At 39.0% G+C, this 288358-nt stretch overlaps 1 protein-coding gene and 1 long non-coding RNA gene across 4 annotated transcripts; both read right to left on the reverse strand.

The window, feature by feature from the left end:
- Positions 1–8147: 8147 nt before the first annotated feature.
- Positions 8148–22672, reverse strand: LOC118150663 (uncharacterized). Its single transcript, XR_004738812.3, has 3 exons — positions 22536–22672; positions 17556–17812; positions 8148–8297 (listed from the first exon to the last, which is right to left on the reverse strand). It is a non-coding gene; the product is annotated as an uncharacterized LOC118150663 (long non-coding RNA).
- A 1763-nt stretch (positions 22673–24435) lies between these two features.
- Positions 24436–195460, reverse strand: LOC144581035 (zinc finger X-linked protein ZXDB-like). 3 transcript variants are annotated; one of them, XM_078362983.1, is made up of 2 exons: positions 192967–195460; positions 24436–24951 (listed from the first exon to the last, which is right to left on the reverse strand). In XM_078362983.1, the coding sequence occupies exons 1-2, from the start codon at positions 195397–195399 to the stop codon at positions 24748–24750; spliced, it is 2637 nt and encodes an 878-aa protein (XP_078219109.1). In that variant the 5' UTR covers positions 195400–195460; the 3' UTR covers positions 24436–24747. The 3 variants fall into 3 exon arrangements, with proteins under 3 accessions (XP_078219109.1, XP_078219111.1, XP_078219112.1); XM_078362985.1 differs by lacking the exon at positions 24436–24951 and adding an exon at positions 186927–188329; XM_078362986.1 differs by lacking the exon at positions 24436–24951 and adding an exon at positions 188157–188320.
- Positions 195461–288358: the final 92898 nt, after the last annotated feature.

Below are 288358 nucleotides of genomic sequence, written 5' to 3' on the forward strand. Positions count from 1 at the left end.
CAGGCCAATATTCAAGTCCAGGAAGCACCACAAAGATATTCCTCAAGAAGAACAACCCCAAGGCACATAATCATCAGGTTCACCAGGGTTGAAATAAAGGAGAAAATACTAAGGGCAGCCAGAGAGAAAAGTCAGGTCACCCACAAAGGGAAGCCCATCAGACTCACAGATCTCTCAGCAGTAACCCTGAAAGCCAGAAGAGAGTGGGGCCAATATTCAACATCCTTAAAGAAAAGAACTTTCAACCCAGAATTTCATATCCAGCCAAACTAACCTTCATAAGTGAAGGAAAAATAAAATCCTTTGCAAACAAGCAGGTACTCAGAGATTTTGTCACCACCAGGCCTGCTTTACAAGAGCTCCTGAAAGAGGCACTACACATAGAAAGGAACAACCAGTACCAGCCACTCCAAAAACATACCAAATGCTAAAGAGCATCAACAAAATGAAAACTCTGCATCAACTAACGGGCAGAACAGCCAGCTAGCATCAAAATGGCAGTATCAAATTCACATATAACAATATTAACTCCAAATGTAAATAGGCTAAATGCACCAATCAAAAGACACAGACTGGCAAATTGGACAAAAAGCCAAAACCCATCAATGTGCTGTATTCAGGAAACCCATCTCACATGCAGGAATACACAGAGGCTCATAATAAAGGGATGGAGGAATATTTACCAAGCAAATGGAGAGCAAAAAAAGCAGAAGTTGTAATTCTCATACCTGATAAAATAGACTTTAAAGCAACAAATATCAAAAGAGACAAAGTAGGACATTACATAATGGTAATAGGATCAATACAGCAGGAAGAGCTAACGATCCTAAATATATACAGACCCAATACAGGAGCACCCAGATACATAAGGCAAGTTCTTAATGACTTACAAAGAGACTTAGACTCTCACACAATAATAGTGGGAGACTTTAACACTCCACTGTCAATATTAGACAGATCAACCAGTCAGAAAATTAACAAGAATATCCAGGACCTGAACTCAGACCTGAAACAAGCAAACCTGATAGACATTTACAGTACTCTCCACCCCAAACCCACTATACATTCTTCTCAGCATCACATCACACCTACTCTAAAATTGACCACATAATTGGAAATAAATCACTCCTGAGCAAATCCAAAAGACCGGAAATTATAACAAACAGTCTCTCAGACCACAGGGCAATTAAGATAGAACTCAGAATTCAGAAACTAACTCATAACTGCACAGCTTCATGGAAACTGAACAACGGGCTCTTGAATGTTGACTGGATAAACAATGAAATGAAGGCAGAAATAAAGAAGTTCTTCAAAACCAACAACAACAAAAAAAGACACAACATACCAGAATCTCTGGGACACATTTAAAGCAGTCTCTAGAGGAAAATATATACCAATAAGTGCCCACATAAGAAGAGTGGAGAGATCCAAAATTGACACCCTATCGTCAAAATTGAAAGAGCTAGAGGAGCAAGATTTAAAAAAAAACCTCAAAACCTAGCAGAAGACAAGAAATAACTAAGATCAGAGCAGAACTGAAGGAGATAGAGACACAAAAAAACACTTCAAAAAATCAATAAATCCAGTAGACGATTTTTTGAAAAAATCAACAAAATAGACAGACCATGAGCCAGATTAATAAAAAAGAAAAGAGAGAATAACCAAGTAGATGCAATAAAAAATGATAAAGGGGAAATCACCACAGATCCCACAGAAATTCAAAGGGTCATCAGAGAACATTACAAACAACTCTATGCACATAAACTAGTAGACCTGGAAGAAATGAATAAATTCCTGGACACTTGTGTCCTCCCAAGTCTAAACCAGGAAGAAGTCAAAACCATGAATAGACCAATAACAAGATCTGAAGTTGAGGCAGCAATTAACAGCCTACCACACACAAAAAGCCTGGGTCCAGATGGGTTCACAGCCGAATTCTACCAGACACACAGAGGGGAACTGTTACCATTCCTTCTGAAACCATTCCAAATAATCCAAAAACAGAGAATCCTTCCCAAATCATTTGATGAGACCAACATCATCCTGATACCAAAACCCAGCAGAGACTCAAGAAAAGAAAACTTCAGGCCAATATCCAAGATGAACATAGACGCAAAAATCTTCAATAAAATACTGACAAGCCGATTGCAACAGCACATCAAAAAGCTTATGTGACATGATCAAGTAGGATTCATCCCGAGGATGCAAGGCTGGTTCAACATACACAAGTCTATAAACGTAATTCACCACATAAACAGAAATGAACACAAAAACCACATGAATATCTAAATTGATGCAGAGAAGACCTTTGACAAAATTCAACAGCCCTTTATGCTAAAAACCCTCAATAATATTGGTATTGATAGAACATATCTCAAAATAATGAAAGCTATTTATAACAAACCAACAGCCAATATCATACTGAATGGGCAAAAATTGGAAGCATTCCCTTTGAAATGTGACACTGCACAAGGATGCCACCACTCCTATTCAATATAGTACTGGAAGTTCTAGCCAGAGCAATCAGGCAAGAAAAAGAAATAACGGGTATTCAAATAGGAAAGGTGGAAGCCAAACTGTCTCTATTTGCAGATGACATGATAGTATATCTAGAAGACCCCATCGTCTCAGCCCCAAAACTCCTGAAACTGATAAGCAACTTCAGCAAAGTCTCAGGATATAAAATCAATGTGCAAAAATTACAAGCATTCCTATACACCAATAACAGACTTAAAGAAAGCCAAATCAAGAACGAACTACCATTCACAATTGCTAGAAAAAGAATAAAATACCTGGGAAAACAACTAACAAAGGATGTAAAGGAACTCTTCAAGGAGATATGCAAACCACTGCTCAATGAAATAAGAGAGGACACAAACAGATGGAGAAACATTCCATGTTCATGGTTAGGAAGAATCAATATCGTGAAAACTGCCATACTGCCCCAAGTAATTTGCAGATACAATGCTATCCCCATCAAGCTACCAATGACCTTCTTCACAGAAATGGAAAAAACCACCTTAAACTTCAGATGGAACCAAAGAGAGCCCGCATAGCCAAGTCAATTCTAAGCAAAAAGAACACAGTGGGGGACATCACACTACCGGACTTCAAACTATACGACAAGGCTACAGTAATCAAAGCAGTATGGTACTGGTACCAAAACAGAGATATAGACCAATGGAACAGAACAGAGGCATCAGAGGCAACACAACATATCTACAACCATACAATCTTTGATAAACTTGACAAAAACAAGCAATGGGGAAAGGATTCCCTGTTTAATAAACGGTGTTGGGAAAACTGGTAGCTATGTGCAGAAAGCAGAAACTGGGCCCCTTCCTGACACCTTATACTAAAATTAACTCCAGATGGATTAAAGACTTAAACATAAGACCTAACACCATAAAAACCCTAGAAGAAAATCTAGGCAAACCATTCAGGACATAGGAGTAGGCAAGGACTTCATGACCAAAACACCAAAAGCATTGGCATCAAATGCCAAAATAGACAAATGGGACCTAATCAAACTCCACAGCTGCTGCACGCAAAAGAAACCATCATTAGAGTGAATTGGCAACCAACAGGATGGGAAAGATTTTTGAAGATTACCCATCTGACAAAGGGCTGATATCCAGAATTTACAAAGAACTAAAACAGATTTACAAGAACAAAACAAACAAGCCCATTCACAATGGGCAAAGGATATGAACAGAGACTTTACAAAAGAAGACATACATGAGGCCAACAAACATATGCAAAAATGCTCATCATCACTGGCCATTAGAGAAATGCAAATCAAAACTACATTGAGATACCATCTCACATCAATTAGAATGGCGATCATTAAAAAATCTGGAGACAACAGATGCTGGAGAGGATGTGGAGAAATAGGTACACTTTTACACTGCTGGTGGGAGTGTAAATTAGTTAACCATTGTGGAAGACAGTGTGGTGTTTCCTCAAGGACGTAGAAATAGAAATTCCATTTGACTCAGCAATCCCATTACTGGGTATATATCCAAAGGATTATAAATCTTTCTACTATAAGGACACATGTACACGAATGTTCATTGCAGCACTGTTTACAATAGCAAAGACATGAAATCAACCCAAATACCCATCAATGATAGCCTGGACAAGGAAAATGTGGCACATATACACCATGGAATTTTATGCAGCAATCAAAAACGATGAGTTCGTGTCCTTTGTAGGGACATGGGTGAACCTGGAGAACATCATTCTCAGCAAACTGACACAAGAACAGAAAATGAAATACCACATGTTCTCACTCATAGGCGGGTGTTGAACAATCAGAACACATGGACACAGGGAGGGGAGCAGTGCACACTGGGGTCTGTTGGGGGGAATAGGGGAGGGACAGTGGGGGTGTGGGGGTTGGGGAGAGATAGCATGGGGAGAAATGCCAGATATAGGTGAAGGGGAGGAAGGCAGCAAATTACACTGCCACACATGTACCTATGTAACTATCTTGCATGTTCTTCACATGTACCCCAAAACCTAAAATGCAATAAAAAAATATAAAAAATAAAAAAGAAGAATGTATATTCTGTGGATTTGGGGTGGAGAGCTCTGTAGATGTCTATTAGGTCCACTTGGTCCAGATCTGAGTTTAAGTCCTGGATATCCTTGTTGATTTTTTGTCTCGTTCATCTGTCTAATATCAACAGAGGAGTGTTAAAGTCTTCCTCTATCATTGTATGGGAGTCTAAGTCCTTTTCTATGATGTTAAAAACTTGCTTTTACTCTTTTGGTCTTAGTTTGAAGTCTGTTTTATCAGAGACTAGGATTGCAACCCCTGCTTGTTTTTGCTCTCCATTTTGTTGACAAGTCTTCCATTCTTCTATTTTGAATCTATGTGTGTCTTTGCATGTGAGATGGGTCTCCTGAATAGAACACACAGTAGGATCTTTACTTTTTAGTCAGATTTGCCAGTCTGTGTCTCTTGATTGGGACATTTAGGCCATTTACATTTAATGTTAATATTGTTATGTGTGTATTTGATCCTGTCTTTTTCTTACTGGCTGTTTATTTTGTCCATTAGTTGACACTGTTTCTTCATTGTGTCATCGGTCTTTACCATTTGTTATTTTTTAGCAGTGACTGGTACTAATTGTTCCTTTCCATGGTTAGTGCTTTCTTCAGAGGCTCTTGTAAGGTAGTTCTGGTGGTGACAAAACTCTCTCAATAATTGTTTTTTCATAAAGGATTTTATTTATCCTTCACTTATGAAGCTTAGTTTGGCTGAATATGAGATTCTGGGTTGAAAGTTGTTTTCTTTAAAAATGTTGAATATTGGTCCCCACTCTCTACTGACTTGCAGGGTTTCTGCCGAGATATCTGCTCTGAGTTTGATGGGCTTGCGTTTGTGGGTGACCCAAACTCTCTCTGTCTTCCCTTAGTGTGTTTATCTTCATTTCAACCCTGGTGAATCTGACAATTATGTACCTTGGGGTTGTCCTTCTTGAGGAATATCTTTGTGAAGTTCTTTGTGTTTTCTGGATTTAAATGTTGGCCTGCCTTGGCAGGTTGGGGAAATTCTGAATACTATCCTGAAGAGTATTTTCCAGCTTGGGTTAATTCTCCCCATTACACTCAGGTACACCCATCAAGCATAGATTAGGTCTTTCCACATAATCCCATTTTCCTGGAGGAAATATGGGATTCATTTTCTTTTTACTCTTTTTTTATCTAGTCTTGCCTTCTCATTTTATTTCATTGAGTTAGTCTTCAGTCTCTAATATCTTTTCCTGTGCTTGATCAATTCAGCTACTGACACTTGTGTTTGCTTTGTGAAGTTCTCATGCTGTGTTTTTCAGCTCCATCAAGTAGTTTATGTTCTTCTCTAAGCTGGTTATTCTAGTTAGCATTTCATCTGACCTTTTTCAAGGTTCTTAGTTTCTTTGCATTGGGTTAGAACATATTTTTTTAGCTCAGAGAAGTTTGTTATTACCACCTTCTGAAGCCTACTTCTGTCAATTCATCAAACTCCTTCTCCAACCAGTTTTATTCCCTTGATGGTGAGGAGTTGTGTTCTCACACAACTCCTGGAGAAGGAGAGGCATTCTGGCCTTTGATGATTTCATCTTAGTTGCACTGGTTTCTTCCTATCTTTGTGGATTTATCTAGCTTTGATCTCAGGGAGCCACTTGAGGAGGGAGTCTATCTCTTGCCTACCTGCAGAGGTGCTGCTGGGCTGCCACAAACTTAGTCAAGCTGCTGTGTATGTTTCCTTTGTTTTTTTGTTTATATTGGAAGATTAGACCCATCTCTGCAACGGTGGATACTCTTTTCCCTGCCAAGCTTGATTTTTCTGGGTCAAGCTCAAGTTGATGTGTTGGCTGTGAAATTCTCAAGAGAAAGGGCTTCAGTTTCCCCGGTTTTGTTGGGGAGTTACCCTCCTAGCTATATTGCCTGTCTCCCTGCTTTCAGCTCCCCTTCTTTCTGGCAGGGGGAGTAGCTCCTTCCCACAGGCTATCTCAGTGTTAGCCAATACATCTGCCTAGATCTGTGCGGAAAACCCACTGCACTGGTCAAGGCTGCTGCTCAGCTCTGTGTGAGAAACTCATGGCACTTTTTAAACCCTGCGAAGATCTTCTGGTCTGTGGTTTGCAGAGGCCATGGGTGAAGTGCATTATCTGAACTGGATTGGCAGAAGGAGAAAGCTCCTGATCCTCCTGTCAGATGCACTTGCTGAGTGGGGCAGTGCCCCGTCCTGTCTTGGCTTGCCCTCTTTGCATTATGCCCTCTCTCCAACCAGTCCCATTGGAATGAACATGGTACCTTGGTGGGAAATGCAGAGATTCCTCATCTTCTGTGTCTTTCTCTATGGGAACTGCACTCCAGGGCTGTTTCTATTCAGCCATATTGGCAGAATTCAAATGGTTTATTATTATATTAATCTCTCTAAATTTGTCAGTGTAGAATATTTGCAGAAGTGAAACCTTTTAACTTTCTCAGAGCACCCTAGTCTTTGTGAGTTGCACCTTCTTGCTATTGCTTCCATTTCAGTCTCAGGCAGTCCTTTCTGAGGTACAATAGTAACAGAGTGGAAAGGAAGAGTCCTCAGACTAAGAGGGCTTAACATTTTTCTGAAGCTGAGAGGTTTGAGAAGTTAATTGCTTTAACTGTAAATGCATGATTTGAGCAGTTTTGCTATCCCTTTTATATAATAGTGCAAGATAATTGGTCAGCTAACAAGTTCTTTAGTTCTGGCTGTGGCCCAGTTGGTCATACGGCATTTTACAAAGACAGCTAAATTGTCATCTAGTCTGTTTTAAAAACTTTTGTTTATAAGAACAGAAAATCAAACACTGCATTTTCTCACTCATAGGTGGGTGTTTAACAATGAGAACACATGGACACAGGAAGGGGAGCATTACACACTGGGGTCTGTGGGGGGGAACTCGGGGAGAAACAGCAGGGGTGGAGTGTTGGGGAGGGATAACATGGGGAAAAATGCCAGATATAGGTGATAGGAAGGAAGGCAGCAAACCACCTTGTCATTTCATAAATTGAAACATGTAGCAGAAAGAGGAAACCACATGTACCTATGCAACAATCTTGTGTGTTCTTCACATGTGCCCCAAAACCTAAAATGCAATAAAATATATAAACTTGTGTTTAATAATGTATCATTTTTATTTTTGAACCAATCATCTGACATTTAATAGCTGTATCAAAGTTTTATTAAAATGTGTACAATAATCTAAAGCTAATTCACTTGGGTTCTAGCAACATTACAGGAATTTATTTTAACATACAACTCTTTAGAATACTAATAGAATGATATTCAACTTAGCAGTCATTCATTTTCACGTACCTTTGTGTTTGTATTCTGGATATTTGGGAGCTGGTTATTGTGGCACTATTGGGCATTCAGGGATTAGGTGAGCTATAGAGTCTGGCTGCTGTGCTTTTTCTAGCTATTTCTTAGTGATAATTCTGAGACCAAAATGCAGAACAACCGCTAAAGGTCTGAATGATCTAGGTCATAGGTTCTGGTAATCAGCTCACATTCTTAAGCAATCCAATTGGGTACTTATGGAGATCAGAAAATTGTTGAACTATTCTCCACAACTCAGCCTTTGACCAGGGTTGACAGACAATCAATGAAGTTTTCTTACCTGCACCAGTTGTTCCTGAAAAATAGTAATCATATAAGATGTTCTTTCAGGGTTCCCCTTTTCCTTATCTTCCAGATGAGAAGTTGCTTCCAGGGATATCAGTGAATCATCAGGAGGTAGGGTGTTGGAAGTTAGGATCTCTTTTGACTTCTGTCGAGTGAGTGGCAAGCAAAGAGGAAAAGATGGTAAATTGAAACATGTGGCAGAAAGAGGAAATAAACTTGATCAGAGAAATTCAGAAAGATCAGAATGAAGTGAGAGTGGAGGTGGAGGTGTGGAAGGCACCAAATAGCAAGTAAGAAATTCTGAGAATTTTCAAAACAACAAAATAATAAAGAATAAAAATGATATCCCCACTGACCTCACGGAAATACAAACAACAATTTAAAAATACTATAACTATGCAAATAAATTAGAAAATCTAGAAGAAATGGATACATTCCTGGACATATACACCCTCCCAAGAATGAACCAGAAAGAATTTGAATCCCTGAATAGACTAATAACAAGGTCTGAAGAGGAGGCAGTAATGAGTAGCCTACCACCAACAACAACAACAGAAAAAAAAGAAGACTAAGACCAGACAAATATATAGCCAAATTCTACCAGAGGTACAAAGAGGAACTCACAATTTTCTCTAAAGTTATTACAAAGAATTGAAAAGGAAAGACTCTTTCCTAACTCATTTTATGAGGCCAGCATTATCATGATATCTAAACCTGTCAGAGATATAACAAATGAAGGACCCTTCAGGCCAATATCCATAATGGGCGTTAATGCAAAAATCCTCAATAAAATGCTGGCAAACCAATCTAGAAGCACATAAAAAAAGCCTTATCCACCACAATCAAGTTGGCTGCTTCTGCGGGATACAAGCTGCTTCAACATATACAAATTAATATATGTAACTCATTACATAAACAGAACTGAGACAAAAACCACATTATTTTCTCAGTAGATGCAGAAAAAGCATTGAATAAAAGAGTCAACATCCCTTCATGTTAAAAACTTTCAATAAATTAAAAATTGATGGAACATATTTTAAAATAGCAAGAGCTATTGCTGACAAACAGCCAGTACCATACTGAATGTTCATAAGCTGTAAGCATTGTCCTTGTAAACTGGCACAAGACAAGGATCTCCTCTTTCACCACTCCTATTTCAAACAGTAGTGGAATTTCTGGCCAGGACAATCAGGCAAGAGAAGGAAATAAATGGTACTCAAATAGAAAGAAAGTAAAATTGTCTATGTTTGCAGATGACATAATCCTATATCTAGAAAAATCCCATCGACTCAGTTCAAAATCTTCTTAAACTAATAAATGGCTTCAGCAAAGTCTCAGGATACAAAATCAATGTGCAAAAATTACAAGTATGTCTACACACCAACAATAGACAAGTAGAGAGCAAAATCATGAACTGACTCCCATTCACAATTGCCACAGAGAGAATAAAATATTTACAAATACAGCTAACAAGGGAAGTGAAAAGCCTCTTCAAGGAGAACTACAACCCACCACTCAAGGAAATCAGAAAGGACACAAACCAAACATTTCATGCTCATGGAAAGGAAAAATCAATATTATGAAAATGGACATACTGTCCCAAGTAGTTTATAGATTCAATGCTAATCCCATTAAACTGCCTTCACAGAAAGGTAGAAACTCATTTAAAATTTACATGGAACCAAAAGGGAGCCTGTATAACTAAGACAACCTTAAGCACAAACAAAAAGACTGGAGGCATCATGCTATTCAACTTCAAATTATACTACTAGGTTAAAGTAACCCAAAACAGCATGGTACTGGTACAAAACCAGAAACCCAGACAAATGGAACAGAATACAGATCTCAGAAATAATACCATGCATCTGCAATCACCTAATCTTTAACAAACCTGACAGAAACAAGCAATGAGAAAATAATTTTTTATTTAGTAAATTTAGCTGAAAAAAATTGGCTAGCCACATGCAGAAAATTGAAATTAGACTACTTATACAAAAGTTAACCTAATACCTTATAAAAAATTAACTCAAGATGAATCAAAATCTTAAATTTAAAAATCAAAACTATAAAAACCCTAGAAGGAAATCTAGGCAATGCCATTGAGGACACAGGTACAGTCACATATATTATAACAAAAATGTCAAAAGCAATTGCAACAAATGCAAAAATTTTAAAATGGGATCTAATTAAACTAAAGAGCTTCTGTACAGGAAAAGAAACTATCATCAGAGTGAGCAGCAACCTACAGAATGAGAAAAAAATTTGCAATCTACCCATCTGGCAAAGGTCTAATATCCAGAGTCTACCAGAAATCTAAACAAATTTACAAAAAACACAACCCCATCAAACAGTGGGCAAAGGTCATGAACAGACCCTTCTCAAAACAACATATTTATTCATTTGAGAAACATAATATAAAAAGGTCAACCTTGCTGATTATTAGAGAAATGTAAATCAAAACCACAGTGAGATATCCCATGCCAATCATAATGGCCATTGTTAAAAACTCAAAAAACAACAGATGCTGGTGAGGCTGCGGGAACCAGAAATACCATTTAACCCAGCAATTCTATTACTGGGTACATCCCAAAGGAATATAAATTATTCTATTATGAAAACACATGTACCTGTATGTTCATTGTAACACTATTCATAATAGTAAAGACATGGAAGCAACACAAATGTTCATCAATAGACTGGTAAAAAAAAGTGGTACATATGCAGATGCAGATGATATAATCCTGTATCTAGGAAATTCCATCAACTCAGCCAAAAAGCTTCTTAAGCTAATAAGGAACTTCAGCAAAGTCTCAGAATACAAAATCAGTGTGCAAAAATTACAAGTATTTTTTATACACCAACAAGTAGAAAGCCAAATCATGAATTAACTCCCATTCATATAGACACTATGGAATACTGTGGAATGTCGTGGAATAGCATGCAGCCATAAAAAGGAACGAGATCATTTCCTTTGCAGAATGCATGGAGCTGGAAGCCATTATTGTCAGCAAAATAATACAAGAACAGAAAAACCAAACACTGCATGTTCTTACTTATAAATGAGGGCTGAACAATAAGAACACATGGACACAGGGAAGGAAATGACACACACTGGGGCCTGGTGGAAGAGTAGGGGAAGAGAATATTATGACAAGTAACTAATGCATGCTGGGCTTAATATCTAGGTAATGGGTTGGTAGGTGCATCACCACCACGGTACAAATTTACCTATGTGACAAATGTGCACAACCTGCACAGGTATCCTGGAACTCAAAAATAAATAAATAAATGTCAAAAAATGAATTCTGAAGATTTCTTTTAGAGATAAAACATTTGAGAGTTATTAATTAGCATTTCTAAGTTGTTTGTTGGCCTCCTTCAAAATGAGGTGCTCTTTCTCTCTCTTGTTTTGCTACTCTCTAGGTACCATTGAGAGTAGCTCTCACATTCTGTTTGTTTAGCTTTTGTGTCTGCATCTTCCATTCTAGTTCTCAGGTACACTTATCTGGGCATCTCAAAAAATACCCATGTAGGCCATCATAACTTAGAATCTGCTTTGGTTATAATCATCTACTTAATTAAATATTTACATAAAAATACACCAGAAGTATTTTGCATATATACTGCCAGAGTTTCTAGAGTGGAACCTTATGTTCCCCAGATGCAGGGGTTTTAGCCAATTTAGATACCTAGTTCCCCATAATTTAGAGTACTCCTTCAGATTTGACCAAGTCAGGGAGTGTGTTGGATACCAAGTGTGCTGCTTGCAGATCTAGCCTTTTACAGCAATTACTCTCTGAACTTGTTTTGCCAATCCATATTACAAGTACATGGCACAGTATGTTAGTGGTATAAACATGAGGCAGAGAAATTCTAGGGAGAGAAGAACAGGTCCCCATCAAGGGCACAACCTTTAAGCTGAATAGCCTAAAATCAGGGCCTAATATGAGAACTTTATATCCCTATTTTTCTGCTTGAATGTTGCCTTTTCCAAAACCACCCATGGCCCACTCACTCCCCATTTTGTGCCCATAAAAACCTCAGGGTCAGCCAGCAAAGAAAAGGGAAGCAGCTGGACATCAGAGACTATGGCTGAACATCAGAGAGAAGTAGCTTGACTTCAGAGGAAGAGCTTGATGACATAACTTTGGAGAAGAATTTGGCTAGAGATGGCTAGACTTCAGGGGAAGTTACCCTGTCCCCTTTTCAGCTCCTTTTTTCATTGAGAGCCACTTCAATCAGTAATAAATCCCCCACATTTATTATCCTCCAATTAGTTTGTGTGACCTTAGTTCTCCTGAAAATCAGACTAGACCTCGGGTACCAGGAGTGTGGATGCAAAAAGGCTGTCACACTGACTCTTTGCCCTTATTGACAGAAGGCAACCAACTCACATCAAAAGGCAGAGGGTCCACTAAGCTTCTAACAATTAAGCCATCCATGGATGGCAGAGAAAAAGAGTACTGTAACAAATTCTCTGGAAATTCAGGGGTCATTGGCACCACCCCCAGTCATTGCTATCGGGCTGGTATGGAGTTTGCTCCTCCTGGCACTAAAAAGCAGTTACTCCAGCTCCTGCATTTGCTCACCTTCATACTCCCAATGCAGCAGGTCCAAGTAAATAAAGTTTACCCGAGTCAATGCCAAACTATCCAGCTTTCTCCAGTACTCATTTACTCCAGTTTCTGCCCATGAAGGTCAGAGAAATATCCTGTCTCATCAAGGAATCAAGGTGTGGGAGGAATCAGCTACTTATATGCACCCACCAGCTGAGATTAGACCCCAAGTATGGGGAAACTTACGTAGAGGCACTGCACATCTTAGGGAGCATTCCTCTTAGACACCTGTACATGATTCTCTGTTGCCTGAGAATGCCCCAAAGGGCTGATGGGAGCAAAGGGCTCTTTTTTTTGGAGTAAAAATTTACACACTCATAAGCTAGAGGGTTTAGAATTGTTCAAATCTGATAAAAGAAGGACCAAAACGTAACAACAACAAAAAAGACAGAAACAAATAAACAGCTAAGCCAAACAAACAATAATAACACAAATTATACAATTTCTGAGTGCTCTAAGTGTAAGAATAAATTTAAACCAACTGGTTGTTAATGCTAACTTTAGTCATTAAAGACAATCTGTAAGACAGAATCCCAGCTCAGCCTCTTACCTAATGATGAGGCCCAAGCTAAGGAACACTCTCTGCTGATGAAGAAGCACACAAGCTCACCTTTTTTTGATGAAAGTGAAAGCAAAACACAAAATTTTAAGCCCCCTCCCCCAGTTATCTGAATGGACTTTATCCTTGGCTAGGACATTCTTAAAATTTAACCTGAGCTACCAGTTTAGGCCATGACAAAAATTCGGGGTCAGAAATGTCTCATTATAGCTATCCAGTGTTAACATTAACACAGAACTTAAGTTTAATAAGAAGCATTTCCAATTTATCCTTTCTGAAGCCTGCTACCCAGAGACCTTATCTGCGTGATAAAACTGTGGTCTCCACAACCACTTATAATAACCCAGAATTTATTTTTGTTGATCCCAGATGTTTTGACAAATTCAAACAATTGTCAGCCATAAAATCTTTAAAACTACCTATAACCTGGAAGCACCCCTCCTCCCATTTTGAGATATCCACATTTCTAAACTGAACCAATATATTTGCTAAATGTATTTGACTTCATTTGGTGCATGTTTCTTCGATCTCCTGAGGGCTGTGTCATGGGCCATGGTCACTCATATATAGCTAAGAATTAATTGTTTTAAATGTTTTACAGAGTTTAAGTATCCCATCAACAGAAGCAAGCAAAAACTCCAAGGAAAACAGAATTTTCTTAGCAGCAAATTAAACCTCAGTCCCCCAACCAAAAATATTTGAAAGTTCAGGAATCTTTGGAGAAACGAGGTCCCAGACTACAGCAAATTATTTTTATTAGGTTGAGCTATACAGAGCCCAAAGCCATTACCAATAACCAATAGTGTTACTGATTGAGGGTGTTCAACTTCTTGGTCTTTTGAACAAAGAATTAAACAAAACACACAAACAAACAAAAAAATGAGGCAAAAAATGTAGAGATTTATTGAAAATGGAAGCACACTCCACAGAGTGAGAGTGAGCCTGAACAAGTGGCACAAAGGTCCGGTCATGAAATTTTGGGGGCCTTAAATATCCTCTAGTGATTTCCCACTGTTTACTTGGTGTACTCCTTATGTAAATGAAGAGGCTGAAGAGAAGTTATAAGGTTATTTGCTTTGTGTACACCCTATGCAGATGACCAGAATGAAGTAAGATTACAAAGCTATTTATGTGGTTCACATTCTGTGCAAATGAAGAGGATGTTTCCTTTTATAATTGAAGTAGAGTTACAAAGTTATTTACTTGGTCTTAGAAAGTTGGAGGTTTTGTGTTTGATTTAGTTAGAAAATCCCTAGGTTCCCTGCTTTGAGACCCTATTCTCCTGCCTCATCTTCCCGTAGAAAAACATGATGCCCATAAATCTTCATGGGAGGTAGAGGGACTGATGTTCCTTTTTCTGCATCTGCTCCATACTGGCTTGGAGCATAGTCTTTAATTATTGAGGATTATGGAACACTTGTCCTGCTTTGTCTTGTGAAGACAGGGTAGCTTCTTGATAACCATGGGTAATGTCTTCACTTAGAATTATCTGTAACCCTTGTCACATGATCATCTGAAGCTTGATGATCTTTAAGTGAGAGGAAATAATTTTGGTTAAAATATTTAAGGAAAACCTCGGGGGGGAATACTTATGCTGTCAGGAATGTTTGCTATAGAGATTTGCAGGAGAAAAACAAATCCTGGTCCTTTCTAGGATCTATGTATTTCTTTAATGTCTTAGCATGACTGACTTTATTTCAGTTTGGTTTTGTTCTGTTGGAGCCTAGCACATGAGCTCAGTTAAATACAATGTCCTCCCATAACTTTGTTTAAAAAATTCTCCCTTTTAGGTCAGTTCTCACTTGTATATAAAAGCTCTTGTATAAGAAAGCTTTTATACAAGAAGAAAACATACAGGGAAAATGAAAATTGAAATGGTTTAGTTAGCCCATCAGGTAGCCAAATGCACCCAAAGCTTTGATTGGCTACACAGAGATATAAATTTGACAAGCTAAACATTGACTATAAAATATTTTAACAGTACATAAGTAAGCACATCAAAATATGTTTAATTTAGATCATTTTATATTTTCCATGATGAGTTAAATTTTAAGACCCAGAAAAGACAAGGAGACTATCCTGATTTTCCATGAGTCCATGCTTAACATTGGACTTATGTCCTCTTAAACACTAGTCTTTTCTCCAATTTAGGTGCAGAACACTGATAAGTAACAGGTTAGCACAAGTAATTTTAATAATTTGACTTAGATCATGGAGTTCATTCAAATTATATACCTAAGTAATTTCAGTATCAGTTGACTTAATTTGAAAATCTGGCGAAAGTATTTTCTTGGTAGTCAATATTAATATTATTCACTTCAGTGACAGCCATGAACTGTAATGATAGTAACTGGAGGCTGAGTGAGTTTCCTTTCTTTCTTAGCCAGTCAAGTAGGGGAAGGAAAAATTTAGCTTAAAAAAACAAAAGTTTAAATGACCATAAAGGCATATAAATTCACCCTGAGGAGCTCTGCCACACATAGAAATCAGGAAGCACAAACATAAATGACAGAAAAGAGTCCTTCCCCTTTCTGACCAGGACAACTATCTCCATTCACTCTTTGGCCTTCAGGCAACACTAGAGACTGGCCCTGGCCAGAAACCTGCAGCTACCTTCGTGTTTAGATGCTGCCAACCAAGGGTCCTAAATTGAAAAGAAAAAGAGAGACAAAGATTCCCTTGTATGGAGGAGAAAGAAACAGGAGAAAAATGAAACTCAAATTTTGAGCTTAGTGCCTGTCTGGCTCACCAAAATATGTTACTGGTAAAGGGTATCCAGGTTTGTGGTGTTTTGAACAAAGAATTAGACAAAGTGCACAAACAAAGCTAAGAAAGAATAAAGAAACAAAAGCAGAAATTTATTGAAAACAAAAGAACAGTTTATAGGGTGAGAGTGACCCAAGCAAGCAGCTCAAGGGCCCAATTACAAAATTTTCTGGGATTTAAATATCATCTAGAGGTTTCCCATTGGTTACTTGGTGTACACCCTACATAAATGAAGAGGCTGCAGTGAAGTTTCAACGTTATTTACTTCGTGTACATCCTATGCAAATTAAGAGGATAAAGTGAGGTTATAAAGTTATTTACCTGGTGTACATCCTATGCAAATAACGCAGATGTTTTCTGTGATAGCTAAAGTAGAGCTACAAAGTTACTTACTTGGTCTTAGAAAGTTGGGGTTTTTACATTTGATTTACTTCTAGGAAGTCCTTAGTTTCCCTGTTCTCCAGACCCTATTCTCCTGCCTAAGAGGAGAGCTGCTGCAGGACTTGGCCACTTTCACTCAGTATTCCTCAGTGGTTACCAGATGTCAATCAAAGAAAATGACCGAGGCAAACCTCCATCATTTTAGAAGGCTTATTTTCCAAAGTTGAGGAACCTGGAACACATGTGTCTGACTTTCTCCCAAGATGATTATGAGAGCTTCAAATTTAAAGGGAAAAAGGTGGAATATTGAGAAATACACATTTTTTGTGGCAATGGAGGAAAAAATAGTTATTGATATATTTGTCTGGCTCAGTGAATCTGCCTTTCTACATATGATAACATTGACAATAGAAAAGAGAAAACAATCAGATATGTGTTTGTGTTAGGTGTGTAGATAGATGACTTTTAGTTCTGTCCTATGTCCTCCATACCTGTGAAGATAAGCTATCGATTTACATTGCCATGGCAAACTTTAACAGAAATGCTTTAGGTTAAAGATATTGGGACTCACAAGAAGTCTTCTGTGGGCAAAATGTGAAGGAGTTATGTAGCTTTTCATCTTTGCATGCATCTTATCTAGGGAGGCACGTTTGCATGATCCAGTTTCCTGCTTAATGCTTCTGTTGGCTTAGTGAGCAACAGAATGAGACCTCATCTCATTTTTATTTTATATATTTATTTATTTTTGAGACAGTTTTACTCTGCTGTTCAGGCTGGACTGCAGTGGTGTGATCTGTGCTCACTGCAACCTCTGCCTCCCAGGTCCAAGCAATTCTCCCACCTCAGCACAATTTGAAAAAAGATAGTTTGCCGAATGTTTTTTCCCTAAAAGAAGAAAATGTGTGCATTGTGGAATTCCAAAAGGAAAACAGAATATGCCTAAGATATATAAGGGAGCCAAAGGAGCAAGCAGAAAGGAATGAGTTCAGATCACAAAGACAGAAGAAGAAGGAGCAGTTGGAGGCAACAAAAAAAAGTCTGTAAAATATTTTTAAATATTTTCAAACAATGTTTTACTTACCTCTTGAATGTAATTTCTTCTCTCAAGATTTCTTTTAGAAGTTTTTAAGTGCCATTAGAAGTAACTCCTATTCAAACTATCTTTTTCTCCAGTTGTGCAAGTAAATAAATAGTCATTTCAAAAGATCATAATGTTAGAAGTAAAATGCTTGATATTGCAAAGTGGAACTAACATTCAGGCAAAAGTTTCCTCAGAAAGGCAATTTACTTCTATAGAAGAGGGCTTCCTGCATGCAAGGCAGAGGCAAGGGAGTGCACCTAGAACAAAGGAAAGCAGAAGTTTTACCTTTAACACAGATCCTGTTTCTATGTCCTCCCTCTACCAGCTGGGATTAGACCACACAATCTAAGCTAATTCTGATTGACTATTGTTGATATCATCAAAGGATGCAAAGATGGGCTTTTGACTGGAAGGACAGGTACATAGGTGATGGGAAATTCTTGGACATGTTTGGTGATAGCAGAGATAAGGAGGCCTGATAGATGAATAGGTAAGATTACCTTTTAGAATAGAACAAAGAACCAGAAACTTAAACCTTTTGAAGAGGAACTATTTGTTCTTAACAACCATCTCCCCCTCTTGAATTTATGCATTTACTTCTTCAAACATATTTAACATGACTCAGCTTTGTTGTTCTTCTAGGAGAAAGAACCTATTAGTATAAGACTGGAGGAAACTGGGGAAGGTTTTGGTAACAGCTGTTTCTATAAGTCTTTGAACTAGTCTACAAATTCAGGGTATGATGCAGCATCTAACAAGAATGAGTACCCTTATTACTGCACAAGTAAGAATTAAGCCCATGATTATTTTCTGTTTACTGAACTATGTTTTGTAAGGGAGTTATTGACTCTAGAATTTCTAGTTAGCTCATTGGATAAAGAGGTAAGTCCTTGTAAAACCTTTGTTTTGCTCTCATTGGGGGCAGTATTGTTTGGGATGAGAGGACAACATTGAGTTTTAATCATAGCACAAACCCCACCTTTTTTGGCTAATATCATGTCTAGGGGCATTCTGTTTTCTTAAGTCATCTGGCTAGTAGGCCTTAATTGGTCAGCTATTCTTTTGACAGCATCTTTGGTGTAATTAATAAACTGCTGCTGATCATAATAGATGTAATTGATCTAGTCTACATCTTTATTAATAGTTACTCATGGAAAGAATGACTTAAACCTTGCAGCTGTTTGATCTCGGGTTTTGAATTTATCAGGTACTTCTTGTGAGACTAATTGTGTCTAAAAAGACTTGGGAGTCAAAAGATTTATAAGGGGCTTCTCTTGCTTTACAGAGTGGTGATTTTTCTTTCTCTGGTTGATGAAATGCCAGGGTAAAATGGATAGCTAATCAGATAAGAGCGCAAGTGTCACTTCAATTACTTGGCAGAGTATCTAGTAAGGGTTGGCCACAATACTACTATACAGCTGCTCAAGGATGGCTAAGGGTGAACTGACGGGTAAGCTCCTGGAAAGGCCTAAGTCACTGAATCCTGTTAAGCTTCTAAGGAATGCCAAGTTTTCCCTTTGTTGTGAGAGACAAGAGGTGAAATTGACCTTGGGAGATGGAAGCTGGATGGCATTTTCGGGCTCACTTACGTGGTGTTGGACTTTGGGATAGAGCAGACAGAGAGCTTAGCATGATTTATTGCCTTAAGCTATAGAGTCCTGGAAGAGAGCTACTATGCAGCCCATGCCTAGTCAATTGGAGGACTATCTGAGTGGAAAGAAGACAGTTCAGGCCTCTGGCTGGCCATGCACACAAGCATAACAATTGCTTTTGTTTAATGTGTGGATAAAATATTTGATCTATTTCAACTAGGCATTTGTATCTTGATATCTTGTTTCAATTGCTATAGTTTGCCTTAAATCATCTACTGCTACAATATTTACTTCAGCATCATTGTTGGGAAGGGTAGAAGGTTTAGATGAAGAAAGAAGAGGGGATCAATTAAGCACATTTTGAAGAAGCCTATGGGGTCATAACTATTTGCCTCTACTCCTAAGCTGTAAAAGTGCTATAAAGAGGACGTAGGGTTGGTGGAGGTAAGGGTATTAATAGAGATAGCTATTGGGTTACAATGGTGAGATTGACAATTACAGGGGGTGGTCCTTTTGGTGAAGTGGAGGTGAGATTTTAGATTGGTACAGCCCTCTGGGGAGGTCTATCTATATCTCTAGCAGTCTAGATAATATTTGCCTATTGAGAGCATATCTCCTAACTTGGAATGTCCTGGTACCTCTGCTATGAACAAGATGCAGAGTCAGTGGCTTCAGACAAAGGTATTTTTCTAAAATAGGGATTTGTCTTTGCCATTGCTCATCTTCACAAGGTATAACAAGACCAATATCAAAGGTAATGATTTGGGGTGAGTCTGACATAGTTACATTGATAACAAGATGGTCAGCAATAGAATGAGAAAAGAAGAAAGAGTATTAGAATACTTAACAGAGAATTAAGCTTTCCTTAGCTTTTGTTTGAGGGTGTTTTCTCCTTGGATAATGGCCTATGACTCCAGAAGTGATGGTGTTTTCTTGATTCCGGTGTAATGGGTCTATCTTTTTTCTGCTGTCTGGACTGCAGTTTTAGTAATTTGAAGCACTAGATAAGGTCTTTGCTAGGTTGGTTCAAGTTCTTCTTTCTTTTAGCTTTTGATTAGGATGTGATTCTTAGGCCAATGCTTCAGGGTTAGTGCTTATGTTAGGAGACTTTTGGTTTTAGGAAAAAGAGAAAGTAGAGGACAGACTAAATACATAATTCTAGAGGGAAAGGCTATTTTTTACAGGGCAATAGGAGGGCATAACTAAATCTCTAGAACTAATTTAGTTAAGTGGTTCTTTAAGGTCTGATTTATTTTTATCATTACTCATAAAGGTGGGTGCCAAGGAGTATGATATTATTATTTAATTTCTATGGCTTGGGATCGATATTCTTGAGTTAATATTTTCTATTAGCTTAAACTTGAGCACAATATTTTAAAATTAATGCTTTAACTATATTATTGACTGTTGCATTTTAAAAGGAAATAGCTTTGACCTAGTGAGATAATTTACTATCATTAATAAGTATTTTAGATGACTTATTGTAGGCATCTCTGGGTACTTTGAAATGGTCTTAAGCCTGAACTGCTTCCTTTAAGGGGCAAACATTTTTGTAGTTTGTTTATCAGTAAGCAACTATCTGTAACTTGTTTGGCTAGGGTATAAATTCTTATACATGTATCAACTCTGAGAACTGTGTCATATGTGGTTTGGTGTCATTAATGGGTCTTCTGATGCAGACGGGACAGAATTTTTTTTTAATAAGGGGTTTAGACAATATTTCTTTTTGTTCTGGCAATATCTATTTTCCTTATGAGTTCTCTTTAGTACCTATTTCTCTTAGCTTTTCTTTCTCAGTAGAAGAGAAAATGGGTATCACGGTGGGGGGAGGTAAGCAGTCAAATGGAAAATGGCATTTGAAAAGAAACAGCAGCCTACTTGGCTTACCTGATCTGCTAAGTTATTTTCCTGACTCTTAATTCCAGGCGTTTCTGGTGTCTGAGGATATGGACAATAGGTATTTCTTTTGGCAACTGAAAGTTATTTAATAATTGGATGATTAACTCTTTGCGAACAGATTTTGAATTTTACTATTAAGAAGACCTCATTCAGTTTAAAATTTTTCTAAATGTACGAGATACTTCAGAGGCATACTTAGAATCAGTATAGATGGTTTCTTCCTGGTTTTGCAGGTATGTTATGGCTTGACTCAGTGCAAACAGCTCACAAGTTTGGGTAGACTAATCATTAGACAATTGTTTGACTCTATTTCTTTAAAAATTTTTCTATCGATTACTGAATTCCTGTTGTGTCTTCTTCCCTCAATCTCTTGGAACTATCTATAAGAGAGTGCCGCCTTGATTTGAAGGGGACTATCTTGATTGGTCCTAACCTTTGTGTGATAGGCAATTAAATCTAAACATATGTATTCTCTTTTTAGGTTTAGACTCCCTGTTAAGAAATCTGCTAGGTTAGGTTTAGTGGCTAACATTAAATAATCTCTGTTTAACAGAATAGCCTTGTACTTTATATCCTTGAGTCAATAAACGACCTTTCCACCTTTTTGGTTTAAGATGGTCCTAAATTGATGGAGCATGCCTACAACTAAATTTCTTCCAAAGATTGGTTTTTGACTTGCTCCTTTCAACCTTTGGAAGTTAAAAAACATGTCCTTGCCACCAACATAGGACTTAATCTATTTCCTCTTGGGGGGTAGGTCTTTTACTAACAACATTTTCTACTGAAAGTTCAAAAATCCATTCCTCATTGGACCTAAATTTTGGCTAATAAACTCAGTGTTTGAGCATTGGTTCTTGAGTCCAAATGGAGCAGCAATATTTTATCATTTGTTGCTTTTTTGTGTGTGTTTTGTCTGTTTATTATCTTTCCAAGATTTCAATGTGAAACTTAAAGAACTATCAGAGGGAATCTGACTATCCCTGTCCTTACCTTTTTCTGTTTTATTTGTGGTGTTTTCTATCCTGGAGGTTTTAGATGGTCTCTTGAGTGTGTGTGTATGTGTGTGTGTGTGTGTCTGTGTGTGTGTGACTCACCCTCTTTACTAGAGGACTCTTGCCTCTCTTTCCACTGGAGGACTTGCTAAGACTCAATCTTTTTGTACCAGATATTTCTGGTCTATCTTTTAGCCCCACCTGCTGGAGGTTTTTTGCACCCTTCTTTCACTTCATCTACTCTGGCTACTTCCCCAAATGAAAATTGTTTCTTTTAGCATTGGTGGGACTGTATAAATCCTAACATCAAAATCCCTACAAGATGGCTGCAATTAGCTATATGAGGTGACCATGGAACCTCAGATTGGACTCACTCACTCTGCACAAGAGTAATGCTTGATACTATTCACACACTTTCCACCTCCAAGATATCCCCACTACCAAAGAAACTTAGCTTCCCATACGCTTTTCTTACTCTGATCTGTGCACAGAGTTACCTGGTTGCTGTGGTGGTTTTGTAGGCAAGGCTTTCCTTCCTCCATTGCTGAGAGTCCAGGTTTATTTATCACAGTGGATGGGGTCTTGATCTTTAGCCCCTGAGGCAACTAAAAAGAGGAAATGAGACACATCTCCCCCTGGGAGAACACAAGAGGCCCCTTTCCCAGAGGAGAATGGAAATCCTGGATGAGACCCCAAGATTGCTAAAAGTAAAATGCTTAGTGCTGCAAAGTGGAACTAACACTCAGGCAAAAGTTTTCTCAGCAAGGCAATTTACTTCTATAGAAGGGCACCTCGTGCATGCAAGACAAAGGCAAGGGAGAGCACCTAGAAGAAAAAAGAGCAGCAGTTTTTATCTTTAATACAGACCCTGTTTCTGTGTCCTCCCATTGTGGGCTGGCGTCAAACTGCATGATCTAGGCTAATTCTGATTGGATATTGTTCACACTATCAAAGGAGGCAAGGGTGGTCTTTTGATGGGAAAGACAGGTACATAGGTGATTGGAAATTCTTGGATGTGTTTAGTCACGGCAAAGATAGGGAAAGCTGATAGATTAATTGGTAAGATTACATTTTAGAATAGAATAAAGAATCAGAAACCCAAATCTTTCAAAAAGGAACTATTTGTTCTTAACAGCAATAATTTTGGTCATTGTTGCTTATGACAATTCTGCGTTAGGTGAGTCCACTCTTCTAGATATTTACAAGGAGTTGTCCCATAAGTGTCATACATAAATCTAGCTGGTGTTTCTAATTGTGGTTTTTCTGTAAAATACTGCTCAAATTTTAAAGCTTGATTTTTTAATAATCTAGGTCCTTTTTAAAAGTGGCCAAAGCCAGGAATATGCATGGGTAAAAAAATGTGCTGCTTGTGAGTGTCACTCCTCTAGATTTTACCTGAGCATCATAAATCACTTGCATATGTGTCTTGGACTGCCTCTAAACGCCAAGGAAGAGCAGAGTGCTCATATTATGGGGAAGGGATCAGTTTCTAATTCCCTTCTGGAGGAACAGCAAAGTAGTCCCTCAGAAGTATTCTTCTGGTGGCAAGGTCCCTATGAGACTGTGTCACATCATTATGCATAATGACTCTGACACATCTGCAAAGTGACCAGTTACTTGGAGCACTCAAATGGGTCAGAGTAAGCAAATAACTTCTTTTTTGTTGGAGAAAGAGAACTCACTCTCAGGCACATTTCAATTAGAAACTAACAGGAATTAGAAATTTCCACGAAGATGGATGAATAGGAGCAGCTCTGGAGTGCAGTTCCCAATGAAAGAAAAGCAGAAGTCGAGTGATCTCTGCATTTCCAGTACCAGGTTTTTCTCAGTGGGACTGGTTGGACAGTAAGTGTAGCCCAAGAAGGGCAAACCTAGGGAGGGTGGGGTGCTGCCTCACCTAGGAAGTGCAACAGGCCAGAGGGTCCCCCATCCTACCCAATGGAGGCCACTGGGGACTTTGGCCACTCCAGTGCTCTGGTTCAGATGCTGCACTTCTCCCACAATCTTTGCAGCCCAGAGACCAGGAGATTCTCATCAGGCTGACAGGCACCGCGGGTTTCCAGCACAAATCTGAGTGGTCATTTTGGCTGGCACCAGGAGCACCTGCAAGACAGAGCCACCTAAATCCCTGAGGAAAGGGGGCTGAAGGTGGAGAGCCAGGTTATCTGGCTCAGCACATCCCACCCCCACAGAGAACAGCAAACTGAATCCCACTGGCTTAGGATTTTTGCAGCAAGCACAGCAGTTCGAGCTCAACCTAGGACAGTCAAGCTCAGTGAGGGGAAGGGCATCCACCATTATTGAGGCAGTCCAAAATTACTGAGGCAGCCTGCCATTAGTGACGCAGGCTGCCATTACCAAGACAGTCCACCATTACCAAGGCACTTCTAACCTTACCTGTGTAAATGAAAGCACAAGGAAGTTTACACAGCAGCTAGGCGGAGCCTGCAGCAATTCAGCAATGCCTCAGTAGAAAGACTGTGACTAGGCTTCCTCCTTGCTGGGCAGGGCATCTCTGAAAAAATGAAGCAACACATCAGGAACTTATAAATAAAGCCCCACCTACCCTGGACAGAGCAATTGGGAAAAAAAGCAGTTGTGTGTTCCACTGCAGCAGACTTAAACATCCCAGACCAGCAGCTCTGAAGGGAGCAAAGGAGCTCCCAGCACAACACTTGAGCTCTAATAAGGGACAGACTCCCTCCTCAATTAGCTCCCTGACCCCCCGTATATCCAAAGAGTCATGTCATACAAGAGAGCACTGTCTGACATTGGGAAGGTACCCTCCTGGGATGAAGTTTCCAAAGAAAGGTACAGGCAGCAATTCTTGTGGTTCTTCAGCCTCCATGGGTGACTCCCAGGCAAGCTGTGTCTGGAGCAGACCACCAGCAGTCCTGCAGCAGAGGTACCCAACTGTTAGAAGAAAAAGTATAAAACAAAGAAATAGTTTCAACGTCAAGAGAAAGGATGACCACTCAGACAACTATTCAAAAGTCATCAACTTACAAGACCAAAGGTAGATAAATCCATGTAGATGGGAAGAAACCAGCACAAAATAATAATAATAATAATAAAATTACCAGAAACCAGAACGCCTCTCTTCTTCCAAGGGATTTCAAGTCCTGACCAGTAAGGGAACAAAACTGGATGGATACTGAATTTGATGAATCCACAGAAGCGGGCTTCAGAGGGTGGGTAATAACAACCTTCTCTGAGCTAAAGGAGCATGCTCTAACCCAATTCAAAGAAAATAAGAACCTTGAAAAGGGGTTAGACAAAATGCTTACTAGAATAACCAGCTTAGAGAAAATTAAGAATGACTTGATGGAGCTGAAAAACACAGCATGGGAACTTCACAAAGCATACACAAGTGTCAATAGCCAAATCCGTCAAGCAAAAGAAAGGATATCAGAAATCGAAGATCAACTCAGTGAAATAAAAAAGAAGGCAAGATTAGAGAAGAAAGCATGAACAAAACCACCAACAAATATGGGATTATGTGACAAGACCAAATCTATGTTTGATCAGTGTACCTGAATGGGGAGAATGAATCTGGGCTGAAAAACACTCTTCAGGATATTATCCAGGAGAACTTTCCCAACCTAGCAAGGCAGGACAATATCGAAATCTGGGAAATACAGAGAGTACCACAAAGATATTACACAGGAAGAGCAACCCCAAAGCACATAATGATCAGATTCACCAGGGTTGAAATGAAGGAAAAATTGCTAAGGGCAGCCAGAAAGAAAGGTCGAGTTACCCAGAAAGAGAAGCCCGTCAGACTCACAGTGGATCTCTCAGCAGAAACTTTAAAGCCAGAAGAGAGTGGGGGTGCAATATTCAATATTCTTATAGAAAAGAACTTTCAACTCATAGTTTCATATGCTGCCAAACTAAGCTTCATAAGTGAAGAAGAAATAAAATCCTTTATGGACAAGCAAGTGCCGAGAGATTTCATCACCTCCATGCCAATCTTACAAGAGCTCCTGAAGGAAGCACTAAACATGGAAAGGAACAACAAGTACCAGCCAGTGCAAAAACATACAAAATGGTAAAGACCATCAACCCAATGAAGAAACTATGTCTAACGGGCAAAACAAGCAGCTAGTATCAAAATAGCAGGATCAAATTCACACATAAATATATTTACCTTAAATATAAATGGCCTAAATGCCCCAATCAAAAGACACAGACTGGCAAATTGGATAAAAAAAATCAAGACCCATCTGTGTGCTGTATTCAGGAAACCCATCTCACGTGCAGACACATATAGACTGAAAATAAAGGGATGGAGAAAGATTTACCAAGCAAATGGAGAGCAAAAAAAGCAGGGGTAGCAATCCTAATCTCTGATTAAATGGACTTTAAACCAACAAAAATCAAAAGAGACAAAAAGGGGGGGGTATTACATAATGGTAAAATGATCAATGCACTAGAAGAGCTAACTATCCTAAATACAAATCCACCCAATACAGGACACTCAGATACATAAAGCAAGTTCTTAATAACCTACAAAAAGACATAGACTCCCACACAATAATAGTGGGAGACTTCAACACTCCATTGTCAGTATTAGATCAATGAAGCAGAAAATTAACAGGGATACACAGGACTTGAATTCAGATCTGGACCAGGTGGACTTAATAGCCATCTACAGAACTCTCCACCCCAAATCCACAGAATATATATTCTTCTCAGTACCACATCACGTTTACACTAAAATTGACTACATAATTGGAAGTATGTCATTCCTCAGCAAATGCAAAAGAAAGAAAATCATAACAAACAGGTTCTCAGACCACTGTGAAATCAAATTAGAACTCAGAATTAAGAAACTCACTTAAAACTGTACAAGTACATGGAAACTAAACAACCTGCTACTGAATGACTACTGGATAAATAATGAAATGAAGGCAGAAATAAAAATGTTCTTCAAAACCAATGAGAATGAAGACAAAATGTATCAGAATCGCTGGGAAACATTTAAAGCAATGTCTAGAGGGAAATTTATAGCACTAAATCCCCACATGAGGAGTAAAGAAAGATTTAATATCAACACCCTATTGGCACAATTAAAAGAACTAGAGGAGCAAGATCAAACAAATTCAAAAGCTAGCAAAAGACAATATAATACCTAATATTAGAGCAGAACTGACAGATATAGAGACACAGAAATCCTTCAAAAAATCAATAAATCTAGGAGCTTGTTTTTTTTGAAAGATCAACTAAATAGATAAACCACTAGCCAGACTAATAAAACAGAAAAGACAGAAAAATTGAATAGATGTAATAAACAAATGATAAAGGGGATGTCACCACCAATTCCACAGAAATACAAACTACCATCAGAAATTAGTACTAATGCCTCTATGCACATAAACCAGTAAATCAAGAGGAAATTGATAAATTCCCGGACACTTACACCATCCCAAGACTAAACCAAGAAGAACTTGAATCCTTGAATAGGCCAATGAAGACATCTGAAATTGAGGCAGCAATTAATAGCCTACCAACAAAAAAAGTCCAGGTCCAGATGGGTTTACAGCTGAATTCTACCAGATGTACAAAGAGGAGCTGGTACCATTCCTTCAGAAACTATTCCAAACAATACAAGAAGAGGGAATCCTCCCTAACTCATTTTATGAGACCAACATTATCCTGATACCTACCCTGGCAGAGACACAACTAAAATGGAAAATTTCAGGCCAATATCCATGATGAACATCAATGCAAAAATCTTCAATAAAATACTGGCAAACCCAACGCAACACCACATTAAAAAGTTTATCCATCACAATCAAGTAGGCTTCATCCCAAGGATGCAAGTCTGGTTCAAGATATGTAAATCTGTAAATGCAATCCATCACATAAACAGAATCAAGGGCAAAACCACATGATTATTTCAATAGATGCAGAGAAGGCCTTCAACAAAATTCAACATCACTTTATGCTAAAAACTCTTGATAAACTAGGTATTGGTGGAATGTATTTCAAAATAATAAAAAGCTATTTATGACAAATTCACAGCAATATCATACTGAATGGGCAAAAGCTGGAGGCATTCCCCTTGAAAACTGGCACTAGACAAGGGTGCCCTCTATCACCATTCCTATTCAACATAGTATTGGAAGTTCTAGCTAGAGCAATCAGACAAGAAGATAAAATGAAGAGTATTCAATTAGGAAAAAAGGAAGTCAAATTGTCTCTATTTGCAGAGACCTAAGTGTATATTTTGAAGACCCCCATTCTCTCAGCTCAAAATCTTCTTAAGTTGATAAGCAACTTCAGCAAAGTCTCAGGATACAAATTCAATGTGCAAAAATCACAATGATACCTATACACCAATAACAGACAAACAGAGAGCCATATCATGAGCAAACTCCCATTCATAATTGCTATAAAGAGAATAAAATATCTAGGAATACAACTAACAAGGGACGCGAAGGACCTCTTCAAGGAGAACTATAAACCACTGCTCACAGAAATAAGAGAGGACAAAAACAGATGGAGAAACATTCCATGCTGATGATTAGGAAGAATCAATATGGTGAAAATGGCCATACTGCCCAAAGTAATTTATGTCTTCAATGCTATCCCCATCAAGCTAACATTGACCTTCTTCACAGACCTGGAAAAAACAACCCTAAACTTCATATGGAACCAAAAAAGAGCCTGCATAGCCATAACAATCCTAAACAAAAAGAACAAAGCTGGAGGCATCAAACTACCTGACTTCAAACTATACTACAAGGCTACAGTAATCAAAACAGCATGGTACTGGTACCAAAACAGAGATATAGACCAATGGAACAGTACAGCATCCTTGGAAGTAATGCCACACATCAACAGCCATCTGATCTTTGACAAACCTGACCTAAACAAGTGATGGGAAAAGGATTCCCTGTTTAATAAATGGGTTGGGAAGACAGGCTAGATATATGCAAAAAGCTGAAACTAGACCCCTTCTTTATACCATACACAAAAATTAACTTAAGATGGATTAATGATTTAAACATGAGACCTAACACTATAAAACCCTAGAAGAAACCTAGGCAAAACCATTCAGGACATAGCCATAGGCAAGGACTTCATGATGAAAACACCAAAAGTAATGGCAACAATAGCCAAAATAGACAAATGGGATCTAATTAAACTTAAGAGCTTCTTCACAGCAAAAGAAACAATCATTATGGTGAACCAGCAGTCAACAAAATGGGAAAAACTATTGCAAGCTACCCATCTGACAAAGGACTAATATCCAGAATCTACAAAGGACTAAAACAAATTTACAATAAAAAACAAACAACCCCATAAAAAATGGGCAAAGAATATTAAAAAAACTTCAAAAGAAGGCATTAATGCACCTAACAAACATGAAAACAGACTTATCATCACCAGTCATTAGAGAAATGCAAATCAAAACTACATTGAGATACCATCTCACACCAGTTAGAATGGCAATCATTAAAAAATATGTAGACAATAGATGCTGGAGAGGATGTGGAGAAATAGGAATGCTTTTACACTGTTGGTGGGAGTGTAAATTAATTCAACCATTGTGAAAGACAGTGTGGTGATTTCTCTAGGACCTAGAAATAGAAATACCATTTGATCCAGCAATCCCATTATTCAGTATATACCCAAAGGATTATAAATTGTTCTATCATAAAGACACATGCACATGTATGTTCATTGCAGCACTGTTTACAATAGCAAAGCTTTGGAACCAACCCAAGTGCTCATCAACGATAAACTGGATAATGAAAATGTGGCATGTATACACCATAGAATACTACACAGCCATTAAAAAGGATGAGTTTATATCCTTTGCAGTGACATGGATGAATCCAGACACCATCATTCTCAGCAAACTGACAAAATAACATAAAACCAAACAGTGCATGTTCTTACTCATAAGTGGGTGTGAAAAATGAGAACATATGGACACAGGGAGGGAACATCACACCCTGGGGTCTGTTGGGGGTGGGGGACTAGGGGACGGATATTAGGGGGTGGGGAGATTGGGGAGGAATAACATTAGGAGAAATACCAAATGTAGGTGATGGGGAGATGGAGGCAGCAAACCACCGTGGCATGTGTATACCTATGCAACAATCCTACAAGATCTGACCATGTACCCCAGAACTTAAAGTATAATAATAAAAAAGAAGAAATAAAGCAACACAATAAAAAAAGAAACTAAAAGGCATTAGTCACAAATTAGAAAACTAAGCCTAATTTATAAGCAATAGGAAACAGCACAGCTTCAATTTTAAAAGCATGTTATGTGAAACAAAACTGCCAGTGCCTAAGTACCAATTTTTTGAACTCAGCCTCCTGCTTGAGACAGAGGGAGGAAAAGGAAGTTCTTTTCAGATCTCTTTACCCAAATTTTTTGTCCAAATTACAAACACTGAAGTTTCACTCTTGAGGGAAAAAAAATTGCTGGAAAACACTTCTAATAAAGTCTAGACCTTCAATCAAAGAGTGGGAAGTCTAAGTTCAGGAGCATTCACCTGAAGCACTGTAGTCTGAAGATGGAGAGAATGCAATGAATTTATGCTGATACTAAGCATCACTTTCAGAGAGAAACACTGGGTGGTTGGGGAAGTTACTCTGAGTCCTGCTCACAAGGCCAGAAATGTAAACAAACCTAAAAGGAAAACAGAGGGAGACTGGAAACCCAGGGCCCTGGTGTTGTAACCACCAGAAGGTATCTTTTAGTCTGCAAGTTGTGAAGACTGGAAAAAGCTCAGTATGTGGGCTGGATTGCAGCGGACAGTCCAGCTTCCCTTGGCTAGGAAAGGGGAGTTCCCTAGCCCTTTGTTCTTTCCGAGGAAGGTGACACCCTACCCTGCTTTGGCTCATTCTCCTTGGGATTGATTTATCCACTTTCCAACAAGTCCCAATGAGATAAACCCACTACCTCAGTTGGAAATGCAGAGGTCACCCACATTTTTTGTCTATCTCGCTGGGAGCTGCACACCAGAGCTGTTCCTATTCTGCCATCTTGCAAGCCTTTCGGTCTACTTTTCTTTAAGGAATTAAACTTGACTTATGGAGCCAATAAAGCCTTTTGAAAAACTGGCCTCATATTTTGTTTACACAGTCTCTGTACAGGGCTTCTGACCTGTGGAAAGTAAAGAATGTCACTTTATAAGAGATGCAGAAGCCCCATGTTTACCTTGAAACCTCAAGAGAAGAGAAACTCAACCCACTCAAAGGTATTTGATGGCACAAATCTATGGCTAGGCTCAGCTTTAAAAAAAAAGACTTATCTGAGATTTCTTTTATGAAACTAAGTTCCCTCAAAGCAAATTTAAAAGACAATGTGAAAAAAAATATTTCTGCACTGCATACAAATAATTTGACCATGTGTAATAAAGTGAACTTTGTCTACCAAAATTGGAAAATAAGGATGGAAAAAAATGTTTCAAATCTATAGTACACTCATCGTTAGATTCCAGTCTTGCCTAACTTTTTTTTTAAATTTCGATTATTTTCTACAGTTTGGACAGAATTCTAATTTTTCTTGGCCACAAGTCTTCAAAATAATGTTTACTGTATTTTTCATCAATTTTTGTTATATTTGAATTTGGAGTCACTGAAAACTAAGCTGTGCTTTCTTAAAATGTGCAAACTGAAGCCAGAAGAAAATAACAGCAACCTATTTGCATACATAAGCCATTTTCATACCTTCCTATTAATGTGTTTACTTCAGAGTAATGTCACCTATATTAATTTTTCCAGGATTGTTCTTTTGTTTGTTGCTGCTTTTACTCTCTTCATCTCCCCTATTTTTTCATTACAGGACATGAGACTATACTGCTAAAAATGAACTTTTTGGACTTACCCATCTAGGAATAAATTATTCTAGCCATAAGAGATCAGGTGACACTGGAGACCAGAGTCTCGTTTCCTTGTAGAATGCTTTCTCCAAAAGATTTTTGAAAAGGAAAGGAAGAAAATGCGAAAGAAAAAAAATCTCGGGTCACCCAAATCACTAAGGAAAATTCAAGCTACTGCTTAGGAAAAACCTGCCTTCTGTTAAGTTAGCTTTCTGCTCATTGTGATAGATACATGTCTGATTGCTTTCTTTTGAAAGGCTAATTAGCCCCAAAGAATGTAATCATTTGTGTCTCACCTATCTGTGACCTGGAATCTTCCTTCCCACTTCAAGTCTTCCTGCCTTTGCTTCAAGTTGTCTCGCCTTTCTAGACTGAACCAATATACTTCTCACATATATCAATTGATGTCTCATGTCTTCCTAAAGTGTACAAAACTAAGCTGTGCCCTGATCATAGGCACATGTTTCAGGACCTCCTAAGGCTGTGTCATAGATGCATCCTCAACCTTGGCAAAATAAACTTTCTAAATTAACTGAAACCTGCCTCAGATTTTCTGAGTTCACAACTCCTATCTCTCACTACTTAAAAAAATTAATGCAAGTTGAATTAAAGCCTTAAATGTAAGACATGAAACTATAAAAATCCGAAAAGAAAATCTAAAAAAGAGTCTTCTGGACATCTGCCTCAGAAAATAATTAGTGATGAAGATCCGACATGCAAAGGCAAGACATACATGTGGCCAACAATTACATTTAAAAAAAGGCTTAACAACATTGATTGTTAGATTTGTTGCTCACTTAAAGAGACCACCAGGCAGACTTTATGTGAGCACAATGGCTGTTTATTCACCCAGGTGTGGGCTGGCTGAGTCCAAAAAGAAAGTTAGTTGAGGGTGGTGGGATAGGGGTTGGTTTTATAGGTTTGGGGAAGGCAATGGAAAGTTACAGAAGTTACAGTTCAGGGTGGTTTTACGAGCTGGGGTGGGGGTGTCTGGGTGTTCCAGGGTGTGTGTGTCATGGGATACATGATCACAAGGGTAGGGGACATTTATTTCAAAGAGGCATGGTCATAAGGGTGGGGATTATCGGTTGAAAGCAGAAGGGATTTTGTGGCAAATTACTTAGTTACAGGTGTACCGGTCTTGAGAAACTCAATATCTGACGGGTGGGCGGGGGGAATTTTTTGCAAGGCTGAGCAGAAGCAATGGTTGAAGGTTGCAGGGGGAGAGCAATCATTTGAGGCAGGAACTAGTTGTTTCACTTCTCTTTGTGGCCATCCAGTTACTTCAGGCTTTCTCACTCCTGGGAACCATCCAGAGGTGTACGTGTGGGTCACCAAGGCTATAATGGCCAGGCTTGCACTTGGATGCCTGACACTCATCATTAGAAAAATGAAAATCAAACCACAATGAGACACTAACTCATACAAGTTGGAATAGCAATTATTAAAAGTCAAAAATTTACAGATTGTGGCAAAGTTGCAGAAAAAAAGAACGCCTATAAACTGTAGGTAGGAGTGTAAATTAGCTTAATCATTAAGAAAAGCATTGTGATGATTTCTCAAAGACCTAAAAACAGAAATACCATTCAACCTAGCAATCCCATTACTGGGCATATACCCAAAGGAATATAATTTATTCTTTGATAAAGACACATGCATGTGTGTGTTCATCATAGCAGTATTCACAATAGCAAAGACATGAAATCAACCTAAATGTTCATAAATGGTAAACTAAATAAAGAAAATGTGGTACATATCTACTATGGAATTCTGTACAGCCACAACAAATAATGATATTATGTCTTTGCAGCAGCCTGGATGGAACTGAAGACCATTATCATTAGCAAGCTAATTCAGGAATAGAAAACCAAATACCACATTTTCTCTTATAAGTTAGAGCTAAATGATAAGAACACATGGATGTATAGATTGACACAACACACACTGGGGAATGTCAGATGGTGGAGGGTGGGAGGAAGCAGAGGATAAGGAAAAATAACTAATTGGTACTAGGTTTAATACCTCGGTGATCAAATAATCTATACAATAAATTTTCATAACACGAGTTTACCTACGTAACAAGCCTGCACATGTACCCCCGAACTTAAAATAAAAGTTAAGAAAACCACAAATCAGATTTAATTAAAGTAAAAATCTTCTGCACAAAAAAAGAAAAACAGAGTAAATATGCAACCTACAGAATAGGAGAAAATATTTGCAAATTATGGTTTCAACAAAGGGCAAATATCCAGAATCTACAAGAAATTCAAGCAACTCAACAAGAAAGAAACAACAGCCCCATTAAAAACTGGGCAAAGTATAAAAGCAGACATTTTTTGAAAGACAAACAAGTGTCAACAAACACATAAAATGATGCTCAATGTCACTAATTATCAGATAAATGCAAATTAGAACCACAATAATTTCTCTTACCCTAGTTACAATGCCTACATTTTTTTTAGTTTGAGTATATTTTGTTTTATTTCATTTTTTAACATTATTTTAGGTTCAGGGCTACATGTGCAAGTTTATTGTATAGGTAAACTACATGTCATGGTGTTTGGTATATACATTACTTTATCACCCAAGTAATCATCGTAGTACCCAATAGGTTTTTTTTTTTTCTGATTCTCTTTCTTCTCCCACCTTCTACTCTTAAGGAGGCCCCAGTGTATGTTGTTCTCCTCTATGTGTCCACACATTCTCATTGTTTGGCTCCTACTTGTAAGTGAAATCATGCAGTATTTGGTTTTCTATTCCTGCATCTGTTTTCTTAAGTTAATGGCCTAAAGTTCCATCCATTTTGCTGCAAAGGACATTGTTAATGAAAAGAATGAAATTCTAAACTATTTGAAGAGATTTATTCTGAGCCAAATATGAGTGTTCATGGTCTGTGACACAGCCATCAGGTGGTCCTGAGAATATGTGACCAAGGTGGTTGGGGTGCAGCTTGGTTTTATACATTTTAGGGAGATTCGAGACTTCAATCATATACATTTAAGAAATACATTGTTTCAGTCCAGAAAGTTGGGACAACTCAAAGCAGGGGTTTTTAGTGTACAGGTAGAATTACCTGTTGGCTGGACCTGGTTTCTAACCACTGGCATTTGGATACCAATGCTTGTTGCTCTGATTTTTCAAGCCACTTTCTGTTAGAAAAAAAAGTTTTTGGGGTTGCTTTTTATTAAAGAAAAATTCCACTGAGAACTTCTACCCCTTCTAGGTGCCTAAAAATTATTTCTTAATAACACTTGTATTATTCCCCACTCAAGAGAGTAAACCTAACTACTGTTAGGGGACATTGGACAATGATTCCTTCTGGCTAATTCCTGCTGAAAAGAGGTGTCAGTTGGGGGAAACAGCAATTGGGCCTTCTGAGGTTGATCTAAGGGTTCTTGGAAAAAATGGCATGTCTATGTGTGGCTCTGCCTGCAGCACTATTTGCAGTTTGATTGCTTCTAGGTAAAAATGGATAAATTTTACAAGCATATTTAAAATATAGGGTTACATTATAATCATTAAGATGACCACTGTTAGTGAGGGTCTTATAGATCATAACTAACAGAGTTTGATGCCTGTTAGTTATACCAATAGATTGAAATTATGGTTTGTCTCCACTAGATGTTGCTGTACATTATCAGAAAAGTTAGTATAAAAGTAACATTTTCCTTAAGAAAGCACACATTTCCTCCTTGAGTTGCCATTAGAGAATAACTTAGATTTAGGCCATTTTTGTAACTTGCAATATGATTGGGAGAAATGCGTTATTGGGTGGCTAAAATAACTTTAACGTTAATCTTGATGATTTCTTTCCTTTAATTATTAAATTCTTTCATGACTTTCACAGACCCTCTTACAATATACTTAAACTTTCTGACTTGCTTTAAATATCCTTCCTTTAAACAACCAGTCATTTCCTCTTTTTTTAAAAGTTAAAATTATGCTTTAAGTTCTGGGGTACATGTGCAGATCATGCAGGTTTTTTACATAGATATACACATGCCATGGTGGTGGTTTGCTTCATCCATCGCCCTTTCTTCTACATTAGGCATTTCTCCTAATGCTATCCCTCCCCAATCCCTCCACCCCATGCTATTCCTCCCCTAGCCCCTCACCCTGCAGGCCCTGGTGTGTGATGTTCCCCTCCCTATTTTCGTATGTTCTCATTGTTCAACACCCACTTATGAATGAGAATATGCAGTGTTTGTTTTTCCTGTTCTTGTGTCACTTTGCTAAGAATGATGGTTTTCAGTTGCATCCATGTCCCTGCAAATGACATGAACTCATCCTTTTTTTATGGCTGCATAGTATTCCATGGTGTACATATGTCATATTTTCTTTATCCATTCAATCCTTGATGGGATTTGAGTTGTTTCCAAGTCTTTGCTATTGTGAACAGTGCCACAATAAACATTCGTGTGCATGTGTTTCTATAATAGAATGATTTATAATCCTTTGGGTATATACCCAGTAATGGAATTGCTGGGTCAAATGGTATTTCTATTTCTAGATCCTTGAGGAATCGCCACACTGTCTTCCACAATGATTGAATTAATTTATACTACCACCAGTGTAAAAGCATTCTTTTTTCTCCACATCCTCTCCAGCATCTGTTGTCTCCTGATATTTTAATGATCATCATTCTAACTGGTGTGAGGTGATGTCTCAAGGTGGTTTTGATTTGCATTTCTCTAATGACCAGTGATGTTGAGCTTTTTTCATATGTTTGTTGGCTGCATAAATGACACTTTTCAAAAGAAGACATTTATGCAGCCAACAAACATTTCCTCTTAAGACAAGAATTTACCATACAAAATCTTTTTTTATATATAAAATTTCTATTTTATAACCTTCTTTCCATAGTTTAGAGTGCACCATATTACCAACCTTCAATAAAACTTTCTATCAAATTTAATTATGGTAAAACTTTCATGATTACTTCTTATCTGTAACTATTACTAGCATTATAAGCAAAACAACGTTAGCTAAATGTTTCATGCAAGTGTTAACTCTGTTATAAGAGTGATAATCAGGCAAAATATTACAGCAATTAAATATTACAGCAATTATAAATATTATGGCAATTAAAAATATTACAGCAATATATAATTTTACAGCAATTAAAATTTTAATTTTATAATTAAAATTTTATATAAAAATATATATAAATTTAAAATTTTTATATATATGTAATTTAAAATTTATATATATAAGATTTTGATTTTATAATTAAAATTAGATATATTTTTATATATAAATTATATATATAATTTTATGCAATTAAAAATATTACAGCAATTAAAATTTTACAGCAATTAAAATTTTACAACCAGAATTTCACATTGTGCATGCTACAGTGTATAGTGCTATTGCAAGTAGTAGCATGACTATAACAACTCCCACAAGAATGGCATAGAAAATAATTTCCATTTAAAACTTTAGTTGCTGAGGTATGGCATTTTCCTTTGGGAATCTATACACTTACAAATGTGATTCTATGAATAATTAAAATCTTTCTGAAAATATGCATTAAAAGAAGTTCTCATATTTGGCACTGAATTTAAGAGAAAAGGGTAGAAATAATAAAAAGTATCTGGTGAGGTAGGAGTGGGACTGAGTAAAATGAGTATCCCTCAGTTAGTTACTTATTTGTTATGATTTTCAGCTTAAGATTTCCTGTGTCCACATTGATATTCAGGATGTTCCTCTGGGCTGGTAGTGGTTGCTCCATCAGCTCTTCAGGTTTTGGCTCGAGTGTGATATTTTCAAAAGTTGATCCCTGGAACTTTTGCTGCAAAGGGGGTTGAAAGAAGAACAGTGTAGACCTCTTCCCAAATCATCTTATCGAAGGAGAAAGAGATGAGAGTTTTCACTAATACCCAATTTTCTGGGTTAAATAAAGGTGGTTCTATTCCCTGGGGTTGGGCTTATGATAGTTGCACTAATTCTTGTTGGAAGTGAGCTAGAGAGGTTACCTGCCTAGCCAATTTAGAGTTTTCTTGCCTGAAAACAGTCTCTGAGCACAGTGATAAGTCTTATTCTTTCCCAAGTGAAAAGCCTGGTGAAGGATTTTAAAGACTTTCCATTGGCTGGAGGCTGGCAAATGGAGTTTGCTATCCTCTGACTGTAGCCATCCTGAGGACTGGAAAGTATGCCCTTGAAAAGAGGCCTATTTTATTTCCGCAAGCAAATATTGAAGTTTAATGGAGCCTTCCTAGATTGAGAAAATTTGAGGTGCGTTAACGTCTTGAGGCTTCCTTGCAACTGACTTATCTTCCTGATCAGCTAACCTATTTCTTTTGGCTACTTTGTTTCCTTTTGATGTCCCCCACAATGCCTCCCTGCTATTTCTCATGGAAGAAAAACGGAGAATAATAACCTGCTAATTTTCTGGTGATATTTTATAGCAGATCTGTTAGTGGTAAGAAAATGTCTTTTCTTTTAAATGACAGCATGAACATGGAGAGCCAAAAGAGCATACTTGAAGTCAGTGTAAATGTTAGCTATCTTTCTTTTGCTTAATTTAAATGCTCTTGTAAGAGCAACTAATTCATCTAATTGAGTGTTTGTGTTTGAAAAGAGTGACTACTGCTTATCTGGCCTTACATACTTCTTGATTTACTGGCTGTTTGTTAGCTACAAGCTTCCCCTGGAGGACAGTGATCCTGCGTTGTTATGTGGAGCGGAAACAATTCAATTACATACTAGGGTTAATTTTGAGGCTTTTCTGACTCATGAAGCTATTCTGACAATGGTTTGGAAGCATGTGTGAACAACAGGTCCTCTTAACTGCAACTAAAGTTGAGAAACATATTGGATTAGAGTTTTTCCTGACTCCCCTTACAGTCATGATATGAAAAGAGAGGAGGCCTGGATTAGAGAGGAGGAAAGAGAGAGAGACTGCTTCTAGGGTTTAGAAGGAGGTACACTTTCCCTTCTTCAATTTCCAGAATCACCCAGGGCTCCTGTGCTGTAATGGCAGTTTGAGCCACTGAAGCTGGGTGTTTGAGCCCCAGGACTTATCAATCCTGTTGGACCAGCTGTGAGACTGGTTCTGAACCTAGTGACCTCCATCTCCAGGGGCAGTTCCATCTCCAGTGGTCTTCACCACAGGCTGGACAGGGTCTTGATGGCTTTGTCTTCCTGTCTGGACATTCCTTATTAAAATCTCATGACTTGTCACATAGATAAGAGCTAATGGATGCACCATGGGGATCCTGAACTTTGCAAGCCTGCAAAGCTGCTACTAGAGCTTCTGTTCTTCTTTTGTGGTTTCTCTCTCTTTTTTTCGGGAGGTCCTCTTTTTGGTCCCTATTATGAAAGACAAAAGTGGCCACTTTCAGGGAGTTCTCTAAGGTGCTGTCCAGTCCTATAGCTTGCTTCTGTTGTTTCCTTCTCATATCGGGAGCTACCTGTGTAATAAACTTCTCCTTCAAGATGACCTGCCCCTTAACAGAATCAGGGGATAAGGATGTGTGTTTTATTAATGCCTCTCTCAGCCTTTCCATAAAGGCTACAGGATTGTCATCTGAGTTTTTGGTTTATCATAGACAGTTTAGAATTATTGAGAGGTATGGCCTTAGTTCTTTATAGGCCCTCTACAATGCATATTAAATAGTGCTTTCTTTTTCATTCTTCTGCAGAGCTATTGGGGTCCCAGTTATGACTGTTAAGGGGAACTACTTCTCTTCCAATTGAAAATGGTGTTTCTGCTATTTTTTCACTTTTCTGATTTTGTTTCTTCCCTTTTGGTGTGTTATGGGAGATATGCTGCTCATCTCTGAAATTACTTGCTGGTTGCAGAGCTGCTTTTCAGCTGAAATTAGGGCTTGGTTTAGCAACAGTATAATGTTCTTCCATGTGTGGTAAAATACCCAAGTTAAATTTTGGAAAGCTTTTATATACCTATCAGGGTCGTCAAAAAATTGGCCTCTTTCTTTATTTGCCTAAGATCCTGTAATAAGAAGGGAACTTGAACCTAGTGACAACATTTTCACCAGGAGTTTCCTGCAGAGGTAAGAGAGAAGCAGGGCAAGTGGGTAATACTGAAGATGGTGGAGCTGGAGGAGTTGATAATGTGATTGCAGGGGATTCTGAATAAGTGAGACTGGAAGGGTTGGGACATTCAATAGCTGTCTCAGATTGTTCCTCTGAGATCTGCTTTAGCTCTGGGGAACTATTTCCTGTTGGCTTGCCCAATATTATTGCTAAAAAAGCCAAATTGATCTTACAATGTTTGCAAAGGTTTAGTAAAAATGTGCAAAAGAAAATGAGTCGCTTTTCTCTTCAAAGTCCTGAGGTTATAAAAGTACCAGTGATTCAGAGTATACTCCAAAGGGGTGCAAACTGAAGATAATCTGTTACCCATCTTAAAAAGAAGTGAGCATAAAAGCATCCTGTTAGTATCCTTCCTTTCCATATGACCCAGGGTGGAGAACGACACAGTGAAACATCCTTCCAACTGTTTTCCCTCTCTGGTTCCTAGGCCCAGGTACCCTGTTAAATGTGCTGCCCATGATTGTAGGCATGGCCCTTGAAACTATGAAACTGAATAAACTAAGTGATAGGATTAACTATGCTTTCCCCATGCAACGTTAGCTTCTCTGTCTCATGTGATTCCTTTTTGATTTTCAAAACCTATGTCATCTGCCTGGCTCCCCGGAAAGTGGATCTCTGGAGAGACTCTGTCGTCTTTGGCAAGGCTCCTTTAATGGAGGGGCTATGCTAGACTGCCTGCTATTATGGCACATGCTAAAGCATTTACTCTTAAAAATAGCACTGGTTACCTTCTGCACTTAAAATCCCCTTATTAATTAAGTATCCTTCTAATAGGAAACAGATGGTGTCTTAAAGGGACATGGGGACATAATGGCAATTTTTCTGCTGATGGGACAGTATCAGGACCAAAATTTGGCTGCAACAGACATTTTACTCCTAATAGTTGAAAGCAGAATTTCCCCATTCACAGAAGGGGCTTAGAGTCTGATTTCTAGTAGTGCAAAAAGAAGCTGCAGTGTTGCTGTAAAAAAAAAAGCCTAATTAAGAGGATTTCTATTTTCAGTAGGTAGAGCTGTTGGCTTAGAAATTCCATGTTCTACCAGAGAAATGGTAGAGACGCTTTTTGAGTTACTGCTTGCCGCATTTGTCAATCTTTCCTAACTGATCTGTTTCCCTGAACTGTAAACATTCCCACACATTTGACACGCAGAGAGAGTAAGAGATCATGGATTAAAAAAAGAAAAAAAGTTTTGTGACAGGGTAGCCAGGGTTTCTCTACCAACATGCAGAGTGGGCTCTCTGAGGTTGGGTCCGGTTCAGAATCCTTTGAATAGCACCAGAGCGTGCCCTAGCCAGAAATTCTTAGTTGCTTCAGTACTTTTCCCAGACTCATGGCAAAGATTCCCCATGAAAGAGGACTGGTTTGGAGAGAACCAACATTCCCAGCACCCGGTAGGCACTAGGATACTGACTGAATCCTCCTTAGCATGCCTTACATTTGAGTCTTTAAGATCAGTGCCTAGCCCTTGTGGCTCATTAATCAGACACCTTTTTTAAAATAGTTATTTGAGAGTATAAAAACTAGATGAGAAGTCTTGGAAATGAAAGTAGAATGTCTGCTCCTATATTCACCACTCTGATGAATGTTGTACTTCAGATTTCAAGCCAGTGCACCAAAATGATATAGCTCCAATGACTGGTAAAACACCAGAGTCCTTTGTCTCATGCCAATTAGATAAATGGCATGGACACCCATGGAGTGATTTTGAGGAGTGGAAAGTTTAATAAGGTAAGAAGCAAGAAGAAAGGCTCCCTCTGTACAGAGGAAGGGTGGCCCCAAATGGAGAAAAACCCCATGTGCAGTGGAAAAGCCTTTGGATATATTGGGAGGCTGAAGGAGGCTACTTCCTGATGTTCCACAGCTGTCTCACTAAAGTGTTATTGATCACAAATGCCAGGGAGAGGCAACTTCACAAACGGATAAAAACACTTGAGACTGGTAATCAACTTTCATTAAAAATCTCAATAATTGGGTGAGTAAGCCCAGGCATGTGTATTAAGAGAAAAAAAAATGGCAGAGTATGACCTTCTGGGGCATTCCACCAGAAAGGGGAAGAAAGCCTCAGATGGACATGTGTACAACCTCCTAAACACACTGTGCATGCTCACTTCCCAACCTTAAGGAGGGCACTGTGCATGTAGGCAGCCCACCTAAAGGGAAGAATCATGGAAAAGGGGTGCAAGATGCCAGAAGTGGACCAGCATGTAAAGGTTTATAATCAAGGTTAAAAGCCACATTTGTCCTTCAAGTCACCCACTTGGGTCTCTTCCAAGTGTACTTTCCTTTCTTTCCTGTTCTAAAGCTTTTTAATAAAATTCCACTCCTGCTCTAAACTTGGATTGGTCTCTTTTTCTGCTTTATGCCCTTCAGTCAAATTATCTCTTCCGAGGAAGCAAGAATTGAGATTGCTGCAGACCTGTACAGATTTGCCACGAGTAACTTGGCTATCTTCTACACATGGTATCATTGGAAATAAAATCTGTCCCCTTCCTCAAAGTTTCCCCCTCCCCTTTTTTTCCAGAGGTACCCATGAAAGCTAGGAGTCCTTTGAAAAGCAAAACAAAAATATCTAGGTGTATCAGATTGGCTCTGTACAAGACACTCTTTTTTTATGACAGCTTTATTGAGATATAACAAATATACAAAGAACTGCAGTTTTAGTTTGTACAATTTGATGAGTTTGGACACATGCAAACACTTATAGTGACATCAACACCAAGGTAATAGACATATGCATCACCTCCCTTGTTTTCTTGTGTCTTTCTCTCTTTTTTTTTTTTTGCTGTGGTAAGAACATTTGACATGAGATATACACTCAACAACTTTGGAAGTGCACAATATATATTGTGCTGGACTAGTTTTGAGTCCTACAAAATTAATGCATAGACAAAGGACTATGTGAGCAGATTCCACCACAACTTCCCAGAGATGTCAGTCCAGATATCCTGGGAACTGACTTAGACCTAGTCACATATGAGTACACAGAGGATCGGCGATGTCATCCTTGGGGGTTACAAATGCTTATTAACAATGGATGACACATGTAAAGTTTCATTTGTAATTTAGAAAGTCGTTTAAGTAAGATTAGAGTTCAGATGATTAGGTTAAAGATTATGCATATGACTGCAAAAAGGCATCATGTTAAATCTTGGGATGAAAGAGAGAAAGGAATTGAAAATAATTCCAATAATTCCTTAGAGAGAAAGGAATTGGAAATAATTTTAGTGGAAAGAAGGTAATGAGCCTGCTAATCTTATTAGACACATTTTGTAGCATAAAGATTGTTGAAAGCAAGCCAAAAGCCTTCTGTTAAAGTCTAATTAAGATCTTCTTTGGAGTTAGGTGAAAATAATGGTAATTATTTCAATTCCCCTTTGCTATAATGGTCTGTAAAAAGCCACTTGTGAGAAGAAATACTAACATTTTTCACTTGGCAGTTGAATTTATAACAAAATGCCTAAAGTGCTCTAAACCACCAAGAGGTATATGTTGTCGGGGAGAAACTAGAAGTGTTTGCATCTCAGAAAAGACCTAAGAACCAGACTGACAGTCTAGGTTGTAATCTTACCTTAACCCTTGGTCAGCTGAAAATTAAGGTGACTAAACCACAATACCTCTCAAGAGACCAAATTCATGTCAATAACACAACTCAAAGGGTATAAATCTGTGCAAATGCGAAGGTATTCTAAGTGATATTTAACCTTTAGAATTCAATGACTTCTTTTATTACATTGTTGAAATTGACAAAGTTGGAAATTTATAGAATAAGTGTATAAAAATAAACAAAATTATAATAAAAGATTGTCTTAAAGTTGTAAGAAATTCAGATAATTTTTGTGTTTTGCCATAGGATAGAATAGGTCAATTTTATTTTTATGTTGTCCATTTCTTTCTTTTTTTATTATACTTTAAGTTCTGGAGTACATGTGAAGATCCTGCAGTATTGTTACATAGGTACACACGTGCCATGGTGGTTTGCTGCATCAATTCCCCCATCACCTACATTAGGTATTTTTCCTAATGGTATTCCTCCCCAATTCCCCCACCCCCTGCTATCACAGCCCTATTGCACCCATCCTCCAACAGGCCCCAGTGTGTGATGTTCCCCTCCCTGTGTCCATGTGTTCTCAATGTTCAACACCCACTTATGAGTGACAACATGCAGTGTTTGGTTTTCTGTTCTCGTGTCGGTTTGCTGAGAATGGTGCTTTCCAGATTGATCAATGTCTCTGCAAAGGACATGAACTCATCATTTTATGGCTGCATAGTGTTTGATGGTATATATGTGCTAAATTTTCTTTATGCAGTCTATTCCTGATGGGCATTTCAGTTGGTTCCAAGTTTCTGCTATTGTAAACAATAAGGCAATAAACATTTGTGTGCATGTGTCCTTATAATAGAACAATTTATAATCCTTTGGATATATACCCAGTAATGGGATTGCTGGGTCAAATGGAATTTCTATTTCTAGGACCTTGAGGAATTGCCACACTGTCTGAACAATGGCTGAACTAATTTACACTCCCATGAACAATGTAAAAGCATTCCTATTTCTCCACATCCTCTCCAGCATCTGCTGTCTCCAGATGTTTTCATGGTCACCATTCTAACTGGTGTGAGATGGTATCTCAATGTGGTTTTGATTTGCATTTCTCTAATGGCAAATGATGATGAGCTTTATTTCATATGTTTCTTGGCTGCATAAATGTCTTCTATTGAAAAGTGTCTGTTCATATCCTTCACCCACTGTTTGATGAAGCTTTTTTTCTTGTAAATTTGTTTTAATTCTTTGTAGATTCTTGATATTAGCCCTTTGTCAGATAGGTAGCTGGCAAACATTTTTTTCCATTCTGTTGGTTGCTGGTTCACTCTAATGATGGTTTCTTTTGCTTTACAGAAGCTCTGGAATTTAATTAGGTACCATTTGTCTATTTTGGCTTTTGTTGCCATTGCTTTTGATGTTTTGATCATGATGTTCTTGCCTATGCCTATGTCCTGAATGGTTTTACTCAGGTTTTCTTCTAGGGTTTTTATGGTGTTAGGTCTTATGTTTAAATCTTTAATCCATCTGGAGTTAATTTTTGTATAAGGTGTAAGGAAGGGGTCCAGTTTAAGCTTTCTGCATATGGTTAGCCAGTTTTCCCAACACCATTTATTAAATAAGAAATCCTTTCCCCATTGCTTGCTTTGTCAGGTTTGTCAAAGATCAAATTGTTGTAGATGTGTGGCGTTAAATTCTGAGGACTTTGTTCTGTTCCATTGGTCTATATCTCTGTTTTGGCACCAGTACCATGCTGTACTGTAGTTTTGTAGTACAGTTTGAATTCAGGTACCATGATACCTCCAGTTTTCTTCTTTTTGTCAGGATTGTCTTGGCTATATGGTCTCTTTTTTTGGTTCCATATGAAGTTTGAGGTAGATTTTTTCCAGTTCTGTGAAGAAGATCAACGGTAGCTTGAGGGGATAGCATTGAATCTAAATTGCACTAGGCAGTGTTGCCATTTTCACAATATTAATTATTTCTAACCATGAGCACGGAATGTTTTTCCATCTGCCTCTGTCCTCTCTTATTTCCTTGAGTAGTGGTTTGTAGTCCTCCTTGAAGAGGTCCTTCACTTCCTTTGTTAGTTGTATTTGCAGGTATTTTATTCTCTTTGTTGCAATTGTGAATGGGAGTTCACTCACGATTTGGCTCTCTGTTATTGGTATATAGAAATGATTGTAATTTTTGCACATTGATTTTGTATCCTGAGACTTTGATGAAGTTGCTTATCATCTTGAGATTTTGGGCTGAGACAGTAGAGTCTTCTAAATATACAATCATGTCATCTGCAAATAGAGACAATTAGACTTCCTCAGTTTCAGACCTTGTTATTGGTCTATTCAGGTATTCAACACCCTCCTGGTTTAGTTTTGGGAGGGTGTATTTGTCCAGGAATTTATCCATTTCTTCTAGATTTACTGGTGTCTGTGGATAGAGGTGGTTGTAGTAACCTCTGATGGTAGTTTGTATTTCTGTGGAATTGGTGGTGATATCACCTTTATCATTTTTTACTGCGTCTATTTGATTATTCTCTCCTTTCTTTTTTATTAGTCTGGGTAGTGGTCTATCTATTTTGTTGATTTTTTTTTAAAAAAAAAAACAGCCCCTGTATTCATTGATTCCTTGGTAAGGTTTTTGTGTCTCTATCTCCTGAAGTTCTCCACTGATTTTAGTTGTTTCTTGTCTTCTGCTAGCATTTGAATTTGTATTATCTTGCTACTCTAGTTCTTTCAATTGTGATGATACGGTGTCGATTTTAGATCTTTCTTCACCACTCATGTGGTCATTTAGTGCTGTAAATTTCCTTCTAGACACTGCTTTAAATGTGTCCAAGAAATTCTGATATGTTGTTTCCACATTCTCATTGGTTTTAAAAAACATCTTTATTTCTGCCTTCATTTCATTATTTATCCAGTAGTCATTCAGGAGTGGCTTGTTCAGTTTCCATGCAGTTGTGAAGTTTTGAGTGAGTTTCTTAATCCTGAGTTCTAATTTGATTGCACTGTGGTCTGATAGACTTACTTTTTTCCATTTGCTGAAGAGTGATTTACTTCCAATTATGTGGTCAATTTTAGAGTAAGTGCAATGTGGTGCTAAGAAGAATGTATACTCTGTGGATTTGGGGTGGAGAGTTCTGTAGATGTCTATTAGGTCCACTTGGTCCAGATCTGAGTTCAAGTCCTGGATATCCTTATTGATTTTCTGTCTTGTTCATCTGTCTAATATCAATAGAGGAGTGTTAAAGTCTCCCCCTATTATTGTGTGGGAGTCTAAGACTCTTTGTAGGTCACTAAGAACTTGTTTATGTACCTGGATGCTCCTGTATTGGGTGAATATATATTTAGGATAGTTAGCTCTTCTTGTTGCATTGATCACTTTACCATTATGTAATGCCATTCTTTGTCTCTTTTGATCTTTGTTGTTTTAAAGTCCGTTTTATCAGAGACTAGGATTGCAATCCCTGCTTTTTTTTTTCTCTCTGCATTTGCTTGGTAAAGCTACCTACATCCCTTTATTTTGAGTGTATGTGCGTCTTTGCATGTGAGATGAGTCACCGGAATTCAGTGCACCAATCTGTCTTGAGTCTATCCAATTTGCCAGTCTGTGTCTTTTGTTTTGGGCATTTAGCCCATTTACATTTAAGGTTTATATTGTTACATGTGAAGTTGATCCTGCTATTTTGATACTAGCTGGTTGTTTGCCCATTAGTTGATGCAATTTCTTCATTGTGTTGATGGTCTCTACCATTAGGTACATTTTTTCAGTGGCTGGTAGTGGTTGCTCTTCTCCATGTTTAGTGCTTCCTTCAGGAGCTCTTGTAAGGGTGGCCTGGTGGTTACAAAATCTCAGTAATTGCTTGTCCATAAAGGCCTTAATTCTCCTCCACTTATTAAGCTTAATTTGGTTGGATATGGAATTCTGTGTTGAAAGTTCTTTTGTTTAAGGATGTTGAATATTGGCCCCCATTCTCTTCTGGCTTGTAGGATTTCTACCAAGAGATTCTCAGCGAGTATAATGGGCTTCTTTTTGTGAGTAACTTGATCTTTCTCTCTGGCTGTGCTTAGCATTTTTTCCTATATTTCAACTCCGATAAATCTATGATTATGTGCCTTGGGATTGCTCATCTTGATAAATACTATTGTGGTGTTCTCTATATTTTCTGGATTTGAATGTTGGCCTGTCTTGCTAGTTTGGGAAAGTTCTCCTGGATAATACCCTGAAGAGTGTTTTCCAGCTTGGATTCATTCTCATCATCATATTCAGGTACACCAATCAAACGTAGATTAGATCTTTTTATGTAATCCCATATTTCTTGGAGACTATGTTCATTTCTTTTCACTTTTTTTTCTTATCTTGCCTTCTCATTTTATTTCATTGAGTTGATCTTCAATCTCTGATATCCTTTCTTCTGCTTGATCGATTTGGCTATTGACAATTGTGTATGCTTTGCAAAGTTCTCGTGCTGTGTTTTTCAGCTCCATCAAGTCGTTTATGTTCTTCTCTAAGCTGTTTATTCTAGTTAACACTTTGTCTAACCTTTTATTAAGGCTCTTAGTTTCTTTGCATTGGGTTAGAACATGCTCCTTTAGCTCAGAGAAGTTTGTTATTACCCATCTTCTGAAGCCTGCTTTAATCAGTTCATCAAACTCAGTCTCCATTCTGCTTTGTTCCCTTGCTGGTGAGGCATTGTGATCCCTTGGAGAAGAGGCATTCTGGTTTTTGGTAATTATAGCCTTTATGCACTCGTTTCTTTACATATTCATGGATTTATCTACCTTTGGTCTTTGAAATTGGTGACCTTTGGATGCATTCTCTGAGTGGACAACCTTACTATTGACGTTGAAGTGATTTCTTTCTGTTTTTAGTTTTCCTTCTAATAGGCCCCTCTGCTGCAGTACTGCTGGAGGTCCACACCAGACCATATTTGCCTGGGAATTACTGGCAAGGGCTACACAACAGCTAGGATCTCTGCCTGTTTCTTTTGCTGGTAGCTTTGTCCCAGAAGGGTACCCACCAGATGTCAGCCAGAGCTCTCCTGTATAAGGTGTCTCTTTGAATATATGGGGGTCAGGGAGCCACTTGAGGAGGCATTCTATTCCTTATCAGAACTCAAGTGCTGTGCTGTGAGGGCCATTGCTTCCTTCAGAGTTGCTGGGCAAGGACGTTTAAGTCTGCTGAAGTGGAACTCACAACCACCCCTTGTCCCAGATGCTCTGTTCTGGGAAGGTGGGGCTTTATTTATAAGTCGCTGATGTGCTGCTGCCTTTTTTCAGAGATGCCCTGCTCAGCAAGGAGAGAGTCTAGTCGCAGACTGCCTGTAAAGGTCTTGCTTAGGTGCTGCAGGCTCCACCCAGCTTCTATGTAAGCTCCCTTGCAGTTTTGTCTACACAGGCAAGGTTAGAACTGCCTCAGTAATGGTGGACGACCCTCCCATCACCAAGCTCAACCATCCCAGGTTGGGCTCAGACTGCTGTGTTGGCTGTTAAAATCTCAAGCCAGTGGGTTTCAGTTTCCTGGTTTTGTAGGGGTAGTACTGACCCGCCAAGCCAGATCACTTGGCTCCCTGCCTTCTGTACCCTTTTTTCAGGGGAATGAGTGGTTCTGTCTTGCAGGGGGTCCAGGCACTGGCTAAAAAGGTCATCCAATTTTGTGCTAAAAACCCATGGCACTGGCTAAAACAGCCACCCATTTTTGTGCTTAAAACCTGCGGTACTGGTGTTGTTGGCATTGGTGGGAATCTCCTGCTCTGTGATTTGTAAAGACTGTAGGAAAAGTGCAGTATCTGATCCAGAGGGCTGGAGTGTCCAGAAAAGCCTCTGATGGCCTCCTTTGGGTAGGAGAAGGAGTCCTCTGGCCTTTTGCACTTCCCAGATAAGGCAGCATCCCACCCTGCCTCAGTTTGCTTTCTTTGGGTTACATCCACTGTCCAACATGTCCCATTGATATGAACCTGGTACCTTGATTGGAAATGTGAAGATAACTCACCTTCTACATTGCTCTCACTGGGAACTGTGCCCCAGAGCTGTTTCTATTTGGCCATCTTGGTGGAAGTCCACAAGACACTCTTTCAACATTTAGTCAGGCTTGCACCAAGCCTAAAAACCAGTGTAAGGTAAGAACACAAAGTCTTCTAGTATCTATTTTGAAAATGAGTGATGCTGAGCATTACTGTTGCTTTCAAAATTCATCTGTATATCTAGTGCTTTTGAACATTAACCACCCAAAGAAATTATTCAAGCTCTTGCTGACAATCATTAAGTGTTCTATTATATATTTTGATCACAACCTTTTGCCCTAAGATTTATTGGTATGTTAGTCTATCTTACAGCACTTCCAAACTATGTACACCACCTTTCTGGCTTGGGCAATGAGTTAACCATAACAGAGGTCAGGGAAAGAGTAAGACTATGGCAAATAAAATTGCCAAAAATGTTTCCAACTGGTTCAAAATATCACAATCCTGATTCAGCATTTTCTTGGTTGCTGTAAATCTTTTTTCCCTCACCATTTTCTAGAGTTCTGAAAAGCTTTAGTTCTAAAAGATTCTGTTGTTTGTTTCCATTGTGTGATGAGAGCTTGGAAGTGTAAAGACCAATGCACAGATGGAAATGAGAGTCTTAACAGTAAAATGTAAAATGTAGTTAAACTTCAAGACTTTTTTTAAAAAAATTATCTATTATACTTTAAGTTCTGGGGTACATGTGTAGATAATGCAGGTTTGTTACATAGGTATACACATGCCATGGTGGTGGTTTGCTGCATCTATTGCCCCGTCATCTACATTAGGTATTTCTCCTAATGTTATCCCTCCACAATCCCCCCACCCACTGCTATTCCTGGCCCGGTGTGTGATGTTCCCCTTCCTGTGTCCATGTGTTCTCATTGTTCAACACCCACTTATGAGTGAGAACATGTGGTGTTTGATTTTTTTTGTTCTTGTGTCAGTTTGCTGAGAATGATGGTTTCCAGTTTCATCCATGTCCCTGCAAAGGACATGAACTTATCCAGTTTTATGGCTATATAGTATTCCATGGTGTATACATGCTACATTTTCTTTATCCAGTCTATCATTGATGGGCATTTGGGTTGGTTCCAAGTCTTTGCTATTGTGAACAGTGTCACAATAAACATACATGTGCATGTGTCTCTATAATAGAATGATTTATAGCTCTAAGACTTGAAAGTGTTAGGGCTCTGCTGACTAACCTGGGATATGAGTATGACTAGATTCTTAGATTGATGAAACTTCCATCATTATTGATCATTGTAGCATTTTGTTGACACCTGCAAGGGGGCTTTTTTGTCTTCCTAAGCCAGCTTATTTGGGATTTTTATTGTTGTTTGGTTTGATTTGGTTTTGGAGTTTAATGTATTTTGTTTTCTTTAGTAAATATTTAGCCTGGGGTGGCATTTGTAATTCAACATCAATAAGGCATCAGCTAGCAAGTAGACCCTCCACCTGCTTACACCTCCCCATTGCATGTCTTTCATGATAGGCTCCCTTTAAAAGTGCTTACTTTCCACTCAAAAAGTATAGCAGTACCCTTAAAGGGAGAAAGGCTGTACTTCTTTCCCCATGCTATCTTTGGAATCAAAACTCACTTTACACCAGACCTCTCTTGGACTCTATAAGTTGTGAGTCACTGAACCTGTGATTTGGTTACAATTTTGATGACATGTAATAATAATGTTAGGAAATATCCCAGCAGTTGCAAAACACCTGTTATTTTGGAAGAGTTTCCCTTTTGCCTCACAGCATGACATAAGCTGCCTTCAATGCTTTGTTGGTACAAAGAAAGTGACCTCTGAAAAAGCCAGGAAACTTTGGAATTGGGTAAATTGGTCAGAAAACACTCAAGAAACACTCTGCCTCTTATGGGTATTTCTGGGTCTCTGCTTTACTTAAGACTGCACTGCTAGTGCTATCATTTGAGCATTTTGTGCTTTTGTCTTTGTTTTTATGCACAGCAGCATGGGAACTTTGCTTGGATCAGACTCAGTTACCCATGGAGCCATTTAGAACTAGGGGGTGTAGGATCCAGTACCACAGGGTCCTATGAGCCCCTCTCTTCTGGTGTGGAGATGAGAAATTGTAGAAATAAAAGACACAAGACACAGAGATAAAGAAAAGAGAGTCTGGGCCCGGGAGTCCACTGCCAACCAAACCGCAGAGTCTGGCTGTGGCCCTCAGTGCCTGGACACTCTGACTTTTATTGAGTACAAAGCAGGGGCCAGGAAAGGTAGGGCGAGGTAATGGTTTTCAGTGACAAGGTCAGGTAAATCATGTGTCTTGGAGATAGGAGGCCTAGGATTTTCAAGTAGCTGAGATGAAGAGAAAACCTAATGCATCAGCACTTTTGGCTTATTTGTCGGAAATATCAACATTAAGATTATGCTACTATTATTAATTCTTATCTTCTAAGGAAAAGAGAAACCAGGTGCAGAAGTGAAGTGTGAGGGTGGACATGGAGCGTGACCACTGAAGCACAGCATCACATAGAGACAGTTAAGCCCCCAGATGTCTGTGTGCCTCCCTGAAAGCCATCAGGCCTTACTACAAAGCTCGGAGGAGCAGAGTTTTCTCCTAACTCCCCAGAAGAAGGAGGCATCTCAGTCATTTTGGATGTCTCTTTCCCTAGCCGGTTATACAGCAGGCACTTTCTCAGTGCTAGCACTGCGGCACAGCCAACGCACCTTCCAGCTGCCCTTATGTGGGCGTGACAGAAGGCTTAGAGCATCTTGCCTTAGGATCACTTTGTTTACAATGTCACTTCAGTTCCATGCTTCATAACCCAATAATCATTAGTAAAATTAAAGGTTATATTGAGTATATATCTTTATGATTGTAAGTGAGTAACTGTAAGATTATATATGATTAAGGTAATAACTATGTGCTTATATTTCTAATTCTTTTCTAAATAAATATTTATATGGGAACAGGTTGAGGCTTCAGACCCTTGACACAGTACTTGCAGGGTTTCCCCCCAACAAAGGAGAAGTTTTCAGAACCTCACCCAGCCCCCTACATTGGGGGACTCATTTGGAAGCACACTGTTAGTTTGCATCTGTGAATGTATGGCTTTGTTTGTGGGCCTTGATTTCTTTCTTCATTTCTATCTTCAATCTCACCCTTCTAACTATCTTCAGAGAGCTAGCTACAGCTTTATTCCTCTTGTCCTCAGATACTCCTCCTTCCTTCTAGTTTAAAATGGCTCACCTTGACCAGTGACTTGCGGGGAGATGGTCCTGCACCATGTAGACATGGGGTACTGAGGCTCTCCCTGATGGAAGATAAGCAGGGGTGGTGTCGGAATCAACTTCCTGTCATGTATTGACTAGAATGCTCTCAAGATTCCTTTCTAGCACATTACTTTTTCATCTCTTTTTTTCCCTTTTTTCTCTCTCATACCCCACTTGTAAAACCTGGCTTGTACATGGAGGCTGGCCAGTCTGTATCTTCCTCTATTTTATTTTCTGTCTGCCTTAAATCTGCTGTTACTTTATTTCTGGTGTTAAGATGAAAACTACTGTTTGGATCCCAACTATTTTTTGTTTGTTTGTTTTTTGTAAACTTGTGAGTTTGTATTGATATTTCATGGCTCAAATTCTCAATGAAAACTATGGGATCTTCATTTATATGTATATGTCTGTGCTTATGTGTATGTACATGTATTTTGTTATGTGCTGTGGCCATAATGTACCAAAATGCTTTATAAATTAAGTAAACAAGCCCCAAATGCCTTCCAGATTTATATATTTAATAAATAAGCAGTTTTAAAAATTATTGGTAAAATAATATTCAAAATGTCTTAATAACAGTCAACATACAATTAGTTTGGATTTATTGATCAAGTGATTTTATATTTATCTCTGCTAGATATTCTTAGGTGTCAAAATACAACATATGAGTTATAGAAAGATAAACCTATTTCAAAAACAAAATAATCCTTTTTGGTATAATTTTTAATAAATAAGACATTTAATATTTTTAATGAAATCAGCTAAACTTCTGAGTTATTAACAAAATGTCCGTGTGTTTAAATTCAAAGTTCTTACTTGGATAAACATCTGATGTTTACAAGATTTAAAATGTTTAGTGAAGACGTAACTTTAAAAAATTACCACCTTTGTGTAATATCTCAGTTTTCAGAAGCAATCTACATAAATGATTAAAAATCTAATTTTGGATGTTTATTGGATATCTAGGTCATTTTCAAGTAACAAAGGTTTATTTTATTGAAAACATGCTCCAAAAATTGTAGAACAGTTCTCATATATAAAATATTAATAGTTCATAAGCAGTTCTGTTTCTGTATTACTTTAAAAGTCCTTATGCTATTAAGTTACCGGACTTTGACTCTGGGTCTAAAATGGGCTCATGATAATGTCATGTCTATCCTTAATTCCTTTCAACAGTTAACATCTTTTGCAAGATCAAAAATGACTGTTGTAAAATCCTTCTAGGCTAAGCAATAGCTCTCACTTTGTTTTATATTATAGTAGCTAAGACTTTCACAATGACAGCCTAATTTCAATCGCTGGCTTTGGAATTAGTTCTTTCTGGTTTGATAGTTTTAAGACTATTGCCATTTATTATTTTCCCCTCCGTAGACAACTTCTTATTTTCTGACTTAAATTCTCTTCTCTCTGATCTATCTTAGGAGTGATTGTAGATCTTGTGAGCATTGCTTGCTATCTCTTTGCATCTGTGTCATTACATTAGTTAAGGATGACTGGTTTTAGTTGGGAGAATACCTTCAAGGAAAAATTAAAGCTTAAAAGCTAGAGATGTCAGCTCTTGGCAGTTTGTCTTGGCTAGAGTCTAGTATGAGAGATTTACCACAATTTTTTCTATTTAAAAAAAAACTCTATGGTGAAAAGTCAGCCTAACTAAATGCTAATATTCACTCTCTCTGTCTGTCTGTCTATCTATCTATCTATCTAATTTATCTATCTATCTACCTATCATCAGCTGTGTGTGTATGTGTGTGTGCATTTAAAGAATATGTTTTTTATCTTCTTGTATCTTATTTTTTTAACAAAACATTTGTTTTTCCTTTTTATTCTTAGTCAACAGAATTCTGTCTGTATTCTTGTCTCCTTCAGTGCCTATATAAAAGGGACTTAAGGTAATTCCTGACATCCTTGGACTCCTTGGGAGAAACAGAGAATGAACCACAAACCATTTAGAGAGAAACCCGTTTTTCTCATGGAACCCCAGAAGTTGTAAATGGACCAATCCTTCTCAATGTCTAAGACTCTGTTCTGCTTTGCATTGAATTGCCTAATCTTTTTAACTTTGGGAGTCTTCAGAAGTTACTCTTCATTATGAGAGAACTTTTAGCCTTGGTGTTTAATAGCTGGGTAAGAGAAGTACTTTTAGATATACTAAGGGCAGTTGCTTATCATGAGTGGTCATCACTACAAGCTGATACTTCTTTCTTCTTGTGTTTAAATAAGAAAATCTTGATCTTGGGCATCTAAAAGGTATAAAATTGAAGATGAGCTAATAACAGAGTAAGTGGTTTCACTTTGGTTTTGGTTTGCACACCAGATTTGGAGGAATGTATTCAAAGTGAAATGCACAGTGAAAACAATACACTGTCCTGTTCCATAATGTTTCCGCTTTTTGGGAACTTGGTATTCAGTGTAAAACTTGTGGCACTGTTTACAATAGCAAAGACCTGGAACCAACCAAAATGCCCATCAATGTAGACTGGACAAGGAAAATGTGGCACATATACACTATGGAATACTATGCAGCCATAAGAAATCATGAGTTTGTGTCCATTGTAGGGACATGGATAAATCTAGAAACCATCATTCTCAGCAAACTGGCACAAGAACAGAAAATCAAACACCGCCTGTTTTCACTCATAGGTGAGCGTTGAACACTGAGAATACATGGACACAGGGAGGGAAGCGTCACACACTGGGGTCTGTTGGGGGGAAATAGGGGAGGGACAGCGGGGGTAGGGAGGTTGGGGAGGGATAACATGGGGAGAAATGCCAGACATAGGTGATGAGGGATGGAGGCAGCAAAGCACATTGTCATGTATGTACCTATGGAACAATCCTGGATGTTTTGCCCATGTACCCCAGAACCTAAAGTGTAATAAAAAATATATATTTTTAAAAATGAAATTCGTGAGTTTTGGAAATCTGTGCTTCTTTCCAGCAGTGCATGTTTATATATTTAAATGTTTGGCCTAGAAACCGCATGCTTTTTCATCCCTGTTCTTCAAAGAGCTCCACCTTGAAGCAAGTATTCAAATTAAGAAACTTAAAAACTGGCAAGTAAAAAATTCTTACAACTATCAGATCTTATTCTTTGTACTTACATGTGTTGTTTATATGAAGTTTATATAAAAGACCTGTAATTATTTGGTCTAAAGAAAACTAGGCACACAAATTAAAGATATGGTCAGAAAGAAAAGCTTTAATGTTTTAAGTCATATGACTCCAGTAATCTTTGAAAACTAATGACACATTAAAAGGTTAATGGTAAAGTAAAATAAAATGTCTTCAGAGTTTACATACTTAGTCAAAATCAGACAAGTCACGTACTGTTTGCTAGATGCTTTAAAGTCATAAACTGCTTCTATTACTTTTGATAATTATTTGACTTGTCTGTTTTACAGCCATAAGATTCCAGGTAAGGCCTGGTGACATATGTAGTTAGCCAGGTACCTTGGCTAGGCTGGGAAGAGTCAGACCTTGTCTGAAGCTCTTTCCTTATCTTGGGCTCTACAATCTGATATATGGTTAAAATGGCTTACTCTTCAAGGTTTTTTTTTACCAATAACTAAATGTTGCTGAGAGTTATATGGTAATGTGTAACTGGGACTACTGGAGAAACAGTTTTATGTGCAAGGCGTACAAGAAAATTAGAAATTCTCTTTGGTTAAAAGTTATAAGAAGATATGGAAATATGGTTTTCTTAAAAGGAATATAATTTTGTCTGGTTTAGAGGTTTTTAAGGATTTTTTGAAGCTAAAGGAGAAATAGCACAAAGCTGAGGGTTTAGACACGCTGTAAAATATTTGTAAAAGATTAATCCTGTGAAATAAATTATGTGAATATGAGCAAGGTAACTGAAATTTAAAGGGAACTATTTTGTTATTCCACAAATTAAACATTAGAATAAGAGCATACTGATGCAGGGCCAGAATCTGGGCCCATGTTTCTGAATGATAAGGTTTTCCTTTTTTTAAAAAAATTAATTGCATTTTAAGTTCCAGGATACATGTGCAGGATGTGCAGGTTTGTTACATAGGTAAACGTGTGCTATGGTAGCTTGCTGCACCTAACAGCACATCACCTAGGTATTAAACCCTACATGCATTAACTATGATAGTTGATTTTAGGGATTTATGGAAATCTTAGCTTATGGTCAGTCTAATTAAGATTGGGTAGACTTATTTATAAAGTGTTATCAAAATTTGGTTTAACATTAGTAGCACACTAATGCAAAAGTGAAATTTTGAACTGGATTTTGAACTGGATTTTTTTGTAATATTAAAGCATAATAAAATATTTGGGTTTGCCTATTGAATACACAACAGAAAAAGAGGGAAGAAAAAAGATTCATTTGGACTCATGCTGTCCATTGGATTTCTTTGAAAAATGTAGTCTTCCCTCTATCAACAAGTAAGATTTTTTCCATTTTAGTTATAATGACCTGGGATTTTATTTTGTAATATCATGTGCTTAAGCTTTTGATATTTGACAAACTTTCCAAAGTCAAATTCTAAATTAAGCCTTTTTGTTCTGGTTAACACTTTAAACAATAGTTACCCAGAAGTCCAAAAGATACATATTTGGTTTATTTGGCATATTGAAATAATACAGAAAGCATTGTCAAATATGAAATGGAATTTAGCCTTCTTTGGATTACATATGAATAAATGTGTTATTATTATGCATTCAAAGATAATATGATATTCTGTAATTCTGATGTCAGTATATGTAATCAGTAGTAGTTATTATTATGTTAAACTGTTTTATGACACAAAAGTGACCAATATTTCTTGTCAATTGTGTCTTTAACCATGGCTGTTCTAAGACCTTTGTCATCCACAATTGTTATTTTACTTTATTATTTTTATAGGGCACTTTTTAATCATCTATAGAACTCGAGATGTACCCTTACATAACAGTTTCCGATAACTTTAGAGATTGTGCCACTATAATAGAGAGAAAAACTTCCAGGACTCTTATGGATAGATGATATATTTATGAAAATTTTTGTTCCAATATCAAGCAGAACAGAAGTTGATGGAGTGGATTAAATTAACAGAAGCTTTAAATAATCTTTTATGGCTTTTTTGTTTAAAATATTTACTGATTATTTTTGTTTTGTTTTCAGTGTCAAGCAAACTTTCTCTTCTTTTAAGTTATTTGCAGCTTTTAATGATTGGTTAAAGTGGATGCTTGTGAGCAAACTTTGGAGCATATTTGCTTCTCCTTACTAGATGTGCCCAGAATTCGAAAACCATTTGGAAGCATACTTAATTTATGGCAGTATAGTTATTTGCATATGTTCAATAAAAATTCGTTTTCTTTTGTAACAGAACACCATTAGAGACACTGGCAAAATAACCAGTGTCTCTAATGGTGTTCTGTTACAAAAGAAAGATTGAAATGGCATACTTTCAGATATAAACAGTATTCTTTAAGAAATCAAAGTTCCCTGAGATGTTTAATTGGTGTTAGAAAAAAAAAGAAATCAAAGTTGACTTACAGAGTCAAGAAAAAGCCTTTTGGAAAAATCAGCCTCTTATTTTGTCATCTACACTCTCTTTGTACAAGGTTCCTGACTTGCAGTAAGTAAAGAAAATCACTTTCTGCCAGGCCTAGGAGCCCCAAATTATTTGGAGACCTCAAGGAGAGAAATTCACCCAATTCAGGCATTCACAGACACAAATAAATCTGTGGCTGGACTCAAGCCTTTAAAATGTCTTATCTCATATTCCTTATGAAACAAAGTTTCATCAAAGTCAATTTTAAATAGAGCCTTTGTGGTAAATAATTATTCTTAATGCACATTATGTAAATACTCAGACCAATATAATAAAAGTAAAATTTATTTTCTTTCTTTCTTTTTCCTTTTTTTTTTTTTCCTTTTCGGGATGGATTCACACTTTGTCACCAGGTTGGAATGCAGTTACAGAATCTCGGTTCACTGCAACCTCTGTCTCCTGGGTTCAAGTGATTCTCCTGTATCAGCCTCCTGAGAAGCTGGGACTACAGGCATGAACCACAATGCCCAGATAATTTTTGTATTTTTTAGTAGAGACAGGGTTTCACTATGTTGGCCAGGATGGTCACGATCTCTTGACTTCATCACCTGCCTGCCTCAGAGTCCCAAAGTACCAGGATTACAGATGTGAGACACCACACCCAGCTGTGAAACTTATATTCTAAATAAATCAGTCCTACTATGGTTTGTTTTTAGCAAAAACAATGACTAGAGAGAGAAAATTGTGTTTTAGGAAAAAAAACTATAGGACACTTGTTAGATTCTAGCTGTCCACTCTTTTTGAGTGTTTATTATTTTTCACAATTTGGATTGAATTCTAAATTATTTCTCTTCTATAAGTCCCAAATAAACACTTTCAAATCGTTCTTCCATGTTTCTTATTTGGACTCAATGAAATTACTACTACATTGTTTCTTGTAATACAGGTGAGAAAAATGTGTCATACAGCCACTGCCTTTCTCCTCTGTACCTAAATATGCTTTGAAGCTAACATCTAGGTAAATTGTGACCAACATTAAATTTTGTTTTTCTTCTGTTTTCATAGAAGTGCCTCTTATTAAAAATCTCTCTGTCTTGATCACATGCAGAGGTCAAGCCTATCTGCAATTCCATCTCCTGTATAAGATGCAGCTATTCAACTAAACTGATCCATTCTCAAAAACTGTATAGGGCTTATGGCCACCTTATTGGGTATTCATAGTTCTATCTATAACCTGTTAAATATATATTTAGCCAACCCTGTCTTCATATACATTTGTGATTGGCAATGGGAAACCTGCATGATAATTAAGAGTGACTGCTGTATATGTATCCCAGATAATTAAGGAAATGTACCAGATAGCCCTGTGAAATATGCACTAAAAAATCAAAGCTACGTCTGACACCACATTATCACTAAACCAATGGTTAGCATCCTGGTATTCGTCAGGACCATGCTGGTGGCAATAGCTGCTTGCAAAATTGTCTCTGATTGCAGAGATAAACATATCACTCTGTTGTGGAGTTTACTGCTGTTGCAACCTCTGTATAGCAATGCAGGACAAGCTTTCCTACACATTTTCCAGACCTCACACCATAATGCTCCAAAAATATCAGTTGTAAGCCCAAGTACTCATAAATATTTCCAAATCCAAATAGATCAGTTTAATTCTGATGCTCAATTACAATGCCCCCTTTCAGCAGGAAGTAGCCAGAATAAATATGGCACCCAAATGTCATAGAAATAAAATGGAACTTAGGAGTGGGAAATTATAACTGAGTACCACATTTTTCTAAGAGGTAGTTTATATTTTTCTCTTTTTTCCTCTTTCATTCTTTTCCTCACTTGCCACTTAGCTCCTTAGAAATGCAATTATTACCTTTAACCTTCCCTTACCATATACTCACCACAAGGCAAATTTATCTAACTATATGTTTAGCAGCTACAGAACAGAATGCTCACCAAAACAAGAGGTTGCCTTAGGAGATAACAGTCAATTTACAACCCAAAACATGCCTGCCTATGAAGACATAAGCAGTCACCAGCTTGACTGTCCCAGCAGATAAGGCAACAAGCTAGCAACTAGATCCCTACCACACTTGCTCACTCCTCCACCCTCTGCATGCTACTCATGTTAAGTCCCCTTTAAAAGTACTTGATTTCTGCTCCAAAAGGGAAGTAGTACCCATAAAAGGAGGAAGCCTGTACTTATTCCCTTAAGCTAGCTTTTTCATCAAAGCCACTTTCTTTATATCTTGTAAATTAAACTCTGTGAGTGGCAAGTGACTGAACCTGTATTTTCATTAAAATATGAGTCTAGGTGGAGTACACTGAACATTTCTAAAATTAGTGTTTTCTGGACTTGGCTGGGTTCCTAAATGGTGGTAAGAATAGGTGGGACTATGAACTTCTTGCTTCTGGAGCACTTTCTAGATAAATATTTAATTTTTATGATATTTTATAGATACAATTCCTAAACAAAAATGTTTAAGATAAGCTTAGCACAATAGGCTTTGTCTCCTCTGTGCTGGCAGCTCTGTGAATAAGTGGGCTATTTCTTTGGAAAAATATAGTAACATTGTTTTGAGGTAGCAATGCATTCCACTCTTCACACATCATCAATTTTAACTTTTTATACTACTCTTTCTGAGTCAATAAACATGTAACCAATAGCTTACCTTTTTAAACATAAAAATAGTTTTATTATTGAAAAAATCTGTATTAATATTTTTATTTATTTATTATTGGTAATAACAGAAGAAAAGGGTATATATCACCCACTGTTACAGTGTAGCACTTTTCTCCTTAAGTGGCACTGGAAGTCTAAAACATAATTATCTACTTGAATACTCTTAAGCAATGGAATTAGAATATAACTACTTTAAGTTATAAAACATTTTAAATGAAAGACATTCTAACACCTCTCATTAAATTAAAAAAATACTTTGTCTTTGCTAAATTCAAACAAGTTCAAAACAAAATAAAAGTTTTTTGTATATCTATTTTTGTGGAGACTTCATTTCCACAAACTTGATCTGTAGCAGTCTAGACATGAATAATACACATTATAGGAGTTGACCTGCCAAGGTTCAGGTTGTTAGTTCACACAGTCTATACCAGGTATCCTTTATATGATATGTGTGGTAGAAACAAATAATAGCCCTCAAAAGATATCCAGGTCCTAATTCCTGGAATGTGTGCGTGTTACTTTACATGACAAGAGGGACTTTATAAAACTGATTTAGGGTCTTAAAGGTGGAGATTGTTCTAGATGAACCCTAGCTATAATCACAAGTGTTCTTAGGGAGACAGAAGGATATTTGACAATGGAAGCAGAAGGAAATGTGATGATGAAGTAAGATGTTACACTACTGCCTTTAGAGATGAAGGAAGGGGCTGTGAGACAAGAAACTCAAGGAAAACAAGTCTAGAAGTGAAAAAGTCAAGAAAATATGTTTTTTAGAGGTTCCAGAGGCAGAGTGGCCCTGCTAATATTTGATTGTGGCCTAGTCAAATGTATTTTTGAACTCTGCCTTTCATAGCTGTAAAGAATTAATTTGTGTTATTTAAGTCACCAACTTTATGTTTGTTACAGTAGTGATAGCAAAATAGTGGAATATACTTTACAACTTTTCTAAAATGTTAGCTGTGCTTTTTGAAGTTTCCAGAATTCATTTTTACTCCTTTTAGAAGTAGTATACTATAATGGCTAAAAGTATAGACACCAGAACCACATTGTAAGGGTTCATGTCAAGGTGCCACTGCTTACAATGTCTTTCAGTTTCTTCAACTTAAAAGTGAATATGGATATTTCATAATTAAATGTATTAAATACACGTAAACCAGCAAAAACAGTGACTGACACACAGAAAATACTCAGCAGCATCCTTATTATTATTTTCAGTGTGTTGCCCTTTAGAGTGTCCATGACACTCTAGAAGAAACCTGATTTTTTTTCAGTTGGAGTTTTGCTCTTGCTGCCCAGGCTAAAATGCAATGGCACAATCTTGGCTCATTGAAATCTCTGCCTCCCAGGTTCAAGCAATTCTTCTCCCTCAGCCTCCCGAGTAGTTGGGATTACAAGTTGGGATTGCTACCACACCTGGCTAATTTTTGTATTTATAGTAGAGATGGTGTTTCAGAACTTTGGCCAGGCTGGCCTTGAGCTCCTGACCTCAAGTGATCCGCACGCCTTGGCCTCCCAAAGAGCTGGGATTACAGGCATGAGCCACCATGCCCAGCCAGGATCCTGAAATCTTTTAGTTTATTTTTATGAACACATCTAAAACACATAATCACCTACAATATGATACTGGCTTTGGAGGCAACCATAGCCACAGAAAAAGGTTTGCCAAAACCTAAAAACCTAATTCTTTAACCTCCTCTTAAACATTTTAAAAGATGCAGAAGCTGGTTTAACGTAAACATATTTAGAAAGGGTAAAATGGTCTTCATTTGTTTTTACACAAGCAGAGAGCTCTGGCTCTTCTTCTTTAGAGAGAGAAGGCATAATCTGTCAAAATTTGCTTTTGTCTTTATTCTCCATTTTCCCCCTCACTTAAACCACTAATATCAAATATTTTATGTGTGCAGTTTATGTGTATTACATTAGTCAAATTTATCAGTGCAAAATATTTTCTAATTGCTTACTGGATGCAATTATTTATTTTAATAATATTGAATATGAGGACCCTAGTTGGTGAGGTCACAGCAGTATTATTGTGAAAATCCACCATGAGGCTAAACTAATTCATTCTAAACCCTAAATTAGTAGAAGTAAATAAATAATAAAGACTATAGCAGAAATAAATAAAATTGAGAGTTAAAAATATGGGCTGGGCATGGTGGCTCATGCCTGTAATCCTAGCACTTTGGGGGGGAGAGGCAGGCACATCACTTGAGGTCAGGAGCTCGAGGCCAACATGGCAAAACCCGTCTCTACTAAAAATACAAAAAATTAGCTGGGCATGATGACACAAGCCTGTAGTCCAAGCTACTTCGGAGGCTGTGGTATTGGAATTGCTTAAAACCACAGGGCAGAAGTTTCAGGAAGCCAAAATTGCACCACTGCACTCCAGTCTGGGTGATGGAGCGAGACTGGGTCTCAAAAAAAGATAAACAAAATTGAAAAACCCTTAGCTAGACTAAGAAAAAAAAGAGAGAACTCAAATAAATAAAATCATAGATGAAAAGGGATACATTAAAACTGATATCATAGATATATTCTTTTTTAAATAGGAACTATTATAAACAAATATATGCCAAAAATTGGAAAACATAGAAGACATAGATAAATTTCTAGACACATGCAACCACCAAGACGAAACCATAACAAATAGAAAAAAATACATATTTTTACATTTAATTTAATTTAGTTTTAAGTTCCAGGATACATGTGTAGGATATGTAGGTTTATTACATAGGTAAACCTGTGCCATGGTGGCTACCTGAACCTATCAACCCATGCCCTAGGTATTAAGCCCCACATGCATTAGCTATTTATCCTAATGTTCTCCCTACCACTACCCTGCGACAGGCACCAGTGTATGTTGTTTCCCTCCCCTTGTTTAAGTACTCTCATTGTTCAGCTCCCACTTATAAGTGAGAAAATGCAGCATTTGGTTTTCCATTACTGTGTTAATTTGCTGAAAATAATGGCTTCCAGCTTTGTCTATGTCCCCACAAAGAATATGATCTCATTCTTTTTATGGCTACATAATATTCTATGGTGTATATGTACCACATTTTCTTTATCCAGTTTACTATTAATGGGCATCTGGGTTGATTCCATGTCTTTGCTACTGTGAATAGTGCTGCAAGGCACATATGCATGCATGTATCTTTATAATGGAATGATTTATATATTTTTTGGATATATACTAGTTATGGGATTGCTGAGTCAAATGGTATTTCTGATTTTAGGGTTTTAAGGAATTCCCACACTGTTTTCCACAATGGTTGAATCAATTTACATTCCCACCAAAACTGTAAAATTGTTCCTTATCCTCCACCACCTCACCAGCAACTGTCGTTTCCTGAATTTTTAATAATCTCCATTCTGATTGGTGTGAGATGGCACCTCATTGTGGTTTTGATTTGCATTTCTCTAATAATCAGTGATGTCGAACTTTTTTTCATGTTTGTTGGCTGCATGTATGTCTTTTGAGAAGTGTCTGTTCATGTCCTTTGCACACATTTTAATGAGATTTTTTTCATGTAAATTTGTTTTAAGTTACTTGTAGATTCTGAGTACTAGATCATTGTCAGATGGATGGATTGCAGATATTTTCTCCCATTCGGTAGGTTGTGTGTTCACCCTGATAATAGTTTCTTTTGCTATGCAGAAGCTCTTGAGTTTAATATATTCCATTTGTCAATTTTTTATTTTTTTTTTGCAATTGCTTTTGATGTTTTCATAATAAAATATTTGTCCATCCCTGTGTTCTGAATGGTTTTGCCTAGATTTTCTTGCAGAATTTTTATATTTTAGGGTTTTACATTTAAGTACTTCATCCATCTTGAGATAATTTTTTGTATAAGGTGTAAGGAAAGGGTCTAGTTTCAATTCTATGCATATGGCTAACCAGTTTTCCCAGCATCATTTATTAAATATGGAATCCTTTCGCCATTGCTTGCTTATGTCAGGATTATCAAATATCAAATGGATGTAGATGTACAGTCTTAACTTCTGAGTTCTCTTTCTGTTCCATTGGTCTATGTGTCTGGTTTTGTACCAGTACCATTCTGTTTTGATTACTGTAGCCTAGTCATATAGTTTGATGTTGGATAGCATGATGCCTCCAACTCTGTCTTTTGGCTTAGGATTATCTTGGCTATACAGGCTCTATTTTGGTTCCATATGAATTTTAAAGTAGTTTTTTTCCTAATTATGTAAAGAATGTCAGTGGTAGTTTAATGAAAATAGCATTGAATCTACAAATTACTTTGGTAAGTATGACCATTGTTATGATACTGAGCACGAAATTTTCTTCCTGTTTTTATTGTGTGTCCTCTCTGATTTCCTTGAGCAGTGGTTTGTAGTTCTTCTTGAAGAGGTCTTTCACTTGCCTTGTTAGCTGTATTGACAGGTATCTTATTCTCTTTGTAGCAATTGTGAATGGGAGTTCATTTATTACTTGTCTATTATTGGTGCAGAGTAATGTTTATGATTTATGCACATTGACTTTGTATCCTGAAACTTTACTGTATTTTCTTATCAGTTTAAGAAGCATTTGGTCTGAAATGTTGAGGTTTTCTAGGTATAGGATCATGTTATCTGAAAAGAGAGACAGTTTGAATTCCTCTCTTCTTATTTGAATATCCTTTATTTCCTTCTCTTGCCTGATTACCCTGGTCAGAACTTCCAATACTATATTTAATAGGAGAGGTGAGAGAGGGCATCCTTTTTTTGGGGGGTCAGTTTTCAAGGGGAATGATTCCAGCTTTTGCCCCTTCAGTATGATATTGGCTGTGGGTTTGTCATTAATGGCTCTTATTATTTTGAGGTATGTTCCATCAATACCTAGTTTATTGAGAGTTTTTAACATGGATAGATATTGAATCATATCAAAGGTTTTTCTGTGTCTACTGAGATAATCATGTGGGTTTGTTGTTGTTTGTTTATTTTTCTTTCTTTCTTTCTTTTTTTACAAATGGCCAATCATGTGGTTTTTGTCTTTAGTTCTGTTTATGTGATGAATGACGTTTATTGATTTGCATATATTTAAATAGCTTTACACCCTGAGTATAAAGCTGACTTTACTGTGGTTGGTAAGCTTTTTGATGTGCTGCTGGATTCGGTTTTCCAGCATTTTATTGAAAATTTTTCATCGATGTTCATCAGTGATATTGGCCTCAAGTTTTCTTTTTCCGTTTTATCTCTGCTAAGTTTTAGTATAAGGATGATGTTGGCCTTATGAGTTAGGAAGGAGTACCTCCTGTATAATTTTAAAAAATATTTTCAGTAGAAATTGAACCTGCTGCTCTTTGTACCTCTGGTAGAATTCAGCTGTAAATCCATCTTGTTCTGGGATTTTTGTTGTTGTTGGTGGTAGGCTATTTATTACTGTCTCAATTTCAGAACATGTCTATTCAGGGATTTAATTTCTTCCTCATTCTGTCTTGGGAGGGTTTCTTTGTCCATAAATCTATTCATTTCTTATAGATTTTCTAGTTTATTTGTACAGGGTTGTTTATAGTATTCTCTGGTGGTGGTTTGTAATTCTGTGGGGTCAGTGGGGATATCCTCATGATCTTTTCTTATTTTGTCTACTTGATTCTTCTTTATTTTATTCTTTATTTGTCTAGCTAGTGGTCTATCAATTTCATTTTATTTTTTGTTTTTCAAAAAATAGCTCCTGGATTTATTGACTTGTTGAAGAATTTTTTATGTCTCTATATCCTTCAGTTTCACTCTTATCTTGGTTATTTCTTGTCTTCTGCTAGCTTTGGGGTTTGTTTGCTCTTGGTTCTCTAGTTCTTTTACTTGCAATATTAGGCTGTCAATTTGAGGTCTTTCTGGCTTTTTGATGTGGGCATTTAGTACTATAAATTTTCCCCTTAACACTGCTTTAGCTGCATCCCAGAGGTTCTGGTACATTGTCTCTTTGTTCTCATTAGTTTCAAAAAACTTCTTAATTTCTTCCTTAATTTCACTATTTACCCTGGAGTCTTTCAGGAGTAGGTTGTCCAATTTCCATGTAGTTTTGTGGTTTTCCGTGAGCGTCTTTATTTTGAATTCTAATTTGATTGTGCTCTTCTCTAAGACTGTTTTTCCTTTTCTTTGTTTTAGTGCTTTTGCATTTGCTGAGAAGTGTTTTTATTATACTTACAATTATGTGATTAGTTTTATACTAAGTGCCATGTGACACCAAGAAGAATGCATATTCTGTTGTTTATGGGTGGAGAGTCCTGTAGAAATCTATCAGGTCCACTTGATCCAGAGCTGAGCTCAAGTCCTGAATATCCTTGTTAATTTTCTGTCTTGATAATCTAATATTGACAGTGGACTGTTAAAGTCTCCCATTATTATTGTGCGAGAGTTTATAAGTCTCTTTGTAGGTCTCTAAGAACTTGTTTTATGAATCTGGGTGCTCCTGTATTGGGTACATATATATTTAAGACAGTTAGTTCTTCTTTTTGGATTGATCTTTTCACTATTATATAATGCCCTACTTTGTCTTTTTATAATCTTTGTGGTTTTAAAGTCTGTTTTGTCAGAAGCTAGGATTGCAAACCCTGCTTTTTTTCTGCTTTCCATTTGCTTTATAAATTTTCCTCCATTTTTTTGTTTTCAGCCTATGTATGTCTTTGAATGTGAGATGGGTTTTTCGAATACAGCACAGTGATTGGTCTTTACTTTATCCTGCTTGCCGTTCTGTGTCTTTTGATTTGTGCATCAGTCCTTTTTAATTTAAAGTTAATATTGTTATATGTGAATTTGATTCTGATGTTATGATGCTACTTGGTTATTTGCAGACTTGCTGATTTAGTTGCTTCATTTTTTTTTTTGAGACCGAGTTTCGCTCTTGTTACCCAGACTGGAGTGCAATGGCATGATCTTGGCTCACTGCAACCTCCACCTCCTGGGTTCAGGCAATTCTCCTGCCTCAGCCTCTTGAGTAGCTGGGATTACAGGCACGCGCCACTGTGCCTAGCTAATTTTTTGTATTTTTAGTAGAGACAGGGTTTCACCATGTTGACCAGGATGGTCTCAATCTCTTGACCTCGTGATCCACCCACCTCGGCCTCCCAAAGTGCTGGGATTACAGGCATGAGCCCCTGCGCCTAGCCCTAGTTGCTTCTTAGTCTCATTGGACTTTGTATTTCAGTGTGCTTTTGCAGTGGCTGGTGAGGTGGTTTTTTTTGTTTTTTGTTTTTTTCCTTTCCATATTTAGTGCTTCCTTCAGGAGCTCTTGCAAGGCACACCTTGTGGAGATGAATTCCCTCAGTATTTGCTTGTTTAAAAAAGAATTTATTTCTCCTTCACTTATGAGGCTCAGTTTGGCTGAATATAAAATTCTGGGTTTGAAATTCTTTTATTTAAGAATGTTAAATATTAGCCCCCAGTCTCTTCTGGCTTGTAGGTTTTCTGCTGAGAGGTCTGTTGCTACTCTGATGTTATTCCCCTTGTAGGTGACCTAGCCTTTCTCTCTGGTTGCATTTAACATTTTTTTTTCCGTTTTCACCTGGAGAATCTGATGATTATGTGTCTTGGGGTTGTTCTGATGGAGTTTTTTTTACTGGGTTTCTCTTGATTTCCTGAATTTGAATGTTAGTCTGTCTTGTTAGGTCGAGGTAGTTCTTGTGGATGGTATCCTGAAGTATGTTTTCCAACTTTGTTTCATGTTCCCTGTCTCTTTCAGGTATCCCAATCAGTTATAAGTTCAGTCTTTTTACATAACCCCATGGGGCTCAGAGGTTGTTTTCATTCCTTTTTATTCTTTTTTATCTAATCTTATCCGTCTGTTATATTTCAGCAAGATATTGTTCAAGCTCTCAAATTCTTTCCTCTGCTTGGTCTACTCAGCTACTGATATTTGTGCTTGCATTTTGCAGTTCTGATTTTATAATTTTTAGGTCCATTGGGTCATTTATGTTCCTCTCTAAACTTATAATTCTAGTTAACCACTCCTGTAATGTTTTATCATGGTTCTTAGCTTCTTTGCATTGGTTTAGAACATGTTCCTTTAGCTTAGTGAAGTTCATTATTACCCACCTTCTGAAGCCAACTTCTATCAATTCATCCATCTCAGCCTCCACCTAATTCTGTGCCCTTGGTGAAGAAGTATAGCAATTATTTGGAGGAGAATAGGCACTCTGAATTTTTGAGTTTTTAGCATTGTTGTTGTTGATTCTTTCTCATCTTTGTGATTTTATCTGGCTTTGATATTTGAGACTGTTTACCTTTGGGTGGGTTTATTTGGGGGACTTTTTTTGTGGATGCTGTTGTTGCTGCTTTTTGGTTTTCTTTTAACAGCCAGACCCCTCTTCCATAGGCCTGCTGCAGTTTGCTGGAGTGTTCACTCCAGACTCTATTTGCCTGGGTCCCTCCTGCACCTGATGCTGTCAGCAGTGAAGGCTGCAGAACAGCAAAGATGGCTGCTGCTCCTTCCTCTGGGCTCTCTGCTCCAGAGTGGCACCAACCGGAGGCCAGTGGGAATGCTCATGTATACCGTGTCTGGCAACCCCTTTAGGGAGATTCTCACCCAGTCAGGAGGCATGGGATCTCGGAACTACTTAACAAAGCACTTTGACTGTCCCTTGTCAGAGGGGGTGCACTGTGCTGGGGGAAATCCCACTTGTCCAGAATACCTGGATTTCTCAGATCCACAAGGGGGAAACATTAACTCTGCTAACCTGCAGAGACAATGGCCACCCCTTCCCCCAGGGTCTCAGTCCCAGGGAGATCAGAGTTCTGTCCCTAAATCTCAGGCTGGAGTTTCTGTAATTCCTGCAGGGAGGCCCCACCCAGTGAGGAGGGATGGGTCAGGGTTTGTCCTAAAGAGGCAGTCTGTCAATGATCTCCCACAACTACTATGCTGTTGATGGTCCAAATCATCCAGACTCACCAGCACCAGCAGGGGAACAACAGCAGACTAAGGTTGTGGTAATGGTGGCTGCTCCCCCTTCCTGGAAGCTCAGTTGAATTTGGCAGCCAGCAGCCACAGTGATGGCTACCAACCCTCCCCTGAAGAGTTAAGTCATCTTAGGCAGCAGGAGCCACGATGATAATGGCCACCCATCCCTTCAAAGAACTCGATAGTGTTAGGAAATTTCAAGCCAAGTGGCCATTAAAAATCTGTACAACTCTGTGGTTTGGACTCAAGGCCCTGGTGGTGTGGGCTCATGAAGAGGAGCTCCTGATTTATGGGTTGCACAGATTCATGGAAAAATCATGGTTTTCCCAGTAGGGTAGCATGCTCACTCATTGCCTCTCTTGGCTGGGAGTGGAAGTTCTCCTTGTCCTGTGTGGATCTCAGGTGGCCATTGATTGCACCACCCTGGTTTTCCTTACTCTCTGTGAGTCATGCCAACTGCATAGTCAGTTACAATGAGAGAACCAGGATACCTCAGTTGCCAGTGCAGAATTCACCCACCATTTTTATTCTTGGTGGGAGCCTCCAACTGCAGCTATATCTAGTCAACCATCTTGACCCCAAAATAAAAGGTCTGAAGAGACCAATAATTAATAATGAGATTGAAGCAGTAACAAAACTGACCCGTAAATAAAATGTCCAGAATTTGAGTGATTCACTGTTAAATTCTATCAAACTTCTAAATAAACTAATACCAATTCTACTCAAATTATTTCAATTAATGGAAGAGGAAATATTTGCAAACTTTATTTGAAAGGCCATTATTTCCTTCATACCAAAACCAGAGAAGAGCACAACAACAAAACACCTAAAAGCCAATATTCCCAATGAACATAGATGCAAAAAATGCTCAACAAGTTAAACAACACAATAAAAAGATAATTCACCATGATCAAGTAGAATCAATCCTAGGCATGGAATCCAAGGATGGTTCAATATATACAATAAATGTTATACATCACATCAACAGACTTGAGGACAAAAAACACATGGTCATTTCTATAGATGCAGAAAAAGCATTTGATAAAATTCACCATTTCTTTATTATAAAAAAATTGGATATAAACATAATACAGTTCAATACAATAAAGGCCATATATGTCAAATTTATAGCTAGTATTATACTGACTGGAAAACAAAACAAAAGTCTTTCCACCAAGATCTGAAACAAGTCAAGGATGTCCAATTTCACCACTTCTAGTCAACATAGTACTGGACGTCCTAACCAAAATAATTTGGCAAGAGAAAAAAATGAATGACCTCCGAAATGAAAAGGAAGAAGTAAAAATATTCTTGTTTAAAGACAATATTATCTCATATATAGAAAAACATAGATTCCACTAAAAACTTTTAAAACATATAAATGAATTAAGTGAATTTACAGGATACAAAATTAACATACAAAAGTAGTATCATATTAGTATACTAACAGTGATCAATCTGAAAAAAATTCAAGAAAAATTTTCATTTATAATAGCTACAAAAAATAAAATGTCTAGGAATAAATTTCATCATAGAAGTGAAAGATCTCTACAAGCTATACTATAAAACACTGATAAAAGAAAGTGAAGAGAATGCCAAAAAATGGAAAAAGATTCCATGCTTATAAATTGGAGCTACTAGTATTCTTCAAATGTCTATATTAGTCAAAGTGATCTACACATTTAATCCATTCTCTGTGAAAATACTAATGACATTCTTCACATAAATAGAAAAAATAATTTTAAAATTCCTATCAAATCACAAAGAAACTCTGAATAACTAATGCAATCCTGAGCAAAAAGACCAAATCTGGAGTCATCATACTACAGGATTTTTAACTATACAACAAACATATAGTAATAAAAACAACATGGTACTGGCATAAAATAAGGCATGTAGACCAATGAAACAGATTAGATAACCCAGAAGTAAATCCATGCACTTGAAGGCAGAATTTTCAACAAAGTTTCCAAGAACATCTATGGGGTTTCTTTAATAAATGATGATGGAGAAAATTGGATATCCATGTGCAGAAAAACTAACATAGATTCTCATCTTTTGCCATATAGAAAAATAAAATTAAAATGACTTAAATACTTAAGCAAAAAACTAGAAACTTGAGGAATATCTTTGTGGTGTTCTCTGCATTTCCTGAATTTGAATGTTGGTCTGTCTTTCTAGATTGGGGACGTCTCATGGATAATATCCTGAAGAATGTTTTCCAGATTGGATTCATTTGCCTCGTCACATTCAGTAACACCTATCAGACGTAGATTAGGTCTTTTCACATAATCCCATATTTCCTGGAGACTTTGTTCATTTCCTTTTTTCTCTAATTTTGCCTTTTCATTTTATTTCATTGAGTTGATCTTCAATCTCCAATGTTCTTTCCTCTGCTTGATAGATTGAGCTATTGAAACCTGTGTATGCTTTGCGAAGTTCTCATGCTATGTTTTTCAGCTCTATCAAGTCGTTTATGTTCTTTTCTAAGCTGGTTATTCTAGTTAGCATTTTGTCTAACCTTTTTTCAAGATTCTTAGGTTCTTTGCATTCGGTTAGAACATGTTCATTTAGCTCAGAGAAATTGGTTATTACCGCCCTTCTGAAGCCTGCTTCTGTTGATTTCACAGATTCATTCTCTATCCAGTTTTGTTTCTTTGCTGCTGAGAAGTTGTAATCCCTTGGAGGAGGAGACACATTCTGGTTTTTGGTGATTCCATCCTTTTTGTGCTTGTTTATTCCAATCTTTATGGATTTATCTACCTCTGATCTTTGAAGTTGATGACTTTCAGGAGGGGTCTCTGAGTGGATGTCCTTTCTGTTGATGTTGAAGCTATTTCTTTCAACTTTTTAGTTTCCTTATAACAGTCAGGCCCCTCTGCTGCAGGACTGCTGGAGCTCCACTCCAGACTGTGCTTGCCTGAGAATCACTCAGAGGGGCTGCAGAATAGCAAGGATTGCTGCCTGTTGCTTCCTCTAGTAGCTTCATCCCAGAAGGTTACCCACCAGATGTCAGCCAGGGTTCTCCTGAATGAAGTCTCTCAGATATATGGGGGTCAGGGAGCTGCTTGAGGAGTCAGTCTGTCCTTATCAGAGCTCAAGTGCTGTGCTGGGAGCTCCATTCCTCCCTTCAAAGCTGCTAGGTATGGACATTTAAGTCTGCTGCAGCAGAACTCACAACTTCCCCTTTTCCCAGGTGCTCTGTCCTGAGAAGGTGAGGGGCTTTATTTATAAGTCCCTGATGTGTTGCTGCTTTTTTTTTTCCAGAGATGGCCTGTCCAGCATGGAGGGAGTCTAGTCACAGTCTGCCTGCAGAGGTGTTGGTGAGCTGCCATAGGCTCCACCCAGCTGCTGTGTAAACTTCCTTGCAATTTTGTTTACACAGGTAAGGTTAGAACTGCCTTGGTAATGGCAGACTGGCTTGGTAATGGTGGACTGCCTTGGTAATTGTGGATGCCTTCCCCCAACCAAGCTCAACCATCCTTGGTTGAGCTCAAACTGCTGTGCTGGCTGCAAAACTCTCAAGCTGGTGGGTTTCAGTTTGCTTGTCTTTATGGGAATGGGACTCAGCTAGATCACTTGACTCCCTGCCTCCAGCCCTTTCTTTTCAGGGGAATGAGAGGCTCTGTCTGACAGGTGTTTCAGGCACCAGTTAAAATGGTCACACTGATTTGTGCTGGAAACCCATGGTGCATGTCATTCCAGCAGGAATCTACTGGTCTGTGAGCTGTAAAGACCATGGGAGAAGCATAGTATCTGAGCTGGAGTGCTGGAGTGGCCAGAAAAGTCCTGATGGCCTCCGTTGGGTAAGGGGGGTGTCCTCCAGCCCCTTGCTCTTCCCAGGTGAGGTAGTGCCCCACTCTGCTTCGATTTGCCCTCCTTGGGCTACAACAACTGCCCAACCAGGCCCATTGAGATGAACCTGGTACCTCAGTTGAAAAATGAGGAGATCACTCACCTTCTGTGTCACTCTCATTGGGAATTGTGTTCTGAAGCTGTTCCTGTTTGGCCATCTTGGTGGAAGCCATCATCTCAGCCAAAAAATTCCTTGAGATGATAAGTAATTTCAGCAAAGTCTCAGGATACAAAATCAATGTGCAAAAAAATTACAAGCATTCCTATATACCAATAACAGACAAAGAGCCAAATCATGAGCAAATTCCCATGCATAACTGCTACAAAGACAATAAAATACTTAGGACTACAACTAACAAAGGACATGAAGGACCTCTTCAAGGATAATTACAAACCACTACTCAAGGAAATAAGAGAACAGAAACAGATGAAAAAACATTCCATGCTCATGGTTAGGAAGAATCAATATTGTAAAAATTGCCATACTGCCCAAAGTAATTTACAGATTCAATGCAATACCCATCAAGCTACAATTGACCTTTTTCACAGAACTGGAAAAAAAACCTTAAACTTCATATGGAACCAAAAAAGAGCCCACATAGCCAAGACAATTATAAGCAAAAAGAACAAAGCTGGAGGCAACAAGCTACCTGACTTCAAACATACTTCAAGGCTACAGTAATCAAAACAGCATGATACTGGTACGAAAACAGAGATATAGACCAATGGAACATAACAGAGGCCTCAGAAGTAACATGACACACCTACAATCATCTGATCTTTGACAAACCTGACAAAAACAAGCAATGGGGAAAGGATTTCCTGTTTAATAAATGGTGTTGGGACAACTGGATAGCCATGTGCAGAAAGCTGAAATTGGAAACCTTCCTTAAACCTTATACAAAAATTAACTCTAGATGCAGCACTGTTTACAATAGCAAAGACCTGGAATCAACCCAAATGCCCATTGATAATAGACTGGATTGGAAAAATGTGGCACATATACACCATGGAATATTATGCAGCAATCAGAAATGATGAGTTCGTGTCATTTGTAGGGACATGGATGAATCTGGAGAACATCATCCTCAGCAAACTGACACAAGAACAGAAAATGAAACACTGCATATTCTCACTCATAGGTGGGTGATGAAAAATGAGAACACATGGACACAGAAAGGGGAGTACTAAACACTGGATCTATTGGGGGGAAAAGGGGAGGGCCAGTGGGAGGGGGAGGTGGGGAGGGATAGCCTGGGGAGAAATGCCAAATGTGGGTGAAGGGGAGAAGAAAAGCAAAGCACACTGCCATGTGTGTACCTACGCAACTGTCTTGCATGCTCTGCTCATGTACCCCAAAACCTATAATCCAATAAAAAATTTAAAAAATTAAAAATTAAAATTAAAAAAAAAAGATTTAAACATAAGAACTAACACCATAAAATCCCTAGAAGACAACCTAGGCAATACCATTTAGGACCATAGGCATAGGCAAGGACTTTATGACTAAAACACCAAAAGCAATAGCAACAAAAGGCAAAATAGGCAAATGGGATCTAATTAAACTTAAGAGCTTCTGTATAGCAAAACAAACAATAATTAGCAAGAACCAGCAACCAACAGAAGTAAAGAACTAAAAAACATTTACAAGAATAAAAAAACCTCATGAAGAAGTGGGTGAAGCATATGAACAGGCACTTTTCCAAAGAAGACATTGATGTGGCCAACAAACATATAAAAAAATACTCATCATCACTGGTCATTAGAGAAATACAAATTAAAACGACATTGAGATTCCATCTTGTGCTAGTTAGAATGGCAATTAAAAAATCTGGAGACAACAGATGCTGGAGAGGATGTAGAGAAATGGGAACGCTTTAACGCTGTTAGTGGGAGTGTAAGTTCAATCATCATGGAAGACAATGGGGCGAGTCCTCAAGGATCTAGAAATAGAAATATCATTTGACCCAGCAATCCCATTACTGGGTATATGCCAAAAGGATTACAAATCGTTCTATTATAAAGACACATGCACACATATGTTCATTGCGCCACTGTTTACAATAGCAAAGACTTGGAACCAACCCAAATGCCCATCAACAATAGACAGCATCAAGAAAATGTGGCACACATACACCATGAAATACTATGCAGCCGTCAAAAAAAGGTGAGTTCATGTCCTCTGCAGGGACATGGATGAAGTTGGAAACCATCATTCTAAGTAAACTGACACAAGAACAGAAAACCAAACACTGCATGTTGTCACTCATAAGTGGGCGTTGAACAATGAGAACACATGGACACAAGGAGGGGAACATCACACACTGTGGTGTGTTGGGGAGGTGGGGTGCTAATGGAGGGATAGGTGGGGGAGATTGGGGAGGGATAACATTAGGAGAAATACCTAATGTAGGTGTTGGGTGGATGTATTCAGCAAACCACCATCACATGTATACCTATGTATCTTGCAAGATCTGCACATGTACCCCAGAACTTAAAGTAAAATAAAAATAAAAATAAAGACTGGAAACTCTGAAACTAAAATTAAACCTTGTTAAAATAGTCTGGGCAAAGATATGTTAGGTAAAACCTCAAAAGCACAGTCAACAAAAGTGAAAATAGAGAAATGAGATTACGTCAAACTAAAAAGCTTCTTCATAACAACAGCAAAATTTTTAAAAAATCAAGACAACAAAGAGATAACCTACAGAATGGGAGATAATAATTTCAAGCTATCCATCTGACAAGGAAATAATAACAAGTATCTATAAGAAACTCCAACAAATTATTAGCAAAAAACAAATAAATAAACTGACTTAGAAATGAGCAAAATATCTGAATAAACATATCTCAAAAGAAGACGACATATGTAGCCAAGAAATATATAATAAAATGCTCAACATCATTATTTATCAGGAAAATGCAAACTCAATCCACAATATTATCTTTCATCTTAGATTGGCTATTAACAAAAAGACAAAAAATAACTAACTCTGGAAAGGATGCAGATAAAGATGAACACTTCACTGTTGGTTTAAATTTAAATTGATAAAGCCACTGTGAAGAAGAGTGTGTAGGTTTTTCAAAAGCTATATTTAGAACTACCATATGATTCAGAAATTGCACTTCTGGGTATATATTTAAAGAAAAGGAAATAAGTATGTCAAAAATCTGCACTCCTATATTCATTGTAGTGCTATTCACAAAAGCCAAGATACGAAATAAATCCATGTGTCCATCAATAAATTCATGAACAGACATAATATGGTATATATGCACAGTGGAATGTACTTCAGTTCAAAAAAACAAAAATCTGGTCTTTTTAAAAAATTTTTTATTGGATTTTAGGTTTTGGGGTACATGAGCAGAGCATGCAAGACAGTTGCATAGTTACACTCATGGCAGTGTGCTTTGCTTTCCTTCTCCCCTTCACCCACATTTGGCATTTCTCCCCAGGCTATCCCTCCCCACCTCCCCCTCCCACTGGCCCTCCCCTTTTCCCCCCAATAGACCCCAGTGTTTAGTACTCCCCTTTCTGTGTCCCTGTGTTCTCATTTTTCATCACCCGCCTATGAATGAGAATATGCGGTGTTTCATTTTCTGTTCTTGTGTCAGTTTGCTGAGGATGATGTTCTCCAGATTCATCCATGTCCCTACAAACGACACGAACTCATCATTTCTGATTGCTGCATAATATTCCATGGTGTATATGTGCCACATTTTTCCAATCCAGTCTATTATCAATGGGCATTTGGGTTGATTCCAGGTCTTTGCTATTGTAATCAGTGCTGCAATGAACATTCGTGTACATGTGTCCTTATAGTAGAACAATTTATAGTCTTTTGGATATATACCCAGTAATGGGATTGCTGGGTCAAATGGAATTTCTATTTCTAAGGCCTTGAGGAATCGCCACACCCTCTTCCACAATGGTTGAACTAATTTACACTCCCACCAACAGTGTAAAAGTGTTCCTTTTTCCCCACATCCTCTCCAGCATCTGTTGTCTCCAGATTTTTTAATGATCGCCATTCTAACTGGCGTGAGATGGTATCTCAATGTGGTTTTGATTTGCATCTCTCTGATGACCAGTGACGATGAGCATTTTTTCATATGATTGTTGGCTTCATATATGTCTTCTTTTGTAAAGTGTCTGTTCATATCCTTTGCCCACTTTTGAATGGGCTTGTTTTTTTCTGTAAATCTGTTTGATTTCTTTGTAAATCCTGGATATCAGCCCTTTGTCAGATGGGTAAACTGCAAAAATTTTTTCCCATTCTGTTGGTTGCCGATCCACTCTAGTAATGGTTTCCTTTGCTGTGAAGAAGCTGTGGAGTTTCATTAGGTCCCATTTGTCTATTTTGGCTTTTGTTGCCAATGCTTTTGGTGTTTTGGTCATGAAGTCCTTGCCTACTCCTATGTCCTGGATGATTTCGCCTAGATTTCCTTCTAGGGTTTTTATGGTGCCAGGTCTTATGTTTAAGTCTTTAATCCATCTGGAGTTAATTTTAGTGTAAGGTGTCAGGAAGGGGTCCAGTTTCTGCTTTCTGCACATGGCTAGCCAGTTTTCCCAACACCATTTGTTAAACAGGGAATCCTTTCCCCATTGCTTGTTTTTGTCAGGTTTATCAAAGTCTGTATAGTTGTAGATAAGTTGTTTTGCCTCAGGTGCCTCTGTTTTGTTCCATTGGTCTATATCTCTGTTCTGGTACAAGTACCATGCTGTTTTGATTACTGTAGCCTTGTAGTATAGTTTGAAATCCGGTAGTGTGATGCCCCCCACCCCCGCTGTGTTCTTTTTGCTTAGAATTGACTTGGCTATGCGGGCTCACTTTTGGTTCCATATGAAGTTCATGGTGGTTTTTTCCAGTTCTGTGAAGAAAGTCAATGGTAGCTTGATGGGGATAGCGTTGATTTTGTAAATTACTTTGGGAAGTATAGCCATTTTCACGATATTAATTCTTCCTAACCATGAACATGGAATGTTTCTCCATCTGTTTGTGTCCTCTCTGATTTCGTTGACCAGTGGTTTGTAGTTCTCCTTGAAGAGGTCCCTTACGTTACTTGTGAGGTGTATTCCAAGGTATTTTATTCTTTCTGTAGCAATTGTGAATGGCAGTTCGTTCTTGATTTGGGTTTCTTTAAGTCTGTTATTGGTGTAGACGAATGCTTGTTATTTTTGCACATTGATTTTATATCCTGAGACTTTGCTGAAGTTGCTTATCAGTTTCAGGAGTTTTTGGGCTGAGGTGATGGGGTCTTCTAGGTATACTATCATGTCGTTGGCAAATAGAGACAATTTGGCTTCCACCTTTCCTATTTGAATACCCTTTATTTCTTTTTCTTGCCTGATTGCTCTGGCTAGAACTTCCAGAACTATATTGAATAGGAGTGGTGAAAGAGGGCATCCTTGTCTAGTGCCAGATTTCAAAGGGAATGCTTCCAGTTTTTGCCCATTCAGTATGATATTGGCTGTTGGTTTGTCATAAATAGCTTTTATTACTTTGAGATACGTTCCATCGATACCGAGTTTATTGAGGGTTTTTAGCATAAAGGGCTGTTGAATTTTGTCAAATGCCTTCTCTGCGTCAATTGAGATAATCATGTGGTTTTTGTTTTTGGTTCTGTTTATGTGGTGAATTACGTTTATAGACTTGCATATGTTGAACCAGCCTTGCATCCCCAGGATGAATCCTACTTGATCATGGTGAATAAGTTTTTTGATTTGCTGTTGCAATCGGCTTGCCAATATTTTATTGAAGACTTTTGCATCTATGTTCATCTAGGATATTGGCCTGAAGTTTTCTATTCTTGTTGGGTCTCTGCCGGGTTTTGGTATCAGGATGATGTTGGTCTCGTAAAATGATTTGGGAAGTATTCCCTGTTTTTGGATTGTTTGAAATAGTTTTAGAAGAAATGGTACCAGCTCCTCTTGGTGTGTCTGGTAGAATTCGGCTGTGAACCCGTCTGGACCTGGGCTTTTTTTGTGTGGTAGGCTCTTAATTGCTGCCTGGACTTCTGACCTTGTTATTGGTCTATTCATAGTTTCAGCTTCCTCCTGGTTTAGGCTAGGGAGGACACAGGAGTCCAGGAATTTATCCATTTCTTCCAGGTTTACTAGTTTATGCGCATAGAGTTGTTTGTAGTATTCTCTGATGATGGTCTGAATTTCTGTGGAATCTGTGGTGATTTCCCCTTTATCATTTTTTATTGCATCTATTTGGTTGTTCTCTCTTTTCTTTTTAATCAATCTGGCTAGTGGTCTGTCTATTTTGTTGATCTTTTCAAAAAACCAGCTCTTGGATTCATTGATTTTTTGAAGGGTCTTTCGTATCTCAATTTCCTTCAGTTCTGCTCTGATCTTAGTTATTTCTTGTCTTCTGCTGGGTTTTGAGTTTTTTTGATCTTGCTCCTCTAGCTCTTTCAATTTTGATGATAGGGTGTCAATTTTGGATCTCTCCATTCTCCTCATATGGGCACTTATTGCTATATACTTTCCTCTAGAGACTGCTTTAAATGTGTCCCAGAGGTTCTGGCATGTTGTGTCTTCGTTCTCATTGGTTTCGAAGAACTTCTTTATTTCTGACTTCATTTCATTGTTTACCCAGTCAACATTCAAGAGCCAGTTGTTCAGTTTCCATGAAGCTGTGCAGTCCTGGGTTGGTTTCTGTATTCTGAGTTCTAACTTGATTGCACTATGGTCTGAGAGGCTGTTTGTTATGATTTCAGTTGTTTTGCATTTTTTGAGCAGTGCTTTACTTCCAATTAGTGGTCAATTTCTGAGTAGGTGTGATGTGGTGCTGAGAAGAATGTATATTCTGTGGATTTGGGGTGGAGAGTTCTGTAAATGTCTATCTGGTTTGCTTGCTCCAGGTCTGAGTTCAAGCCCTGGATATCCTTGTTGATTTTCTGTCTGGTTGATCTGTCTAATATTGACAGTGGAGTGTTAAAGTCTCCCACTATTATTGTGTGGGAGTCTAAGTCTCTTTGTAAGTCATTACGAACTTGCCTTATGTATCTGTGTGCTCCTGAATTGGGTCCATATATGTTTAGGATCGTTAGCTCTTCTTGTTGTATCTATCCTTTTACCAGTATGTAATGGCCTTCTTTGTCTCTTTTGATCTTTGTTGCTTTAAAGTCTATTTTATCAGAGATGATAATTGCAACTCCTGCTTTTTTTTGCTCTCCATTTGCTTGGTAAGTCTTCCTCCATCCCTTTATTTTGAGCCTTTGTGTATCCTTGCATGTGAGATGGGTTTCCTGGATACAGCACACTGATGGGTTTTGGATTTTTATCCAATTTGCCAGTCTGTGTCTTTTGATTGGTGCATTTAGTCCATTTACATTTAGGGTTAATATTGTTATGTGTGAATTTGATACTGCCATTTTGATGCTAAGTGGCTGTTTTGCCTGTTAGTTGTTGTAGAATATTCATTATATTGATGCTCTTTAACTTTTAGTGTGATTTTGGAATGGCTGGTACTGGTTGTTCCTTTCTACGTGTAGTGCCTCTTTTAGGAGCTCTTGTAAAGCTGGCCTAGTGGTGACAAAATCTCTGAGTACTTACTTGTTCGCAAAGGATTTTATTTTTCCTTCACTTCTGAAGCTCAGTTTGGGTGGATATGATATTCTGGGTTGAAATTTCTTTTCTTTTGAATGTTGAATATTGGCCCCCACTCTCTTCTGGCTTGTAGTGTTTCTGCCGAGAGATCTGCTGTGAGTCTGATGGGCTTCCCTTTGTGGGTAACTCGACCTTTCTCTCTGGCTGCCCTTAGTATTTTCTCCTTTATTTCAACCTTGTTGAATCTGACGATTATGTGCCTTGGGGTTGCTCTTCTTGCAGAATATCTTTGTGGTGTTCTCTGTATTTCCTGCAATTGAGTGTTGGCCTGTCTTGCTAGGTGCGGGAAGTTTTCCTTCATGATGTCCTGAAGAGTATTTTCCAGCTTGGATTCATTCTCTTCGTCCCCTTCCGGTACACCTATCAAACGTAGATTAGATCTTTTCACATAGTCCCACATTTCTTGGAGACTTTGTTCATTCCTTTTTGCGCTTTTTTCTCTAATCTTGGTTTCTCGTTTTATTTCATTGAGTTGGTCTTCGACTTCAGATATTCTTTCTTCTGCTTGGTCAATTCGGCTATTGAAACTTGTGCATGCTTCGTGAAGTTCTCGTATTGTGTTTTTCAGCTCCTTTAATTTATTCATATTCCTCTCTAATGTATCCATTCTTGTTATCATTTCCTCATATCTTTTTTTAAGTTCCTTAGTTTCTTTGCATTGATTTAATACATGTTCTTTTAGCTCACAAAAGTTTCTCATTATCCACCTTCTGAAGTCTAATTCCATCATTTCATCACAGTTATTCTCCGTCCAGCTTTGCTCCCTTGCTGGTGAGGTGTTTTGGTCCTTTCTAGGAGGCAAGGTGTTCTGGTTTCAGATGTTTTCCTCCTTTTTTCGCTGGTTTCTTCCCATCTTTGTGGGTTTATCCGCTTGTCGTCTACGTAGTTGCTGACTTTTCGATTGGGTCTCTGAGTGGACACCCAGATTGTTGATGATGAAGTATTTCTGTTACTTGGTTTTCCTTCTACCAGCCTAGCCCCTTCGCTGTACGACTGCTGAGGTCCACTCCAGGCCCTGCTTGTCTGGGGTGCACCTCTAGCAGCTGTGGCACAGTGAGGGATGCTACCCGTTTCTTTTTCTGCTGTCTTTGTCCCAGGATGATGCCTGCTAAATGTCAGTCTTTTGGATATAAAGGGGTCAGGGAGCTGCTTGAGGAGACAGTCTGTACTTTTTTGGAGCTCAATTGCTGAGCTGTGAGCTCTGTTGTTCATTCAGGGCTGTTAGGCTGCTATGTTTGATTCTGCTGCAACAGAGCTCATTAAGAAAAACCCTTTTTTTCTCAAATGCTCTGTTTTGGGGGGTTCGGGCTTTATTTTTCGATGTTCGATGAGGTGTCCTGCCCAGCTAGAAGGCAGACTAGCCAGTGTTTGGCTGCCGAGGCTCCGCCCTGCTGTTGTGTGATTCGCCCTGTTCCTGCAGGCTCTGCTGTGGTCTCCGCCACGCCCTGCGGCGGAGTCTCTTCGTTGTAGCATGTTGCCTCAGCAACGGCAGGCTGCATCAGCAGTGGGTGTGTATCTCAGTAGGGACGGGTTTCCTCATCAATGGCTGGCTGCGTCAGCAGTGGGCGTGTATCTCAGTTGGGGCGGGTTGCCTCGGTAGTGGTGGACGCCCCTCCCCCACAGAGCATCTCGGACCGTCTGCTCGGGATAGTTTGAAATCGCAGTTTTGTTCGTCCCACTGGGTATCCCAAACGATCTGTCCCTGCAATCCCCTGGGCTGGCCTACTGTCCAAGTCTCGTTCAGTCTCAAGTCCAGCCCTCTCAAGTCTCAGGTTGCCGGTTCAACAGGGCACCTGGACAAGCGCGCCCTGTGGAGATTGCTGGGTAGGGCCGGCCGCCCCCACCCCGGCTGCCAGCTTCGCCAGGCAGACCTACTGCCTGGCGTCCCGTGTCTTTTTTATACTTGGGAGTTCCCCGTTCTGTGGGCAACAAAGATCAGTCTGGAAATGCAGCTAGGACTCACCTCTTTGTGGATTCAATGAGAGCTCCAATCCTGGGTTGTTCTCACAGTGCCATCTTGAGTCCTCGGTCATTCTTACATTGTTTTAGGGAAATACCTGAGACTGAGTAATTTATAACAATAAGAGGTTTAATTGCCTTGTGGTTCTGCAGGCTTTATAGGAGGCATGGTTCTGTCATCTGCACAGTTTCTGAGGAGGCCTCAGGAAGTTTATAATCATAGCAGAAGGAAAAGAGTGATAGCTCAAGCCATTCATGAAGGATCTGCCCCCATTATCCAAACACCTCCCACCAGGTCCCACCTCCAAAATTGGAAATTACATTTCAATGTGAGGTTTAGGTGGAGACAAATATCCAAATTATATAATTCCACCTCTGCCTCCCCTTAAATTCATGTACTTCTCACAATGCAAAATACAATCCTGTCTTTCCAATATTCCTCAGTCTTATTCCACCATTAACTCAGAATTCCAAAGTCCAAAGTCTCATCTGAGACAAGGGAAGTCTCTTCCACCTATGTGCCAAGGGAATGAAAATAAAAAACAAAAAACACAAGTTAGTTACTTCCAAGAAAAAAATAATAGGAGTATAAGCATTGAACAAATATTCCCAGTCCAAAAAAGACAAATAGGACAAAAGAAATGAACTACAGGCCACATGAATCTTGAAATTCAGCAGGACAGCCATTAGGTTTTAAAGTTTCTAAATAATCTCCTTTGACTCCATGTCATGTATCCAGGTCACACTGGTACAGGGGTAGGCTCCCATGGCCTTTGGCAGCTCTATCCCTGTGGTTTAGCAGGATTCAGCCACCAAGGTTAATCTCACAGGCTGGAGTTGAGTCCCTGTAGCTTTTCCATGCTGAAGTTGCAAGCTGCTGATGGATCTAACATTCTGGGGTCTGGAGAGTGGTGGCCCCCTTCCCACAGATCCACTAGGCAGTGCTCCACTGGGGACTCTGTATGGGAGCTCCAACTCCACATTACCCTTTGCCACTGCCCTTTTAGAGGTTCTATGTGAGGGATCCAATGCTGCAGCAGGCTTCTTCCCAGGCACCCAGGTTTTCTCATACACTCTCTGAAATCTAGGTAGAAGCTACAAAGACTTAACTGTTGCACTCTGCATAGCCAAAGGTTTAACACCATGTGGGAGCCACCAAGCTTTATAGCGTGCATTCTCAAAAGTAGCAGCTTGAGCTGTACCTGGGCCAATTTGAGCTTTGGCTGAGCTAAATCAGCTGGGATGTGGGAAGCAGTGTCCCAAGGCTGTGCAGGGCAGTGGGGCCCTGGACCTGGCCCACGAAACCAGTCTTCCCTCCTAGACTTCTGGGCCTGGGATGGGAGAGGCTACCACAAAGGACTCTGGAATGCTTTTAAGGTCTTGTTTCCATTGTCTTGGCTGTAAGAATTTGGCTCCTTTTTAGTTATGCAAATTCCTCTAGCAAGTGATTGCTCCACAGCCTGCTTGAATTTGTCCTCTGAAATTGGGCTTGTCTTTTCTACCACATGGTCAGGTTGCGAGATTTCCAAACTTTTATACTCTATTCCTTCTGAATATACGTTCCAACTTTAAGCAATTTCTTTGCTACTGCATCTGAGAATAGGCTGTCAGGCTACATCTTCAACTCTTCAGTGCCTAGAAATTTCTTCTGCCAGATACCCTAAATTATCACTCTAATATTCAAACTTCCACAATCCGTGGAGTATAAACACTATGCAGCTAAGCTTTTTTTTGAGGTATAACATGCATGACCTTTGCCCCAGTTCTCCATAAGTTCCTCATTTTCATCTGATACCTTGTCAGCCTGGATTGCAGTGTCCATATCACCCATCAGCATTTTGGTCACAATTATTTAACTGACTTCTAAGATGTTTCAAACTTTCTCTAATAAACCTGTCTTCTTCTGAGTCCTCCAAACTCTTCCAGCTGCAGCCCATTACATGGTTTCAAAGCTGCTTTCACACTTTCAGATATCTTTACAGCAACACCTGCTCCTGGTACAATTTTCTGCATCAGGTTATTCTTGCGTTGCTATAAAGAAATACCCAAGACTGGCTAATCTATAAAGAAAAAAGGTTTAACTGGCTCATGGTTCAGCAAGCTTTACAGAAAGCATTGTGTTGGCATCCACTTGGAATCCAAAGAGGCCTCAGGGTGCTTAAACTCAAGGCATAAGGTGAAAGGGGGAATAGGCATGTCACATGGTGATAGCAAGAGCAAAAGAAACAAAGAGTTGAGGGGGGAGGTGTCACACACTTTTAAACTACTGGTTCTGGGCTGGGTTTGGTGGCTTATGATTGTAATCCCAGCATTTTGGGAGGCCGAGCCAAGGCAGGCAGATCACTTGAGGCCAGGAGTTTGAAACCAGCTTGGCCAACATGGCAAAACACCAACTCTACTGAAAATACAAAAAGTAGCAGGGCATGGTGGTGCACGTCTGTAATCCCAGCTCCTTGCAAGTCTGAGGAATCAGAATCACTTAAACCTGGAAGGCAGCAGTTGCAGTGAGCTCAGATTGTGCCACTGCACTCCAGCCTGGGTGACAGAGCAAGACTCAGACTCAAAAAAATCGAAAATTAAAAAAATTTTAAATCCTGCCAGACAAAGTGGGTCACGCCTGTAATTTTAGCACGTTGGGAGGCCAAGATGTGTGGAACACCTGAAGTCAGAAGTTTGAGACCAGCTTAGCCAACATGGTGAAACCCTACAAAAAAAATAGCCAGGCATGGTGGTAGGTACCTGTAATCCCAGCTACTTGGGAAGCTGAGGCAGGGGAATCTCCTGAATCCAGGAGGCACAGGATTGCAGTGAGCCAAGACTGTGCCACTGCACTCCAGCCTGGGCAATGAGAGTGAATCTCCATCTCCAAAAAAAAAGAAAAATTAAAAAATGACCAGATCTAATGTGAACTCTCAGAGTGAGAGCTCACTGTCATCATCACCAAGGGGATGGCCCAAACACCTCCTACAAAAGCCTACCACCAAGATTGGGGACCACATTTCTACAGGATATTTGTGTGGGACAAATATTCAAAGTGTATCAGGGAGTAATTCCCTACTTCTAAAGAACAAAGAAGACTTCCATCCACAAACATTTTCACTTGAATAGAAGTGCCAATAAATGTTCTGCTCAAACAGAAAAAAAAAAAACGGAAGAAATCCAGTAACAGAAAGCAACTCTCTGTCATGCTACAACAGACAAATGTCTAGAGCACTGGATTAGGAATTATGATTTACCATCATAAATCCCTATTTCCCAGCCAAAAAGAGAAAATGCTGCATTTATACTTGGGTAATAACAGTGAGGTGCAAGGGTTAGTCATGGTTCCATTAGAGCTAAAGCACCAGAAAACTGTCAAATAAAAATAATTCCCAACATAGGGACTAACTTTATTCAGGAGAAAGTCATTGCAACAGGAAGAACACTCTGCAAGGGTCTCAAAACATCATAGAAGAAGATTTTCTTTTACTAGGTAAGGAGAAAGAATCAAAGATTTCTGAAACTTTTAAAAAGACATTGAGCAAGTGAGGGGAAATAACCAATGGAATCTGACAAGAAAATTGTCTCTCTGTGTTAAGTGATTGTCAGAAGAAAAACCTACGAAATATGTACATTCTAGTTTTTGGTGCTTGCCCAGACTTAGGGGCAAGCAAAGTTAAGGGGCCTGAAGGAAGGTGACAAGCTTGACTCAATCTGGATCAAAGACAAAGAAGAGGATAAGAAATGAGAAACTGAATATTTGGTTAGATCAATATCATCACACAGCTCAAGAATACATATGTTTCCCTGATTATTAGTAATGTTGAGCACCCTTTCACGTGCCTGTTGCTCATTTGTATGTTCTTCGATATTTATTCAAGTTATTTGCCCATTTTAAAAATCAGTTTATTTGTTTGACCTATCAACTCACATCTGTTACAATGGCTATTATAAATAGACAAACTCAACAGATAACAATTGTTGGTGAGGATTTAGAGAAAAGGGAACCCCTGCACAATGTTGGCAGGAATCTGGCACTTAATTGGTGCAGCCACTATGAAAGACATTGTGGAGATTCTTAGAAATGTAAGAAATATAGTTAACATTTGATCCAGCTATCTCATTTCTGGGTATATATTCAAAACAGCTGAGGTCAGGATTTCAAAGGTATAGCTCTACTTCGATACTCATTGCAGCATTATTCATAAGTTTGAATCATAATCCCTGAAGACAAAATCCCAAACACCCTAATGTTAAATGTTGAAATCTCAAAAGAGTAAAATTCTTAATGTCTAAATCTTGAAAGTCTAAAATGCCTAATGTCTAGATTTCTGAAAATCAGAATTACAGGATGTCAGCATCATGTTAAGAAGAAATATTACCTTTTTATTTCGTTTATTTGGAAATAAAGTATGGTTTAAAGACACGACATGGTGGACTTACTTTTGGGTATCAGGTTATCTAGATTAAGAAATACCTAAAAAACTGGTAAAAAAATATTTTTGGTGTATCTATTAGGGTGTTTCCTGAGGAGATTATTGAGTCTGAGTGGAATAAGTGGGGAAGACTTGCCCTCAATGTTAATGGGCATCATCCAGATAGCTGGGATCCCAAAAAGAACAATTATAGAAGGCAAATGGGTCTCTCTCTGAGAGCTGGGATAGACTTCTTTTTGCTGTATTTGACATCAGAACTGCAGGCTCACTGACCTTTGCGCTCCAAGACTTACACCATTAGTTCCTGGGATTCTGAGGCTTTCAGCCTAGGATTCAGTGTCACACCATTGGCTTCCCTTGTTCTCAATGTAAAAATGTTGAAATTTCTTTTTTTTTTAATTTTTTATTGGATTTTAGGTTTTGGGGTACATGAGCAGAGCATGCAAGACAGTTGCGTAGGTACGCACATGGCAGTGTGCTTTGCTTTGCTTCTCCCCTTCACCCACATTTGGCATTTCTCCCCAGGCTATCCCTCCTCACCTCCCCCTCCCACTGGCCCTCCACTTTTCCCCCCAATAGACCCCAGTGTTTAGTACTCCCCTTTCTGTGTCCATGTGTTCTCATTTTTCATCACCCGCCTATGAGTGAGAATATGCGGTGTTTCATTTTCTGTTCTTGTGTCAGTTTGCTGAGGATGATGTTCTCCAGATTCATCCATGTCCCTACAAACGACACAAACTCATCATTTCTGATTGCTGCATAATATTCCATGGTGTATATGTGCCACATTTTTCCAATCCAGTCTATTATCAATGGGCATTTGGGTTGATTCCAGGTCTTTGCTATTGTAAACAGTGCTGCAATGAACATTTGTGTACATGTGTCCTTATAGTAGAACGATTTATAGTCTTTTGGATATATACCCAGTAATGGGATTGCTGGGTCAAATGGAATTTCTATTTCTAAGGCCTTGAGGAATCGCCACACTGTCTTCCACAATGGTTGAACTAATTTACACTCCCACCAACAGTGTAAAAGTGTTCCTTTTACTCCACATCCTCTCCGGCATCTGTTGTCTCCAGATTTTTTAATGATCGCCATTCTAACTGGCGTGAGATGGTATCTCAGTGTGGTTTTGATTTGCATCTCTCTGATGACCAGTGACCATTGACTTTCTTCACAGAACTGGAAAAAACCACCATGAACTTCATATGGAACCAAAAGAGAGCCCGCATAGCCAAGTCAATTCTAAGCAAAAAGAACACAGCGGGGGGCATCACACTACCGGATTTCAAACTATACTACAAGGCTACAGTAATCAAAACAGCATGGTACTGGTACCAAAACAGAGATATAGACCAATGGAGCAAAAAAGAGACACCGGAGGCAACACAACATATCTACAACTATACAATCTTTGATAAACCTGACAAAAACCAGCAATGGGGAAAGGATTCCCTGTTTAACAAATGGTGTTGGGAAAACTGGCTAGCCATGTGCAGAAAGCAGAAATTGAAATTTCTTTAATAAATAAAGATATATCCTTTTAGTACATCTGTGTTTGCAAAAGACAAAATACCTAGATATCTTACCTGTTTTGGGCCACTGAAAATTCAGCGGTGACCCATTATGGTTTTTGATCAATCTAATCAAAATATTTAGGTTGCTTGTCACTGATGGAGCAGGGGCACTGTCATCTCAGATGAAAAATGCCACTTTAAATTCCAGCTCCCTTTCTAGCCTCATGAATTTCAAGGAAATCACTTCTCTTTATTTATTTATTTATTATTGTACTTTAAGTTCTCAGGTACATGTGCAGAGCGTGCAGGTTTGTTACATAGGTATACGTGTGACCTGGTGGTTGGCTGCATCCATCACCCCATCATCTACATTAGGTATTTCTCCTAATGCTATCCCTCTCCAAGCCCCCACCCACGAACTGGCCCCTGTGTGTGATGTTCCCCTCCCTGTGTCCATATGTTCTCATTGTTCAGTTCCTAGTTATGACTGAGAACACTTGATGTTTGGTTTTCTGTTCTTGTGTTAGTTTGCTGAGAATTAGGATTTTCTGCTTCATTCACATCCCTGAAAATCACATAAACTCATCCTTTTTTTATGGCTGAATGATACTCCATGGTGTATATGTATTACATTTTCTTTATCCATTCTATCATTCATGGGCATTTGGGTTGGTTCCAAGACTTTGCTATTGTGAACAGTGTTGCAATAAATATATAAAATTTATAATATATCAATATATAATATATAAAATTTATCATCTAATGATTTATAATTCCTTGTGTATATTTCCAATAATGAGATTGCTGGGTCAAATGCTATTTCTACATTCTAGATCCTTGAGGAGTAGCCACACTGCCTTCCACAATGGTTGGACTGATTTACACTCTCACCAAGAGTGTAAAAGCATTCCTGTTTCTCTACACCCTCTCTAGCATCTGTTGTCTCCTGATTTTTTAATGTTTCTCATTATAACTGGTGTAAAGGTCTTATCTCAATGTGGTTTTGATTTGCATTTCTCCAATAACTAGTGATGATAAGCTTTTTTTCATATGTTTGTTGGCTGCATGTTTAAGTTCTTTGTATATTCTGGATATCAGCCCTCTGTCAGATGAGTAGATGGCAAAAATTTTCTCCCATTCTGTAGGTTACCTATTCACTTGGATGATAATTTCTTTTGCTGTGCAGAAGCTCTTTAATTTAATTAGATCCCATTTGTCTATTTTGGCTTTTGTTGACATTGCTTTTGGTGTTTTAGTCATTGAAGTCTTAGCCCATGGGTATTGTCTAGGTTTTTGTCCATGGTTTTTATAATTTTTGGTCTTACCTTTAAATCTTTAATACATTTTGAGTTAATTTTTGTATAAAGTATAAGGAAGGGATCCAGTTTTAGCTTTCCATATATCACTAGCCAGTTTTCCCAACACCATTTATTGAATGGGGAGTTATTTACCCATTGCTTATTTTTGTCACGTTTTTCAAAGATCAGATAGTTGTAGGTGTGTGGCATTATTTCTGAGGCCTCTGTTCTGATCCATTGGTCTATATATCTGTTTTGGTACCAGTGCCGTGCTGTTTTGATTACTGTAGTCTTGTAATATAATTGGAAGTCAGATAGCATGATGCCTCCACCTTTTTTTGTTTTGTTTTTGCTTAGAATCGTCTTGGCTATTCAGGCTTTTTGGTTCCATATAAAATTTAACGTTTTGTTTGTGTTTTTCCAATTCTGAGAATAAAGTCAATGGTAGCTTGATGGGGATAGCACTGAATCTATAGATTACTTTGGGCAGTATGGCTATTTTCATGATATTTCTTTTGCTGTCAAAATACAGGTAAAATAAAATCTATTAAAACACAGGTAAAATAAAATTTATCTCCAAAGGTAAAAAAAATGACTTTCAGTCTATGTCTGTAAAGCACATATGAAACATAAACAAATTTATTGTTCAAATTTTGGTCCCATCCCCAAAGTATATAATTATGTATATGCAACTATTTCAAGATCCAAAATATTTAATAATCCAAAATACTTCTGATTCCAAGCAATTCAGCATTTCAGATAAAGGGACACTCAACCTGTATACACACACACACACACACACACGGGGGTGTGGGTGAATGTATACACATGTATGTATATAAAATAAAATGTCATTCAGCCTTAAGAAAAGAAAATTGTGGCATTTGCGACAATATGGACAGACCTTGAGGACATCATGCTAAGTAAAATAAATCAGAGAGGACAAATAATGCATGGTCACATTTTTATGAGGACTCCTAAATAGTCAAAAATAGTCAAACCTATGAAACTAGAGAGTGAATAGTGGTTACCAGGAGCCGAGGAAAGGAAGAAAAGGGGAGGGGTCAGTTCAAGGGCAAGAAGTTTCAATCATGCAAGATGACTAAGTTCTGCAGATCGATTGTATAGAATAGTGCCTATAATTAACAACACTGTATTGCATACTTAAAATTTTGCTGAGAATAGATTTTATGTTATCACAAAACAAAACATTTTTTAAATTAAATAAATAAACGGAGTAAGAGAAAATTATTGGAGATAATGGATGGTTCATGGCTTTGTTTAGAGTGATGATTTCACAAGTATGTACTTATTTTCAAGCTAATCAAGTTTTATGTATTAAATATGTGCAGCCTTTTGTATATCAATCATGCCTCAATAAAGTGGCCTAAAACAAGACTGTCTATAGAAAATGGCCATATCAGGGGTGACAAATTGTCAAATAATTTCCTTGGATTCTAGCGTATTCCATATTGTCAATGTAAACCATAGTGGTTCTGTTCAGTCTAAGTCATGCAATATTTAAACTTCAGACCATTGGCATTTTACAACAGGAATTCAGGGTTAATCTGATTTTATTTTGTACTATTATCTCTAGCCAATAAATCAGTTTTCTTAGCTTGGGTAATTATATTTCACAAGGGGTGGAAGCAAAACATCAATTTATGAGTTTTCCAATTGTTCTTCTTTGCTGTAAAGCCAGCATCAATTCCTTAGCAACAATTTATTCACCTTGTTGAATATTAGCATTTTATTAAAAATACATTTAAATTAAAAATATAATATGTTGAAATTATGCCAATAGGTAGATTACTTCAACTACTGCAATTGCCTGACCTATATTAACTAGTGATATATTGAAAGCAAAGGGATCAACATAATGAACTCATCATTCTGAAGCAATGATGAGTGGCAAAACTTAACAGATTCTTTTTGCCTTTGAATATTTCAATATATTAATAAAGCAACACTGATCCACTACTGTACTTGAGTTGCTGATCCCAGGGTGGAAGGGGGTCATTGTTATCATCCCAGTATTGCCATGATTTCCTGGGATTGCCTTAAAATGATGCTTTGGAAAAATTCCATTTGGTTTCCAAGCCCCATAAGTACCTTTGACTATTTTTTAAAGAAAAATTCATAAATGACTTCAGTCATCTAAAATATAATGAAATTTAAACTACAGTATAACTATAAGTAAATTCAAAAGTAATTTGAAATGTATCCTAGGGCTATTAAACTTGAATTAGAAATAATCTCAGTGGCAAGAATCAGATGAACAGGAGTGTGTACCAGATGTCTTTTTAATGTCACCTAGAAAATTAATTATGTGATAACAAATTTGAGAAAGACCAAAGAAATTCATATCACATCTGACTAAGGTTAAGAAAATGAACTCTCCCCCACAACTTTTTGCAATGATTGTTGAATTTTGTCTGTATCTATTACTTAGTTTTTTACTTCCTACATCTTCTTTGCCTCCCCACTCGGAAAACACAATTGCTAAATCCTTCTTCATTTTGGGAAAATCACAACTCCACAATAGGTCTAGAGTGTCATATCCTCATCATTTTAAATATTAATAGTTTAGTCTTCTTCACAAATGGATACATTTTTTAAATGCCAATGTTTGATAAAAATTCTAAGTAGCTGATTTTCTGCTTGTATATTTTTAGAAGCAAGTATAATGAAAACAAACATAAATGTCCTTTAAATATGCAAATGTTTTTAAGTATACAAAATAGATAAAACAGACAAAAATATTACAGTAGAGTCATCATTAGTATATCCACAAATGCCTGTCTTTAAAAAATGTATTTATACTAGAGAAACATAAATTCATAAATAACATCAATAGAACATAGTATGAGGGCAGAGTGTATTATATCATTCCAATATAATTTAATATCAAACCAGAAATTTTTGTTTACTCCTGAACACATTAAGTTGTAACTTCAGACTGAAATATAACTTCCACATGCAGTGACATTATTAGTATGGAATGTGAAGGTAAATAAATTACCCACTAAAACTGCTCTGAGCCCAATCTGTAGCCTTTGATTTATGCCTCGTGTATTTTAGTAAGCTTAAAAATGTTTTTGACAGATTAATCACTAGGCTATAATCCAAAATGAAGGGGCACAGTCATTAAGCATCACTTTATACAATTAGTGGAAACTCTTTTTCTTCATGGCTTTCCACCATAAAAATCTGATTTTCTTTATTTTCATTTAAATTTCAGCTTTTACTTTAGATAGACAGGGTACATATGCAGAATTGTTAAATGGGTATGTTGCACTCAGGTTGTGAGCATAGAACTTAATAGGTAGTTTTTCAAACCCTCCTCCCTCCTCCTTCTAGTAGTCAGCAGTGTCTATTATTCTCATGTTTATGTCCATATGTACTCAATGTTTAACTCCCACTTATAAGTGAGAACATGTGGTTTTGGGTTTCTATTCCTGTGTTAATTTCCTTAGGATTATGGCCTGCATATCCATCCATGTTGCTACAAAGGACGTGATTTCATTCTTTTTATGGCTGCATAGTATTTCATGGTTTATATGTACCCCATTTTATTTATTCAGTCCACCATTGATGTACACGTAGGTTGAGTCTATGTTTATTTTTTCTATTGCAAATATGACAGTGATGAATATATGAGTGCATTTGTCTTTTTGGTATAATTATCTATTTTCCTTTGGGTATATGCCCACTAATGAGATCACTGGATCAAATGGTAACTGTTTTAAGTTCTTTGAGAAATCTCCAAACTGCTTTCCACCATGGCTGAACTAGTTTACATTACTATTAACAGTGTACAAACATTTCCTTTTCTTCATAGGCTCACCAGAATGTGTTGTTTTTCGTCTTTCTGGTAATAGCTATTTTGATTGGTGTGAGATAGTATCTCATTGCAGTTTTCATTTGCATTTCTCTGATGATTAGAGATTATTCATTCTCCCACTCCTCCTTATTGCTTCTTTACTCTACTTTGTACTTTTTCTTCTCCTCCTTATCTTGGATGTCAGTATTTTTCAAACTCTCATTTGCAGCCAATTAGTAAGTCATTGTTGTCTTCAAGATTTCTGGTCCCTGGTATATGCACGTCTTTTCCACATTATTAACAAAAATACTAATTTAAATACTGCAGTGAAGGAAGCTGGCAGCTGGTTTAGCCTGACCTAATCAGGTGAACCCAGTTAGGCTTTGCCTGGTGAAGACATTCAAATCCAGAGATACTTTCCTGCTGATTTTGAAAGAGAAAATATGCATTGTTTTAGAGAGGGCTAGCTGTCAAAAAACAGTGGATGATCTCAGGAGCAAATAGCAGACACCAGTTAGTTGACAGCTAGAGTGAAACAAAATGCTCAATTATACAACTACAATGAACAAAATTCTGCATACAAAGAAAAACCATTTGAAAGAGGACTCTGAGCCTCAGATAAGATCATAGCCTTTGCTGATACCATGTTTTTCAGCCTCATTACTCCTGAGCAAAAAGCACAGCTTTAACTGTGCCCAGACTTCTGACCTAATGTGATATACCAATAGTTGTTGGTTTAAGCTACTAAGTTTTGAATGATTTTCTATGTAATAATAGAAAACTAATGCAAATTTTGGTAACTGAAATTTTGGCTACTGTAACAAAACCTAACAATATGAGAATAATTATGGAAATGGTCAGTGATCAGAGGTTAGAAGAATTTTGAGAAGCACAATAGCAGAAGCCTATGAGAGAGTTCAAAATATACCACTCTGTCATATAGACTAAGTTAAGGGCCCCTGAAAAACAACAGGGGAAAAAAGATTACTATGACATTAATACTATTTCTTAAAAGCAGAATATGAAAGTCTTATGTGAAAGATGTAACAGTCTTAATCATCAAGAATGAGAAAGTTGAGGCCAAAGTAATTCTGCATAAACTAGCCTTGTTAAACTAATCCTTATCTTCCTAGCTACTTCTCTGCGCAATTAACTTCTCTATACAATTAACTACCCTAGCTCAAGCCCCTTTGCCTATCAGATTTTCACAGTCTACTTTGTCCTGTACAATTCAGTATATAAGCAATATATAAGAAACTATTTCTTTGTGTCTTCATTTCCCTATGAGGACTTCCATGCCACTTGAAACATGTAAATAAATTCATATGCTTTTCTCCTATTAACCCATGTCATGTCAACTTAATTCTCTGACTTTGCCAAGTCCCTAAGGGGATGGAGGTGGATTTTGTCATGCCTATATCTTGAATAGACTGTTAATATAAATCTGGACTTTAAGGACAATACTAGTTAGGGCTATCAGACTGCTAGTATAAATCTGGATGTGAAGGGTGCTGCAAATGAGGACACACAAGGAATTGAGGGACTTGCTATTGAAAAATGCTACAGAGTAAAACAATTATTCATAAAACTTAAATCCTCCCATTATTTGGGAAGCAGAACTTGTAAACAATGAACTTGGCTATTTAGTTGAGGATGGTTCCATACAAATTGTTGAAGGTATGGTTTGATTTCTTCTTGCTGCTTCTAGAAAAACACATGAGAAATAAGTTAAAGGAAGAATTGTTGAATACTGATAAAAATAAACAAAGACATGTACTAGTTAACATGGTACAAACAGATTTAATCACTAATAACTATTGCAATAGGAAAAAGTTCAGTTTGAACTAAACTCAACTTCTAGTTGTACTAAAGTGACAAGAATTTTAAAGGGAGAATGAGGGAGCAGGGAGTGGGGCAAGTGGGGGTATATAAGAGTCTGAAAAATTAAAAAAAAATTGCAAAACATAGGATCATTGGATTTGTCTATGTGAAACCCATTTGGTTTGCTATGCTCCTTATACAAACTTGAGTTTAAGGTGTTGGCTGGAATAAATAGTAAACTCTTTGGAGCCTCTACTTTTTTCGGGCAGGTGCTTTGAGGGAACTTGGAGTCAAAAGATGCAACCTTAAGCTACTAAAAACTGTTAGCATTCAGAGTTTTTATAGGCCAAAGTGGAGGCCTAGTTGAGAAAAGGGCTTAGAAGAGCCTAGCTAATTTGGTCAAAAGAAGAACATTTGTCAACACAAAGAAACCAGGACCAATGATTTTGAAATTTCTTAGCCTCTCCACATGGAAAATGAAACACTAAAATTAAGAGATTGTTTCCCAAAGTGTATCATAGAGGAAAAGCTGAGAATGTGGCTGTACAAATTTCCTGAAAGCTCAGAAGGATAAAGCTATGTGTGTTCAGTAACACAAAAGGCTCCTTCAGGAAATAAAAGGTGTACCTCACAGGTCTTTTCAACCAAACCAGACAGTCTCTCAGAAGCTTAAGGGTGCTGTTCTTGAGCTGTCCTTGAGTCTCAGCAGAGGTCAAAGATAGAGAGGGTATTATATCAACAATAACTGTGGGTGTGGCTTTTGTCTAATTGAGTGAATACCAGTGAAATCTATAAAGACCCATGAAGTTAGTTGATTTAGATGAGACATTGTACTTGAGCTGATGAGATTTAGATAAACTATTTATTTAATTGTAATGAAATTAAGCTTTTGGGGATACTAGAATGAGGTGAATGTATTTTATAATATGTGGGTTGTGTTAGACAAAATTCTATGATGACTTCCAGTATCCCTGGCCTCTTGTTTACAAGCCCTGCATAATTTCAGAAACAGTGACTATAATAGATTTTACTCTCATTATTAGTGTATGTAATAAGGCACAGGTGACTTTAAGAAAGAAAGATTATCTAAGACAAGCCTGACCTAACCGGATAATCCCTTAAATGCCATGGGGCTTTTCCTGAAGTCAGAGATTAGAACTGTGAGGACTGCAAACAAATAAGATTCTCCATTACTGGCTTTGAATATGGAGAAGCTCATGTGGTAAGCCAGGAATATGTAATACATGCCTTTGAGACTCTGAGCAGAGAATCCAACCACATTGTGGCTGGACTGTTATTTCACCTTCAAAAGTGAAATAACAAATGGGTGTTGTTTTAAGCTGCTAAATTAGAAAATTAATATAGTAATAAAATCAATTTGTTGGGACATGCTTATTACTTCTTTTAAAGCAAGTATACTAGAATAGAATAATAAAATGGAAACAGAACTTTTTAGAGTCCATGACTTTTGGCAAAGTCAAATATTGTTTCATAAAAGTCTTGATTTCTGTGTGAGTTTGCCCTAGGTCTCTATGTAAAATACATTTTTAAAATGAAAGACAGCAGCAGTATGCATAGCCTGGCTCCATGGGGTTCAAGAGGTTGCATGCTGCAGAGAATTAATATTATCACAGCAAGGTGTCAGGGAGGCTGGGATTGCACTGCTGTTCCATCACCAAGTAACTATGTAAACTCAGTCTTACCCTTGAATCTGTCTTAGTTTCAGTTTCTCCATCTGTTAAACAAGAATGGACATATTTGTCTTTCTTAGTGAATACAATGATCATTAGGTAAAATTTTTAATGTACATTAATTTTCTTCAATTTTCTCCTGAGTGTTAAATAAATATAAGGTGTTTTATACACACACACACACACACACAGTGTTATATAAATATATATATTTATGGTGTTATATATATATGTATATATATCTGTATTATATATACTGGTACAAATAGCCAACTATTTGGAAACCCTGGGTAAAATACATATTATTTTAAAGATTTTATCTAAACATTAGTCTTACTGTAGTCCCAAATTAAACTGAAAATATTTTTATAATACTGATTATAATATAGCATTGTCTCTTATCCTATTTAGATTAAAATTTTGCTACTTTTCTCTCTAAAATTATGCTTCACAAAAATTATTTCTTCTAAAAGTGGATTAAAGAATCCTGTAGTTCTAAGTTTTTCTTCATATCTGTGTACCACTTCACAGGTTTCAAATAATTTTATACACATCGAATCTTTATTAACTCTGCAAAGCTAGTTTTTATTTCCCAGTTTCACACATGGGAAATGTAGAAATAAAGTTTAGACAAGTAAAGTGGTTTGCTCAAGGTACTATTATAAATGAGAAACAGAGCCACAATTTGAACCCAAGACATTGGGCACCTAAGATATGGTTATGAGAGTGATTAAGAGTTAGACTGCTTTAGTGATGTCACCAAAACAGTGGAATAGAAGCAATATTAGTTTTTACTCTTCCCTCCCCTTCTATCCCCCAGGAAATGAAGTAAACTATCCAGTGCCAAGATTGTTTCCACCAATATCCCAGAACTTAAAAGTGAGGTTATAGCAATCCCTGGTGCCACAGGAAATTTTTAAAAAATGCATGAAGAAGGTAAGAGAAATGAACTTATCTATCTGCAATACTTCTCTCCCAAGCTTCCAGGTACCATGTGAAAAAATAACCCTGGACTCCAGTTTTTTACAATAAAAAAAAGAGACTGAGGCAGATAGCAATTGTCCCCATCACCTTGGATTCTATCACAGGAAAGCCATTTATGTCTCAACCCACAGGAATCATCATGAGTGTCTTTAAGGAGAAGAAACAAAAAACACTGAGATAGCAAGGGACAAATGGTAGAGGTGGGAATGGCAACTCCAGCGTGCAAAACTCAGGGGTGCTCTACACCTCAGCCAAAGGAGATGCCAAATTAGAGAAGGGATTTAGCAGCACCATGCTGCATTATAATTTGGATGTTTCTCCCTTCCAAATCTCATGTTGAAATGTAATTCCCAATGTTGAAGGTAGGGCCTAATGAGAGGTGTTTGGGTCTTGGGGGCAGATATCTCATGAATTGTTTGGTGCCATTCTCTTGGTAATCAGTTCTCTGGTAGTTCATGCAAGATCTGCTAGTTTAAAAAGGAGTCTAGCAATCCCTCTCATTCTCTTACTCCAGCTCTCATCATATGCCTTCTCCTCCTTTGCCTTCTGCCATGACTGTAAGTTTTCTGAGGCCCTCACCAGGAACAGATGTCAGCCCATGCTTACTGTACAGTCTACAGAACTGTGAGCCAAATAACCCCTTTTTTAAATTATAAATTATCCAGCTCAGGCATTCCTTTATAGTAACACAAACAGGCTAGCACACTGCAGAAGCCAGGTTCCACAGATCCTCTGGGCAAAAAGCTCCTAGACAACTTTCTAACACAGCTGGAGAATCTCCTATAGTACTTTTCATCCAAACTGGCACGAGCATCACTCTGAACTTTAGTGAAAAGCACAGCAAATATGTGATTAGGGAATCATTTGCTGCTGAAAAGGAAGTGGTAATTCAGAGCCAAGGGAACTCAACAGGCAAACTACACAGAACCAAAAAACACACATATGCTAGACAGACCTAATCAAGCCAGATAGAGGAGACTGAAAAAAATAATTATTCAGTGTGAAGACATAAACATACTTTCATAGGAAACCACAGCAAACATGAAATCATGACATCCCCACCCCCATAAAAAAAAAAAAGCAAGGAGACAGTGACTAACCCTAACTAGACGGTGATGTGGAAACTCTCAGATCAAAAGTTTAAAATAGAAGTTTGAAGAAACTCAGTGAATTATATGATAACACAAGAAAGTAATTAAGAAATTTATCAGAGAAAATTAACAATGAGATGTAAATAATTTTGAAAATCAAACAAATCCTGGAATGGAGAATTACATTGGATGAAATAGAAGAAACCTATCAGAGGCTCTAAAACCAAAATTAATCAAGCAAGAATAAAGAATCAGTGAGCCCTACAACACAATATTTGAAAACACATCGGAGAAGAAAAAAATTATAAAAACGATGAAGAACAGCTATGAGATATAGAAAACAGCCTGAAAAGAGCAGATTTAAGGCTCATTGGCTTTCAATAGGGAGTTAAGGTATATCAAGGGGTAGAAAGCTTATTAAAAAATAATAACAGGAAACTTTCTGAATCTGCAGAAAGGTATACATATCCAGGTATGAAAAGGTCAAAGCATCTTTAAAAAGAATAAATTGAGAAAAGACTGCTCCAAGATACAGAATAATCATATTCCCAAAGCCAAATAAAAAACAGGACCCTAAAAAAAGCAAGTGAAAAATTATTAGTACATAATGAAGTTCCAGTTAATATGGCAATAGGATTCTCAGTAGAAATGATGCAGACCTGGAGGGAGTGAGTTGACATTTTCCAACTGCTAAAGAAAAAAGTCAACTGAGGATATTGTAGGAAACAAAGCTATTCTTCAAAAATGAGAGAGAGAAAGAATTTCCCTGAAAAAAAAAGCTGAGGGAATTAATTACTACTGGATTTTATTAGGGAAAAAAAGATAAAGTTCTTCAATCTAAAAGAAAAAGGGAAAGTGTGCAATGATAAAGCATCTGAAGCTAAAAACCTCACTGGTAAGCACACAGAAAAATACAGAATATTCTAATATTGTAATTGTGGTATGTAACCACTCATATCTCTAACATGAATAAAAAAATAAATGTATGAAAAATAATACTACAAAAATTTGGTAAGAGATAGGCAATATAAAACATATATAAAAGGAGAAAATAAAAAGTCAAAATGTGGAGGGCATTGAGTTAAGGCATTTTTTGTTTCCTTGTTTCTTTTTTTTTTTGTAGTGGTTAATGTTAATTTGTATTCTACTTACCTTATTATAAGATGCATCTTTTTCAACTTTTATTTTAGGTTCAGGGGTACATGTGTAGGTTTGTCATATGGGTAAATTGCGTGTTGTGGGCGTTTGGTGCACAGACTACTTCATCACTCCGGTAATAAGCATAGTACCCAACAGGCAGTTTTTGATTCTCACCCTTCATCTTCAAGTGGGCCCTGGTGTCTGTTGTTCCCTTCTGTTTATATGTATTCGATGTTTAGCTCCCATTTAAAGTGAGAACGTGTGGTATTTGGCTTTCTGTTACTGAATTAGTTTACTTATAATAATGCTCTCCAGCTCCATGCATGTTGCTACAAAGAATATTATCTAATTTTGAAGGCTATGTAGTATTCCATTACGTATATATATCACACTTTCTTTATCCTGTCTACTATTGATAGACATTTTGATTGATTCCATGTCTTTGCTATAGTGAATAGTACTGCAATAAACATATGTGTCATGTGCCTTTATGGTAGAGCATAACTGCTCTGAGTATGTGCTCTGGTTCAAATAGTCATTCTGTTTTAAGTCTTTTGTGAAATGACCAAACCACTTTCTACAACACTGAACTAATTTACATTCCCACCAGCAGTATATAAATGTTCATTTTTGTCCACAATCTCATCACAATTTGTTATTTTTTGTCTAACAGCCATTCTAACTGTTTTGAGATGGTATCTTATTTTGGCTTTGATTTGCATTTCTCTAACGAATAGAGATGTTGAGAATTTTTTCATATACTTGTTGGCTGCGAGTATGTCTTCTTTTAGGAAGTGTCTCTTCACGTCTTTTGCCCATCTTTTAATATGATTGTTTTATTGCTTGTAAATCTGTTTAAGTTCTTTATAGATTCTGGATATTATACCTTTGTCAGATGCATAGTTTGCAAATATTTTCTCCCATTCTATAGATTGTCTGTTTACCTTGTTGATGGTTTCTTTTGCTGTGCAGAAGTTCTTCAGTTGAATTAGGTCCCATTTGTTTATTATTATTACTATTATTGTAATTCCTTTTGGCATCTCCATCATAAAATACTTGTCAAGTCTTGTGTCTAGAATAATATTTTCTAGATTATCTTTGAAAAATTTTATAGTTTTAGATTTTACGTTTAAGTCTTTAATACATTGTGATGGTAAATATTGAATGTGCCAACTTGATTGGATTGAAGGAAACAAAGTATTGTTCCTGGGTGTGTCTGTGATGGTGTTGCCAAAGGAGATTAACATTTGAACTAGTGGACTGGGAAAGGCAGACCCACCCTCAACCTGAGCAGGCACAATCTAATCAGCTGCCAGCAAAGCCAGAATAAAAAGCAGGCAGAAGAACATGGAAAGACTAGACTGGCTCAATCTTGTAGCCTCCATCTTTCTCCCATGCTGAATACTTCCTGCCCTCAAACATCAGACTCCAAGTACTTTGGCTTTAGGACTCTTGGATATTTGAACACAGACTGAAGGCTGTGCTGTTGGCTTCTCTATTTTTGAGGTTTGGGGACTCAGATGGGCTTCCTTGCTCCTCAACTTGCACATAGCCTATTGAGGGACCTCACTTTGTTATCACGTGAGTCAATACTTCTTAATTAAACTCCACTTTATATATACACCCATCCTATTAGTTCTCTCACTCTAGAGAAGGCTAATACATCCATCTGGAGTTGATTTTTTTATGTGGTTTAAGGAACTTATCCACTTTCAATCTTCTGCATATGGCTAGCCAATCATCCTAGCACTAGTTTATTGAATAGAGTCCTTTTCCATGCTTGTTTTTGTTAGATAATTGTTAGTGAACAGAATTATTTCAAGGTATTCTATATTCTGTTTTGTTAATGTATGTGTCTATTTTTGTATGAGTACTATGCTACAAATTTACATTACATTAGTCCATTATATTAACATTAGTCTATTTACATTCAGTGTTATTGATCAGTAAAGACTTACTTTTGCCATTTTGTCATTTGTTTTCTGCTTTTCTTTTCTTGCTGTTCTCTTCCTTCTTTCTTTCTTTCCTGTCGTCTTTTAGCAAAGGTAATTTCTTTGGTAATATTATTTAGTTTCTTCCTTTTTATTTATTTTGTATACATTTTGTTTTTTTATTTGAGGTTACCATGAGGCCTTTGAATAGTATCTTATAACTCAATATTTTAACCTGATAAGAGCTTAACACTGTTTCAATAAACAAGCAAGCAAGAAAGAAAAGAGAAAAATAAATTTTTAAAAATTGACATTTCAGGATATATACCCAGTAATGGGATTGCTGGGTCAAAAAAAAAAAAAAATTGACATTTCAAATATGTCCTCCAGCTTTTTAACATTTGTTATTTCTATTTATGTTATTGTACTGTCTATGTCTTGAAAAGTTGTTATACTTACTACTTTTCATTGGTTAATCATTTAGTCTTTCTATTTAGGATAAGAGTTGTTTATACATCACAGTTTTGGTGTGATAATACTGTGTTTTTCTGTTTACTTACTATTACCAGTAAATTTTTTACCTTCAAGTGATTACTTAATGCTCATTAATAAATTTTCTTTCTGTTTGAAGTGCTCCCTTTAGCATTTCTTGTAGGTAAGGTCTGGTGTCGATGAAATTCCTCCATTTTTGTTTGTCTGGGAAAGTCTTTTTATTATTATTATTATTATACTTTAAGTTCTGGGGCACATGTGCAGAATGTCCAAGTTTGTTACATAGGTATACATGTGCCATGGTTGTTTGCTGCACCCATCAACCTGTCATCTATATAAGGTATTTCTCCTAATGCCGTACCTCCCCTAGCCTCCCACTCACCAAGAGGCCCCAGTGCATGGTGCTCCCCTCCCTGTGTTCAAGTGTTCTCATTGTTCAACTCCCATTATGAGAGAGAACATGTGGTGTTTGGTTTTCTGTTCTTGTGTTACTTTGCTGAGAACGATGGTTTCCACCTTCATCCATGTCCCTGAAAAGGACATGAACTCATCCTTTTTTGTATCTGCATAGTATTCCATAATGTACATGAATCACATTTTCTTTATCAATTCTATCATTGATGGGCATTTGGGTTGGTTCCAAGTCTTTGTTATCGTGAACAGTGCAACAGTAAACATATGTGTGCATGTGTCTTTATAGTAGAATACTTTATAATATTTTGGGTATATACCCAGTAATGGTATTGCTGAGTTAAATGGTATTTTTAGCTCCGGATCCTTGAGGAATTGCCATACTTTCTTCCACACTGTTGGAAATAATTTACACCCCCACCAATAGTGTAAAATCATTCCTATTTCTGCACATCCTCTCCAGCATGTTATTTCCTGACTTTTTAATGATTGCCATCTAACTGGTGTGAGATGGTATCTCAATGTGATTTTAATTTGCATTTCTCTAATAACCAGTGATGATTATCTCTTTTTTATATGTTTATTGGCTGCATAAATGTCTTCTTTTGAGAAGTATCTGTTTGTTTCCTTCACCCACATTTGATGGGATTGTTTGTTTTTTTTCTTGTAAATTTGTATAAGTTATTTGCACATTCTGGATATTAGCCTTCTGTTAGAGGGATAGATTGCAAAACTTTTCTCTCATTCTGTGTGTTGCCTGCTAACTCTAATGACGGTTTCTTTTGCTGTGCAGAACTCCTTAATTGAATTAGATTCCATTTGTCAATTTTGACTTTTGTTGCCATTGCTTTTGGTATTTCAGTCATGAAGTGTTTGCCCTTGACTATGTCCTAAATGATATTGCCTTGGGTTTCTTATTTCTATGATGTTTATGGTTTTATGCTTTAATTTACGTCTTTAATCCAACTTGAGTTCATTTTTGTGTAAGGTATAAGGGATCCAGTTTTAGCTTTCTGTGTATGGCTAGCCAGTTTCCCCAACACTATTTATTAAATAGGGAATCCTTTCCCTATTCTTTGTTGTCAGGTTTATCAAAGATCGAATGGTTGTACATGTGTGGTGTTATTTCTGTGGTTTCTGCTCTATTCCATTTGTCTATATATATGTTTTGGTAACAATACCATGCTGTTTTTGTTACTGGAGTCCTGTAGTATAGTTTGAAGTCAGGTAGTGTGATCCCTCCAGCTCTGTTCTTTTTGCTTAGGATTGTCTTGGATATACGGGCTCTTTATTTTTCCATATGAAATTTAAAGTAAATTTTTCCAATTCTGTGAAGAAAATCGATGGTAGCTTAATGGGGTTTGCATTGAACGTATAAATTACTTTGGGTATTATGGCCGTTTTCACAATACCGATTCTTCCTTTCCATGAGCATGGAATGGTTTTCCATTTGTTTGTGTCTTCCCTTATTTCCTTCAGCTGTGCTTTGTGGCTCTCCTTAAAGAGGTCCTTCACATCCCTTGTAAATTGTATTCCTAGGTATTTTATTCTCTTTGTAGCAATTGTGAATGGGCGTTCACTCATGATTTGGCTCTCTATTTGGCTGTTATTGGTGTATAGTAATGATTGTAATTTTTGCACATTGATTTTGTATCCTGAGACTTTGCTGAAGTTACTTATCAGCTTAAGAAGATTTTGGGCTGAGATGATGGGGTGTACTAAATATATAATCATATCATCTGCAAACAGATACAATTTGATGTGCTCTTTTCCTGTTTGAATACACTTTATTTCTCTTGCCTGATTGCCCTGGCCAGAACTTACATTATTATGTTAAATAGGAGTGGTGAGAGAGGTCATTCTTCTCTTTTGCTGGTTTTCAAAAGGAATGCTTCCAGTTTTCGTCCATTCAGTATAATATTGGCTGTGGGCTTGTCATGAATAGCTCTTATTATTGTGAGATACATTGCATCACTACCTAGCTTACTGAGTTTTCAGCATGAAAAGCTGACATTTGTCAAAGGCCTTTTCTGCATCTATTGAGGTAATCATGCAGTTTTTGTCATTGGTTATGTTTATGTGATAGATTACATTTATTTGTTTGCATAGTTTGAACCAGTCTTGCATCCCAGGGATGAAGCCACCTTTATTGTGGTGGATAATCTTTTTGATGTTCTGCTGGATTTATTTTTACCAGTGTTTTATTAAGGATTTTTACATCAATGTTTATCAGGTATATTGGCCTGAAATTTCTTTTTTGTGTGTATACCTCTGCCACACACACACACAAAAATTTGGTTTCCAGCATCATCCATATCCCTGCAGAGGACATGAATTCATCCTTTTTTATGGCTGCATAGTATTCCATAACATATGTGTGCCAAATTTTCTTTATTCAGTCTTTAATTGATGGGCATTTGGGTTGGTTCCAAGTCTTTGCTATTGTAAACAGTGCCCCAATAAACATACATGTGCATGTGTCTTTATAGTAGAATAATTTATAATCCTTTGGGGTATATACCCAGTAATGGGATTGCTGGGTCAAATGGCACTTCTAGTTCTAGATCCTCAAGGAATTGCCACACTGTCTTCCACAATGGTTGAACTAATTTATACTCCACCAACAGTGTAAAAGTACTTCTACTTTTCCACATCCTCTCCAGCATCTTTTGTTTCCTTTTCAATGATTGCAATTCTAACTGGCATGAGATGGCATCTCAATGTGGTTTTCATTAGCACTTTTCTAATAACCAGTGATAAGATTTTTTCATATGCTTGTTGGCTGCATAAATGTCTTCTTTTGAGAAATGTCTGTTTATATCCTTCACCGACATTTCATGGGGTTGTTTTTTCTTCTTTAAGTTCTTTGTAGATTCTGGATATTAGCCCTTTGTCAGATGGATAGATTGCAAACATGTTCTCCCATTCTGTAAGTTACCTGTTCACTCTGATGATAGTTTATTTTGCTGTGCAGAAGCTCTGTAGTTTAATTAGATCCCATTTGTCAATTTTGGCTTTTGTTGCCATTATTTTTGGTGTTTTAGTCATGAAGTCTTGACCCATGCCTATGTTCTAAATGGTATTGTCTAGGTTTTCTTCTAGGGTTTTTATGGTTTTAGGACTTATGTTTAAGTCTTTAATCCATTTTGAGTTAATTTTTTGTATAAGGTATAAGGAAGGGATTCACTTTCACTTTTCTGCATATGGCTAGCCAGTTTTCCCAACACTATTTATTAAATAGGAAATTCTTTCTACATTGCTTGTTTTTCTCAGGTTTGTCAAAGATCACATGGTTGTAGATGTGTGGTATTATTTCTGCAGCCTCTTTTCTTTTCTGTTGGTCTATATATCTGTTTTGCTACCAGTACCATGCTGTTTTGGTTACTGTAGCCTTGTAATATAGTTTGAAGTCAGGTAGCATGATGCTTCCTACATTGTTATTTTTGCTTAGGATTGTCTTGGCTATGTGGGCTCCTTTTTTGGTTTCATATGTAATTTGAAGGAGGTTTTTCCAATTTTGTGGAGAAAGTCAATGGCAGCTTGGTGGGGATAGCATTGAACCTATACATTACTTTGGACATTATGGCGACTTTCACAGTATCGATTCTTCCTGTCTATGAACATGGAATGCTTTTCCATTTGTTTGTGTCCTCTTGTTTCCTTGAGCAGTGTGGTCTGTCGTTCTCCTTGAACAGGTCCTTCTCATCCCTTGTAAGTTGTATTCCTATTTTATTCTCATTGTGGCAAATGCAAATGAGAGGTTGTTCATGATGTTGCTCTCTATTGGTCTGTAATTTGTTTATAGCAATGCTTATAATTTTGCAATTGATTTTGTATCCTGAGACTCTGCTAAAGTTGTTCATTAGTTTAAGAAGGATTTGGGCTGAGACAATGGTGTTTTCTAAATATATAATAGTGTCATCTGCAAACAGAGAAAATTTGACTTCTTCTCCACCGAACTGAATGCCATTTATTTATTTCTCTTACCCGATTGCCCTGGCCAGAACTTCCTACTGTGGGTTTGTCATAAACAGCTCCCATTATTTTGAGATACATTCCATCAATATCTAGTTTATTAAGTTTTAATCATGAAATATTCCATCAATATCTAGTTTATTCAGTTTTTAGCATGAAGGTCTGTTGAATTTTGTTGAAGGCTTTTTCTGCATCTATTGAGATAATCATGCAGTTTTTGTCATTGGTTCTGTTTATGAGATAGATTACATTTATTGATTTGTGTATGTTGAACCAATCTTTAATCCTAGGGATGAAGCTGACTTGATCTTGGTGTATAACCTTTTTGATGTGCTGCTGGATTCAGTTTGCCAGTATTTTACTGAGAATTTTCACATCAATGTTCATCAGAGTTATTGGCCTGATATTTTGTTTTTTTGTTGTGTCTCTGCCAGGTTTTGATATCAGGATGATGCTGTCCTCATAAAATCGGTTAGGGAAGGTTTTCTGTTTTTCCATTGTTTGGAATAGTTTTAGAAGAAATGGTAGCAGCCCCTCTTTGTACCTCTGGTAGAATTTGGCTGTGAATCTGTCTGGTCTTGGACTTTTTTGGTTGGTAGGCTATTAATGACTGCCTCAATTTCAGAATATGTTATTGGTTTTTTCAGGGATTCAATTTCTTGTTGGTTTAGTCTTGGGAGGGTGTAAGTGTCCAGGAATTTATCCGTTTCTTCTAGATTTTCTACTTTTTTTTGTGTAGAGGTGTTAATAGCATTCTCTGATGGTAATTTGTATTTCTGTGGGATCAGCAGTGATATCACTTTTATCATTTTTATTGTGTTTATTTGATTTTCATCTCTACTCTTCTTTACTAATCTGATTATCAGTCTATTTTGTCCATCTTTTCAAAAAACCACTTCCTGGATTCATTGATTTTGAAGGGTTTTCATGTCTCTACCTCCTTCAATTCTCCTCTGATATTAGTTATTTCTTATATTCCGCTAGCTTTTGAATTTGTTTGCCCTTGCTTCTCTAGTAATTTTAACTGTGATTTTAGTGTGTCAATTTTAGATATTTTCTGCTTTCTCTTGTGGGCGTTTAGTGCTATAAATTTCCCTATACACACTGCTTTAAATGTATCCTAGAGATTCTGGTACATTGTGTCTCTGTTCTCATTGGTTTAAAAGAACATTTTTGTTTCTCACTTAATTTCGTTATTTACCCAGTACTCATTCAGGAGCAGGTTTTTTAGTGTCCATGTAGTTGTGCAGTTTTGAATGAGTTTCTTAATCCTTAGTTGAAATTTGATTGCACTGAGGTCTGAGAGACTGTTTGTTATAATTTCCATTTTTTTGCATTTACTGAGGAGTGTTTTACTACCAATTATATGGTCAATTTTGGAATAGGTGAAATGTGGTGCTGAGAAGAATGTATATTTTGTGGATTTGGGGTGGAGAGTTCTGTAGATGTCTGTTAGGTCTAACTGGTCCAGAGCTGAGTTCAAGTATTCAATATACTTGTTAATTTTCTGTCTTGTTGATCTGTCTAATATTGACAATGGAGTGTTAAAATCTCCCATTATTATTGTGTGGGAGTCTGTCTCTTTGTAGATCTCTAAGAACTTAATGTATGAATCTGAGTGCTCCTGATTCGGTGCATATATATTTAGGATAGTTAGCTCTTCTTGTTGCATTGGTTCCTTTACAATTATGTTCTTGGTATTCTTTTTTTTTAATCTTTGTTGGTTTAAAATTTGTTTTATCAGGGACTGGGATTGCAACCCCCCCTTTTTTTGTTCTTTTTTTTTTTTTTGCTTTCACCTGCAAAGACACACATAGAAACAAAATAAAGGGATGAAGGAAGATTTACCAGGTAATCTTCCTCCATCCCTTTATTTTGTTTCTATGTGTGTCTTTGCAGGTGAGATGGATCTCCTGAGTACAGCACACTGATTGTTCTTGACTCTTTATCCAATTTGCCAGTCTGTGTCTTTTAATCATGGCATTTAGCCCATTTGTATTTAAAGTTAATATTGTTATGTGTGAATTTGATCCTGTCAGTTTGATGTTAGCTGGTTATTTTGTCCATTAGTTGATGCAGTTTCTTCATAGGGTCAATAGTCTTTACAATTTGAATATGTTTTTGCAATGACTGGTACTGATTTTTCTTTTCTATGTTTAGTGCTTCCTTCAGGAGCTCTTGTAAAGCAGGCCTGGTAGTGACAGAATCTCTCAGCATTTGCTTGTCTGAAAAATATTTTATTTCTCCTTCACTTACGAAGCTTAGGTTGGCTGGATATGAAATTCTGGGTTGAAAATTCTTTTCTTTAAGAATGTTGAATATTGGCCTCCTCTCTCTTCTGGCTTGTAGGGTTTGCAGAGAGATGCTGTGTTTTTCAGCTCCATCAAGTCATTTATGTTCTTCTCTAAACTGGTTATTTTAGTTAGCAATTCATCTAACCAATTTTCAAGGTTCTTAACTTCCTTGCCTTGGGTTAGAACATGCTCCTTTAGCTCAGAGAATTTTGATACCCACCTTCTGAAGCCTCCTTCTGTCAGTTTATCAAACTCATTCTCCATCCAGTTTTTTCCCCTGCTGCAAGGAGTTGTGATCCTTTGGACGACAAGAGGCATTCTGGTTTTGGAATTTTCAGCCTTTTGCGATAGTTTCTCCCCATCTTTGTGGATTTATCTACCTTTGGTCTTTGATATCGGTGACCTTTAGATCGGGTCTCTGAGTGGATGTCCTTTATGTTGATGCAGATATCATTCCTTTCTGTTTTCTAGTTTTCCTTCTAACAGTCAGGCCCCTCTGCTGCAGGTCTGCTGGAATTTTCTGGAGGTCAACTCTATACCCTGTTTGCCTGGGTATCACTAGTGAAGGCTGCAGAACAGCAAAGACTGCTGCCTGTTTCTTCCTCTGAAAGTTTCCTCCCAGAGGAGCACTCACTAGATGCCAGCCAGAGCTCTTCTGTATGAGGTGTTTGTGTCAGCCCCTACTGGGAGGTGTCTCTCAGTCAGAATACACAGGCGTCAAGGACCCACTTGAGGAGGCAGTCTGTCCCTTATCAGAGCTAGAACGCTATGCTGGGAGATCAGCTGCTCCATTCAGTGGTGTCAGGCAAGGATGTTTAAGTTTGCTGAAGTGGTGCCCACAGCGACCCATTCCCCCAGTTTCTCTGTCCTACAGACATAGGGGTTTTATCTGCAAGTCCCTGACTGGGGCTGCTGTTTTTTTTCAGAGATGCCCTGTGCAGAAAGGAGGAATCTAGAGAGGCAGTCTGGGTGCAGCAGCCTTGCTGAATTGTGGTGGGCTCCAACCAGTTTGAACTTCCTGGTGGCTTTTTTGCACTGTTAGGGTAAAACTGCCTATTCAAGCTTCAGCAATGGTGAACGCCCCTCCCCCCACCAAGCTCTAGCATCCCAGATCAACCCCAGACTGCTGTGCTATCAGCGAGAATTTCAAGGGAGTAGATCTTAGCTTTTGGTGCCCTGTGCAGTTGAGACCCACTGAGCCAGACCACTTGGATACTTGGCTTCGGCCCTCTTTCCAGGGGAGTAAACAGTTCTGTCTTGCTGGCATTCCAGGTGCCACTGGGATATGAAAAATAAATCTGTCGCTAGCTTGATGTCTGCCCAAACAGCATCCCAATTTTGTACTTGAAACCCTGGGACCTGGTGGCATAAGCACCAAGGGAATCTCATTGTAAATGTACTGTTCTTCTTGGTACAGTCTCTCCTGGCTTCCCTTGGCTATGGGAGGAAAATCCCCTGACCCCTTGTGCTCTCTGGGTGAAGCAATGCCCCACTCTGCTTCAGCTTTCCCTCCACGTGTGGCACCCACTATTCAACCAGTCCCAATGAGATGAACTGGGTACCTCAGTTAGAAATGTAGAAATCACCTACCTTCTGTGGCAATCTCGCTGAGAGCTGCAAATCTGAGCTGTTCCTATTCAGCCATCTTCAGGTCCAAGGACTTTTAAGCCAGCTTGTGCTGAATGCTGCCTGGCCTGGGGCTCACCCTTCAGGGAAGTGGGTTCCCTCTTGGGCCAGGGAAGATCTAGAGATGTCATTCAAGAGTTAAATACTTCCTCTGTGTGTAAGTGTCATCTGAGTTTGGTCTGGTTATCCTTCCTTCTCTAACAGGACAGTACTGAGTTCAATGCCTCACAATTGCTGTGTTCTCCCTCCCTCAGCACCAAGAGATGAACTTTATACCATGCTGGTACTGCCACAGCTGGAGGATGGGGTTGGTGAGAGATGGCATTGGCAACTTAAGACTTTTATTTTTCTATCTTTTCTGTGCCTCCTTCAGTGATATGAAGTTAAAATTAGGTATTACAGAAGGAGGGGACTCAAGATGGCGCTGTGAGAACAACCCAGGATTGGAGCCCGCGTTGAATTCGCAAACGGTGAGTCAGTGCTGCATTTCCAGACTGATCTTTGTTGCCCACAGAACGGGGAAACTCCCAAGTATAAAAAGACACGGGACACCAGGCAGTAGGTCTGCCTGGTGAAGCCGGCAGCCGGGGCGGCGGCGGCCGGCCCTACGCAGCAATCCCCACAGGGCGCGCTTGTCCGGGTGCCTTGTTGAACCGGCAACCTGAGACTTGAGAGGGCTGGACTTGAGACTGAACGAGACTTGCACAGTAGCCCAGCCCAGGGGATTGCAGGGACAGATCGTTTGGGATACCCAGTGGGACGAACAAAACCGCGATTTCAAACTATCCCGGGCAGACGGTCCGAGATGCTCTGTGGGGGAGGGGCGTCCACCACTACGGAGGCAACCTGCCCCAACTGATATACACGCCCACTGCTGAGGCAGCCAGCCGTTGCCGAGGCAACCCACCCCAACTGAGATACACGCCCACTGCTGACGCAGCCAGCCGTTGCCGAGGCAACCCGTCCCTACTGAGATACACGCCCACTGCTGACGCAGCCTGCCATTGCTGAGGCAACACGCTACAACGAAGAGACTCCGCCGCAGGGCGTGGCGGAGACCACAGCAGAGCCGGCAGGAACAGCGCGAATCACACAACAGCAGGGCGGAGCCTCGGCAGCCAAACAGTGGCTAGTCTGCCTTTGAGCTGGGCAGGACACCTGATCGGACATCCAAAAATAAAGCCCAAACCCCTTTGCGAACAAGCAAGTACTCAGAGATTTTGTCACCACCAGGCCTGCTTTACAAGAGCTCCTAAAAGAGGCACTACACGTAGAAAGGATCAATCAGTACCAGCCATTCCAAAATCACACTGAATGCTAAAGAGCTTCAACATAATGAAGAATCTACAACAACTAACAAGGAAAACAGCCACTTAGCATCAAAATGGCAGTATCAAATTCACACATAACAATATTAACCCTAAATGTAAATGGACTAAATGCACCAATCAAAAGACACAGACTGGCAAATTGGATAAAAATCCAAAACCCATCAGTGTGCTGTATCCAGGAAACCCATCTCACATGCAAGGATACACAAAGGCTCAAAATAAAGGGATGGAGGAAGATTTACCAAGCTAATGGAAAGCAAAAAAAAAGCAGGAGTTGCAATTCTCATCTCTGATAAAATAGACTTTAAAGCAACAAAGATTAAAAGAGACAAAGAAGGCCATTACATAATGGTAAAAGGATCGATACAACAAGAAGAGCTAACGATCCTAAACATATATGGACCCAACACAGGAGCACCCAGATACATAAGGCAAGTTCTTAATGACTTACAGAAGGACTTAGACTCCCACACAATAATAGTGGGAGACTTTAACACTCCACTGTCAATACTAGACAGATCAACCAGACAGAAAATCAACAAGGATACCCAGGGCTTGAACTCAGACCTGGAGCAAGCAAACCTGGTGGACATTTACAGAACTCTCCACCCCAAATCCACAGAATATACATTCTTCTCAGCACCACATCACACCTACTCTAAAATTGACCACATAATTGGAAGTAAAGCACTGCTCAACAAATGCAAAACAACTGAAATCATAACAAACAGCTTCTCAGACCATAGTGCAATCAAGTTAGAACTCAGAATACAGAAACCGACCCAGAACCGCACAGCTTCATAAAAACTGAACAACTGGCTCTTGAATGTTGACTGGGTAAACAACGAAATGAAGGCAGAAATAAAGAAGTTCTTCGAAACCAATGAGAATGAAGACACAACGTGCCAGAACCTCTGGGACACATTTAAAGCAGTCTCTAGAGGAAAGTATATAGCAATAAGTGCCCATATGAGGAGAATGGAGAGATCCAAAATTGACACCCTATCGTCAAAATTGAAAGAGCTAGAGGAGCAAGATCAAAAAAACTCAAAACCCAGCAGAAGACAAGAAATTACTAAGATCAGAGCTGAGCTGAAGGAGATTGAGACACGAAAAACCCTTCAAAAAATCAATAAATCCAGGAGCTGGTTTTTTGAAAAGATCAACAAAATAGACAGACCACTAGCCAGATTGATTAAAAAGAAAAGAGAGAACAACCAAATAGATGCAATAAAAAATGATAAAGGGGAAATCACCACAGATTCCACAGAAATTCAAACCATCATCAGAGAATATTACAAACAACTCTATGCACATAAACTAGTAAACCTGGAAGAAATGGATAAATTCCTGGACTCCTGTGTCCTCCCAAGCCTAAACCAGGAGGAAGCTGAAACTATGAATAGACCAATAACAAGGTCTGAAGTGGAGGCAGCAATTAAGAGCCTACCTCACAAAAAAAGCCCAGGTCCAGATGGGTTCACAGCCGAATTCTACCAGACACACAAGGAGGAGCTGGTACCATTCCTTCTAAAACTATTTCAAACAATCCAAAAAGAGGGAATCCTTCCCAAATCATTTTATGAGACCAACATCATCCTGATACCAAAACCCGGCAGAGACCCAACGAGAAAAGAAAACTTCAGGCCAATATCCATGATGAACATAGATGCAAAAATCTTCAATAAAATATTGGCAAGCCGATTGCAACAGCAAATCAAAAAACTTATTCATCATGATCAAGTAGGATTCATCCCAGGGATGCAAGGCTGGTTCAACATACATAAGTCTATCAACGTAATTCACCACATAAACAGAACCAAAAACAAAAACCACATGATTATCTCAATAGACGCAGAGAAGGCATTTGACAAAATTCAACAGCCCTTTATGCTAAAAACCCTCAATAAACTCGGTATCGATGGAACGTATCTCAAAGTAATAAAAGCTATTTATGACAAACCAACAGCCAATATCATACTGAATGGGCAAAAACTGGAAGCATTCCCTTTGAAATCTGGTACTAGACAAGGATGCCCTCTCTCACCACTCCTATTCAATGTAGTACTGGAAGTTCTAGCCAGAGCAATCAGGCAAGAAAAAGAAATAAAGGGTATTCAAATAGGAAAGGTGGAAGCCAAATTGTCTCTATTTGCAGACGACATGATAGTATACCTAGAAGACCCCGTCGCCTCAGCCCAAAACTCCTGAAACTGATAAACAACTTCAGCAAAGTCTCAGGATATAAAATCAATGTGCAAAAATCACAAGCATTCATCTACACCAATAACAGACTTAAAGAAAGCCAAATCAAGAGCGAACTGCCATTCGCAATTGCTACAAAAAGAATAAAATACCTTGGAATACAACTCACAAGGAATGCAAGGGACCTCTTCAAGGAGAACTACAAACCACTGCTCAACGAAATCAGAGAGGACACAAACAGATGGAGAAACATTCCATGTTCATGGTTAGGAAGAATTAATATCGTGAAAATGGCTATACTGCCCAAAGTATTTTACAGAATCAACGCTATCCCCATCAAGCTACCATTGACTTTCTTCACAGAACTGGAAAAAACCACCATGAACTTCATATGGAACCAAAAGAGAGCCCGCATAGCCAAGTCAATTCTAAGCAAAAAGAACACAGCGGGGGGCATCACACTACCGGATTTCAAACTATACTACAAGGCTACAGTAATCAAAACAGCATGGTACTGGTACCAAAACAGAGATATAGACCAATGGAACAAAACAGAGGCACCGGAGGCAACACAACATACATACAACTATACAATCTTTGATAAACCTGACAAAAACAAGCAGTGGGGCAAGGATTCCATGTTTAACAAATGGTGTTGGGAAAACTGGCTAGCCATGTGCAGAAAGCAGAAACTGGACCCCTTCCTGACACCTTACACTAAAATTAACTCCAGATGGATTAAAGACTTAAACATAAGACCTGGCACCATAAAAACCCTAGAAGGAAATCTAGGCAAAACTATCCAGGACATAGGAGTAGGCAAGGACTTCATGAACAAAACACCAAGAGCATTGGCAACAAAAGCCAAAATAGACAAATGGGACCTAATGAAACTCCACAGCTTCTGCACGGCAAAGAAACAGTCACTAGAGTGGATCGGCAACCAACAGAATGGGAAAAATCTTTCGCAGTCTACCCATCTGACAAAGGGCTGATATCCAGAATTTACAAACAACTCAAGTAGATTTACAGGAAAAAAACAAACAAGCCCATTCAAAAGTGGGCAAAGGATATGAACAGATACTTTACGAAAGAAGACATATATGAGGCAACAATCATATGAAAAAATGCTCATCGTCACTGGTCATCAGAGAGATGCAAATCAAAACCACATTGAGATACCATCTCACGCCAGTTAGAATGGCAATCATTAAAAAATCTGGAGACAACAGATGCTGGAGAGGATGTGGAGAAAAAGGAACACTTTTACACTGTTGGTGGGAGTGTAAATTAGTTCAACCATTGTGGAAGACAGTGTGGCGATTCCTCAAGGCCTTAGAAATAGAAATTCCATTTGACCCAGCAATCCCATTACTGGGTATATATCCAAAAGACTATAAATCGTTCTACTATAAGGACACATGTACACGAATGTTCATTGCAGCACTGTTTACAATAGCAAAGACCTGGAATCAACCCAAATGCCCATTGATAATAGACTGGATTGGAAAAATGTGGCACATATACACCATGGAATATTATGCAGCAATCAGAAATGATGAGTTCGTGTCGTTTGTAGGGACATGGATGAATCTGGAAAACATCATCCTCAGCAAACTGACACAAGAACAGAAAATGAAACACCGCATATTCTCACTCATAGGTGGGTGATGAAAAATGAGAACACATGGACACAGAAAGGGGAGTACTAAACACTGGGGTCTATTGGGGGGAAAAGGGGAGGGCCAGTGGGAGGGGGAGGTGGGGAGGGATAGCCTGGGGAGAAATGCCAAATGTGGGTGAAGGGGAGAAGAAAAGCAAAGCACACTGCCATGTGTGTACCTACGCAACTGTCTTTCATGCTCTGCTCATGTACCCCAAAACCTATAATCCAATAAAAAATTAAAAAAAAAAAAAAAGAAATTAAAAAAAACAATTAGGTATTACAAAGGCTCGCCTAAATTTTGTTCTCATGAGAGTGTTTTCTCTGTGTAGATAGTTGTAAATTGGTGTCCATACAGAAATACAACTGGTGTAGCCTTAAATCCTATCATCTTGCACTGCCTCCTTTGCCTCTCATGGTCTTTGTTGTTTTAATATCTGTTTTGTCTCAAATGAGAATAGCAACCCCTGCTCTCTTCTGTTTTCCAATTGCTTGGTAGATTTTTTTCCATCCCTTTACTTTGAAATCTTTGAGTGTCATCGATTGTGAGATGAGTCCCTTAAATACAGAATACCACTGGGTTTTGCTTCTTTATCCAACTTGCCACTCTGTACCTTTTAATTAGGGCATTTAGGCCATTTACACTCAAAGTTAGTATTTATATATGCAAATTTGATCCTGTCAACATTTTGTTAACTGGTTATTATGCAGACTTGTTTGTGTGATTGCATTATAGTGTCACTGGTCTATGTACTTAAGTGAGTTTTTGTAGTGGCCAGTAATGGTGTTTCCTTTCCATATTTAGCACTCACTTCAGGACCTCTTGTAAAGTTTGTCTTGAGGAAATGCATTCCATTAGCATTTGTTTGTCTGAGATGGTTCTTATTTCTCCTTTTCATATGAAGCTCAGTTTGTCTGGATAAGATATTCTCAGTTGAAAATTCTTTCCTTTAAGAATGCTGAATATAGGACCCCAATCTTTTATGGCATGTAGGGTTTCTGCTGAAATGTCCACTGTTGGCCTGATGAGGTTCCATTTGTATGTAACCTACCTTTTCAGCTGACTTTATATATTTTTCTTTTATTTGGACCTTGAAGAATCTGGTGATTATGTGTCTTGGGGGTGGCTGTCTTGTGTAGTATCTCACGGAGGTTATCTTCATTTCCTAAATTTGAATGTTGTCCTCTCGAGCAGAGAAATTTTTCATGGAAAATATCCTAAAATGTGTTTTCCGAGTTGCTTTCTTTGTCTCCTCTTTTAGAGATACCAATGAGTCATAAATTTGGTCTCTTCACAAAATCCCATATTTTGCAGGTTTTGTTCATTTTTATTTATTCTTTTTTATTTACTTTTCTCTGACTGAGTTATTTCAGGCAGCCAGTCTTCAAGTTTTGAGATTCTTTCCTCAGGTTGTTCAATTTTGCTGCTAATACTTGTGATTGTATTCTGAAATTCTTGAGTGGATTTTTCAGTCCTATTATATCAAATTTTTTCCTATAATGTTCATTTCCACTTTTATTTCCTTTGCCTTATTGTATTTTTTTCCTTAGAAACCTTGTATTGTGTTTAAATGTTCTCCTGAATATCAGTGATCTTCATTTCTAGTGATATCCTATTTCTGTCATTTCAGTCAGTTTAAGAACCATTGCTGGGGATCTAGTTTAGCCATTTGTAGTTAATAAGATACTCTGGCTTTTTGAGTTGCCAGAGTTCTTGTGCTGGATCTTTGTCATCCTTGTAGTTGATGTTCTTTCAGTCTGTGAATCTGCTGTCCCTTGGATGGTATTTTTGTTTTTCTATCCGCTTTAATGTCCTTGGGAGTTTGATTATATTATAACGTAGGTTGAGTCAACTGGCTATATTTCTGGAAAATTTTGGGATGCCAAGGGTGAGCTCAGGGTGCCTGCACTGCATGCTTTAACTCTGAGGATGCTAGTATAAAGCTTCTGGCTTTGTTTTCTGGCCACTTGAGGTTGGAAATCTGTGGTGCGAAGGAACCCAGGTATTCCGGGACCACTGTTCACAACACTTTGATGGGTGGTTCCAGGCAAACTGCTTTGTCATGTGGTATTAGCTAGGCCCACACTCATTTTAATGTGCCAGCAGCAATGGCAATGTGATGGTGTACATGCTCACTGAGTGAGGTGGGGCATTGGTGGGCACAGGATTGCTGGCCATCATGTGGGTATTTGCAGTGGCAGTGATAACAGCACTGTGATGGAGGGGTGGGCAGTAGGGGACTGTAGGCATCTGTGTGTGCATTTGCACCAGTGGTGATCAGGGAACTGGTGAACACAGGGATGGCAACCTCTGTGTGTATGTTCATGCCAGTAGCAACAGCCACACATGATGGGGAATCAGGCTGCTGGTCTCTGTGCACAGGTTCATGCCTGTGACAATATCAGCATGGGAGCAGGGCCCTGATAGGCATGGAGCTGGCAGTCTCTGTATGCATAAATGTGCCAGTGATGATGATGGTGGCAAAAGGCATGTGAAGCTGCTGATCTCCTTATTCACCTTTAGATTGGCAATGGGAGCATGATTGGGGGAGGAGAGAGTGTGCTTATGCCAGCAGAAGTGGCTTAGTGCAATGCACATGTGTGCCAGAAGGGAGAGGGAGGTGAAGTTCACCCATGTGTACATGTACCAACAAAGTAATGTGAAGACTGACTGTGGGCCAGTGCATGGCAACAAGGCAGCACAGGGGAAACAGCAGTGGGATGAGGGCCGGGGTGGGCTGGTGTGCATCTGTGGAGGACATTCTGCTGGAGCTTTCCGACGATGAGGCATAGGCTGCCAGTGCAGAAGCTATGATGTGGGTCTCTGTGTGGCACTGCAACTGGAGATCTTAGGCTGCACTGTAAGACATAATGACCAGAATGGTGCTCTGGGAGGGACTAGCAGATAGGGGGGCATTCATGTCAGACTAGCCTCATCTCATGGGAAAGATTGCCCTGCACTATGCAGGTCCAGCAGTTCCCCTAATGCTAAAGTCTGCTATGGGAGCAAGATAAGCCATGGAGGATGGGCATTCCTGACCATGCTCCACGACACACTCTCCCACACCAAACCCTCCGGGCTCTGTACCAGATGGAGTTCTGTCCACATAATCTCTCCAAGCAACTCTTTCTACCAGCTCAATTGTCCACGGGGATCACACCATCTCCTGCTGCAAGAATTCCAGAGGTTTTTGGTGAAAGTACACCACCACAAGCTAGCTCAATTCACCCCCTGTTCAGGAGCTGTTGGGAGCCAGGAATGAGTCCTCATGCACAGTAGACCCATGAAGGGTCCAAAACTTCCTTCCCCTTCAGCCCAGCATCTGTGTTTTCCATATTTCCACTCTCAGTGCCTTACCCTATGTTTCCTATATAGTGGTAATCACAAAGCAATAACTTATAATAGATACACTAAATATAAAAAGCAAGGTATTAAGTATGCTGTGAACTGGAAGAAGACAAAAACGCCTACTCTCACCACTCTTACTCAGTATAGTCCTAGGACTTACTTAGAAGTCCTAGCCAGAACAATCAGGCAAGAGAAAGAAATAAAAGACATCCAAATAGGAAAAGAAGCCAAACCATCACTCTTTGATGACAATATGATTCTATATATAAAAAACCCTAAAGGCTCCACTGAAAGAGTCCTAGAACTGGTAAAGACTTTAGTAGAATTTTAGGATAAAAAGTCAACATACAAAATAAGTAGCATGTCTATACACCAATAACATTCAAGCTGAGATTTAAATCAATAGCACAATCCCAATTGCAGCAGACATAATATAAATAAAATATCTAGAAATACAGATAAACAAGGAGCTGAAAGACTTCTACAAATATAATGACAAGAAATTATTGAAGAAAATTAGAGATGACACAAATAAATGGAAAACAAAAATAAAAAGAACACTTCATGCTCATGAATATGAAGACTCAATATCATGACAATGGCCACACTGCCCAAAACGGTTTACAGATTCAATGCTATTCCTGTGAAATTACCAATGTCATTTTTTAGAGAATTAGACAAAAGTATTCTAAAATTTATATTAAAACCAAGAAGAGTCTTTATAGCCAAAGCAATTCTAAGCAAAAAGAACAAAGTCTGTGGCATCACACTATCTGACTTTAAGCTAGACCACAAGGCCACAGCATGGTACTGGTACAAAAACAGACACTATAGACCAATGGAACAAAATAGAGAACCCAGAAACAAAGCAACACACCTACCACCACCTGATGTTCAAGAAATCTGACAAAAAAGCAATGGGGAAAGAAATGGTTATTCAATAAATGGTGTTGGAATAACAGTCTAGAGATATGCAAAAGAAAGAAACTGGAATCAGAGATTTCCAAGATGGCGTGGTAGGAAAAACTCAGGATTGCAGCTCTCAGTGAAGGCGCAGAGGGTGAGTCCTAGCTGTATTTCCAGAGGGATTTTTGTTGCCCACAGACGGAAAAATTCCCAGGAGTAGGAGACACATGGGACGCCAGCACAGCCCTTTTGGCTTGTGCGGCCTTTTTGGCCGGCGCCGCAGCGCAGCGGCACCCTGCACTAAATTCACTGGTCTGGGTGCCCTGTTAAACTGGCAATTGGAGATTTGGGAGGGCAGATTAGCATATCCATCTGATTAAATTGGATTCGGAGAGTGAGCCAGACCAGGAGATTCCTGGGAAGCAACATTTGAGCTGGTGCAGTGGGTCACTGCACAGGAAATCACACAGATCATGGTGCCCTATCAGCAGGTGACTGAAACACCTGGGAGAGAGTCAACCATTCAACTTAAAAAAAAGAAAAGAAAAAGAAAAAGCGCTTTGAGGCAGGAAGCCAGGTGATCAAGCTCGGCGGGTCCCACCCCCACAGGGACAAACAAAACAGTGATTCAAAACGCTCGGGGTTGAGAGTTTCACTGCAGGCACAGCTGAATCCAGGATGGTGCAGCTCGGTGGGGGAGGGGCGTCTGCCACTAGCGAGGTGTTCTGCCCCTACTGAGGTACACTCCCATTGTTGATGCAGCCTGCCATTGCCGAGGAAACCCGCCATAACAGAGAGACTCCGCAAACAGGGTGGAGACCATGACAGCAGGGTGGAGTCCACGAACAACAGGGTGGAGCCCACAGCAACAGGATGGAGCCCACTACAGTAGAGCGAAGCCCATGGCAGCAGGGAAGAGCCCACGAAAGCAGGGCAGAGCCCATGGCAGCAGGGCGGAGCCCACAGCAGCAGTGCAGAGCCCACGCAGCAGGGGGGAGCTCACACCAGCAGGGCGAAGCTTCAGCAGGCAAATAGTGACTAGACTGCCTACTAGCTGGGCAGGTCAGTGCAATGGATACTCATAAAGAAAGCCCTAACTTCCCGAGACAGAGCATCTGAGGAAAACAAAGGGGTTTTATAAGTTCTGCTGAAGCAGACTTAAACGCACATGCCTAACAGCCTGAATGAACAATGGAGCTCACAGCTCAGCACTTGAGCTCCTATAAAGTACAGTCCATTTCCTCAAGCAGCTCCCTGACCCCTGTATATCCAAAGAGTCACCTCAAAAAGGACTGATCAGAATGACATTTGGCGGTCATCATTCTGGGACAAAGATAGCAGAAAAAGAAACTGGTAGCATCCCTCACTGTTCCGCAGATGCTACAGGTGTACCCCAGACAAGCAGGGCCTGGAGTGGACCTCAGCAGTCATACAGCAGAGAAGCTACACTGTTAGAAAAAAAACTAAGTAACAGAAATGCCTCATCGTCAACAATCTGGGTGTCCACCCAGAGACCCAATCGAAAAGTCAGCAACTACTCAGATGATAGGTGGATACATCCACAAAGATGGGAAGAAACTAGCACAAAAAGGAGGAAAACACCCAAAACCAAAACACCTCGCTTCCTACAAAGGCCCAAATCGCCCCCGCCCCACAAGGGAACAAAGCTGGATGGAGAATGAGTGTGACGAAATGACGGAATCAGACTTCAGAAGGTGGATAACGAGAAACTTCTGTGAGCTAAAAGAACATGTTCTAAATCAATGCAAAGAAACTAAGAACCTTGAAAAAAGATTTGTAAAAACATTCGAGGAAATGATAACAAGAATGGCCAACTTAGAGAGGAATATGAATGAATTGAAGGAGCTGAAAAAAACAACATGAGAACTTTGGGAAGCATGCACAAGTTTCAAAAGATGAATTGACCAAGCAGAAGAAGGAATATCAGAAGTTGAAGATCAACTCAATGAAATAAAATGAGAAACCAAGATTAGAGAAAAAAGCGCAAAAAGGAATGAACAAAGTTTCCAAGAAATGTGGGACTATGTGAAGACACCTAACCTATGTTTGATAGGCATACCACAATGTGACGAAGAGAATGAATCCAAGCTGGAAAATGCTCTTCAGGATATTATCCAGTAAAATTTCCCCAACCTAGCAAGGCAGGCCAATATTCAAGACAAGGAAATACAGAGAGCACCACAAAGATACTCCACAAGAAGAGCAACCCCAAGGCACATAATCCTCAGATTCAACAGGGTTGAAATAAAGGAGAAAATACTAAGGGCAGCCAGAGAGATAGGTCAGATCACCCACAAAGGGAAGCCCATCAGACTCACAGCAGATCTCTCGGCAGAAACTCCACAAGCCAGAAGAGAGTGTGGGCCAATATTCAACATCCTTAAAGAAAAAAACTTTCAACCCAGAATTTCATATCCAGCCAAACTGAGCTTCATAAGTGAAGGAAAAATAAAATCCTTTGCAAACAAGAAAGTACTCAGAGATTTTGCCACCACCAGGTCTGCTTTACAAGAGCTCCTGAAAGAGGCACTACACCTAGAAAGGAACAACCAGTACCAGCCATTCCATAAACATACAAAATGCTAAAGAGCATCAACAAAATGAAGAATCTGCATCAACTAACGAGCAAAACAGCCAGCTATCATCAAAATGGTAGTATAAAATTCACACATAACAATATTAACCCTAAATGTAAATGGGCTAAATGCACCAATCAAAAGACAAAGACCAGCAAATTGGATAAAAAACCAAAACCCATCGATGTGCTGTATCCAGGAAACCCATCTCACATGCAAGGATACATAAAGGCTCAAAGTAACGGGATGGAGGAAGATTTACCAAGCAAATGGACAGCAAAAAAAAGCAGGAGTTGCAATTCTCGTCTCTGATAAAATAGACTTTAAAGCAACAAAGATCAAAAGAGACAAAGAAGGTCATTACATAATGGTAAAAGGATTGATACAACAAGAAGAGCTAATGATCCTAAATATATATGGACCCAATACAGGAGCACCCAGATATATAAGGCAAGTTCTTAATGATGTACAAAGAGACTTAGACTCCCACACAATAATAGTGGGAGACTTTAACACTCCACTGTCAATAATAGACAGATCAACCAGACAGAAAATTAACAAGGATACCCAGGGCTTGAACTCAGACCTGGAGCAAGCAAACCTGATAGACATTTACAGAACTCTCCACCCCAAATCCACAGAATATACATTCTTCTCAGCACCACATCACACCTACTCTAAAATTGACCACATAATTAGAAGTAAAGCACTCCTCGGCAAATGCAAAACAACTGAAATCATAACAAACAGTCTTTCAGACCATACTGCAATCATGTTAGAACTCAGAATTCAGAAACGAACTCAGAACCGCACACCTTCATGGAAACTGAACAACTGGTTCTTGAATGTTGATAGGATAAATAATGAAATGAAGGCAGAAATAAAGAAGTTCTTTGAAACCAACGAGAATGAAGACACAACTTACCAGACTCTCTGGGATACATTTAAAGCAGTCTCTAGAGGAAAATATTTAGCAATAAGTGGCCACATGAGAAGAGTGGAGAGATCCAAAATTGATACCCTATCATCTAAATTGAAAGAGCTAGAGGAGCAAAATCAAAAAAACTCAAAACCTAGCAGAAGACAAGAAATAACTAAGATTAGAGAAGAACTGAAGGAGATAGAGACACGAAAAACCCTTCAAAAGAATCAGTAAATCCAAAAGCTGGCTTTTTGAAAATATCAATAGAATAGCCAGACCACTAGCCAGACTGATAAAAAAGAAAAGAGAGAACAACCAAATAGATGCAATAAAAAATGATAAAGGGGAAATCACCACATATTCCACAGAAATTCAAACCATCATCAGAGCATACTACAAACAACTCTGTGCACATAAACTAGTAAACCTGGAAGAAATGGATAAATTCCTGCACACTTGTGTCCTCCCAAGCCTAAACCAGGAGGAAGCCAAAACTATGAATAGACCAATAACAAGGTCAGAAGTCGAGGCAGCAATTAAGAGTCTAACACACCAAAAAGCCCAGGTCCAGATGGGTTCACAGCCAAATTCATCCAGACACAAAAAGAGGAGCTGGTACCATTACTTCTGAAACTATTCCAAATAATCCAGAAAGAGGGAATGCTTCCCAAATCATTTTATGAGACCACCATCATCCTGTTACCAAAACCCGACAGGGACTCAACAAGAAAAGAAAATTTCAGGCCGATATCCATGATGAACATAGATGCAAAAATCTTCAATAAAATACTGCCAAACCGATTGCAACAGCACTTCAAAAAACTTATCCATCATGATCAAGTAGGATTCATCCCGGGGATGCAAGGCTGGTTTAACATACGGAAGCCTGTAAACGTAATTCACCACAAAAACAGAACCAAAAACAAAAACCACATGATTATCTCCATTGATGCTGAGAAGTCATTTGACAAAATTCAACAGCCCTTTATGCTAAAAACCCTCAATAAACTCGGTATCAGTGGAACGTATCTCAAAGTAGTAAAAGCTATTTACGTAAAACCAACAGCCAATATCATACTGAATGGGCAAAAACTGGAAGCATTCCCTTTGAAATCCGGCACTAGACAAGGATGCCATCTCTCACCACTCCTATTCAATATAGTACTGGAAGTTCTAGCCAAAGCAATCAGGCAAGAAAAAGAAATAAAGGGCATTCAAATAGAAAAGGTGGAAGCCAAATTGTCTCTATTTGCAGACGACATGATAGTATACATAGAAGACCCCATCGCCTCAGCCCAAAAACTCCTGAAACTGATAAGCAACTTCAGCAAAGTCTCAGGATATAAAATCAATGTGCAAAAATCACAAGCATTCCTATACACCAATAACAGACTTAAAGAGAGCCAAATCAAGAGCGAACTGCCATTCACAATTGCTACACAAAGAATAAAATACCTAGGAATACAACTTACAAGGAACGTAAGGGACCTCTTCAAGGAAAACTACAAACCACTGCTCAGCGAAATAATAGAGGACACAAACAGATGGAGAAACATTCCATGTTCATGGTTAGGAAGAATCAGTATCGTGAAAATGGCTATACTGCCCAAAGTAATTTACAGACTCAATGCTATCCCCATCAATCTACCATTGAATTTCTTCACAGAACTGGAAAAACCCACCATGAACTTCATATGGAACCAAAAGAGAGCCCGCATAGCCAAGTCAATTCTAAGAACACAGCAGGAGGCATCACACTACCAGACTTCAAACTATACTACAAGGCTACAGTAATCAAAACAGCATGGTACTGGTACCAAAACAAAGATATAGACCAATGGAAGAGAACAGAGGCATCGAAGGCAACATAACATATCTACAACCATACAATCTTTGATAAACCTGACAAAAACAAGTAATGGGGAAAGGATTCCCTGTTTTATAAATGGTGTTGGGAAAACTGGCTAGCCATGTGCACAAAGCAGAAACTAGACCCCTTACTGACACCTTACACTAAAATTAACTCCAGATGGATTAAAGACTTAAACATAAGACCTAACACCATGAAAACCCTAGAAGAAAATCTAGGCAAAACCATCCAGGACATAGGAGTAGGCAAGGACTTCATGAACAAAATATCAAAAGCATTGGCAACAAAAGCCAAAATAGACAAATGGGACCTAATCACACTCCACGCCTTCTGCAGGGCAAAACAATGAGTCGTTAGAGTGACTCGGCAACCAACAGAATGGGAAAACATTTTTGCAGTCTACCCATCTGACAAAGGGCTTATATCCAGAATTTACAAAGAACTAAAACAGATTTATAAGAACAAAACAAACAAGCCCATTCAAAAATGGGAAAAGGATATGAACAGATGCTTTACAAAAGAAGACATACATGAGGCCAACAAACATATGAAAAAATGCTCCTCATCACTGGTCATTAGAGAGATGCAAATCAAAACACACTGAGATACCATCTCACGCCAGTTAGAATGGTGATCATTAAAAAATCTAGAGACAACAGATGCTGGAGAGGATGTGGAGAAATAGGAACACTTCTACACTGTTGGTGGGAGTGTAAATTAGTTCATCCATTGTGGAAGACAGTGTGATTCCTCAAGGCCTTAGAAATGGAAATTCCATTTGACCCAGTAATCCCATTACTGGGTATATATCCAAAGGACTATAAATCGTTCTACTATAAGGACACATGCACACGAATGTTCATTGCAGCACTGTTTACAATAGCAAAGACCTGGAACCAACCCAAATGCCCATCAATGATAGACTGGACAGGGAAAATGTGGCACATATACACCATGGAATATTATGCAGCAATCAAAAATGATGAGTTTGTGTCCTTTGTAGGGACGTGGATGAATCTGGAGAACATCATTCTCAGCAAACTGACACAAGAACAGAAAATGAAATACCACATATTCTCACTCATAGGTGGGTGAGGAAAAATGAGAACACATGGACACAGGGAAGGGGGTACTACACACTGGGGTCTATTGGGGGGAATAGGGGAGGGACAGCGGGTGGGGGAACTAGGGAGGGATAGCCTGAGGAGAAATGCCAAATGTGGGTGAAGGGGATGAAGGCAGCAAAACACACTGCCATGTGCATACCTATGCAACTATCTTGCACGTTCTGCACATGTACCCTCAAACGTAAAATGCAATTAAAAGAAAAAAGAAAGAAACTGGACTCATGTATTTCATCATATACAAAATTTAACACAAATTGGACAAAATATTTAAATGTAAGACCACATACTATAAAAATCTCAGAAGAAAACCTATGAAATAACCGCAATATCAGCCTTGCAAAGAATTTTTAGCTAATTACCAAAAGCAATTGCACCAAAACAAAAATTGACAGGTGAGATATAATTAAACTAAAGCACATTCAGCAAAAGAAATCATCAACAGAGTAAACAGACAACAAAATGGAAGAAAATACTTGTGAACTATACATCTGAAGATGAACTAATATTCAGAGTCTATAAGGAACATAAACAAATCAACAAGCAAAATCCAAACCCATTTAAAAAATGCACAAAAGACATCAAAAGACATTTCTCAAAAGAACACATATAAACAGCCAACAAACATGAAAAAATGCTTATCATCATCAATTATCAGAGAAATGAAAATCAAAACTATAATGAGATTCTATTTCCTACCAGTCAGGTGGATAATATAAAAAAGTTAAAAAACCGTAACAGATGCTGGCATGGCTGGAAAGAAAAATAAATGCTTACACTGTTGATAGAGAGGTAAAGTAGTCCAGCCACTGCAAAAGCAATTTTGAGATTTCTCAAAGAATTTAAACGAAGCTACCATTTAACTTACAAATCTCATGACTGGGTATATATCCAAAGGAAAGTAAACTGTTCTACCAAAAAGATACGTGCACTCCTGTTTATTGTAGTATTATTCATAATAGCAATGATATAAAATCAATCTAGGTGACCATAAATGGTGGACTGTATAAAGAAAATGTGGTACTTACCCAACGTGAAATACTTCACAGCCATAGAAAAGAAAATATGTCTTTTGCAGATCAGGTTGGTGATGATTATCCTAAGCAAATTATTCAGGAATAGAAAATCATAGAGTGGATGTTCTCACTCTATGGGAGCTAAACATTGAATACTATGGACATAAATATGGGAAAAATAAATACTACGGACTATTATCGGGGAGGAATGAAGGTGAGCATAGGTTGAAAAACTACCTGTTGGTCACTAGGCACACTATCTGGGTGATGAGGTTTGGGGTATCCCAAACCTCAGCATCATGCAATATCTTCATATGTCAATATCTGTACATGTACTAGCAAATCCAAAATAAAAGTTGAAATTATTTATAAATAAAATACTACCAGAATAAATAAGTTAATCATAAAACAAGGCAGTAAGAAAGGAAGAAATCAGTAGAAAAATTTCCACAATGAACAGAGTAAAATAACAAAAAGACTGAATTAAGTCCTTATGTATCAATAATGGCATTGATTTTAAATAAATGTCTCCATTAAAAGCCATAGTGGCTGAATGAATTAAAAACAAAAACAAAACCTAAGACCCTACTATAGAATGCCTACAAGAATCTCACTTCACTTATACATGCACATATAAACTGAAAATAAAGAAATGAAAAAATCTATTCTGTGTAAATGGAAACCTAGAAAGAGCAGATGTGGCGATACTTATATAAGATAAAATATACTACAAGTGAAAGACTGTAAAAAGAGACTAAGTAGATCACTATGTAATAATAAAGTCATCAATCCAGCAATCAACTATAACAATTATAAGTATGTACTCAACATAGGAACACCCAAATATATATGAAAACATTATATCTAAAGGGAGATTAAAAACTATAATGCAATAATAGTAGGGTATTTATTTTTAATTTTTAAGGTCAGTAGTACATGTACAAATTTGTTACATAAGTAAACTGGTGTCATGGGGGTTTGTTGTAGAGATTATTTCATCACCTAGGTATTAAGCCTAGTATCCATTAGTTGTTTTCCTGATCCTTTCCCCATTCACACCCTCTATCCTCCGACAGGCCCTAGTATGTTTTATGTGTCCATGTGTTCTCATCATTTAGCTCCCACTTATAAGTGAGAACATGTGTATTTGATTTTCTGTTCCTGTGATAGTTTCCTAAAAAAAAGAACATCTTTATTTCTGCCTTCATTTCATTGTTTATCCACTCGACATTCAAGAGCCAGTTATTCAGTTTCCATGAAATTGTATGGTTCTGAGTTAGTTTCCTAGTTCTGAGTTCTAATTTGATTGCCCTGTGGTCTGAGAGACTGTTATGATTTCCATTCTTTTGCATTTGCTGAGGAGTGATTTACTTCCAATTATGTGGTCAATTTTAGATTATGTGTCATGCGGTGCTGAGAAGATTGTCTATTCTGTGGATTTGGGGTGGAGATTTCAGTAGATGTCTATTAGGTCTGCTTGGTCCAGATCTGAGTTCAAGTCCTGGATATCCTTGTTAATTTTCGGTCTTGTTGATGTGTCTAATATTGACAGTGGAGTGTTAAAGTCTCCCACTATTACTGTGTGAGTCTAGGTTTCTTTGTGGGTCATTAGGGACTTGCTTTACATACCTGGCTGCTTCTGTATTGTGTTCATATATATTTATGAATGTTAGTTCTTCTTGATGTATTGATCTTTTTAGCATTATGTAATGCCCTTCTTTGTCTGTTTTGATCTTTGTTGGTTTAAAGTTCATTTTATCAGAGACTAGGAGTGCAACTCCTGCTCTTTTTTTGCTCTCCATTTGCTTGATAAATCTTCCTCCATCCCTTTATTTTGAGCCTATGTGTGTCCTTGCAAGTGAGTTAGGCTTCCTGAATACAGCACACCAACGGGTTTTGACTTTTCATCCAATTTGCCAGTCTGTGTCTTTTGATTGGGGCATTTAGTCCATTTTATTTAAGGTTAATATTTTTATGTGTGAATTTGATCCTGCCATTTTGATGCTAGCTGAATGTTTTGTCTGTTAGTTCACACATTTTCTTCATTATGTCAATGGTCTTTACCATTTGGCATGTTTTTGAAGTGGCTGGTACTGGTTGTTCCTTTCCTTGTTTAGTGCTTCTTTCAGTTGCTCTCATAAGGCAGGCCTGGTGGTGATGAAATCTCTCAGCAATTGTTTGTCCATAAAGGATTTTCTTTCTCCTTTGCTTATGAAACTTAGTTTGGCCGGATATAAAATTCTAGGTTGAAAGTTCTTTTCTTTAAGGATGCTGAATATTGGCCCCCAGTCTCTTCTGGCTTGTAGGGTTTCTGTGGGGAGATCTGCTGTGAGTCTGATGGGCTTCCCTTTGTGGGTAACCAGACCTTTCTCTCTTGCTGCCCTTAGCATTTTTGCCTTCACTTCAACCCTGGTGAATCTAACGATTATATGCCTTGGGGTTGCTTTTCTTGAAGAATATCTTTGTGCTGTTCTCTGTATTTCCTGGACTTGAATGTTGGTCTGCCTTTCAATGTTGGGGAAGTTCTCATGGATAATACCCTGAAGAGTGTTTTCCAGTTTGGAATCATTCTCTCTGTCACATTCAGGTACACTTATCAAACGTAGATTAGGTCTTTTCACAATCTCAAATCTCTTGAAGGCTTTGTTCATTTCTTTTAACTCCTTTTTCTCTATTCTTGCCTTCTACTTTTATTTCATTGAGTTGATCTTCAATCTCTGATATCCCTTCTTCTGCTTGGTCGATTCTGCTATTGAAACTTGTGTATGCTTTACAAAGTTCTTGTGTTGTGTTTTTCAGCTCAATCAAGTCATTTATATTCTTCTCTAATGTCTTTATTCTAGTTAGCATCTCATCTAACCTTTTTTATAGGTTCTTAGTTTCTTTGCATTAGGTTAGCATATGTTCTTTTAGCTCTGAGAAGTTTGTTATTACCCACCTTCAAAAGCCTGTTCCTGTCAATTCATCAGACTGATTCTCCATCCAGCTTTGATTCCTATCTGGTGAGGAGTTGTGATCCCTTGGCGGAGGAGAGACATTCTGGGTTTTGGTGTTTTCATCCTTTTGCACTGGTTTCTTCACATCTTAGTGGCTTTATCTGCCTGTGTTCTTTGTAGTTAGTGACTTTTGGATGGGGTCTCTGAGTGGACGTCCTTTTTGTTGATATTGAAGCTATTTCTTAGTTTTTCTTCTAACAGTCAGATCCTTCTGCTGCAGGACCACTGGGGGTCCACTCCAGACCCCACTCACATGAGGATCACCCACGGAGGCTGCAGAACAGCAAGGGTTGCCACCAGTTTCTTCCTCTGTTATCCTTGTCCCAGAAGGGTACCCGCCAGATGTTAGCCTGAGTTCTCCTTTATGAGGTGTCCCTTTGGGTATATGGGGGTCGGGGAGTTGCTTGTGGAGACAGTCTGTCCCTTATAGGAGCTCAAGTGCTATGCTGGGAGGGCCACTGTTCTGTGCAGAGCTGCTAAGCAGGTACCTTTAAGTCTGCTGCTACATAACACATAACCACCTCTTTTCCCAGGTGCTCTGTCCTGGGAAAGTCGGCGTCATTTATAAGTTCCTGTTGTGCTGCTGTCTTTTTTCACAGATGCCTTACCCTGCATGGAGTAGTCTAGTCACGGTCTGCCAGCAGAGGTGTTGCTGAGCTGCCGCAGGCTCGGCCCAACTGCTGTGTGAACTGTCTCAGTAGTGGGGAATGCCCTTTCCCCCACTGAGATGGACTGTCCTGGGTCCAGGTACACTTGCTGTGAAACTCTCAATCTAGAGCATTTCAGATTGCTTGTTTTGTGGGGGTGGTACCTGCTGAGCCAGATCACCTGGCTCCCTGTCTCTGCTTCTTCCCTTTCAGTTGAATGGGTGATTCTGTCTCCTGGTGTTCCAGGCACCAGTCGAAACAGCTACCCAGACTTGTGTGAGTTTCTGTGTGCTGACCCAGCACTCCCATGCTGTGCCAAAACCTGGTGGCACTTTTTTGCCTGGGAATCTCTTGGTCTGTGGGCAGTGAAAACTTTTTTGGAAATGCGGTGAGCACTCACACTCTTCACTGTTCTAGCTGGCAACTGCACTCTGGAGCACTTTGGCCATCTTGGATCCTCCCCCTATGGCCAGTTTCCTTAAGGCCTGTTTATGATAGGCTTATGGGCATTCATTATTTTCTCTCATTCTGTAGGTTGTCTCTTCACTTTGTTGACTGTATCCTTTGATCTGCCAAAGCTCTTTAACTTGATGTGATCCCATTTGTCCATTTTGCTTTGGTTACCTGTGCTTGTGGGGTATTGTTCAAGAAATATTTCCCCACGAAAATGTCCTGGAGCTTCTCCCCAATGTAGTATTAGTTTCACAGTTAAGTTCTTAGATGTAAGTGTTTAATCCATTTTGATTTGATTTTGTATATAAGAAGAGGGGTACTTTCATTTCATATTTTTTTCTTCTTTCCTTTTTGTCTTGCTTATGGATAATCAGTTTTTCTAGCACCAATTATTGAAGAGACTGTCTTTTCCCCAGTGTATATTCTTGACAGCTTTTTCAAAAATGAGTTCACTGTAGGTGTGTGATTTATTTTTTTAGTTTGCTATTCTCTTCTATTGGTCTATTTGCCTTTTTTTATGCCAGTGCCATACTGTTTTAATTACTACAGTTCTGTAGTATAATTTGAAATCAGGTAATGTGATTCCTCATTTTGTTCTTTTTGTTTAGGATAGCTTTGACTATTCTGGGTCACTTGTGATTCCATGTAAAGTTTAGGATACTTTTTCTATTCATGTGAAGAATATCACTGGTATTTTCATAAAGATTGCATTCAATCCATAGATTGCTTTGTGTAGAATATATATTTTAACAATATTGATTCTTTCAATCCATGAATATGGAATATCTTTCCATGTTTGATGTCGTCTTCTGTTTCCTTCATCAGTGTTTTACAATTTTTATTATGGAGATCTTTCAATTTGGTTAATTCCTAGGTGTTTAGCTTTATGGACAGTTATTGTAAATGGGATTTTTTATTTCTTTATCATATTGTTCACTGTTTGTAAATAGAAATGCTACTGATTTTTGTTCATTTGGTATCCTCAAACTTTACTAAATTTGGTTATCAGTTTTAAAAGTTCTTTTCTGGAGTTTTTAGGCTTTTCCAAATATAAAGTCACATCCTTTGCAAGCAAATATATTTTGACTTCTTTCTTTACAATTTGAATGCCCTTTGTATCATTTTCTTGTCTAATTGCTCTAGCTAAAATTTCCAGTTCAATATTAAAGTGGTGACAGAAGGCACCCTTCTTATGTTCCAGATCTTAGATCTTTCAGTTTTATTTTTTACCATTAAATATAATACTAGCTGTGTGTCTGTCATAAATTGCTTTTATTATGCTGAGGTAATAAAAGGAGTAATAATAAAACTCCTATACACAGTTTTTTGAGGCCTTTTATCATAAAGAGGTGTTAAATTTTATCAAATGACTTTTTAGCATCAATTGAAATAATCATGTTTTTTATCCTTCATTCTGTATTTTGTTGATTGATTTGTGTATGGTGCACCATCCTTGCATCCCAGGGGTAAATCCCACTTGGTGATGATGAATGATCATTTAAATGTATTATTTCATTCAGTTTGCTAGTATTTTGTTAATAATTTTTAAAAACCAAAACTTAAAGTATAATAAATAAATAAATAGTTTTTAAAAAGTCAATGTTGATCTGCAAAAATATTGGCCTGCAGTTTTCTCTTTGATATTTCCTTGTTTTTTGCATCAGGGCAATACTGGCCTTGTAGGGTAAGTAAAGAAGTTTTCTCTATTTTTCAGAATACTTTGAATAGAATTTGTATTAGCTCATTTTTAAATGTTTCATGAAATTAGTCATGAAGCCATCAGGTCTCAGGCATTTCTTTACTGGAAGACTTTTCATTATGGCTTTGATCATATTGCTTGCTATTGGTCTTCTTAGGTTTTAGATTTATTCCTGGTTCAATCTTAGTAGGTTGTATATATCTAAAAATGTGTCCATTTCTTTTAGGTTTTTTTTCAATTTATTGTCAAATAATTTCTCTTAGTAGCAACTAATGATCCATTGAATTTCTGTAGTATAATTTGTAATGTTTCCTTCTTTATTTGAATCTTTTCTCTTTTGTTCATAGTTTGGCTAAAGGTGTGTCAATTTTGTTTAACTTCTCAGAACCAACTTTTTGTTTCATTGACTTTTTCTATTCTTTTATTTCAATTTCATTTTTCTCTACTCTCATCTTTATAATAGTTTTGCATTTGGTTCTCTTGCTTTTCTATTTCTTTAAGATGCATTACTAGATTATTTGAAGTTTTTTATCTTTTTTGATGTAGGCACTTATAGCTATAAACTTCCCTCTGAGTATTCCTTTTTCTGTATTCCCTCTGTTTTGGTATGTTGTGCTTCCATTATCATTTGTTTCAAGGAGTTTTAAAGTTTTCTTCTTAATTTATTCATTGACCCACTGGTCATTCAGGAGCATATTGTTTAATACCCATGTATTTGTATAGTTTCCAAAATTCCTTTATTATTAGCTTACAGTTTTATTCCATTGCAGTCAGAGATGTTTTAAGACTTCTTTTGTGACCTAACATGATATATCCTTGAGAATAATACATATGGCAAGAGAAAAATGTGTATTCTGCAGCTCTTGCATAAAATGTTCTATAAATATCTTTAACTCCAATTGTTCATAGTGCAGATTAAGTCTAATTTTGTTGTTGTTGATTTTCTATCTAGAAGGTTGGTCCAATCCTGATAATGGGGCATTAAAGTTTCCAGCTATTATTGTGTTAGGGCCTATCTCTCTCTCTAGCACTAATAATATTTCCCTTATATATCTGGGTGCTCCAGTATTTGGTGCATACATATTTAAAACTGCTATATTATCTTGCTTAATTAACCCTTATCATTATATAGTGAACTTCTTTTTCTGTTCCTATATTTTTTGTCTTAAAACGTGTTTTGTCCAATATAAGTATAGTGACTCCTGCCCCTTTTTGGTTTCCATTGGAATGAAATATCATTTTCACCTCTTTATTTTCTGTCTGTGTATGTCTTTATAGGTAAAGTGTGTTCTGGGTAGGCAGCAGATCAATGGCTTTTTCTTTTTCACCCATTCAGCCAGTCTATGTATTATAATTGAAGAGGTTAGTCCAGTTACATTCAATGTTATTATTGATAAGACAGGACTTACTCCTGCAATTTTGTTGTTTCTTTTCTGGTTGTCTTGTGGCCTTCTCCCCCTTGTTGCATGCCTTCTTGTCTTCCTCTAGTAAAGGTAATTTTCTCTGATGATACGATTTAGTTTATTGCTTTTTATTTATTTGTGTGTGTGTGTGTGTGTGTGTGTGTGTGTGTATCAAAAAATGCATTCCTGTTCTCAGCACATGGGACATTATCCAGGATAGGTCATATATTAGGCCAAAGAATAAGTCTGAACAAATTCATTAAAATTTAAATTATATCCAGTGCCTTTTGTGAATACAATGGACAAATACTAGAAATTAATAATAGAAAATTTGATTTATTACAAATACATGAAAATTGAAAAACATGCTTGCAAATGACAAATGAATTAATCTGTAAATTAAGAAAAAACTTAAACATGTTTTGAAATGAACAAAAATGAAAACTCAACAAGTCCTATGGGTTACAGTAAAAATAGCATTAAAAAGGATACTCTATAGCAAAAAAAGATTACATTTCAAAGTAAAATACTTTTAAATGAACATCCTAATAATGCATCTCCAAAAACTAGAAAAGCAAAAGCAAATGAACCCTAAATTATTAGAAGGAAATAAATAATAAAGATCAAAGCAGAAATAAATGAAACTGGGTAAAAATAAATACCAAAGTTTAAAGAGAAAAGTTGTTTTTTTCAAAAAAGATAAATAAAATTAACAAACTATTAGCTAGCCTAATTAAGAAAATGAGAGAAGATTCAAATAAATAAAATTGGAAATGAAAAAGTAGAAATTACTACTGATATCAAATAAATTTGAAGTATTATTATGGACTATTATAAACAACCAGATGCCAACAAACTGGAAAACCTAGAAGATATAAATAAATTCCTAGACACATACAACCCACCAAGCGTGAACCATGAAGAAATATTAGGCCTGAATAAGCAATAACAAATAGCAACATTAAAACAGTAATAATTCTCCCATTGAAAACAAACGAAGAACCATATGATTTCATTCCTGAATGTTAACAATCATTAAAAAAGTACTAATCCCAATTCAACTAAACTATTCCAAATAATTGAAACCAAAATAATAATTTCAAACTTATTCTACATGCCAGCATTACCAGGATAACAAAAGAAGACAAGGATAAAACAACAACAACAATTTACAGGCTAATATCTCTGATGAACATACACACAAAAATCCTCAGTAAAATACTTCAAAACTGAAACTAACAACATATTAAAAAGACCATTCACTGTGGTGCAGTTAAATTCATCCTATGAGTACAAGGATGTTCCAACATATACAAATCAATAAACATGATATATTGCATTAATACAATAAAGGACAAAACCATACCATATAATCATTTCAATATGATGAAAAACCACTTGATAAATTAAATATTCCTTTATGACACAAACTTTTAACAAATCAGTTATTGAAGAAACATACTATAAAACAATAAAGGCTATATATGGCAAGCCCACAGCTAATATATTGTATCAGAAAAAATTGAAAGCCTTTCCTGTAAGATGAAGAACAAGACAAGAATGCCCCTTTTCACCACTTTTATTCAACACAGTATAAGAAGTCCTATCCAGAGTAATTTAGCAACAGAAAGAACATCCAAATTGAAAAGAAATAAATCAAATTATCTTTGTTTACTAATGGCATAATTTTATATTTAGAAAAGCCTAAAGACTCAACCAAAAAATCAATTAGGACTGATAAATTCATTAAAATTGCAAGATTCAAAATCAACACAAATTTGGGGGTATTTATGTTCCACCAAGAGAGAAAATCTCAAAAAAATTAAGAAACCATTCCATTAGCAATGGCTATCGGATAAAATAAAATGCCTAAGAATAAATTTAACCAAATAATCGAAAGATCTCTACAAAGAAAAGTGTAAAACACAAATGAAAAAAATTGAAGTCTAAACAAAATATAGAAAGATATCCCATGCTCAAAGATTGAAATAGTGTTATTAAAATAACCATACTACCAAAAGGGATCTATAGATTCAATACAATCCCTATCAAAATATCAATAGCATTCTTCACAAGAATAGAATAAAGAATCCTCTAATATGTATGGAATCATGAAATATCCCAGATAACCAAAGCAATCCTGAGCAAAAAGAAGAAAGCTAGAAGCATCACACAACCTAACTTCAAAATACTCTACAAATCCATAGTAAACAAAGCATCATGGTACTGGCATAAAAACATACACAAAGACCAATGGAATAAAATAGAGAATGCAGAAGTAAATCCATGTGTTTATAAAGATTCATTTTTGACAAAGAAACCAGAAACATACATTGAGGAAAGAAAAGTCTCCTCAATAAATGATATTGTGAAAACTGAATGTCCATATAAAGAAGAATAAAATTAGAATCCGATATCTCACCATATACAGAAAATAAAAATGAATTAACGATTTAAATGTAAGACCTGAAACTCTAAAACTAGGCCAAAAAAAAAGATAAATGGGATTACATCAAGGTACAAAGTTCCTGCACAGAAAACAATCAATGAGTAGAGTCAAACCTATGACATTGTTGAAAATATTTACAAACTATCCACCCAACAAGGAATTAATAACCAGAATGTATAAGAAACTCAAACAACTCAATAACAGTCATCAAATAAAAATGGGCAAAGGTTCTGAATATATATTTATCACCAAAAAAAGAAAAAACCACTTGTCAGCAATATGAACAACTAGTAGCCACTAGTGTTCATCTTTTCTACAAAGGCAGCTAAAACTACAAATGAACAACTAAGTATTAATGCAAATAACTAAATAAGAATGCTGGAATACATTAAAAGTGTATCAGAAACCTGAGTGACCACAAAAACTTAGGATATCCAGAATGGAAGAAAACATGGGGAGTTTATCACACCATCCTCAAAATGGTATCAGCCAGGAATGAGAAGGAACTTCTCTCTATTGCAAAATGCTAGACAAAAGGATCCCAGCAGCTGCAACCAACACCTTGGACACCCACAGTTACCACTATTGTGATCCCTCGCAGTCCTCACAGGCACTAATACCAGCTGAAGATGCCGCATAGAGATAACACAGCTGAGCTACCCCCAGAGATAAAGCTGAAACTACTCTGCCACCTGTGGCCCATGTGGCATACTAAAACAGAAAGTACTGAAAAACTGTGTCTTGCTCTCGGGGTAAGTAGCCATGACACCCCTTATCCTTGCAGCTAAGTGACTGCCAAACTACCCCCACTTCGTGGTCTGACATTCCCAATCCACACTCCTGGGAGCTGCTTCACCCTTCTCCATGAAACCAAGCAGAAGTAAAACTGTTTCACCTACCTCTCATTCTGCCCCATCAGGAGAACTTGAAAATTACAGTCCTTACCACTGAGATCCCCTGAAATCCTCACAGGCACTAACTAGGTCCAACAGAGTTGCCTATAAGCGACACAGCTATCCCTACCCCAGAGAAAGGCCCAACACTGTGCCTTGCACCTTGTCTACAAAGCTACTATGTCAGATTGGAACTAGAACATATTCTGGAGTGTCAATTGCTCTAGAGATGAGTAGTCATAGCAGGGCTACATCTTGAAGATAAACCATCATTAAACCACCCCTGCCTGATGACTTGACATCCCCAAGCTGAAGTGCAAGCAACAATTACACTCTTCCCAGTAGGGCAAAACAATGGTAAAAGTGCTCAACTTATGTTTCCTCCCCCCACTCAGACCAAAGCTAAAATTTTCACTTCCTCCTGGTAAAACAGCTTTGGCAGAACAACTCAATCTACCCCATCAGCCATAGATGAATTCTGAACATAGTGGCCTGAACGGAACTGTGCACTGCCACTGAAGGACATGGTGCTTTCACGAAGCCCTGTTTCACTGAAAAATAACGCCTGGGATTCTCAGAACAGTCACACACCTTAGACTGAACTGAAGCAGCACAATACCTCTTGGGTAATTAGATCTAAGCCAAGCTGAGCAGTTGTGCATCCCAGAGCTGGGCTGATATAGTACTACACATCTCAGGAAAAGAGAATAGTGTCTGAGCAGAGACACCCCAACATACAGGCCAAAAATGTCTAGTACTCTGCTTCATTGGAGCTAAAATAGTACTGTAGAGTGAAAGCTACTGAAACACCCCTCTCTCTGAGGAGTGGGGTCATCTCTATATTGTTCCCTACCTGCAAGGGCCCAAATGACAATTGTGCTCAGCCATTCTGGGGTAGTTGCTGCTGCTGAATTTGGCCTTACAATTTGCTATACTGCCAAGTCTCACCATCCCAGGGTCTAGAGCACCCTACATGGTGCCTCATCCCCAGGTACCTGAGTTGCCCTGAGTCATATTGGCCCAGACTCCTGAATATAGCTATATCCTGCGTCCCAGGCTCAAACCTCCAGAGCATCCTTTTTTCTATTGAGTCACACCAGAGCTGTGCCCTGCCCCCAGGTGTGAAATTACCACTACAGCCCAACCTACTAGACCCAAGCCACTAGGGTGTGCCTCAGAGTCACAGATATTGATTCTGTGGTAAACCTACATACAACTCTGCCAGTGAGAGAAAACTCAAACTCCAAGACCCAGATGCCACAATATGTTCAGAATACCCTGAGTCTAGGACCCTAATCCCACAGGCTGCCACAAGCATCTGCATCTGAACCCAGTTATGAGGTAGTTAGGACATGTCAGACCTAATACCAAGAAGGATCCACTCAGCTAAGTCTCCCATTGCATGAAAAACTAGAACAAGAGTACCCCCAAATCCTTTGCCACCAAAAAACCACCAATGGAAACACTGCCACTAACAAAATCACATATAGTTTAAGTCACTGAGTGCAAAGTTATTGCTGACATTGAACACAATCAAAGAAACTGCATGAAGATAATACACTGCATGTGCCCAAAAACAAAGTCACACACACTTCCCAAACAGTACACAAAGACTCAACTGCAGGTGAAAGTCTCTGACTATAAAAGTAACTCTAGGAATCTCAGAAGAGGCAATTATTCCACCATATGCACATACATGCACATACATGCAGAGGCACGAGATAAAATGGCAAAAAAATATATCACTAATGAAATAATAATTCTGTAGTGACAGGCCTTGATGAAAAATAAACAAATTGCCAGAAAAAATAAAAATAATAATCATAAAAAACTCAATGAGATACAAAACATGAAGATACTTCAACAAAATCAGGACAACAACTCAAAATACAAGTGAGAAATTAAACACAGAGATAGATATCATGAGAAAGAATCAAACACATCCCACAGCTAAACAATTCAGTAAATGAAGTAAAAAATGCAATTGAGAGATTCAACTTCGAACTTAAACAGAAAAAAAAAATCTCTGAACTTGAAGACAGATTGTTTGAAATTACCCAGTCAAGGATTTAGAAGAAACAGAAATGGGAAAGAATAAAGAAAAGCTACAAAATTATGGGACACAATTAAGTGAACAAATGTTTTATATTATGTGAATTCCAGAGGAATGAGAGATGAAAATGGGCATAGAAAACCGATTTACAAAATAATATATGAAAACTTCCCAAGTCTGGGAAGAGATACAGACATCCAGATCCAGGAAGCTTAATAACTCTGAAATTGATTCAACCAACAAAAGTCCCTCCCTGAAGCACATTATGATCAATGTCAAAAGTAAAAGACAAAGAAATAGTTCTAAAAACAGAAAGCAAAAAATGTCAAGTCACATATGAGAGAACCCCCATCAGGCTAATAGTGACTTTCTGAGCCAAAACCTTATATGCCAGGAGAGAATGGGATAATATATTCAAATAAATCAAAAAAAAAAAGGGAGTCAACAATACTATATGTGGCCTGGGTATCCATTAGATATGAGAGAGAAATTGTATTTAATGATAAGTAAAAACTGAAATAATAGATCATAACTGACCTTACAAGAAATGCTCAAGTGAGTCGTGCATATGTAATTGAAAAAATAATAACCATTACCATGAAAATATGATTAGGTATAAAACTCACTTGTAGAACAGATACACAAAGGAGAAAAATAAACAAACCTTATCACTATAGAAAACCACCAAACCATAATCACAAACAATAAGGGAGAAACAAAGAAAAATATATTAAAAAACAGGAAACAATTTATAAAATGATAGAAATAAGTCCTCACCTATCAACAATAATCTTGAATATTAATGCACTATACTACCCAATTAAAAGATATAGACTGGATTAATGAATTTTAAAATGTGATCCAATGATAAGCGGCTCACAAAAAACTCATTTGACCTGTAAAGACACATATAGATTGAAACTTAAAATATGGAAAAAGATATTCCATCCAAACACAAAGTAAATGCAAGCAGAAGTAGCTATACTTATAGCATATAAAACAAACTTTAAGTAAAAAGAAAAAAATAAATATATAAAGAAATCAATACAGTTATTATATAATGACAATGAAATTAATTCAGTAAGAGTACCTAACAATCCTAAATATATATGCACCCAACTCAGGAGCAGTAAGATATATAAAGAAAATATTAGAGGCCTAAAGGGAAAGATAAACTTCAATACAATAGTAGTTGGAGGCCTTATATCCCATTCACAACATTGAAAAGATCACCTAGACAAAAAAACATAAAACATTAGATTTAAACAGAAATTTGGTCTAAAGAATTTTAACAGACATTTACAGATTTTTAGCATTTCATCTAACAGCTACAGGACATATTATTTTCATCAGCATATGAAACAGTCTTCAAGATAAGCCATATGTTAGATGAGAAAACAAGTGTGAATGTACTTTTTTAAATGAAAACACAGCAAGTACTCTCTCTGAGCAAAATGAAATAAAACTAGATATCAATAACATGAGGTGTTTAAAACTGTACAAATACATGAAAATAAAAGAACATACTTCTGAACTACTAATAGAGCAACAAAAAATTAAAAAGATAATTTAAGACTTTCTCAAAACAAAAATAAAAACAAAATATAGTAAAAGCCACAGAATGCAGCAAAAGCAGTATTAAAAGGAAAGTTTATAGCAATAAATGCCTACATCAAAAAATAGAGAAGGGGGATAAGATGGCTGACAAGACATAGCCAAGAAGTCCTTCTCTAAGTGGGAGAAACCAAAATATTGAGTAACCTATCACATTTCTAAAACATATTTGGAGAGAAAACACTGAAATATGATAAAGAATTGACACAGACACCAAGGCAGAAGAGGTAGGAAGCTAGAAACCTTGCACAGAGTTGCCAAGTGCCTGGAATGGCTCCTGACCTTGAACAGGTACTAAGAAAGAGATGAGTGAAGGAACTTCAGGGCAACACACTTCTGCCATGGTCCTCTGGGATCCTAACTACTAGAGATCCCAGGTCCCCATAGGCATTTGAATTGGCAAAGGTAATAGCCTGGAATGTAGGCACAGGCAAAATTTGAGCAAGAAGGTTTTGAGTACAGAACAGCTGCAGCAAAAAAATAACCATAAATGCCCATATCTCAAAGCTCTCTACTATTCTGAGGGGCTTTTGCTCTGCTAACTGCCAGGCCATGGGGAGAAAGACTGTCTTTCCCAAGAACTAAAGTGCATCTAATCTGAATTCTACCTGCCTGCCCCATGGCCCCTCACAAGGCCATCCCTGCCTGCTACTTCAAGAACATGCACAAATTATAGCATCCAATGACTGCCCCACCTGAATCCTTTGCTGACAGCATAGGAGGATTTTCCCCCCACGAGGAAAGCCAGCACTCAACCCTAAGTGGTCAAAGCACAAAGATGACTGGGCTTACTTTCAGGGCAGATGCCAGAGAGAGAACAGCCAAGTTAGGGTTTATGAGCTGGGGGCTCCCAAAGCAGTCTGCTGGGGGAAAAAAAAACTCTGAAGCATGGGTACTACATCAATTGCACACCCATGGCAACACCACCACATTCAGGAATCATCCACCCTTGTCCCACTGCATCAACAAATCACCCACAGACATACTCCACAACACACTTTGATTCTGCCAAGCACAGAGGACCGGTGAGTCACAGGTGATTTGTGTCTCCTGTCGACCTAACCTTCAGCTGGAGCTGCCCCTAAGTGAGGGGAAAGTGAAGCATTCCAGGCCCCTCTTGGGCCTAAGACAATGCCATGGCACCAGCAACTGGATGGGACTCTATCAACGTCTCAGAATGAACTTGGTGAGAGATCATCTCTCCCTCACCAATCACTTCCATCCCAGAGCATTACTACAAATGAATGAAATACAGAAGAGGAGCATGGCTGAGTAACAACATTTCCATCGGACCTCAATTGTTAAGAAAATTCAGGATTAAAGCCTGAATTTCACCACAGCCAAAAAATTATCTCAGCACACTTGGCCAATAAAACCCAATGAAGGAACTAGCCACAAACAGAGACCCCAAAAAGAGCATTGGTCCTCTAAAAGCACCCAGAAGTGAAGCCAATTGATTATACGCAGCATACACCACAGTCAAACTCTCTAGGGAAATAAAAAAATATAAAAAAGTAAAAGTCCCACCCAAACAACAGTAACTTCAAAAAGATAAAAGGACACCAGTCCTCTCTGATGAGAAAAAATTAGTACACGAACTTTGGCAATTCAAAAAGTCTCCAATCACCCTAGTTCCCCGGCAATGTTTCATAAACTGATTGAAATGGCTGAAATGAAATAGAACTCAGAATCTGGAAGGCAAGAAAGATCAACAAGATTCAGGAAGAAGTTGAAACCCAATCTAAAAAGGCCAGAAAAATTATAAAAGAGTTAAAAGATGACATAGCCATTTTAACAAAAGAACCAAACTGAACTGGAATTAAAATTTTTACTAGGGGAATTTTATAATACAGTAGGAAGCAGTCACAATAGAATACATTAAACATAAAAATAAAATCTCAGAGCTCATCTTCACTGTTCTGTGTGCTTTTCTCATAGAGGCCCAGTCTCTGTGGCCCTGTGACCTGCTGGTACTGGAGATCCACAGCTAAGATGCCAGGACCCCCTTGAAGCCTAGAAATGGAAATGTCCACATTTAGGGAGGTTGTCATAGAATTCTGTCTGAAGAAGTGGCAATGCCTGGACACTGCACAGTAGAATTTATATAGAAAAATGATGTTAGAGAACTACAGAAACCTAGTCTTCCTGGGTATTGATGCCTCTAAGCCAGACCTGATCGCCTCTCAGAGCAAGGAAAAGAACCTTAGAATGTGAAGAGACATGAGATGGTAGCCAAATCCCCAGATTTTTGGTGCTACAATAGACTATCTTGAGCATTTTTAAAGATAAATTTGTGTCGCTGTGTGAAGATGGCCAAATAAGAACAGCTCTTGAGTGCAGTACCCAGTGAGAGTGACATAGAAGGTAAGTGATCTCTGCATTTCCAACTGAGGTACCAGGTTCATTTTAATGGGACTGGTTGGACAGTGGGTATAGCCCAAGGAGGGCAAACCAAGGCAGGGCGGGGTGCTGCTTCACCCGGGAAGAGCCACTGGCAGGAAAATCGGGGGCATTTCCCCTCTGGGACTCTGGTTCAGATGCTGTGCTTCTCCCATGGCCTTTGCAACCCACAGACCAGGAGATCCCTGCAGTGCTGAAAAGTGCCACGAGTTACCAACACAGATCTGAGTGGCAGCTCCACCTGGCACCATGGGTTGTCAACACAGATCTGGGTAGACATATTGACTAGTGCCAAGAGCACCTGTGGGACGGAGCTACCCACTCCCCAGAAAGAGGGAGAGCTGAAAGCAGAGAGACAGGTGATACAACTTGGCGGGTCCCACCCCAACAAAGACCAGCAAACTGAAGCCCTCTCACTGGAGAGTTTCAGAGCTAGCACATCAGTTTGAGCTCGACCTCGGATGATTGAGCTCGGTGGGGGGAAGGGTGTCTGCCACTGATGAGGTGGTTCTAATCTTACCTGTGTAAACAAAAGCCAGAGGAAGCTTACAGAGCAGTTAAACTGAGCCTATGGCAGCCCAGCAGCATCTCTACAGGAAGACAAGGGATAGACTGCCTCCTCAAGCAGCTACCTGACCTCAGTATAACCAAAATGACACCTCATACAGGAGAGCTCTAGCTGACAACTGTCAGCTACCCTTCTGGGAAGAAGAAAACAGGAAACATCAGGCAGCAATCGTTGCTGATCTGCAGCCTCTGTGGGTAATTCCCAGGCAAGTAAAGTCTGGAGTGGACTTACAGCAGTCCTACAGGAGAGGGGCCTGACTGTTAGAAGGAAAACTAAAGAACAAAAAGAAATAGCGTCAACATCAACAGAAAGGATGCCCACTCAGAGACCCAAACTGAAATCACCAACTTCAAAGATCAAAGGTAGATAAATCCAAGATGTGAAGAAACCAGTGCAAAAAGAATGAAATCATCAAAGGCCAGAATGCCTCTCTTCCTTCAAGGGATCACAGTTCTTCACCAGCAAGGGAAGAAAACAGGATGGAGAACAAGTTTAATGAACTGACAGAAGCAGGCTTCAGAACGTGAGTAATAACAAACTTGTCTGAGCTAAAGGAACATGTTCTAACCCAATGTAAAGAAACTGAAAAGGTTGAAAAAAGTTAGACAAAATGCTTACTAGAATAACCAGCTTAGAGAAGAACATAAATGACTTAATGGAGCTGAAAAACACAGCATGAGAACTTTGCAAAGCATACACAAGTTTTAGTAACTGAATCAATCAAGCAGAGGAAAGGATATCAGAGACTGAAGACCAACTCAATGAAATACAATAAAAAGCAAGATTAGAGAAAAAAAGAGTGAAAATAAATGAACAAAACCTCTGAGAAATATGGGATTATATAAAAAAACATAATCTATGCTTGATCAGTGTATCTGAATGTGATGGAGAGAATGATTCCAAGCTGGAAAACACTCTTTGGGATATTATCCAGTAGAACTTCCCCCACCTAGCAAGGCATACCAATATTCAAATCCAGGAAATATAGAAAACACCCCAAAGATATTCCTCAAGAAGAGCAACCCCAAGCCACATAATCGTTAGAATCACCAGGGTTAAAATAAAGAAACAAATGCTAAGAGCAGCCAGAGAGATAGGTCAGCTCACCCACAAAGGGAATCCCAACAGACTCACAGCAGATCTCTGGGCAGAAACCCTACAGGCCAGAAAACAGTGGGGTACAATATTCAACATCCTTAAAGAAAAGAACTTTCAACCCAGAATTTCATATTCTGCCAAACTAAGTTTCATAAGTGAAGGAGAAATAAATTCCTTTACAGACAACTGATTGCTGAGAGATTTCATCACCACCAGACCTGCCTTACCTCCTGAAAAAAGCACTAAACATGGAATGAAACAACCAGTATTAGGCACTGAAAAAAATACTACATGGTAAAGAGCCTGACACAATTAAGACACTGTGTCAACTAATGAGCAAAACAACCAGCCAACAACAAAATCGCAGGATCAAATTCACACATAACAATACTAACGTTAAATGTAAACTGGCTAAATGACCCAATCAAAAGACACAGACCGTCAAACGGGATAAAAAGTCAAGATCCATGGGTGCACTGTATTCAGGAGTACCATCTCAAGTGCAAAAAACACATAGACCAAAGTAAAGGGATGGAAAAAGATTTACTAAGCAAATGGAGAGCAAAAAAAAGCAGGGATTGCAATCCTAGTCTCTGATAAAATGGACGTTAAACCAACAAAGATCAAAAGAGACAAAGAAGGGCATTACATAATGGTAAAAGGATCAATGAAACAAGAAGAGCAAACTATCATAAACAAACACACACCTAATACAGGAGCACCCAGATACACAAAGCAAGTTCTTAACGACTTACAAAGAAACTTAGACTTCCAGACAATAATTGTGGGAGACTTTAACACTCCACTGTCAATATTAGACAGATCAACAAGACGGAAAATCAACAAGAATATCCAGGATGTGAATACAGATTGGGACCAAGCAGACCTACTAGACATTTACACAACTCTCCACCTAAATGGAGAGCCAAATCCACAGAATATACATTCTTCTCAGCACCACATTGCACCTACTCTAAAATTGACCACATAATTGGAAGTAAATCATTCCTCAGCAAATGCCAAAGAATGAAAATCATAACAAACAGTCTCTCAGACCACAGTGCCATCAAATTAGAATTCAGGATTAAGACACTCAAAATCGCACAACTACATGGAAACTGAACAACTTGCTCCTGAATGATGACTACATAAACAATGAAATGAAGGCAGAAATAAAGATGTTCTTTGAAACCAATGAGAATGAAGACACAAAGTACCAGAATCTCTTAGACACATTTAAAGCAGTGAATAGAGGGAAATGTAAAGCAGTAAATGCCCAAGTGAGAAGCAAGAAAAGATATAAAATCAACACCACATCATCAAAATTGAAAGAGCTAGAGAAGCAAGATTAGACAAATTCAAAAGCTAGCAGAAGACAAGAAATAACTAAGATTAGAACTGAAGTACATAGAGACACAAAAAACCTTCAAAAATCAATAAATCTAGGAGCTGATTTTTTGAAAAGATCAACAATATAGACAGACCACTAGCCAGACTAATAACAAAGAGAGAAGAATCAAATAAATGCAATAAAAAATGATAAAGGGGACATCATCACCAATTCCACAGAAACAAAAGCTACCATCAGAGATTACTACACATAACTCTAAGCACATAAACTAGTAAATATGGAAGAAATGGATAAATTTCTGGACACTTACACACTCCCAACACTAAACCAGGAAGAGATTCAATCCCTGAATAGATCAATAAGAAGATCTAAAGTTAAGACAGCAATTAATGGCCTACCAACCAAAAAAAGTCCAGGTCCAGACATGTTCACAGCTGAATTCTTCCAGACATACAGAGAGGTGTTGGTACAATTCCCTCTGAAACTATTCCAAACAATACAAAAAAAGGGAATCCTCCCTAACTCATTTTATGAGACCAACATCATCCTGATGCTAAAACCTGGCAGAGACACACCAAAAAAGAAAATTTGAGCCAATATCCATGACGAACATCAAAGCAAAAATCTTCAATAAAATATTTGCAAACTGAATGTAACAACACATCAAAAAGCTTATCCATCACGATAAAGTAGGCTTCATCTCAGGGATGCAAGGCTGGTTCAACATGCAAATGTATAAACGTAATCCATCACATAAACAGAACCAAACACAAAAACCACATGATCATCTCAATATATGTAAAGAATTCAACAGCCCTTTATGCTAAAAACTCTCTATAAATTAGGTATTGATGGAATGTATCTCAAAATAATAAAAGTTATTTATGATAAACCCACAGCCAATATCATACTGAATGGGCAAAAACTGGAAGTATTCTCTTTGAAAACTGCACTAGACAAGCATGCCCTCTCTCCCCATTCCTATACAATATAGTATGGGATGTTCCAGTCAGACCAATCAGGCAAGAAAAAGAAATAAAGCGTATCCAATTAGGAAAAGAGGAAGTCAAATTGTCTCTATTTGCAGATGACATAATTGCATATTAAAAGGACCCCATTGTCTCAGCCCTAAATCTCCTTAAACGGATAAGCAAATTCAGCAAAGTCTCAGGATACGAAATCAATGTGCAAAAATTACAAGCATTCCTAGATATCAGTAACAGACAGAGAGCCAAATCATAAGTGAACTCCCATTCACGATTGTTACAAAAAGAATAAAATATCTAGGAATACAATTTACAAGGGAAGTGAAGGACCTCTTCAAAGAGAACTACAAACCACTGCTCAAGAAAATAAGGGAGGACACAAACAAATGAAAAACATTACATACTCATGAATAGGAAGACTTAATATCATGAAACTGGCCATACTGTCCAAAGTAATTTATAGATTCAATGCTATCCCCATCAAGCTACCATTGACTTTCTTTACAGAATTAGAAAAAAAACTACTTTAAATTTCAAATGGAACCAAAAAAAAAAGAGCCCACATAGCCAAGAACATCCTAAGCAAAAAGAACAAAGCTGGGGGGGACTCAAGATGGCGCTGTGAGAACAACCCAGGATTGGAGCCCGCGTTGAATTCGCAAACGGTGAGTCAGTGCTGCATTTCCAGACTGATCTTTGTTGCCCACAGAACGGGGAAACTCCCAAGTATAAAAAGACACGGGACACCAGGCAGCAGGTCTGACTGGCGAAGCCGGCAGCCAGGGCGGCGGCGGCCGGCCCTACCCAGCAATCCCCACAGGGCGCGCTTGTCCGGGTGCCTTGTTGAACCGGCAACCTGAGACTTGAGAGGGCTGGACTTGAAACTGAACGAGACTTGCACAGTAGCCCAGCCGAGGGGATTGCAGGGACAGATCGTTTGGGATACCCAGTGGGACGAACAAAACCGCGATTTCAAACTATCCCAAGCAGACGGCCCGAGACGCTCTGTGGGGGAGGGGCGTCCACCACTACCGAGGCAACCCGCCCCAACTGACATACACGCCCACTGCTGACACAGCCTGCTGTTGCCGAGGCAACGCGTCCCTACTGAGATACAAGCCCACTGCTAACGGAGCCTGCCGTTGCTGAGGCAACACGCTACAATGAACAAACTCCGCCGCAGGGCGTGGCAGAGACCACAGCAGAGCCTGCAGGAACAGGGCGAATCACACAACAGCAGGGCGGAGCCTGGCAACCAAACAGTGGCTAGTCTGCCTTCTAGCTGGGCAGGACACCTCATCGAACATCCAAAAATAAAGCCCAAACCCCTCAACACAGAGCATTTGAGAAAAAAAAAAGGGGTTTTTTAATGAGCTCCGTTGCAGCAGAATCAAACATAGCACCCTAACAGCCCTGAAGGAACAACAGAGTGCACAGCTCAGCAATTAAACCCCTATAAAGTACAAACTGTCTCCTCAAGCAGCTCCCTGACCCCTCTATATCCAAAAGACTGACATTAGGCAGGCATCATCCTGGGACAAAGATAGCAGAAAAAGAAATGCGTAGCATCCCTCGCTGTGCCACAGCTGCTAGAGGTGCACCCCAGACAAGCAAGGTCTGGAGTGGACCTCAGCAGTCGTACGGCGAAGGGGCTAGACCGGTAGAAGGAAAACCAAGCAACAGAAATACTTCATCATCAACATTCTGGGTGTCCACTCAGAGACCCAATCGAAAAATCAGCAACTATGCAGACGACCAGCGGACAAATCCACAAAGATGGGAAGAAACCAGCGCAAAAAGGAGGAAAACACCCGAAGCCAGAACACCTCGCCTCCTAGAAAGGACCAAAACTCCTCACCCGCAAGGGAACAAAGCTGGACGGAGAATGACTGTGACGAAATGACGGAATTAGACTTCAGAAGATGGATAATGAGAAATTTTGTGAGCTAAAAGATCATGTATTAAATCAATGCAAAGAAACTAAGAACCTTGAAAAAAGATTTGAAAAAAGATTCGAGGAAATGATAACAAGAATGGATAACTTAGAGAGGAATATGAATGAATTAAAGGAGCTGAGAAACACAATACGAGAACTTCGCGAAGCAAACGCAAGTTTCAATAGCCGAATTGACCAAGAAGAAGAAAGAATATCTGAAGTCGAAGACCAACTCAATGAAATAAAACGAGAAACCAAGATCAGAGAAAAAAGCGCAAAAAGGAATGAACAAAGTCTCCAAGAAATGTGGGACTATGTGAAAAGACCTAACCTACGTTTGATAGGTGTACCAGAAGGGGACGAAGAGAATGAATCCCAGCTGGAAAATACTCTTCAGGACATCATCCAGGAAAATTTCCCCCACCTAGCAAGACAGGCCAACACTCAATTGCAGGAAATACAGAGAACACCACAAAGATATTCCGCAAGAAGAGCAACCCCAAGGCACATAATCGTCAGATTCAACAGGGTTGAAATAAAGGAGAGAATACTAAGGGCAGCCAGAGAGAAAGGTCGGGTCACCCACAAAGGGAAGCCCATCAGACTCACAGCAGATCTCTCGGCAGAAACACTACAAGACGGAAGAGAGTGGGGGCCAATATTCAACATTCTTAAAGAAAAGAACTTTCAACCCAGAATTTCATATCCAGCCAAACTGAGCTTCAGAAGTGAAGGAAAAATAAAATCCTTTGCGAACAAGCAAGTACTCAGAGATTTTGTCACCACCAGGCCTGCTTCACAAGAGCTCCTAAAAGAGGCACTACACATAGAAGGGATCAACCAGTACCAGCCATTCCAAAATCACACCGAATGCTAAAGAGCTTCAACATAATGAAGAATCTACAACAACTAACAGGCAAAACAGCCACTTAGCATCAAAATGGCAGTATCAAATTCACACATAACAATATTAACCCTAAATGTAAATGGACTAAATGCACCAATCAAAAGACACAGACTGGCAAATTGGATAAAAATCCAAAACCCATCAGTGTGCTGTATCCAGGAAACCCATCTCACATGCAAGGATACAAAAGGCTCAAAACAAAGGGATGGAGGAAGATTTACCAAGCTAATGGAAAGCAAAAAAAAGCAGGAGTTGCAATTCTCATCTCTGATAAAATAGACTTTAAAGCAACAAAGATCAAAAGAGACAAAGAAGGCCATTACATAATGGTAAAAGGATCAATACAACAAGAAGAGCTAACGATCCTAAACATATATGGACCCAATGCAGGAGCACCCAGATACATAAGGCAAGTTCTTAATGACTTACAGAAGGACTTAGACTCCCACACAATAATAGTGGGAGACTTTAACACTCCACTGTCAATACTAGACAGATCAACCAGACAGAAAATCAGCAAGGATATACAGGGCTTGAACTCAGACCTGGAGCAAGCAAATCTGATAGACATTTACAGAACTCTCCACCCCAAATCCACAGAATACACATTCTTCTCAGCACCACATCACACCTACTCTAAAATTGACCACATAATTGGAAAGCACTGCTCAACAAATGCAAAACAACTGAAATCATAACAAACAGACTCTCAGACCATAGTGCAATCAAGTTAAAACTCAGAATTCAGAAACCGACCCAGAACCGCACAGCTTCATGGAAACTGAACTGGCTCTTGAATGTTGACTGGGTAAACAACGAAATGAAGGCAGAAATAAAAAAGTTCTTCGAAACCAATGAGAACGAAGACACAACGTGCCAGAACCTCTGGGACACATTTAAAGCAGTCTCTAGAGGAAAGTATATAGCAATAAGTGCCCATATGAGGAGAATGGAGAGATCCAAAATTGACACCCTATCGTCAAAATTGAAAGAGCTAGAGGAGCAAGATCAAAAAAACTCAAAACCCAGCAGAAGACAAGAAATAACTAAGATCAGAGCTGAGCTGAAGGAGATTGAGACACGAAAAACCCTTCAAAAAATCAATAAATCCAAGAGCTGGTTTTTTGAAAAGATCAACAAAATAGACACACCACTAGCCAGATTGATTAAAAAGAAAAGAGAGAACAACCAAATAGATGCAATAAAAAATGATAAAGGGGAAATCACCACAGATTCCACAGAAATTCAAACCATCATCAGAGAATATTACAAACAACTCTATGCGCATAAACTAGTAAACCTGGAAGAAATGGATAAATTCCTGGACTCCTGTGTCCTCCCAAGCCTAAACCAGGAGGAAGCTGAAACTATGAATAGACCAATAACAAGGTCTGAAGTTGAGGCAGCAATTAAGAGCCTACCACACAAAAAAAGCTCAGGTCCAGACGGGTTCACAGCCGAATTCTACCAGACACACAAGGAGGAGCTGGTACCATTCCTTCTAAAACTATTTCAAACAATCCAAAAAGAGGGAATCCTTCCCAAATCATTTTATGAGACCAACATCATCCTGATACCAAAACCCGGCAGAGACCTAACGAGAAAAGAAAACTTCAGGCCAATATCCATGATGAACATAGATGCAGAAATCTTCAATAAAATATTGGCAAGCCGATTGCAACAGCAAATCAAAAAACTTATTCATCATGATCAAGTAGGATTCATCCCAGGGATGCAAGGCTGGTTCAACATACGCAAGTCTATCAACGTAATTCACCACATAAACAGAACCAACAACAAAAACCACATGATTATCTCAATTGACGCAGAGAAGGCATTTGACAAAATTCAACAGCCCTTTATGCTAAAAACCCTCAATAAACTCGGTATCGATGGAACGTATCTCAAAGTAATAAAAGCTATTTATGACAAACCAACAGCCAATATCATACTGAATGGCCAAAAACTGGAAGCATTCCCTTTAAAATCTGGCACTAGACAAGGATGCCCTCTCTCACCACTCCTATTCAATATAGTACTGGAAGTTCTAGCCAGAGCAATCAGGCAAGAAAAAGAAAGGGTATTCAAATAGGAAAGGTGGAAGCCAAATTGTCTCTATTTGCAGACGACATGATAGTATACCTAGAAGACCCCATCGCCTCAGCCCATAAACTCCTGAAACTGATAAGCAACGTCAGCAAAGTCTCAGGATATAAAATCAATGTGCAAGAATCACAAGCATTCGTCTACACCAACAACAGACTTAAAGAAAGCCAAATCAAGAGCGAACTGCCATTCGCAATTGCTACAAAAAGAATAAAATACCTTGGAATACAACTCACAAGGAACGTAAGAGACCTCTACAAGGAGAACTACAAACCACTGCTCAACGAAATCAGAGAGGACACAAACAGATGGAGAAACATTCCATGTTCATGGTTAGGAAGAATTAATATCGTGAAAATGGCTATACTGCCCAAAGTAATTTACAGAATCAACGCTATCCCCATCAAGCTACCACTGACTTTCTTCACAGAACAGGAAAAAACCACCATGAACTTCATATGGAACCAAAAGTGAGCCCGCATAGCCAAGTCAATTCTAAGCAAAAAGAACACAGCCCGGGGCATCACACTACCGGATTTCAAACTATACTACAAGGCTACAGTAATCAAAACAGCATGGTACTGGTACCAAAACAGAGATATAGACCAATGGAACAAAACAGAGGCACCGGAGGCAACACAACATAGCTACAACCATACAATCTTTGATAAACCTGACAAAAACAAGCAATGGGGAAAGGATTCCATGTTTAACAAATGGTGTTCGGAAAACTGGCTAGCCATGTGCAGAAAGCAGAAACTGGACCCCTTCCTGACACCTTACACTAAAATTAACTCCAGATGGATTAAAGACTTAAACATAAGACCTGGCACCATTAAAACCCTAGAAGGAAATCTAGGCAAAACTATCCAGGACATAGGAGTAGGCAAGGACTTCATGAACAAAACACCAAGAGCATTGGCAACAAAAGCCAAAATAGACAAATGGGACCTAATGAAACTCCACAGCTTCTGCACGGCAAAAGAAACAGTCACTAGAGTGGATCGGCAACCAACAGAATGGGAAAAAATTTTCGCAGTCTACCCATCTGACAAAGGGCTGATATCCAGAATTTTCAAAGAACTCAAACGGATTTACAGGAAAAAAACAAACAAGCCCATTCAAAAGTGGGCAAAGGATATGAACAGACACTTTACGAAAGAAGACATATATGAGGCCAACAATCGTATGAAAAAATGCTCATCATCACTGGTCATTAGAGAGATGCAGATCAAAACCACATTGAGATACCATCTCACGCCAGTTAGAATGGTGATCATTAAAAATTCTGGAGACAACAGATGCTGGAGAGGATGTGGAGAAAAAGGAACACTTCTACACTGTTGGTGGGAGTGTAAATTAGTACAACCATTGTGGAAGATAGTGTGGCGATTCCTCAAGGCCTTAGAAATAGAAATTCCATTTGACCCAGCAATCCCATTACTGGGTATATATCCAAAAGACTATAAATCGTTCTACTATAAGGACACATGTACACGAATGTTCATTGCAGCACTGTTTACAATAGCAAAGACCTGGAATCAACCCAAATGCCCATTGACAATAGACTGGATTGGAAAAATGTGGCACATATACACCATGGAATATTATGCAGCAATCAGAAATGATGAGTTCGTGTCGTTTGTAGGGACATGGATGAATCTGGAGAACATCATCCTCAGCAAACTGACACAAGAACAGAAAACGAAACACCGCATATTCTCACTCATAGGTGGGTGATGAAAAATGAGAACACATGGACACAGAAAGGGGAGTACTAAACACTGGGGTCTATTGGGGGGAAAAGGGGAGGGCCAGTGGGAGGGGGAGGTGGGGAGGGATAGCCTGGGGAGAAATGCCAAATGTGGGTGAAGGGGAGAAGAAAAGCAAAGCACACTGCCATGTGTGTACCTACGCAACTGTCTTGCATGCTATGCTCATGTACCCTAAAACCTAAAATCCAATAAAAAAAATTAAAAAAAAAAAAAGAACAAAGCTGGAGGTATCACGCTACCTGACTTCAAACTATACTACAAGGCTACAGTAACCAAAATAGCATAGTACTGGTACCAAAACATATCTGTATCTATATACCTATATCGACATCTATATCTCTATATCTTTATCTATAGATATAGACCAACGGAACAGAACAATGGCCGCAGTAATAACACCACACATCTACAACCATCTGATGTTTGACAAACATGACAAAAAAAAGCAATGGGGAATGGATTCCCTATTTAATAAATGGTGTTGGGAAAACTGGCTTGCCGTATGTAGAAACTGAAACTGGACACTTTCCTTACACGTGATACAAAAACTAACTCCAGATGGATTATAGATTGAAACATAAGACCTAAATCCATAAAAACCCTAGAAGAAAACTTAGGCAATACCATTCAGGACATAGGCATGGGCAAAGATTTCATGACTAAAACATCAAAATCAATGGCAAGAAAAGTAAAAATTGACAAATGAGATATAATTAAAGAGTCTACACAGCAAAAAACAAACAAAAACTATCATCAGTGTTAACAGGCAACCTAGAAAATGGGAGAAAATTTTTGCAATCTATCCATCTGACAAGGGGCTAATATCCAGAATCTACAAAAACAAACAAATTCACAAGAAAAAAACAACCCCATCAAAAAGTTGACAAAGAATATGAACAGACACTTCTCAAAAGAAGACATTTCTCCTGGTCAACATGGTGAAATCCCGTCTCTACTAAAAATATAAAAAATTAGCTGGGCACGGTGGTGCGTGCCTGTAATCCCAGCTACTCAGGAGGCTGAGGCAGGAGAATTGCCTGAACCCAGGAGGCAGAGGAACAGTGAGCCAAGATCGTGCTGTTGCACTCCAGCCTGGGTAACAAGAGCGAAACTCCGTCTTAAAAAAAAAAAGACATTTCTGCTGTCAAGAAACATGAGAAAAAACTCATCACCACTGCTCATTAGAGAAATGCAAATCAAAACCACATAAGATGGTATATCTTATGCCAGTTAGAATGATGATCATTAAAAAGCCAGGAAACAATAGATGCTGGAGAGGATGTGGACAAATAGGAATGTTTTTACACTGTTGGTGGGAGTGTAAATTAGTTCAATCATTGTGGAAGACAGTGTGGTGATTCCTCAAGGATCTAGAGCTAGAAATACCATTTGACCCAGCAATTCCATTACTGAGTATATACCCAAAGGATTATAAATCATTCTACTATAAAGACACATTCACACATATATTTATTGTGGCACTGTTCACAATAGCAAAGATTTGGAACCAACCAAAATGCCCATCCATGATAGACTAAATAAAGAAAATGTGGCACATATACACCATAGAATACTATGTAGCCATAAAAAATAATGAGTTCATGTACTTTGCAGGGCCAAGGATGAAGCTGGAAACCATCATTCTCATCAAACTAACAGAAAACCAAACATTGCAAGTTCTTACTCAAAAGTGGAAGGTGAGCAATGAGAACACATGGACACAGGGAGGGGGACATCACAAACAGGGGCCTGTTGGGGAATGGAGAACTAGAGGAGGGATAGCATTAGGATCTAATGTAGATGATGTGTTGATGGGTGCAGCAAATGACCATGGCACACGTATACCTATGTAACAAACCTGCACATTCTGCACATGTACCCCAGAACTTAAAGTATAATAATAATAATAAGAGGGGACTCAAGATGGCGCTGTGAGAACAACCCAGGATTGGAGCCCGCGTTGAATTCGCAAACGGTGAGTCAGTGCTGCATTTCCAGACTGATCTTTGTTGCCCACAGAACGGGGAAACTCCCAAGTATAAAAAGACACGGGACGCCAGGCAGTAGGTCTGCCTGGCGAAGCCGGCAGCGGGGGCGGTGGCGGCCGGCCCTACCCAGCAATCCCCACAGGGCGCGCTTGTCCGGGTGCCTTGTTGAACCGGCAACCTGAGACTTGAGAGGGCTGGACTTGAGACTGAACGAGACTTGCACAGTAGCCCAGCCCAGGGGATTGCAGGGACAGATCATTTGGGATACCCAGTGGGACGAACAAAACCGCGATTTCAAACTATCCCGGGCAGACGGTCCGAGACGCTCTGTGGGGGAGGGGCGTCCACCACTACGGAGGCAACCTGCCCCAACTGATATACACGCCCACTGCTGAGGCAGCCAGCCGTTGCCGAGGCAACCCACCCCAACTGAGATACACGCCCACTGCTGAGGCAGCCAGCCGTTGCCGAGGCAACCCGTCCCTACTGAGATACACGCCCACTGCTGACGCAGCCTGCCGTTGCTGAGGCAACACGCTACAACGAAGAGAATCTGCCGCAGGGCGTGGCGGAGATCACAGCAGAGCCGGCAGGAACAGCGCGAATCACACAACAGCAGGGCGGAGCCTCGGCAGCCAAACAGTGGCTAGTCTACCTTTGAGCTGGGCAGGACACCTGATCGGACATCCAAAAATAAAGCCCAAACCCCTCAACACAGAGCATTTGAGAAAAAAAAAAGGGTTGTTTAATGAGCTGTGTTGCAGCAGAATCAAACATAGCAGCCTAACAGCCCTGAATGAACAACAGAGTGCACAGCTCAGCAATTAAACCCCTATAAAGTACAAACTGTCTCCTCAAGCAGCTCCCTGACCCCTCTGTATCCAAAAGACTGTCATTAGGCAGGCATCATCCTGGGACAAAGAGAGCAGAAAAAGAAACTGGTAGCATCGCTCGCTGTGCCACGGCTACTAGAGGTGCACCCCAGACAAGAAGGGTCTGGAGCGGACCTCAACAGTCGTACAGCGAAGGGGCTAGACTGGTAGAAGGAAAACCAAGCAACAGAAATACTTCATCATCAACATTCAGGGTGTCCACTCAGAGACCCAAACGAAAAGTCAGCAACTACGCAGACGACCAGCGGACAAATCCACAAAGATGGGAAGAAACCAGCGCAAAAAGGAGGAAAACACCCGAAACCAGAACACATCGCCTCCTAGAAAGGACCAAATCTCCTCACCAGCAAGGGAACAAAGCTGGACGGAGAATGACTGTGACGAAATGACGGAATTAGACTTCAGAAGATGGATAATGAGAAACTTTTGTGAGCTAAAAGATCATGTATTAAATCAATGCAAAGAAACTAAGAACCTTGAAAAAAGATTTGAAAAAAGATTCGAGGAAATGATAACAAGAATGGATACCTTAGAGAGGAATATGAATGAATTAAAGGAGCTGAAAAACACAATACGAGAACTTCGCGAAGCAAACGCAAGTTTCAATAGCCGAATTGACCAAGCAGAAGAAAGAATATCTGAAGTCGAAGACCAACTCAATGAAATAAAACGAGAAACCAAGATCAGAGAAAAAAGCGCAAAAAGGAATGAACAAAGTCTCCAAGAAATGTGGGACTATGTGAAAAGACCTAACCTACGTTTGATAGGTGTACCAGAAGGGGATGAAGAGAATGAATCCCAGCTGGAAAATACTCTTCAGGACATCATCCAGGAAAATTTCCCCCACCTAGCAAGACAAGCCAACACTCAATTGCAGGAAATACAGAGAACACCACAAAGATATTCCGCAAGAAGAGCAACCCCAAGGCACATAATCGTCAGATTCAACAGGGTTGAAATAAAGGAGAGAATACTAAGGGCAGCCAGAGAGAAAGGTCGGGTCACCCACAAAGGGAAGCCCATCAGACTCACAGCAGATCTCTCGGCAGAAACACTACAAGCCAGAAGAGATTGGGGACCAATATTCAACATACTTAAAGAAAAGAACTTTCAACCCAGAATTTCATATCCAGCCAAACTGAGCTTCAGAAGTGAAGGAAGAATAAAATCCTTTGCGAACAAGCAAGTACTCAGAGATTTTGTCACCACCAGGCCTGCTTTACAAGAGCTCCTAAAAGAGGCACTACACATAGAAAGGATCAATCAGTACCAGCCATTCCAAAATCACACTGAATGCTGAAGAGCTTCAACATAATAAAGAATCTACAACAACTAACAGGCAAAACAGCCACTTAGAATCAAAATGGCAGTATCAAATTCACACATAACAATATTAACCCTAAATGTAAATGGACTAAATGCACCAATCAAAAGACACAGACTGGCAAATTGGATAAAAATCCAAAACCCATCAGTGTGCTGTATCCAGGAAACCCATCTCACATGCAAGGATTCACAAAGGCTCAAAATAAAGGGATGGAGGAAGATTTACCAAGCTAATGGAAAGCAAAAAAAAGCAGGAGTTGCAATTCTCATCTCTGATAAAATAGACTTTAAAGCAACAAAGATCAAAAGAGACAAAGAAGGCCATTACATAATGGTAAAAGGATCGATACAACAAGAAGAGCTAACGATCCTAAACATATATGGACCCAACACAGGAGCACCCAGATACATAAGGCAAGTTCTTAATGACTTACAGAAGGACTTAGACTCCCACACAATAATAGTGGGAGACTTTAACACTCCACTGTCAATACTAGACAGATCAACCAGACAGAAAATCAACAAGGATACCCAGGGCTTGAACTCAGACCTGGAGCAAGCAAACCTGGTGGACATTTACAGAACTCTCCACCCCAAATCCACAGAATACACATTCTTCTCAGCACCACATCACACCTACTCTAAAATTGACCACATAATTGGAAAGCACTGCTCAACAAATGCAAAACAACTGAAATCATAACAAACAGACTCTCAGACCATAGTGCAATCAAGTTAGAACTCAGAATTCAGAAACCGACCCAGAACCGCACAGCTTCATGGAAACTGAACAACTGGCTCTTGAATGTTGACTGGGTAAACAACGAAATGAAGGCAGAAATAAAGAAGTTCTTCGAAACCAATGAGAATGAAGACACAACGTGCCAGAACCTCTGGGACACATTTAAAGCAGTCTCTAGAGGAAAGTATATAGCAATAAGTGCCCATATGAGGAGAATGGAGAGATCCAAAATTGACACCCTATCGTCAAAATTGAAAGAGCTAGAGGAGCAAGATCAAAAAAACTCAAAACCCAGCAGAAGACAAGAAATTACTAAGATCAGAGCTGAGCTGAAGGAGATTGAGACACGAAAAACCCTTCAAAAAATCAATAAATCCAAGAGCTGGTTTTTTGAAAAGATCAACAAAATAGACACACCACTAGCCAGATTGATTAAAAAGAAAAGAGAGAACAACCAAATAGATGCAATAAAAAATGATAAAGGGGAAATCACCACAGATTCCACAGAAATTCAAACCATCATCAGAGAATATTACAAACAACTCTATGCACATAAACTAGTAAACCTGGAAGAAATGGATAAATTCCTGGACTCCTGTGTCCTCCCAAGCCTAAACCAGGAGGAAGCTGAAACTATGAATAGACCAATAACAAGGTCTGAAGTTGAGGCAGCAATTAAGAGCCTACCTCACAAAAAAAGCCCAGGTCCAGATGGGTTCACAGCCGAATTCTACCAGACACACAAGGAGGAGCTGGTACCATTCCTTCTAAAACTATTTCAAACAATCCAGAAAGAGGGAATCCTTCCCAAATCATTTTATGAGACCAATATCATCCTGATACCAAAACCCGGCAGAGACCTAACGAGAAAAGAAAACTTCAGGCCAATATCCATGATGAACATAGACGCAAAAATCTTCAATAAAATATTGGCAAGCCGATTGCAACAGCAAATCAAAAAACTTATTCATCATGATCAAGTAGGATTCATCCCAGGGATGCAAGGCTGGTTCAACATACGCAAGTCTATCAACGTAATTCACCACATAAACAGAACCAAAAACAAAAACCACATGATTATCTCAATTGACGCAGAGAAGGCATTTGACAAAATTCAACAGCCCTTTATGCTAAAAACCCTCAATAAACTCGGTATCGATGGAACGTATCTCAAAGTAATAAAAGCTATTTATGTCAAACCAACAGCCAATATCATACTGAATGGCCAAAAACTGGAAGCATTCCCTTTGAAATCTGGTACTAGACAAGGATGCCCTCTCTCACCACTCCTATTCAATATAGTACTGGAAGTTCTAGCCAGAGCAATCAGGCAAGAAAAAGAAATAAAGGGTATTCAAATAGGAAAGGTGGAAGCCAAATTGTCTCTATTTGCAGACGACATGATAGTATACCTAGAAGACCCCATCGCCTCAGCCCAAAAACTCCTGAAACTGATAAACAACTTCAGCAAAGTCTCAGGATATAAAATCAATGTGCAAAAATCACAAGCATTCGTCTACACCAATAACAGACTTAAAGAGAGCCAAATCAAGAGCGAACTGCCATTCACAATTGCTACAAAAAGAATAAAATACCTTGGAATACAACTCACAAGGAACGTAGGGGACCTCTTCAAGGAGAACTACAAACCACTGCTCAACGAAATCAGAGAGGACACAAACAGATGGAGAAACATTCCATGTTCATGGTTAGGAAAAATTAATATCGTGAAAATGGCTATACTGCCCAAAGTAATTTACAGAATCAACGCTATCCCCATCAAACTACCATTGACTTTCTTCACAGAACTGGAAAAAACCACCATGAACTTCATATGGAAACAAAAGAGAGCCCGCATAGCCAAGTTAATTCTAAGCAAAAAGAACACAGCAGGGGGCATCACACTACCGGATTTCAAACTATACTACAAGGCTACAGTAATCAAAACAGCATGGTACTGGTACCAAAACAGAGATATAGACCAATGGAACAAAACAGAGGCACCGGAGGCAACATAACATACATACAACTATACAATCTTTGATAAACCTGACAAAAACAAGCAATGGGGCAAGGATTCCATGTTTAACAAATGGTGTTGGGAAAACTGGCTAGCCATGTGCAGAAAGCAGAAACTGGACCCCTTCCTGACACCTTACACTAAAATTAACTCCAGATGGATTAAAGACTTAAACATAAGACCTGGCACCATTAAAACCCTAGAAGGAAATCTAGGCAAAACTATCCAGGACATAGGAGTAGGCAAGGACTTCATGAACAAAACACCAAGAGCATTGGCAACAAAAGCCAAAATAGACAAATGGGACCTAATGAAACTCCACAGCTTCTGCACGGCAAAAGAAACAGTCACTAGAGTGGATCGGCAACCAACAGAATGGGAAAAAATTTTCGCAGTCTACCCATCTGACAAAGGGCTGATATACAGAATTTACAAACAACTCAAGCACATTTACAGAAAAAAACAAACAAGCCCATTCAAAAGTGGGCAAAGGATATGAACAGACACTTTACGAAAGAAGACATATATGAGGCCAACAATCATATGAAAAAATGCTCTTCGTCACTGGTCATCAGAGAGATGCAGATCAAAACCACATTGAGATACCATCTCACGCCAGTTAGAATGGCGATCATTAAAAAATCTGGAGACAACAGATGCTGGAGAGGATGTGGAGAAAAAGGAACACTTTTACACTGTTGGTGGGAGTGTAAATTAGTTCAACCATTGTGGAAGACAGTGTGGCGATTCCTCAAGGCCTTAGAAATAGAAATTCCATTTGACCCAGCAATCCCATTACTGGGTATATATCCAAAAGACTATAAATCGTTCTACTATAAGGACACATGTACACGAATGTTCATTGCAGCACTGTTTACAATAGCAAAGACCTGGAATCAACCCAAATGCCCATTGATAATAGACTGGATTGGAAAAATGTGGCACATATACACCATGGAATATTATGCAGCAATCAGAAATGATGAGTTCGTGTCGTTTGTAGGGACATGGATGAATCTGGAAAACATCATCCTCAGCAAACTGACACAAGAACAGAAAACGAAACACCGCATATTCTCACTCATAGGTGGGTGATGAAAAATGAGAACACATGGACACAGAAAGGGGAGTACTAAACACTGGGGTCTATTGGGGGGAAAAGGGGAGGGCCAGTGGGAGGCGGAGGTGGGGAGGGATAGCCTGGGGAGAAATGCCAAATGTGGGTGAAGGGGAGAAGAAAAGCAAAGCACACTGCCATGTGTGTACCTACGCAACTGTCTTGCATGCTCTGCTCATGTACCCCAAAACCTATAATCCAATAAAAAATTAAAAAAAATAATAATAATAAATAAACAACAATTAGAAGAAAACAAAGATGACTATTCTTACCACTCTTACTCAATGTGGTACTGGAATTCCTAACCAGAGCAATTAGACAAGAGAAAGACATAAAGGATATCCAGATTGGAAAGAGAGTCAAATTTTACCTGTTCATAAATGACATTATCTTACATACAGAAAACCATAAAACCTTTCCCCAGAAAACCTGTTAGAGTATATTTAAAACTTGAATAAATTTGCAGGATACAAAGTTAACTGCAAAATTAGTAGTGTTTCTATATAGTACCAAAGAATTTGGGGAAAAATCAAGAAAGCAATTAACTAAACAAAGAAAGTGAAAAATGATTTTTTAGAAAAAACCTACAAAGAACTGACAAAATTAATTCAGGTGGTAAGAAGATGGAAAGACATCACATATTTAGGGACTAAAAGTATTAACATTGTAATAATTACCATAAAACCCAAAGAAATCTACAAATTCAATGTAATTCCTATTAAAATACCAGTGACATCCTTTACAAAAAATTCAAAAATTCATATGGAACCACAAAAGACACCAAATAGGTAAAGAAATCCTGTGCAAAAAGAAGAAAGCTGGAAGCATCACATAATCTAACTTTAAAATATACTACGAGGTATGGCAAATAAAACACCATAGTACTAACATAAAAATAGACAAAGAAACAGAAAAGACAGAATACAGAATACCAGAATAAATCTATGTATATACAGATGAATGATTTTAGACAAAGTTGTCAAGAACTGTCACTAGGAAAAGAACAATCTCTTCAATAAAAGGTGCCAGTATTACTGGATATCCACATGTGCTTAGTGCTTACTTCCCACTTATAAGTGAGAACATGTAACATTTGGTTTTCTTTTCCTCTGTTAATTCACCTAGGACTATAGCCTCCAGCTCCATCCATGTTATTGGAAAGTACATCATTTTTCTATATGTGGACATCCAGTTATCCCAGCATAGTACTCCATTATTCCATAGTATATATGTCCCACATTATCTTTATCTAATCTACCATTTATGGGTACCTAAGTTGATTTTATGTTTTTGCTATTGTGACTCATGTAGCAATAAACATATAACTTCATGTGTCTTTCTGGTAGAATGGCTTATTTTCTCTTGAGTACATACCTGGTAATGGGATTGCTGGATTGAATAGCAGCTCTGTTTTAAGTTATTTGAGAAATCTCCAAACTTCCTATCACAGTGGCTGAAACTAAACCCCTATCCCTAACCATATACAAAAAAAAGTCAAAATAAATTAACAGTGTATGTGAACAGAATAAATGAACAGAGTATGTGAAAGTATTAAATTATAAGACAAAAATATTGGGGAAACAATTCAAGACCTTGACTTGGGAAAGATTTTTTTTGAGCAAGACCACAAACTCACAGAAAACAAAAGAGAAGATAAACAAATGAGGTTATATTAAGCTAAAAAAAGAAACCTTCTGCAAAGCAATGGAAACAGTCAATAGAGCAAAGAAACAACCTACAAAATAGAAGAAAATATGTGCAGACTATTCCTCTAATAAGAGATTAACTGGAATATATAAGAAACTCAAAGAACACAATAGTAAATAATATAAGTAATCCAATTTTAAAATATGCAAATAATATTAACAGATGTTTCTCAGAAAAAAACATAGAAATAGCAAAGAGATATACAAAAAGTGCTCAACATCACTAATCATAAGGCAAATAACATTTAACTCACAATGACATATCAAATCACCCTAGGTAAAATAGTTATTATGAAAAAGACAAAAAATAACAAATGCCAGTGAGAATATGGAGAAAGGGGAACACAATAACTGTTAGTAGAAATATACACTAGTAAACAACTATGGAAAATAGTATGCAGGCTCCTCAAAACACTAAAAGTAGATCTATCATATGATCTAGCAATCCCAGTGCTGAGTATACATACAAAACCAAGAAAATAAGCTATACAGTGAACCAAGAAGGTAAAAGATGTCCAGAAAATGAACTACAAAACACTACTGTAGGAAATCAGAGATGACTCAAAGAAGTGGAAAAACATTCAATACTCACAAACTGGAAGAATCAATATTATAAAAATGGCCAAAAAGCCTAAAGCAATTTAGAGATTTGATGCTATTCCTATCAAACTACCAATATAATTCTTCAGAGAATTAGAAAAAAATTACTCTAAAAGACATATGGAGAAAAAAAATGCCTGAATAGCCAAAGCAACCATAAGCAAAAAACAAAGCTGGAAGAATCACACTAAACAATACTATAATGCCACATTAACCAAAATAGCTTGGTACTGTACAAAACCAGACACATAGACCAATAGAACAGAATATAAAACTCAGAATTAAATTCATATGCCAACAACCATCTGAACTTCAACAATGCTGACAAAAAACAAGCAATGGGGAAAGGTCTCCCTATTTAACAAATGATGCTAGGATAGCTGGCTAGCAATATGCAGAACGATGTTGGACCCCACCACCCACCTTTCAAAATACACACAAAAAAATAATTTAAACTTAAGATCTCAAACTACAAAAATCCTTTAAGATGACCTGTAAATACTATTCTCAACATGAGCCCTGGCAAATAATTTTTGGCTAAATCCTCAAAAGCAATTGCAACAAAATAAAAAATAGACAAGGGGGGGCTAATTAAACTTAAGAGCTTCTGTGTGGCAAAGGAAACTATTAATAGAGCAAACAGACAACCAGCAGAATTAGAGGAGAGATATCTGCAAACTATGCATCCAACAAAGGCCTAGTGTCCAAAATCTATAGAAAACTTAAATCAACAAGCAAAAACCAAATAAATCTCTGGAAAAATGGGCAAATTACATGACTGGACAATTCTCAAAATATGTGCAATTACTATGTATCAAATTTAAAAAGCAGCCTTCAAGATGGCTGGCTGGAGGTGTCAGAGCTCACCTTTTCCACAGTGATGGATTCAAACAAGTAGATAACCACATGTTGACTAGAGCTTTGGAACACTGGAATTCCATATAGAAGTGACAGGTAACCTATGAGGTATAAAAGGAGAAAAAAGCAAAGAAGCTAACCTGGATTGACTCAGAGTCAGGAGGAACTCCCTTTTGAAAGGAAAAGAGAGAGATATCCAGTGGTCCACATTCTCAATGTGGACTCCTGCAATCTTAGCCACAGAAAAAAGAACCTGATCTATTTGGGTCCTGAGAACCATTTAGGAAGATGCCTGGTGTGCATATGATGGCATTTGTCCAGAAAGAGTTCATGTTGGGTCCCACAAACACATTGAGATTCAAGCATCTGGAATACTGTACGATTCTGAGAGCTCAGCCCCCACTAGACTACATCCTGCCCTGGAACCTAACATTTCCTGCATCTCCACATCCCTGAAACCCTATTGATATTCCCCTATGTTCAATCAGAGGTCTACAGCAATACAACACCAGCTGGACCCAGCTGTGTGGGTGGTTCCTCAGCAGTTTAGCCCACATAGTGTCCAATATTCCAGGAAACAGGCAGTGTAATGCACTACAAAGTCCTCCCACAGGACAACAGGAGCCAAAACTTGCACTTCCCATAGCCTTACAGCTGTCTGTGTTGGGTTATTGCTAATAGCAGCAGTCCTATCCCTTCCAGCAGCTGGGCCACTACACATCTGCATGCATATTCAGGGAACCTGAAGACTGAGCCATTGATGCGTTTACTGAGGCCCAAGGAAAGGCGTACCTCACTCACAACCACTGGCACCCAGGCATGCCATTGTGGGGCTAAGGACAAGCCTGTCCCACTCATTGCTACTGCCTTAGCACATGAGCATGCTGTATGAAGGACTACAGCAGTACATGCTCCACCTATCATATTAAGCACACATGCAAACCATCAGGAAACCTGAGAACAGGCCCTTTCCTCCTCCCATTGCCACTAATAATGCCCACACATGTTATCAAAGGGCTGAGGGTTATCTCATTCTCTCTACCACTGCTGGTACCTACAGTGAGGGGCCTGAGGGCAGGCCCTCTCCACCTGCCACAGTTGGTACAAAAACTGGTGTCCCACAGTGTCCAGTGACCTGGGAAATGACTCACCACACCCCACACACCTTCCTGGGTACATCAGACAGGCTTATGTACACACATCACCACCATGGATGATACCCCACATACACAGCACTAGGGATTGAGGATTGGCATGCCTGGCCTATTGTCACCACTAATAGTAACCCAGAACCAACCTACTTGGCATGCCTGTACCAAACAAAGCTTTGCCATAGCCTCCACTAACAACTGTACCTCAGCCCAAATAAATCATATGGAGACTATGATTCTGGGCTCACCCATAATCAGACCCAAAGAATCCTACCCAACCAAGACTATAGATACATCTTTAGGAAAAATATAATTCATAAAATTGAAAGGAACAACTATTATACCAGATGTGCAGATATCAACATAAAAACACAAGAAACATTTAAAAAGCAATAAAACATGACACCTGCAAAGGAACACAATAATTCCCATGAATAGGTTTCAAATAAAAGAAAATTATGAAATTCCTCAAAAAAATTCAAAATAATAGTCTTCATACAGTTCAATTAAGTAAAAGAACACACATGAACAATATAAAGAAATAGGAAAAAAATCCCAATCTGAATAAAAATGCCAAAATACCATAAACAAAAAAACCAGAATCCTTGTTACTAAAGAATTCCATGAATGAAATAAAAGTATAATCAAGGCAAGAACTGAAGAATTTTTGAACATGAAAGACAGACCTTTTGAAATAACCCTGTCAGATAATTTTTAAGAAGAAGAAGAAGAAAAAAAGAATAAAAGCCTATGTGACCTATGGGATACCATAAAGTGGTGAAATATTTTCTTGAGGTCTAGAAAGGGAAGAGATTCGCAGAGGAATAGAAAAACTATTTAACAAAATAATAGCTGAAAACTTCCCAACTCTTGTAAGGGATGTAGACATCCAGATAAAGGAAGCTCAACAAACCCCAAATATATTCAACCTAAAAAGTCTTCTCCAAGGTGCTTTATAGATAAACTATTAAAAGTAAAAAACAGACTCCTAAAAACAGTGAGAGAAAAGTGTCAAGTAACATATAAGGAAATCTCCATCAGTCAAACAGTGAATTTATCAGCAGAAACCCAATGGGCCTGTGTTAGGCCATTCTTGCACCACTATAAAGAAATACCAGAGACTGTGTAACTTATATGAAAAGAGGTTTAATTGGCTCACAGTTCTGCTGGCTATACAGAAAGTATGACACTGGTATCTGCTGAGCTTCTTGAGAAGCCTCAGGGAGCTTTTACTCATAGTGAAAGGTAAAGCAGGATAGAGCATAACACATGGTGAAAGCATTAGCAAGATGGGGAAAAGAACATGTCTAGTGAGAATCCACTCACTATTACAAGGACAGCACTAAGACAGTCACAGAGAATCTGCTCCCATAATCCAATCACCTGCCACCAAAGCTGAAGTCCAACATTGGGGATAACATTTTAACATGAAATTTGGGTAAGAACCAATATCCAACTATATTATTCTGCCCCTGGTTCCTCAAATATCATGTTTCTCTCCCATTGCAAAATACAATCATCTCTTCCAAATAGTTCCCCCAAAGTCCTAACTCATTCTAGTATTAACTTAAATGTTCCAGGTCCAAGTCCAAAGTCTCATCTGATACTCATCCCCTTTCACTTATGTGCCTGTAAAATTAAAAAAAAAATTAATTCAAAAATGCAATGGAGATGCAGGCATTAGGTAAACATACCCATTCCAAAGAGAGAAACTGGCCAAAAGAAAGGGGCAATGGATCCCATGCATGTCTGAAATCAAGAAAGTCATTAAATCTGAAAGCTCCAAAATAATCTCCCTTGTCTCCACATCTTGCATGCAGGGAACACTTGTGCAAGGGAGTGGGCTCCCAAGGTCTTGGGGAGCTCTGTCCTTGTAGCTTTTTCACACTACGTTTGCAAGCTGTCAGTGGATCTACCATTCCAGGCACTAGAATGTGGCAGGCCCCTTCCCACAGCTTCATTATGCAGTACCCCAGTGGGGACTCTGTGGGGTATCCAACCACACATTTTCCTTTGGCACTGTCCTCACAGAGATTTGCTGTGAGGGCTGTGCCCTGGCAGCAGACTTCTGCCTGGGCACCCAGTCTTTCTTATACATCCTCTGAAATCTAAGTAGAGGCTGTCAAGCCTTCACTATTGCACTTTGCATGCCTGCTGGTGTAACACCACATGAAAGCTATCAAGACTTAAGACTTTCATTCTCCAAAGTGGCAGTTCAATCTGTCCCTGGGCCCCTTTGGCCCCTGGCTTGAGCTGGAGTGGATAGGATGTGGGAAGCAGTGTCCTGAAGCTGTGCAGTGTAGTAGAACCCTTGGTCTGCCCTATGAAATAATTCTTTCCTCCTAGGCCTCTGGGATGGCGATGGGAGTAGTTGCCATGAAGTTCTCTGAAATTCCTTAAAATTGTTTTTCTTGTTGTCTTGGATATCAACACTTGCATCCCTTTTAGTTATTCAAATACCTATATCAAGTGGTTGTTTCAGAGCCTGCTTAGAATCCTCTCCCAAAACGAAAGCATTTTTCTTTCTTTGCTATTTGACTACCCTGCAAATTGTCCAAACTTTTATACTCTGCTTCCTGTTTAAATATGAATTCTAACTTTAAGTCATGTATTTTCTCCCACAACTGAGAATATGCTGTTAGAAGCAGCCAGGCCACATCTTTAATGCTTTGCTGCTTTGAAATTTCTGCCACCAGATACTCTATCATACTGAAGTTGAATCTTCCACATATGAACACAACGCAGCCAAGCTCTTGACTAAGGCATAACATGGGTGACGTTTGCTCCAGTTCCCAATAAGTTCCTCATTTCCATTTAAGACCTTAGCAGCCTAGACTTCACTGTCCATTTCACTATCAGCATTTGGTCACAACCATGTAACCAGTTTCTAAGAAGTTCCAAACTTTCCCTCATCTGCTTGTCTTCTTCTGAGTGCTCCAAACTCATCCAATCTATGCCTGTCACCAAATTCCAAAGCTGCTTCAATATTTGAAGATTTCTCTATAGTAATGCTTCAACCTTTAGTACCCATTTTCTGTGTTAGGCCATTTTTGCATTGCTATTTTTAAAAAGTCTGATACTGGGTAATATATAAATAACAGAAGTTTAATTGGCTCATGGTTCTGCAAGCTATATAGGAAGCATCGCACCAGCATCTGTTTGACTTCTAGGGAGGCCTCAGGAAGCTTTTATTCATGGCAGAAGGTGAATCAGGAGAAGGAAAACTACATGGCAAAAAGCAGGAGCAAGAGGGAGTGGGTAGGTGCCACATATTTCTAAATACAAAATCTCATGAAAACTTACTATTATGAAGACAGAAATAAGCCATTCATGAGGGATCCACCACCATGACCCAATCCTTTCCCCTAGGCCTTACCTACAACATTGGGGATTACATTTCAACATGATATTTGAGTTGGGCCAAATATCCAAGTATATCAAGGCCAACTATCTAAGTATAAAAGAGAATGGAATATATTCAAAAAAACAAAAAAATAAAACTTACCAACCAATAACACTATACCTACCCTTGCTATCCTTCCAGAAATGATGAAGAAATAAATTATCTCCCAGACAGGCAAAAGCTTTGAAAAATTATCACCACCAGACAAGTCCAAGAGAAAATAGTTAAGAAACTTGTACATCTATAGGCAAAAGTATGCTATCTATTTTCATGAAAACACACAAACGTGTAAAACTTACTTGTAGAGCAGATACACAAATGAGAAATAAAATGGAGACAAATGCTATCAGCACAAAATCAACTACATTGCAACATAAGTAATAAAAGAGAGAGAAATAAACCAAGGATATCCAAAAGAACTTGAAAACCATTAGTAAAATTGCAGGAGTAAGACATCACCTATCAATAATAGCCTTGAATGTAAACAGTTTAAATCCCCAATTAAAACACATAAACTGGCTGAATGAATTGAAAAAATAAAAAGACTCAACTACATGTTGCCTACAAGAAACTCATTTCACCTGTAAAGACACATATGGACTAAAAGTGAAAGGAGGAATAAAAGAATATTCCATGTAAATTGTAATCACAGGTGTGCAAAGGTAGTTACATCAAATAAAATAAATATTAAGTCAAAAAATATTTAAAAGACACGAAGAATGTTTTATAATTATAAAGAGATCAACTCAGCAAGAGAATATAACAATTATAACTATGTATACCCTAACACTGAAATACCCAGATATATAAAGCAAATATAATTAAAGCCAAAGAAAGAGATACATCCCAATACAATAATAGTTGGAGATTTTAACACCTGATATATCATTTGAAAGACTATATAGACAGAAAATAGCAGAGACTCACTAAGATTAATCAGCACTATAGATGAAATGAACATAACAAACATTTACAGAACATTTCATACATCTACAGAATACACAATCTTCTGATTAGCTCATTGAACACTCTCCACAACCATATGTGAGGCCAAAAAACAAGATTCAACAAAGTGTTAAAGATAAAAATCATATCAAGTATATTCTCAGAACATATTGAAAGTAAAAAAGAAATCAAAAAGGAAAAAATTTGGAAACTACAGAAATTAAACAACATGCTCTCAAATAATCATTGGGAAAATAAATTAAGAAAAAAAAATCTTGAAACAAATTAAAGTCACAGCAAAAAATGTGACACAGAAAATAAATACGAAGAAGGAAGTTTATAGGAGTATACACCTACATCCAAAAAGTGGAAACATTTCAAATATTTCAACTTAATAATGAAACTCAAGGAATGAGAATAAAAGAATCCAAACTCAAAATTAGTAGAAGGTAGAAATAATAAAGGCCAGAGCAGAAGTAAACAAAACTAAGACTAAATAAACAATGTAAAGCATAGAAGAATTAAAAAGCTCTTTCAAAAAAATAAATTGATGAACTCCTAACACTAATAACCAATAACAAAAAAGAGAAAACACAAATAAAATTAGAAACAAAAAATAAAAACAAAGACATGAAAAATAATAGTATGAAAATAAAATAGGTCATTAGACACAATTAAAACTATTACACTAGTCCATTTTCATGCTGCTATAAAGAACTGCCTGAGAATGAGAAATTTATAATGAAAAAATATTCCATTGACTCACAGTTATGCAGGGTTTCAGAGGCCTCAGGAAATTTACAATCATGGCAGAAGGGGAAGAAAATCACGGTACAAGGGGAAGTAAAAAAAATTAAAAACCAAAAAACCTACCTTCTTCTCATGGCAGTAGAATAGGGAAGAATGAGTTCCCAGCAAAGGGAGAAGCCTGTTATAAAATCATCAGATTTTGTGAGAACCCACTAAGTATCACAAGAACTTAGTGGGGGAATCACCCCCATGATTCAATTATCTCCATGTGGTTGCCCCTTGATACGTGGGATTATTGCAATTCAAGATGAAATTTTGGGTGGGGACACAGCCAAACCATAACATTCCACCACTGGGCCCTCCCAAATCTCATGTCCTCACAATTCAAAACACAATCATGCCTTCCAACAGTCCCCCAAAGTATTAACTCATTCTAGTATTAACTCAAAAGTCTAAGTGCAAAGTCTCATCTGAGACAAGGCAAGTCCCTTCCATTTATGAACCTGTAAAATCAAAACCAAGTTAGTTACTTCCTAGATACAATGGGTACAGGCATTGGGTAAATACATCCATTGCAAATGGGAGAAACTGGCCAAAACAAAGAGTTTAGAGGCCTCATGCAGTCCTTAAACTTTAAAGTCCCAAAATAATCTCCTTTGACTCCATGTCTCACATCTAGGTCACACTGATGCAAGAGGAAGCCTCAAATGAACTTGGGCAGCTCTACGCCTGTTGCAGGGCACAGCCCCACTCCTGGTGCTTTCACAGGCTGTTTTTGAGTCTCTGTGGCTTTTCCAGGTGCACTGTGCAAACTGTCGGTGGATCTATCATTTTGGAGTCGAGAATGGTGACCCTCTTCTCACAGCTCCATTAGGCAGGGCTCCAGCGGGGACTCTGTGTGGGGGCTCCACACTGCCTTAGCAGAGGTTCTCCATGAGGGCTCTGCCCCTGCAGCAAATGTCTGCCTGGACATCCAGGCATTTCCATACACCTCTGAAATCTAGGCGAGTTTCCAAAACCTCAATTCTTTACTTCTGTTTACCTGCAGGCTCAATACCATGTGGAAGCTGTCAAGGAGCTTGTACCCTCTGAAGCCATGGCCAGAGCTGTGACTTGGCCCCTTTTAGACATGGCTGGGACACAAGGCACCAAGTCCTGAGACTGCACAAAGCAGCGAGCCTGTGCAAAGCAGCAAGGAGGAAATCATTATCTCCTCCTTGGCCTCTGGGCCTGTGATGGGAGTGGCTGCCATGAAGACCTCTGATATGCCCCAGAGACCTTTTCCCCATTGTCTTGGATATTAACACTTGGCTCTTCATTACTTATGTAAATTTCTGCAGCCAGCTTGAATTTCTCCCCAGAAAATGGTCTTCTCTTTTCTATCACATTGTAAGGCTGCAAATTTTCAGAACTTTTATGCTCTGCTTTCCTTTTAACGTAAGTTCCAATTCCAAACCATGTATTTGTGAATACATAAAACTAAATGTTTTTAACAGCACCCAAATCACATCATGATTGTTTTGCTGTTTAGAAATTTCTTCTGCCAGGTACCCTAAATCATCTCTCTCAAGTTCAAGGTTCCACAGATCTCTAGGGCAGGGGCAAAATGCTTCTAGTCTGTTTGCTAAAACATAGCAAAAGTCAACTTTATTCCAGTTCCCAACAAGTTTCTCATCTCCATCTGAGACCACCTCAGCCTGGACTTCATTGTCCATATCACTATCAGCATTTTGGTCAAAGCCATTCAACAAATCTCTAGGAAGTTCCAAACTTTCCCACATCTTTCTGTCTTCTGAGCCTGTCAAGTCTCTAGGAAGTTCCACACTTTCCCACATTTTCCTGTCTTCTTCTGAGTCCTCCAAACTGCTCCAACTTCTGCCTGTTACCCAGTTCTAAAGTCACTTGCACATTTTTGGGTATCCTTGTAGTGACACCCCACTCTACTGGTACCAATTTACCGTATTAGTCCATTATCATGCTGCTATAAAGAACTGCCTGAGACTGACTAATTTATAAAGGAAAGAGGTTTAATTGACTCACAATTTCACAGGGCTGGGAAGCTTCAGGAAACTTATAATCATGGCAGAAGGGGAAGCAAACATATCCTTATTCCCATGGTGGTAGGAAGGGGAAGAATGAGTGCTCAGCAAAGGGGAAGCCCCTTATAAAACCATCAGACCTGGTGAGAACTAACTCACTATGTCAAGAAGGGGATGGGAGAAACCACCCCCATGATTCAATTATCTCCATCTGGTCTGACCCTTGACACATCAGGATTATTACAATTCAAGATCAGATTTTGGGTGGGGACACAGCCAAACCATATCGACTACACACTAAAATATTAGAAAACCTACAGAAAATTGATAAATTCCTAGACCATACAACCTACCAATACTGACTCACAAAGAAATAGAAAACCTGAAGAGACCAATAACAAGTAATGTCATTGAACCAGTAATAAAAATTCCCCTTTACTGTTGTCTGCCCATGCTGCCCATGTTAAGAGGAGGTAACTCTAACTCATTCTATGAAGCCAATATTATCCTGATACCCAAATTACACAAAGACATAACTAAAAAAAGTACAGGTCAATACTCCTGATAAATATAGATGCAAAAATCCTCAACAAATTACTAGCAAACTGAATCCAATAGCACATAAAAAGATAATACATCCTGATCTGCTGGTAGTTATTCCAGTAATACAAGGATGGTTTACCATATGCAAATCAGTAAATGTGATATACAACAACAATAAAGTGAAGTACTAAAACCATATAATCATCTCAATAGATGCAGAAAAAAATTTTGAAAAAATTCAACTTCTCTTCATGATGAAGACTCTCAGAAATTAAACACAGAAAGAAACTCAACATAATTAAGGTTTTCTATGACCTGCACACAGCTAATACCATACTGAATGGAGAAAAAGATGAACCCTTTTCTCTAAGAGCTGGGGAAAGACTAAGAAGCCTGCATTCACCACTCTGACTCACTATGGTACTAGAAGTCTTATCTAGAACAATAAGGCAAGACAAAGAAATAGAAGGCATCTAAATTTAACAAGAGATATACAAATTGTCCATCTCTTCACAGAACACAATCTCATATATAGAAAAGCCTTTAAAATGTGAGGGAACGAAATGTCTTATGAGATGCAGGTAGTATGTGCTTCCTCCACAGAGAGGAATTAGAATAGTAAGTGGACACTCACATTTTTAACAGATTGTTTAGCAGAGAATGCTAGGATTCACTGAAAACGTGAAGAAAGAAACAGAAGGAGAGAGTTTTAAGCAGCCTGCCTGGCTGGGAACTAGCTGCAAGATGGGAGAGGCTCCTGGACATGGAAAACAGTAAGAGAGAAACAGGGTTCCACACTTTGAAATGGGCTTTTACAGCAATGGCTATAGGAGAAACCTTTGACCTACTAGGGCCTCAAGCATTACACACAGAGCTGCCTGAAGACTGGAGACAGACATTATTCCAGAAAGGGAACCAATATGGAATCCCAAAGCCATCCAAACCTAAAGTAGACTCAGCTGGGTGCCACTTTGATAGCTCAAATACTGGGGATCTACAGACACAGTTACTGTTGCTGTGTTGCTCTAAGAAGGAAAAGGAGAGACCAAGTGCTCCCATGCACCCCTGGGAGGGTCTCTACTGCTCTGTTCTGGGCTGCTGTTGAGACTGAGGCATGAGAAGACTGCATTTCGCACAGCTTCTTTGGCACACTGCTAACCTAAGAGGTGCTCTGTCCTCATGCTGAATTCAGGCTCACATGGCTACAACTGCCAAGAGGATTAAGAAAGATAGGCTCTTCTACACATATATCTAAGACAATACCCACTACCCTGCAATGGGACGCTGTGAGACTGAGACACGAGTGAACCACACTCCCCAAAGTTTCTTGCCCATGCTGCTTGCCTGGGTGGGGCTGGCTCCTCCTTCTCTGGTCCCAGGCCCAAGGCAACACTTTGAAAGTTTAATGCTGGGCTGCACCCTGCCCTTGGGGTAAGTTCTGGCTGGCATTGCTGCAGCCACTTACCAGCCAAGGAGGACAAGTGAAAACAGGCTTTTCTATGCATGTCTAGAACAATACCCCATTACCCTGCAACAGGCTGCTGTGAGGCTGAGATGCAAGGGAACCACAGTCCCCACAGCTTCTTGCTCATACTATCTGCCTGATAGGGGCTCCACCTTCCCTTGTTGTAGGCCCACAGTGCCATTTTGAGAGTTTAATACTACGCTGCACACCATCCTCAGACCATGGTACAGCTGCCACCCAGCCAAGGGAGAAAAAGGAGAGAACAAGCTTTTCCAAGCACACATAGAACAATATGCACTGCCCTGCTACAGGCAGTTATGGTACTAGGGACTAGTATGCCCAACCCGTTGCACTATCAATACCAATGTGGACTGCTTGGGTTGCAGTAGGTTGCTCCACCACTAATACTGCCATCAGCCACACCACACCAGATGCCTAGGGGCCTGAAAACCTGCTCACAAACCTGGTTCACTATTCTCAGTACTAGCTTCTAAGCAGGCCACCTACAGGCCCCCAAAAATCAGCCCTCCAGGACTCACTAATACCCGAGCAATTGTAAGCTCCTCTAGGGTCTAAAAACAGGCACACTCACATCGATGCAGCCACTACTGAGGCCCAAAGATTGGCTCAGTTGTCAACCAAGTCCCAAGCAAAACTTCACCACAACCTCAACTGATAATTATACTGCAAGCCCCTGAGAAAATCACAAATATCAATTATACTGTATATTTCTGAAGGCATACAAAGGTCACACTACTTCAGGTATCCCCATATCAAAGCCAAAGTATCCTACCCAACAAACAACATACATAAATCTTCAGGAAATAATTCTCCTCTTCTACAAAAGCAATTTTAAAAAATTGGAATAAGCAACTCCTACACCAAATACGTAGATATCAATGGAAGGCCACACACACACACACACACACACACACACACACACCATGAAAAAGCAAGGAAAGAAACACACCACTAAAGAAACACAATCATTGCCTAGCAATAGATACCAATCAAAAATAATTCTTCAAAATGTCAGATAAAAAATTAAAAATAGTTATTTTAAAGAAGCTCAGTAAGATGCAAGAGAAATCTGAAAACAAATACAAAGAAATCAGACATAAAATTCAGTATACAAATGAGAAATTTACCAAGGAGATGGAGATGTTAAAAAAAAAGCAGAAATTCTGTAAACAAAAATTAATTGAAGAAAATACAAAATACATTTGAAAGCTTCAAAAACAGACGAACCAAGCAGAGGAATCTCAGAGCTTAAGAGTCCTTTTGAAATAATGCCGTCAGACAGCATTTTTAAAAAAAGAATAAAAAATAATGAACAAAGTTTTTAAGATGTTTGAAACTACATAAAATGATGAAGCTTGCAAATTATCTGTGTTCCCAAGAAAGAAGAAAAATTAAAAGTTTAGAAAATCAATTTAGTTAATAATAGATAAAAACTTCTCAAGTCTAGCAGGAGAGTTAGACATGAAGAAAAAAGAGACCAAGTGATCTCAAGGCAAATATATTTCAAAAAGCATTTCACCATGGCATATTATCAGAATGTCTAAAGCCAAGGTGAAAGAAATAATTTTAAAATTAGCAAGATGAAAGAATCTAATCACCTATAAAGGAACCTCCAACAGACTCACAGTGTGCTTTAAAGCAGAAACCTTATGAGTCAGAAGAGAATGAGATAACATTTACAAAGTGCTGGAAGAAAAAACATCAGCAAAAAATTGTATGTCTTCACAGAATAGATTCATAAATGAGAGGGTAGTAAAGACATTCCCAGACAAGCAAAAGCTGAGGAAATCTGTCACCACTGGATCAGCCCTATGGCAAATGCTGAAAGAAATATTAAACACAAAAATGAAAGCTCAATAGTCACTATCATGAAAACATATGGAAATATAAAACCCACATGTCCACACAAAGGAGGAAGAGAAAGGAATCAAATGGCAACATGACAGAATTTCATCAAACCACCAAGACAAAAGACAGAGAAAAATTTAAAAAACAAGTATTTGAAAACAACAACATGGTGGGAACAAAGCCTTACACATCAGTATTAACCTTGAATGTAAATGGATTATGTCTTCTATCTGAAAGATACAGATCAGCGGAATGAATTTTAAAAATACTGCCTAAAAGAAACTTGCCTTACCAATAAAAACACATATAGACTGAAAATAAAGAGGTGGATAAAATATTCAACACAAACAGAAACCAAAAGTGAGCAGAAATAGCTATACTTTATTGGATTAAAACAGACTTTGAATGAAAAATGGTTAAAAAAGACAAAGAATGTCATGACAAATGATAAATGGATCAGTTCAGCAAGAGGATATAACAATTCTAAACATATCCAACCCTGGAGCACCCAGATTCATAACACAAATATTACTAGACATAAGGAGAGTTATACACAGCAATACAATAATACTGGGGACATCAAGAATTCACATTCAGCATTAGACATGTCATCCAGACAGAAAATTAATGAAGAATCATTGGACTTAAATCAGACTTTTGACAAAATGGACCTAGCAGACCTTTACAGGACATTCTACCCAACACTTGTAGAATATATATTTTTTTCATTAGCACGTAGAACATTCTCTAAGATAGATCACATGTTAGGCCACAAAACATGTCTCAACAAATTTTAAAGTACTATAATAATAACTATCTTCTCAGACCACAGTAAAATTAAAATAAAAATACCAAGAGGAACTATAAAAATCATAAAAATTAAACAAAGTGTTCCTGAATGATCATTTGGCCAATGAAAAAATTAAGAAAGAAATTAAATCTTTTTTGAAACAAATGAACATGGAAACAGAAGTTATAAAAACCTGTGTAATATAGAAATAGCAGTGTTAAGATGAAAGTTTATAGCATTAAATGTCTACATCAAAAATATAGAAATATCTCAAACCAACAATCTAACATCACACCTTAAAGAATGAGAAAAGCAAGAAAAAACAAAATAAGCAGAAGGGAAGAAATAAGAAAGATCAAAACAACTGAATGAGAGACCAAATAACAACAAAACACACACACACACACACACATACACACGTACACACGTACACACACACATACAAAAGAGAAGATTAATGATATGAATAGTTGGGTCTTCAAAAAGATAAAATTGATAAACTGCTATCCTGCTATCTAGAATAGTCATGAAAAAAGGAGAGAAGATCCAAATAAACAAAATTCGAAATGAAAAAAGGACATTACAATTGATAACACAGAAATACAATAGGTCATTAGAGACTATTATGAACAACTATCCATATACTCACAAACTAGAAAATCTAGAGGAAATAGATAAATTTCTGGACACATACAACTTTCTAAGAATGAAGGATAAAAAGCCTGAACAGACCAATAACAACTAGAAATAATTAATCTCCAATAAAACATATCCCAGTAAAGAAAAGTCAAAGACTGTATGGATTAACAGTTGAATATTACCAAATATACAAAGAAGCATTAATACCAATCCTGAAACAGTTTCAAAAATTCTCCTTAACTCATTCTACAAGGCCTGTATTGCCCTCACTCCAAAACCAGACAAGAACACAAGAAAAAAGAGAAAACTGTAGACCAATATCCTTGATGAACATAGACACACAAATTATCAACAAAACAATAGTAAACTGAATCCAACAGCACATCATAAAGATGAAATGCCATTATAAAATGGGCTTTACACCAGGGATGCAAGGATGGTCCAACATATGCCAATCAATAAATATGACATATGACATAAATATAATTAAGGACAAAATCTCTACAAGCATCTCAATAAAGTAAAAAAAAGCATTCAATAAAATTCAGCATCCCTTCATGATAAAAACTGTTAACAAACTAGGCATAGAAGAAAATATACTTCAGAATAATAATAATGGCCATATATAACAAACCCATAGCCAACATCAGACTCAATGGGGAAAAGTTTAAACATTTCACCCAGAACTGGAACAAGAGGAGGATGCCCACTTTCAACACTCCTATTCAGCATAGTACTGGAAGCCCTAGCAGAGCAATCAGACAAGAGAAAGAAATAAAAGGCAGCCAGATTGGAAAAGAGGAAGTTAAATTATCCTTGTTTACTGATGACATGACTGCATATCTATACAAACCTGAAGATTCCACCCCAAAAACTCTTAGACTTTATAAATAAATTTAGCAGAATTGCAGGATGCAAAATCAACACATAAAAATCAGTGACTTTTCTATACATCAATAATGATCTAGCTGAGAAAAATAATCAAGAAGGCAATTCCATTTACAATAGCCACAAAAAAAGTACCTAGGAGTATATTTTTAAGAAGAGGCAAAAGATCGCTACAAAAAAAAACCCTACTAAACACTGATTAAAGAAATTGAAAAACTTTCTATGCTCAAAGTTGTGAAGAACTAATATCATTAAAATTACCATACTGCCTAAAACAATCTAAAGATTCAGTGCAATCCCTATCAAAATACCAATGTCATTTTTAACAGAATTAGAAAAACAATCCCAAATTTCATATGAAATCCCCCAAAAAATCTTAATTTTAAAAGCAATTCAAGCAAAAAGAACAAAGCTGGAGACATCACTTTACCTTACTTAAAATTATACTAGAAGGCTATAGTAACCCAAAGAGCATGGTACTGTTTTTAAATATAGACACATGGATCAACAGGACAGAATAAAGAACCCAAAACAAAAAGCCATATATTTACAGTTTATCTTTGAAACTGTCAAAAAGAGCATACATTGGAGAAAGAATACTTGCTGCAATTGGTGCTGGGAAAATTTGATTTTCATAAACAGAGGAATGTAACTGGACCCCTACTTCTTACCATACACAAAAATCAACTCAAGGTAGATTAAAGATTTAAATGTAAGGCTGAAACAAATATTCTAGAATAAAACCTAGTGAAAACTCTTTTGGGCCTAGGTTTAGGCAAATAATTTATGATTAAGACCTCGAAAGCACAGGCAACAAAAACAGAAATGGACAAATGGGACCCTTCTGCACAGAAAAAAAAATAATAAAGTGAACAGAGAACCTGTACAATGGGAGACAGTATCTGTAAACTATACACCCAACAGGGCACTAGTATTCAGAGTATATATACAAGGAACTCAACCTACTCAACAAAGAAAGAATATCCCATTAAAAAGTGGAAAAACGGCATGTATGGAGAGTTTTCAAAATATATACAAATGCCAAACAGGTATGTGAAAAAAGTATTCAACATCACTAGTCATCAGAAAAAAATACAAATTAAAACGATAATGAGATATTATCTTACCCCAGTCAAAATGGTCAATTATAAAGTCAAAGAATAACAAATGTTGACAAGAATGTGGAGAAAAGGCAACTTTTCTACATTGTTGATGGAAATTTAAATTAGTACAACCTTTGTGAAAAACTGAGTATGGAGATTTTCCAAAGAACTAAAAATAGAACTACCATTTGACGCAGCAATTCCACTACTGGATATCTATCCAAAGGAAAAAATATCATTATATTAAAAAGATAGCTGTACTTGTATGTTTATTTAAGCACTACTCACAATAGCAAAAATATGGAATAAACCTAAGTGTTCATCAGTAGATAACTGGATAAAGAAAAATGTGGTTTGTATATGCAATGAAATACTGTTCAGCCATAAAAAGAAGAAAATCACTTTTTTGTTTTTGCAGCAACATGGATGGAACCGATGTCATTATCTTAAGTGAAACAAGTCAGACACAGAAGGACAAATATTTTGTGTTCTCACTTCTAAAAACTCTCATAACTGATGGTTATGTACAAACAACTTGGAATGCTGCTTGGCGGTACTTACTAAAATTTAACATACCCAGCTTCACTCCCATTTATTTATTTGACTGTTCATAGCAGCATCATTAACCCTTGCCAATAAATGGAAACAATATCAATGTCTATAAGAAGAATCTAAAAAATTTATGGGTGAGGATACACTATAATTCCACAGCAAAAATAAATTAACAAGCCAGGTGTGGTGTCCTCTGCCAGTAGTCCCAGATACTAGGGAGGCTCAGGTGGGAGGATACCTTGAGCCGAGAAGATCAAGGCTGCAATGAGCTATGACAGTGACATTACAGTCTAGCCTGGGTGACAAAGAGAGACTTATCTCTTGAAAGAAAAATGAATAAATTGTTCATACATGCTAAATCATGGCTGAAGTTCACATACAAAAAAATGTTGAGTAAAAGAAGTCAAAAACAGAAAAAATATATACTTTCCATAAAGTTTAAAAATAAGCAAGGCCAATCTGTAGTTTTAATATATTTACAAAAAGACTTGTACACAAATACTGATAGCAAAAACTCATCATAGTCAAAGGTGGAAACAACTAAAATGTCCATTAATTAATTCACAAATAAAATGTGGTATATCTATAAAATGGGATATATTTCAGCCATGAAATGAGTGAAGTACTCATATGTGCTAAAACATGGATGCACTTAAATAACATCATGCTTAGTAAGAAAAGTCAGAAACAAAAGACATATATTGGATAATTCCATTTATATTAAATATGCAGAACAGACAAATCCATAGGGACATAAAGTAAATTAGTGGTTTCCTGGAGATAAGGGAATGGAGAATTATGGGATTTATTTTTAGGGTGGCAGAAGTTTCCTGGAATTACTCAGCTGTGATGACTCTGCATCATTATGAATGTTTTTAAAATGACTGAATTGTGCATTTTAAAATGGTGAATTTTATATTATGTAAATTTTATCTTGATAATAATAAATGAACAGAAACAAGCAAATAAAAAACCTCTTTTGGTTTTGAAAGTCAAGTTATATTTATTTTGGTACAGGATAGCAGTGACTAGCAAAGGATATGAGCGAGCTTTGAGGTTCCAGTCATGCTTTCTTTCATCTGAGTAGTGGTTTTATAGGTGTATTCATTTTATAAAAATTAATAAAGTAATTTTGTAATGTATGTAATATTTTTTAAAGCATGTTATCTCAATAAAAGTTATAAAAACAAAATTTACAATTAAAAAATAGAGCCAGTTTTCAATATATGATAACTTAAAATTATATCAAGGAATTATTAAAATACACAATATAGGCTCACAACTAGCAATCTATAGGTTATTATCTGGATGCTTATTGAATTGAATAATCCATCCATCTTGAAAAGAAAAACAAAATAGCAATTTTAAAGGCCTGAATCAAAGATTCACATTTATTTTAAAAATATTTGCAGTGGAAATATTTAAAAACAGCAACTACTAAAATTATCATGTAAAATAATCAATAGCCTCCAATTTGAAAACAGTGTGGCATTTCATAGTCAGAGGCTAAATTTGGAAAACCTTTCTCTTTACTTATTACTATCTTCAAGAAACTTTCAAAAGACAAATGGTATTAGACAGAATACCAATATTGTAATAATAGCTATTTGACTTTTTTTAATCTCTAACTGTAACTGGAAAATTCTGGACATGCTCCAAAATTGTCACTGTGCTTTTATCCAGATGTTTTCGACCAAAGAGACTCAGGCCAAAACACTTGGCTATAGAGCAAACTTAACCATTTGATTATTTATTTTATTTTCTCATTTCTACTTTTGAGAAGAATCCTGAATGATTTTTATAAATATAAGCAACATTTTATTTTTAAGGATTTGTTTTTGTCTCAAAAGAATCTATGGTGAATGACAACCAGAATCACTTTGCAAATAAGATTCTATCCAGTGTGTTTTTGCAATATTCAGTAGATTCAGTACATAGATTTAGCAGTGAAAATGACTATCCAGTGCCTACCGTAAAAATGAAATATAATACAAGTTAGTCAAATTTTTTGATTTCACATAGACTCACTGCTCTAGATAAACTATTCTAAAAATGAACTGAATAAAAATATGCTGGATAATATACAGGAGCAGATTTATCAGCAAAATTTATAAACACAGAATTTGATTTAGTAAGAAATTAATCTCTTCTTCTTCCAATTGAATTTGCCCTTCATTCATTTCCATAAGTCTTCTCTGTTCTCTAAAAAAATAATACAGCTAGCATAGGTTTCTCCATTTTCAAAGTGGCCACATTTCTAAAGTTATAAAGACTTATTTTAACAATGTTATTATTAAATCTTATTGCTTTCTAAGTACATAAATGACAGTGACATATCCAAATGGCAAAATGAGCCCTCACATAAAAAATAGAAAAACCATTTTTAGTTAATCAACATTATTTTGGAAAGTGAGGCAAAAATAATAAATACTGGCTTATCCCCTCTTCTACTAGCATGTCACAATATTTGATTCAATTCCTGTTATTATTAATTATTTAAAATAAAATAAGCTCCAGAAAGCACAAGAACATAAAATGACTTTAATGGGAAAGCTGTTGCATCTCTTTGAAAATATCAAGTACCAAGTTTAGCATTAACTAATGCCAACACAAATTGGGAGGAAAAGTAGTTCTCACTCTTCCTGGCAGCACATTCTAAAATTAGACCTCACCTGGAATGAACTGCTGCTCTGTTCACTGAGTCATTGCCCGTGGAATTTCCATTTTGGTGGTCTAATTTGACTAATTTCCCCACAAATGGACATGAGACAAGCTTACTTCTTTCACATGCAGTATTATGTCATTTCACACTGCAGTTATATCCCTCCACTGTGTAAACAGGAAAGGGAAATAAGTCTTGACAAAGATTAAGCATTTCTTGACTTTATTCTAAGGAAAGACTAGCTTAGAGTTGAAATGCTTTCATTTTGGCTACCATTTGCCATTTTCATTGTTAAATGTATTTATTTGTTAAACTGACAAAAATTGTGTGTATTTATCATGTACAATATGTTTGAAAATATGTATACACTGTGGAATGATGAGATGGATCTAATTAATGCATGCATTACCTCACATACTTTTTGTGGTGAGAACACAAAATCTACTAGATTTTAATAACCTAGTATTATTTATGACTATAGTGAGCTTTTATTTTTTTTATAATGAGCTTTATTCTCTTTCCCGAATGTATTCATTTAGCTATATTTTATTCAGAATGTAAGATACTTGCTTGATAATTGCCCTATCCCTTACCACATGATTGGTGAAGTTTCAGGATTCTCCATGCTATACCTCACTGGTTGCTATTCCCAAGTAATAAATGAAGACTTTATATCCTTATTTTCAGCTAGTGTACCTATATAAAATAATTACTTTCTAATTAAAGTCCTTGTTATTTTTTGTTTCAGAAAATTAAAATGTGCTTGTGTGTCCAATATAAGAAAAGGAAAAAATATTTCAAAAATTACAAGTGTAAAATCATTTATTTATGTGCTATGGCTTTCTCATTTGGGAACAAAATGTTTGTTTTATATAATTTCCAAAAGATCACTCTCAGGTTTTACACTTGATATATCTGGGATTCCAATCTAGAACAAATCAAAATATAGCAATAATTTACAAATTATTTCCCATAATATTTTGCTATAATTACAAGCTGCCAGTCACAGTTCTGTTTAAATTTTAATTTAGAACAGTTTAGCCTAATTGCTGCTTAAATTTTAGATTCTTAGAACTTTTTGAAATAGATTTTGATAATCCGCACATTGAAATATTCCTCATCATAACTCTCTGTCCGTATAGTGAGAATAACCACTGCCTTTCTATTTAAAACTGTTTAATTCTAATGCATAACCATCTAGAACTTGATTATATATTATGCCGATTTTTTGTTTCTGTCTAGCTTGTAATGTGTGTAGGTAAAGGGCAGAATTTGTCAAATATGTGCTAAAAATGTTTGAATAAAGTAATGCAACATACTTTTGTGTTATACTTCATAGTCCCTCACACAGAGTAGGCACTCAATAACCACCAGCTGCTTAATAAGCTGGTAATGATAAGAGGTAGTCTAAGGATTTACAGTTAGTGCTCATAAGAATAATTATTTCCATTGTTTAAAATATTGAGTTAAGATATTTTCCATAGGCAGAATGATGGTTAATGTGTTTTGCATGTGCATAAATGTCAGCCGAAAACTAGAATGAGATGTATTGCTCTGTTGACAATGCAGGACGGCAGTCACCATTGAACAAAATGTAATTGCTAGGTAATTAATTATATTATTATTTACTCTCTCTTTTTTTTGCACTCCATGCTCATTGAGTTATCACCACTGATAGTCAGGTTAACTATAAAATGTGTTACATTAGGGTGAAAAGAGAAAAGATTAATATTAATATTAATATTTTTATGTAATCACATTTGACTTCCCTTCTCAAGTATCTTCACTGGCTTTCAATCATATCCAGAATAATGTGATTTCTGTGACTGAGTGCCCACACACCATCAATTGCCACACCATGTTAGCTAACAAAAGAGAGGATTATGAGTAAGGGGCCCCAAGGATTGCATCAAAGTTGGTTTTTGGGCAGTCCTAGTCCTGTTTCTTCCAGTTTGGGAGAAATACAGTTAAAACTGAATCTAACAAAGTTTATCATCAGAAACTACTGAAATTAATGACTAAGCAGCATCTTCCAAATTAAAGAGATCTGGTTTGTTATATTAATAAGCACCAAAAAATACCTGTTGAATACCTGTAGTAGAAGAGAGTAGTACTAAGAAATAAATGGAAGCCGGAGATGACATAGCTCATTTTGATGCAGAGTAGTCTTGGCTTGTATTGTACAAGGTTGAAGAGTCCTGCAAATTCTCAAAGGGAAATAACATTATAAACATCAAATGTTAGTCTAAGAACATATGATGAAGACAAACAAGATAAATTGATCTCAGTGTCTAATAGTGTGGAAAATCTAAAATATGCATGGTTTATTGAGAGATAGCCATAGTTTATCACTTCCTGATGAATTAAACATGTCCTAATCATCTTTCCATAAATAATCCTGAAAATATTTCATTACATAACTTTGTTAATATTAATCAAATGTAATTTTTGTAGTATCCAAGAAATCCTTAGGGACATTTTAAATCTTCCTTTCTCTTTCTGATAGATGCCTTTCTGATAGATAAGTCACCAAAGTATGTTCATTTCCTCAATTCAGACACAGCTCCTATATGTCTCTCTTCTCATCACCACTCCAGTCCAAGCCTTCATCACAAACATCCAGAATTATTACAATAGACTCCTAAGTGACTGCACTATTTCCCCCATCAAATCCACATTATACATGTCCACTATATTAATATTTTTATATAATCACATTTGACTTCCCTTCTCAAGTATCTTCACTGGCTTTCAATCATATCCAGAATAAAGTCCTATCTACTCTGACTGGTTTGCATTGCCCTCCAGAATTTGGCTCCAAACTGGCAGTCTAACCCTAACACCCAGCACTTGTCAAATATAAGCCCTGAATTTGGGTTAAGCTGTTTTTCACAGTGTTGTGTGGCCAATTCCATTTTATTTCCTTGTGCTTTTCTCCCAGGCTGGAATTCACCAACACTCTTCTTTATATAATTGTATGTAATCACCCATTACACTCTAGCTCCTGCCCCTCCTTTTTCTCCAAGTCATTCATTTGGTGTCTGAAAACATGTTTGCTGATTTTGTTTAGTTGTAAAATAGTTAATATGTGAATTTCTAATGTCCTCTCCAAAATTAAGATATGGCTCTTATTTTACTCTTCTTATCTGTATCTCTAGTATTCCACCTTGCATTCTGCAAATAGTCAGTAAATTAACTTGAAATATACAAAGAGGAACATAGCTAAAAAAAATGGTTACCAAAGGCCCCATCTATCTATGTAGATTTGATAAGCACATAAAATTCATTTTTAATGACTGTTTTGCTTTTTATGGGTTGTTTTGTGCTTAGACAATCTGTTTTCTAAACCCTTGGTCCCTAGCCATTTTGGCACCAGGGACCAGTTTAGTGGAAGAAAAGTTTTCCATAGACAGGGGTGATGGTTTTGGAATGATTCAATCACATTATATTTATTGTGCACTTTATATTATTATCACATATTCACCATAATGTAGAAACAGTGGGATCCCTGAGCTTGTTTTACTGCAACTAGATGGTTTCACTTTGGGGTGATGGGATACCGTGACAGATCATCAGATGTTGGATTCTCATAAGGAGTGTGCGACCTAGCTCCCTCCCATGTGCAGTTCACAATAGGGTTTGTGCTCATATGAGAATCTAATGCAACTGCTGATCTGACAAGAGGTGGAACTGAGTTTTGCTCCCTTGTCTGCCACTCACCAAATGCTATGGGGACCAGTTTCTAATAGGCCATGGACTAGTACCTGGCCTGGAGTTGGGGACCCCTGCTTTAAACCACAGCACACAATTTGCTTTTTAAAAAATTGCTAAGCAAATCTATTTTATATATATATACATTTCAGCTCGGCCTTACATTTCAATTATTACATATTATGAGTCAGTTGCATTTAATTTGAGTTTTGTTATCATCAAGTTATCAAGTGGATCTGTTTGATACCAATAATTACCAAGGGATTATGAATATTCCCATTAGGGAGTTAATCATTGTTTTATGTGGAATGAAGGAACAGTCATAAACAACCTGTTATACTAATGCCTTCTCTATTTTCCTGGATGAGAATATAAAACATTTAATCCACATAGAAAGAGGATCCTCATATTCCAAGAAGTTTCAATTTAACTATTCAAGGCTTTCAATTATGTAACACTATAATGAGATCACTGGTAAAAATGTCAAGATTAACATGTTTAAACTCATGATAAATATGCTCAACAGGATCCCCCCAGAATCAAACCTTCCTGCAAGGCATTTTTTATTGTGGTTTCAATTGGCAAAATGTTAATAAATCAAGGACTGAAGATGAACAAAAGGCAAACGAGATAAAATTAAATCATGTCCCATTGTTTAAACAAAAAGGCAAGCTTATGTCAACACTAACAGAAACACTAATATGATTTTGTAGTCAAACTTCTGTCTGTAATTACATGCCATGTCAACCATCATGCTAGAACAACAATATTGAAAAAAAAAAATCTTTTGGAGAAACTGTGAGCCCATGGACAATCACGAGATTTTTATCTTCAAGAAAAAAAATTTATCCTTTGAAAATTCTATAGAAAATAACAAAAGCAAAGCTTATGATAGTTTTAATGGGAAGAAATAGATCTGAGGGGTTAAGGAAACGTGATGGAGTTTTAAAATATCTATATGGTTATATATCTTAATGGATGCCTATGAACCTTGTGTTCACCTCAGGTCTCTGCATTTTCTATAGGAAAATAATAATAATCTACTCAGGAGGACTTAGCTAGTGACAACACATTTCTAAAATGGGCTTAAAATATTTTTAAAATACTAAGGGAAAACAGTTAAATGGTTAAACACAAAATTTTATTTCTTTGAATTACAAATTTATGTATATCTTTTGCTTTTTCCTTTAGTAAGAACAACCAACTTAAAAATCATAAAGACAGTAAAGATGCATATCAAGGTGGCAAATATTAAAGTGCACTGTGAAAGTGCCATAATAATTGTTATCCCCAAGTATCCACATGTAAACAGTATTGAAAGCAACTAATAGTGTTTGCTACCAGGACAACATTGTAACAAAGAAAAAAGTAGAAGTACTTCTCACTAATGCCTTATATAAAAATCTCCATTATTATCTGATTCATGTATAAACACATTGCCATCTAAATCCAGAAAATAACTTCTGAGTGTACAGACAAACTTGCAGTAATACTGTGACTGAAAAATGGGCCATAAAAAGAATGGCTGAGAGAGAGATGGTGACCATGTAAAAGATCCATCTAATTTAAATGTAAATAAAAGAGATGCATGGCAAGAACTGGTGTACACCTACAAGGAAATAGGGTGGAGTATGAGGGATGTAAGAGAAATCAATAAAGGTGGAAGAGAGCAAATGGTTATAAACAAAATAGTCATGAAACTCAAGAGTTGAATGGGAGAGTTGGAAATATTTCTTCTTTGTTTTGAGCTACACAAACACAGACACACACACACACATACTTAAGAGTTACTAAGTGAAATACATTTGTAATCTGAGCTGGGTAAATTTTAATGTGAATTGTAGTTCTGACATTGCCACAATTACCTCAGAGGATTGTGAGGATCAAATAATAGTTGTGAAAGTGCTACATAAACTGTAAAAGGCTATATTCATTTAAGATAGATGGTATCCACTCAAAATACAGACAAAATTATCTCATTTCGGCTCTAAGAGTGAGCCAGCAATGAGTTCTCTAGGGCACAGAAGGGAGAAAAATCTCCCTCTGATCTATGTCCAGATTGTCTTGGAAGAACCGGCTGTATACTCATTGCATGAGTTGGCATTGAATGCAGAGCAAATACGCTAGCAAACTGGTCTAATGGACCTGTTGTCAATGACACAAAAGAACTGTGTGGAGAAAAATCCTTCCTAATCTGTGGAAGAAGTAAATTCCTTTTCCTCTTTCTTAACCTTTGCAAATGTTTATTGCCTACACAACCTGATATTAATTTGTGCTGATTTCTCCACTTTGGAGGGAAAACAAGGGGTAGGAAAGGAAATGAAGATTCACCAAAACATGCTAAAACATATATAACATTATCCTTTCAATACGACCCAGTGGGGTAGAAAAATAAGTCTAGGATGTAAAACATATATTCACACTGCTATGACCATTTTACAGCTAGCAAACTGAGGGTTAGTGAGACTAATAACTTATTTAAGGCCAACTTATTCAAAACCACAAAGCAAACATTTCACTCTGGGTCTGAGTGGTAACAAAAGCCCTTGTATTTTCCACAACAAAAACACACCCTCTCATCATTTAAAAAAAAAAGTTAGAATGATAAACAGCTAAGAAAAACCAAAACCTATTTTTAGCTCTTTGTTTTTGAGCTCTACCACTAGATTTTCAATATTTTTGTACTGTGTAAAATTTCCATTAAATTTTTAATGTAAAACACCAGTTCCTCAATCTCTCATTATTTGATGCTAGAGGGCTCAAACCGCTTTTCCTTACAAGTACAAACAATAACTAATAATTGCAAAATGCCCAAAATTTTTCAAGAAAAAGCACAAAATCACAAACAAACAAAACTGAAAAGATCTTATGAGCAATCGGTTCAAACCACCTCAATTTATAAATAAGGAAATTAAGGCTCAGATAGGTTAAGTGACTTGCTCAGGGTCACACAACTTGTCAGTTCCAGACTCAAGGTCAGAATTTAGACCTCCAAACTTGTATTCCAGGGCGGTGCTCTTTTTGAAAACCACAAATAAATGACTGCACTTAAACATTTAGTCCAGAATATCCTCAAAATTGACTGTAATAAAAGTAAGCCACATGGCGAGGAATGAATAGAGTCGGTTCATACCAAAAATGAGCAGCTGCCAGTCACAGTGATAAGATCTGTTTCTTTCTGAGAACCGTGGTTTCCTGCTGCATTGGGGAATCCGAACTGGGTCTCTCCCTCCCGTCCAAAGAAGTCAGAGTCAGGATGTACGTTCCACTCCGCTTTGGTTGGTGTCAGTAGTTCCGAGACACTGTTTTCACAAAGGGTGCTGGAAGGAGTCAGAGCATCTGTGTCCACTGTTAGCTTACTGCTGGGTGTCAAAGCCTGGGGCTCTGGACTGGAGTTTTTCATGGCCAAAGGGCCCAGAGATACCAGTGGCCCCACAGTTACACTTGAGACCTCGTCCATATCTAAGGGGCTCTGCTGAAAACCAGTGGCGGCCGTTCCAAAAAAGAGAGAGGTATCCAGACTTTGAGGAGGGTCGCTGGTGGCCACCAAGGCCGGAGGGTCCACAGCCTGCCCTACGGAATTATTATTATTAGCAGGGAGGTTCCCTGCCAGAGTCGAGCTCACAGAAGCCACGTCAATAGTCAAGATTCCCGAGTTCACCAATGCCGTGTCCAGCACTGCAGCAGAAGTACCATCAGGTATATCAGAGAAGAGAGACACTATCTCTGCATCACTGAGATCATTCTGTCCCTGGCTGGTAAGTTCACTGCTGGGTGTAAGAGAATTTGCTGCTTCTAGCTGAGCTAAGAGATCCTGGCCAACCTTGTGCCTTTTGGCCATGTGCGTCTTCATGCTGTGCTTGGATGTGAAGAGTTTATTACAAGTGGAGATCGGGCAACGGCTTTTCCAAGTGTCCACATCCTGCAGGTGTTTCTTGGAGTGAATGTAGAGGCTACTGCGAGCGGAGAACCTGGCACAGCAGCCTTCCACAGGGCACACGAAAGGCTTCGTGCCCAGGTGGGTTATGCTGTGGCCTTTCAGATGTTCGGCCCTCGTGAAAGATTTCCCACAGCCTTCCACAGGGCAGGTGAACCTCCGGTCATCGTCGTGCTTCCTTTTGTGCCTTAAGAGTTTGGACATGCTGGTGAAGTTCCAGCCACAGCCATCAAAGTCACAAAGGAAAGGTCTCTCGCCGGTGTGACTCCGCAGGTGAATTTTCAGCCTACAGGCCTTGTCATATTGTTTGCTGCAGCCCGGAAAAGAGCAGGAGAAGAGTTCCTGTTCCCTGAAATGGGCGCGGTTATGGGAAAACAGAGCACTCACTGTGATAAACGTCTTCTTGCAGCCGGAAAACGCGCACTGGTAAGGCCTCTCGGGCTCAAAGTGGCTGCGCTGGTGGGCGCTGAGTTTGGCCTGCGTGGGGAAACTCTCCTCGCATACCTCGCATTTGAAAGAGTTCTCCTGCTCGTGGCCCTTCATGTGCGCCTTGAGGTTGTACACGGTGGTGAAGCTCTTGCCGCAGCCCTCCGCCGGGCAGCCGAAGGGCCGCAGTTTGTCGTGCGACTGCAGGTGCCTCTTGAGCTTGTAAGAGGTGGTGAAGGTCCAGCCGCAGCCACCCAGGGGGCATTTGAAGGGCCTCTGGCCCTGGCTGCTGCTGTGCGTCAGCAGGTGCACCTTCAGCTGGTGCTTCTTGGCGAAGGTTTGCCCGCACTGCGCCTCGGGGCACAGGTACAGCACCACGCCTGGGGCAGAGCCCAGCGGTCCGCGGGGGCCCCGGGCGGCGGCCGGGCCCTCCGCCTCCTCCTCGGGCGCCGGAGCAGGCGCGGGTTCGGCCGACTCGGCTAGCAGGAGGGTGGGCGGCAGCTCTGGGCAGTCACCCGACTGCACGGCCTGCGGGAACCCGGCTTGCGGGGCGATCAGACACCCGGGCTGCTGGGCAGGCGCGGCCCCCGGGTCCCAAGCGTGTGGTGGGGGCGTGGCCAGGGTGAGGACGCCGTTCTCAAAGCGCAACAGCAGGTCCTGGTTGTGGATAGTGACTGTGCCCGCGAAGGCCGCGGCGGGGCCGGGGGCGGAGATCGGGGCCGGAGTGGAAACCGCGGACAGGCAGCGAGGGCCCAGCGCAGGGCGGCCCGCGGGGTTCGCGCCGCTCTCGCCCCTCTGGAGCCCTAGGCCCGCCTCGGCCTCCTCCCTCAACACAGGCCCTGCGGCCTGACCCGAGCCCGCGGTCTCCAGGTTGCCACCCACCGGGTCAAGCAGCACCAGGAAGAAGTCGCCGCCGCCGCCGCCGCCGCCGCCGCCGCCGCCGCCGCCGCCGCCAGGTTGATCGGGCCTCGGCGCCAACAGGCTCGGGCCAGGGCCCCGTGAAGCCGTGCGGGCCTCCTCGCGCCGCCGCCCGGGCCCGCCATCTTGGGGGCCCCGGAGCAGCAGGAGGCGGCGCGTGGGGACCTGGCCAGCCAGCGGGTCAGGGCCTCGGTGGACCCGGCCGCCGCCCGCGGGGATACCGCCGCCGCCGCCGCCGCCGCCCTGTAGGGTCCCGCGAGCCGGGAGCAGCTTCGGGATTTCCATCTCTGCGTCCGTGAGGCTCGGCTGGAACCAGAGCCGCAGCGGAGGCGCGACCCCGCCCCCTGCCGCGGGCCCGAACACGTTCCTGAAAGGGAAAAAAAAAAATGTGCAATGCGCAGAAACTGGCCCTATCAGATATTAAAACGTATTTAACGCCACAGTGATTTAAATATTCTGGTACTGGGTCTCTGGAACAGAAGAGAAAGCCCAGAGGTAGAGCCTGGTATGCGTAAATACGTTCTACCATTAATATAAGTAAGCAACTAAGGAGGTCTTCTGAGGTAATGGGGAAATGACGACAGCTTGTTCATTAATGCTGTGGAACACCTAGGTAGCTATCCGCTAAAAGCAATTTTAATCCGTGACTCATTGTATATACCCAAATAAACACAACCCAGCCCCTCCCAGTGTTAGACGTGTTGCTTCGTACTTTTCGTGTGTTAAAATTTGTTTACTAGCTGGCTGGCTGGATTGATGGATGAAAGACAGTTCCTGAGAGAATAAACTGTCTGTGTCAGCGTTAGACCACCATAGTGTTGGCATTTCTGCTGAAAATGTCCTTCCCCTTCCCACCTCCCCGCGGGACAACTTCCATACTCACGATTGTCTTGAGCAAAGTCCTCGGTAAAATTTGCCACATAGTTCAATTTTTGTCTTGCTGATACAGAGATTAGAACGAGTGAGCGATGCGGCCAAAACATATTAGCACTGTTCAGTGTAGAAATGCAAAGCCTGGAGGATGAAACAATTTATATCGAAATCCAGAAAAAAACCCAACCCACTCCAGGCTTCTCCCTATACAGTGCACAACGTAAACCAACTCTTTGCCCTTCCACCATCGGTTGTACCATGATAAATTTCATGTCCACGCTCAAAGCACAATGAGGGCATTCCTCAGTTGACTCTGCATTCTCCAGCACACGGAGGCCTCTGGGCAGGAGTTCCAGTTAAATGTGTTAAGGTTAAACCCTCAGTCACTGCAATGGACTCTGCCAAGTAAGAGGCACACACGATCATGTCCAATCGCCCTGGTGTACCTGCTCGCATTTAAGTGTGGCGGCCCAGGCTTGCTGGGCCTGTGGTGCCTAATGATCTTATTAATGATGACGACAATCCTCCAATTTGTATGTCAGGAATGAGTTGGGAATTGACACAAATATAGGGTGGAATATCTGAGATGAGAAGACTTAGAGAGATGACTAGATTGGTGGTGGTGGTGGGGCGGGGGGCGAGTAACCCGTTGTTTAACTACTCCCAGCTCTCTCGCCCTCTTTTAATGACAGTGGACACTTGGTCTCTTGACTGGAAGATCAAGTTTTTCATCGATAACTATTCAAACCTCTTCAAAATGTCTACTCCACATACTTTTCTTTCTGGTACTTTTCCTGGAGGAAGCGTTTGTCAAATCCGAGCTATAGAAGAGTGCATAAAATGTATCTGTATGGTTTAGATTATTTTACAAAAGTAGACACCTATGTAACCGGAACCAAGGTCAAGCAATAGGCCACTGCCAGCCTTCCAGAATACAGCCACCATATTCCTCCCAATCACAACCCACACTCTCCTATATGGATAGAGTCACTGCCCTGACTTTGTAATAATCATTTCACCACTTTCCTTTAAGCTTTATCACTTTTGTATGCATCCCTAAACAATAGAGTTGATATGCAGTTGTATAAATGAAATCATAAGGCATGCTTCCTTTTATAGCTTGCTTCTTTCACTCCGTATTATACTTGAGAGACTCGTCCATGTTGTTCATAATAGCTGTAAGTAAGCACAGCCTTTGTCTCCATCGTTGACTGTCGTTCCAGCATATGCTTATAGCAAAGTGATTGTGGTATGATTATGCCACTCCATTCTACAACGGATGGACATTAGGATTGCTTCTAATTTTCAAGGATTATCATGCACATTCTTGCACATTTCTCATGGGACACATGTGTAAAAGTCTCTCTAGGGTATATATCCAAGAATAGAATCACAGGGCCATAGGATATGGATATCCTTAGCTTTACCAGATGATGCCAAATTGTTCTCTGTAGTGATTGGGCCAGTTGTCAATCCCACCAGCAGCACAGAGAGTCCCTACTGCTCCACATCTTCACCTACACCAAGTATTGCCAGAATTTAAATTTTGCCGGTCTACTCTTGAGCAATACCCAAATTACTATTAAGCTTTAGCACATTTTCGTGTTTATGAGCCTTTTGGAGTTTCTATTCTGAGGAAGGCCTATTCAGATTTACCTCTTTTAACCCATGTTTCTATTCTATTTTTCACCTGGTACTTACTGACTTAATGAGTCTGTTAAATATTCTAAATACTAGTCCACACCTGTGGCCAAAGTATTCCCCGGCTCTGTTTGTGTTTTCCCTTGCACTGTGCTGTGTTTGGTGAGCAGAAGATCTTAACTGTAATATAGTCAAATTCATCATTTTACCCTGATGGTTAGGGATTTTTTAAGAAATCTGTTTTAATAAATCTTTTCTTTTTTAAGAAACCCTGGGCCATGAAAGCAATCTCTATATTTTCTTCTAAAATATGTATGCTATTGCCCTTCACAGTCAGGTCTTAATCCAACCGCAATTGACATCTGTTTGTGTATTGTGTTGAGTAGAGTTTATTTATTTATTTATTTATGTGAATATCCAGTTTTCTCAGAAACCACTTATTGAAAAGTCTGCCTTTTGCCAAGTGATTTACAGTGCTGTAAATGAAGTATCTACACACATATGGGCCAGTTTCTATACTCTTTATTAAATGCTCGGCCTCATTTGTCTGTTTGAAATACCACACTGTCTTAATTACTACAGACCGATAGTCAAGTTTGATATTTGAATAGGGCAAGTCAATTCCACCTTGTTCTTCAAAAGTGTCTTGGCTAACTTTGGCCCATTTCAATTCCATTTAAATTATAAACTCATCATGAAAACGTCAACCAAAAGCTAGTTTGGAGTTCTAATTCAGATTGTGCTGAAATTGTAGATTTGACTTCTCAATACTGAATGATTCATGGTTATGGTCTGCCTCTCCTTTTAATAAGATATCCTTTAATACACCCAAATAACATTTTATATTTTTCCCACAGGCAATTTTTTTTATCCTAGGCATGTCATAGTTTGCAAATCCTATGTTTGAAATTTTCGTTGTCTAAATTTGTAGCTGGTAAATAGGATGCAACTGGTTTATGTTCATTAACATTTTATCCTATGAGTGCATAAACTCTTCTATTGATCCTAATAATTGGTCTGTAATACTTTGTAGAATTTGATGTACACTGTCATATCGTCTGCAAATAGTGCCAGTCTTTCTTCTTCCTTTCCAAATATCTCATTCCTTTTTCTTGCACCACTGCTCTGTTTGGAACCCCACCCCCACCCCCACCCCCAGCATACTATTGAGTAGAAGTGGTGGTAGTGGACATCCTTACTTGATGCAGCTCTTAAAGAGAAAGCTTTCAGTGATTCTCCGTTAAGAATAATGCTTGCTGTAGATATTGCGTTCTGTAGCAGTATGGATCCAGTCAGGAGATAGAAAGCACACAGTGATCTAGAAGGGGAAAGTTTAACATAAAGAATCATTAAACTATGAAAAAAGATCTTATATAGGATATAAGAACAACTCTATCTGGGGTTTTCTGGGGCTGGGGGCGAGTACCCAAGGAAAGACAAATTTAGAATGAAAACTTCTCCCAAAGGCTGGATTTTACACCACATTGGAGAAGAACCCACTGGATGGCAGAGAAGTTCCACTGGTTTGCCAGTCAGTACCTGAGCTGATCTGCAAAGCCAAAACTGGTCTACAGTCTAAGAGGAAGCAAGAAGGCACCCTTTGGAGCATGGTAGTGTGGACAAGCCATAGCTGGTGTCTAGTATATGGCTGTGAAGTAGGGATTGGGGGGTCCTGGCTCAGTTGGAGGCCTGGAGTAAACAATGACCCATGCACAGGATCAGGGTGGGAGCTCCGTATTGAGAGGTATTGAAAGGATTACAGGAACCTGGTCGTGTGTGTGTGTGTGTGTGTGTGTGTGTGTGTGTGTGGCTATGGAGCAAGTGAGCAGAGGGAAGCAGTGGACAAATGGCTTGGAGTACAGGATGTCCCTCTCAATAGGGCCACAAGAAGCCGATCATCAGGCCACACCAGGACTGAAGGTTTGCTGAGCGACAGTTGTTCTGGGCCGAGGCCTGGGACAAAGCATCCTCAATGTCCTCACCTCTGCACCTCAGAGAGTCAGAAATCATAGAAGTACCACTTCCGTTTTCAATGCCTGTCCCTCCAGAGCCCTCTATTACATAAGTGTAACATCCTGCTCTTTGGTGTTACTTTAAAGGAGAGATACTTTTAAAATCTCTCTATTATCAGAGAATATATATCGAAGGGTGAATTTGGAGGTGAGAGGCAACAAATTGATAACCAGCTTCATATCTTTTATCAGGTTAGAGAAGTACATGCTCTCTGTAGTCGGTATGAACAGTAGGCACCCTACCTGCCACGGTTACAGCTGTTGGCTGCACAAGGGAGATGATCTACCACCCTGTTGTTGCTCTGGCAAGCCTAGACTTCACCACTGGGTAATATGTCCATGTAACAAAACTGCATTTGTACCCCCTAAAGGTATACAGATAATGCTAATGATTAAAGAAATAGGTCTGGCTATTTCAGGGGGTTTAGTTGACTACTTAGGTTTCTTGGTAGACCCAGTGCTCCCTGGCCTGGACTGAGTTTGCTACAAAACCCAGCCTCTGGCACAAAGGAGCATCACTGGCTTAGGGCATTAGAGCCTCTGAGCCCTGTAGTCTCACCCTACCCAGGGCTTGCCTGCTCCACTCACAAGGAGAGCTTTGTTGTGTTGTGAGATTGCTTCTTCCACCACAAATGTGACTAGCAAATGTTCTCTTCAGGAATAGACTAATTTCATTTATACCTTAAATGCTGATCTGTTCTCCTGCACCGGAGCTAAACAGATAGAGAAAAGGTGCTTGGATTTCATTTAAAGTCCTGCCTTACAGAGCCCTATCCATGGAGAAGCAGGGCAGTAGATTCTCGAGTTAGTCTCACAAAGTGTATACATGTTACTATATTGGCATTTTGAGTGTTTTAATCGTGCTTTTCTCAATTTGGTTTAGGGTCTAAAATAGGCAAAAATTCATGGGAGCAAATAGCCCATGTTTTTGCCCTTCTTATGTGGCAAATAATCCATCATTTAGTCATTGAATTTGCAACTTGTATTGAGAAAGAGAGACATTTTAGTAACCAAAAAAAAAAAAAAAGAGGAAAAAGAAGAAATCAACAAACCAAAATAACAACAGAAAGAAAGCAAACGAAAATTCCCTTTTCTTTTGGTGTGTCTATAGTCAAGAGATATAATGAGATACCACCAAATCATGAGAAAAAAAAATACTAAAATAGTACTCAATCTTGAATACTCTCTTCCTGGGGCTGTACAGAGCATAGTCACCTCTTGTGTTCAGAAGGCACAGATGACAAATTAACCCACAGCCTTCCACTCACATGCAGGACTGCGCTGGCTTCCCGCATATTGCTGCATGACCTTGAACACAAGGACGTGTATATGAACTGGGAGTTTATCTTTTAAATGTTGGTCCTGCCTGCTGCCAGGTCCAACTCTCTTAATTGTCACTCTGGCAATGCTGCAATGCAAATGTAAAATCTGAAATTCGTTCACTACCAGGATAATCCACTACTTAAGCCTGACCCCTGGGTAGCTGTCACCATTAGGCTTCCAATCAGTCACTCTCACTTGCTAGAAATGGCTCAGAACTAGGTTCTGTGGAAAAACAGACCTCCAATCTGCAGTTTCTAAAGGAGGGATGCACAGCTGTGGTGTCTTTCCTTACAGGAAACGGGAAAGGGGAATTGGGAGCCTCCCATGTTGAACTGGCTGGGAGGGACTAACCAGGGGTTGCATCCTCCCACTGACAATCTTAGTGACCCCTGCCTAGTAACCTCTGACCCCACACGTAAGAGCAAAAGGCGAAAAGAGGAAGTGCTAGCAGCGCGTGGGTGCAGTTCTTGTTCACCCTGTTCCTCACTCCAACTTTCCTTTCTGTGGCCGAGGATGTGGAGCTAGAGCCAAGGTTTGGTAATTTCTGAAAATTTAAGTAGTTGTTTTTCTCTCTGGTCCAGGTGGAGCATGAGGGTGGGGTTAGGGGTAATTCCGCATTTCTGCCAAGGGTAATTCAGTGATTCTGTAGGAATTTGGGGAGCTTGACAATTACTGCAACACGGAAACCAGCCCACACACAGAACCCTGGGACCCCTCCCGAGAATGTAATAAAATTTCCTAGCGTGACTGGTCTCTGTTACATTAAGCTCCAGCTTTCTCTCTAAGTTTGTATGGGTGCAGAGTTTTTCTTTCTCCCTCTGCTTCATCTTAGTGAAAACACTCCGAACCACATTCAGGGATCATTCGACCACTCCAAGATTTTGCCCAGGTTCTGATTCCTTTCATCTGCAAACTTGTCATCTTCTGGCTGCCTTAGAAGAATTTCTAAAAAGGGAATCATTTGTGCAATACTCTCACTATGGAGGATGTTCTCTTTGATCAGCCTCTTTGTGGGGCCAGAAGATGGACCAGGGACTGATGGTCTGAGCCTTCTCCAGGAAAATTCCACACTGTCTGCCAGTAGAGCACATCAGTGGTAAGAACTGTCTCTGTCATTTGCACACTGGGGGACTTTACAAGACGTGGCCCCCTGCCTTCCATGTCTGTGGAACAATCAGCCATCTTTGTGTCCTGACTACCAGCTTCTGTTGTCTTTCATCCATGTGACCCAGTGAAGATAGAATATCCACATGTATCTTTACCTTCTGGTCATTTCACTGTCATCCTCCCCTCTGCCCTCCTAATGCCAGGAGTGTGGTCCCTGGGACCCCAAACAGCAATCAGATGGCCTCACTTGGGCCTGGGCTTTGACTCTGGGTTCTCCAGCAGGTGAACTGTGGACTCAGGCTCAGCTCAAGGATCAGGGCCTGGTGCAAAATGAGGTTCAACAGCCAGATGGTCACCTTGATCAGAAGAAAAGCCTTTCCCTGCAGCTGGTTCAGCAGCAGAGTTAGTGGTTTTCACATCATTTATCTCACATGGACAGATGCAAGACCCCTGCTTCAAAGCCCAGTGGACTCAGATGGTTGGCTTTTCTTCCTGACCTTTTCCCAAACTCTCAAGGCCCAGGAGGAGGAGAGGTCTTTAAGTCCTGACCGCTGGCTGCATTTTGCCTCACTCTGCTCTGCACATGACTTACCTTTCAATTAAAAAAAAAAAAAAAAGCACGTCCCCAAAGGTCTGACAAGCTATGAGACCTTTGAGTGGGACCTTGTAGGATGAGGAGGCATTAGGAATGAGAGTTTACAAACTGTCCACAGAAATTGATTGGAATATTTTGATAATAGAATAGTCTAAACCCAGTTAGTATGTCTGAGTACTTGACTCATCACGTGGTATTTAGATAAAGTGCTCATCACTTTTTCATTTTCTCACCAGTGGAAAACTAATCCAGAGTGTTCCTTACATATCAGACTTCCCACCCATAACTCTGCCCATGAGTGGCTCATGTGTGAGTCAAATATGCTTTCATACCATTAAGGTAGAAAGCAGGACCTTGCTTGAGATGCTCTTTATTAATAGTGGGGGGAAAAATCCCATACATGTACAGAATGTGAAACGATACTTTGAAAATATGACCCGGGATGTGAAAAAGCAATAGCACACTAAAATAAACAAATAGAAACAAACAGGTGCTCACAACTTTTATTTATTATTGATGTTTAAAGAAAAGTTAACTGGTGAATAAATCATGTTAAGGTGTTGTTTTGAGGGTTCTTTGACACAAGACATTTTGCCACTCCTTAAATTTAAAACTAAATGAAATTATATGTAATTTATATAATTTATAACACATAAGTTATAGTTTTATAAGCATAAGCCCTTACCACAGTCAAAAAGACGATCATTTCCATCACCTCCAAAGCTTTTCTCATGCCCCTTCATGTTACTTCCCTCCCTACCCATCCCCATCCCTGTCCCTAGGCAACTACTGATCTGCTTTCTCTCACTTTAGTTTGTGCTTTATAGAGTTTTATATAAAGAGAATTATATACTATATACTCTTTTTTGTCTTCTTAAAATCAGCATAGTTATTTTCAGATTCACCCATGCTGTTAATTCTATCAATAGTTTATTACTGTTTGTCGTAGTATAGTATGTCACTATATGGTTATTTGGGTTGTTTCCAGTTTTCCACTAGTACAAATAAAGTTGCTATAAACATTCACCTGCCAGTCTTTATGTGGACCTATGCTTTCATTTCTCTTAGATAGAAACTCAATAACAGTATTGTACATGTGCTCTTAAGGTTTTAACTTTGGGTTAACAATGCTGCAGATTGATCTCACCTTGCTGCTTAGAGTTCTGTTGATAGTACAAATTGAGTGGATCTCATCTCAGACCACGCCAGACAGGTTAATCAGATGGCTGAGGAAGTGGCATATTGCTATAGCAGTGGGTTAAAGATGGCCTCCATATATTGGCCTCTGTGTTGCCATTATACATCCTCACAGTGGGCTCAAAGACTGCCAGTGCCAAACTCAATGTTTTACACATGCAATTGCTTTAAATATAGCTCAAGTAAGCATATGTGTGGCCATTTAGGGCTTGCCTGCTTTGCATGCCCCACAGAAGTGCACCGACATTTGCTAGCCACAGTTAAGGCAAATCCAGGGGCTATAAATGACCCCATGCCACTGCTTGCCTCCAGAGCCCTCTGACCCAGAGACTCCCTCTTTTGCTGCCGAGTCATATCTCCCAGACACAAAAGGTTCTCTCCTATTCTCCTCTATCCCAGGAGTTGCTTTGCCCTCTTCCCCTTCTGGGCAGTGGCCCTTTGCTGCTGCCTCTGGAAGGTCTCCTGATGTGACAGACTTCCCCTCTCTGGCAACCTGTCAAAGCACCGCCAAAATCAAAAGCTTCTGGACTGGGCGCGGTGGCTCACGCCTGTATTCCCAGCACTTTGGGAGGCCCAGGCAGGTGGATCACCTGAGGTCAGGAGTTCAAGACCAGCCTGGCCAACATGGTAAAACCTCATCTCTACTGAAAAATATGAAAATTAGCTGGGTGTGATGGCAGGCGTCTCTAAATCCAGCTACTCGGGAAGCTGAGGCAGGAGAATCCCTCAAACCTGGGAGGCAGAGGTTGAAGTGGGGGGAAATCTCCCCACTGCACTTCAGCCTGGGCGATAGAGTTGAGACTCCTCTCAAAAACAAAAACAAAAATCGAAAACGTTCTTGTGTGCTGCTGCCATCTCATGGTCATGTGGTTTTTCTTGATCAGCCCAGAAATCTTGGAACTCACTGCAAGTTGTGAGAGGGATGGAATTTTGGGGAACAAGAAATTGGCAGGCAGTCTACCCAGTCAGTAGGACAGTCGATTGGAAAGTCAGTCCTAGGCAGCCTTAAGTTCTCAGACTCTACATTTAGAATATCTCTGTAGCACTTTGGCTTAGCATCGCTTATGACTGTACTGCAACAATATACTTTTTGCAGTCTCGTCCTATGCCTCATTGACCTGGCCTAGAGGTAGCACCAGTAGTTGAGTGAATCCACACCATTAGAACTGACTTTTGGGGTATGATATGCCAAAATACTGGGGAAGGAGGTCAGCCCACTGGCCTGGGTCCTCCCCCGCCCCTCAGTAGACATTGGACATTGTGCACCTGGGTAGAAAAAGAGAGGGAGTGCATGCCTCTGGAATGAGGGTGAGCTACTCTGGACTGCATAACAGGCTATAGTGGGAAGAGTTCCCTGTGGCTGACTTGAGAATTTCGGGTAGTCTGAGATGTGAGGATGTCCTCCTCCCCGGAGACAGCTAGGCAAGTAAATGAGCCAATAAGGCAGAGACATCAGGCCAAGGCTTGTCTCTTAAGGGCAGCTGGTGGAGAGGTCTTTGCAAGCAGGTATAGCATGTATCTGCTGTTGTGACACTCAGTTATGATGTTGCAGTTGTCACCATGCTATCCCCTGCCCAGAGGGATATTAATATCCCAACCTTTGGGCTGAGCCACCTAGAGTGTTATTCATAGTGACTGAAGGCAAAAATGTTTATATCCGTGCCCACCCCGGGACTCTGCAGAAGGCTGCTCTCAGGTCGAACAGGCATTCCTAACCATGAGGCATGTGCTGGCCTTGCTGGCAGTAACTTATCACCAGGTTCCACCCAAAGAGGAGGTAAGAGCCCAAACTCCTGGGAGAGACAGTTTGGACGAGAGGTCTCTGGAGAGGAGAATAGGTGCTCTCCAGAAGAAAAGGCAGCACAGCGTCACCATGGTAGGGACTGGGATATTTACCCTCTGCTTTGCCTGCAGCCACCCAGAAAGTAATAAAAATGGGGGGGAAAAGGGGGAGCGCCAAGAAGGAAGGGTCAGTTCTAGCTCTGAGAAGGAGTCCCATCCTCTCTCTTACCCAAGGCCCAGCCTCTCTTTAACCGAGACATGAACCAAACAAGGGGCTGCTTGGCTCTATTGAATGTGACCGGCAGGGAGTGAATTCCACCTAATGGGGAACGAAACCAATTGGCAGCGATAGTACATGATGGAAAAATTGTGTCCCCACTGAAGGATCCTGTATAATTAGCGCAGAATTTGGGAAGACGCCACACAGAGGCATTGGACCTCTGTTCACATTTGTATTGCTGATGTGTATTTTTGTGGCTTAGAAGGCTGCCCACCCTACATTAGACCTCATGATGGCCTGGGAGGTCTGTCAACGGAAAAGTTTAGCCAAGGCCAAAGATCTCCTCCACCAGTTAGACATGTTGGAGTGAAGGCAACTAATGAGGTGGGGCAGGATGACTTGACAAGACTGGAGGAGTCTGAATCCAGTCCTGAGTCCACTTGATTGGTTCTCGGTGGGCAGGGCTCCTAAGAAAACCTTTACTAGGTGTGGTGGTTAGTGCTTAAATGATTCAAGAGACCATAGCTGCACTGGATTTAATAGAAACTCATGAAAGACAAACTCAGAGTCAGGTGTTGCCTACTAACACTACAATATCTTACCTGGCCTAAATCAAAGTTACTGTCAACACTGAGGCTGCCCGCTCCTGGGCCAAACAAACCACCTACGGCCAGGCCTTCATGTATGCATCAACCCTGAGATGAACAAAAGAAGTTATGTTAGACTCTAAGGCACAAGAAGGTCCCAAGTTGGATGATCTCTGGTGAGATCATCTTGGAGCAATTGCAATACTTACTAGGATTAGATTACGATCCCCCAGCTGGCTTTCCCTTCAGAGGCAACCATATATTCCATACCTGTCTCTGATCACTGCCAAGTGCCTAAGAATCCTCTTCCATACAGGGATCCTGCAGTGTGGGAAGGTCCCTTCTGACAGACAGTTGCCCTTTTACCGTATTAACTGTGGCTTGGGCTCCGAGGAACAACTCTGGTTAACTCTGTCAGTGAGGGGTGACCAGATCTCCCTAATGCCAAGAAACATTCATGCTTCAAAAGGAACTCCCTCTCCCTCCAGTAGATTACCCGCTAGGGAAGGGGTTAAAGGGTTAATTCTCCTCTTAACTACTAAAATTGACCCAGTTTTGCTAAATATATGCTTCTGTCCTGCTCGCCGCCCCCCCCAAGATGATCTGTTTCCCCATTATTGGAACAGACCTCCCGAGGCAGTAGATAAACTCATGACACAAGACTAAAGTTTTTATGCTACTGGTGGGCACCTCCTGGTGGGAACCAGTTAACCTTCCCCTACTGGTTCATACACCACAGCAGAAGCTGAGGCAAGACACTGAAGGATTATGGCCTGTCACAGGTGACATAGATAAACGAGCACTGATTCCTACTACCTCCCCTTTCAATTCCCCATATGACCTGCACTAAGAGACACTAGCAGTGAGTGGAAACCAACTGTAGACCATAGAGAGTTCAACAGGGCTATTCCCTTTATTAGAGCACCTCTATCAGACATTGTTGCCATAATGGGTGTCATTCAAAATATCAGTGGTAAGTTTCTACTAATCCAGGGCATCTAACACCCCCTGAATTTGAATCTCGAGTTATAGATTTGGCTAACGTGTTCTATTCTGTACAAATTTCACAGCTAAGTCAAATACATTTCACCTCCACCTTTGAGAATCAATAGTACATCTTCACCCACTTGCTTTTGGGGTATTTATTTTGTTTTCCCTCATCTTCATTGTGATGCTAGCTTGATTGGGGTTGCTTAAATGGCCCTCCAATTGCACAGCCTTTCCAACAGGACATAGACACCTGCTCCACAATTTCACCAGAAACTAAGCTTTGGCATTATATCGGTGACATCCTCCTAGCAGAACCTGACCAAGACTCTGTTTCACGGTTCATCACAAGCCTGAGTAAACAACCTCTCATTGGGAGTGGATGGGCAATACCTACACCATGTGAGGTATTCGTCTGTAAAATGTGGGGACTACACTAGGAACTCAGAAGGGTGAACCATTTCCAATCTGATAAAAGACAAGCTCCTCGTGCTTAAACCACCCACATCAGTAAAGAAGCCCCAACATTCGATCGGAATGATAGCCCAACCCATCCCTCACCTCCAATATTTGCTGATCTTTGCCGAATGTCTACCAAGACACCTGTAAAGCTTCCCTTTTGCAGTGGGGACCTAAGCAGCAACAGGCACTGGGTGACCTAAAGGAGGCTAATACTTTGGCTCTCCCCCTAGTGCTCCCAAGGACAAGATTTGCAATGACAAGTTTCCACCGCTCTCAAATTTGCTTCCTGGAGCCTCTGGACCAATTGGACAAGTAAATGCCCATCCATGGGCTTTTGGTGTAAGTAGCTCTCAGACTCAGCCTAAAGTATTCACTAAACAGACACCCATGGCAGCATACGGGGCACTTATCAAAACTGAAGAAGCCCTCACAGAGCAGAGACAATACCCTATGAACTGAGATTCTTGTTATGCCCTGGGTAATGGACAGAACTGCCTGGTAAACTGAATCAGCAGCAGAAGCTTCTTTATTAATATGAAGATGATATCTACAGGATAAAACTAAACCTGGCCCTCCTGGAGTGCCACAACTGTGTGAGGAAAGAGCCGCACACTCTGTCAGTGAGGTTAACTTGCCAAAACCCCTGGAAACGCACCTGGCTCTTGCTCACTGGAGAATGGAGGGAAGATGGCCAGCACTCTCAAAACAAGAAAATTAATGCTTTTCTTTACCAATGGAGTGAGCACAGGGTATAAGAGAGCCAGATAAAGGACAGCCACAGCCTATCACCCTTATTCAAAGACTGCAATTTCCATATGGGGATGGGCCAAAGTGCCCAATGGGCCAGGCTGTGTGCAACACTGCTAGAAATAGAGAAGGCCTTTGACAAACATTTTACTAAGCTTCACATTTTTGGCAACTCCTGGTCAGTGGCTAATGGGCTCTTCTGTTTGGATTTGGGCAAAATCGGGGCTGGAACATACAAGGTTGAGACATTTGAGGTAACGAGATGTGGGGGGGGAAATATCAGCACATTGGCCTCCACCCTGCACATCTTTATATACTATACCTCAGCTCACACCAAATAGACATGGAGAAGGTGTGATACAACGTGGAAGCTGACAAACTAGCTAAACTACCAGAGCAGTCAATGCTCTTGAAGGGAGGGGAGACACCGGAACTTTGGTAAGAGCTACCCTATACCCTGCACAGGAGAGGTCAGAGCATTTCGGCATCATGAGAATATGAAAATCAACTCATAATGAAAGATAGACCCAGCAAAGAGACATTTACAAGAAACTGTTAGGGACTATACCACAGACCACAAATCTAGAGACTTGGACCTACTGCACGACGGGAGAAGGTTCGTATCAGAACTGGCAAATCCAGTCAATTTCATTGGGCCTCTCTCTGAAGCAGCAGGAACTATTACATATGCCACAACAATGTATTAATACCTACACAGGCTTACTCTTGGCTCACCCACGAAAGGCACCAACCTCCGTTAATATTATTGAGGAGTTGATAAAATAATTTGTATGGCCTTTGCGTGTACAAAAGTTATACAAAGTTACTCAGTGAGAGCAAGACTCTCACTTCTGTGCAAAGAAGATTCAACCGTAGGCATTACCAAACAACACTGCTTGGATTTCTCATTTATTCTCTGGTCCTACAGTAACAGGTATCACAGAACGACACAATGGGCTTTTTAAAACAAGGGATACTGGAAGAACATGCCAGACAATAGCATTCCCAGCAGCCAAAGATACTGCCCATAGTCATGCTTACATTAAATCCGTACCCTTCTGGCATAACCGCACCATGTTTTAATTCACAGAAAATGAGGAAACCACCAACAGAGATGCTGCAACCTCTGCTGATATATGTACCCACTGGACACAATATGATTTACCAGGATTAGCGAACATGGGGGGCCCTGACGTGACCACTCCCAGCAAAGAAACTTGCCTCTTTCACCTCTTCCTTTTTTCCCTCATAGAAAATCCAGAGACTGGCCATTTCTTTTCCCCTTGTCCCCTTTCTCTTTTCTCCTTATCCCCTCCAGGACAAGGACCTGGAATGAACTATGGGTTCATTCTCAGTCTTAGTCTGCTCATCATCCAGCATAAACCTAGCAAACCACCTACCAGTATCTAGAGAGGGAAGCTTCCTCATTTTCTGCCCATGTGCTTTGCTCCACTAAGGGCACTGTGGAGCAATCCTTGACCTATGCTGTTGCTCTGCCCTTTCCTTACCTGAGAAAGTTCCTACCCTCATCAATGTCAATTTTACCTTGATTGGTGGATCGCCCTCGCCCTGGAGATCCACACCCTACTGCAGGCAAAGTATGTATGGGAACAGCATGCCACATACACACCACAGGGAGACCCAACATAGGTCAGACTGGGGACAAAGGGAAACATGCTCCTGTTTCACTGGGTCAGTCCACAGACATCAGCACTGAGGCTAGCACTTCTCCTCCTCTCTCTGCCACCACTTAGTACCATCCTTCCAGCTAAGTCAGATTCTACAATTTCGCTTGTGACTCATAGATGCCTTCTAAGCTCTGTGGGTCACCTTTTCCTCCGCATCAGATGAAACCCACTATTATTAACTCATGTGCCATTAAACAAATGGAGTAATGGGCCACTATCTGTGGAGCCTCATTTAATGAATGTCCAGTGATAGTATGCACCAAATATTGCAACCAGGATGCTTGTGATTGGTGCTAATGTTATTAATGCTAATGTTTTATTGCATTAAAAATACTGTAACCCAGATCCAATAACCACAAGCCCTATGGGATTGCAGACATAAAATGATAGCTTTTTCTGATGCCTGGAATGAAAATAAATGCAATCACCACCCACAGTGTGTACCTTTACAACTGTTGGCTTCTTTTTCTATTAATTATAATAATCTTTCTCTCCCTCCAATAGAAGCCCCGCTATGGAGATGGAAATAAATTGTATTAGCCAAGCAGCCAAGTAAACCTTACCATGGACCTCCTCCCTGGTTGCTAATCAATGTATACAATGAAGGCAATGCATACTACACGACATTACCTGGCCAAGGCATTTCTTAAACACACACACGGACATGCACACACACACGCACATACACACCAGCTTGGCAAGTCTTTCCTAATGTAATCTCAGTATACTAACTGCGAGTTTCACTTAACACTCAAGGGAAGTGGACTCTACAGCAATTGCAATGCTGGCTGCTCACAGTGAACAAATCATAGTTCATGGGTGTCACAGCAAAGACAATTCCTACAAAAAACATATTTGATCCCATGGAGAAATCTAACTACTCTTTGCATGGGAGTTTCTCCAGCCACATTGACAACTATCTGCTTGTGGCTATTATGAAATTTGTCAGGCCTACCAAAACCACAATTTTTAAAAACTTAGAAAATATTTGAGGGAAGCTGTTGCTCAATGTTACTTTCCTAGGGGCTCCTTAAAAATCCATTCACACGCTAAAGCTGCAGAGGCTAGAAACAGTAATGACAAGACCTGTAGTGAAACTAACTTGGGAGGAACTTTTAAAATCTTTATTAAAACATTTTTATGCCTTGTCATTTCTTTTTCAACTTTTATTTAAGATTCAGTGGGCACATGTACAGGATTGTTACCTGGGTATATTGCATGATGCTGAGGTTTGGGGTACAGATGACCCCATCACCCAGGTATTGAGCATAGTACCCAACAGTTTGTTTTTCAACCCTTGTCCCCTTTCCCTGCACCCTCTAGTAGTCTCCAGTGCCTCAATAGACACCTTATGTCCCTGAGTACTTGGGAGGAAATGTATCGGTGTGGTCACACTGCCACCTCCCAAGGGGCCACTCCTGAGGTTATTAAAGGTATACAAACCACTTCCTTATGAAAGTTTCCTCTGAAATGGAGTCCGTGGAGCATTTGGTCCCACACTGAAACACCACAATGTTGCAATACAAAGGAGCATAAATGAGACAAATGTCATGATACAATTCATATTTCTTTTTCCTTTTTTTTTCTTTTCTTTTCTTTTCTTCTTTTTTTTTGAGACAGAGTCTCTCTCTCTCTGTCACCCAAGCTGGAGTGCAGTGGCACGATCTCGGCTCACTGCAACCTCTGCCTCTCGGGTTCAAGTGATTCTTCTGCCTTAGCCTCCTGAGTAGCTGGGACTACAGGAACACGCCATCACTCCTGGATAATTATTTTTTTTTGTATTTTTAGTAGAGACGGGGTTTCGCCATATTGGCCAGGCTGGTCTCGCACTCCTGACCTGATGATCCGGCCGCCTCAGCCTCCCAAAATGTTGGGATTACAGGTGTGAGCCACCAACCAAGCCAATATCCATTTTAAAAAAAATACTTGGTTCACCTGTTTTGTTCGCTCATATGTGAGTGCCTCATAATTCAGGATCTAATTTGGTGTGTCGCTAGACTAACAACTTTTTTCTTGGACTGCCCAGAGCACCTGCAAAACCTATCCTACACTTATGAGAGCACCCCAAAGCTATTGGCAATCAGCAGAAACTCAAGTACAATGCACGACAGTCACAGCAAGGAGGAACATAGAATCACCGATTACACCGAATGTGCCTATAGCCTTAGCCACAGCAACATATAACATGGTGCATCTAACCTAATGCAGGGCTTACTTTTGCCAACCTGATTTTAGAAAACATAGCGTAATACTTCTTCTCTGGCCATGCTCCATTATATACCTCACTTATCTATAAGAGACTTTTCCCCTAGACTCTGACATTCAACAACCTTATCCAGAGGCTTATCTCACAGAAATATATAGGGAATGGTGGGATGAGTTCACAACAAATTTAGTCAACCCAGGTGCTGAATGCAAAGTCAAGATTTTTTGACTATAACATTTTCTGCTCCTATTAACAGAACCTCAAACTTCTGGAACTTCACGAAGCCACATGAACTTCCCTTCAGTGGAACACAGAGAATGCAGGCAGCAGAGGGAGCCTGGTGGTCCTGTAAAGGAATCAAATGGCTTCCCCATCACAATCTCCTCCTCATCCAACCCTGAAGAATATTTCCTGCACTTGGAATTGGTGCAAAATTCCAGTAGAATTTTGTTCAACAGTAAAACCCCCTCCCCCAAGTACCTGCCCCCACCAAATCATGCTAGCTGTGACTCTTCAGTGTCACAAATAAGCTTTCTAAATAGTTTGTTATGGTACTAACTTCCCTAGGATCACTAATTTTGGAGGCAGTAGGAACCGCGTATGTGTGGAACAGCACACCAAAATTAAAAGATTCACAGATAGCCACGTTGAAGGAATCACCAACATAAATTAGATAAACAGCCCAAGGACTGAAGCACTTGACTGAATCTCACTGTACTAAAGTACCATGGGGCCATGGTGTGAGATAACTGCATAGCCCTAGGTCAGGTATTGGCTGCTGGAGGCGGCGAAGGGCACAGGGGCTGTAAGCTTGCTAAAATTATCTTGCTGCATGTGCGTAGATAACACCAAGTTTTACAGATAGCTGGGGCCATGTACCAAAGGGGATATAAATGCCACTCTATCGACTAAACGGATTGGACAAATCAAAATTCTCTCCTTTTCTAATCTATTCTGCTGGCTGATCAAGTGCACAGACTGACTGAGAACTAGCTTTAAAATCTTACTTTGTAGTTTTATAGCGTTCTGGGTCTTGAGGACGCTTCATCGCTGGCTCCCAACTCGAACTCTGTGAAATAGCATACAACTTATATTGTAGAACCACAAGGGGCCAAGGCATGGACTGTTATATAAGTGGGCTAATACCTTAACATGGTGCTGTGTATCTTGTTCCCTGTATTCAGAGAAGGGTAAGACCGTTAGCTCAAAGTCCATTGGAACCAAAATCAAGTGTTTACACATCCAATTGCTTTAAATATGACCCCCCCATAAGCACATTTAGCCATTTAGAACCCACCCACATTGCACCCTTTCTAAAACTAGACAGAACATCTGCTAGCCATAGATAGGACATACTCCAGGGTTGGAAGAAAGCCCCAAGCCTCTGATGCTCATGGGAGCTCTATGGCCCAGAGACTCTACACCTGGCTGCTGAGTAACATCCCATAGACAAGTAATTCTCCTGTCTGGTTCTTCTCTCCCTTGGAAGTTGCCTTGCACTCTTCCTCTTCTGGGTGGTAGCCTCTTGCTGCTGCCTCTGGAAGGTCTCCTGCTGTGAGGGAAGTTCCCCTTTCTTGAAATCTTTCAAAGGGCTGCCCAAATAAAGCACATTGTGTGATACTGCCATCTCGTGGTGAAGACTTTTCCCTTGCTCGGCCCTGACGTCCAGAAAATCAACACACATACTTAATAGCAAAATTTGTCGGAAGCCAAGATAGTGGAGAAAAAATGGTTTGATATTGTTGAGATATTTCTCCATGGCCTTTCTACATTTATTATAACTGTTTTTGTCTCGAATTATAGTTTGAAGAATATTTGTATGTCAACATCTGAATGACTGTTTCTCATTTATGCTGTGTGATTTGGGGCAGAGGGCAAGGGGAACTAATGCAAACATGAACTAAAACAAACTCTGACCCAGGAATCTCATATATTCTGCCAACAACTATGAAAGTATGGTATGCCAGTTCATGACTTTGTAAGTAGAGTACAGTTTCAAACTCTTCATGTTTCCTGACAGCTTTGGTAATGAGGATGAATCATTGCGTTCTGTAAAGTGATAAAACAAGGGTACTTCCACTGGCCTGCTTAGTGGATAGGAGAATACTTCTTGAGATTGGAGAGCAAATGCTTTTTCCCAATTGGATTGGCACTAAGTGGAGTAAGGGCCCTTGCCCCCTCACTCTCCTACCTATTGTTGAAGCTGAGGGGCAAGATGCAGAATTAAAACAAGCTGCTTGAATCATGGTTTTGTTGTGGTTCACTCTCCTATGAGTGGGAAGAAAAAGGAATAGCATCATGCTGCTGAGTCAGTGACTTGCCAAACCTGAACAAATGCCATCAGCAGTGAAGATATAGAGTTTTCAATGGAACAAAACCATACAAAGTTTGTTTGGTTGAACCATACTGCTGACCACTGGAAACAAAATGCAAACATGCCTCGCTTACTAGTATAGACAGAGTCTTCTCTGTCTCTCGCTCTCTGCATTTTCTTTTTTCTTTTAATTGAATTTTAGGTTTTTGGGTACATGTGAAGAACATGCAAGATAGTTGCAAAGGTACACATGTGGCAGTGCGACTTGCTGCCTTCCTCCCCTTCACCTATATCTGGCATTTCTCCCTATGTTATCTCTCCCCAGCTTGCCAACCCCCGCTGTCCCTCCACTAATCCTCCGGAACAAACCCCAGTGTGTAGTGCTCCCCTGCCTATGTCCACGTGTTCTCATTGTTCAACACCGACCTATGAGTGAGAACATGCTGTATTTCATTTTCTGTTCTTGTGTCAGTTTGCTGAGAATGATGTTCTCCAGGTTCATCCATGTCCCTACAAAGGACACGAACTCACCGTTTTTGATAGCTGCATAATATTCCATAGTGTATATGTGCTACATTTTCCCTGTCCAGTCTATCATCCAGGGGCATTTGGGTTGATTCCGATTTTTTGCTATTGTAAACAGTGCTGCAATGAACATTCGTGTGCATGTGTCCTTACAGTAGAATGATTTATAATCCTTTGGATATATACCCAGTAATGGGATTGCTGGGTCAAATCGAATTTCTATTTGTAGGTCCTTGAGGAATCGCCACACTGTCTTCCAAAATGGTTGAACTAATTTACACTCCCACCAGCAGTATAAAAGTGTTCCTATTTCTCCACATTCTCTCTAGCATCTGTTGTCTCCAGATTTTTTAATGATTGCCGTTCTAACTGGCGTGACATGGTATCTCAAGGTAGTTTTGATTTGCATTTCTCTAATGACCAGTGACGATGAGCATTTTTTCATATGTTTGTTGGCCTCATGTATGTCTTCTTTTGTAAAGTGTCTGTTAATATCCTTTGCCCAATTTTGAATGGAGTCATTTGTTTTTCTCTTGTAAATCTGTTTCAGTTCTTTGTAAATTCTGGATATCAGCCCTTTGTCAGATGGGTAAACTGCAAACATTTTTTCCTATTCTGTTTGTTGCCAATTCACTCTAATGACTGTTTCTTTTGCTGTGCAGAAGCTGTGGAATTTGATTAGGTCCCATTTGTCTATTTTGGCTTTTGTTGCCAATGCTTTTGGTGTCGAAACCATGAATAGACCAATAACAAGATCTGAAGTTGAGGCAGCAATTAAGAGCCTACCACACAGAAAAAGCCCAGGTCCAGATAGGTTCACAGCCAAATTCTACCAGACACACAGAGAGAAACTGTTACCATTCCTTCTGAAACTATTCCAAATAATTCAAAAACAGGGAATCCTTCTGAAATCATTTTATGAGACCAACATCATCCTGATACCAGAACCCAGTATAAACTCGACAAGAAAAGAAAACTTCAGGCCAATATCCACAATGAACATAGATGCAAAAATCTTCAATAAAATACTGGCCAGCCGATTGCAACAGCACATCAAAAATTTTATCCACCATGATCAAGTGGGATTCATCCCGGGGATCCAAGGCTGGTTCAACATACGTAAGTCTCTAAACGTAATTCATCACAGAAACAAAACCAAAAACAAAAACCACATGATAATCTCAATTGATGCAGAGAAGGCATTTGACAAAATTCAACAGCCCTTTATCCTAAAAACCCTCAATAAACTTGGTATCGATGGAACGTATCTCAAAGTAATAAAAGCTATTTATGACAAACCAACAGCCAATATCATACTGAATGGGCAAGAACTGGAACCATTGCCTTTGAAATCCGGCACTAGACAAGGATGTCCGCTCTCACCACTCCTATTCAATTTAGTACTGGAAGCTCTAGCCAGAGCAATCAGGCAAGAAAAAGAAATAAAGGGTATTCAAATAGGAAAGGTGGAAGCCAAATTGTCTCTATTTGCAGATGACATGGTAGTATATCTAGAAGACCCCATCATCTCAGCCCAAAATCTCCTGAAACCGAAAAGCAACTTCAGCAAAGTCTCAGGATACAAAATCAACGTGCGAAAATCACAAGCATTCCTGTACTCCAATAACAGACTTAAAGAGAGCCAAATCAAGAACAAACTGCCATTCACAATTGCTACAAAGAGAATAAAATACCTAGGAATACAACTAACAAGGAACATAAAGGACCTATGCAAGGAGAACTACAAACCACTGCTTAACGAAATAATAGAGGACACACAGATGAAGAAACATTCCGTGTTCATGGTTAGGAAGAATCAATATCGTGAAAATGGCCATACTGCCCAAAGTAATTTACAGATTCAACACTATCCTCATCAAGCTACCAATGACCTTCTTCACAGAACTGGAAAAAACCATTGTAAACTTCATATGGAACCAAAAGAGAGCCCACATAGCCAAGTCAATTTTAAGTAAAAAGAACACAGCGGGAGGCATCACAGCACCAGACTTCAAACTATACTGCAAGGCTACAGTAATCAAAACAGCATGGTACTGGTACCAAAACAGAGATATAGACTAATGGAACAGAACAGAGGCATCAGAGGCAACACAACATATCTACAACTATACAATCTTTGATAAACCTGACAAAAACAAGCAATGGGGAAATTATTCCCTGTTTATTAAATGTTGTTGGAAAAACTGGCTAGCTATGTGCAGAAAGCAGAAACTGGACCCCTTCCTGACACCTTACACTAAAATTAACTCCAGATGGATTAAAGGCTTAAACATAAGACCTAACACCATAAAAACCCTAGAAGAAAATCTAGGCAAAACTATTCACGACATAGGAGTAGACAAGGACTTCACGACCAAAATGCTCTCTGCATTTTTTAACTACTGGTGCTCTTCCTTTTCTTACTTCACCTACTATAAGAAGAAAGATGATTAGTGGTGAGCCTGAAGTCTCTCTGCCCTCAAGAGAGACTAAAAGGCATATGCATGGTAGGGCTCTTCAGGAAAGGGAAGGGCTCACATGTTCACAGAGCTGTTAGATATAAGCTCCCCATACACTATTTTACCTGAGTTTTCTGGAGTGGGAGTGTGGGGGGAAGGGTTGCTAGATATGGGGTTGATGAAAGCACCAAGGCTATGGAGCAAAGCTGCTGGGGAAATTAAGGGACAGAATGTAAGAATCCCTGAGCCGTTACAGCTCTGTGCAAATGGAGGTATAGAGGAGAGGATTTAGCATACAATCTGGGGAAAAGAGCAAGACGGATAACAAAAAAGGTTTATAGTTCCTGCCCACCCACCCCCCGTCTCCACCTCATCACAGAACTCCCCTGCAATACCTATATTCTGGCCAGGATATAGGGAAATCCCCCAACAGCTCTTGCTTGACCCTGAAATGCCTGTGATGAACTCTAGGTCTGAGTTCTTTCAAGGGAAAAATGTCCACCAAAGCAATTGTTGGGGTTTGTGCATGGTTCACAGTGGGGTATAGAAGCCCCTGTCACTTTGTGTGGGGGTGCCTTTGGGACAGTTCAATAAATTGTTCTTGTTGCTTCTACATATAAATGGCAGGGTATGATGGGTATGCTTGCAATTTATCATTCTACAGATCTCAGATGAAGTCCTCCCAATTTTAGAGAGAAAGACATAGAGGGAAGTGTTCATAGAACAAATAGCTATGGTATTAGTCAACAGTGGTTGGCTCGGAATTTAGCATTAGGTCAGCATTAGTTCTAATGTTCAACTTTATTTAATATTATACTTTAAGTTTTGGGGTACATATGCAGATCTTGCAGGATTGTTACATAGGTTTACACATGCCATGGTGGTTTGCTGCCTCCATAACCCCATCACTTACATTAGGTATTTCTCCTAATGTTATCTCTTCCCAATCTCCACATACTCTGCTATCCCTGTCCTAGCCCCCAATCCTCTACAGACCCCAGTGTGTGATGTTCCCCGCCCTGTGTCCATGGGTTCACATTGTTCAACACCCACCTACGAGTGAGAACATATGGTATTTGGTTTTTTCTTCTTGTGTCATTTTGTGGAGAATGACGTTTTCCATGTTCATCCATGTCCATACAAAGGACATTAACTCACCCTTTTTTATGACTACATAGTATTCCATGGTGTATATATGCCACATTTTCTTTTCTTTTTTTTTTTCTAAATTTTTTCTTAAATTTTTTATTGGATTGTAGGTTTTGGGGTACGTGAGCAGAGCATGCAAGACAGTTGCATAGGAACACACATGGCAGTGTGCTTTTCTTTCCTTCTCCCCTTTACCCACATTTGGCATTTCTCCCCAGGCTATCCCTCCCCACCTCCCCCTCCCACTGGCCCTCCCCTTTTCCCCCCAATAGACCCCACTGTTTAGTACTCCCCTTTCTGTGTCCATGTGTTCTCATTTTTCATCACCTGCCTATGAGTGAGAATATGCGGTGTTTCATTTTCTGTTCTTGTGTCAGTTTGCTGAGGATGATGTTCTCCAGATTCATCCATGTCCCTACAAACGACACAAACTCATCATTTCTGATTGCTGCATAATATTCCATGGTGTATATGTGCCACATTTTTCCAATCCAGTCTATTATCAATGGGCATTTTGGTTGATTCCAGGTCTTTGCTATTGTAATCAGTGCTGCAATGAACATTCGTGTACATGTGTCCTTATAGTAGAACGATTTATAGTCTTTTGGATATATACCCAGTAATGGGATTGCTGGGTCAAATGGAATTTCTATTTCTAAGGCCTTGAGGAATCGCCACACTGTCTTCCACAATGGTTGAACTAATTTACACTCCCACCAACAGTGTAAAAGTGTTCCTTTTTCTCCACATCCTCTCCAGCATCTGTTGTCTCCAGATTTTTTAATGATCGCCATTCTAACTGGCGTGAGATGGTATCTCAATGTGGTTTTGATCTGCATCTCTCTGATGACCAGTGACGATGAGCATTTTTTCATATGATTGTTGGCCTCATATATGTCTTCTTTCGTAAAGTGTCTGTTCATATCCTTTGCCCACTTTTGAATGGGCTTGTTTGTTTTTTTCCTGTAAATCCGTTTGAGTTCTTTGTAAATTCTGGATATCAGCCCTTTGTCAGATGGGTAAACTGCAAAAATTTTTTCCCATTCTGTTGGTTGCCAATCCACTCTAGTGACTGTTTCTTTTGCCGTGCAGAAGCTGTGGAGTTTCATTAGGTCCCATTTGTCTATTTTGGCTTTTGTTGCCAATGCTTTTGGTTTTTTGTTCATGAAGTCCTTGCCTACTCCTATGTCCTGGATGGTTTTGCCTAGATTTCCTTCTAGGGTTTTTATGGTGCCAGGTCTTATGTTTAAGTCTTTAATCCATCTGGAGTTAATTTTAGTGTAAGGTGTCAGGAAGGGGTCCAGTTTCTGCTTTCTGCACATGGCTAGCCAGTTTTCCCAACACCATTTGTTAAACAGGGAATCCTTTCCCCCCTTGCTTGTTTTTGTCAGGTTTATCAAAGATTGTATAGTTGTAGATATGTTGTGTTGCCTCCGGTGCCTCTGTTTTGTTCCATTGGTCTATATCTCTGTTTTGGTACCAGTACCATGCTGTTTTGATTACTGTAGCCTTGTAGTATAGTTTGAAATCCGGTAGTGTGATGCCCCCCGCTGTGTTCTTTTTGCTTAGAATTGACTTGGCTATGCGGGCTCTCTTTTGGTTCCATATGAAGTTCATGGTGGTTTTTTCCAGTTCTGTGAAGAAAGTCAATGGTAGCTTGATGGGGATGGCATTGATTCTGTAAATTACTTGGGCAGTATAGCCATTTTCACGATATTAATTCTTCCTAACCATGAACATGGAATGTTTTTCCGTCTGTTTGTGTCCTCTCTGATTTCGTTGAGCAGTGTTTTGTAGTTTTCCTTGAAGAGGTCCCTTACGTTCCTTGTGAGTTGTATTCCAAGGTATTTTATTCTTTTTGTAGCAATTGTGAATGGCAGTTCGTTCTTGATTTGGCTTTCTTTAAGTCTGTTATTGGTGTAGACGAATGCTTGTGATTTTTGCACATTGATTTTATATCCTGAGACTTTGCTGAAGCTGCTTATCAGTTTCAGGAGTTTTTGGGCTGAGGTGATGGGGTCTTCTAGGTATACTATCATGTCGTCTGCAAATAGAGACAATTTGGCTTCCACCTTTCCTATTTGAATGCCCTTTATTTCTTTTTCTTGCCTGATTGCTCTGGCTAGAACTTCCAGAACTATATTGAATAGGAGTGGTGAAAGAGGGCATCCTTGTCTAGTGCCAGATTTCAAAGGGAATGCTTCCAGTTTTTGCCCATTCAGTATGATATTGGCTGTTGGTTTGTCATAAATAGCTTTTATTACTTTGAGCTACGTTCCATCGATACCGAGTTTATTGAGGGTTTTTAGCATAAAGGGCTGTTGAATTTTGTCAAATGCCTTGAAGTGTTTACAAATAAAATTTTATTGCAACTGCAAGTTATTTTTAAATAGTTAAGTCAAAAAGATGGATAAAACAGGGAGGAAGACATAGATCAAACTAATATGACAAAATAAAAACTGTTAAATCCAGATGTATTGGGTACATAGGATTTTTGTACTAGTCTTTTATTTTATTTTATTTTATTTTATGTGAGACTGAAGAGAACATTTTTTCAGATGCCTGGGTGCCCAGTATGGGAGCAGGCTCATGCCTAAAATGGTGGCCTACCCTAACAAATTAGGCAGCTCAGCTTATATGCTGTTTGAGACTGGAAACCAAGGCAGGAAGTGGGTTTCAAACAAAGACAATCAGGTTTTACAATCGTGGTTATTTGACTCCATAACCTTGCAGTTGAGGTAGGGGGTCAAAATGTGCAGGGAGGTCATCCGAGAGATCAGAAGAGAAAATGTGGGAATGTGCTGACTGCAGCCCTAAAGATGTGCTCTTGTGCTCTTATCTATGTAGAGAGGGTGGTGCCCAGTCTGCTTTGCCTTTACTTTTATTAACTAGTACCTATATTGTGCTTATTATTTAAACTATATTCTATTCTGTTTTATTTAATTTTCCTTCCACATTTCTCCACTTTAAAAGATTTCTTTTAAAATCTAGGTACTATTATCAAAATTTTTAAGCTAGATACTATTATCCTTTCCCATGTCTCCCTTTCCTCATCTTTTATGTGGCTTACAAAATACAGATGTATGAGGATGAAATAAAGAGACTGAGCCTTAAACATCGCTTGTAAAATAACTTGCTAAAGTATAATATAACTCCTATGTAGGTACAAGCAAACAGCGCAGGAAAGAACTTCAGGTTTAACTCCAAACTGCCTTACTCGTGCTTCTCTCCAAGGGAAAAGCCAAAAATGTGCCCCCCAGGTGGATGGCTGGGTAGTCAATGAGGGTAATTCCCTGAAAGGAGCTTTTACTTTCTTTTTAATGTACAGAATGCTAGAATAGTAGGACAGGGTCCAAGTCTCCTTACAGGCAACTTGCTTGCCTGGGAAGTTACCTTGCTGGTGTATCTACTCCAAGTGCTGCTTGTTTTCTTCATGAGAGCAGACTGGCTTTTGGTATGACTTTAACTTTTGTTGTCCTCCCCATAGCTGTGCCTGTCTTAGGTTGCTCCCATTTTTCAGGGAGTCTTACCCATCATTGACTAATCAGCCATCCACCTGGGGGGCACATTTTTGGCTTTTCCCTTGGAGAAAAGCACGAGTAAGCCAGTTAGGAGTTAAACCTGGAGTTCTTTCCTGTGCATTTGATTGTGCCTAGATAGGAGTTATATTACACTTTAGCAAGTTATTTTACAAGTGATGTCTAAGGCTTAGCCTCTTTACTTCATCTTTATATATCTGTGTTTTGTAAGCCACATAGAAGGTGAGGAAGGGGAGACATGGGAAAGGAAAATACCCTTTAAAAGACTTATGTCAATTTCATAGCCTTCTGCCTTTACATGAGATGAGCTTTCTTCTGTGGAAAATGGCTGATACCTACTTAGTGCCATTATCTGTCAAGCATTGTGTTTTGTCACCCTGCATCCATGGTAGACTCCATACTCCTAAACAGGAGTGGAAATAAACAAGGGAATATGATGCAACCACATAATATAAATACTACACTACCTCTGGAGCCTTGAATTTGCTGAAAGGATAAGAACCATCCACCAAAAAGCGAGTCTGTAGTTCAACATTTTCCAAGTTTGGACTGGAACATGGGCATAACTTTCTCATCTTCGCAATGATTTCCATAACTACCTGTCCATTGTTATTAGCTCCTAAACAACAGTTAAATTTACCACAAACTCCTGGTTCTGAGGCCAGCAGATAATCTAATGCTAGTCTGTTTTGATAGACTGCATTTCTTATTTGTGTAGATTGTACAGCTAACAAATCTAGAGCTTTAGATAATTCATTAGTTATAACTTCTAATACTTCTTGTAATCTGATAATACAATTAATCATATAGACAGGAGTACAATATTCCCACATCCCATCTTGCACCCATATAGCTGGACTGTAATAGTTAATTATTCCCTTTGGAGGCCAATCTGTATCTCTCCAATCACTGATTTGTATATACTTTTTTAGGCCCACAGAATTTGCTCCTATTTTTAGGCTCATCATAAATAGGATATCCTAAAGTCTTTCCCTATCTTAAGGGTAACAGAAAGAATGATAGATTTATAATACCTAACACACACGTTCATGCCCATTTTTTTGGCAACTGCCTGTAGGTTCATCAACCACAGATCCAATAAAGGCCTGCAGGTGCTTAATGCAACAGTAACGTTCATTTTTTATTACTACAATTGAAGATGGCTCTAAGATATCATTTGCCATATAAACAGTCAAAAGGAGAAATTAATTATACCTCAAATCTAATTTTCTGATTATCTTAACAAACTATGTTTATAATACTGTTTATCATGATTACTAAGCACCTCTTTCTTTTCTTTCTGATTCTCAAATGGTAAAATGTGGTTGCATAAGAAAGTTTGGGAAAAAACAGAAAAGTAGTAAGAATATGAATAATTCCATTTCTTGACATTAGATTTTAAAATATTTTTATGTAGCTGAGGACAAGAGTGAGCGTGTGTGTGTGTGTGTGTGTGTATTGTGGTGCTTTCTTTTTGAAACAAGGCCTCACTCTGTTTCCCAGTCTGGAGTGCAGTGGCACAATCATAAGTCACTGCAGCCTTGACCTCTCAGGCTCAGGTGATCCTCCTCATCCTCCTGAGTAGTGCATGTGCCATCATGCCTGCCTAATTTTTTATTTTTATTTTATGTAAAGATCATGTCTCACACTTTATTACTCAGGTTTGTCCTGAACTCCTGAGCTCAAGTTATCTTTCTACCATGAAAGCTGAAACTGGATCCCTTTCTTATACCTTATACAAAAATTAACTCCCAATGGATTAAAGATTTAAACATAAGACCTAATACCATAAAAATTCTAGAAGAAAACCTAGACAATACCATTCAGTGCATAGGCATAAAACACCAAAAGCAATGACAACAATAGCCAAAATAGACAAATGGGATCTAATTAAACTTGAGGGCTTCTTCTCAGCAAAAGAAATTATTATTAGAATAAACTAGCAACTGACAGAATGTGAAAAAAAATTTGCAATCTACCCAGCTGACAAAAGGCTAATATCTAGAATCTACAAAGAACTTAAATTTACAAGAAAACAAACAACACCATAAAAAAGTGGGCAAAGTATATGAACAAACACTTTTCAAAAAAAGATATTTATGCAGCCAACAAACATGGAAAAAAGCTCACCATAAATGGTGGTTAGAGAAATACAAACCAAAACCACATCAAGATACCATCTCATGCCAGTTAGCATGGCAATTATTAACATGCAACTATCTTGCATGTTCTGCATATGTACCCCCAAACCTAAAATGCAATAAAAAAGATGACATTTGTACAAATGGAGAATTCTACGTGAGGAATAGATTGGAAGGATCGATGATGAGTTATGGTTTAAGAATGTGCAGTCATAGAATTTGGGAATAGAGTAGTTTTAATTTATTCTAACTTTATTTTACCTTGAAATTTTTTTATCAGCATTCTTAAATATACAGAAAATATTAAAGTCTGCACAATAATGGGATCCCTGGGTCAAATGGTATTTCTATTTCTAGATCCTTGAGGAATTGCCACACTGTCTTGCACAATGGTTGAACTAATTTACACTCCCACCAAAAGTGTAAAAGTGTTCCTATTTCTTCACATTCTCTCCAGCATCTGTTGTCTCCTGAGTTTTTAATGATTGCCATGCTAACTGGCATGAGATGGTATCTCAATGTGGTTTTGATTTGCATTTCGCTAATGACCATTGATGGTGAGCTTTCTTCCAGTTCTGTGAAGAAGGTCATTGGTAGCTTGATGGGGATAGCGTTGAATCTGTAAATTACTTTAGGCAGTATGGCCATTTTCACTATATTGATTCTTCCTAACCATGAACATGGAATGTTTCTCCATCTGTTTGTGTCCTTTCTTATTTTGTTGAGCAGTGGTTTGTAGTTCTCCTTGAAGAGGTCCTTTACGTTCCTTGTTAGTTGTATTCCTAGGTATTTTGTTCTCTTTGTAGCAATTGTGAATGGCACTTCGTTCTTAATTTGGCTCTCTTTAAGTCTCTTATTGGTGTATAGGAATGCTTGTAGTTTTTGCACATTGATTTTGTACCCTGAGACTTTGCTGAAGTTGCTTATTAGTTTCAGGAGATTTGGGTCTGAGATGATAGGGTCTTGTAGATATACAATCATGTCGTCTGCAAATAGAGACAATTTGACTTTCTCTTTTCTTATTTGAATACCCTTTATTTCTTTTTCTTGCCTGATTGTTCTGGCTAGAATTTCCAGTACTATATTGAATAGGAGTGGTGAGGGAGGGCATCCTTGTCTAGTGCCAGATTTCAAAAGGAATGCTTCTAGTTTTTGCCCATTCAGTATGATATTGGCTGATTGTTTGTTGTAAATAGCTTTTATTATTTTGAGATGTGTTCCATCAATACTGAGTTTATTGAGGGTTTTTAGCATAAAGGGCTGTTGAATTTTGTCAAATGCCTTCTCTGCATCAATTGAGATAATCATGTGGTTTTTGTCTTTGGTTCTGTTTATGTGGTGAATTATGTTTATAGACTTGCATATGTTGAACAAGACTTGCATCCCCGGGATGAAGCCTACTTGATCATGGTGGATAAGCTTTTTGATGTGCTGTTGCAATCGGTTTGCCAGTATTTTATTGAAGATTGTTGCATCTATGTTCATCTTGGATATTGGCCTGAAGTTTTATTTTCTTGCTGAGTCTCTGCCAAGTTTTGGTATCAGGATGATGTTGGTCTCATAAAGTGAATTGGGAAGGATTCCTTCTTTTGGGGTTATTTGGAATAGTTTCAGAAGGAATGGTACCATCTCCTCTTTGCATGTCTGGTAGAATTCGGCTGTGAACCCATCTGGACCTGGGCTTTATTTGGGTGGTAGGCTCAAAATTGCTGCCTCAACTTCAGACCTTGTTATTAGTCTATTCAGGGTTTCGACTTCTTCCTGGTTTAGGCTTGGGAGGAGGCAAGTGTACAGGAATTTATCCTTTTCCTCTAGATTTACTAGTTTATGTGCATAGAGTTGTTTGTAATAATCACTGAGGATGGTTTGAATTTCTGTGTAATCTGTGGTGATATCCCCTTTATTGTTTTTTATTGCATCTATTTGATTATTCTCTCTTCTTTTTTATTAATCTGGCTAGTCATCTGTCTATTTTGTTGATGTTTTCGAAAAACCAGCTCCTGGATTTATTGATTTTTAAAGGGCTTTTTGTGTCTCCATCTCTTTCAGTTCTGCTCTGATATTAGTTATTTCTTGTCTTTTGCTAGGCTTTGAGTTTTTTTAACTTGCTCCTCTAAGAAGATCAAAAGAATGTTTTTAAGAATTTTTGAGCCACAAGACATACAGTGTCTCCCCAGCCACAAACATTTTTTAAAGATGTCACAACATCATAATATGTTTTTTTAATAACAGGTTTTTTTTTGCAATGTAGTCTCACTCTGTTGCCCAGGCTGGAGTGCAGTGGCACAATCTTTGGTCACTGCAACCTTTGCCTCCTGGTTTCAAGTAATTATCCTGCCTCAGCCTTCCAACTAGCTGGGACAACAGGCACACACTACCATGCCTGACTGATTTTTTTTTTACTTTTAGTAGACACGGGGTTTCACCATGTTTGCCAGAATGATCTTGATCTCTTGACCTTGTGATACACATGCCTCAGTCTCTCAAAGTGTAACCCACCAGGTTACAGGTGTGAACCACTGCACATGGCCAATAATAGAAAATTTTAAAATATTTATAATACAAAACTACAGACCTTATGTCTAAGTAGTTATATCCAACATATTATTGTTTACAGCAATTTCTTTAATCTAAGTCCATTTACATATACCTAAAAGCATAGATTTGCAGTTTGTGGTAATGAAAACAAGAGTAGCATAATGAACATCAGTCTTTAAATTGACAATAATGAGAAGATGAAAAGCACAAAATCATTCCAAAGAATCAGCAGACCCCTGTCAGAAACAGCTGGGATCAAATGTGAAATGCAAAGGAGAAACATTTTCTGGAAATAATGCAAGAGAAACCTGGAAATTGGGTTTGAGAGGTAGAGATGGTGCCCAGAATGTTCACATAAATTTGCATGACTAATCTCTACTTTCACTTCCAAAAGAGACCAGAAAATTACTTTGACTTTGTAGTAGGGTTTGAAATTAGGATGGACAGTATGGTAGAAGAAAAGGCAGAATAGTCAAGAGCAATGCTCTGAAAACCAATATCCAGGGTTTAAATTCATTCTTGACTACTTAGTAGCTTTGTAAAATTGTTTCACCAGTTTTCTAATTTCTGAAACAGGAGTAATGGTAAAACTTAACATATATTTTCAGGGTCACTACCTGCAGTGTTCTGTCTCGGAAAACCTGACTCAATGACAGATGAATCAATTCACTTAAACACAGAACACAGTAAGCAGGCTAAGGTGTCTGGGTCACTAACAGACGCTCTCCGAGAGTGCTGTAAAGAAATAGAAGCTGCTGGCCTCAAAATGCTGGCCTCTCTGGCCTTTATTCAGCACACATTAAATGACAAAATTTTGAGTCAACACCACTAAAATAAAGAGATTGAAGGATAGGTTCTGAGGCCTAAAATAAACACTATTAATGAGTAATATCTTTAGTCGACTTCCTCTTGACAGAGCTATCTGGAATGATCAAAAGTTAGTTCATAGAACTACATGAGTAAACACGTTATTCAGATAAACTTTTCCACATGTTTTTAACTATTTGCTTTTCTTATCAACTAAAAGTAAAAAAGGATAATGCTGCCTTCAGCAAAAACTTCTAATGAAACTATTCAAACTTTTTGGCTTTCCAAGAAGGTTTATGACTATATTATATAACATTCTCTAATATTTTTCCATTAATATTTTTGCCACCACACCCACTGAACCCTCACAACATATAGAATTGTTATTATTACTAAATGAAATACTCCATGTGGTGCATTAAGGACAGTAACGGCATGTACAAAATGCTGACCACAAATTAGATTTATCCAGGGTCATTGTTTTGCAAAAGAATTGCACCAAGGGCAGGAGGATGAGAATGCTAAGAGTATGTACAAGAGAGTTAATATAATGTAAACATTGCCATCCAAGCCAAATAGGGAGGCAAGTGCGGCCATAAGGAGGGAGGTGAGGTTATGGAGTCAATGGATGGGAGGTTCCAGAAAAAAAGCACAATTACTAGACTGGGAAATTTAGAGAAAGAGAGCTTCTGAGGTAAGAAATGGGAATCAGGCAGCAGAATGCCTAAAATCATTATTTTTAACAATGCATAACTATTTTTCAATTGCCTCTACAGCATGCATTTCCTCTTTCTAATAACAACAAAAAATATTAAGGACATTCACCTTATTATGGGTTGAAGTGTGTCCACAAAAAGATATGCTGAAGTCCTAATACCCAATACCTGCAAATATTACTTTATTTGGAAATAGGTTCTCTGTAGATATAATTAAGTAAAGTATTATCAAATAATTAGGTAGGCCATAAATAAATATCACTACTCTCAATATAAGTGGGAAATTTGGCCATAGACACGGGAAGGAGAATGCCATATGATGAGAGAGGCAGAGTTAGGTAGCTGCAAACCAAACATGTCAAGGAGTACTGGTGGCACCTGAATTTAAGAGAAAGACATGCAATGGATTCTCTTCTAGAGGCTTTAGCAGAGCCAGCTGATGCCTCAATTTTCTACTTTTAGCTTCCAGAACTTAAGAGAATAAATTCCTGTTTAAGCCACAGAATTTGTGATACTTTGTTATAGCTTCTCCAGCAAACTACTACACAAAACTTGTTTATTATCAGACAAATCCTTTGGGTAGAATAACACTCACCAGTACCTCAAGATGTAGTCTTTGATCAGCACAGTCCATATCGCTGGTCATGCAATCACTTTAGGCATAAACATGTGACTCAACAAGAGCCAACAGGACTTCAAGAAACATTTGGGCTTCTGGGAAATAAAAGACTTTTTCTTCCTTTACATGAGTTGCTTTCAAAACTGTCTTTTCTTATTGGTTGTGAAAAAGAATATTTTAGCACTGGAAACTGCTGGCAGCCATCTTACAACTGGAGAATCTCCTATACACTGTCCAAGGATACAAAGTGGAAATATTGGGAAAAAGAAGCTTCTAAATCCCAAGAGGACCCACAGACCCTCTGAAGGAAGTGGACTGCTCCAGTAGGACCTGGGAGAAACCCCAAAGATTGTGAGTGCCCAACTGTGGAACTGGGAAAAAGAGAGCCTCCTCTCCCAAACACATACACTCAAGAAAATGAAGGTATGTTTTCAGGATAAGGTTTCCACTTTACCTGGAGCTTAGTCAATTTAGAGAGCTGAACAAAATACAGGGGTAGATGAAGCAGCAGAAAGAACCTGGAAGTTGCTGGGTCCCCAAGCAGGCCATTCCTTCCTGGCATCACAGGGATCCCTTCAAAGGGCAGCCAGAGGAGCGCAGGGGAGACACCACAGGAAGCAGAAAATCTCCAGCTGCACTGTGTAACAATTTGAACAGAGCAGGAAGCCTCTTGACCAGAACACAGGGGAGGGCAAAAATCCAGTGTGCAGACTCCACAGGCAGAAAAAGAACCAAGTTCTTTTCTTCCACAGCTGGGAGGCAGGTAGCATGGGAAAGTTGTCAAGCCCAGCTCACCTACTGCCTGGAAACAGACTCAGGGCTGTTGTGGACACACAGTGGGAGTGAGACTGGCCCTTAAGTTTGCACAGGAGCTGTGTAAAGCCTGTGACTGCTGGCTTTTCCCAATCTCATTGACAACTTGCATGACTCAGCAGAGGCAGCCGTAATCCTCCTAGGTACATAACTCCATTGACCTGGGACCCACATCCCCAGCCCCCACAGCAGGTGCTTCAAGACCCACCCAAGGAGAGTCTGAGATCACACACAGCTAGTTCTGCCCCCACATTATGGTCTTTTCCTAACCACCCTGGTAGCTGTGAAGACAGAGGGTTTATAATCTTGGTAGTTCTAGAGCTCCACTCACGACTGATCTTTCTCCATATTACCATAGCTGATGCTCTCTGGAAAGTGCCACCTTCTGTCAGGGGGCCAACCATCACAAAAATAGAGCATTAAGCCACCAAAGCTAAGAACTTTCATGGAGTTCATTACACCCACCTGCCACCTCCACCAGAACATGTGCTGGTATTTATGACTAACAGACCCATAGAGGGTTTACATCACATGACTCTGTGCAGACAACCCCAAGTACTAGCCCAGAGCTGGGTAGATTTGCTACCAAATGGGTCTAGCTGGGTAAGTGGCTAGACCCAGAAGAGGGACAGCAATCACTACAGTTCAGCTCATAGGAAGCCACATCCATTAAAAAATAAAAAGAAAGGGGGTAGAGTACTACATTAAGGAAACACCTCATGGGACAAAATAATATGAACAACAGCCTTCAGCCCTAGACCTTTTCTCTGACAGAACCTACTCAAATGAGAAGGAACCAGAAAACCAACTTTGGTAGTATGACAAAAAAAAGGCTGTTTAACACCCTGAAAAATCACACTAGTTCACGAGCAATGAATCCAAACCAAGAATAAATCCCTGATTTACCTGAAAAAGAATTCAGGAGGTTATTAACTAATCAGGGATGCATCAGAGGAAAATGAAGCCCAGTGCAAAGAAATTTTTAAAAAACAATACAAAAAGTGAAGGGAAAAATATTGAAGAAAATAGATGCTTCAAGAAAACACAACCAAAAATTCAGGAATCATTGGACACAATTATGGCAATGCAAAATACTCTGGAAAGTCTCCGCAATAGAATTAAATAGTAGAAGAAAGAAATTCAGAGCTCAAAGACAAGGTCTTCAAATTAGCCCCATCCAACAAAGACAAAGAATAAGAAAATATAAACAAATCCTCCAAAACATTTGGGATTATGTTAAATGACCAAACCTAAGAATAATTGGTGTTCCTGAGGAAGAAGAGAATTCTAAAACCTTCAGAAACTAATTGAGGGAATAATCGAGGAAAACTTCCTTGGCTTTGCTAGAGACCTAGACATTCAAATACATGAAGCACAAAGAACACCTGGGAAATTTATTGCAAAATGATTATCACCTAGGCATATTGTCATCAGGTTACCCAAAGTTAAGATAAAGAAAAGAATCTTAAGAGCTGTGAGACAAAACCACAAGGTAATCTAGGAAGGAAAACCTATCTGATTAACAGCAGATTTCTCAGCAGAAAATCTAAAAGCCAGAGGGAAATGGGGCCCAATCTTTAACCTTCTCAAACAAATAATTATCGGCCAATAATTTCGTATCCAGCAAAACTAAGCATAAGATATGTAGAAAAGATACAATCTTTTTCAGACAAACAATTGCTGAGAGAATTTTCCACTACCAAGCCACTACTACAGGAACTGCTAAAAGAAACTCTAAAACGTGAAACGAATCCCAAAATTATTCCAAAACAGAACCTTTTTAAAGCATAAATCACACAAGATGTATAAAACAAAAATACAAGATAAAAAGTAAAAACAGAAAACAAACAAAAACTATACAGGCATCAAATAGCATGAGGAATGCAATCGTACTTCACATTTCAATACTAACATTGAATGTAAATGGCCTAAATGTTCCAGTAAAAAGATACAGAACCACAGAATGGATAAGAACTCACCGATTAACTATCTACTGCCTTCAGGAGACTCACCTAACACATTAGGACTCACATCAACTTAAAGGGGTAGAAAAAGGCATTTCATGCAGTGAGCAGGGATAGCTATTCTTATATCAGACAAAACCAACTTTAAAGCAGCAGCAGTTAAAAGAGACAAAATGGGATATTACACAATGGTAAAAGCCCTTGTTCAATAACAAAAAATGTCACAATCTCAAACATATATGCACCTAATACTGGAGCTCCAAAATCTGTAAACTGATTACTCATAGACCAGCAACACAATAATAATGAGGGACTTCAATAATTCACTGACAGCACTAGACAGGTCATCAAAACAGAAAGTCAGCAAAGAAAAAGTAGGTTTAAACTATACCTTGGAAAAAATAGACAACAGATATATATAGAGGATGTTATCCAACATTTGCAGAAAGGAAATAAGCAAGATCAGAGCAGAACTAAATGAAATTGAAACAAACAAACAAGAAAGCAACACAAAAGATAAATAAGACAAAAATCTAGTTCTTTAAAGAGATAAATATAATTGATAGACCATTAGCAAGATTAATCAAGAAGAGAGAAAATTCAAATAACCTCATTAAGAAATGAAACAGGATAAATTACAACTGATACCAATGAAATACAAAAGATCATTCAAGGCTACTATGGACACGTTTACATGCATAAACTAGAAAACCTAGAAGAGATGGATAAATTTCTGGAAAAATAGAACCCTCACAGCTTAAACTGGGAGTAGTTAGATACCTCGAACAGACCAAGAACAAGTAATGAGATAGAAATGATAATTTTAAAATTACCAACAAAAAAACATACAGGACCAAATGGATTCACAGTAGAATTCTATCAGACATTCAAAGAAGAATTGGTACCAATCCTTTTGACACTATTCCACAAGATAGAAAAAAATGTACCATCCCTAATTCATTCTGTGAAGCCAGCATCACCCTAATACCAAAACCATTAAAGGGCATAACCAAAAAAAAAAAAAAAAAAACTACAAGCTGATAACCTTGATGAACACAGATGCTAAAATTCTTAACAAAAGACTAGCTAACTAAATCCAACAACATACCAAAAACATGATCCGCCATGATAGAGTAGGTTGTATGCCAGGGATGCCGATATGGTTTAACATACACAAGTGAATAAATGTGATAGATCACACAAACAGAATTTAAAACAAAAATCATGTGATCATTGTATTAGTTTGTTTTTACGCTGCTGATAAAGGCATACTTGAGACTGGGAAGAAAAAGAGTTTTAATTGGATTTACAGTTCCACATGGCTGGGGAGGCCTCAGAATTATGGCAGAAGGTAAAAGGCACTTCTCACATGTCAGCAGCAAGAGAAAATGAGAAAGAAGCAAAAGTAGAAACTTCTGATAAATTCAGCAGATCTCATGAGGCTTACTCACTATCACAAGAATAGCATAGAAAAGACAGGCCCCCTTGATTCAATTACCTCCCCATGGGTCTCTCTCACAACACATTGGAAATCCGGGAGATACCATTCAAGTTGAGGTTTGAGTGGGAACAGAGCCAAACCATATTCTTCCACCCCTGGCTCCTCCAAATCTCATGTTCTCCAATTTTAAAATCAATCATGACTTCCCACCAGTCCCCCAAAGTCTTAACTCATTTCAGCATTAACCCAAAAGTCCACAGTTTAAAATCTCATCTGAGACAAGTCAAGTCCCTTGAACCTATGAGCCTGTAAAATCAAAAGCAAGCTAGTTACTCCAAAATCCAGCAGAGTAGTCAAATTTTGAAGCTCCAAAATGATATCCTTTGACTCCAGGTTTTATATCTAGTTCACGGTGATGCAAGAGGTAGATTACCATGGTCTTGGGCAGCTCCACCCCTGTGGCATTGCAAGGTACAGCCTCCCTTCCAGCTGCTTTAAAGGACAGGCACTAAGTGTCTGCAGCTTTTCCAGGCCCACAGTGTAAGATTTTGGTGGATCTACAATTCTGGGATCTGAAGGACAGTGGCCTTCTCCTCACAGCTCCACTAGGCAGTGACCCAGTAAGGACTCCACCTGGTAGGGACTCCACATTTCCCTTCTGCACTGCCCTAGTAGAGGTTCTCCATGAGAGCCCTGCCACTGAAGCTTACTTTTGCCTGGGCATCCAGGCATTTCCATACATCTTCTGAAATCTTGGCGGATGTTTCCAAACCTCAATTCTTGACTTTTGGGCACCTGCAGGCTTGACACCATGTGGAAGCTGCCAAGACTTGGGGCTTGCACTCTCTGAAGCCACAGACTGAGCTGTGCATTGGCCCCTTTCAGTCACCACTGGAGTGGCTGGGAAATAGGGGACCAAGTCCCTAAGCTGCACACAGCTTGGAGACCATGGGCCTGGCCCACGAAATCACTTTTTCCTCCTGAACCTCTGTACCTGTAATGGAAAGGGCTGTTGTGAAGGTCTCTGACATGGCCTGGAGACATTTTCACCACGGTCTTGAGGATTAACATTAGGTTCCTTGCTATCTATGTAAATTTCTGCAGCTTACTTGAATTTCTTTTCAGAAAACGGGTTTTTTTTTCTATTGCATAGCCAGGCTGCAAATTTTCTTAAGTTTTATGCTCTTTCCCTTATAAAACAAAATGCCTTTAACAGTACCCACCAAAGTCACCACTTAAATGATTTGCTGTTTAGCAATTTCTTCTATCAGATACCCTAAATCATCTTTTGTAAGTTCGAAGTTCTACAAATCTCTAGGTCAGGAGTAAAATGCTGCCAGTCTCTTTGCTAAAACATAATAAGAGTTCACTTTTCTCCAGTTGCCAACAAGTTCCTCATCTCTACCTGAGACGACCTCAGCCTGGACCTAATCATCCATATCACAATCAGCATATTAAGCAAAGCCATTCAACAAGTCTCCAGTAAGTTCCAAACTTTCCCACATTTTCCTCTCTTCTTCTGACCCCTCCAAGCAGGTCCAACCCTTCCCTGTTACCCAGTTTCAAAGTCGCTTCCAATTTTTTGAGTATCTTTTCAGCAACACTTCACTTCTGGTACTAATTTACTGTATTAGCCTATTTTCAAACTGCTGATAAAGACATACACAATACTGGAAAGAAAAAGAGGTTTAATTTGACTTATAGTTCCTCATGGCTGGGGAGGCTTCAGAATCATAGCGAGAGGTGAAAGGCACTTCTTACATGACCTTTCCTGTGGTAAGAGAAAATGAGGAAGAAGCAACAGTGGAAACCCCCTGATAAACCCATCATGTCTTGTGAGACTTATTCACTATCACAAGAATAGCACTGGAAAGACCAGTCCCGATGATTTAATTACCTCACCCAGGATCCTCCCACAACAGGTGGTAATTCTGGGAGATACAATTCAAGTCAAGATTTCGGTGGGGACATAGCCAAACCATATCAATAATCTCAATAGATGTTGAAAAAACATTTGATAACATCCAGCATCTTTACAATTAAAACTCTCAGCAAAATCAGCATACAAAGGATATACCTCAATAAAAGTAATTTGTGATAAGCCCACAGGCAACATAATATTCAATGGGGAAAAGTTGAAAGTATTCTCTCTGAGGACAAGACAAGGATGCCTAGTGTTATCACTCCTCTTCAACATACTACTGGAAGTCCTGGCCAAAAAAATCAGACAAGAGAAAGAAATAAAGGGCATCCAAATCAGTGAAGAGGAAGTCCAACTGTCACTGTCTGCTGATGATAAAATCATTTACCCTGAAAACGCTAAAGACACCTCCAGAAAGCTCCCCAAACTGGTAAAATAATTCAGCAAAGTTTCCAGATACAAGGTTAAGGTATAAAAATAAGTCATTCTTTAATACACCAACAGTGAACAAGTAGAGAATCAAATCAAGAACTCAATCCCTTTCACAATAGCTGCAAAAAAAAATAAAATAAAATACTTATAAATAAACCTAACCAAGGAGTCAAAAGACCTCTACAAAGAAAACTATAAAACAATGCTGAAAGAAATTATAGTTGACACAAACAAATGGAAACACATCCCATGGTCATGGATGGGTAGAATCAATACTGTGAAAATGACTATACTGCCAAAAGCAATCTACAAATTCAGTGCAATCCCCATTAAATACCACCATCACTCTTCACAGAATTAAAAGAAAATTCAAAATTCATATGGAATCAAAAAAGAGTCCACATAGTCAAAGCAAGATTGAGGAAAAAAAATGATTTCAAACTATACTATAAGGACATATTCACCAAAACAGCACAGTACTGGTATAAAATAATTGTCATGTAGACCAATGGAACAGAATAGAGAACACAGAAATAAACCCAAATACTTACAGCCAACTGATCTTCAACAAAACAAACATAACATAAAGTGGAAAAAGGACACCCTTTTCAACAAATGTTGCTGTGATAATTGGCTAGCCAAATGTAGGAGAATGAAACTGGATCCTCATCTCTCACCTTACATAAAAATCAACTCAAAGGCGGTGTGTGGTGGCTCACATCTGTAATCCCAGCACTTTGGGAGGCCAAGGTGGGCAGATCATGAGATCAAGAGATCGAGATCATCCTGGTCAACATGGTGAAACCCCATCTCTACTAAAAAATTGTAAATACAAAAATTAGCTGGGTATGGTGGCACACACCCTTAGTCCTAGTTACTCAGAAGGCTGAGGCAGGAGACTCGCTTGAACCAGGGAGGTGGAGGTGGCAGTGAGCCAGGATTGTGCCACTGCATTCCAGCCTAGAAACAGAGAGAGAATTAGTCTCAAAAAAAAAGATCAACTCAAGGTGGCTTAAGGACCTAAAACTATAAATATTCTTGAAGATAACATTGTAAAAACCCTTCTAGACGTTGGCTTAGGCAAGCATTTTATGACCAAGAACCACAAACCAAATGCAATCAAAACAAAGACAAATAGTTTGGATGTAATTAAAGTAAAGAGCTTTTATATGCAAAAGGAATAGTCAGCAGAGTAAAAAGACAACCCATACAATGAAAGAAAATCTTCACAATCTATACATCTGACAAAGGACTAATATCCAGAATCTTCAATGAACCCAAACAAATCAATAAGAAGAAAACAAAAAATCCCATCAAAAATTGAGCTGAAAACATGAATAAATAATTCTCAAAATAAGATATACAAATGGCCAACAAACATATGAAAAAATGCCCAACATTACTAGTGATCAGGGAAATACAAACCAAAACCACAATGCTATATCACCTTACTCTTGCTAGACTGGTCATAATAAAAAAATTTAAAAATAGTAGACATTGGCATGGATGCAGTGATCAGGAAACACTTCTACACTGCTGTTGGAAATGTAGTGGACTAGTACAGCCACTATAAAAAACAATATGGAGACTTACTAAAGAACTAAAGGTAGAGCTACCATTTGATCCAGCAATGCCACTAGTGGCAATGCCACTAGACTTCTTTACCCAAAGGAAAAGAAGTCATTATACAAAAAAGATACCTGCACACAGGTGTTTATAGCAGCACAATTCACAATTGCAAAATCGTAGAACCAACCCAAATACCCATCAATCAATGAGTAGATACAAAATTGTGGTATGTATATATGATGGAATACTACACAGCTATAAAAAAGAATGAATTGACAGCAATTACAGTGACCTGGATGAGACTCGAGACTACTATTCTAAGTGAAGTAACTCAGGAATGAAAAACCAAACATCATATGTTCTCACTGATGTGTGGGAGTTAAGCTATGAAGACACCAAGGTATAAGAATTATATAATAGACTGTGGGGACTTGAGGGGAAGAGTGGGAGGCAGGTGAGGGATAAAAAACTAAAAATATGGTGCAGGGTATACTGCTCGGGTGATAATTGCACCAGAATCTCACAAATCACCAGTTAAAAACTTAATATGTAACCAAATATCACCTGTACACCAATGACTTATGGAAATATTAAATACAATTAAAATTAAAATACTCCTTAAAAAAAAGAAACTTTTTCTGTGTGGATGAAATCATTCATAAACTTTACCTGGAAGTTTCAGTTACTTGAACCAATATATTCCTTTTATTATTTAAGCCAGTTATTTATTCATCTTATTTATCATTTATTATATTTTATATTACATATTATACTACATATTATTGAAGACTTTTCTGTTACTAGTAGAGAAGCAATGATTTGGATCTTTAATCTCACTGTCGTCTTAAACACATCAGCTTAGTTGTAACCTGTGTTGGCAAAGAAGTCCTAAGCATTCCATTCAGCTTCACTAAAATGCAAGCTTCTTTCCCTGACCACCCTTTTCTTCTTAGAGTTTTTTTTTTTTTCAGAAAAACTGCCAGTTATAAACTTTTTCTCTTCCCTTTTGAGAAGTAAGCCTTTTAAAAAGTCACTTTTACAACCCAGAAAGGTCTTTCCCAAGAACCTGGAGCCATCCTGTAAAACGTAGCCTTTAAACGTGGGAGTGCCCCTATCTCCTAGATTTCATCCTTCAGTACTTTCCACCAGCTCACCCCAGTGCTTAAAGAACCCTTTTCATTTTTGTTCCAGGAGAGTTGAGTTCAGTCTTGCTTATTGCTAGGGCTTTGATTAAAGTCTTCTTTGCCTGTTTAACACCATAAAGTTCAATTTTTCTTTGATAATGTCTCAGGATCTCTTCTCTAAATTCTGCTTTAGAAAACCAAGGGCTACAGAAAATATTCAAGACTTTCATAATAAAAGGGATTTAGTTAGTGTACCTTTAGTGTGACATTTCCCTGAGAAGCACACAATCTTGGCTTGTTTTGATGAGGTAAGTGGGTTCAGTCTTTCACCTAGAGAAGGGGCCAGTGTTCCCAGAATAAATAATGTCATCAGTACTTTCCCACTGCACCTTGTTTGGATTTTTTCCAGTTCATTGTATGCTCTAAATTTCCTGCTCCTGCCTTTGTCCCATGCCTTTGCCTCTTAGCCTCAAAGCATTTTCTCTCTCCCAGAGCCAGGTTTTCCATCCAAGTCAGACCATCTGAAAGTACTTTCCTTGTTTATTGACAGATAATCAGCGACATCCTCTCACACTAAGGGGGCAGACTGCTTCAAATAGAAAATGTCTTTGAAATGGCTTGTTAAGGTAGCCCAATTTAATTGTTAGAAATGTATGCCAGGAAGTCAAACACTTTGGTCTATTTTATTCTGAAGTATTTCTCTTGAGTGGACACAAAGCTCTAGGTACAATTCTCAGCTGAAAAACCTTTCTAAATTCTGCTTTTTTTTTCACAATGCAAGCATGTAACCAAATAAAAATTAGAAATAAAACTTTCAATTTAAGTTTTCTCCACAGTGACAATGGCAATCCCTATCATTGAGCAAGAATATTGAAAAAAGATAATATAATTAACCTTTAACTTTCTTATTTCCCTAGACCACATCCTTCCACCTGATTATCTGAGTGTTTCTATTTTAACTTCCCATAATTATTCCAAGCTCCCATCCAGAGTTTCTGAACTTCCTTGAAAAAATAATCAAAAAATAATAATATAAGACAGATTCTCCTCCTCAGATCTAAGAAAACTTATGCTGAGATTATGGATCAAATCAGATGCTTTCTTTACTTCTCTCTCTGGGGGAATAGTACAGCAGATCAGCAACAGTGGCTTCCAGTGTCTCTCTTCTCTTTGTCTGCATATTGGAAGAGCTCAACCCTCCACTAGCCTTAATGAGTGAGACATTTATGGGCTTTGTGAATAATGGCTACATGATCAGATTGTTGTTCATAACAGTTTGGGCTGTACTATAGAAAAGGGCTAGGAAGGAGCAGGAATAGACTAGTAAAATTAGTTGGTGGGGTTATGTTCAGCTCAAACATGTGATCAAGGTTGCAGTAATGCCAGTGGTGGTACATGAGTAGATTTTAGTAATCTTCAGTCAGAAAAATTACTAAAATTTTATGATTAATTGGATGTAAATGGGAAGGTGTTAGGGAATTGGAGATTTTAAGAATGGCACCCAGGTTTCTTGTTGAAGCAACAAAGTAGAAAATAACAGTCGACATTCACTAATATGTTCGATTTGTCTAGCACTGTTTTCACTAATACAACAAAATCTTGGGGTGCATATGACTATGAGAATGTAAAAGTCTCCATTATTTTCAATGTGAACGAATGAAACTCATGTAAAGGGTGGTAAGAGTACAGCTGGTAGAGAAGGATGGGTTAAGCAAGATAAAGGAGAGAAGGGACAAGCAATCGCCCAGGCCTATGGCAGTCTGCTGGTTTCAGGACACAAGTAGAGGAAGATCCTACATAGAAAACAGGATACCTTATCCCTTATTTAAAAGGGGAAGGAGGATTGAATGAAAGAGTTGTAGAAAGATTTCCATTTTTGGTGGTGAATACTTTGGCCTAAAAATTTCTATCATTTCTATTAAGAGGAAAGGCTACCAGTCCCAACTCATGCCAAATGCCCCATTGATTTTCCACATCAGTGACTCTCAAACTTTTTTGATATTGATGATACCAACAACTTTTCTTTATTTATACAGGTTATATCTATCTGTATTTACCACATAAGAGATTAAAACTGAACTATTGAATGTGGCACATATACACCATGGAATATTATGCAGCAATCAGAAATGATGAGTTCGTGTCATTTGTAGGGACATGGATGAATCTGGAGAACATCATTCTCAGCAAACTGACACAAGAACAGAAAATGAAATACCGCATATTCTCACTCATAGGCGGGTGATGAAAAATGAGAACACATGGACATAGAGAGGGGAGTACTAAACACTGGGGTCTATTGGAGGAAAAGGGGAGGGCCAGTGGGAGGGGGAGGTGGGGAGGGATAGCCTGGGGAGAAATGCCAAATGTGGGTGAAGGGGAGAAAGCAAACAAAACACACTGCCATGTGTGTACCTACGCAACTGTATTGCATGCTCTGCACATGTACCCCAAAACCTAAAATGCAATAAAAAATAATTAAAAATAAAAAAAATTTATTACCTTATTTAAAATAACAGTAGTAAACCTGCTATGTGTTAACATAAGAACATATTTTATTTAAAATATATACTTTTTATAAAAAAGTCACAAAAGTGTACTGTTTTCCTTTTCTTATGGCACAGCTTTTTAAATACTGTGCTTAATATAAGACAGTTGGTTTCTCATATATGCTTCTGCATTTAATCTGTTGCAATATGCCCTTTTGATGGAAATATATGATGAAAATCCAGCCTTACACAGATAGTACAATTGGGAAAATAATTATTTTACTAGCCTTGCCAGATAACTATAAATATTATTATTTGACATAACCAAAACTAGACAAATGGTAGATTTTAAAAGATTGGTTTCAATGAGGAATCTGAAATTATGTCAGTGTACTTTCCATATTCTATTAAAATTCGTTGATCTATCTTGCATCAAGTCCTGTTAGATTATGTAAGGATAAGAATAAATTTAACTAAATGGTTATAGTTTGATCAACACTGTCCAATTAGACTATCAAATTGAAGACACTGGCAGAGTTGAAAATAAGATATCAATCTACAATAAAGCCAGAAATTAGAGATAGCAGAACAAAGTATGTATATTAGAAGGAAAATGTGCAGAAGATCCTGGATATATTACAAGAGGTGAGAAGTAGTCCAAGACAGTGTAATGGGATAAATTGTCTCCACAAAATATATGCTTAAGTCCTAAACCTGGCACCTATAAATGTGACCTTATTTGGAAATAGATGCTACTAAAATGGAATCAAATTCAGATGAAGTCATATTAGAATAGAATGGGCCCCTAATCCAATAAGACTGGTGTCCTCATAAGAAGAGGAAAATGTCATATGGAGAGCAACACACAGGGAGAATGCCATGTGAGAAGGAGAGATTGGAGTGATGCAGCTGCAAGCCAAAAGATGCTAAGGATTAATAACCACCACTGAAGGTAAGGAAGAAATTTACCCATAGTCTTAGAGGTAACAGGACCTGGTTAACACTATAATTTCTGACTTTTGACCTCCAGAACAGTAATAAAACAAACTTATTTTAAGCCACCCAGCTCACGGTATTTTGTTAGGCATCCCTAGGAAACAAATACAGATGGAGTAGTGGAATGTATTGTGTTTCTAATAACTCACACACCTCTTTTCCATAAAATGAATCCTACCTCACCTCCTATTGCCATTTGACTCTTAGTACCTATGGGAATGAATATACCACATTGCTTCACTGGAGTTGAGCCTGACGATATGATTTGCCCTGGCTAATAGAATGGGAATGGAAGTGATGTACGTCGTGTACTCATAGAAATTTTAAAAAACCATTGGGTGTTCCTGTTACATCTCTTTCCTTCTGCCAGGAGAATGGAAGGTTTCTGGTAGAGATCAGTCCTTTAGCAGAGATACAACACAACATAGCAAAACTAGGGTCTCAAATCAATTCAGATAAAAGAAATTCCTCTCCATCAAGGCTGGCTTTTTTGTTAGCAGATTGATAAAATAATAATTATAATTTTTCTATTTGTGAAGTGTGCTCTAGACATTGGCATTTATAATGCAGCAATCAAAAATGATGAGTTCGTGCCATTTGTAGGGACATGGATGAATCTGGAGAACATCATTCTCAGCAAACTGACACAAAAACAGAAAATGAAATACCGCATATTCTCACTCATAGGCGGGTGATAAAAAATGACAACACATGGACACAGGGAAGAGAGTACTAAATACTGGGGTCTATTGGGGGGAATAGGGGAGGGACAGCAGTGGGGGAGATGTGGAGGGATAGCCTGGGGAGAAATGCCAAATGTGGGTGAAGAGGAGGAAGGCAGCAAAACACACTGCCATGTGTGTACCTATGCAACTGTCTTGCATGTTCTGCACATGTACCCCAAAATCTAAAATGCAATTAAAAAAATAAAATAAATAAATAAATAAAGTCTCTTTTCACAATGCCCTGGTAGTCAACTGCTTATTGCAAACTACTGCTGTTTTATTATTGTATAAAATTTCAATAATACTAAGCTAGCATACAGTACTATTACACCTATTTATTGGGAAAAACAGCAGAGGAGAAAGGATTTACAGAGTGCCTACATAAATTGGTTATGAGTAACATATAAACAAGGAACAACAAACTGAGGAAGGCCATGGGAGGCCTCTGAGGAGGAAGGTCTCTCCATGCCTCATGTTTTGGTGCAGGGTGACCTCGGCTCTGTTGCCATAAACACTGTGTTCAAGGATGTAAAACCCCTTCATAGCACTATGATGTAGCCAGACTTGTAGGCTCCTTGTAAGGCCCGAGTTCCACAAGCTGCACATAGATAATAAGTTAAAGATAACCACATGTTCTTGTTTTGTGAAACTCCCAAACTGCCACTGTTATCAGTCCTTAGGATGACACACCAGTTCCAGCTCACTGATTCACTTCCAGCTTACTGAATCACTCCATCATCACTCCATCCTACCCTATAGATCAAAGTGATTGTAATCAGTAAATAGTGTGGATGATCAGAGCTCGAAGCCTTCACTGTTTCCTCCAAAGTAATAGCGTGATGGCCCCTGGTCCCACTATCTCTCTTAATCTGTCTTTCCTCATTCTTTTGTCACCACCAAACTTGAAGTTTCCCCGGGTGATATAGGGCTGGCTCTCTACAATTTGGGGCCCAACATGAAGTTCATGGATCCCTACATTCTGGCACCCAATGTGTGGGGCTCATGGATTCCCTACACCTATTAATTTCTTACATTAATAATGTAATGTTCTGATTCTATTTGTTATACAAATAGAGCCAAGAAAGTGTTACTTCTAGCTGTGTATCAGGGATTGTGTGCACAGAGGTAACAGCTGAAAGTTATGAGAGGACCACAGATTAGCTGTGTGATTTCACAGGCATGTGATAGTGGCCACTTTTTAAAACATTTTTTCTTTTAAGATTGAGTCTCACTCTGTCACCCAGGCTGAAGTACAGTGGCACAACCTCGGCTCACTGAAACCTCCACCACCCAGGTTCAAGTGATTCCCCTGCCTCACTTGAGTCACTGGGATTCCATGCACCCACCACCACTCCTGACTAACTTTTGTATTTTTAGTAGAGATGGGGTTTCACCATGTTGGCCAGGCTGGTCTTGAACTCCTCACCTTGTGATCCACCTGCCTCAGCCTCCCAAAGTGCTGGGCTTACATGCATGAGCCACCATGCCTTACTTTTCTAACTTCTTAGAACCTAAGTTCTCAAATTTGTAACATAAAATAATACTGCTTAATATTTGAGAAGAGGCATTGGGACCATGGCATGAATATAGGTAGATTTTTAATATTATATTTTAATCCCTTTTCTAATGAACTAAGCCAGTAAGTAGTGTGTAAATGAGCTTTAAGTACTCATGAGGAGATGGGTCATAGGATAATGCTTATAACTTCTATTCACTCAACAAATATTTATTAAGAAACCTTATGGGCCAGCCATTCTTCTAGGTACTGAAGATAAAGCTGGCAAAAGGCAAACAAACTTCCCCTTTAGAGAACCCACATTCTTGAATGATATGTTATTTGTATATATATTTTGTCATGAGCTCTTGACTATAGATTGTAGTTGTTTTTAATTGGTGCTTCTACTTTTTAAAAAGTATGTATAAACTATCTTTTCTAATTTAATTCTAAAGCTTCCATATTGCCTAATTTTTCAGTGGTATAACAACTGTAATTTGTATCAATACTAATTCAGAATTACACTAGCAGCACTAATTTTACAGTCCCCAAATGTATATAATCAACAAAGGGAAAGTGTTTATTAAACTTTAGTTAGTCTGAAGACATAGGTGATATGTTACATTTATATAATGACAGACTTTACTTACAGACAATTTGAAAGAAATGTCATTCTCTTTATTCAAATGCTACAATAGTGCAATTAAAACAAGACATTTATCTTTAAATGTGTCTTTCTTATCACTGCTAATTCACTGGGTCATTAGTGACAGCACAGTGAATTTGTTCTCACTACCCCATTCAATTTAATTAGTATACCAGATAATATAGAAAAGCACACTTTGCACTGCAGCTAATAGTAAATAATGGCTCCTAGAAAGACAGCAATTGCCTCACTGTGTGATGGCTACACAGGGGGGAAATATATATTTATTTAAATATATATATGTAATTTATATATAAACATAAATATACATAATTTATATATAAATATATATCAAGTGTGTCTGTACATAGAAATATACACACACACTTGACTCCATACAAAGATATTGAGATGCAGTTCTCTCACAAAAAGCAAAGATCATCATCTCCTTAGAAATTAAAGATAATCTCAAATTGGGATAAGTCATTGAAAGACACATAAAGCAAATATGTCAAAAGGAGCATTATTCATTTTTTTGTTGTGCTTTTGTTTTTTGTTTACCCACAGTAAGCAGACAGAACATGTCATTAGCTGGCCTGATGATCATTTCATATATTTTGACAAAAGTGAAAATCCAAATACTTAAGGAATACATTATAATATTGTCTTGTAGTGTAGGCTGAAACTCCATCAATATCCTCTCAGATGTGGAACTGAATCAATATTGAAATCGTATCCTTAACAAAAAAAAGGAAGATGTGTTTCTCACAGTGACAGTGTTAGTTTCACACATTAAGAATTTAAGCTAACTCTTCCGTTGAATTCACTAACTCCTTAAGTCTATTTGTAATCCACATTTAAAGGCAGTTACATAAAATTGCTAGTATATACTGAAAATAGAACTTTCACTTTCAATAAACCTCAACTAAATCCCAGCCATGTCCAATGCCACACCAACCTCAACCCACTTGGTACCTGCTCCACTCTGCAGTTAAGTACCAGCAATATGTCAGACAGAATGCTGGATCCTAGCACAAGTCTCCACTGAGGCCTCAAGTTAGTGAGAGATACATAAGGGGTATCATGATAAAGTGGGAAATAATTTGTTTATTTAAAAATTAGGCCTTGAAATTAACACAGATTCTCATATTTGAACATTGCTTTTAGCACTATGTTAACACTAAATCGTCAAATCCTCTTAAAATGTCAGAAAGGATTCTAAGCCAGAAATGCATGATTGACTTTAGGTATTTTGAGAGAATCAAAATTGTAAATTAATGCCTTAGATTAGATTAACATTAAATTAATGGTGCTATTAAATGATGTCAAGCATGTCAGGAAAAGGTTGATTTTAAATGTGCCACCATCCACCATTGCCATCCTACAGCAGACTTTTAGGCATCTGCATTTTATTTGAATTAAGGTATTAACATATTTTAAGTCATGAGGCCTAGGATAGAGGAAAGAAAAAGGATAAGAGAAGGTGAAGAGTCAGAAGCAAATGGTTACTTCCACACGCCTTAAGAGATTAGGAAGTCTCAGAGTTTGGAATTCCATCTGTAAGTCCACAATGCAACATAGACGTTTATTTGATGGGGGAGAGTGGGAGAAGGGAGAGTGAGAAAAGATAACTATTGTGTGTTGTGTTTAATACCTGAACAATGGAAACAACCTATATAACAAATTCTCATGACAAGTATTTACCTATGTAGCAAACCTTTTCATGCACCCTCAAACCTAAAATAGAAGTTTTAAAAAAGGACTCAAAAGAGATAGATTAATGCTGGCAAAAACTGATTTTGTTTTTAACTTTTATTTTAGGTTCAGTAGTACGTGTACAGGTTGGTTACCTAGGCAAACTTGTGTCATGAGGGTTTGCTGTACTGACTTTTAGCCCCTCCTTATAAGAGAAAACATGTGGCATTTGGTTTTCTGAAGAAATGATTTTTATTTCAACCAAAAGTTTCAGTAGAAAGAGAACTTTCACATTCAATAAATCTCTACTAAGTACCAGCCTATTGAATCAGAAGTGGATCCAATTTCCATTTGGTCCCTTACATAAGGAGTCATGTGCAGAAAGCTGAGCTGACTAAGTGGGACCACACTTCCAGTTTATTCCAAAGCTGTTTAGACTACCTCATAGCTTGGTACTCTGGCTAGTTGTCTAACTAATATGCCCATTGTCCAGCTCTGCCTACAGGATAGAAAAATTAATTTGCTAGGCAGACATAAATATCTGATTTGTATGATAGCTACTGAGACTGGGTTGCAGGACTCCAGGGAGGCTCAGATCCCAGATAGAATGTGTTCTTCCAGGCCCTTGGTCCCTCACTCACCCAAGAATGGGGGAGAGGACACTGCCGGGCATGCTGGGCTCATTTATGTAAATATCAGACCCCAAAGGGTTTTTCAGAAATTGATTTATCTAGGCAGAGAGAGAGAGAAAAAGGAGAAAGAAAGAGAGAAAATAAGCTCTCACATTGTCATGAGAGGGCGTCCGGAAATGGAGTCCACCCAGATGTGGGAGAAGGGTGTTATTCCCTCCCTATTCAAGTTTTCTGTCCAATAAAAGGAGTTTCTTTAAACTTCTGCTGGAGTGATGAATGGTTGATTCTGACCTTTGATTTGTTGTTTGGCCCAGAGTCCTCCTATAGCTTCTGGCAGGCTTTCTAGACAAAAGAAGCTCACCTGGGCAGTCTATCTTCCAGGTGCATGAAAGTTAAACAAAGATCTCTAAGCTCCTGGATGGAGAAGTGGTTGGAGGTATGGTTCTGGGAACTTCTTGCCTTTGAAACCATGTCCTCTTGTGTACCCGGGAAGAGAATACATTCCCTGAGTACCCTCTCTGAGCAGAAAAGTCCAACTGCTGTTGGAACATGGGGGTCTATTTCTCTTTAGCTATTTCCTGCTGAATTGGGGCATAGAAGGATTCCTACAGTTGAGGTTTCCTCCAGAGGGGAGCCTTTCAGGGGTGCAGTTTGTTCCTATGGTCTGTAATAGAGATCATGAGCCAAGGACATCTGGAGTACCAGTTGCAGGTTTATTTGTGGCCTTATTATTATTGAAGAAACGAATGTGACAAGAAGGTTAAAGATGAAAAGCCCAGAGGCCAACAAATATAGAATGGTTATAAACAGGCCTAGAAGATGATATAGTCAGAATGGTCAGTTGGTAAACAAAATTCACAATACTGTTTCTTGAATTTCTTTAGGCCTGTGTTTGATTGATTTCTGAGTTATTTAATTTTGTTTAAAACAACACTTAATTGGTTTACAAAGTAGTAGCACTTCTGAGAAAGAGTCAGGCTCCTTCTCTGTTAGCAGATTTAGGGTTTTTCTACTTTGAAGAGTGATGGCAGCTAAAGAGTAAAGTTGCTTCGCAGAGTGAGCTGCCTTTGTAGAGAGAATTAGGAATCTTTGTATGTTATTAATTAACTCCTGAGATAGCTTATAGTAACTGAATATAGGTAGTAACTCTTCTAATGCCAGCACCAAGTTTTTCTATTTTTTCAATCCCCCCTCCCGCATGAAAAAAATAATTGGAGTTTGAGAGATAGCAAAGTTAAGAGTTTTAGTCCTGTTAATGCCAGGATATAAATTAGACTCATGAGTAGTTACTTTCCTGGAGATCTTGTAGGAAGAGCAGACGTAGAGCCTCCAATGGCTTGCAGGTGTATGAAGGGTCATCTCTTAGAACTTCAGGCTGCAGCGTGGAGGGTTTATGACTTTCTTCAGGAGGTGTCCACGGCTTTAACCGAGTGACGAATCCATGAGTCAATTCCCACCACCTTAACTGCTGTTGGGGTAGACAGAATAACTGAAAATACTCCTTCCTAGATGGGCCTAGAGGGGAAGAGTCTTAGGGGAGAGACTTAAGAAGCACCAAGTCTCCAGGGCAAAACAAATCTTTCACTTTTACCCTAGGGTGTCCTTCAGGTAAAGTTATAAGAACCTGTTGGCACTTAGCCAAGGAAGTTGTATTTTTTTTATTAAATCTGCTGTTTCCTTGTCTAATACAAGATTATTAGTAAGAAAGGGCCATCCATAAAGTATCTCCTAGGGGCTGAGAGGAATATCAGGAGAACTGCTTGTCCTAGGGCTCCTTGGACAGTTACAGACTTAGAGGACAACTGTTCAGGACAGAAGAGTTATACTGAAAAGGCCATGCCAGTGTCCAGGAGGAGATTAACCTCCTGGCCCTTTATGGTCAGCTTTACCTGGGGCTCTGTAAGGGTGACCCATGCTGGCACTAGCCACAGGCACCCTCAGTCCTGCAGTTGGGTCATCTAGTTAGACATTGTAGGCCCTGGGAACCTTTGTCCCCTGGGACTGTGTGCTTTACAGTGATTCCCTTGGCACAGTGGGCAGGGACGAGGTGGTGGTCTATTCCTCTAAAAACAATTTCTTATAAAATGTCCCTTCAGACCTCACTGGTAATAAGCTCTGTCAGACTGGTGGCTAACCTGAGTCTTTGCCTCACTTGAGCCCCTTGGGTCTGCTTGCCTGAGGGCCATAATTGAGCTGCAGCTTTTCTCTGGTCTCTCGTGTTCCTTTCAGCCTGTTTCTCCTGGTCTCTGCTATAAAACACTGAGGTTGCCAGGTTCAGTAATGATTCTAGACTTTGTTCTGGCCACAAGGCCAGCTTCTGGAGCTTCTTTCTAATATCTGCTGCTGACTGCATAATAAACTTGTTCTTTAGTATTAACTGACCCTTGATTGAGTCTAGTGACAGGGCAGTATACTTTCATAATGCCTCCTGCAGTCACTGAAGGAATGCTGTTGCGTTTCATTCCCTGAGTTATGGTGGATAACTTTGCATAATCAATGGGTTACTTCCTAGTTCACCTTAATCCCTCAAGTATGCAGGTCAAGAAATGCCTACAGCTCCAGTCCCCCTGTTCTGAATCACGATCTCAGTGAGGTTCCATGCTAGGGACTGCTTGTCTACCTGTAGGAAATCTACCCTTTTCTTCTGGTGTCATTAGGTTATGTACTTGACTAGGCACCAGGTGTCCCCAAGCTGTTGAGCCGCTGCTAAAGCAGCCTCGCTTTTATTGCTGGTTAGGATTTGATTAAGCAATAACATGATATCTTTCCAGTCTAATTCAAAGTACTGACCCAGACCCTGCAGAACATCTATGTACTTGTTTGGGTCATCTAAAAACTTTCCTAAGTCTGCCTTATTTTGCTTTAAGTCACAAAGTGAGAAGGGGGTGTGCACCTTGGTTGGACTAAATTCTCCTACTGAATGTAGGGGGCAGAATCTGGGCATCCTATTAGCTTGAGACGTCTTGGCCATCTCAGCCTTCCCTGGCTCCTGTTGGGGTATAGGAGCTGAGGAGCCCTTGTTGGCATTGGTGGAGGTAGAAGACACAGGGAATCCCAATGTGAAGGTAGTCTTGAGGAGGACTGAGTAGGGTAAGGGGTACAGGCCTGACATAGCTGAGAATTATTCCTTAGATAAAAGAAAATTTTCACATAGTGGACTTCAAACAATATACCCTTGCTTTTGCAAAACAGGTCTAATTGTAGAATAGTGTCATAATCTATACTTCCCTTAGGAGGCCAGGTTTTTTCCCCTCAGCAGGGGGTATTTCAGCCATGCTGTTTGGCAGGGAAACATGAGTCACTTCTTCAAAAATTGTATGTCAAATTAGTCCCAGTTCTCCATAATGCACTTTCATGGGGACGTGTTTTGGGAAGAGTAGCACCCATCTGAAATTGAACACAGGAATGCTTACGTTCCTCATTATAAATTGCGATTGCTAGCCCTGGGGCGCCTCCCAGTCATGCTGCCAGATCTGGGCCATACCCCAGTCATGGCACCTTGTAATTTTCCTTATGCCCAAGATGCGTGATCATCTTCCAGGGCCTTCCATGTACTGTATTTAATCATGCTAGCAGTGCCATGGGTACTCATGCTCACTGTCTGCATACATTTAGTGGCCACCATAAAGACATGTGGACTACTGGGATGGGTGGTTCATACCAGCGCATCTCTGAACCAGGCCAGTGTGGCTTGGGAGATGGGTACCAATATTCCCTAGCAAAGGTCTAATTAATATAGGCCTGGTTATAAAACTGCCCTAGGAGGGTAAACTTCTAGGGAGGACCTCAGAGCACACAATTCAAAGGTGGGGCTGCGTGGCTGAGGCTGGAACAATGCCCTCAGGACCCGAGTCTCCACCGCCACCCCATTTTACATTATAGGAAAATGCCCTAGGGGTTGTGAGGCCTGAAATTAGCTATTTGGGCCTAGGGCCCCATTTGACTATGATCTTCTAGATGGAGAAGTTCTGCAGTAGGGAGAGGCAATCCTAAGCAAGACAAATTGTACATTATTAGATTCCGACACTATTCAATTGCATTGGGAAATGTATGAGTGACACAAAATGCAATGTCCCATCGCCTTTGGCTTCTGGATTCCCTGTAAGGTTTCTCACTGAAGTCTGACCCCCCCAAGGATTTGAATTACTAACCTTGCAACTGCCAGCCCTAGGCCTTAACCCCTGTGCTAACAAGCTGCTTGTGCTACAGAGCTGCCAGGTGCGTTTCACATAGCTGGGGCCTGCAGCCTCTGCTATGCACCAGAGGAAAAGCTCATCCCACCTTTGCAGTGTCCCAGTCTGCCATGGATCTGGGACCACATGTACATTGAGGCCCCTTCCTGCACCACTGTCTCCAACCGGGGATGCCAGAGAGGCTTGCCTGAGTGTGTGCTAGGCTGCTGCACTCCCCAGTGGAGTTGGGGTTGTATGCACATTTAAAATTTGGCCTTCAGGGCTGCACTCCCATGGTCCAATGAAGGCCCCGCCTCCAGGACCAAGTGGTGGTCTATGGTCCAAGTTTCTGGCGGAGACACACAGGCCAAAAAGCGAACAGGCTAGGCACTTCAGGTTTCTGAGGGTTTCACATAGTGGAGGGAGAACTTTCCCATGCAGTGGAAGGAGCCTGGCTGCAGCACCCACATAGCCAGGACCACAAGCTGCAAAGCCCACCCTGTAACTTGGCCAAGAGATACAGCAGAAGGATGAAGAGGGAGCAGAGAGCAGGCAGAGAGAGAGAGAGAGAGAGAGAGTTTAAAGGAAGACAGGCACAGTGCAGTTTTTAATGTGGCCAAGGATTTCTGAAGACACCTCTGAGAATCTGTGGTCCCACACAGGTCTGGCTGGCTCCTCACCATGTGCTTTCTCCTTAAAGTGATAGGACAGACTTTACCAAGTGAGAGGCAACCGAATTAACTTACCAGTCCAATGTTTGCAACTGCTGGCTTGCTTGCCAAAGATGAAACCAGGTTACAGGATGCTGGCTAGGCTCAGCTCCCCAATAGGATGTGTTCCTCCAGGCTTTTGGTCCCCCACTCACCAAAGAATAGGGGAGAGGACACCACCGGGGTGCAGTGGGCTGGTTTAAGTAAATATCAGAACACAAAGACTTTTGCAGAAAGTGATTTACTTAGGCAGAGAGAGAGAAAAAACATAAAAAAATAGATAAAGAGAGGGCAAGCTCTCATGCTGTCATGAGAGGGAATCCAAAAATGGAGTTCATCCAGATGTAGAAGAAGGGGACTTTTAACCTGGGTATTATTTCCACCCTATTCAGGATTTTGTCCTATGAAAGGAGTTTTTTTAAACTTCTGCTGGAGTGATGGATGTTTGATTCTGACCTTTGATTTGTTGTTTGGCCCAGAGTCCTCCCATAGCTTCTCTTGGGCTTTCTAGACAAAGGAAGCTCACCTGGGAAGTCTATATTCCCAGATGTGTGAAAGTTAAACAAAGACCTCTAAGCTCCAGGATAGAGAAGTGGGTGGAGATATTGGGTTGCAAAGTTTCTGCCTTTGAAACCACGCTTCCTTGTGGACCTGGGAAGAGAATATATTCCCTCATTAATTTTCTTATTTTAAATTGACAACTTGATATTCTGGCTTTTAGATCCATCTTATTTCACAGCATGAAGTCGCAATATCCCCACATTTATCCACTCTGGTAAGACAAAGTTTCAGATCCTATAAAGTCAGTAGTATAAAATCCAGCCTGGGATAAATTTACCAATAAAGTGCAACCTGGTGAGGACCTACTTTGAATATTATGACCCTTAATGGGTAATAAAATATAGAGTCAAAAATATTTTTCTTAGAGAATTTCAATATCACTTCAAAAACAGACAGTGGCCACCAGGGTAGATGAAAGAAGACACATACAGGAAGAACAGAGTAGACAGAAGACAGGAGGCAATAGAGAAAACTTGGTAGCAGAAGTCATCAGCAAATAAAATCATGAGGTAGTGAGGAGAGTAAAGAAATATTTTTCAGTAGAAACTGGCAGACAGAAGTACCACAGACACTGTAACATTTGCAAGGATGACAATAGTTTCTGGAGACTACAGGATACCCCTTTCTCCTTTGGGCTTATATTCACTTATAGAAAGAACTCATTGTTTCCTTTATTTCTGTATCTATGCTTCCAGAGAACACCACTAAATGAGACAGCTGAAAATGTTTTGTTCCTTGTAATGTGGAGGAGCCTAACTTATTTTTAAAAATATTGAAAGGCTCTTGAGGTGCTGCTTGGTCAGTTTCCGCATTGCGAAGTATACTTCCATTTTCAACAAATTCCTGCTTTTGTTCTTTTGTTGCTTTATTCTTTCTTTGCTTTGCTGGGCGTTTTGTCCAGTTCTTTGTTCAGAACGCCAAGAACTTGGACAACTTGCAGTCACCCTCTACCGGTGACACTCCCTCTTTGGGGAGACAAATAACTTTTCCTCTCTGCTCTGGATTGGTAGCAGCCATAACCTCAGGTGGGCCCAGAATCCGAGGCCCCGCCCCTTATCTGCTTCTACCTTCTGCGGGTGCACATGCCGCCCACCATGTTAACCATGAGCTCTCGCTGGTGTCTGCGATTGGGAGATTCATATTAATACCAAATGGACAGCACCTCAGCAGAATTTTTTCAGGAGAAAACATTCAGTATGGTGGAAATGTGGCAGCGTACACAATCATGAGGAATGTGGGAAGCCTTCCTTGGTGTAACAGATCTCAACAATTCCAATAGAAGAGAAGCTGTATGAATTTTCTTCAGTGGACTAGATGGCTGACTGGGAAGATTCCAGGATCCTAACTGGCTTCAGAGTTGAAAAGCCTCTAGAGAAAATGCCCGGGAGGACTCAAGATGGCGCTGTGAGAACAACCCAGGATTGAAGCTCTCGTTGAATCCGCAGAGAGGTGAGTCAGAGCTGCATTTCCAGACTGATCTTTGTTGCCCACAGAACAGGGAAATTCCCAAGTATAAAAGAGATGCAGGACGCCAGGCAGAGGTACTGCCTGGCGAAGCCAGCAGCCCGGGTGGTGGCAGCCAGCCCTACCCAGCGATCCCCACAGGGCGTGCTTGTCCAGGTGCCCTGTTGAACCAGCAACCTGAGACTTGAGAGGGCTGGACTTGAGACTGAACGGGACTCGGAAAGTGGGCCAGCCCAGGGGATTGCAGGGACACAGCGTTTGGGGTAGCCCAGTGGGATGGACAAAACTGCGATTCCAAATGCTCCCCATGCAGATGGTTTCTGAGATGCTCTGTGGGGGAGGGGCATCCACCATTACTGAGGCCACCCACCCCTACTGAGATACAGTCCCACTGCTGACGCAGCCTGCCGTTGCCGAGGCAACCCACCCCTACTGAGATACAGGCCCACTGCTGATGCAGACTGCCATTGCCGAGGCAACCCGCTACAACAGAGAGACTCCGCCACAGGGTGTAGCCCATGGTGGAGACCGCAGCAGAAGAACAGAGCCTGCAGCAACAGGGCAAACCACACAACAGCACGGCGGAACCTCGGCAGGCAAACAGTGACTAGACTGCCTCCTAGTTGGGCAGGACACCTCAACGGACATCCAAAAATAAAGCCCAAACCCCCCAAGACAGAGCATTTGAGAACAAAAGGGTTTTTTTTAATGAGCTCTGTTGCAGCAGAATCAAACATAGCAGCCTAACAGCCCTGATTGAACAACAGAGCTCACAGCTCAGCAATTGAGTTTATATAAAGTAGAGACTGTCTCCTCAAGCAGCTCCCTGACCCCTCTATATCCAAAAGACTGACATTTGGCAGGCATCATCCTGGGACAAAGATAGCAGAAAAAGAAACTGGTAGCATCCCTCACTGTTCCGCAGCTGCTATAGCTGCACCCCAGACAAGCAGGGCCTGGAGTGGACCTCAGCAGTCATACAGCGAAGGGGCTAGACTGGTAGAAGGAAAACCAAGTAACAGAAATACTTCATCATCAACAATCTGGGTGTCCACTCAGAGACCCAATCGAAAAGTCAGCAACTACACAGACGACAAGTGGATAAATCCACAAAGATGGGAAGAAACCAGCGCAAAAAGGAGGAAAACACCCGAAACCAGAACACCTCGCCTCCTAGAAAGGACCAAAACTCCTCACCAGCAAGGGAACAAAGCTGGACAAAGAAAGACTGTGACGAAATGATGGAATTAGACTTCAGAAGGTGGATAATGAGAAACTTCTGTGAGCTAAAAGAACATGTTTTAAATCAATGCAAAGAAACTAAGGAACTTGAAAAAAGATATGAAAAAAGATTTGAGGAAATGATAACAAGAATACATAACTTAGAGAGGAATATGACTGAATTAAAGGAGCTGAAAATCACAATATGAGAACTTCGCAAAGCATGCACAAGTTTCAATAGCTGAATTGACCAAGCAGAAGAAAGAATAACTGAAGTCAAAGACAAACTCAATGAAATAAAACGAGAAACCAAGATTAGAGAAAAAAGCGCAAAAAGGAATGAACAAAGTCTCCAAGAAATGTGGGACTACGTGAAAAGACCTTACGTACGTTTGATAGGTGTAGCAGAATAGGACGAAGAGAATGTATGCAAGCTGGAAAATACTCTTCAGGACATCATCCAGGAAAATTTCCCCCACCTAGCAAGACAGGCCAACACTCAAATGCAGAAAATACAGAGAACACCACAAAGATATTCCGCAAGAAGAGCAACCCCAAGGCACATAATCGTCAGATTCAACAAGGTTGAAATAAAGGAGAAACTACTAAGGGCAGCCAGAGAGAAAGGTCGGGTCACCCACAAAGGGAAGCCCATCAGACTCACAGCAGACCTCTCGGCAGAAACACTACAAGCCAGAAGAGAGTGGGGGCCAATATTCAACATCCTTAAAGAAAAGAACTTTCAACCCAGAATTTCATATCCAGCCAAACTGAGCTTCAGAAGTGAAGGAAGAATAAAATCCTTTGTGAACAAGCAAGTACTCAGAGATTTTGTCACCACCAGGCCTGCTTTACAAGAGCTCCTAAAAGATGCACTACACATAGAAAGGAACAACCAGTACCAGCCATTCCAAAATCACACTAAATGCTAAAGAGCATCAACATAATGAAGAATCTACAACAACTAACGGGCAAAACAGCCACTTAGCATCAAAATGGCAGTATCAAATTCACACATAACAATATTAACCCTAAATGTAAATGGACTAAATGCACCAATCAAAAGACGCAGACTGGCAAATTGGATAAGAATCCAAAACCCATCAGTGTGCTGTATCCAGGAAACCCATCTCACATGCAAGGATACACAAAGGCTCAAAATAAAGGGATGGAGGAAGATTTACCAAGCAAATGGAGAGCAAAAAAAAGCAGGAGTTGCAATTCTCATCTCGGATGAAATAGACTTTAAAGCAACAAAGATCAAAAGAGACAAAGAAGGCCATTACATAATGGTAAACAGATCGATACAACAAGAAGAGCTAACGATCCTAAACATATATGGACCCAATGCAGGAGCACCCAGATACATAAGGCAAGATCTTAATGACTTACAAAGAGACTTAGACTCCCACACAATAATACTGGGAGACTTTAACACTCCACTGTCAATATTAGACAGATCAACCAGACAAAAAATCAACAAGGATATCCAGGGCTTGAACTCAGACCTGGAGCAAGCAAACCTGATACACATTTACAGAACTCTCCACCCCAAATCCACAGAATATACATTCTTCTCAGCACCACATCACATACTCTAAAATTGACCACATAATTGGAGGTAAAGCATTGCTCAGCAAATGCAAAACAACTGAAATCATAACAAACAGCCTCTCAGACCATAGTGCAATCAAGTTAGAACTCAGAAATCAGAAACCAACCCAGAACCGCACAGCTTCATGGAAACTGAACAACTGGCTCTTGAATGTTGACTGGGTAAACAATGAAATGAAGACAGAAATAAAGAAGTTCTTCGAAACCAATGAGAATGAAGACAAAACATGCCAGAACCTCTGGGACACATTTAAAGCAGTCTCTAGAGGAAAGTATATAGCAATAAGTGCCCATATGAGGAGAATGGAGAGATCCAAAATTGACACCCTATCGTCAAAATTGAAAGAGCTAGAGGAGCAAGATCAAAAAAACTCAAAAACCAGCAGAAGACAAGAAATAACTAAGATCAGAGCTGAACTGAAGGAGATTGAGACACGAAAAACCCTTCAAAAAATCAATAAATCCAAGAGCTGGTTTTTTGAAAAGATCAACAAAATAGACAGATCACTAGCCACATTGATTAAAAAGAAAAGAGAGAACAACCAAATAGATGCAATAAAAAATGATAAAGGGGAAATCACCACAGATTCCACAGAAATTCAAACCATCATCAGAGAATATTACAAACAACTCTATGCACATAAACTAGTAAACCTGGAAGAAATGGATAAATTCCTGGACTCCTGTGTCCTCCCAAGCTTAAACCAGGAGGAAGCTGAAACTATGAATAGACTAATAACAAGGTCAGAAGTCAAGGCAGCAATTAAGAGCCTACCACACAAAAAAAGCCCAGGTCCAGACGGGTTCACAGCCGTATTCTATCAGACACACAAAGAGGAGCTGGTACCATTCCTTCTGAAACTATTCCGAATAATCCAAAAAGAGGGAATCCTTCCCAAATCATTTTACGAGACCAACATCATCCTGATACCAAAACCCGGCAGAGACCCAACAAGAAAAGAAAACTTCAGGCCAATATCCATGATGAACATAGATGCAAAAATCTTCAATAAAATATTGACAAGCCGATTGCAACAGCAACCAACAGAATGGGAAAAAATTTTTGCAGTTTACCCATCTGACAAAGGGCTGATATCCAGAATTTACAAAGTACTCAAACAGATTTACAGGAAAAAAACAAACAAGCCCATTCAAAAGTGGGCAAAGGATATGAACAGACACTTTACGAATGAAGACATATATGAGGCCAACAATCATATGAAAAAATGCTCATTGTCACTGGTCATCAGAGAGATGCAAATCAAAACCACATTGAGATACCATCTCACGCCAGTTAGAATGGCGATCATTAAAAAATCTGGAGACAACAGATGCTGGAGAGGATGTGGAGAAAAAGGAACACTTTTACACTGTTGGTGGGAGTGTAAATTAGTTCAACCATTGTGGAAGACAGTGTGGCGATTTTTCAAGGCCTTAGAAATCGAAATTCCTTTTGACCCAGCAGTCCCATTACTGGGTATATATCCAAAAGACTATCAATCGTTCTACTATAAGGACACATGTACACGAATGTTCATTGCAGCACTGTTTACCATAGCAAAGACCTGGAATCAACCCAAATACCCATTGATAATAGATTGGATTGGAAAAATGTGACACATATACACCATGGAATATTATGCAGCAATCAGAAATGATGAGTTTGTGTCGTTTGTAGGGACATGGATGAATCTGGAGAACATCATCCTCAGCATACTGACACAAGAACAGAAGATGAAATACTGCATATTCTCACTCATAGGCGGGTGATGAAAAATGAGAACACATGGACACAGGGAGGGGAGTACTAAACACTGGGGTCTATTGGGGGGGAAAGGGGAGGGCCAGTGGGAGGGGGAGGTGGGGAGGTATAGCCTGGGGAGAAATGCCAAATGTGAGTGAAGGGGAGAAAGGAAGCAAAGCACACTGCCATGTGTGTACCTACACAACTGTCTTGCATGCTCTGCTCATGTACCCCAAAACTAAAATGCAATAAAAAAAAGAAACGTATAAAGAAAAAAAAGAAATATTGAAATATAGACCTTCCTATTTGAACAACGCTTTGATTTCCACAAGGCTGCTTTCTAAAAATCTATAAAATATCTATTGAATTTGTTTGATCTTCCTTCTCTAGTTCTTTTAATTGTGATGGTAAGGTGTTGATTTTATATCTTTCCTCACTTCTCTGGTGGACATTTAGTGTCATTCTAGACACAGCTTTAAATGTGTCACAGAGATTCTTGTGCATTGTGTCTTCATTCTCATTGGTTTCAAAAAACATCTTTATTTCTGCCTTCATTTAATTATTTATTCAGTAATCATTCAGGAGCAGGTTGTTTAGTTTCTACGTAGCTAGGCAGTTTTGAGTGAGTTTCTTAATCCTGAATTTAATTTGATTGCACCGTGGTCTGAGAGACTGTTACAACTTTTATTCTTTTCAATTGCTGAGGAATTTTTTACTTCCAATTATGTGACCAATTTTAGAATAAGTGTGATATGGTCCTGAGAAGAATGTATATTCTATGGTTTTGGGGTGGAGAGTTCTGTAGATGTCTGTTATGTCCACTTGGTTCAGATCTGAGTTGAAGTCCTGTATATCCTTGTTAATTCTCTCTTGTTGTTCTATCTAGTATTGACAGTGGGGTGTTAAGGAATCCCACTATTATTGTGTGGGCATCTAAGTCTCCTTTTAGGTCCTTAAGAACTTGCTTTATGTATCTGGGTGCTCTTGTATTGGGTGCATATATATTTAGAATAGTTAGCTCTTCTTGTTGCATTAATCCTTTTACCATTATATAATGCTTTCTTTGTTTCTTTTGATCTTTGTTGGTTTAAAGTCTGTTTTATCAGAGACTAGGATTGCAGAAGGCAAGAAATAACTAATCTCAAAGCAGAACTTAAGGAGATAGTGACACACACACAAAAAATTCCTTCAAAAAAATCAATAAATCTAGGAGCTGTTTTTATTTTAAAATATAGACCATTATCCAGACTAATAAAAAAAGAGAGAATATTCAAATAGATGCAATAACAAATGATAAAGGAGATATCACAACTGATCCTGCAGAAATACATACTACCATCAGAGATTACTACAAACACCTCTATGTAATAATACAGTAAATCTAGAAGAAATGGACATATTTATGGACACTTACACCCTCCCAGCACTAAACAAAGAAGTTGAATTCGTGAATAGACCAATAACAAGATCTGAATGTGAAGCAGCAATTGATAGCCTACCAACCAAAAAAAGTCCAGGACAAGATGTGTTCAGAGCTGAATTCTACCATAGGTACAAGAGGGTGCTGGTACCATTCATTCTGAAACTATTCCAAACAATACAAAAAGAGGGAGTCCTCCCTAACTCATTTTATGAGACCAACATCATCCTGATACCAAAACTTGGCAGAAACACAACTAAAAATGAAAATTTTAGGGCAACACCCAAGATGAATATAGATGCAAAACTGTTCAATAAAATACTGACAAACTGAATCCAAAAGCACATCAAAAACTTGTCCATGATGATCAAGTCACCTTCTCCAACAATGAAAGGTTGGTTCAACATCCACAAATCTATAAATGCAATTCATCACATAAACAGAATCAAAGACAAAAACAACATGATTATCTCAATAGATGCAGAGAAGGCCTTCAACAGAATTCAACATCCCTTTATGTTAAAAACTCTCAGTAAACTAGGTATTGATGGATCTTATCTCAAAATAATAAGGGTTATTCATGACAAACCTACAGCCAACATCATACTGAATGGGCCAAAACTGTAAGCATTTCCTTTGAAAACTGGCACAAGGCAAAGGTGCCCTCTCTTAATATTCCTATTCCACATAGTATTGGAAGTTCTGGCTAAGGGCATCAGGCAATAGAAAAAAGTAAAGGTTATTAGAATAGAAGGAGAGGATGTCGAATTGTCTTTTTTTGGAGGTGACATGATTGTATATTTAAAATACCCCACCATCTCAGCCCAAAATCTCCTTAATCTGATAAGAAACTTCAGTAAAGTCTCAGGATACAAAATCAATGTGCAAAAATCACAAGTGTTTCTATACACCAAAAATAGACAGAGAGCCAAATTAAGAGTAAACTCCTATTGACAATTGCTACAAATAAAATAAAATACCTAGGAATACAACTAACAAGAAATGTGAAGAACCTCTTCAAGGAGAACTATAAATTGCTGCTCAGAAATAAGAAAGAACACAAACAGAGGGAAAAACATTCCATGTTCATAGTTAGGAAGAATCAATATTGTGAAAATGGCCATACTGCCTAGAATAATTTATAGATTCAATGCTATCCCCATCAAGCTACCATTGACCTTCTTCACAGAATTGGAAAAATCCACCTTAAATTTTATGTTGAGCCAAAAAAGAGCCTGCATAGCTGAGACAATCCGAAGCAAGAAAAACAAAGGTGGAGGCATCACAATACTTGATTTCAAACTATATTACAAGGCTGCTGTACTCAAAACAACATGGTACTAGTTCCAAAACAGAGATATAAACCAATGAAACAGAACAGAGGCCTCAGAAAGAATGCCATACAACTACAACCATCTGATCTTTAACAAACCAAACAAAAACAAGCAATGGGGAAAGGATTCCCTATTTAATATATGGTATCAGAAACACTGGCTAGCCATATACAGAAAGCTGAAACTGGACCCTGTCCTTACACCTTATATGAAAATTAACTCTAGATGGATTAAAGATTTAAACATGAGGCCTAACACCATAAAAACTCTAGAAGAAAACCTAGGCAATACCATTGAGGAGAAAGGCATGAACAAGGACTTCATGACTGAAACAGCAAAAGCAATGGAAAAGAAAGCTCAAATAGACAAATGGGATCTAATTAAACTTAAGAGCTTCTTCATGCAAATGAAACAATCAATAGAGTAAACTGGCAACCAACAGAATGGGGAAAAAAATTTCTGAATCTACCTATCTGACAAAGGGCTAATAACCAGAATCTGCAGAAAATTTAAACAAATTTACAAGAAAAAAAAAACAACCCCATTGAAAACTGAGCAAAGGATATGAACAGACACTTTTTAAAAGAAGACATCTATGAGGCCAACAAACATGAAAAAAAGCTCATCATCACTGGTCACTAGAGAAATGCAAATCAAAACCACATTGATATACCACCTCACACTAGTTAGAATGACAATCATTAAAAAAATCAGGAGAAAACAGATAATGGAGAGGATGTGGAGAAACAGGAATGCTTTTGCATTGTTAGTGGGAGTGTAAATTAATTCAACCATTGTGGAAGACAGTGTGGCAATTTTTTAAGGATCTAGAATTAAAAATACCATTTGACCTAGCAATACCATTACTGGGTATATACCCCAAAATTATAAATCATTCTATTATAAAGACATGTGCACATGTATGTTTATTGTGGTACTGTTCACAATAGCAAAGACTTGGAACCAACCCAAATGCCCATCAATGATAGACTGGATAAAGAAAATGTGGCACATATACACCATGGAATACTATGCAGCCATAAAAATGTATGAGTTCACATCTTTTGCAGGGACATGGATGAAGCTGGAAACCATTATTCTCAGCAAACTGGCACAAGAACAGAAAATCAAACACTACATGTTCTCATTCATAAGTGTGTGTTGAATAATGAGAACACACGGACACAGGGAGGGGAATATCACACATTGAGGCCTGGGGGTTGGGGGGATAGGAGAGGAATAGCAGGGATTGGGCATGTTGGGGAGGGATAGCATTAGGAAAAATATCTAATTTCAATGATGGGTGATGGATGCAGCAAACCACCACCCTGGCACATGTATACCTATATAGTAAACCTGCACAATCTGCACATGTACCCCAGAACTTAAACTATAATAAATAAAAATTTTTAAAAATCTGTAAGTTTCATATGTTTATGTGTTAAAGTCTTATCAAGAACAATTTTTTGAATAAAAATACCTTCAATATTTTTCAACCAAGCCAATAAGCATGTTTTTATGAGTGTATGACAAATAAATCATAAAGTTTAGAACTCAATATCTCTCATAAATAGAAAATTATTGCTTGTTATACAGTCTGAAAACAAAGCAAAATAATCTAACTGATTTATTTTGTAGTCCATGAAATAGTTGATACATGATGTATTTTGTCACTGTTGATTTTCTAGTTTACATTTTTTCCTGAGTTTCAGTGATTTAATTCAAATATAATCGTTTAGTTTATTTCTGTCATTATATAAAACTCTTTTATTACCATTTCTCTCACCAATTGAATCTCTTATCACCAAAAGAATAATTCATTGTCCCTGAAATATTAGATAAAAATCTAATCTAATCTTTTCTTAGTCCCGCTCTGACCCTCATCCCAACCCAAAGTGTAGAATAAAAATTGGCAATTCAGATAAAATTAAAGAACAGAAGGAAAGCTTGACCATTAGATGTGCAGACAGGTCAAATATACACTTAAGAAATTGATGAAGGTATTCTAGTAATACTAGATAGTAGCACAGATTATACATAAAAAATGTTTTTCAAATTGGTGAAACTGTGACAATGCTGGTTTTATGATAAAATAAAAACTGGAGTAAGAAAGAGACTTCTGCAGACTAGATTTTCACTGTAAAGAGATCTTCGTGAATATGAGCATTTGGTCGTGCTATGCCTGACTGCTGGGATTAGAATAGCAGAGCAGAAAGAAGAACCTCTGAGGCTATGTGGCATAGAGTCAGAAAAGTTTGATCCAGGTGCAGGGATCAGAATGGAGAGGGCAGGAAATCAAAGCAAGCTAAACAGTGGGGCTCATTGATGAGAGATCAAGAATACAAGGCTAAATTGACTTAACCCATAAGCATTCTGGACCTTAAGCAGAAAATTGTTCTAATACAAGTTATTTTAGGGAGATACTGCCAGCAGCAGGACCTGCTAGGAGACCACTGTAATGATCGTAATGTGACATAACTAGTTACTGGAGTAGAGACAATTAGAATATTGTGAAGAACAAATTTTAAAAACAAAATAAGAGATTGAGAATTCACAGATTAGGAAATAGATGTGATAAGAATTAGAAATAAAGATTAATCAATCAACATCTTAAGCTTATAACATCAGAGTTTGAAAAATTAGGTGGACAGTGAAGGAGAAGATGTGTTTGGGTAGGGAAATAGTTTTTAAATCATCAGAGAGCCAGCCTGGTGGAACTGGACATGAGAGAGGAGAACAGTGTGTCCTGACTTACCGAGTGGTAATAATCAAATAAATTCAAAGCAATGCTGACATGCTCACTTACTGGCTGCATACAAGTACCTGTGTTGTTTCATAATCTTGTAAGATACAAGCTCACAGACATGCAACAAATCAATCACTAAGTGGCATACAGCACAGGTCTAGAGAATGGGAGAAAATGTTTGAGCCAAAGTTATGTCATGGCATGATAATGCAAGATATTAACTTAAAAATAGTGAACACAGACATTCCATACATGAGAACCAAATAGCAATACTGTGTTTTTAGAGAAACTAGAATGTTTTACTCAAAACAAGGTCCTCTGAACAACTCCTGACTAGCATTTACCACTGTTTTGTGCAGTTAATCCCTCTGAGCTACACCTCAATGCATCCTGATCTCCTTACATTCTCCCATCTTCTCTAAAGTTTGCTGGACTCTATACTCTGATATTCCCTAGGCTTTGAGATAGGGACTACTGTGCTTATCTGTGTTTCATCTTGTCCCCTGGATACAATACTATTTCAAAAGGAATAGAGCTTAAAAAACCCCATGCTAACAATTTTGTGGTTCAACACTTCATCTCTGACATATTGTCCACACTGTTTTGACCTTATGTGCAGATTTAAATATGAGAACTCTTGTCTTTTATCTTAGATTTAAATCACTCAAGCCAGGTCAGTAGTCCTGGGGTTTTGTCTTCTTGTCTGTTGAAATTATTTAAAGCTATAAGTCCTGCCTTCTTTACAATTCCTATATCTTGGTCCCAAGTTATTTCTGTGGTATTTATAGTAACTTTGCTGATGACTCTTAGATATAAATTCCAAAAATATGTATGGAATAGTTTCCTTCTTAAAAGTACTATTCAAACAAAATTGTCCTCACTCTTAACTGTGTCATCTGAATTAAACTTTATTTAAACTGGTATAAAAACTCCTTGAGTTATAAAATAGTATGACCTTTTTTGGTATAAAAGCTATAGTCACATCAAAATAAAATTATATATATTAACAACCATATTTCATAAGAACTGAAAGTGTAAACATGTACCCTTAGGTATCTAAATAACTGGGGTCTTAAAATAATTCACAGTATCAAACCCTAAGAGTTAAGTTTGACTAATCCCAAGAAATCTTCTTTTGATTAAGTAAATCAAATAAATATTTGCACCATGAAAAAGATTATGCTACAAAATCTATTTGTGAGGTTTAGTGCTTTAGATATTAGAACCACCCTACTCAGAGAACTTTTTTCTATCAGTAAAAACTATATTCAAAAAAGAAAACCTACCCTTGTGATATAGTTTGGATGTTTGTACCACACAAATGAATTATAATTCTCAAAGCTGGAGGTGGGGCTTGGTGCTGTATTTGTGATAGTGAGTGAGTTCTCTTGAGATATGGTTGTTTACAAGTGTGTAGCACCTCTCCCCACTCTCTCTCTTGCTCTTGCTCTAGCAATGTGAAATGCCCCCTTCTTCACCTTCTGCCATGACTGTAAGCTTTCTGAGGCCTCCTCAGAAGGCAAGCTGATGCCAGCACTATGCTTCCTGTAAAGCCTATAGAACCATGATCCATAAAGCTCTTTCTTTTATAAATTACCCAGTCTCTGGTATTTCTTTATAGAAATGCAAGAATTGCCTAACACACCATCAAAAGTTAATAAATCTGCCTCAGCGTTTTGCTTCAACTCCTTTGTCAAAGCCAGAGTTGAGAAATTATCTATGTGTGTGGGTAATCTATGCTCCAATAAGTGCTGAGTCACAATATAAAGTTTGATCTTTAAACTAGCTTTAACTGGGGTTGTTAATTAATTTACTGATTTGGCTTGTTTCAGAAGGTGGTCTTAATATTGCTCACATGGTTTGGCTTCTCCTTGCTTTGCCAAGAAGCCTGTCTCCTGCTCGCAAAGATGCCTGCTTTCCTTTAGACTTTTTCATTTAATAGTCTTCATTAGCTGAATAACTAAGAAAAGCGCTCAATCTGTCCTCATCTGGGCTCAACCAGCTGATTAGGCCATTTCTTAAGCATCACTGTAGCCATTCTCTTAGAACACATGCTGAAATGCAAGGATGATCAGTTCTGGTATTCAGGCATTAAACTAGCATTACAAAGCAAATAAGAGGGAGAAGATTGGGAGTTGCAGTCTATTCCTAACCCATTTTCTTACAGCAACTCAAGGAGAATCTAGGCAATTAGGATTTAAGACTCAGAGTAATTCCCACTGTGCTTGCTTCTTACCTCACTTTCTCATCTCCCCACTTCTTCCACATCATCTTCTCTCAGCCTGTCTATAAGCAACTGTCTCCTTACAAGCATTCCACCTCCTTTTTCCAGTAAATCACATCCTGCTTTATTTGAGCAATATAAACACTCTATTCCTAATTGTTTCTTGCAAATTCTAATGGCTTCACACTCAGCTGGAAGTTCATGTCGATTTTATTCTGCTTGAAGCTTTTGCTGGTTGCAAAGAAGATAGATGAACTCTGGTACTGTAAATGTGTAAAAGGAATCAGTATGTAGTCTGATTTTGTTTGATGCCCACTAATGAAAAGGAAACTGAATAAAAAACAGATAATGGCCAGACAACATATAAAACAGAACACTGACTTGCAATCTGCAAAAATCAGCTTGGGAAACTAACCCATTGTCTCTAGTCACCAGCCATTGAAGTCAGCCAGCTTTAAGTCACACTTATAGGAAATCAAACCTCTATCTCTAGCAGCCAATTCAGGAAGCCAAACAATAACCCCAGTAATGGTTCAGAATTTGATTAAAAACTGACAGCTTCCCTAATCTTTGTTCTTGCTTACAACTTAGAACCAACCAGAGAAAGTGAAATAGGCACCCCCAACCAATTACATAAGATGTTCACTTCTAGTTACCTACCTACGGCTTCCCTGCCAACAAACTTCAGTCAGGAAATACCTGAAGGCTTCTCTTTATTTTCTATAAAACGTTTCCACTCCTCTGCTGCCTCTTGTTTCTCTTCCAAAATGCAAGTGATGGTGGGTGACTCCGTTGTTATAGAAAGCTCTAAATAGTTCTTGCTTGTTCTTATTTTTTTTCTAAGGGCAAGCACATCTTATCCAAGTAGAAATTTATTATTAACTAGTTAATTAATTAATTATTCAAGGGATGCTCAATGTATTGATCTCACATGAAGACAATATGCTCCTCATATCTAGATAATTTTAAAGCAACGTCTTTAGAACCTTGAGAAATAACAGGTGTCATTTTGCTAAAGGAATACTTGACTCTTACTTGTCTCTTCTTTTATGGCCAGGAACCTACACATTAGCTGAGAATGGCTCTGTCCAATCAACTAGGATAGATGGCACAATCTCTTCACAGGTCATTTAGGATCCTAAATAGAAAGGAGGGTAGTTCAATGCATCTCACTATATTTAACTTCCATTTTTCTAACTTTTTGAAAAATCATACAAAGTAGTGTAAAAAATCTGAAAGACAGGCATTTACCTAAAAGAGACTCTTTCACAAAAGATATTATATATTCAACCACTTTCATTATTATTGAATGGGGGAACAGAAAAAGAATTCAGATATTTCAAGGGTTTCTATAATTTGTAGAAACCATTTGGCAACCTAAAAAACAAGAGACAAGATTGATAAGACATTACTTGGTTCATTTACAGAATTAAATAAAAAACTGTAAATCTTTAAATCATTTAAATTGTATGTGGAAGAAGGAGCCTCATATTAAGCATAAATTTTACCACCACTATGATATTGTCTGGAAAGTTGGCTGGAAGGGCATGCAAATTACACATTTGCATAAGGAATGAAGGATGCTTTCAAGACCAAACGCACATACAAAGTATCCTAAAAGCAACACCCCATTCACTGAAAAAAAAACAAGCTTAAATTTTTTAGTATAACAAAATTATATTTGCCCTCTGTTGTAGCACAAAATGGAACTATAAGAGTGGCAAGTTAATACAAAAATAAGTTTTTACACTCAAAAATTCCCAGGAGACTTTATAAGAAGTATGACTAGTACACTAGAGAGAAAGACCTTCTTGCTACTTCCTGATAGCCCAGTGTGAGCAGGGACCTGCATATCATAAGTGATGCCATGACAGCCAAAAAGCAGCCACCACAGAAGGCATGGCCCTTCCATTAGCAGCATCAGCATGACTACAGCCATCAGGTTTTTTATGGACCCAACACCAAACATTTCTAGAGCAGCAGAGGGCAGTCTGTTCTCTCCTTTCTTTTTCTTTTCTTTTCTTTTTTTTTGACAGAGTCTCGTTTTGTCACATATGCTGAAGTACAGTGGCATGATCTCAGCTCACTGCAACCTCTGTCTCCTGGGTTCAAGCGATTCTCCTGCCTCAGCCTCCCAAGTAGCTAGGGTTACAGGCACCCACCACCATGCCCAGCTAATTTTTGCATTTGTAGGGGTTTCTTCATGTTGGCCAGGCTTATCTTGATCTCTTGACACAGGCACTGTGCTTGCCTCAGTCTCACAAAGTGCTGGGATTACAGGTGTGACCACCCTGCCCAGTTAGGCAGTTTGTTCTCAAGGGACTGGAGGCAGTGTCCTTGACACGAGCATTATCTCCCAAATAAGCTGCATCCACATGAACAGATATACAGGGCTTTTCAGGTAGGAAAAGATATAAAAGTGGATTGGCCACATGCTGACATTGCTTAGAGGAATATGTGAAGAATCACAAAAATAAATGCAGAAAACTTTGAGTGGGGTTAGAAGCCCCAAATAAAAGATGAAGATGAGAACCAGAACAAGAGCACTTACTACTGTTAATATAATCTCCCTTTTCCTTCAAGGATGATAAATGGTTTGGGGAACACTAGTTTCAGGTATATAATTTTATTTTCAGGGTGCTGTTTTGAAAAATTTTAAATAATTGGGTTTTTCACTCTCTATCCCCACTCTCTAACACCTTGAATCATGATGTCTGGAAGCTTCTCTACCATTATCACCCCAGAGAAAATTCCATCCAGACTGGGGGAGAAAATAAAAGAAATCCTCTATGGCAGGAAGAAAACAGGGAAAGAGAAGCCAAGCAGGAAGACAGTCAGAGCTATGTGATCTACTTCCCAACTAAAGGTGAAAACCCTAGGAGACAGAGGTTAATAGGGGGGTGGAGTAACACATGGACACTCAGGCAATGATTGGCCTCCTTTGAAGTCACCCGAGAAAAACTGCAGGCTTCTAGGAGCAGCCTGGCATGTGACTCGTGCCACATCCAGCATTGTACAGGAGTAAGATCACCTGGCAGAAAGGTGACAAAGTAGATGAGCCTGAAGTTCTGTTCCTGGCTTTCCTCCATCTTCATATGGCTTCAAGGGATTATGGAGTTCTGCATGCCTGGTGGACAACAAGCCCGGGCACTCAGAGTCCTGCTGGATTGGCAGAGACATAGAGTCAGGGCATGCTGAAGTAGGTGGGGATTTCTTAATCAAAAGAAAATGATCAGAGTCACAGATTTCAGCAATCCATGAAAACACATTTCTAGAACTCCAGATGGCATGAGAGGCACCTCAGTGTACAACAGGCCAATCACAACAGGGAGGATCCAGAGGATACCTGGACGAAAATGTGGTCTCTATTCCCAATGATACAAAATGACATAAGACCCTCTTTCTACTTACAGCAACATGACATCTTAGAAAGAATTTGGTGGAGAGATAAAAAATCTGAAAATTGAACTTTTACCTGAAAGAATGTCAGAGAAGAGATCATTAAGGAGAAAAATAATTTTGTTGGCACTTCACAATTCCCCTCTTCCACCAACATTGACCTCACCCTACATATTCACCCAAGGGGACAAGCCTCATGAGAAAATTATATTAACTGCAAGAAAGACATCCAAGTCTTTCACATTCAAGTTGACCCCATAAATTTGTACTTTAAGACTCCCTCAGAGTGTCATATATCTTCAATATTATCAATATCTGTTAATGAGAAAAAATGCAATTAACAGAGGGAGAGAAGCAGCAAAGAGAAAAAAAGAAAGTTCATGAGACAAAGAGACTAGTTTGGAAATTCCCTGCTTGGTCTTTGGAGTGGCCAGTGGACTTGGGAGATAGTTGAAGGTGAGGGCATATAGAACCATGGGGAGAGCCACACCATGGTGGCTGAACACAGTCCAGCATATCAAAGAAAGGACTAATGATGTGAGTAAGGAATACAATGATGCAGCAGGAGGTGTCAGCATTAATTATGAAAAATCAATATCTTATGGAGATATTGGCATTTTTAAGAACGTGTCTCCAATTTTGTGATGCATTTGCTACTGTGCCTTCAAATGACAGCAAGAAAAACGGTGAGGCATTTTTTCCATACACTGCATACCAAGCTTTGAGATACAGTATTATTTCAGAGTCATATTTTATTGACTCCATGGAGTTTAAGGCACATGAATTGTGTAAAAAATGGAATTATGACAGAAAGATCATTCTAATTCTAACTTATTATAAGTCTGTATGGAGTTATTTACAATAAAGAAGGTGCTTGTTTCCAGTAAAAGCCTAGAGTTTTGTTAATGTCATTTTTCAGTACTGTGCTGGCTTGGATGTAAGACAGAGTAGAATTACAAAAAGCTTGTCTTTGGAGGGACACCACAGAGAACTGGAAGAGCTCTCTAAAAGGTGTCCTAAAAATAGTCGGCCTAGGCTCTATAGGTTGTAGTATTGTCTAATTATGTTTAAGTATTGATGTTTCTGAGTTTCCTAAGCCTATTGTGAGTCCATTGCTTGATGATCAGCGATTCAAAGTGTCTCAATAAACTGATGTGCAGGTCTCTGGAAGAGTATTTGCATGAGGAGCTCTCAAAGGGAGTGTGAGTCAGGCAACCACCACCAGGCCAGAGACAAACTTCCACCATGGGAGAAGGCTGATGATTCTGAGGGCAATATGAGGTCCCTTGGGTTTGCCCTTCAGTTCACCAGGAAGGGTCTATGGCAAGGAGAGAGAAATTGGAAATAAAAGTCTAAGGGCCTGTCTTGCTAAAAGCATTCAAATCAGAACTCATTAGAAACTGTCTAATGTATTATTTGATTGTTTATTTTACATTAAGATAAGTAATTTTAATTATTTATTTGTGATAACATTTCCACAGAGAGAAGAAAAGCATTCTCTCCAAAAGTGTTCCTGGAATATTTGAAATTATGGAAAAATGGCGTTGGGTCTTGAAACTCCAATACATCAGCAAAAGGAGAACACCACAGATGCCAGCAGAAGTGGCAAAGACATGCAGGCTGGATATGAATTGCTGACAGAATTGGCAGTTCACAAGAGAATTAGAGACATCCAGTAGAGAGGGCAAAAGTACCCAGAGGCCACTAAGTGACCACTATCTGGGCTTGTTCATTAACACAACTGAAAAGTCTTGAGGACAATAGTTATAATTAATTGGGTAATAAAAAAGACTTCACCAGAGATAGAACTCCTCAACTGGCAGATTGACACAAAAGCCACACAGCACATGTTATTACCATTAATATTATTAGTATCCATATATAAGGTTAAGTAGGTGTAGTTAGGGAACATGAATAATGTAGAACTCCAAGGCAAGTTTCTATAATTTTCCTCAGAGTTCCAAAAATTCTTAACCTGAGTCCAGGACCCATAAACAATCTAGATAATATTTAGGGAATGCTCATCTTTTAGTAAGAAAACCCACATGTTTGCAAAATTCTGTGTATGTGTCTTTATGGATATGTTTTCCAATAAAAATGTTCATTTTTTTGAAAAAAATTAAAAAGAATGAAAGAGAGAAAGAAAGACAAAAAGAATAAAAAAATGAAAGAGAAAGAAAGAGGGAGAGAGAACGAGAATGTTGCTTTATTGCCCAGCTACATGCAGTCTAAAAATGGGTATCGAAAACCTCTTTTATGCCAATAATTGTGCTTAACAGTGGAGACAGGAAGTAATAAGGGAGGAAAATAACAAACAAGCAGCCAATCAATATTTCATTTAAACCTACGAAATACTATGCAATTACTGAGGAGTGATATACTTCCAATTATGTAATCAGTTTTAGAGTAGGTGTGATGTGATACTGATAAGAATGTATGTTTTGTGTATTTGGGGTGGAGAGTTCTATAAATGTTTATTAAGTTTACTTGTTCTGGGTCTGAGTTCAAGTACTGAATATCCTTGTTAATTTTCTGTCTCGTTGATCTGTCTAATAGTGACAATGTGATGTTAAAATCCCCCACTATTATTGTGTGGGAGTCTAAGTCTCTTTAGAAGTCAATAAGAACTTGGCTTATGTATCTGGGTGCTCCTGTATTGGGTGTGTATATATTTAGGATCGTTAGCTCTTCTTGTTACATTGATCCTTTTACCATTATGTAATGTCCTTCTTTGCCTCTTTTGATCTTTGTTGCTTTAAAGTCTATTTTATCAGAGGCGAGAATTGCAACTCCTGCTTTTTATTTATTTATTTTTGCTTTCATTTGGTTGGTAAATCTTCCTCCATCCCTTTGTTTTGAGTCTGTGTATCTTTGCATGTGAGATGGGTCTGGATGCAGCATACCGATGGGTTTTGACTTTCCAATCTGCCTGTCTGTGTCTTTTAATTGGGGAATTTAGTCGATTTAAATTTAAGATTAATAATAATATGTGAGTTTAATACTGTCATTTGATGCTAGCTGGCTGTTTTGCCCATTAGTTGATGTAACTTCTTCATTATGTTGATGCTCTTTACTTTTTGGTATATTTTTGGAAAGGCTGATACTGGTTGTTCCTTTCTATGTGTAGTGCTTCTTTCAGAAGCTCTTTAAAGCAGGCCTGGTGGTGATGAAATCTCTAAGTACTTGCTTGTTCACAAAAGATTTTATTTTTCCTTCACTTGTGAAGGTTAGTTTGGCTGGATATGAAATTCTGGGTTGAAAGTTCTTTTCTTTAAGGATGTTGAATATTGGCCCCCACTCTCCTCTGCCTTGTAGGATTTCTGCTAAGAGATCTGTTGTGAGTCTTATAGGCTTCCCTTTGTGGGTAACCTGGCATTTATCTCTGGCTGCCCTTATCATTTTCTCCTTCATTTCAACCCTGGTGAATCTGAAGATTATGTGCCTTGGGGTTGCTCTTCTTGAGGAATATCTTTATGGTGTTCTCTGTACTACCTTGAGTTGAATATTGTCCTGCCTAGCTAGGTTGGGAAAGTTTTCCTGAATACTATCCTGAAAAGTATTTTCCAGCTAGGATTCATTCTCTTCATCACATTCAGGTACACCTATCAAATGCAGATTAGGTCTTTTCACATAGTCCCATATTTCTTGGAGACTTTGCTCATTCCTTTTTATCCTTTTTTCTCTAATCTTGTCTTCTCGTTTTATTTCATTGATTTGGTCTTCGACCTCTGATATCCTTTCTTCTGTTTGATCAATTCGACTGTTAGAACTTGTGCATACTTCACAAAGTTCTAGTGTTGTGTTTTTCAGCTCCATTAATTCACTTATATTCCTCTCTAAAATGTCTATTCTCGTTAGCAATTCATCAAACCTTTTTTCAAGGTTCTTAGTTTTTTGCATTGGATTAGAACAAATTCTTTTAGCTCACAGAAGTTTCTTATTATCCATCATCTGAAGCCTGATTCTGACAATTCATCACACTCGTTCTCCATTAGGCCTTGTTCCCTTGCTGATGAGGAGCTATGATCCCCTGAAGGAGGAGAGGCATTCTGATTTTGGATGTTTTCAGCCTTTTTGCACTGGTTTCTTCCCATCTTTGTGGATTTATCCACCTGTCATCTTTGTAATTGCTGACTTTGTTATTGGGTCTCTGAGTGGACGTCCAGATTGTTGGTGGTGATGTTATTTCTGTTTCTTTGTTTTCTTTCAGTGGACACCCCTCCCCCACAGAGCTGGACCTTCCCAGATTCAGTTGTGCTTGCTGTGAAACCCCCAACAGTCAGCATTTCCAATTGCTGTTTTATTTGTGGGAGCGGGACCAGCTGAACCTGATCACCTGTCTCCCCACCTTGGAGCCCCCTTTTTTCCTTTTCCTAATTAAATGGTTGATTCTCTCCTAGGTGCCTCAGTTGCTTGCCAAAAAGGTGCTGGGATCTATGCAATTTCCTGTGCGGCAACTGAGTCGGCTGAAACAGCGGTGCTGAGATTCATGGCGCTTCTCCACCCGGGAATCTCCTGGTCTGGCTCCTGGCTTCAGTCCCCCTCCCAATCAGCTAAATGGGTGACTCTTCCCTCTTGGAGCTCCAAACGCCAACTAAAAGTGCACCCAGTCCTGCATACTCTGCACTGAGAACCGCCATGCCGGGATGCCGGCAAAACAGCCACACCAGCCCAAAGAGTCACACTGGTGACCCGTGGGGCTCCTTCGCTGCGAATCTCCTGGTCTGTAAGCAACAAAAATTCATCTGGAAGTCTGGCATCCACTCAGTCCCTGTGCCTTCACTGGGAGCTGCAACCCTGAGCTGTTGCTAGACTGCCATCTTGGATCACTCTCCAAAAATGTTCATTTTTTAAAATCATTATCAAATGGGAATGTGACTCCAAAAATTTTAAGAACCTTTAATATTTTCTGCACTCTCCCAAATAGATATTTTATTTCTTAGAACCCAGAGGAGATAGAAAATAATTTTGGTTTTGTTTGGGGATTGGTGTTAGTCCACTCTGAGAGCTTTAGACTTGTTTTCAACAATCAATAATCAAGGATATCTTTGATCTTCAGAAAATTTGCCCCTGCAATGACGGAAACTCCTATCTAGGTAATGGGGTCATATATTTCTCTCCTCTGTCCCCAACTTGCAGTACAGAGCTATGTTCAGTCTACCCAAAATAATCTCAAAGATTCCAAAAGACAACTAATGAAAATTGCTAGAATATTACCCATTTGCATATTATTAGCCTTTCATAAGAATTTTTCTCCCACTGAATATGGTGGAAACAAGGGCTAAGTGTAAATCAGGCCCTGTGTACTTACTGAGAGGTATGGTCTGGATGATGAGATAAGATACTGGGCATACTCTGATGGACATTCCTTATTGGCAAGAATTCTGAATAAAATTTTTTGGCATTTATTTAAATTTGACTTTAGGTTCTGGGGTACATGTGCAGGTCATGCAGGGTTGTTGCATAGGTGCATACTATATCCAGAATTTCTCCCCGTGTTATCCCTCCCCACCCTTCCCACCACTTAGTGTCCCTCCCCTACCCCTCCAACTGTCCCCAGTGTGTGATGCTTCTCTCCCTGAGTCCATGTATTGTCATTGTTCGACACCACATTGTTCATGTGGTGTTTGATTTTCTGTTCTTGTGTTAGTTTGCTGAGAATGATGGTTTCCAGATTCTTCCAAGTCCCTACAAAGGACAAAAACTCATCGTTTTTTATGGCTGTGTAGTATTGCATGGTAATTATGTGCCACATTTTCTTTCTCCAGTCTATTGTTGACAGGCATTTGGGTTGGTTCCAGGTCTTTGCTATTGTAAACAGGGCTTCAGTGAACATATATGTGCATGTGTCTTTATAGTAGAATGATTTATAGTTCTTTGGGTAAATACTATACCCATATATATGGGTATAGTATGGGATTGCTGGGTCAAATGGAATTTCTATTTCTAGATCCTTGAGAAATTGCCACACTGTCTTCCACAATGCCTGAACTAATTTATACTTCCACCAACTGTGTAAGAGTGTTCCTATTTTTCCACATCCTCTCCAGCATCTGTTGTCTCCAAATTTTTAATTATCTCCATTTTAACTGGTGTGAGATGCTATATCAATGTAGTTTTGATTTGCATTTCTCTAATGACTAGTAATAATGAGCATTTTTTTCATGTTTGTTAGCCTCATATATGTCTTCTTTTGAAAAGTGTCTGTTCATATCCTTAGCCAATATTTGAATGGGATTGTTTGCTTTTCTCTTGTATATCTGTTTTTGTTCTTTGTAGATTCTGGATATTAGCCCTTTGTCAGATGGGTAGACTGCAAAACTTTTCTTCCATTCTGTTTGTTGCCAGTTCACTCTAACGATGGTTTCTCTTGTGGCACAGAATCTCTGAATTTTATTTAGATCCCATTTGTCTATCTTGGCTTTTGTTGCCACTGTTTTTGGTGTTTTAGTCATGAAGGCCTTGTCTATGCCTATGCCCTAAATGGTTTTGCCTACATTTTCTTCTAGTGTTTTCATGGTGTTAGGTTTTATGTCTAAATCTTTAATCCATCTGGAGTTAATTTTACTGTAAGGTGACAGAAAGGGGTCCAGTTTCTGCTTTCTGCACACTGCTAGCCAGTTTTTCCAACACCACTTATTAAACATGGAGTCCTTTCCCCATTGCTTATTTTTGCCAGGTTTTTCAAAGATCAGATGGTTGTAGATGTGTGGTGTTGCTTCTGAGGCCTTTGTTTTGTTCCATTGGTCTATGTCTCTGTTTTGGTACCAGTATCATGCAGTTTTCATTACTGTAGCCTTGTAATACAGTTTGAATTCTGGCAGTGTGATACCTCTGGCTTTGTTACTTTTGCTTAGGATTTTCTTGCCTATGTGGGCTCTCTTTTGATTCCATATGAAGCTTAAAGTAGTTTTTTTCAGTTCTGTGAAGAAGGTCATCGGTAGCTTAATGGGGATATAAATTACATTGGGCAGTGTTGCCATTTTTATGGTATTGATTCTTCCTAACCATGAGCATAAAATGTTTTTCTGTGTGTTTGTGTCCTCTCTTATTTTGTTGAGCAGTGGTTTGTAATTCTCTTTGAAGAGATCCTTTACATCCTTTGTATTCCTAGGTATTTAATTCTCTTTGTAGCAATTGTGAATGGGAGTTTGCTCTTGATTTGGCTCTCTGTTCTTCTGTTATTGGTATATAGAAATGTTTGTGATTTCTGCTACTGAGACTTTGCTGAAGTTGTGTATCAGTTTGAGAAGATTTTGGGCTGAGATAATGGAGTCTTCTAAATATACAATCATGTTGTCTGCAAATAGAGACAGTTTGACTTCCTCCTTTCCTAGTCGAATACTCTTTATTTCTTTTTCTTGTCTGATTGCTCTGACTAGAACTTCCAATACTATATTGAATAGGAGTGGTGAGAGAGGGCATCCTTATCCAGTGCCTGATTTCAAAGGGAATTCTTCCAGCTTTTGCCTGTTCAGTATGATATTGCCTGTTGGTTAGTCATAAATAGCTTTTATCCTTTTATTATATGTTCCATTGATACCTAGTTTGTTGAGAGTTTTTAGCATGAAAAGCTGTTTAATTTTGTTGAAGACCTTCTCCACATCTATTGAGATAATCATGTAGTTTTTGTCTTTGGTTCCATTTATGTAATGGATTACATTTACAGAATTGCATACCTTGAGCCAGCCTTGCATCCTCAGGATAAAACCTACTTGATCGTGATGAATAAGCTTTTTGATGTGCTGTTGCATTTGGTTTGCCAGTATTTTATTGAAGATTTTGTGTCGATGTTCATCATGGATATTGGCCTGAAGTTTTCTTTTTTAGTTGAGTGTCTGCCTGGTTTTGGTATCATGATGATGTTGGTCTCATAAAATGGGTTAGGGAGGATCCCCTCTGATTTATTGTTTGATACAGTTTCAGAAGGAATGGAACCAGCTCCTCTTTATATGTCTGGTTAAATTTGGCTGTGAACCCATCTGGACTTGGACTTTTTTTGGTTGGTAGGCTATTCATTGCTGCCTCAACTTCAGACCTTGTAATTGGTCTATGCAGGGTTTCAACTTCCTTCTTGTTTAATCTTGGTAGAGTACAAGTGTCCAGGAATTTATCCATTTCTTCCTGGTTTACTGGTTTATGTGAGTAGAGCTGTTTGTAGTAATCTCTGATGTTAGTTTGTATTTCTGTGGGATCTTTTTGACTGCATCTATTTGATTCTTCTCTCTCTATTTTTTTTATTAGTCTGGCTAGTGGTCTGTGTTGTTGATCTTTTCAAAAAGCCAGTTACTAGATTTATTGATTTTTTTGAAGAGTTTTGTCCATCTCTATCTCCTTCAGTTCTGCTCTGATTTTAGTTATTTCTTGTCTTCTGCTAGCTTTTGAGGTTTTTGATTGTCCTCTTTAGCTTTTTCAATTTTGATGATAGGGTGTCAATTTTAGATCTTTCCTTGTTTATCATGTGAGTGTTTATTGCTCTGAATTTCCCTCTTGACACTGCTTTAAAGGTGTACCGACAGAGGACCGACTCGAAGGCGCAGTGAGAACAACCCAGGATTGAAGCTCTCGGTGAACGTGTGGAGGGTGAGTCAGGGCCGCATTTCCAGATGAATTTTTGTTGCAAACAGAACAGGGAAATTCCCAGGTATAAAAGAAACGTTGGATGCCAGTGCAGTGGTTTTGTCTGGTGCAGCCGGCAGCCGGTGCAGCCGGCGGCCGGCACTACAGCACAGCGGCGTGCCACAGCACTCCACACAAAGTGCACTGGTCCAGGTGCCCTGTTGAACTGGCAATCTGAGACTTGAGAGGGCAGATTGACATATCCATCTGATTGAACGGGACTTGAACAGTGAGCCAGGCCAGGAGATTTCAGGAAAACAGCATTTGGGCCAGCACAGTGGGACAAACAAAATGGCGATTCCAAATGCTCCGGGTGGAGAGTTTCACTGTGGGCACACCTGAACCCAGGACAGTGCAGCTCGGTGGGGAAGGGGCATCCGCCATTACCGAGGCAATCCACCCCTACCGAGGTTACACTCCCATTGCTGATGCAGCCTGCCATTGCTGAGACAACCCACCACAACAGAGAGACTCCACCACAAAGTGTAGCCTGTGGAAGCAGGGCAGAGACTGCAGCAGCAGGGCAGAGCCTGCAGCAACAGAGCGGACCTCAAACCAGCAAGGCAGAGCCTCGGCAGGCATAGGGATTAGACTGCGTGCTAGCTAGGCAGGACAGCACAATGAAAATTCATAAAGAAAGCGCCAAACCCAAGAGACAGAGCATCTGAGAAAATAAAGGTTATTTTTATGAGTTCTGCTGCAGCAGAATTAAACATAGCAGCCTAACAGCCCTGAATGAACCACAGAGCTCACAAATCAGCACTTGAGCTCCTATAAAGTACAGACTGTCTCCTCAAGCAGCTCCCTGACCCCTCTCTATCCAGAAGACTGACATCTGGCAGGCATCATTCTGGGACAAAGATAGCAGAAATAGAAACTTGTAGCATCCCTCACTGTTCTGCAGCTGCTATAGGTGCAACCCAGACAAGCAGGGCCTGAAGTGGACCTCAGCAGTCGTACAGTGGAGGGGCTAGACTGGTAGAAGGAAAACCAAGTAACAAAAATACTTCATCATCAACAATCTGGGCGTCCACTCAGAGACCCAATTGAAAAGTCAGCAACTACACAGATGACAGGTGGATAAATCCACAAAGATGGGAAGAAACCAGCGCAAAAAGGAGGAAAACACCCAAAACCAGAATACCTCGCCTCCTAGAAAAGACCAAAACTCCTCACCAGCAAGGGAACAAAGCTGGACGAAGAAGGACTGTGACAAAATGACGGAATTAGAATTCAGAAGGTGAATAATGAGAAATTATTGTGAGCTAAAGCAACATGTTTTAAATCAATGCAAAGAAACTAAGAACCTTGAAAAAAGATTCGAGTAAACGATAAAAAGAATGGATAACTTAGACAGGAATATGAATGAATTAAAGGAGCTGAAAAACACAATACGAGAACTTTTCTAAGCTGGCACAAGTTTCAACAGCCGAATTGACCAAGCAGAAGAAAGAATATCAGAAGTCGAAGGTCAACTCAATGAAATAAAATGAGAAACCAAGATTAGAGAAAAAAAGCGCAAAAATCAATGAATAAAGTCTCCAAGAAATGTGGGACTATGTGAAGAGACCGAACCTACGTTTGATAGGTGTACCAGAATGTGACAAAAAGAATGAATCCCAGCTGGAAAATACTCTTCAAGATATTATCCAGGAAAATTTTGCTCAACTAGCAATGCAGGCCAACACTCAAATACAGAAAATTCAGAGAACACCACAAAGATATTCTGCAAGAAGAGCTACCCCAAGGCACATAATCGTCAGATTCAACAGGGTTGAAATAAAGGAGAAAATACTAAGGGCAGCCAGAGAGAAAGGTCGGGTCACCCACAAAGGGAAGCCCATTAGACTCACAGCAGATCTCTTGGCAGAAACTCTACAAGCCAGAAGAGAGTGGGGGCCAATATTCAACATTCTTGAAGAAAAGAACTTTCAACCAAGAATTTCATATCCAGCCAAACTGAGCTTCGTAAGTGAAGGAAAAATAAAATCCTTCGCGAACAAGCAAGTACTCAGAGATTTTGTCACCACCAGGCCTGCTTTACAAGAGCTCCTGAAAGAGGCACTACACATAGAAAGGAACAACCAGTACCAGCCATTCCAAAATCACACTAAATGCTAAAGAGCATCAACATAATGAAGAATCTACATCAACTAATGGGCAAAACAGCCAGCTAGCATCAAAATGGCAGTATCAAATTCACACATAACAATATTAATCCTAAATGTACATGGACTAAATGCACCAATCAAAAGAAACAGACTGGCAAATTGGATAAAAACCAAAACCCATCAGTGTATTGTATCCAGGAAACCCGTCTCACATGCAAGGACACACAAAGGCTCAAAATAAAGGGATGGAGGAAGATTTACCAAGCAAATGGAGAGCAAAAAAAAGCAGGAGTTGCAATTCTCATCTCTGATAAAAAAGACTTTAAAGCAACAAAGATCAAAAGAGAAAAAAATGGCCATTACATAATGGTAAAATGATAGATACAACAAGACAAGATAACGATCCTAAACATATATGGACCCAATACAGGACCACCCAGATACATAAGGCAAGTTCTTAATGACTTACAAAGAGACTTAGACTCCCACACAATAATAGTGGGAGACTTTAACACTCCACTGTCAATATTAGACAGATCAACCAGACAGAAAATCAACAAGGATATCCAGGGCTTGAACTCAGACCTGGAGCAAGCAAACCTGATACACATTTACAGAACTCTCCACCCCAAATCCACAGAATATACATTCTTCTCAGCACCACATCACACCTATTCTAAAATTGACCACATAATTGGAAGTAAAGAACTCCTCAGCAAATGGAAAACAACTGAAATCATAACAAACAGTCTCTCAGACCATAGTGCAATCAAGTTAGAACTCAGAATTCAGAAACCGACCCAGAACCGCACAGCTTCATGGAAACTGAACAACTGGCTCTTGAATGTTGACTGGGTAAACAACGAAATGAAGGCAGAAATAAAGAAGTTCTTCGAAACCAATGAGAATGAAGACACAACGTGCCAGAACCTCTGGGACACATTTAAAGCAGTCTCTAGAGGAAAATATATAGCAATAAGTGCCCATATGAGGAGAATGGAGAGATCCAAAATTGACAGCCTATCATCAAAATTGAAAGAGCTAGAGGAGCAAGATAAAAAAAACTCAAAACCTAGAAGAGGACAAGAAATAACTAAGATGAGAACTGTTTCACCACATTAACAGAACAAAAAAGAAAAACCACATGATTATCTCAATTGATGCAGAGAAGGCATTTCACAAAATTCAGCAGCCCTTTATGCTAAAAACCCTCAATAAACTCGGTATCGATGGAACGTATCTCAAAGTTATAAAAGCTATTTACGACAAACCAACAGCCAATATCATTCTGAATGGGCAAAAACTGGAAGCATTCTACTTTGAAATCCGGCACTAGACAAAAATGCCCTCTTTCACCACTCCTATTGAATATATTACTGGAAGTTCTAGCCAGAGCAATCAGGCAAGAAAAAGAAATAAAGGGTATTCAAATAGGAAAGGTGGAAGCCAAATTGTCTCTATTTGCAGACGACATGATAGTATACCTAGAAGACCCCATCGCCTCAGCCCAAAAACTCCTGAAACTGATAAGCAACTTCAGCAAAGTCTCAGGATATAAAATCAATGTGCAAAAATCACAAGCCTTCCTCTACACCAATAACAGACTTAAGGAAAGCCAAATCAAGAACTAACTGCCATTCACAATTGCTACAAAAAGAATAAAATACCTAGGAAAACAACTCACAAGGAACATAAGGAACCTCTTCAAGGAAAACTACAAACCACTGCTCAATGAAATAAGAGACGACACAAACAGATGGGGAAACATTCCATGTTCATGGTTAGGAAGAATCAATATCGTGAAAATGGCTATACTGCCCAAAGTAATTTACAGAACCAACGGTATCCCCATCAGTCTACCATTGGCTTTCTTCACAGAATTGGAAAAATCCACCATGAACTTCATATGGAACCAAAAGAGAGCCTGCATAGCCAAGTCAATTCTAAGCAAAAAGAACACAGTGGGGGGCATCACACTACCGGATTTCAAACTATACTACAAGGCTACAGTAATCAAAACAGCATGGTACTGGTACCAAAACAGAGATATAGACCAATGGAACAGAACAGAGGCATCGGAGGCAACACAACATATCTACAACCATACAATCTTTGATAAACCTGACAAAAACAAGCAATGGGGAAAGGATTCCCTGTTTAATAAATGGTGTTGGGAGAACTGGCTAGCCATGTGCAGAAAGCAGAAACTGGACCCCTTCCTGAAACCTTATACTAAAATTAACTCCAGATGAATTAAAGAGTTAAACATAAGACCTGGCACCATAAAAACCCTAGAAGAAAATCTAGGCAAAATCATCCAGGACATAGGAGTAGGCAAGGACTTCATGAACAAAACACCAAAAGCATTGGCAACAAAAGCCAAAATAGACAAGTGGGACCTAATCAAACTCCACAGTTTCTGCACGGCAAAAGTCACTAGGGTGAATTGGCAACCAACAGAATGGGAAAAAATTTTTGCAGTTTACCCATCTGACAAAGGACTGATATCCAGAATTTACAAAGAACTCAAACAGATTTACAGGAAAAAAAACAAACAAGCACATTCAAAAATGGGGAAAGGATATGAACAGACGCTTTACAAACGAAGACATATATGAGGCCAACAATCATATGAAAAAATGCTCATCATCACTGGGCATCAGAGAGATGCAAATCAAAACCACATTGAGATACCATCTCACGCCAGTTAGAATGGCGATCATTAAAAAATTTGTCAACAACATATGCTGGAGAGGCTGTGAAGAAAAAGGAACACTTTTACACTGTTGGTGGGAGTGTAAATTAGTTCAACCATTGTGGAAGACAGTGTGGCGATTTCTCAAGGCCTTAGAAATAGAAATTCCATTTGACCCAGCAATCCCATTACTGGGTGTATATCCAAAAAACTATAAATCGTTCTACTATAAGGACACATGCACACGAATATTCATTGCAACATTGTTTACAATAGCAAAGACCTGGAATCAACCCAAATGCCCATTGATGATAGACTGGATTGGGAAAATGTGGCACATATACACCATGGAATATTATGCAGCAATCAGAAATGATGAGTTTGTGTCGTTTGTAGGGACATGGATGAATCTGGAGAACATCATTCTCAGCAAAGTGATGCAAGAACAGAAAATGAAACACCGCATATTCTCACTCATAGGTGGGTGATGAAAAATGAGAACACATGGACACAGGGAGGGGAGTACTAAACACTGGGGTCTATTGGGGGGAAAAGGGGAGGGCCAGTGGAGGGGGAGCTGGGGAGCTATAGCCTGGGGAGAAATGCCAAATGTGAATGAAGGGGAGAAAGGAAGCAAAACACACTGCCATGTGTGTACCTATGCAACTGTCTTGCATGTTCTGCACATGTACCCCCAAACCTAAAATGCAATAACAAATTTCAAAAAAAATTAAGCTTTTGCTTTTTTTTTTTGAGACAGAGTTTTGCTCTTGTTGCTCAGGCAGGAGTGCAATGACTTGATCTCAGCTCACCAAAACCTCTGCCTTCCAGGTTTAAGTGATCCTCCTGCCTTAGTCTCCTGAATAGCTGAGATTATGGGCATGTGCCACCACACCTGGCTAATTTTGTATTTTTAGTAGAGACATGATTTTTCCATGTTGGTCAGTCTGGTCTCGAACTCCCAACCTCAGGTGATCTGCTTGCCTTAGTCTTCCCAAAATGCTGGGATTACAGGTGCGAGCCATCATGCTCTGCCTAGGTTTTTTGTATAAGTGCTTTATAAATGCAAAAAGAAAGGTCTGATGCAGTGATTCACACTGGTAATTCCAGCAGTTTGGGAGGCTAAGGCAGGCAGATGACGATCACCTGAGGTCAGGAGCATGCGAGCAGCCTTGTGAAACCCTGTCTCTACTAAAAATACAAAATTAGCTGGGTGTGATAGTACATGCTTGTAATCCCAGCTACTTTGGAGGCTGAGGCAGGAGAATCACTTGAGCCTGAGAGGCAGAGGCTGCAGTGAGCTGAGGTTACACTACTGCACTCAATTCTGGGTGACAGAAAAAGACTCTGTCTTTAAAAATGCCTTTTGTTTTGTTATGTGTAGCTTTTTGTCTTTTGACTTTTCATGGCCTGTTTTTTGGTTAGACAGAGTCTCATTCTGTAGCCCAGGCTATAGTGCAGTGGCATAATCCTGGCTCACAGAAAACTCTTAGGTTCAAGTGATTCTCCTGCCTCAGCCTCCTGAATAGCTGGGTTTACAGATGCCCACCATCATGTCCAGCTACTTTTTGTATTTTTGTAGTAGCGAAGAAGTTTCACCATGTTTGCCAGGTTGGTCTCGAACTCCTGACTTCCTCACCTTGGGTGATCCACCCACCTTGGCCTCCCAAAGTGCTGGGATTACAGGAGTGAGCCATCACATCTGGCCTGTTATATGGAAGTTTCAGTTTTACATAGTGAAACTTACCTATTTTTTTTCTTTCTGTTTTTTTTTTTCCTTTGAAAGAGTCTCGCTCTGTCATCCAGGCTGGAGTACAAATTTTTTTTTAATGTTTCGGTGTTAAAAATCAATAGTGAGAAATGCTATCCCCACTCCAATAATTAGACTCTCTCTCTCTCTCTCTCTCTCTCTCTCTCTCTCTCTCTCTCTCTCTCTCTCTCTCTCTCTCTAACACCAGATTTGTTTTTTTCTCTTTCCTGTGTCCTCCTGTCTGTCTGGGGTTGTCCTTTTCATGGTTGCTTTAGGGCTGTCCCTCTGGACACATACTCTCTCTCTAACACCAGATTTGATTTTTTCTCTCTCCTGTGTCCTCCTGGCTGTCTGGGGTTGTCCTTTTCATGGTGGCTTTAGGGCTGTCCCTCTGGGCCCCAAGCCCTTGCACCTGTGTTGGCCTCTGGACACCTTCCCCCACCACTGCCCTCCTCTGAACAGCCACCTCCCAGGGATCCCTAGCAGCACAGTTGGTGGTTACTTCCCCTACAGCTCCAAGCCCTCAGTTTCCAGGTGGCAGAAATCCTTCTCCACCTACTCTCAGAGCCCTGCCCTTCCCCACTGGTTCTGAATTCCCAGAAGTATGAGGGGCGAGGGAGTGTTCTGGAGGGTACCCCAGTACTGGCTGAGGAGGTCTGGGACAGGACTGTGACACTGCTAAATCTTAATGCAATCCTTTCCCTGGGCAGCTGCCGCCCCATGGGGATTTCCATGCATGCAGTTTGCGGACAGAAGGAACATCAACAGCTTAGAACAAAAGCTCTGTTAAGTCCAGCTGGCAATTCTGTTTCCCCTTACAAACTGTGCATACGGAGAAGGGTGCTCTAGTTTTATAATTCAGTCTGCAGAAGTTTGGTTAGCATGAGTTAGCCTCTCTAATCCCCATCTCAGTCCTGTTGAGCCAGCCAGACTGCCTCAGTGCCCAAACAAAGGACACTGGAATGGATGGTAAAAAGGATTCCCTTTAATTTAATCTCACTCTAACTAGTTGAAGAAAAAAGATTCCCCATTTCATGTGGACTTGTTTTCCTTTTTGCATGAAATTTACCCTTTTAACTTTTTTTTTTTTGAGATGGAGTGTTGCTCTGTCACCCAGGCTAAAGTGCAATGGCATGATCTCAGCTCACTGCAACCTCCACCTCCAGGGTTCAAGTGATTCTTCTGCCTCAGCCTCCTGAGTAGCTGGGATTACAGGCACAGGCCACCACGCCCAGCTAATTTTTATATTTTTAGTAGAGATGGGGTTTCACCATGTTGGCCAGGTTTGTCTCCAATTTCTAAGCTCAGGTGATCCACTTACCTTGGCCTTCTAAAGCGCTGGAATTATAGGCATGAGCCACCATGCCTGTCTGTACATATCACATTTTGTTTATCAATTCATCTGTTGATGGACACTTCAGTCATTTCCACCTTTTGGCTATTCTGAACAATGCTGCTATGAACATGAGTGTTCAAGTAGTATCTTTTTGAGTACCCCCTTTTTTTCCTTCTCAATATATACCTAGGCATAGAATTGTTGGGTCACAGGTAAATTTTTTAATTAAAAAATATATTTTTTAGCCCGGCCAACATGGTGAAACCCTGTCTCTACTAAAAATACAAAAATTAGCCAGGCGTGGTGGTAGGCACCTGTAATCACAGCTTCTCAGGAGGCTGAGGCAGGAGACTTGCTTGAATCTGGGAGGCGGAAGTTGGCATGAGCCAAGACCTCACCATTGCACTCTTACATGGGCAATAAGTGTGAAACTCAGTCTCCAAAAAAGAAGAAGTTGACAGGAAATCTTGTTTGGTTCTTCACCCACATGAATGGTGGTTACTCACGTATATGGAGGTTATGTACTCCAAATGCAAATTTAAGTGAAAACGGAGGCTTGGGTGCATTTGTAATACCAATTTGGGTGCACTAGTAATACCAGCACGTTGGGAGGCCAATGCAGGAGAATCACTTGAGGCCAGGATTTCAACACCAGCCTGGGCAAGATAGTGAGACCCTGATATCTACAAAATATTTTTTAAATTATTTAGGTATTGGTACACTCCTGTATTCCCGGCTACTCAGGAGGTTGTGGTGGGAGGATCATTTGAGCCGAGTTTGAGGTTTCAGTGAGCTGAGATCATGCCACTGCACTCCAGCCTGAGTGATAGAGTGAGACCCTGTCTCAAAAAAAAATGCAAGCAGTGCCAACATAAGCCTTGTTTTTGTTTTATTTTTGAGATGGAGTTTGACTCTGTTTCCTCAACTGCAGTGCAGTGGTGCATAGAGATGAGGTTTTGCCTCATTGGCCAGATTGGTCTTTAACTTCTGGCCTCAGGTGATCCCCCCACCTCAGCCTCCCAAAGTGCTGGGATGAGCCACTGCATCCAGCCCTTAACATAAGCCTAGTTAATAAAATCCACTAGATTTAGATAATAAAATACAGAAACAAGCTGGGTGTGATGGCTCATGTCTGCAATCCCACCACTTTGGGAGGCAAAGGCAGGTGAATCACTCTGACGTCTGGAATTTGAGACCAGCCTGGACAACATGGTGAAATCCCATCTCTACTAAAGATACAAAAATTAGGCAAGTGTCCCAGCTACTCAGGAAGTTGAAGCACGAGAATCACTTGAACCCAGGAGGCAGAAGTTGCAGTGAGCTGAGATTACACCACTGCACTCCAGCCTGGGCTCTGTCTAAAAAATAAAAATATAATATAATAAAATAAAATACAGAAACACAGCTGTGACTATAAACCCACCAAAAAAGTATAAATCCATTGGCCCAATGAAAGTTAGATCCATAGCTGGCTGTCTATGAGATATGCTAAGGTGTCGTGGATTAGGACTCTCCAGAGTGGACAGTGGAACGGGGACTTGATAGGCACCTGCCACACATACTGCATGATCACACAGAGCAGTGGAGAGGAAAGGCAGCTTGTATTCACTCGCTCATTCATTCATTCATTCATTCATGTTTCCATCTAAAAAGCCAATTGTTTGTGAGTTTTCCTCTTATAAAACCTCACTAAGGGCAGGAACTGAGCCTCATTCATTGGCCTGGGGCATGCTTAGTGCAGAGCAAGTATTGGTGTTTGTTGACTGAATGACTGAAGGTAAAGGGCATTTGAGTTGCCCAGGCATGGTGGCTCACACTTATAATCCCAGCACTTTAGGAAGCCAAGGCAGGAGGATCACTCGAGGTCAGGAATTTCACAGGAGCCCAAGCAAAATAGCAAGACCCCATCTCTATAAAATAAAATAAAATAAAATTTAAAAAAATAGCT

Source organism: Callithrix jacchus, chromosome X (assembly GCF_049354715.1).
Source record: "Callithrix jacchus isolate 240 chromosome X, calJac240_pri, whole genome shotgun sequence".
Classification (NCBI taxonomy): domain Eukaryota; kingdom Metazoa; phylum Chordata; class Mammalia; order Primates; family Cebidae; genus Callithrix; species Callithrix jacchus.

What these genes read in the sequence shown, in the direction of transcription:
- LOC144581035 (XM_078362983.1), bottom strand. Translation starts at nt 195,399, where the DNA reads ATGGAAATCCCGAAGCTGCTCCCGGCTCGCGGGACCCTACAGGGCGGC. An exon ending in CTGGCAGCTGCTCATTTTTG is followed by an intron (nt 24,952 to 192,966) that starts GTATGAACCGAC and finishes TTCTTCTAACAG; the next exon opens with TTGGGTACCTCTGCTGCAGG.